Source organism: Copidosoma floridanum, unplaced genomic scaffold, assembly GCF_036245765.1.
Source record: "Copidosoma floridanum isolate Cflo_tuat_1 unplaced genomic scaffold, Cflo_Japanese_pri ptg000020l, whole genome shotgun sequence".
Taxonomy (NCBI): domain Eukaryota; kingdom Metazoa; phylum Arthropoda; class Insecta; order Hymenoptera; family Encyrtidae; genus Copidosoma; species Copidosoma floridanum.
Genome location: NW_028321897.1, coordinates 5,429,326 through 5,661,658, shown reverse-complemented (window position 1 = coordinate 5,661,658; position 232,333 = coordinate 5,429,326). Strand labels below are relative to the sequence as shown.

General features: G+C 37.3%; 12 protein-coding genes and 1 long non-coding RNA gene across 24 annotated transcripts; 8 read left to right on the top strand and 5 right to left on the bottom strand.

Moving 5' to 3' along the window:
- The first annotated feature begins 54,009 nt into the window (after positions 1 to 54,009).
- LOC106647011 (eEF1A lysine and N-terminal methyltransferase homolog) lies at positions 54,010 to 56,809 on the top strand. Of its 2 annotated transcripts, none has more exons than XM_089594055.1 (8): positions 54,010 to 54,234; positions 54,309 to 54,431; positions 54,512 to 54,728; positions 54,797 to 55,012; positions 55,100 to 55,359; positions 55,436 to 55,800; positions 56,019 to 56,158; positions 56,243 to 56,809. In XM_089594055.1, the coding sequence occupies exons 1-8, from the start codon at positions 54,143 to 54,145 to the stop codon at positions 56,786 to 56,788; spliced, it is 1,959 nt and encodes a 652-aa protein (XP_089450181.1). In that variant the 5' UTR covers positions 54,010 to 54,142; the 3' UTR covers positions 56,789 to 56,809. The 2 variants fall into 2 exon arrangements, with proteins under 2 accessions (XP_089450181.1, XP_014218736.2); XM_014363250.2 differs by having other exon boundaries at positions 55,977 to 56,158.
- Positions 56,810 to 56,964: 155 nt separating this feature from the next.
- On the bottom strand, positions 56,965 to 74,734 carry LOC106646959 (SUN domain-containing ossification factor). 3 transcript variants are annotated; one of them, XM_089594051.1, is made up of 13 exons: positions 74,365 to 74,734; positions 73,385 to 73,589; positions 73,090 to 73,211; positions 65,677 to 65,953; positions 64,669 to 64,897; positions 63,546 to 63,797; positions 63,129 to 63,440; positions 62,190 to 63,013; positions 61,324 to 61,914; positions 60,762 to 61,253; positions 60,098 to 60,541; positions 59,698 to 60,027; positions 56,965 to 58,571 (listed from the first exon to the last, which is right to left on the bottom strand). In XM_089594051.1, the coding sequence occupies exons 1-13, from the start codon at positions 74,421 to 74,423 to the stop codon at positions 58,551 to 58,553; spliced, it is 4,158 nt and encodes a 1,385-aa protein (XP_089450177.1). In that variant the 5' UTR covers positions 74,424 to 74,734; the 3' UTR covers positions 56,965 to 58,550. The 3 variants fall into 3 exon arrangements, with proteins under 3 accessions (XP_089450177.1, XP_089450178.1, XP_089450179.1); XM_089594052.1 differs by having other exon boundaries at positions 64,669 to 64,894; XM_089594053.1 differs by lacking the exons at positions 56,965 to 58,571; positions 59,698 to 60,027 and having other exon boundaries at positions 60,494 to 60,579.
- On the top strand, positions 70,063 to 71,546 carry LOC106647037 (uncharacterized). Its single transcript, XM_014363287.2, has 3 exons — positions 70,063 to 70,267; positions 70,913 to 71,101; positions 71,196 to 71,546. The coding sequence occupies exons 1-3, from the start codon at positions 70,148 to 70,150 to the stop codon at positions 71,376 to 71,378; spliced, it is 492 nt and encodes a 163-aa protein (XP_014218773.1). The 5' UTR covers positions 70,063 to 70,147; the 3' UTR covers positions 71,379 to 71,546.
- Positions 74,735 to 78,785: 4,051 nt separating the features above from the next.
- Jarid2 (Jumonji, AT rich interactive domain 2) lies at positions 78,786 to 88,087 on the top strand. Of its 4 annotated transcripts, none has more exons than XM_014363290.3 (16): positions 78,786 to 79,052; positions 79,629 to 79,761; positions 79,858 to 80,030; positions 80,115 to 81,117; positions 81,807 to 82,848; positions 82,944 to 83,496; positions 83,577 to 83,852; positions 83,929 to 84,776; positions 84,856 to 85,161; positions 85,239 to 85,391; positions 85,468 to 85,666; positions 85,752 to 85,894; positions 85,968 to 86,690; positions 86,767 to 86,865; positions 86,938 to 87,240; positions 87,315 to 88,087. In XM_014363290.3, the coding sequence occupies exons 2-16, from the start codon at positions 79,676 to 79,678 to the stop codon at positions 87,396 to 87,398; spliced, it is 5,991 nt and encodes a 1,996-aa protein (XP_014218776.2). In that variant the 5' UTR covers positions 78,786 to 79,052; positions 79,629 to 79,675; the 3' UTR covers positions 87,399 to 88,087. The 4 variants fall into 4 exon arrangements, with proteins under 4 accessions (XP_014218776.2, XP_014218774.2, XP_089449765.1 ...); XM_014363288.3 differs by having other exon boundaries at positions 81,804 to 82,848; XM_089593639.1 differs by having other exon boundaries at positions 81,804 to 82,848; positions 83,577 to 83,856; positions 83,993 to 84,776.
- Positions 88,088 to 88,692: 605 nt separating this feature from the next.
- On the bottom strand, positions 88,693 to 91,450 carry LOC106646962 (solute carrier family 35 member H1). Its single transcript, XM_089593841.1, has 6 exons — positions 90,696 to 91,450; positions 90,385 to 90,610; positions 90,080 to 90,294; positions 89,934 to 90,006; positions 89,438 to 89,866; positions 88,693 to 89,359 (listed from the first exon to the last, which is right to left on the bottom strand). Exons 2-6 carry the CDS (start codon positions 90,589 to 90,591, stop codon positions 89,012 to 89,014), a joined length of 1,272 nt encoding a protein of 423 aa, XP_089449967.1. The 5' UTR covers positions 90,592 to 90,610; positions 90,696 to 91,450; the 3' UTR covers positions 88,693 to 89,011.
- Positions 91,451 to 91,733: 283 nt separating this feature from the next.
- Positions 91,734 to 94,412, bottom strand: LOC106647024 (SOSS complex subunit B1). Of its 4 annotated transcripts, none has more exons than XM_089593968.1 (5): positions 94,256 to 94,412; positions 94,016 to 94,180; positions 93,450 to 93,760; positions 92,999 to 93,103; positions 91,734 to 92,910 (listed from the first exon to the last, which is right to left on the bottom strand). In XM_089593968.1, exons 2-5 carry the CDS (start codon positions 94,149 to 94,151, stop codon positions 92,743 to 92,745), a joined length of 720 nt encoding a protein of 239 aa, XP_089450094.1. In that variant the 5' UTR covers positions 94,152 to 94,180; positions 94,256 to 94,412; the 3' UTR covers positions 91,734 to 92,742. The 4 variants fall into 4 exon arrangements, with proteins under 4 accessions (XP_089450094.1, XP_014218755.2, XP_014218756.2 ...); XM_014363269.2 differs by having other exon boundaries at positions 94,016 to 94,164; positions 94,234 to 94,411; XM_014363270.2 differs by having other exon boundaries at positions 93,471 to 93,760; positions 94,016 to 94,412.
- Positions 94,413 to 94,525: 113 nt separating this feature from the next.
- Positions 94,526 to 103,572, top strand: Gmer (GDP-L-fucose synthase-like protein). Of its 3 annotated transcripts, XM_089593967.1 has the most exons (8): positions 94,526 to 94,671; positions 101,610 to 101,734; positions 102,010 to 102,146; positions 102,231 to 102,345; positions 102,429 to 102,557; positions 102,620 to 102,833; positions 102,907 to 103,044; positions 103,109 to 103,572. In XM_089593967.1, exons 3-8 carry the CDS (start codon positions 102,010 to 102,012, stop codon positions 103,342 to 103,344), a joined length of 969 nt encoding a protein of 322 aa, XP_089450093.1. In that variant the 5' UTR covers positions 94,526 to 94,671; positions 101,610 to 101,734; the 3' UTR covers positions 103,345 to 103,572. The 3 variants fall into 3 exon arrangements, with proteins under 3 accessions (XP_089450093.1, XP_014218753.2, XP_023245100.2); XM_014363267.2 differs by lacking the exon at positions 101,610 to 101,734 and having other exon boundaries at positions 94,526 to 94,696; XM_023389332.2 differs by lacking the exons at positions 94,526 to 94,671; positions 101,610 to 101,734 and adding an exon at positions 101,762 to 101,850.
- Positions 103,573 to 112,114: 8,542 nt separating this feature from the next.
- Positions 112,115 to 187,288, top strand: inaE (inactivation no afterpotential E). The gene is made up of 18 exons (XM_089593966.1): positions 112,115 to 112,392; positions 115,728 to 116,143; positions 164,576 to 164,787; positions 168,643 to 168,744; positions 170,135 to 170,315; positions 172,694 to 172,778; positions 172,862 to 173,190; positions 173,744 to 173,939; positions 174,365 to 174,553; positions 175,332 to 175,622; positions 176,033 to 176,262; positions 176,614 to 176,637; positions 177,536 to 177,668; positions 180,370 to 180,549; positions 182,784 to 183,217; positions 185,259 to 185,636; positions 186,627 to 186,780; positions 186,867 to 187,288. The coding sequence occupies exons 2-18, from the start codon at positions 116,049 to 116,051 to the stop codon at positions 187,164 to 187,166; spliced, it is 3,513 nt and encodes a 1,170-aa protein (XP_089450092.1). The 5' UTR covers positions 112,115 to 112,392; positions 115,728 to 116,048; the 3' UTR covers positions 187,167 to 187,288.
- Positions 155,995 to 156,593, top strand: LOC149374349 (uncharacterized). Its single transcript, XR_016293124.1, has 2 exons — positions 155,995 to 156,099; positions 156,344 to 156,593. It is a non-coding gene; the product is annotated as an uncharacterized LOC149374349 (long non-coding RNA).
- Positions 187,289 to 191,162: 3,874 nt separating the features above from the next.
- Positions 191,163 to 193,916, top strand: Zip102B (Zinc/iron regulated transporter-related protein 102B). The gene is made up of 5 exons (XM_014363244.3): positions 191,163 to 191,655; positions 192,267 to 192,420; positions 192,510 to 192,733; positions 192,854 to 192,988; positions 193,052 to 193,916. Exons 1-5 carry the CDS (start codon positions 191,560 to 191,562, stop codon positions 193,301 to 193,303), a joined length of 861 nt encoding a protein of 286 aa, XP_014218730.2. The 5' UTR covers positions 191,163 to 191,559; the 3' UTR covers positions 193,304 to 193,916.
- Positions 193,917 to 194,259: 343 nt separating this feature from the next.
- Rpn9 (regulatory particle non-ATPase 9) lies at positions 194,260 to 196,136 on the bottom strand. The gene is made up of 5 exons (XM_014363245.2): positions 195,908 to 196,136; positions 195,718 to 195,831; positions 195,172 to 195,498; positions 194,760 to 195,092; positions 194,260 to 194,684 (listed from the first exon to the last, which is right to left on the bottom strand). Exons 1-5 carry the CDS (start codon positions 196,027 to 196,029, stop codon positions 194,417 to 194,419), a joined length of 1,164 nt encoding a protein of 387 aa, XP_014218731.2. The 5' UTR covers positions 196,030 to 196,136; the 3' UTR covers positions 194,260 to 194,416.
- A 7,743-nt stretch (positions 196,137 to 203,879) lies between these two features.
- Positions 203,880 to 208,047, top strand: LOC106647002 (protein RCC2 homolog). Its single transcript, XM_014363241.2, has 5 exons — positions 203,880 to 204,258; positions 205,096 to 205,336; positions 205,418 to 205,696; positions 205,789 to 206,357; positions 206,440 to 208,047. The coding sequence occupies exons 1-5, from the start codon at positions 204,034 to 204,036 to the stop codon at positions 206,608 to 206,610; spliced, it is 1,485 nt and encodes a 494-aa protein (XP_014218727.2). The 5' UTR covers positions 203,880 to 204,033; the 3' UTR covers positions 206,611 to 208,047.
- A 1,704-nt stretch (positions 208,048 to 209,751) lies between these two features.
- LOC106646991 (ras-related protein Rab-18-B) lies at positions 209,752 to 213,533 on the bottom strand. Its single transcript, XM_014363222.2, has 4 exons — positions 212,970 to 213,533; positions 212,679 to 212,796; positions 212,019 to 212,336; positions 209,752 to 211,946 (listed from the first exon to the last, which is right to left on the bottom strand). Exons 1-4 carry the CDS (start codon positions 213,047 to 213,049, stop codon positions 211,782 to 211,784), a joined length of 681 nt encoding a protein of 226 aa, XP_014218708.2. The 5' UTR covers positions 213,050 to 213,533; the 3' UTR covers positions 209,752 to 211,781.
- Positions 213,534 to 232,333: the final 18,800 nt, after the last annotated feature.

Here is a 232,333-nt window from a genome sequence, read left to right as displayed (position 1 = left end):
CTAGAAATCATTGTACCTCCCTACAAACACACGAGCCTCGTACTTTGCGACACACAGCGACACGTGCCTTATCGGACTGAACGAGCACACGAAGAAAAAAAAAAAAATTTAATCTGAATGTAAATCACGTACGGAAAAAAAAAAGAATCCATCAAACAATCGTCACAGTTCCATTACCAATCCGTTATCTCTTTCTCTGCACATCTGCGATACTAGAGAGCGTCGCGTATAGCCAATACGTATATATGTATCCGTAGCCACCGATTAGGCGGCGTCGCAGCTTCGTGTGGGCGTCGCGGTCTTTCCCACCTTCTCCTCCGCCTCCTCGATTGGGCCGAGCCGGGAAACGCCGCCTACTTCTCGTACATTGCATAGTACGCGTATATATGTGTATATATGCCTCCCTTCCCCGGGGGAAGTTCCCCCGTTCTATGCGCCGGCGCGCTCGCCTATTCTGTGGGAGTAGGGGATTCATTCTGTACGTCTATACACCCGGGAATCAAATTAATTGTGGCAATGGATTTTGATGCGCGATTCAAATTTTAAGATTTAAACGTCAAAAGTTCGTTTATTTTTGTCACGCAGTTATCTTCCGATACGAAAACATCTCTATGTGACTCCTCGCGATTTATAAATACAAAAAAAACAAAAAAAACAAAAAAAAAACAATTGATACAGATTAAGTTTATTTTCGCGTAAACATATAGGTTTTAACGTATACCATTATGCCGTTTTGATATCTTGTGTCGATCAAAGTATACCTACTACCCCTAAATCTTGAAAAAAAAAAAAACACTCTTTTCGCTAGGGCAGTATAGTATATATATATAAGGAACAATTTTACCTCCACCAGACAATATAAAATATACAGCCTCAACCTACTCCTCCCCCACCCTATATATGTATTATACTACTGCTGCGGTGGCGATTAATAGACGGAAAACCGGGGCAACAGCTGCACCGCATCGTGATGCGTTAACGACAATGAGGCCTCGTTCCTCGACTTTTCTCCCTCCCTCTTATAAGTACATCCCCCTCTCTTGGCTTTTTGATTCATCGCACATCAGCTCCTAAACACGTCGTTTCGTTCTTGTACCTCATATGCATATACACACACACCTACGCGTGTATTTCATGTACATCTTTTTTTTTTTTTTCCACTTCTCGCACAGTGTGTGCGTCTTCCATTGTTATCCCCCAGACGGACAGTATCTGCCTACCTGTTTGTAATTTCATCGCAGCTCTCATTCACATTCAAGTAAGCCTTCCGTCGTGCAGTCTCATAGAAACCTTTTTTTTTTCCCCCTCTCTGGTTATGCATTGCTTATACTGCATGCATAGAGAGAGAGAGAGAGGACACGCACATCATGTGCTGCTCTTCTATTATATTCATAATGTATACAGAAGATATTTATACACTCGCACTATGTTTTCGATTTTTATTGTGTCCTCTGGAAAACACACGTACGAGCGATTCCGCGAAAAACAAGTGTCGTACCAGTTTTGAAAGACAATGTAAGATTCGTTGGCTCCGCGTGTCACTCTGTGTTTAGCGTCGTATTGAGATTTCACCCATTTACAGCCTTTTTTTTCCATCCGAGGAGAAATATTTTTATTGATGAAATTAAATACAAACTATTTTACCTCTTTGACGTTTTTTTCAAGTAATATTATTTTCCTTCAATAGTTTTATCAAAAATATGAATTAATTTTGTCAATGTGTAGTCTACAGCCAAAAAAATCACGTTGAGCACTTTTCTATACTTTGAATCGATTAAAAAAAAAAAAAAAAAGTTGTTCGCCTCACTATCCGGAAAAACTCAATCCTGTGAGATGATCGTAGGCTCGCGTGGTCGGAAATTTTTCGCAAAATCGCGCATATACCTGCACAATTGACGTGTATCGGCGTTAAAGTAAATCTTTGTCGGGGAAAGGGAAAATTACACGGCTGCGCTCTTCTCCGCATTATTATACGCGCTTTGTATAATGTGTTTTATATACCAACAATATACCTACCAACGTGCATTGTGTTATAGGTACGTAGGAACTCTTTGGCTCGTCATTTTGAATCGTATTCCGGAAAAAAGCGCCTTTGTCGAGCAAACAAACGCGCACCGCTTTTCATTCCCATTCATTTGCATACACGCATTTTTCGATCATAGAACGTAACTCATCTGTGCAGCCTTTATTTTTCTTGGCTTTTAAAACGTATCTTTTTTTTTTTTTTTTTTTTTTTTTTTACACGCGGATGGTGCGTATGGGAATTTATTCAGAGTTCAGGGACACGACGCGCGACGCGCATCTATCAAACGATAATCATGTTTCCATGTTACGATTTATATAGATACGATACAATGCGTATACAGAATATAACCGATCGAAGGTCGAAATTTTTCATTGTCACGACGGAAGTGCGGCTTACCACATTTTATTGTTTTTTATACTTTGAATGTATACATGGACCACCGACTGGTGTATACCATAATACGCATATAATAGTTACGTGGGAAACGAAAAACATTTCAGCGAGAGATCGTTAACCCATTGGAACACTCGATTCAATTGAACAAATAAAAATTATTATTATATATATTATATATGAGCACTAATTTTTTAATTTTCCCAAGTTTGTCAAGGTAACGTACACCTTGTAGGTATATACTGTTTTATATTTTCCCATAAGCGATATATCCAAGCGCGTGCGGTGAAAGTATCGGCGAACGAAAAGCGCTCAAGTATAAAAACTTATACCGATAATGAATCAATAATGTACCAAAGATAGCACGTGTTTTATTAGTACTTTGCGAGGTACTTTGGTGATGTAAGGAATCAAAGAATGTCAAACAATTATCTCCGAGTTAAATTAAATCGCGGTGTGTGCGTGTGTGTGTGTGTGGAAGAACAAAAAAAAAAAAAAAAAAAAAATCAAATAATAAAAAATATTGATATTACAACGATGTTTGCTCGCACGTGTTGTTGGCCGTTGCGTCACACGGTGCAAATATTTGACTGTACGATTGTGTATTGATTTATGGTTATCGAGCGAATTATAATCGCGCCTCTCTTTTGTTTGACAAAAATACCACAAGCGATGTTGGCCGGCTTAGATTTGGTTCGTTGTGATTGCGCTTGCGATAAGTATTGGGCGGCGGGGATGGAAATATTTTATTTTTCAATACTATACTTGGGGTCGATGACACTTTCCTTTATTGATGAGGGATTCATTTTATTCCCAAAATTTTTACATTTATATGTCTTTAGTCGATTTTTTTTTTTTTTTTTTTTTTTTAATCTAAGGCATTTATTTACTTTTTAAAATAAAAATTCATCATTAAAACATCGATCCGCGAATTTACAGCGGATCACGGTATAAGAAGAATATATAAATATACATCATACGCACAAAAATAATAAGTTTTGTGCGTGTATCGATCAACCAAATTTTAATTAAAATTATTGTAAATCACTTGAGTTAGTTTAGCAACTTAATTATCCATACTCGCGATGGACAATAAAATACTTAATTTTGCGTATGGAGCGGCTCATCTATGGTGATAAAATATAACTCCTATATGTATAACATGCCAACTTTGCTTTAAAACAAGATCGTAACCGACTTTTTAAACTTATTTTCCACTGAGACAATAAAAAGTACACAAAATGCATACGCACAGGAATTTTCTGGAACAAATTTGTTAATTGCAAGAAGAAAAAAAAATGAAAAGTTTTTAAACGATAAACACACCAAACGCTTGTTTACGTAACGTCGTAGATCCCAGCCGCGTAACAACAGCTCACATACGGCTCGATTATCGTAAATGGCCAACACATTAAATGGTGGCCTTATACCGACCAGCCGACAATCACATGTTAGCCCGTAATCAGTCAATTATCGTATACAAATTGGAGTCAAGTTGACAAGTGCAAAGTGTAGTCACTGCAGCTCTAATCTTACACGCCACATTGATAACAAAAATAGCTGAAAGACTATACATCACCAAGTCAAGGTAAATCCAGTTTTTCGAGGTACCTATAATGTACTATAATTTTTTTTTTTTTTTTTTTTTTACTTACCTTGTAAGTGTACACGTGACTCGCTACGTTTTTCTTAAAAAATTTCAGTGTTAATGTAAAAAATAAGTGAAATATGTGATAAAACTATCGTTTAAAACTTGGACGCAAAATAATCGTCGTTGCAATTAAGTCCGCGAATGATATAATATATCAGTATACGCATTGTCTTAACGTAATGGTTTCGCAACATGCTTTTTTTTCCACACCACTCTTAGAAACGCAACCAAAAATCCTTTGCTTGGCTTTTTTTTTTTTTTTTTTACTACATAAATTCAAAATAAAAAAAATCTTCTTTACATAAATACAGTCGACCCAACAAACGTACAAATATATATACAACTTACACACGTGGAGAAAGAAAAAAAATTGCGTGTATGTACAAATAAAAGCATTACTTCCCTTTTTTACAAGAGCAGTGTAGTGAAAGAAGCCCATAAACTTTGCATCTCGGAACATTGTTTCCTTCCCCCCCTCCTTTTTTTTCATCTCGCCCCCCGTAAACGCAACACATCCGCGCTCCTTAAATTGTACCCAAAGCGATGCAATGAAACGAAAAAAAGAAGAAAAAAAAGTGTTACAAAATTCGGAAGTACACCTGCGGTGTTTTACGCGCACAACAATAGTTGGCCCACATTTATATATATATGTATTATATCTGGGGACGTTTGGCCGCAGCCGACAATACGAAGCGTGTGAATTTACGAAATGTACATATTGTGTGCGTAAGAGAGTCGCGTCGCGTGTTTTGGCTTTTGACGGGGAGAAAAAGTGTTACGTTCCATGCACGTGCGGAGCCCAAAGGGAGGAAGTGAGAAATCTTTCAAGGGAGCTAAATTGCGCGTATTATATACACTTGACCCACTTCTCATTCCTTCACCCTTTTTTTTTTTTTTTTTTTCGCAAGAGGATATACGTATTTTGGAGCTGCAATAAACTTGTTGTATGGATAAAAATCGGCATAGCCAATATTATACGGAAAAATAGATAAATAATCAATCCGCGAGCCAATGCAAAACCTCTCGAATAAAAAAAAAATATCTTGCAATCGATCCTCTTTTATCTTTCGCTCTCTCCGTGTTGTCCTCCTCGCGGTCACACCGGACGTCGCGTATTCTGGCCGATCTCTCTCTCTCTCTCTTCCTTTCGTGTCCACCTCGCGGTAGGTATAATATATGCACGCACGAGAATCATCCCGATACTTTGTTTTCGTTCTCCCATCGACGGAGCGAGAAGGATCGTTTTGCAAAGGCGAGCAGTCCGTTATACCGATCCAACGAAGCGCTTTCTTTTCGCTTTTGTCTTCGCTCCATTGTACGTGACACACATCCCTATACTCCGGGTGTACGAGCCTCGTTGGAAAGCCGATGTTTATGCGTGTGTGTACCCACCGCAGATCTTTCATTGACTTCGTGGACAATCGATCGTCGCTCGGGTGTAACTACAAATGGTTGAGAATACGATGTATACGCTTCGGTGCGCCAACAGGTACATGAGAGTCGAAGGTATCGAAAGAGCGGAAATTTCGATGTGCCAAAAACTTGTACAATTATTGAAAATCGCGATGATTAATCTGGCAAAAAAAGAATGTCGCTTTTGCAGTTTATAGTTATTTCATTTTTTTTTTTTATTTTTTTTTTTTTAGTACTCTTATAAAGCGTATCTTAAGAGAAACACACACGAGAAGCATAAACGATTGTTTTCATTGTGGTCCTATATGATAGAAACCATCGAATATATTTGACTCTTTGTAACCTACCTTTTTCTTAAATTGGCATTATATTTATTATTAATTTCAAGGGTAACTTTTCAAATGTATTGCACCCATAGTTGTTATGATTTTTAATTTTGATTTTGAAACATATCGTAAGTGGATCACAAATTGAAACCACTTTGGACAAAAATGCAGATCAATGAGGGGGGGACAGGAAAAACTTTGGTCGCCGTGTCCGAAATCGGCCAAACCCTCACACTATAGCGGACAAGATCAAGCCACCCTCTTGTGTTCTATACATATATTCTTTGAATTCACCACACTTCGTGTATAATGTGATACATACCCATGTATTTGTTGCACAGTGTATAATATAACTGCACATGAAGAAAAAAAAAAGAAAAAAAAAAAAAAAACCATCCAAGGGTTGAGAGGGTCTCGGAAGTCCTTAGCCTCGTGCGAGCGATAAGAATCGGTAAGTATACAGACCTACCTCGCGGGACTAACCAAAAAAAGAGCGTGGCCGAGTACGAAAAATCCCTTCTCGCGCGGCCAATACCATATACATAACATACTATACCCGCCGCCCTCGTCGCAACCGTCTTTTTCTCTCGCTCGTCTCCTCTCCCTCTATATACTTACACCCGGATAAAGTGGCCAAGTGTATATATAGCCGAGCCGAGTGCTCAAATCGCGTGTGTAACTATATTTATATATATATATGTATGTGTGAGATGCACGGAGTCACGGTTAATCCCACATGTATAATATATACACACAGGGCCCTCGGAACGCTAACTCACAAAGGGAAGCTCCAGAGAGAGAGAGGGCAGGTGTCCCTCTTTCTCTCTGCTGGTCAAAGCCCCCGGCCGCCCTCTCTATATATACCATGGTATGCTTGGAAATTAAAAAATTACGCATTCAATGCCCGAGCCCACCACCATCGCACCGCCTGCTGCTTCCGTACACACCATATTGTAATACATGTATATTATTGTAGCGAGTCTTACTTTTTGCATCACCCTCATCTTTGCTATATATTCTCCTAAAATACCTCTTCTTCGGTTCTTGCACTAGCCCATATGACAGTTTGTAAGTTGCTCTCTCGCTAGTACAGTCAAAGCCTCCGGCGTCCTCCTTATATATTATATATCATTACGAGTATAGGTATATATATATATATCGCCGATTCATTATGAGAGGAAGAAAAAGGGAGCGACGCGCGCGCGTTAATTTACCCTTTTTTTTTTTTTCGCGAAGCCCTCGCGGTTAATTGGCCCGTGATTTATTGTCGGTGCACAGGTCCCGGCCGAGATAATATATGTGGTAGTGTATAGTTCGAGGTGCGTGTGCTTTTAATCCTTTGCACGGGACGGATTTTTTTATACACGGATACTTTAGTCAATCTCGCACGCGCGCCCTTTCGTCGAAAGTATATATACGACTTGGGCTGCAGTCACAGCGAGTAGGAAAAATTCCTACCCTGCTTGCTCTATTGCGCTCCACGTGACTGCGGCCTTATGGCTACATATATGTGTGTGATTGTATGTACACAAAAAGAGTCGTTGTTGCGACCCACACGAGCATATTATATCATTATTTGTATACAAGTAATTTGCATTTGTTTTTCCCTCTCCTTTCTTTGAAACCTTACCACCATCGCCACCGTGACTACAAGTATACGCACCACGAGCACATCCCCCTCGTTGGCTTCCATCGCGATTTATCGCGCGACTCGGAGCTTCGCGCAACCATCGGGGTATATATGTGTCCTTCCACAAATGTAGGGTACCCTCGCTTATGTGTGTATATACCTACGCGCGTCGTAAATGGCGCACATATGCCACGCGCCAACACGTTAGACCGAGTTCCGCTTGGCTGAAAAACCGCTCTCGAAAGTAAAAAAAAAAAAAAAAAAAATTGGCGGGGGGAGGAAGAGGGTACGTATATGCACACTGATGGGCTCGGTAAGCGCGTCCGCTCGTCATCCCCCCGGTGCATCGGGCATGCGCGAACTACGCGTATATATGCATCCTCTCGAGAGGGCGTGTTTTTTCGTGCGTTGGCCTCCTCCATCTCTCTATGCAACCCCTGCATACGCATATAATATAATGTATATATGTATACTAGTACACGCGCTACACGTTATATATACGACCGATGATGCACCAACTGGTGTTTTGTGTGTGTGTGTTGTCGGTCGCGAGCGGCCGTTTTGCTTTTGAGAGTCTTGATTGCGCTAACAACCCTAACATATACCTGTATATGTATAAACTCGAGGCCCTCTCTTTTTGGCTATTGTATACAGCTCTCTCCCTCCGAGGGCTACTGACCCTCGCGTGCGCTCTTTTTCGAGAGCACCTACACGTACACATTGATATCGTGTACACGTATATATATATATTATAGGGATTTCGGGGGTAATTTTCACTTTGCTGCCATTACTTTTGCTTTTCACCTGGTATAAGGTACACCCTAGCCATATATATATACATAGTGTTGGTGTTCGTGCATAACATATACATTATACACGGGGATCATAAATTCTGATGCACTTTGGGGGGATGTGTATATACTTTTTTATGTAAGGGGTAGCACTGTTTTTCGAAGCCTTTCGGAAACAATATTTATAGCTCGGGTTATTGAATACGAAATTACTTAACTGCGGAGCATATCTTTTTTATTTGATGTCTCGCAGATCTCGTGGGTTGTTATACTTTTTGTTACTACTTATGCTATATATATCAATAAAAGTATATAAGTAGTAACAATCGTGTGAAGAAGAGTAGTGTAGATGTAGTGAACTATTACGAGGACGAGATTTGTTTGGATCCCGAGCTGATTTGTAATATAATCCGTCGCGATAATTGGCAAAGAAACGGTAAAATTGTGTGTATAAAAACAAAAAAGCCCATGAAATTTTGTAAACGTCCCAAAAAGTACCTACCTACGTATGCAATTTTGAGTCGTTATAAAGGGACATGCGCGCGTTTTCACTCCAATTAGGATTGACTTTCACCTCTCGCTTGTACACATACGCATTATGTATGGGTCGCTAAAGCTGCGGAAGTCACGCCACCGGTGCCACTTGGTGCGCGCATCAGAAAACGTCAAGTATATATACATACATAAAAGCGCGTATTTTATATGTAGCGACATTCCCCGACGTGAAATTGCACCGATGCGTCGTACAAGAAGGGCGAAACTGTCGCATACACATATATAATATATATGGTACACGTATATACATTATACATACATAAAGTGTGTGCAGATAAATGCGGGTGCGCGTACGCGCGTGTAATGGGGCGCACACGCCAGCACCACCGACGCGTGTATAAAAAGGAAGCTACAGCTTTGAAGGGAAAGGGAGAGAAAGGTATATATAAAAGGGGGAGGCCCCGGAGGCATGCGCCGGCACGCACCGAGTGCATATTATATTTATATCCTCTCTCCTCTCATAATGTATAGACCTAGGTAGGTATAGGTATAAGTATACGTGCGTATATATTGTATAGCCACTCCACACACGTTCTCCCTAATATAAATTACAATATCCTTCCGTTATCCTCTCGCTTCTCCTCCACGGCTATCTGTACAACATACTTATCTGCACTTGTTTGGACTGTCCTTACTGCACCCTCGCGATTACTTTTAAAGCTTTTTCGTATTTGCTTACGTACGCAACGCGTAACTAAAGTTGCTTGGGGCTTTTCGTTCTTAAACATGTTTCATTAACTGTCACGTGTACAATCATGGCTATCGAGTGGATAATAATTGTAACGATCGGCTGTTGGGACAATAACGTCGGAGGACTTATTATACATGTAAATGTTTTAGTTGTTTTTGTACAAACATAATACACGAACAACAAAGTAAATATTGTATATTCGACGACCACACATTTTTTCACAATTTGTCCATATATTTTGCAAGGTATGACGAAGTACCTATATACCATTGTTTTAAGCAAACGAAACAACACAAATATTTAAATATACATGTTGCACCTTCGATCACGAAGTAAGACACGATAAGTCACGAAAATCCTAGGGTTTGTAAGATCATAAATCATTGTATGAGTTTGCTCTTGACATGTAACGTCTGCAATAAAAGCTCATGTTAGTTTCGATTCGAGAATCCATAAAAGAGACGGGGTAAAAGTGTTGCGGAGCCCAAAAGTATATGCTTTTGGGGGGGTTTGAAGCTGGAAAGCTCACATTCACCACGAGAAGCGAAAATTACCCTTGAAGTTACTCACGTAGAGTATAAGTAGGGACGTAAAAACTGGTTATCGTTGCAAAGTGCTCAAGAGAATGAGTGACTTTAAAGCTTTCATTCAATTTTTATTCTCACTTTACCGATTATTATAACACAATGTTTGAAAATACACGCTTAAAAGACTCAAAAGGGTTCATTTGTCATGCAATCATCCGAACGTGCAGTTTTTAAAGAAATAAATTTTAAAAAACCAACGAAACAAAAGACAAACTAATGCTAATCGGTTCAAATAAAAATCAATAAATAGAACCATTCTATATGCATGCAAAAAAAGAAAAGAAAAGAAATCCACCTATACAGCCAATCATCGAAAAGTCAAGTCCCAAAGAAGAAGAAGAAGGAGAGAGAAAAAAGAGTGCACCTTCGAGAGGGTTACCGGCCGAAAGAGTTCATGGAACCCTCCTCCCTGAGAAATAAAAGAAAGAGAAATCAAGAATAGAATAAGGCCCGCAGGAGGAGGACCCCTATACGTATACCATATACATCAGGTACGTGCCCTTAGCGGTCATTCACAGCGTGTACAATCGTGGTCGGGGTGCAGTGGGTAGCACATATTATATATAGGGGCTCGTTCGCGCGGGCGTTTCTCCCATCAGAGAATGAGACAAGACACGGTGTGTGTGTGTATACATGCAACAACAACAGCAACGGGGGGACGGTTAAAGAGAACGAGAGCATCGGAGGAACAGAAGGGAAGGAAAAGAGGTGGAGGAGGATGAGGCGGCCACGGGCAGCTGCCACTATATATTATACACACGAGCTATGCGGACTATGCAGGTTTATATGCATTCACTCCGTTCACCAGGATATAACAAAACGACGTACCTATATATATATATATATATATATATATATATATATATATATATATATATATATATGCAGCTCAAGTGGTGTTGGGTACATATATTGGGACGGAATGACCGACCTGTTATTCGTGCGAAATTCACTTTCTAACGAAATAACTTGCATCGCTAATACACGTCAATAGAATATAAATAAATAATGTTTAACAACTTTATTTTACCCGCAACAATGTAGAGTAATGGGGTCGAGTAAATTTTCATTGTATACCCCTGCAAGTACTGAAGAGAAAAAAAAATAATAATAAACAAAACAACTAATCTCTGCTTTATAACAGAGTCAACGTGAGCTTATTACAGGTACATCGGCACCCGAACGACTCACTATAGTATAGTGAGAAACAATCGGCAGAGGAACAACGGGGGATGGGGCCCTCAACGAAAACACTCACTTGGAACTTTAATTCACAAAAAACGAGTCTTCGCTGGAGGGGTGTAAGTGCACGTGTGTATATGTACGGGCGAATCCTGCACCACCTCTCTGGCACCGTTAAAAGTCAAAAGCGCTTAGGCGTACGTATATGGTATATATGTGTCCGCAGGTTTACATGAAAAAAAGAAAAAATAACCGAGAGCCAGAGAAAGATATAGGAGAGAGGGAGGGAAGGTGCCGATGGCCGATTTCGAGCATCAGTAACACCTGGTCTCCGAACGGCGACGCCGCCGCTAGCGCCGATGTATATATACGTGTGTATACGCGTGTGTTCATCTCTTTTTTTTTTTTTTTTTTTTTCCAAGAGCCACGCGCCGAGAGCTGCTTTGGATGGAAAATAAAAAAGACAAGAACCCCGAGCCCCGGCTGATTAAATGAAGCACCACCGGAGCGCGATTCATGAGAGAGGGGCTCTGCATATATATATATATATGGGTAGGCGCGATAGGGAGCCCGCCAAGCGTGAAACTGTTGTGGCCAGAGGCAGCGGGGTGGAATCTTTTTTTTTTTTTTTTTTTTTTTTCTTCTTTTCCCTTCTTTCCTTGTTTTTATTGGACAAAGGGACTATCGTATTATTACGTGCGAGGCAGAGACAAGAGAAAGAGCAGTCAATTATGACGAGCGATTTTCGGGGCGAGATATGTTGAATGGGCGACGTGACTCTCGACGCGTGCTTTCTCCGGGAGGGGTTGTGTGTGTGTGTGTTTTTTTTTCTTTTCTTTCTTTTTCCCTCGTTATTTGAGAAAGACAGAGATGCAGGCATATATACCTACCCGCGAGCTTCGAGAGTTTTGATTCAAGAGATCCATCAGTGATCGACTTTCTCTTTTTACGACACTACACATACTTGACGTTTTAACTGGATTTCCGTCGATTTGTCGATTGTTGACTCTATTACCTTTTAGAGATTTTAGATTTTTGTCAGGTTTCGTATCCGATATTTTGAGATTTCAACGGTAAAATGAGCTGCTTTAAAATGTGTTTGTTTGTTTTTTTTTTTTTTCCAATCTAAAACGCATTCAAAAAACAAAATTTGATTAAGTACGTGCTAAAATTTGCAATGGCCCAAAATTCGATGTATCACAAAAGTGATGAATAATTAACGACGAAAATAACGGTCGCGACATCTCGAGAGCGTAGGTATATAAATAAATAAAAACGGCAGTAGCAGCAGTAAAAAGTGTCTGCGAGAGACACGTACACGTATATGTACAACGTACATATATATATAAGAGCGAGGCACATAATCACTCGTAATGAGTCTCGAGCCCAATGCCATCCGAGAATTGCTGCATAAAAAGCACCAATTAAAGCGTACGCGAAAACGAGCAGTGCTCACCTCCTCCCCCTCTCACTCTGTCATGTGCCCGTGCCGAGTTTTGTAATTGCACGCACGACATATGCGTCCGACCGTTTGGACATGCTACTACTTATATTGTATATATATGTGTGTGTACGTGGTACGTAAGTAGATTATGCCAAAGTGTGCGTACCTATACGTGATGTATACAAAACGCATCGCATCTCATAAATCTAAACCAAATTACCCCAGTCATTGCACGGATCATGCAAGTTTTTGACATTTTGGTTGACCATGAAACTTTGCATGTTTCGGCAATAAGTTGCCATAATAACCATTTCAATAACCCAATAAGAACCATACTTTCTCCCGCGTGTACATCGAAAATCTCTGATCAACGGATAACAACACACGATTGTAAAAACCATTTATACATAACTCGCGCTAGAAAAAAAAATTGTCGACCAAGAACTCACCCACGGACAATAAATCTCATTGGCGATGAAACCGAATCAAAAAACAGAGAGCCGCGAAAAGTAACGCCTGATGTATATATTATATAGGTACACGAATACAGAATCGCACGCTGGCACACTCTTCGCGTATTTCCGTGGGCCAAACAACCCCCTTCAAGATAAGATGCGGCGTCGCGACAAAAAGGGGGGCTTGGCTCGCCGAATGGACAAAGAAAAAGACAGGCGAATAATATTATACGCAAAAGGTATATGCAACAATGTCTATGTATATAATATATATCACGTGGTGGGAGTCGATTCCCGAGAGAGTGCCATTAGTGGCCGTTTTATAAGACACTGAAATCTCGGCAAACGAGGGTGGGTGGGGTGATGTGCGATGGTATTACAGTTGAGACCATAATATATATACAATAGAATGCCGAGAAGGCGTTTAGCGCGGGAGTTGTGAGTTTGGTTTTGCGTATACGTATTTTTAACACGTATACACGAGGATCAGCGAAGAGGGGGAGGAAAAAAAAAAAAGGGAAGAGAAGAGTTGGAGGAGGAAAAAAAGTGAAACGGTCGGCACGCGACCGACGCGTGTGTGCGTGTGGCTGGAGGGGCGGAGGGGAGGGAGCTCGAGAGTGGAGGGCCCGGTGCACTCAGCGGAACTGACAACACTCGTGTGTGTATATATATATGCTACCGTGGGCCCCATCCTCTACGCACACAAGCACACATGTACTTACTCACTGCAGGTATTATACCGCACATACGTTATGCGTCTGTATATATGCATACACACGGTAGGACCCATAATGTACGGTCTCCCCATCCATCCACTTCGCCTTCCCCCCACCCCGACCCACCGTTGGGTGGGCCTGGTAGCGGGGCTCTTTTCCCCTCTCATTTCGCTTTCTCGCTTCGTTCGTGTGCCGGCCACGCGCAGTTATATAGGTATTGCGAAGGCCCTCTCTTGTGTTGTAGCCGCTGACCCTTGATGGCTGACGGTGTACGTGCGCTCCGTGTGAAGTGGACTCGAAGCGAGAAAGCTCGAATCATTTTGGGCCCGCTACTTGTACTTTTTGACTTGTCTCTCCCCTCCCCCCTCCCCTTACCTCTTCTCCATACAACTTTGGGCTGATTTTCGGATTAATTCCACCGGGTTTCGTTCCGAGAATCGAGGAAAAGTTTGACGAACCAATGTGGTACATGGCAGACCTCGATTTTCTAACGGCTGTATCCTGTGCCTATATGTGAATGTATATATTTGGTCATTCCTATAACACCCAAGCGCACCTTTCGATCTAACGAATTCACACGACGGAGTAATAAAAAAAAAAAAAAAAAAAAACTGTCAAATAAATTTCCACAGCACCTGTGTATATGACACACCTAATGAATATCAAACGCCGTGGTAATAATTGAGCCATACACGTATACCGAAGAGAAAAGGTAAAGGGGAGCTTCCAGGTAATCCTATTTTATTCCACGCATACATCAGGGGTCGTAAATCTGCCGATTGTCCTCGACGCTTCAGATCTGACCGGGGATAGGTAACAAATGTATCCATGTATATAGCAATGAGGCAATAGATTTTACAAATTCATCTATAACAAGATAAGAGGGATTACAAAAAAAGGCAACCACGCATTAATACACATATAGGTGTATCATCTCACCCGTGCAGAGAGAGGTGGGGGAGGAGAAGAGGGATGCGAGTGAAAAAGAAGTATAAGTAGGTACATGGATATATTATATAGACTGCAGATGATGAGGCATCAGGTACTATATGTATGCATGGAACAAAGATCAACGATGAGCCAAGTATATATACAGATATAAGGCCCAAACTTAGGTATTACGAGAGGGAGGGGTAAGAGCGGCCTACTCATCGTGTCATCTGGCAAGCAGAGAGAGAGAAAGAAGCGCGGGGCTTACAGTACCACTCGCATACATAACCTCAACATATGTATATACCTATACATTCACGCGCAAAACCGTAGGTGTGTATATACAGGTATAATGTGACGGTAAAAAAAATATATATATGTATATAAAAGGAGAGTTAACGGTTGCTCCTCGCAAAGAGAGGATCTCCCGCGCTTTTGTCGCCGTTTGTACTTAATACACGTGTATAGGTGTGTGTGTGTACACAGACCGGACAGACGGACGGGGACGGGGGACCGGCTTGCGGGGTTTCCGGGATCGAGGCCACCCTTAAACGCCGGCTAGGAGCTACTGCTGTTGTGTAAGTACTTATGGTACTGTACTTGCTGCAGTGCGCGAAATGAAAGAACCGGAAAAACGGGACCCAAGAGTGCCGACCGCACCAGTTGTATGTATATATGTATACCTGTAACGCGCGCGCACTTGTTGCCGGTGCCGGTACGTATAGAGGTGTGTATGCGTATATATGCATGTACATTGCCGGCCGGTCAATTTTTGCTAATGCCCGGGGATGCCGCCGCGGCAATAATGATAGGCGACCGTCAGGTGTACCTTTTGTACGTACATATATATATATATGTGTATATCCACGCGTCGAAGGTGCAGGGACGGCTTACTTTGCTTAATATTTGGCTTGTAAGAGGATCGTACATGTATACGTATACATACCGATCGAGGCGCGGCGAAAGTCACGAAACGACGTTCTCCGATGGGGAAGAGAGAGAGATTGATCGAGGCTGATTGAGCTTCGATTTGCTCGGGCAAGTGTGTATTACCTACTCGTGCCCCGGATTCGATTTTCTTTTTCTTCTTCCTTTATTTTTTCATCTCTCGCGCGTATGTATGTATATGTATTCGATCGATCGATGATTTTTGACGAGAAATCGAGGGCTTGGACTATATTTTTTTTTTTGTTTTACCTTCTTCCTTGCTCTTTTTTTTTTTTTTTTTTTTTTCAAGCGAGATTCGCGAATTCTTTCTTTGCGCGATTATCGCTGCGCTGCTCGCTTATTATTTAATTTCACGATCTTTTCTTTCTTTTGAGGGGGCAATCGGGTGATTACGTGCTGATGATGTGTGTCAATCGGTATGTGTTTGATGAAAACGGATGAGGATATACGAAAGTGTTTCAAGCAAGTGCTTACGGTGATAAAAAAATAATAATAATAATTCCATAAAGTTAAACTAAATGGGAACAACAATAAATTAAACCTATTCTGAAGGATAAAAAAAAATAAATACAGTCACGTACGTAATTAGCCGTTAATTTTGATTGAAATCGACACGTTTCGCATTCCCTCTTGAGCGAACTTTTCGTTAACAAGCTCAGCTAATTAAACCCTCTCTCAAATCTTAAATGTATAATAAGTTGGAAAAAAAAGAAAATAAATAAATAAACGATAAAAAAAAGCACCACTCACTTCAATCCTGTCCCGGCGTCGACGGGGATTAAAGCAAATTCGCTTGCGCTAAAGATATACAAGCAATACAATTAAGATGAAAATCTCGCGGTCGTAAAACGAGGAGGAAGGAAAAAAAAAAAAAAAAGTAACCCGAGGCCGATAACTGCATCGGCGCGCGGTTAATCCGAAAATTTGTCGGAAGCTCGCTTTCTCCCTTCGCCCAAGCGCGCCTCCGATGAAAATCCCGACATTTCAATTTGGCCCTCGACGAGGCCTTTTACGATGTAATCTCAAGCACAATGTACAACAATAAAGGGATACAGAGCCCGAGTTCAGAGGAAAAGAAAAAACAAAGGTGCCAAAAGAGAATCTTTATATAGGTATGTATATGTATACACGCGAGCAGCTGCTCACTTGTTTTACCGCTATATATACACACCCGTAACGTGTTAGCTCATCGTGTATATATATACCCGTACGTATATGATATACATCGACACGAGTATACATATATATGTAGCGTAATATGTTAAAAATTACGATGGCATGTGTTGGTCAGTGTGTGTACTTACGCCACGAAAATTTGCCGGGCGTCGCTGCTTATCGCGACCTTGCGATCGTTCGCTCTTCTTGCACTCGTTGTCAATTATATGTAGCCGCACCGACTTGTACTGACTGTGCCGATAATTTTAATCACGGTAAAAACCCGGGCATTTCGATGTGTAGTTGTATATACTTACCAACTGTAAGTTTCGCACTTGAAATTATTGTTCGTTCAATGAGTGCGTGCAGGTACAGTAAAACTTCGATTATGGTATACGTCCACATATTTATCGTTGGAGTGCAGTGCAGAAAAATCTCGGTCCATTTTATGCGGGTCTCGACTTCACAAATCACTTATATCCATGTCACCAAAAACTTGCGACTTTGTAACGAGGTGTAAATATACATTTACCCATACATGCAGTGGAGGCATATTATATACAAGCCATACCGTTTAAAAAAACATACCGATTATACGACTTTTTTTTGCGTTACAAAGATATTATCATCTGTATAAAATACACGTATAAAAAAAAAAAAAAAAAAAAAAAGAAAGAGAGATCAAAAAACCCGGTGCGAGATGTCGTGCGAATAATTTACGACGAAAAGCTCAGCTGCGGTTGTTGTTATATATTTTTATTCTCGGCTTTTTTTTCTTCTCTCTCTCTCTCTCTCCGCGTAAAGTGCAACCGGCTGCAACACGTGTAATTTCAGCATCCGACATCTGTATGGGACGTTTATTCCGAAAAAAAGGGACACGCAACGGGGCACCGTTAATTCCCCGTCCGTCTATTTTTACGCGAAAACCCGAATAAAAGCCCATCCGTCGCTGGTGTTGCGTAACGCCGTACGTGTATGCCCCGATTCGTCAAAAATACACGCCCATGTAAATATTACCGTATATTACAAGCCACGCGCCTGTGCTAACAAAAAAAAAAAAAAAATTGCACAATCCCGTGTACATAAGGTACGAGGGTCCGTTTCCGAAAAACGGCACACGCACCTAAATACCTGATGCCTGTACTATAGGGTCGAGAAAAAAAAAAAAAAAAAAAAATACTTATCCGGACGAAAGGAAGCGCGCTGTGGATGTACGAGTACAATGAAGAATTGCGGTTCGAGTGATCGGTAATAAAAGAAGAAGCGAAGACGCGGAATAAAAGTAAAAACGGGACGACAGCAGGAGCGCTGTGCTATACGCGCACGTATATATACGTATATGAAATGAAGAAAAGGCACATTTTGGCACATATATATATGTTACATAAAAGTGTGGCGTACGCGTGCTCGTTGGATATATGGCTTGTATGCAGCGGTCGCGTGGTACCTCGATGGTTTCGTATGATATTAATACAATAGTGGTGTGCATTTATAGCATTGAAAACGGCGCGTGTGCCATATGACCGAAATTATGGAAATCGACCAAAAGTGTTGGTACATCGTGGACCGTGTGTATACGTGTGTACGAGTTGGTTGGTTGGTGGCAAGGATAGACCGAGAATTAGATTTTGTTATGTTGATCGATCTGTGGAATTTCGGTCGATCCATTGATTAAAAAAAAACTTTTTTTTTTCTCTTTCTCTCGAGGAGAAACCACTACTTTGGGTCCGAGAGTTTAAAAATTTTAATGCTCATTTTGTTTACCCGAGTTTAAAAATGAGTTTAAATAAAATGCCCGATCGTAAATATTGTTACAAAAGATTTATGAATCGTTTCAAAATTTCATTTTGTACTTTTTGGTCCAAAGTGATACGTGTTTCTTGCACTGAAAGTACAATAAAATCGAACGACTTAAGATTTGCATACATACCTACACGTGAATGATTGAGATGTACAAAAAAAAATAGACTCTCTACCGAATTTGTTTATTTCTTTTTTCCTATTTTTTTTCGTAAAAAACAGTATGAAAATATACGTAATTACTCGTATTCATATTGATTACTGGAAACTCGTGACTCGACAAAAGCATGTATCTTGATTATGTTCCGGTACTTTTGCTTGAATCTTCATGAATATCAAATATCAAAATCAACACGTTGTATTAGCCAAAATAATTGTTACTTTTGAAAACAAAACAAACATCCTTTGTAGACATGCTCAGTACCCCCGGAATCAGTGTCTATTTTGTAAAAAAACGCACCGAACCCTTTCCTTTTTCAACGCGATCGATTTCTCACACTCCTTATTCACCATACCCGCACCGTGTAGTATCGACTCTATGTGAAAAATGATCGACCCCTTCGCGTTGAGTAACAAATTGATCCAGCGCGCGCCTTAATGACGTAAAAAAAAAAAAAAAAAAAAAAAAATCCATACAGCAAAATAATAAGGAAGAAGACGTGTTCGCTCGTAAAAACGTCCCAACTCTCGTGACGCTTCAACAAACAGCTCGGCTCATTTTTCGGACCAAGTCGTCAAGCCGCGCATATGGATCTCGCTTCGAATGAAAAGATCACCTTAAAATAACCAGAAGAAAAAAATGACCGGATTACATTAGCACTCCCTGTCCTGCCGTTCCCTCCATTCGGAGGAGAGAAGAGGTAGATGTAATATTAAAGAGAGAGAGAGAGAGTGCAAGTACGGCGAAGACAAATGAATGGAGATACACGAGCATATAGTGTGCACTTTAACATCGGCTACCGCGGCATGTTCTCTCTCTCTTTCTTTCGGGGGAACCCTACTATCATAAAGCAGAGGTAATTTCGACTCGAGGCTTCGATTAAAAACGCCACACCAGGAGCTCTTTCTCTCTCTATTATATATTGCCCTCTTGAGTGCTCTGCGCGCACAGTCCGTGTTAATGTATTTTGCTTTCGAGTGTGCGAGGCTACTGTGACATTTCAATTCGGAGCGTCAAAAAAAAAAAAAAAACAACAAAAGCAAGACGAGTGTGCAATATTTATACACGGGCATGCGCATATATGATGAATTTTGACGATACATCATGTATACCCCATATACCTACTTCGCGTGCAAGGATCATAAATCATGGCGGGGCGTTACATCTTTGGTTTTTAACGAGTATGCATGTGCATATACGCAGAGTTGAAAAAGGAGATGTTAGTTTTTTTCTTTCAAATTTCATATGCATACATCAGATCAATATAATACGTTGCATCGCATGACTCTGTGATCAATATTTACCGTCAAACCAAAAGAACAATAATATTCTTACGTTAAAAAATCACACTCTGTAGAGAAGGGGTGATAAAAAAAAAAAATTCTTTTTACTTGTATATGTGTCACAATAGCAATGAAGTTGAAAAAAGTTAAAAGTCCCTACAGACAACGGCACGACACTAACTACATTTTTATTATTTGTCCCACCCATCAGTGATTAATACACGTACATGATGCATATACAGCGGTAACAATATCATGAGAGCTCGTGTATAAAGATGTACAAGAGGGAGAGAGTGAAGCGTGAACATGTACGTACATAATACATTATATAGGTATACGAGTCCAGAAAGCATCGGCGCAACCCTAAATCATCTGACCTAGATTTCGCGCGATTATTATAACGCACGCCGCACTTATATGTACGCGATCGAGGCGGACCGGGTGCCGATTTTCTTCTTCTTCTTTTTTTTTCCCTTCCTTCTTTTTCTTTCTCGAAGCGTAAATTTACGGCGCGTTGAGAGCGAGCGTTTATTTCGCGAATTCGTACCATATATAGGTATGGAGGTGCACCCCGCACACACACACATAAGCCATATCGTTTTAATGATATGCTAATTGGAGCTGGACACGCGGCGCGTGTACGTGCACACGATGGATATTGTATATACCTGTACGTTATACAATATAGGTGTACACGTGCAGTTGATGGGTGCCGTGGTGGTTGGTTTTGGGGGATTAATGTTAAATTTTAATTATTTAGACGGAAACCGGTGCTGGATGATATATATATATATATATATATATATATATATATAGTGACAGAGAGGGCGAGATCGGTGACGATCGGCGAGATTCAATTTTTGATGAGCTGCTTTTTCGGCGACGCGCGCAATTACGTGGATATGCGTATCCCTGCAGATGCGGGGAGATGACGCGGGCTTGTCGCTATCCAGGGCTTATAATGACTTTTTTATTATTCATATATACCTATCGCGCGAAAGCCTGCAGTGGTAATTTTAATTCGAGAGAGAAAAAATAAAATAAAATAAAATAAACAATTTTTAAAATAACCTTTCTGTAGAGCAATGGTGTTGGTAGGGGTGTTTATCCGTTCGCTGCACGGTAATGTGTACATTGTTTAGGTATAACGGAACATCTAATGTTAAAGTAAAAATAAGGTTGAAAAAACCGTAAAGAGTCCCTAAACCTTATAGGTACGAATCCTCATTAATAATAAAATTGATACAAATCATGATGGGAAATAAAAAAAAAAAAAAAAAAAAAAACCTCTACAAGTAGTGGTCTATTTTTTAAAATGTTTTCCTCGATTTTTTCTACATAAAATATACACAATACCTACCGCGGGTTGTACGGTTCTTTGGACAACAGCTCTGCGCGCACCCGATGCATTTGTACGTAATACTTATATATACGTGCACCACCTAACAGTTGCACACGCATGCCTTGGTCGCAGATGTCAGAGCTTTCTCAAATGTGGGTCTTGCAACACGTGCACAAAAGAATCTCAAATTCGTATGTATCATTTGCGTGGATCGAATGACGACAGCTCCTACCTATATAATATATATATGTATATGTATATGGCAACAATTAATTCCTGAAAAACGTATGGCACGCGTTATGCAATTTCTCGGCACGAGCCACCTTACGCCACGTCGAGTGCACGGTAATCGTGCCACACGTGCCCCTATACACGTATATTTCCTTGGATATAATAAAATAACCTTTTAATTTTTTTTTTTTTTTTTTTTTTTTTTTTTGTGTTCAAATACCACGCAGGGGCCTTTGATGTAATAACCCTCGCGTACTTTTAATTGGTCGGCGACTTGTCATTTACTTAGTTTTTCATTCCATAACCCAACACCCCTTTGTATAAGATGGGGCGCGCGAATGCCTATATATACGTGCAAACTAACAAAACAGTATATATTATACTTACAAACACTCTTCTAAAATGCACTTTGACAGCCAATATCGTGCTCCGGGAGTCTCAATTAAAAATACCCTCCATTCAAATTTGCCATGCACGTCCCATACACGATTAGCCGATAATTCCATGATATTGCATTTCTCTTCAGTATGACCCTTGCAATTAAGTAATTGTACGCGTTTTTATCGACCATTCAGCATCGTTGCCGCACCAGAGGGTGGCGTATAGAAAAAAAAGGCTCAATCGCTGAAATAAACGGCGCTCACCCGTCCATCTCTTGCTGCCCTAACGCGCGTACAAACTTAATACGATGACGAAAAAAGGCCAGAAAGAAACGGAAGATTTGGCAGATTAAAAAAAAAAGGAAAAAAAAAAAAAAAAAAAGAGGTGCACACAGCCGCTTAAGCACGCATCAGCAGCAGCTATGTCATGTGTGCTTCGCGAGCGCGCGCGTCTCGAGGAAGCCGCGGAAAGAAGAGCACCATAATATAAAGAAGGAAAAGAGGGAGAGCAGAGCTGCTGCAGCAGCCCTCTCCCATCAGCAGGTGCAACGCCAAAAGTGCGTCTGTCGCGTGTCTCGATATTTTATACATATACACGCACATGATATTATATTATTATTATTATTATTATCTCTACGTGTGCGTTATATATATATATATATATTATATGTAGGGGAGAAAGGAAAAAGGCTCTCTGCCTGAACACGGCTGCTGGAGCTATACCTACCTTGTAATTAGATAACGCACACCGGTAATTACACCCCGATATCGCTTTCCTCTCTCTCTCTCTCTCTCTCTCGACCGAACCCCTATGTATACATATATATGTAACATATTACGTGAATCTCTCGACGTAGCGTATACATATATATACCTATATAATATACTTATTGAGGAAAAAAAAGAAAAAGTTTCGTCGTTGACAAGAAGCCCAGCAAACGAATCTCACCTCCTCGTTTTTACCCATATCTGCGCCTTCTCTCCTCTCTTGCTCTTTCTTTCTTTTGTTCAATTTTTTCTCTTTTCGCCAATTATAATATTGGGAAAAATCCTCCCCCCAAGAGACATACTTACACGTAAATAATTGTGACGAGCTTTACGCTCATTGACAAGCATTATGCACCAGCGTTGGGAAAATCGGCCAGCTACAGAAAAATGTTATATATACGTATCGTATTAAGCATAATACGCGTGAAAGCTCGAGAGCTTCGGATTTTCCGAGCGATCGTATGCATCATGTAGCTGCTGATCGATTCGCGCGAGTTTTAACCCTCGTCACTATCATAATATGCATATATTATGTACATTGCACACAATAATATGTAGTTCTCATGGAAGTTGTTTTGTTTAAAAGATACGGCATTGTGTGTATAAGGAACAGCGCTTTAATCATTCACGCGTATATATATTTGTCGATGAAAGCTCGAGCTGGTATATTGTTTGTTGGCTGCTTTATCTCTTGAATAAATTTATACTCGAAACATTGCAAGAGAGGAGAAGAAGAAAAAAAAACTCGTTGGGCAAACAAAAAGAAGGCTTTAAAAGAAAGTCGATTGAACTCGTATATATGCCTATACGTATTTGTTTGTAATAATCACTCGTTAACTTTATCGTTTCAAGTGATTTGAAATAAATATACATAAGTGTGTGTATATAAATATATGTATATATAGGTGCATGTAATATATTTATGTATAAATGATTGAAAGTGGAAAGTTTTGCGAGTCGTGACGCTTACGTGTATGCGTATACTTTTCATTGTTTTTGTACTTTTCTTACTAAGTAAAATATACATGTGTGCACCTATAATGTAAGTGTTATTGAACCTATACATCCTTGAGGATTTGTCTTGTGAATCATTAGATCGAGCACTTGTGATTTTTATGCTCTTGATGAGAAAACAAGCGTGTCTAAGCATTTCTTTATCCGTCGATTTACTTTGTTCGAGTGATTTTAACGGGTATAATATGTTGTTGAACTTTTTACACTTATACCTGTACCCGGACTTGAATGCCATTTTTTTTTTTTAATAAAATTTTTTTTCTGTATAAAGCACATTCTGTTTGATGAACAAAAATTTTTTATTCGTCTCTTTACATTCATAATACAACGTTAGGGAAAAATTTTACTTGTCTGACAGTAGATAAGTTCAACAAATTGTAGATGTGGTTCATGGTAAAATATTACAAAATAATGAAATGTTTAATAACTTTTTCAAATAATTGGACTCTTACTTTGTTTTAATTTTACTTTTTTATTCATTAATTTTTTTTAATAGTAATGTAATTCACAGTTTTCGATAGAAAAAAATTTTTAAACACAAAGTCATGCATCATATTTAAAAAGAAAAAAAATACCGTATTTCATGAAAAATGTAAAAATTAAGAGTACACGCGTGTCCAAGTCTGTATACCCACCTAGCCAAAACTCTAATTTAGCGAGGTACCTTCAACACGTTCCAATCAAATTCTTTATGCACAATTACGTTAAACAGGGATGATAAAAAAAAAAAAAAAAAAAAGTCCAATGAATGAAAAAAAAGTAAACTTTCCAACCCATTAACCATCCAAAGTGAAGGTATCGCTTGACTAATTATCTGCCCCCGAAGGAAGTATCCCATTCATCCATTCATTCATTCGTCCGTTCGAATTTGATACATCGCAAGTGCGTCTGTCAACGTATCGCAAAAAGCCAAACGAAGAAGCCGTCCCAACCATCTTCATTCAGAAAGACATCGAAACATACACGCACACACATGCATATATGTACCTACCACACACGGCGACTGAATGAACGAAACGAGCAAAGGGGTAGGTATTCACTCAAAGGGCTTCCATTGACGCGTCACTCTCTCTACGAGTAGAAACGTAATATAGGGTTAAATAAGCATGTGTATACACGTAGCGATATCGTAACACGTAAATGGGCGCTTTGTGCACGATCGAAGTTATTCGATATTTTACACATCCTTCCGAGCGTGCTGTGCATCACATTAAGCACTTTTGTCTCGCGCGTCGGTTCTTTCGGCAAATTTGTTTTCTTACCAGCTCATCGCGTATACTTACGCATGCTATTGCGGATTTTTTCACTGCAACAATTGCCCCTCTCTCTCTCTTTACATGTTTTGAAACAACATATCCTCAATCTCGCGCTTATCGTGCGCGTATAGGTAAACGTACACACACACACACTCACATTTTTTTTCATTATTATTTTCACGTTTCATCATACACATATATGCATCATATACCTTTGAACCAGCGACTCTCATTGTTGTCTCTTGGTCTTTTTAAAACACATGCATAAGTACGCGCGTCAATTAAAAAACTCTTTAGCGTTTGTCGACCGTATAGTATACGAGTTATATTCATTTGTTTATCCATGTATGTACAAATGTATATAATATACTTACGTGTAGTCATCATCCTCGAGAGGGCCTCTCTATTAAATGAATTCTAAAGTCAAAAGAATGCGATGTGTCCGACGCGTCGTTTTTCCCCTGCAGTTGGAAATTTGAAAAAATCGCAGAGCACCACCGTATACACACACAATACCTTTGTACGAGGAAGAAAGTGATTAATAAAGCCGACCACTCCCTTTTTTCCTTATTGTTTTTCGCGCTCACGGGGGACTTAATAACATACACGTGTGAGGAAAGAGGCAGCATATATCACACGGGGAAACCATATTAGACTTTTCACTCGGGGTGGGGGGATGAAAGATTGCGCGCCACGCCTATGTATATACCTATACACGCGGCGTCCGGAGGGCCGGCAGATTTTCAGGTGCATCGGGTCTTTTACGTTCCCTCGACTCGCGCGCAGAGAGACACAAAAAATAGGGATGATCGTTGGCCTATACGTATACATGTACTTATGTCAAGGAGGAGGAGGAGGAGGAGATGGCAGGACGCGTATGTATAGCTTAGATGTTGCCGACGACGATGGGCACGGGGAGATAAGAGGAGGAGCCGGAGCGCGGCATAATTGGGCCGGTTTATTTATTTTATTTTTTTTTTTCCAAGCATACAAGCACTTTGACGCGGTTTGGTAATACGCGTGTGTTTATGTTTACATTTGTTTTAATTTACCGGATTTCCACCCTGAAGTTGCACTCGCGTATCCTAAACGAGTCTTCACATAATGTATATATACGAGGGATGATGATGGAAAGAAAAAAAGAAAAGTAAAAAAATCGAGTAGCGAACCAAATGAAAGCAGTGAGATTTCAATTCCCTCCCCATCCCCCTGTGCACTGATCAACCCCTTTTCTCTCTCTCTCTCTCTCTTGTGTATTCTCAAGTGGCGCGTGCAGGTGCAGGTGTCAAAAATCCATTGAAAGGTGTGCACCTTCTCCTTTTTCTTCCTCTTCTCCTTTGAGAGCCGCTCATTCATTTGTGGCTAATTTCACGTGTATAGATATATATATATATATGTATAGATGCTGACCCGCGCGCAAAGTGAATCCTCAACTTTAACGTGACAACCCGGGCGTACCGAGTGATAAATTAAACGTGATTGTTCATTGCAGGTAAGTATAGACGAGAGCGACGTTTTCGTTTGTACGTACAACATGCCCTGTTCTTCGTTAAAGCCGTGCGATCATTTTTCATGCGTGAATTTCGTCCCCCTAACATAAATATATATAAGCTCCGGTGGTACACACATCAGGTGCGCCTTTTCACCGAAACACGAGCAGAAGCTTTGATATTATTATAATACCCATAAGTTATCTCTCTGATGCGTATAATAAAAATTTATCGCTGCAGAGTACAGGTGTATAATATATATACATATCGAGCGCATATACAGATAGACACACACGCATCATATAATAGGTAGGCCATTAAACAAATGTCTTTTGTGGGGGCGCGCAACAAGAGAGAGAGAGAGAGAGAGAGATCAGCGCGGGATGAGCATAACAGCAGCTCGCACTTGGTATACATTAACTAATCGGCTGCAGTGAAATTTGTTATAGCCACCGCGCGCGCTGCTCGGCTGTGCCTCTCTTTCTCTCGTATATATACACGAGGCATCTCAGGGCTCCCCCCCCCCTCCCCCCTGAAATTAACTCATTAATACATCCGATAATTTTATCGAAGCGCGTGCCAGTTGCTCTTCCGTCCGCGTTGCGGAGCCCCGAAAAGAAGGGGAAAAAAAATCCCCTCCGGGGCCCCACGTCTTATCGACATTTTTTATCCAAACGACGCGCACGCCGTACGTGCACTATATACAGGTATATATATGCATAATATTGTATATTAATATAGATACCCACGGGTGCGGGGAGGAAATAATAAAAAACAAAAAAAAAAAAAAAAAAACCAGCAAAATTCGCCGAGAGAAGACGGAAGAAGAGGGCTATGTGTATTATATGCAGCAAAAGAGGAGGGGTACGAGCCTCGTTAAGCTCGGAATTTCGGGGGGCCCAGAGGGATATATCTCGATTACGTGTATGGCTGCCGGGATCAGCTGTTCCCCATATAAAAGATGCGCAGCTCCCTCCCCTGGCTTTTACGGAACACGTGCCTCATCTCCTCCTCCTCCTCCTCCTTCTCCGGTCAGAGACGACGACGACACGCTGAGCAGCACGTGCCTCCTCGAAGGATGCGCCTCGTTAAATCTCTCCGCTCCTGCCGAAAAGAAGCGCCCGGATGATATGACGAGGGTGCTTGTGTATATATATATATACGGAGGAGAGGAGCGGCTGCTGCGGCGAGTTTAAGCTGTTGGACCCTTATTGTTGTTATAATTATTTTTTTTTTTTTTTTTTCGTGGGAGAAGTATAGTGGTGGTGGTACTTCGGATGAACCGGATTTTCGAAGTTGCGACGGCTGGGATGTTCTTTTTTTGTTTCGTCATATGTATAGAAGTACCTTGTATACTTCGAAAAGTGTCGAGAATCTATACTTAACGTGCCACAGGTGGTGCGGCTTTTTCTTTTTTTTTTTTTTTTTCAAAGTACCAATTTGGTCTTCGTCGGCTGGAGATTCAAATGCACGCATGGTAATGTGTATGATAGTCAAGGATACGCACATCGGCTATATGTACCGTCACCCTGCGTGTATACTTCAACTACATTTGATTCTCTCATTACCTGTACTCTCTCTTACTTGTAATGTAATTTTTTTCCTGAAAATACAAATGAATTTCTTTTTTTTTTTCATTACCATGTGCAAAACAGTGGTTTATTAAAGATTTGGAAGAAAAAGTGGTCCAAGTATTTAAACTTCTACTTGTCAATAAAGGTTTATACTAAATGAAATGTAATTACTGCACTTGTCTGCCAGATGTAAAAGATTGTTGACAATAAGAGACACCGATTTTATTCAGTAACAACAAAGTATTTGAAAGTCCATCAAATGAAAAAATTGTGCCCAAGCCTGAAAGTGTAGGTATATCAATAAAAATCGTCAACTCCAGCTTTTTGAAAAAAAAGCCTATACGTAAAAATTTAGGGACAAAAAAAATCGTCGGCAGCTGCATGTGTACGTGTGTAAAAACGAGAAAAGTCGCGATTAAACGATCCCGCCGGTCGTCTCTCTTCTCGCGGGTAAACGAGTACAGGACGTCGGAATCAAGAGACAGACCGCGGAGTGCGGTCCGGTTTCGACGCGACGATCCCGGCTCTAATCGACGACGGAACGACTTTTCGGGCGACCGGTTATACGTTGAAATTGGTAATTCGATTAATGCAAATTTCCGCACGGCAGGCGTTTGGATTTTTTATTTTTCAAGGGAGATACGTCTTTTTTTCCCCTCCCTCTCTCTCTCTTGGGGATCATCTTCATCGAAGCGCGCATCGGTGCAATTTAGAATTACGATACGGCGCGCCTCGCTTCGAAAACCATTATACCGGGAGCATCGCGTACACACACCGGAAAGTCTCCGTTATTATACCGTGCATATATCTAAAAGCTGCAATTGGTGCATAAACGCCCAAGAGATTTTGAAAAAGGTGCCGCTCCTCGTGTGTTATTTACGAGCACACGGACACGGCACATTACATATTATATACACCTTTGCCACAAGGTAATTCCGGCGAGATTTGATGCGCTTGATATTCCGGTGATAAGCATAATGTGCATATGATTGCGGTGCTATGCACTGCCTATATGGGAATTAAGGTGTCACATTAGAGTGCGTTCCACAATTACATATTATTTATGCACGTGTACGATATCACTCGTATTCGTATATTTCATGGATTTTAATGTGAGAGATGTAACGAGTGGTCCCTCGTTACGTGGATAGTACATAGGAGCACCGTAAAATTGAAAAAAAAGAACATGTTGTTATTCGAATCCACATTAAAAACACCAAACTTCGCGCGTTCGGATGTATACAGAGAGCCAAAGACCGTGTGTTAGATTTATAAGTAAAATTTAGAAAAGACCCATAACTCGGGGGGTGCATGTTGAAAACTGTATTGTTACTGTCACTGTATGCCTGCACTGAATACCACTTATGAACGTGTATACGTATGACGTAGCTCGAGAGAGAAGAAGAAAAAAAGGCAGGTGCGCTACGGGGACGCGGCAGAGTCGGTGTCCTCCTCTCCCCGAGCACGCAGCTTCTTAATCGTTACTCGATCGGCTTAAACGGCATAACTATACGCTAGCAATTAAAGCGCGCGTAGCTTCCCCACTCTTTTTTTTCTTTTTTTTTTTTTTTGTTTGTTTGTTTAAAAAATAAACTCAACGCAATAAGCTTATGGCGTTTTTTTTTTAGTATGATATTTATTGTCGAGTGCCGAGACGGACTGCGAAGAAATTAATTGCAGATAAATAGAGTTAAATTCGATTAAACTCGCAGTGTGTGAACAATGTGCAGAGTAAAAAAAAAAAAAAGTTTATTCCATTTCACTGATTTTTAATGAATTATTTCGATCGTATGTTTAGGGATCATAGCAAAGATATTCCACGAAAATTTTGTCAATTGTAATTAAAAAAACGTTTAAATAGAGACGTAGGTATACGAATTTTAGATGACGGAATAGACAGAGTACATCCTGTACTAATTGTTCCAACGACACTTGTCAAGAAAGGTGAAAAACATACATTTGTCTTGGCTGTAAATCAAATATACCGGTTGAAAAAAAAAAAAAAAAAAAAAAAAAAAAAGATTACTTTGGGTTTGCGCTGCATCAAGCATACACACACACGTTGATTCTGAGAGAAATCGGCGCTCAAAGAAAAGAGTTTAGCGACACTTGTAATGCACATGTATCCATGTACTTATATATACATATATACCTATGTACCAAGCGCGCTTTTCTCTGGGATAATTAATTTTTCGAAATTAGCTGCAGAGAAAGAAAGAAAGAAAGCGAAAGAGATCAAGCTCATTTGTATTCGAGATATGTTGTACACCTATATATATGTATATACTTGCCGATTACTTCGCAATGAGCTTTTTTTTTCTTCTTCTTTTCTTCCCGTTTCGTTTCGTTCGTTGTTCGCTGGCTGTTTTCATGATTAATGCTTCATTGCCAATTGATAGCCACTGCTCGTTCGCTCTGCATTTGTATCTCTATTTTTACATTTCCAATTATAAGCGCGGCAGCTCGGGTGTGACGAGGTGTTTTTCAAAATCGATAATCGATTATATTCATCCAACGCGTCAATCAACGGTTAAAAACGTCATTTTCGATTCGCTGTGTAGGACATCAGTAGTATGTATTTTATTTTGTATCATGAAATAAAAAAAAGAAAAAATGTTATAGTAGTGACAGGAGACGGTTTATTTTACACAATATTTTTAGGTAATTCAGTAGAGTCCTTTTCGTCCACGAATTGTGTTTCTATACAAGTAAAACAATTCAAATTCTCGTTGATCCAAAGAATCGGGGTTGCTCAGTGATACCCACAAACACCTATAAATTAACGTGTAAAAAACATGCAGATGTATGTATATAGTATACGTACATTGAAAAGTTCGAGTAACGGGGCAAAGGAAAAAAACGAGCAGTGCAGGTGAATGCGCAAACGCGTTTCCTAGCGCTCCTCGAACCGTCGCCATCGGCATGACGATAGCTCGTAAAATAAGAAAAAAAAATATCGTTAAATTAACGAATTTTACCCGTCTATTCGGCTCGCGCTTTTTTCTACCAGTATATACCTATTTGTAGTATAACATGCACCGTGGTAACATATTATAGACCACTTGCAGGTGCGTTTCATTCGACGTTATAAGGGCGCTCATAAAACAATTTGTAGGTACGTATATACTTACTCGTGAGAAGACGAGACTTTATACAGTTCGTCTCCGTCGTGTGTCGTCGGTTGTTGTGTGGGGCACTTCCGCCTCTGCAGAGGATGAGCTTCTTTTACATATTTCGGTTTGACACTCGTGTACGCGAGTATTACACATTGTACATATCCTGTGTGGGTTCAGGTAAAAGGGAGGAACAAAAGTGACGCATAAAGGGTGCGCGAAAAAAGAGAGTAAAAGAAAAGGAGAGGAGACGAAGGAAACAGTGGGATGCGTGGAAAGTGTCACGAGTGCCCCCTCTCGACTCGACCGTTTTCTCGGGAGTAAAAAAAGAGCGCTTGCCTGCGTGCGTCCAAACCGTAAATTTGTTCTGCATCTCTTATAGTCTCGCACACATTGTACAGTAGGTATATACGGTGTTTTGTATCGTGCCCCCTTTCTCTCGTGCACGATTTGTATTTCTCTCTGTCGGATGCTGGTGCAAGTGGCGGAGTAACCCCTAAAAATTGCGATGCAACTCTTTCCCTCAAAATCATCCAACGCGGCAATGTATTTGACAATCGATTTAACAAAACTCTGATAAAATATTGACGAAATAGAAGTTACCACAGGCCGCAAAAAGTGTACTGTGCCAAATTGTAACAACAACAACAAAAAACCTGTTCAGCTCTAGTATGTATAGAAATGATCGATTAGAAATTTCGACGATGTACACGTTTTTGCGAACAGATAAAAAAAAAAGAATGTATATGCGCATCTTCATAATACATGAGCATCGGTGTCGTCTCAACGAAAGTACATATATATATATATACGTTCACCCGCGAGTAGTGGGCGTGTATATGTATACATACACCTATGATGATGAACGACGACGCGAGCAGCTCGCGTTTACGAGAGTTTTATCGCCCGCCTATATATATACGCGTCATATGCACCACGTTGTATCAGTCGACGCGCCAACTCTTTGGCTGTTTGCACTTTTCGAAGGAACTTATCCTTCCGCCGATCTTACATTATATATGTATACCATTAGAGCGTCACCGCGAGTCACGCGACTTTTCATCACCACCTCCACATGATACGCGAGAGCGTATCAGGATTAGGTCACAGTGAACAAACGAGATGTATATATAGCGTGTATCATATACACACACGTACATGGTTATATGCGTACACACACGCGAGGATGTACGTATACACTTGCTGTCTGTGCAACGCGAATCGGCGATGTTAATCGAGGCAAGTGTGTTTGCTTTTCATAGCCCGAAAGCGGCTCGTGGATAATGGCCTTTTTTTTCCTCAAGCACACGCGACATATGCAGCATCGGAATCGCGATCGGCGACCAACGTCAACTTCTCGAGGTTGCACTGTGGGTTCTTTGAATATTCGAGTTTTCCGCCACTGCCGTCCGTAAAAACAAAAAAGATCGGTATATTGTCGTGTATGCAAATGTTATGAAAATGATCGATGTAAAATCGATCGAAATGCCGGCAATAAAGTCGTCACCGGCAAAGCGATCGGTACGCATACCTACACGCAGGGAAAGCTCGTAAAACGAAATTGAACCGTCGTCCACGCGCGCGCACAGGTAAGTACGCGAATGATATGATACGTAAAAAATCGGAAAGAAGAGCCCGAGGGCTCGCAGCCGTCCCTCGCGACAATCGAGCAAAATACACTGTATATATACACTGCAACACAGCAGCGCGCGTACACACACACACACACATATATATATATATATATATATATATATATATATGCATTAAAGGTATCACAAGAGAAGGAAAGAAAGAAAGAGGGTAATAATAAGACGTAAGATGTGCGCTAATTCGTCCGTCCGGCTGCTGGTGCGCTTTCACGCATCTCATTTTTCGGAATCGCCGGCACAACGGCGCGTAAGTATCTTAACGCACACGTGCAGCAGCTGCGCGCGATTTCGCCGGATTCTTCTTTAAAAGGACAAATTGTGCTCTCTTTCTCTCTCTCTTTCCTCCCGGTTTTGCCGCTTCGGCGACAAGTGCGCGAGCGACCGAAATTGGCGAAATTGCCTATCTGCGCCTTTCACGCGCGCGCTTCGATAAGTATGATGTCCCGTCCTCAAGGAGAAAGAGTAGAGCGCGAGGGTTTATTTTTGGGCGCGACGGGAAGAAAAGGTATACATACCCGAGGTATCGAGAGAGAGAGAATCTCGGTGACGGTGTTTTTGTTGCCGTTGCCGATGATGGCCTCTTTTGTGTCGTTTAAGAGATAATGGGGCGCGGTCATTATGCACACTGCCGGATGACGAGGCCTCGGGAATAAAGGTAAAAGAGGGTTTTTGCGCGTGTCTTTTTACCGCTTTCGAAGGAATACACATGCGCGTGATTTTTCCCCTTTTTTGGGGGGCAAGGGGACAGGGAGAATATGTCGAGAATACCTGGGGGTTTCAGGCGCAAGAGAATTTTGCGACCAGTCGAGTTTCACTCTTGCCGTGCCGCGGAATTTCAATGGTCCAATAATGGCAAAAGGTTCATCATGAAATAATGATGTATACCTTAATATTCATACACCAAGAGATAACTAAATTGTAAAAATTACTGTACCAGAATGGTAATCTAGTACTGTTCGGTCGTCTATATAGAGACTATTTACTATTCGAGCAATAATTTTCAATGTTTAGAACAGTAATTTAAAGATTTTTACTGTTTAAACAATGTATAGAAATTACCGTCCAAAAAGGTAAAAATTAGGTTGGCCAACGTAAAAAATTCCTAGACCACGTAGTGCTACCAAATTACTATTCCAACACACAGTTGTACATCAACAACACAGTATATAATATTATACCCTTTCGCGTGCCTCCACCTTGCCGACTATTAACCAAATTTGGTAATTAATAAAACCATCGATTGCATCTCGATGACATATGCGTTTACGAGCTTTTATTACACACACATACGCAAGACAGAGCACGTTCCGTGAGACAACGCAATTATACGTGGGTATATACAATTCAGACGTATACACGCGTATCGCACAACAATCGAAACTCCCAGGTGGCAAAGTGTATATATTTAATGAAAAAAAGAAGAAAAAAAAAAGAGGTACACGTACAGCTTATAAGCGAGAGAGCTGCAAATGGATAATAAGAAGAGTGTGTAATAAGCGCAGGTTTCGATGAAAGCTTTTGGCCAAGGTCAGTGCGATCGAACAGCAAATGCGCGCACGCGACTCAGGTATTTCGCCGCTGCGTATCTGCCGATCTTAATTCGAACTCCGTATATCTTGCAATGTACTTACGCGGGGAGAGAAAAAAAAAATAGTGGTGGAAAAGGAAAAGCCGAAGGGTTGAAAAAAAAAAAAAAAAAAAAAAAAAAAAAAAGTGACATCTGTGCACCGTGGGGCAGGTGACTGCACGTCCATCAGCCCTCAATGCCACCGATTTCTTTTCCCGAACATTGTGTGTATATACCATTACGAAAAAATGCACGAGTCACCGCGAATAAACGACGATTTGTGCGTAGATTTTTTTTTCTTCGTTTTGTTCCCTCCCCCTGCCCCATCTTTCGTTTTGTATGTACACGTATATTTCTTAAGTTGGAGGGCGGCGGTATTTCGTTGGGTGTACAAACGAAACAGATGTAATGCGTGCGCGCATGGGGCCGATAAAAATGGTACATACACGGGGCGCGTGGCTTTTATATACCTGCACCCGTGTGTTTATGTGTACTCACTTGCGTATACGATTTTATCGTAATTCGATTGTTTTTCGCTGCACCCTTTCCCTCAAATTTTTTTTTTTTTTTTTTTTTTTTCAGTACACCCCTTCCTCGGATAGCCGGTGCGCGCACCGCGCGATTGTATGGTAATTTTTTCCTAAGGAGACAGGGGGAGAGTTGTTGTCGAAAAGGATGAGCCTCTTAGCAAATTAGGAGGGAGGGTATATCCCCCGGGCCGTCCTGCATTAAGTCAATTTTATTCTAAACGAGCGGCTTGTTTCAGAGTTGAAAAATGTCGCTACACTCTAAATGGCGCTCCGAAGTGAGCGTATAAGTTTAGCACATGCGAGCTGTACTTACGGTCTTTGATCCGTACTATATTATCCGAAAGCCATAAAAATTTGTTCCCTTCCGCCTCTTCCTCTCGTTACTTATGCCTCTCGCGGCCCGTTTGCCTCTTTGGTATTTGGATTTTATCGGCAGTACTCGAGTTTACGTGCGGAAATTGAAATACATAATTATATAGTCGTTGCACTCGACGGCTTTTACTCGGTAGCCGTGACATTTTTATTTCATTAGCGACGATTTTATTTATAATGTTCCCGAAAAGTATGTATGGCTTGAATTTGAAGCAGGGAAAAAGTCACGGATTATAAGTGGATGTGTAGCAAATCGTATTTTGTTTTATAACAATGTTACATTAAAATGATGTGTTTAATCGACCAACTTTTCAAGATAATCATGACAATTGACCAAATAGTAATTACGATCGTGTTCTTACACTGTCGAGTCGCTTTATATTTTCATAATCTTTAATTACAATGAAAAAAATCACGGGGCTCGTCTCAGTTTAAGGATTTAATGACAAAATCATCTCGATTTCGATTGAAGGAGAAGCGTTTAGTGACTCACGATTACTTTCAATCAACTTACTTTTAAATTGTAATTCTGTAGCTCGTAAAATAAACCTCCTTGTCAACATCGTAAGGAAAAATTGTTCAATTCGTGGGCAAACATGTGCGAATGAAATGTTTTTATTCGATACATCATTGTACACCGCTCAAGCCGAGTCTTACCAACAGCTGAGAGTAGGTATGGAAAATCCAAATCTCAAATTGTTGGTACGATTCTTATACAGGAGCGAAAGACTAAATATTGACATGAGGAAGGCTCGATTAATTTTATCCTACATTTAAAAGAATAATAATTTCGATTGCAATAAAGTCTTTTGTTTGTTATGTGATTGGTTCAAACTGACATGACGCAAATATTATTAAAATGACAAATGCGGGTTGCCAATACAATTTGTAAATCATTACTACAATCATTTTCCGTTTTTACAAAATGTAATTAAAAATTACAGTTTTATTGAGCTATCCTTGGTTTGGCCACAAAATATAATATAAAATATAAATAATGGTAATAACGCTGTGATGCAAGGGTTAAAAGCGTTGCATGGTATTTTTTGTTGTTCATCGACGGAATTACGAAGCGAATTCGTCATCGAACAATCGACGTGAATTAAAAAAACTACTTATCCAAACATGTATTATTATAGAAATAAAATTTTTTTTGATAAGTGTGCGAAGCGCTCCTGGTTTGCCTGGTATAAGTTTTGAAAGTCTAAACAGTCGAATTTATAAAGACAAAGCAATATAATTAGTTTTCTTTTTTTCAAGATGAAATTTCATATATTATCTTTTATAAAAGAATAAAATTCAATTTGGTAATTATGGAAACGATTAAATATACAAGTTTATTTTTCTTCTATTGTATAATAAGTACAAAAAAACCATTTTAGTCCTTCAAAAGGTATATAAATACCATAATTTTATTCTTTAGGCCTTGAAAATATTTAGTCTTTTGGTTTAACACCTTAAAACTTTGATCAACATTCGACTAATTTGTCATCGCTACAACATTTACCCGCGAACTAATTGATTTAATTACTTATCGTCAAAAGTGGTAACGATGACCTTGCACTCTAAATTTCCAAAGCGAGCACCCTAACGTTTATTTCATAAATGTCACCTGCCATAATCACATTCTGAAAAAAAAAAAAAAATGTACAAATTGACAACCAAAAGAATCGAAAAAAAAAAAAAGAAAGAACACAGAAGAAAAAAAAACGAAAGGTATCAGCTTTCGAGCCATCGGCAATTTTGGAGCGCATCGGGTCCACCCTCGTCTTATTGCATTACGCACAGATCATCGATCTTTTACCCCACACTTTGCACGAAAAGTGCACCAACCAAAAAAAAAAAGAAGACACCATCAACTTGCTTCTGCTTCTGCCAAGCCAAGTGGCAAATTAAAGAATCGCCGAGGCGAACGATTATTGGGCGCGAATCCTTTTTTTTCCTTTACATATTGCACCACAAGAGGCGCGTGCCGGTTACCCCATACCCACTGCAACGTGAGCCGTTAGAAGGCGAATATACGTCCATCAGGTGTGCGTTGCAGCAGCAGCAGCTTCACAAGTGTGACGCGAAAAAGAAAAAGCGAGATGTTTGTACGCCGTTGACCAACGCGTGTGTCGGTTGAATTACACCCGCGCGACAAGGCGGTGGCGGGTGCATCTTGTCTCGTTCATTGGGCTGGAAAGTAAAGGGATGCGCGCTGCAGGCGTCGAGATGCTTCTTATGTGGGTGTGGTGACGCTTTTTTTTTTTTTCCTTCTTTCTTTTTTTTCGAAGGGTGATGAAAGAGGGTTTTTTTATCTGCTGTTCCGGTCATTCTAGCCCTTTCGTTGTCGGAATACTGGAGACTTGAAGGATAATTAAATGTGCACTCTGTCTCGGTTAATTAGCGAATACTCGAGAATATTTTTCAGTTCAGACATAGGTAATTTTACAAAAAAACAAAACTCATGAAAAATGTTTGCAATTGTATTTAAGTGATCCGATTCGAACATTCTACATTCCACGGAAGTTCAATGTAACTATTGTAGATTTTTTTTTTTTTTTTCAGTTTTTCCATCATCATAATCTAGTGCTACAGATTCACGTAGTTTTCTCGAAATATAAAAACTCTGTACTGGTAACGAGCTGTAGATAAATAATGAAGGTAGATATTGGCAGTGTTGAATTAACGATTCGGAAGGTAAAGGGTTAAAATATAACTGTTAGGTACATGATAATATGAGTGCAAGGACAAAGTGTTTCAATTTTTATTTGGTGCGTCACAATATCGATTTTACGATATTTTCATAAGAGCCCGTAACGTTAGTATATTGGAAATCGTTCTTCCAGTGAAGCCCAAAAAGTTATAACTTGTTTTGGTTAAATAATAATAAAAAAATAAAATAAAAAAATGATGTAAAATTTGTACTCGCATTTGATTTTGATTCATCCAAAACCACAAAATATTTTTTACTCTTAAAAAAAGCCACACGTAACAACAATTAAACTATTTTTTTCAGCTAATTAGCTTTGAAGTTTTAAGTAACCTCTCAATCTTCCCGAGTGTAACATTTTTCAAAAGAAAAATCATCATAACAAGAAACAAAAAAAAAGAGACTTAGCCTGAAATCGCTTAGAAAAGAAAAACAAAACGAAAAGACGCTCCAACACTTGCACACACATCCGCCAGCTCCGCTCCTTTATCATTCGCGATCTCCTTATCGCGCAATTACGCGGAAAAATAACAGGGAGGGAACGAGAAAGAAAAGAAAAAAAAAAAAAAACTGCCAACCCGAAGAATTAACCTTCAGCTCGATACTGCACAAAAGCGCTTCGTTTCTGCCGCAGCTGCAACGGACTCGCGGATTAATTATCATAGCGCGTCAAAAGCTCGCTCTCGGCATCTTCTTTTTTTTTTTCTTCCCCCCCCCTCCGTACCCCTCCTCTGTCCCCATTGTACATATCATCCTTCGCGTAAGTGTACGTGCGCGGAAAATATATCATCGTCGATCGCAAGGATATATTATATGATGCACCTCGTCGGACGGTAATAATAATCGCTCACGCGATCTCTCCTCTCTCTCTCTCTCCCGTGCCAGTCGAGTAATTATTGTCGCTGCAAGTTTGGCAAATATTGACACAGACTGTGAGCTCGTGCTCGCGCGACAACTGTTTGCAATGTAATGTGTGCGCTTGGTAATTTACGGCGCGCATAGACGAGTAATATTACAGCCACTGTATGGTTGCACTTACTTTTTTATTCTTTTTTTTTTTTATTTGTTTATTTAAAAAAAATTTTTTTTTTTTGTATCTTATACTTCATTTTTTTTATTTTTTTTTTATTTTTGAATCGGTGCTGATTGAACGCGAGGGGCTACTTTGACCACTCTCGAAGACAATGAAAAAAATGGTTATTTAAAGTCTCGACAGTAAAAACATTTCAGAGTTTTAATGAGTGAAAAGTATATGTATTTCAAAAATATTGAAGTAAATAACTTTATCGAGAATCGCGAAGCTCGTCGAATAAGGGATGATAATTTTTATAGTATGTCGTTTGATGCGATGTAAATTCGTTAAAGTTGTTATCTGCGTGGGAAATATCAAGTGTCCATATATTATTTCCATTTTGACATCATGAGGGCACGAATCAATTAAAACGTCCCCTTTTTCGACGATTCTCATGGTACTTATACCGACTTCTCGAATTTAGTATTGTTACCGTTACCAAAATTCAACTAAAACAAAAAAATTCTTCGGTAACCACCGATTATTAATAAAAAAAAAAAAAAAAAAAAAAAAAGTAGAGAAGCGTGCGCGAGCGATGAATAATGGGGAAAAAAAGAAGAAAACAATTACAGTTTGCATTTATAAGTGCAAGTGCACCAGGGCGGAACCGACTATGTAGCGTATAATGTGTATACATGCACGTACAACGCGAAGGAAGGCGCACGGCATTTCTTGCCATTCAAGGCTGAAGCTCGCATTATCGAGGCTCTTCTTCTCCGCCCGTGCATCTGCCGGCACTTTTCTCTTTTACCCCGAAGCCTGTCCCGATGCACGCTCCATATATCCGCGAATCGTTTCTTCGATCGCGGAATAATAACCGTCATCTCTCACGTTTTCTCCCTTCATTTTACCATCAGGGGTTGAAACAAAAGAATAAAATGTTACGTACACTCGGAGAGAAAAAAATTACTGGGCTAGAATGGTAATCTGGTGCCATTCGCCGTTTAAGGACTTTTTACTTTCGCCTACCTAATTTTTACCATTTCATTGCTGGACTGTAACTTCTATTGCACAAAGAAATCACTGTATACTTACAACAATAATTATACAGATCTAAAACATTTAATATCATCATTCGAATAGTAAATAGTCTCTAGACTACCGAACAGTACCAAATTACCATTCTGGCACAGTAATTTTTACAATTTTTTTATCTATTGGTGTATATACATCACAATGGCCGAACCGATGTTGTAACATAAACATCCAAATCAAAGAAACGCGATTCTTGGCACTAAATTGTACACCTCATTCCACTTGTCACCGCGTGTTTGAGCGAAAAAAAAGAAAGAAAGAACAATCGGATTTTCCCCGCTGATCAGATAACTCTTGTTTGACCAGAGAGAAATCGAGCCGGAGAAAAATAGTCACGCCTATACGGAGCGCGTGCACATCGGGAGTATCGATTCGCGAGAAAAAAAAGAATAATATCGTGACACACGTAACTCGTTCTGATGCACTGCACCACGCGGTACATAAATCGCCGCGCACGAACACGCGGTTTCTCCGTTTAACGGCAATTAACAGCTGCTACATAAATGTTTCGCGGAGTGGAGAGGAAAAAAAAAAAAAGAAAAAAAAAAGAAAGGTACACGCGAAATCACATAAAAATTAAGAAGCGAGCCCGAGAAAAGGAGAGGAGACCGGCCAATCGCGCGCATTTTTGGCAAACACCGCGATTACTTGCGTTTTTAACGATCCTCCGCGCGCTAATTAATATAAATATCTCCATCTCGACCGACAAATGGTCGTTGGTACTGCTGCTGTATGGGTATACACCTACAATTTATAAATCGCCTCGATCGATCGATCGAGTTTACAGTTAGCCCTACGGCAATCAATTCTATTCCCAAGGCGAATCTCTTCCCCCCTTTTCCTTTTTTTGCCGTTTGCGCTCCGTTTACAACATTTACGAGCCGTAATTACCCGAACCTTTTTTTTTCTCCCCTCCTTCCCACCGGTCCAGCGTGTATTCGCCCGTCCGACGCTCGGGGAGGAATAAAAAAAAGGCCCTAAAATCTCCATCGACCATCGCGGCAAGCCACAAATCTTGTATACGCACGACCCGCTGACGGGTATGTCGCGCTCGTACCAACTTTCATCTCTGCTCCCTCGAAATTTCGCGCACGACCTTTCCTTTCTTTCCCCCCCCCCCAAAAGAGAGATGGGGGGGGGGACTATGCCCAAAAGCGACAAACCCGCAGGAAAATCCGGCCCTTTTTTTGCGGCCCTACGAGGTATTGCATATACATATATATATATACACACGCACACACAAGCAACAGCTGCCTTGACCATTTACGGCTCCGTACAACGTATGGGTAAAAGCGCGCTAGCGTGTGGGCCCGCTTTGTTTTTTGTCGCCGCGGCGATCGGTTACCCTTCGATTAATTTAAGACAGTCGGGGACACTCTTGTCATCGCAACCCAACGTTACATGTATACACACGTGTATATACGTATACGTGACACGCGCGCGGTGGACGCGAATACGCGATGTACCGTTTTGTCCGGGCGCATATATATATATATATGGCACGCCGATTGACACGAATACGTCGCATTAAGAGAGCCGAGTTCGGAAGAAGAGAGAGTATATAGTATACGTGTATATAGGGGGAGGACAACGACAACGACGATGATGAAAAAAAAAAAAAAAAAAAAAAAAACACCAGTCGTACGACGTATGGGCTCGCGTGCGACTTGCCAATCAGGACGAAACTCGCGTGCCGGGATGCTGTAACGGACGTGTGTTGTACGTGCGCGTTATTTGCGTCGGGCCGATCGATCGCTTCGATTTTGGGACGCGTCCCCCCTTCCACCGTACGGTACGTGATGAGCTTTCGTTCCCCGGGAGGATGAGCTTCCGAATTTGCTTGTAGATCCTTTTTCGATTCTGTTTTCACCGGCGATGACCGCACTTGTACACACCACGTGTATCCGTTCAATTAGCGCAAGATTTACTCTGAATATGTTTATATCGCTGAACGTCACCCTTACCGAAAAAAAATCCTTAACAAAGAATCAGAAGAGGTAGAGTTGTCGTGTTGTTTTGGAAATATCTTTTGATCTCCGTCCGACGAATCTTGATGATACAACTGCAAAGTGCAACTAATGATAATCACGCCTGTAAGCACAGCGTGTGCATTTAATATGCAGATATTAACCGTAACTTTGTTTATTTTTCAACAACTTTTCCAACAAATAATATACCTATCATGTACTACTACATCGTTATTTTTCATTAAATTCGTACCAAACATCAATTGGTGTACCATGAAATCCTATTTTACGCTCGAGTCTCGTTACAAGTATATGTACAGGTACACCTATGCATATATATATATGACTCACAGTCGCGCCTTCGACACTCGAAATGCCACAAATTATTGCACACACTGCACCGATCGATACAATGCAAATACAAAATACACATGTGTGTACATATTTATACATGGGGTCGCACACGCGCGTTCAACGTAACATAACGATTTCTCAAGGCTCGCTTTAACGATTCACTCATCTCACACTCGCCGGTTCGTGCAATTACACGCACTGGCCGATTACTCAAATCAAAGTTTCAGATACGGGGAAAAAGCCTCGATTCGCCTTGCCCAATAAATAAATCTCAACGAGCTCGTGCGTTGTTGTGTATACACATGGAGAGGAGAATTCCATCGATATAGGCATATGTATCCCCATCGTGACGCACACACATATATATATATGGGGAGCTCCGACAAATTGGCAGCTCGTGGGTACATTACACATATATACAATCGCTCGTTTTTCTCATAGACTCATACCTACTTACATTTTATGTTTGAAAATTCAGTGCGTATCATTATTATTATTACCATATTGCCCATACAGGAGAGAGTTCCGCTCGATTGCGGGAACGTGAAATTCCAAGATTCTCACCACGCGCGTGTAGGTGGGTTGCACGCTCGCGCATATACATACATATATACAGGTACAACGCATTATAAATACAATGCGGGCACGCGGGGGATGATTAAAAGAAAAAGAGGACTCCAATTCGTATGTGGGTGAGAGATTCGTATCGTATACCTACGTGTGAGTGCATTTGTATATTTTATACGTCACGTAGATGTGTACAGAAAACGATACACCTATAAAAAGACACAGAGTTATAGAACCGAAGGAAGAAGAGTATATATATATATATACTAATGGAGCTAATGCCCCCCTGCGCCAACCCCCCACTGACAGATTGAGTAGACAAAATAACGACATTACTCGTGTATTTATCAATGCAGGCTGAAAATTAGTTCACAACATCAGAATACGTGACTCACAAAGAAGTTGATAAAACATATGATTAACTTGACATAATTAAATTAACATAAATATTAATTTTCCAATAGTATTTTGAAATAATATTAGAGAGGCTCTTCCATTATACGAGTTAAAATTAAAAATAAATGCTATAGTAGTGTTAATAAGAACTTTAAGTATATAAGACGGTCTCTGTAGAGGCACAAGATTAAAAATAACAAAATTATTCAAGTATAATATAGAAGCAGAAATAATTATGGGAGAAAAACAAAGCAAAGTTTATATTCCTAGAATAACATTGAATACTGGCACCTTATTATCATTACCTTTTGTCTGATATAGAAAACAGTTTCCGTTTGTATGAGCATGTTCTATATTTATTAAAAAATCAGAAAAACCGAGTTTTGATTCTTTAGGATTGTATATTAAAAAACCTTTATTCTCTTACGAACAATTATACGTTGCTTTATTAAGATGTAAGAATCCAAAAAGAATTTTTATTCAAATTGCATCCGAGAATAAATCAGAAATTAAAAATATTGTTCAGCTAGAAATTTTTCAGTAATACAAAAATATGTAACTTTGAAGATCGTCACATTAAAACAGACGTATGTTAATTCATAAAAACCATGAAAAACAAATATGTGAAAAATGTGGGAAGGGTTTTAAAAGAACAGATGGGTTAAAATGACACATAAAATGTCACAACATTAAGCTAACAGAATGAATTATTGTTTTAAAAGCTTAATTGTGTTTGTCTATTTAATTATACCTCCTTCTGAATTCTGTCTTTTACTTAATAAAGTCCTCAAGTAATCAAGAATTTTATATTTGGGTAAAGTAGATATGGACCAGAAAAAGATTTGAAATGTAAAAGTTCAATCAAGTTAAACAAATAATGGTACTTCAGAGACACATAGTGAGTAAGGGGAAGCGAATAGACAGAGGGAGACCTATGATCAGTGACTTAAAAAAACCCTAAAAACGAGGTACGACTTAGGTACTAAATTGCGTATATTTTTTAACATTTATGATGGTAAAACATTAGATAAATAAGTATTTTATTGGGGGGGAGGTGGAGGGGGAGCGGGGGGGAGCTCACTCAAATATAATTTGATTAAAAATGACGTTAAAACAAGCAAATAACTACGTAAATCGAGGGGGAGCGGGGGGGGGCTGAGACTCACTTTCATCAATACAAGTATATAATATAGGGAGATATATATGTGTGGAGGAAGAGCCAATAACATATATATATATATATATATATATATATATATATATATATATATATATGTACGCACCTGCAGATGCATATTCATGCGGAATGATCTGCCAAGTGCAATTTTGTATACATATATACATATACGTCTGAGTGGTGTAACGGCTCATGCTTGTATACGTATACCCTCTTTCGACTTCTATGTGGGTATACTTACTACCAGAGAGAGAGAGAAGAAAAAAAACCATCATTGTAACACTCGCACGTAGGTATATTGGCGGATACAACGGCTCTTGGGCTGTTTGTTTATTTCTTGAATTTCTAATGCTTACATATATTATATATAGGTACACGCGGAAGCGGGTCGATGTATAGAGATACGATGTCGTTTTTTTTCGTCAAAGGGTAGTCCTTTCCTCCTCCCCCGTTTTTTCGACCGTTAGGTGATGGCGAAAGGTCGTTTATAGTGCCGGTACCTGCTTCACTCTTATCCGATCCGGAGAACTCTTATCTTTTTTTTTTTTTCAACTGGGAATCGGGCTGCTAATAATATTGGGTATAAAAATCAATTGTTTTTTGTTCAACAACTTGATGATTTATGTTTTTTTCTTTTTTTCCATAACAATAAGTTGTGATGCATGAAAAAAAATAGTGCATTTCGTTTCACGCGACAATCTCATTATTCACTTGATTTCATAACTCAATGATGATGTACCAAAATTTAAAAAAAAAAAAAAAAAAAAAAATCTCTTGACCTTTTGGGCCAAATTATTCGCTGTATACGTGCGTTTTATGATAAATGGCACTAAGTAAAAAATGTACTTCCAAAGTGTTGCGAGTCAAAGTTCACACGTATAATTATAATCTTGTAGCTCGATATTCCATCAGGTATGAAATGGTGCCCATCAGGTTTTCCCGGTTGCTGGACCATCGGAGACGGCAATTTTGAAAAATTGGACATTCGCGGTCGTGCCATTTTTTCTCTTCGATTTTGCCTCGCTCCAATACCCAATAACACGTATACAGCTAGTATACCTATATAATACACGTGTCACAAAGCACCGCGCAAAAACGCAATACAAAAACACCACGCGCGCATAATAGACCGTCATTACATATATACGTATTCACTGCTGTTGCTCCTTTTTTTGCGCATATATTATTATATGGGCACGCAAAACATGCGCGAGGCACGCGTGCCCCAACAACTATAACTTTTTCACTTTCGTCGCGGAGAGGTCAGCATATATAAATGCATGTAGGATCCCTCGATATTATATTAGAACGTGTGCACTTCCTTTCTTTGGATTTGCCATTTCGAGGGGCCATTGAAGCTCGGCATAAATGAGCCATATACTTACTAACAACTGTAAACACTTCGTACCTACACGTACACGCTCTTCGTTCCTCTGGATTTTTAATTGTACTTTATGCATAGTGTACCTAACGAGGATGTTTGTGCCGAAGCTCAAAACTTCAAAGGGACACGGCTCGTTGCGGTTGCCGGTTCTTTCCTCTTTTCAGAGGCGCGCACATGTTGTGACGAAGTGCATCAACAAATCGAGCTTTCTTTGGAGCTGCACCCATATTAGGTATCTATACATTATTTATATACAAAGTAAGTGTAGCATAATAAGTACCCATTGACAAGCTATACGTCACCGACTCTGCACCTTTTTTTCCTGGGGGTGGAGGAAGTTTACGAGCATCATCCTGTTTTGTGGTGATCCCTTCGATGGGAGATTCTGATTTTTGAAAATAGCAAAATGCTATGGTACGTACTCTGGAGTAGGGTTTCTCGCACGTATACGTTGTTCCCTTGCACGTAAAGCCAAATATACTAGTTTCATGCATTATAATGTACTCCGTAGTTATCACAGCTGTTGGGCATAGGATATCTGGTTAATTTTTTTTTTTTTTTTTTTTTTTCGTAATAAATTTATATGTAGCGAATACGAATGTATATACGCAAAGGTGGACAAGTTTTTAGTTATAATATCAATATAGTGACTTTAAAAAAACAAGTTATTTGATATAATTAAACTAGTCATAAAATTAACTTGATCAAATGTAATTGTTGGGTTATTTTTGTTCTATTGTACGTACGTAATTGGTGCTCCTTGTACTTACGAGTACACAAATGTATACAATTACAAATAAGCGAATAATAATTACACAAATTAATGATGTAGCAAGAAACTGAAGAAATTGGAATGTAACTAATATTGTAGTTTAACAAAAGTAAACTACAAATTAATGTAATGGTTAACAAATGTATATTTAACTGTAAGTTACGAGTAGCTCTATAAGAGTGACTTTATAACAACTATATTACTGTATTATTTTTATTTAATTGGCTGCAAATCATTGCATACAGTGGACTTGCAAATGCACTACTTTCATTCAACTTATGTACAATATTGGTCACGTACAATTTACTTACTCATATTGCTGGAGTTGATTAATTTTGAGTACTTGAACTGTTATAAAAAAATTTAAAAAAAACTTGAGATGTTTTTTTTTCAAATTCAAATTAAAAAAGAAGAAAAAATGCATTTTTGATTAGATAAAACTGTATGAAGATGCAATAGTATCGTCATCATAGTTTTAATAAACACAATCACTAAACCATCTCGATTACTCCCAAGCTATGTGCACACGTATAATAATCATGTGATAATGGTTGTTTTTTATTGATTCTCGTGCTCGAAAACACACATGTATAGATACGTACATGCTGGTAGGAATATAGATATATATATAGGTATCGGTGCACCTAAAGCTCCCAGATCTCGTGTAACGATAACGATTCGGTTTAGGTAGGTATACCGATAAATAGCCATACCTCCGAACAGACACTTACGTTTCAATTAGCAATCCGTGAGAAATAATATCCAATGGTACTTGCGCATACTGGCACTAAAAACAACTTATTTCCAATACTTATAAAGCTCGCATGGAACAAAAAAAAAAAAAAACCCTTTCTCGTCGATCCAGCGAAATGACCGATGTGTAAAAATAAATAACCGAGACCGAAAAAAATAAATACAGGTAGTTATGCAGAGTTCTCTGAGAAAGGGGTGGCGGAGGGAAGAAAAAAAAGAGGAAGAAGAAGAACAATGCATATACACAGGAGTCTTAGAGATATACAATACACACACGTTTCAGGCCAATGACTCCTCCAAAAACGCGCCGTAACAGCAGCTCCCCAAAAAAACCTAGCCCCAGCTAGAAGAGAAGTATCATATAAATGTATACAGGAGCAAGAGGAGGGGGAACAGCAACAGGTATGGGATATATATAATAGTCCTGCAGTCTTGAAGTATAAATAAATGTATCATATTATATGCTTTGGTTGCATTAGATCGTCATTTGCAGTATATAATTATGTATGTACATATTTCACATTGAAAAACAATACGGGATAGGATTAAGATTTTTTCGAATTTCTTATAATGCTTGACCTGTAAAAATATTGACTTATCGAGGGTCTTCATTGACAATGAACAATCCCATTAACACCGGAGACTTTAACGCGTTTGTGACCATACTTCGCGTTCTACATGAGCTAATTGTTACGCTGACGATCCAAATATTGAATAAACAAGTACAATGGCGCGAGGAGGACGTGTCTTCAACGTCCAGAGGAGCAAACGGGTGTCGGTATGAATGTACGCATGAAGGTATAATCCGTACACGTAAAAATGTGTACGCGTATGAAAGCCAAAAACCAGGGAGGGAGTTGGGGAGGGAAAAAAAAAAGAAAAAAAAGGGAAGCAAGGAAAGAGGGCGAGGGCACGAAGAACAGCTAGCCGCACCATCTGTTGCAACGTCTTCGCGCCGGCTATACATGGGACACCATATGCGCCCGGGAGGGAGGAGGGATACATATACATATACATATTATATTGTACCACTCGCCGGCGATTTCTTTTCTGTTCATTACCTTTTCTCTCTCTCTCTTGTGCATATATAGGACACACGTACGTATACGTATGCGCACAGGTACACTCGCTCCGCTCCTGTGAAATCGAGCTCAAAATTTGCAAAGTTCACAAATCGAGATGGCTCGTGCAACATATAGGTATAAGGCTACGTAGTGGCATCAGCCCATGCATGCATAACTGAGGGAGCTTGGGGAGTTTTAGGGGATTCCGATGTCGAGTTTATGGCTCGAGAAATCGCTCGCACCAGACACACCTCGAGAGACGCGTGCCACGTGTCCCCTTCTCTCTTTTTTGCAAGATTAAATACTTTGGTGGAGGTGAACAACAACAACAACAACAAAAGTTAGTGGTATCGGTACACACACACACACACCCACCTGTATTTTAATTGAAAGTATTTGCGTTTGATCAAGGAGATTCGTGCCACCACGTATATGGGGTGTGTTTATCGTCGTTTCGAACATCCGATGGGTATATACGTGTATTGTCTGATGGGAATAAATAATTGCCGAACCAAAGCTGTTTTTAATCACATTAATCGGACGGTTTGATTGACCACTCGGTACATCGTTAATGCCCCTATCCGTGTACGCGTTTAACTTGAATTTACGGAAAAAAAAAAAAAAAAAATCAACGAGCCCATAATTATTTTCGGATCAAGGAAAATTACAAGTTTTCCAGTGTACACGGTAATTACACAGCGCGTGTACGGCTTCAATGACGAATATCTAAGAAAAAAAAAAAAAAACAAGAAATTTAAAGATTTGTACCAAACAATGAGCCAGACCAGGCGCCTAGACCCAAGGATGTGAGTATCTGATACACAGACACCCCGTGATTCCGATCGATCGCGTCTCTCCTCCCCGTATGAAGATCCACGGGGCACTTTCTCCGCGTCACGGGAGACAAAAGGATAGGGGCACAATGGCAGATGAAAATTATCCATGTGTGTGTGTGTGGGTACTTGCGTGCATCCACCCCCTCTCGCCTTGTAAAGGGAAAAAAAAACACTCATCGCATCGCATATATACGATGACCGCGTATGTGTATACCTGATGGCCGCACGCTCCGGTCGCGTGGCCAGAGCACCAAGAGAGAAACAGTTGGTTTGGCACTTCGTTCCGCTCCGCGATGCCCCTGTCGTGACCAGAAAAACCTCGGACGCTCTTCCTCCTCATCCTCATTTTACCGGAATAGGTGTATATATACGTATACCCTGCTTACTGCGAGGGGCCCCATCTGCTTTCGGGCACCGTTTCTGCGTGCGTGTCCGTTCGGCGCACGCGGTACTTTTATACATATATATACACACGCCGAAAAGGGGCTGGTGTGCAACGGGCGGGTATACACATTGGAAAATGAGTTTTTGGCTTTTCTTTTACCCCCGAGGGGGTGTTTGTCCGGTGACGTTGTATGGATTTGCCGGTCAGGGGGTTGTTGAGCTTTTTCCGGGGGGGGATTGAAGATTTTTCAATCCGAGAGCTTTATTATTATTTTTTTTTTTTTTTTTTTACAAGCAAAGCCATCGTGACCGGTGAATCTGAATTTGATGCGCGCTCGGGACGGTCTTGTTTTGTTTTTCCAAGTGCCGTGGGTAAGGAATGACAATTGAGGCTGCGCACTTGTCGGCTTCGAATTTTCAACTCGCGCATTTAACGTATACCCAAGATTCCACGAACGGAAAAACCTGTATTCAAATTTCAAAAAAAAAAAGAAAAAAAAAACGTTCTTTTTCGAATAGTACAAACGATTTTTTTACTTTTTTTTTCGTTTTCAAAAGAATACATCGTCTCCTCGATTTCACGAATACACTTTCAGCGATTACAATAAAAATTTTTTATAATACGTCATCTTTTTTTACAACGAATGACACGGTCGAGAGGCTCTTTCTCGTAATAAAACATTTATAAACAACGAATTCCCGTGAAATTTCGTTCGGAACACGGACAGACACCGTAACGCGACGAACTACGCATTTGCATGACAATGTCACCGTGTATCTATATGTGTGTACACGGTCTCTCACCTACATGGTCGCCTAATTTTTTTGATTTCCAAAGAAGCGCGCTCCTCGTCGTTGATTTATGGGAATGCACTGCTGCTGCCGTATACGAGCGAGTTTCTCTCTCAAAACGCAACCATCTGACGCTAAAAGCATGCGCGCGAGGGTCCTATACCTGTACACCTCGATAATGAATAGTATAACTTTTTTTTCCCCCGAGTCCCGAGAGGGGGGCACTAATGACATTTTGTGTTTTTTTGTGTACGTATCGGATACAGCGACAGCTTGACGATAAGGGAGCTATTTGTTTTACCTTTTATTTTTATTACAAGTACGATTTTTATACAGCGAGTATGGAAAAGCTACGTATATTACATCGAAAGCTCATCTCAAAGAAGCACCAGATGTTAATTCCACTCACTATCAATTGATTGTTTTTTTTTAAAAGATTCCCAAATAAGAAATAATCCCTCTATGTATCAGTCCCGGTGATTTTGAAATACAATTTATGTAGTATGGGTGAATCGAAAAACAACAGCAACACATCATCAAACGAAACAAAAAGGGGGAGTCACGACAACTGATGTATACAGCGCACATACGCACACTTTGGTCCATACGTACCTTTTGTGGATGATTGTTAAGGTGTACCCGCGACCCGCCCTCGCACCGTTATATACACTACATTCAGCCACGGAAGTGCATCTATCATCGACGCTTCGGTTGATGTGTAATTTCTTTTTTCTCCCGTTCGATCGGCTAAGCGTCAGGACCCTTCGATCCCTTGCCCCTCCTACATAGTTCTCGTTCTGCGTTATGTTTCCGTTTATTCGTGAACAACGTCATGTGGTGCATTAATTGAACGCGGAGGTGTGTACACGCGCGTTACAGGGATAGGATACATGCGCATCTGAAAGTACACGATGAGATTGGGTGTGTATATATAGCTGAATGACGCTCCGCCATGGTGCATCCTACAGCCATTTGTGGTGTTGTCTCGTTCCTTTTTGATGGTTTTCGTTAATTTTGAAAAAATTTTCTACCACTGCGGCGCAAACCGCCAAATCTGTTGAAGAGGGTTGCCGTTACATGTTAAACACACACACACACACACACACACAAAACGTATAGGTAACGCGGTGACATACAAAGTACGTATTAATAATCAGCTCACGTACCCTATGGACGACGGCGACAACTTTCGGAAACAGAGACAACGTCACCGACGGCTGCGGACCTGATGTTACACAGCCGATCACCTGCAGCTGCTGTCCTCATGCCGGTTTTGGGCTTCATACTTATCATACATATATATGTATAATGCATCTTCTCTCGCTCGTGTGTCTCCAGACTTTTATGTGCTTACATACCTGTATGAATATACATGTACGTATGTTTATGTGGCGATCGATCGGTATAAGGTTTGTACTATATATGTGTGTATACGCACCGCCGCGCTTTCCCCTCGATTATCGATGTAATTTCAATCGGGAGCTCCTTCCCCTCCTGCATGTGTACAACATTACTCCTTCATTCTCGATCCTCATCCTTTCTTCTTTCGCTTTCAGGGAGGTATGCGTGTTGTCTGTACATGTGTACGCACATAAATATGTATACATGGCTGCGTGTGTACATTGTAATTTGTGCTCGCTCGGACTGAGTAATTGCTCCCGCGAAGAGCCGAATTTGATTGCGTTTGTGATTCGAGGAAACGCGGGCAAGTGGTCACCTTCCTTCGCTCGCCTCTCAAAAACCACTCTCGGCGGGTCCTGTAGTCAATTAATTATATATACATGTATAGGTGCACGATTCAAGTGCTCGGAATAATACATCATCATGTTGACGGAACTCTCTGGGTGTTGATGTTTTGCGCTACTGTTGTACTTGAGGTGACGTTCGAAGTACTACATTTTTTGAAGAAAAAAAAAAAATGATGAAGCCACTGATTGACCTGAAAAAGAAAAAGTTTCAGTCGTGAGTTTCGATACTATCACAAATATACAGCAATAACATTTTTTGACATACAATACAATCGTTAATTATTTATCAAACGCTTATCAACGCACTGTATACCCACTTGTTTAGTAAAATATCGTCCCCAATTACTGCACGCAAAAATCGAGTAAGTAGTAAATAAAACACGCTCGCATGGATTTACACATGGGAAAATACATAATTACTTCAGAGAGGAGCCCCTAATTAATCTATACAAAACGATAATTCACGTGAATTCCCATACCCCCTTCTCTCTATCTTTGCAAATGCAAAAAAACTACATCACTCAGAAACATTACCTGCCGTAAACTCTCGCGGGTGCCAGAAAAAGCACCCGCGCACTACTCTCTCAGGTGACGTGACATGTATGAGCGCTCGGTGTATGTGTATGTGTGTGTGCACGTCAGTGCAAATCTGCAAAAACAGATTTTCAACGTTATACCCACTCACCGCAGAGAGTTACACAGAGGGGTAAGAAAAACCTTGCCGATATCGAATTATCGATCGAAAGAAGAGGGGAAGCTTTCTGGCTCTCTAATGAATCCTCGGGAGACGTACGGGCGCTATTTGACGGCAATTACTCGCTTACACACATACACATGCGTCGCCAGAGGAAGCATATACATGTGTATATATAAACTAGCCAGCTTGGAAAATGACACGTTTTACCACCGTCGCGGCCTGTTCAAACAGAGGCTATTTTATGTTGTTATAGGAATATATGTTGATTACGTTTGCGCTCGTCTGTAGGATACAGTATACTTGTATTTATGGTTGTCGGGTTGTTGAGACTTGCTCTTATGCTCTACAGAGTTTTGTTATTAAGTACTTAAGTACTTACTTACAGGGTTGAAGGGCTTCTCGTTAAGTTTGCTCTCGACAATTTTCATTGTAGAGTTTCAACTCTAGGGTGATGGCTTATTATTTAACACAACCCCTAACAAACTTCAAAATTTCCAAGGTGATGACTCAATTTTCACCGATATTTCGGAGTTTGTTTACAATTGAAAAAAAAAAAAAACATTTTCAAATGCGAGTTGTGTGGATCCGCGCCATCTAGCGGTATTTTCACGGCTTTTTGCGAAAAGTCAAATTATCTGTGTTTCCCTCTCCAGAATTTCCAGAATCACCACCTCCACCGCTTCATGTTCCCGTTCCCTCATGAGGAGTTCCCTCAGCGTTACACGCGCGCGATCCTAAAATTTACACTCAGCGCCATCTAGCGGTATTTACATAAAAAACATTAAAAACGATATGATATAAAATGAATACCGCTAGATGGCGCTGATCATGCGCAAAAAAAGACGATAAAAGCACGTGTTTACACTGGCTACTCTATACTGCAGCATTCTGCAGTCCTGTATAAACATGTTTATATTATGTTTTGGATGGGTCGTATGAACAAGCTGCTGTGTTATTAGAAATAATCTACTACAAAATTGTTACCAATTCATCAAAACTACCTTATTTTTCAAATAAATACAATATGAATTTATTGCCAAAATCTCACCACGAATTCAGCAAAGCTGATTACTGGAACACTTTTTTTAAAAATAGAGGAAACAAGGCCTTTGAATGGTGAGTTGTTGTTTCACCTGTTTGCTTTTACAATTTTCTTAACCATTACTGATTTTTTCAACATTAAAATTAAGGTATGGTGAGTTTCTGGAACTCAGTAGTTATTTGCTGAAATACATCAAACCAAACGACGATATTCTCATAGTTGGCTGTGGTAATTCGACCCTCGGGATGGATCTGTATGACGCTGGTTACAAGTTAGTTCACCTTTTTTTTTAAGTTAAGAACAGAAGCTTTTCTTGTGACTAGTTTTTGTGATGCGTTTTTTATGTTTTAGAAACATTGTAAACATTGACGTATCACAAGTTGTCATTAAACAGATGGTAGAGTTAAATAGAGTTAAAAGGCCAAGTTTGATTTTTGAACAAATGGATGCAACAAAAATGACATTTGTCGATGGAAAGTTCAGCGTCATTATTGACAAGGGAACATTAGATGCACTTATGCCTGACAACGATAAAGCCACTGTAGCTCTGATTGATACATATCTTGCGGTATGTTTTGTAAAGGAGGAACTTTTAATATTATCATTGTAACTTTGTTAATGATGTGATTTTTACAGGAACTCAAAAGAGTACTTAAAAATAGTGGCAGGTACATTTGTATATCTCTGTTACAAGAACACATTCTCAAGACTCTGGTCGCGAGTTTTTCTTCATCCTATGCGTTTCGCGTGATACGCTGTCACGATGCAGAAATGAAAGCTAGGGAACAGGGTGAAAGCACAATGCCTGTATTTATGGTTGTGTCAACAAAATTCATGAAACTACTTAAACCGGTGTGTATTTATAGGTATACTTTTCTACGTATTTAATTAAAAACGCTATATATTCATGAATTATTTAAACATGCTGTTTTTTTGCAGATATTAGAGTTAGTTTTAACAGAAGGTCCTCCAATAAGAATTTCCACTGTTGAGGAACTGGTTAATAACGTAACAGTAACCCAAGATTCTGCATCAGTGTGTAATAATTTATATAAAAGTAGTGTGGCCAATGAAGGAGAAGTTTCCCTTGATTTGTACAGACCTGGTGATAAAGAACCGAGATATACCATGTATGTGTTGGATCAGTTGAAATTAAAAGAGAAAAAAACGTATGCTGCTTTTATTGTACCACAAGGCAGGTAAATATCGAAAACATAAGCTGTTGCATTTTAAAGAATGATTCGCTACGTTGTACAATACACTAAACCATTTTAGGGAAATCGACTGGTTGTTTAGTACAAAAGAAGGAAGGCAGCAATTGCTTAAATCAGCTATGTTTGACCGCCTGATCATCGTGACATTAAAACGTGGTCAAGAATATGAAAATCTCGATGCTGTGAAAAGTGAACTTTCGGCGAGTGTGAAAAATTTCGCACCAGCGAGTCTTTCCACATCACAAATTCCTTTTCTGTCGTTATCGGGACCGGGGATTGGTAAAAGAAAAATATGTTACGAGGGAAAAAGTATCATAAGCGGCTCTTTCGTTGTTGAAGAAATCGAGAGTGAAGAAGGATTATTCAGAAGATTGATATTTTTGGATAATCAATTTGTCGTTCAAAGCGAAGCAAAATTAAAACAAGGTAAGCACTAAATGATAGAATAAATTTCATTGCTGTCGATAGTTTTTTCATAGTATTACTTATTTAATTATATTCGCAATATTTTATTTCTCGTACACATTTGAGTTCTTAAAAATAATTTATTGGTAGTTAGCTCACGTTACAAATTATTGACTTAAATGGTTTATTGATCTCAGTAACATCTAGAAGGAAAAAATTGAAATACGTGGTTGATCCAGATTTTGTCGCTTGTGAACATCATATTTACATGACGTTAGGCTTAAAAGCAGCACTGAAAAACAAGGACAATGGGGAAACTGTGATAATTGGTCTTGGTGGCGGTGGATTGTGCACTTTCATTCGTAATTATGTTCCACAGGTATTGTCAAAATAATTTTTTTTTTCAGTTTTCTGTACTTCTGTGACTATTTTGAAACTCTTTATCTTCTATGTTTTCGTGCAGGCAGTGGTCACAGCTGTAGAAATAGACAAGGCAGTATTAAAAGTAGCTACAGAGTACTTTGATCTCGTTCAAGATGCCAAATTGAAAGTTGAAATCGCGGACGGTATAGAATATTTAAAAACATCATCAAATAATGGTAAAAAATTCAGTGCAATACTCTTTGATGTGGACAGTAAAGATCCCAGCATCGGTATGAGCTGCCCTCCAAAGCAATTTGTTGAACCTGATATGCTTAAAACTGTACAAAACTGTCTCACAGACGATGGCCTTTTTATTTTAAATCTTGTGGCAAGAAACGAAAAACTTCGGAATGAAGTTATTTGTAATTTACAGAAGAATTACAAGTTTTTGGCATCTTATAAATTGGGAGAAGATGTCAATGAAGTTATATTTTGCTCCAGAAATGAGAGGAATCGCAAGGAATGGAAAAATTTGATACAAGAAACGGCTACAGAACTTAATGAACGGGCAAAATCTAAAAACCCAGCTTTTGCACAACTTTATGAAATTACTTCGTTATTGAATAATTTAAAATTTGAAACTTGAGTATAAAATGTATCTTAGTGTAAGCACATAAATTAACAGATTTTATAGTTTTTGAAAAAAAAAATTTTTACAGCATTTTTTAATTGGCCCTAAAATGTTGTGCACTGATTAAGTTAATAGTATTGGGTGGATACTCTGGATAAAGTCAGAAAAAATGCATGGTATTTTGACTAGGATACGCTCGAAAAAGTTTTATTCAAAAACAACATTTACTGGAGCAAATCTTTCTTACAAAATCAATAATAATAACATTATAAACAGGTTTCATCAATCGCTTATCATCAAAAAATGACAAAAAAGGAGGTTAATAATTGCTTTTTTAAAAATCAACCCCATTCACATCGTTTGTTGTGTCAATACTGTTTTTCACGATTTTTTACTCACTATACATAACACTATGAACATAGTTGAAAAAACCAAAACTTTTTAATTTTAATGAAGTCATATCTACTTGTCGCAAAGATAGATTGTAACTGAAATACAAACAGGTGATGTGATCAAACCCGCTTTCAAGTAAACCAAAGAGAAAATAGGTCGTTTTAATTTTACAATATTACAGTTTTATTTACTTATTTATAATAAGACTTTTGCATACTCCTAATCATTGTATCACACTATATTTGAAAACCATATACGCGATCAACGACGTGCACTTACGAAACTAGTTTTAAACTATTAACTAAGAATTTACACAGCCAATCACCAAAGTAGATATTCAATATCTTGTCGATTCTACAATAAAAAATTTACACAAATGTTAAACAAAACAGTCTGAAAAAAAGAAGGTAATTAGTTGTGTTAATTCCAAGTTATACGACCAGTTTCTATAATCAGAAACTTAATTTGGCATATAGTTTGTTACAATCTTAACTGCCTTACAACGAAGTAATATACGATGTGCGCATATTTTCAGTAACGCAATGATTTTTTATTTAATTAAAACTTTTTAACGCTAGTATTTTATTACGAAAAATTCTCTTTTCAAGATCAGATAAATAAAGTACCTGCTGATCTTTATTTTAGAATATATGTATTTATAAAAATATAAATTTAAATTAACGAATAAACCCTATGGTTTCTATACCTAGAAAAATATATAAGATATTAATTAAACATAAATATGCATATAAATTAATAGTCAGTCTTTGCGCTTGAGTGAAAAAAAGGGTGTTATGAATCAAGCATTTAGAGTAAAAACATTTTTGTTGACGCAATAATTCAAGAAACTTTATACTTAATCATAGGAAGCAAAATTGCTTCACTCAAACTCAAATGACTATTTGCTTTACCTACTTACTTAACTAAAAGACCATTTAAAACTCTTTTAATAACTAACTAAACTAGTATGACTAATTTATCAATCTGTAAATGCAAGCAATCAAGAATCAAGAAATAAATGTCTTGATTGTATTTAGTAACGCCGTTGTGATCGAGCCTCGTTTGTTGTGCCTTATTAATTTATGTGATTTATCACAGAATGCGTCTGACCTGACTGACATGTAAAATTTTACAGAATCTATGAGAAATTAACTCTCTTTTATACAACTTTATGATAAAGTACATACATTGCATAAATCATCAATGCTCATTCCATTCCAATCGTCAACATGAGTTACTAACGTCCACCTATTTTAGTGCTATGTAATTTTAAAAAATTCCCACTTGCTCCACATAACTTTTCAACCATATAAATAGATAAAATGCATGGACCAGCTTTTGCCGTTGATTATATATTAATATTGTCTTATTAAATTTTGGTGATTTAGCTTGTTGGTTGTCGTTTCTGAAACGCAAAAAGCAAGATTTTAATTTCTAAGAATTTATGTAAGCTCGAAGTAGACTAAAATTTAACAGATGAATTAATAAAAACTACTAAAAAGCTACAACTAGTTGATTATCAACATACTTTCGTGAATTTTGCGATTACGATTTTTATATTTTTTAAAAATTATTTTACAAGCAGAATAAATTTTAAGTTTAATTTTTTTTTTTTTTTTTTTTTCTAATAATGACGGCATAATTAAGCTTACAATAAAAATGTTTCTACACTTTGGCATAAGCAAGCTAAAATCGAGCACCTTTTGTTTTATTTTTTTATTTTTTTTATTTTATAATTACGTTATAAGGCTACATTAATTTTAGAATGGCACTATGTTATTAAATTTATTATTTTGCAATCCGGGCACTTGATAGTATGAATTTTTCAATTGTTTTGTTTTATTAGATGTACTGATTTCATTAAATTTTTATGTTACCAAAGTAATTTAAATTGCTGATTTTTGAAATAATCTTTTATTATTTAAAGAAAAGTAATATTTTACGAAGCATAAAACAAGGGTAAATAATATTTGTTACTAGTACGAAGTGAAAGATCTAATGATAAATTTAAAAACAAATTTAACTTTCTAACAGTTATTATTCATCTTAAATGGTTTTTTTTTTTTTAATTTATTTCCGTACGTTTTTTAACAATTAAAAATACGCATATTAAGTCGGTTTGCAACAATGTTTTCTAAATTTAGTGGCAGTGAGTTTCATGAAATTTAAAGAATTATAATATCCTGCAGAAATAACCAAAAGATACATCTCCTGCAATGAAGTTATAAAAAATGTTGTACAAACAACCAACGTAGACCAAAACACTTAAAAAAAAAAAAAACAATTGACTTACATCAAAAATCCTTCTAACTGGAAACAACAGTAGCTTAATACACAGCTTTCTTACACTCACTAGCTTGCAATCACTTACACAAGTATCTCTCCTCTCTACGTTCTTTCGATACATCTAAGCAATCTACTATGTACACAAGCACGCGCTTTCAAACAAAAATTACTCAACAACAGTAAGATCAGTCTTAGGCATTGCATAAAAGCTTGGTCTTTTACTTTAATCAAAAAAACTTTTTTACCATTCTTTTTATGCCACTAGTTCGCTTCTTTTTATTCGTCGGTGTAGCACAGCTACTTCTCGATTCGTCACTTTCCTCCATGAGTCCATTTGTCGTCCTTACGGAATCATCCATCGCACCGTTTGTTATTTCAAGTACCGAAAGCGAGTCCTTTTTTTCATCGGACCGCCTCTCTAACGGCTTTATTACGTTCTCGTCGAGACTTAGGGATACTTTTTTACCGCTACTACTGCCCATCAGAGCCATTCTTTTGTTTCTCGTACCCAAGGCTGTTTTCATGAACGATGGTGATGATAATTTTTTACGCAAACTACTGTACATACTAGATTCCTGAAAGTAAAAGAAATTATTTATGTAAGGTGTCGAGGACTTTTCAAATTGACTAATAAGGCATAAATACCGGTTTAACGGCTCCTTCTTCGAGGGTAGACGTCGCATTCGAGTCCTTGAGACTCCTCGACTCAGTACTCTTCATCGAAACATCATCACCCTCATGTATGGCAAGAATCTTTACCTTCTTATGAACTAATGACTGTTGCTGCTGACTCTCATCGAAATATTTAATAACATTGTCAGGCGCCGACTCGGGTCTGTCCTGTCTTTCCAATTCTAAATTCGCAAGGACATCTTTACGCCGATTGTTTTCCATAGAGCTAATGGCGTCACTGGCTGAAGCGCTTCTCGAGTGCAGTGGTACATTTAAATTCGCTCGACTGCCGCTACTAGTTTCCTTGACAGACGCCGTTCGCAATACAGCTAGATCCTTTTTGCGTTTCTTTTTTTTGCTATTTTTAGATGTACTCGCCGTGTTCTCGATCATAAGCTGATCGTACGTTCCCTTAACCTGCGGTCATTGATTTACATAAATTTAATAATTTTATGCTGTGAGAAAAGGACGGGCTTTATAAATGTAGGTAACAGTATCGAGCCATATTACTTTGCAAGCTTGCCCACTAAAGCTCCGACCCTTCACCTTTTACAGCCAAAATAAAACTGTCACTGCATTGGAATAACAAGCGCGGATTTGAAAGCAGTAAAATCAAAGTGCATATTAAAATACAAACCTGTGACGCGATCTCGCTAGGCCTACGTTTCTTTGTCTTTCTAGTCAGCTGGTTGCACTTTTGTTTGATAATCTCGTAAGTCTTTCCCTGCCGGTTGAGCGTTCGGACAGCTCTGCCTTCATCTTTTTCATCCACGTAATCCGCGTCATCGTCCACTCGTCTACAGTACGATATTATAAGAATAACTAGAACGACCTCGACTAGAACGAAGAGTCCGTGCTGGGTGAGGGCCGATATATCAAAGATCCGCCACCAGCTGTTGCGCTCGCTGATGAGTTCGTCAAGAAGCTTAGTTAGAACGGTTATTTCACCACGCAGGGTCGCGACTTCCTCGAGACGCTTGGTATGGCGCTCTTCGCCTTTGCGGGACTCCTCGTTCATAGCTGTCATCGCGCGTTCTAAGCTACGTTGCATCTCTTCGACTTGCTTTTTGTAGCGACGACTCAGCTCTTCGAGGTACTGACTGCTCAGCGACATGTTACGCTCCAACGTCTAAAATTACGAAATCGTTCAAGTTTTCGAATACCCTATAAAAATAAGTAAACTATTTGAAAAAACTCACCTTGATTCTATTCGAGAGTCTTTGGAACACGGACTCTTTCTGCTGTGGCGTGCCAACGTTGGCAGTAGATTGCTGTCCAGTCAAGGCATCGTTTTTATTGGCATTGCCGTTACTCTGAGCACCTTCCACTTCGAGATCCTTCAAATCGAAGCCTTCAAAGTTGACCTGCTCTGGGGACACTGGTTTTGCTGGCTCTGGGTCCACCTTTTCTTTTACCTTTTCGGGCTCGACTTTTTGTTTCACCTCCGTCTCATCATGTTTCGATTCTGTTTTAGAGCCAGTGTCAGTTTTTTCGCTCGATGATTTTGAGCTGTCCGTAGAGCTAGGCGCTACTTTCGAGGATGACGCTGCGGAGGATAGCGATGGGACTTCTCTGCGTTGCGAAGATACTGATTCTTGCGATTCCTCTCGAGACTTTAGCGAGGAAGAACTTTTAGTAGTGACGGGTTCCGATGGTTCCGTCGTCGGCGGCGTTTCTATTTTGTGCACGCTGCTGTCCTCCAGCACTTGGTTCATACTTGACTCGAGATTCGGGACGAACGACGGTACTTTTGCTTCTTCGATTGTAAGCGTCGTTTTGGTAGGCTTGATCTGCAAATCATACGTTTTTTAAATTGATGTTATTTAATTTCAATACCAAGTGGTGGAAAAATGCGAAGCTCTTGAGAAACGCGAAGCAAACCACAAGAAAACCATTCTAAAAATAAATCCGTATTACTTGTACCCTGCAATGTATCAGATTACGTGAGCTAAAACGTTTTACGATACACCTGAAGCGCACACGCACACACACAAAAAACACTCTTACGCATTGAACAAAAAGACGCAACTTGAAAATTAAACAGTAGTTTGAAAGTCTCAATAACCTGGGTGACGAGGCTCTCGCTAAGGTTAATACTTCCAGTCGGCAGGGAATCCAGTTTTGACTTGAGCAAACCGGAATCGGTGAGCTTGTCTCCGGAGCTCGTTGGAGGCTCGGTAGCTGTACTCGTCTGCTTCACACCTTCTCGGTCGACCTTGCCGGGGCTCGAAGCAACGGGCACCGGGACAGTCTGTTCGCTACGCGTCCTGTTGGGCGTGTAATCGGTAAGTTGCGGCTCCTGGTGACTCGTATTGGCGAAGAGACGCTGCTCGCGTGCCGCCAGTATGTTGCACAAGGCTATTATGTAGTCCGGCGTGAAGACGGAGGACAGGAAGCGCGCTCGGAAATAGTACTTTGCGGAATCCTTGATCTTCCGGATCTTGGTTTCGTCGACGCAAGCTTCGTTCACGTAGAGCACGTCGGTCCCAGAATCACTTTCGCACAAGCGGCTCTTGGCGAGGGTTTCCCGAATAAACGGCAAGCTGATCAGCGATTCGAGATAGTGTCTCTTGCAGCTAATCAACTGAAACACGCGACCGAAACGTTTGTCGTCGCATCCACGGCAAGCTATGTCGTACATGGGCGTGCCACAATCGTTGAGGCTCGCGTCTTGGAGCACGTCCCCGCTGATGCTCTCCTGGATCTTGGTGATATTATTCACGGTGGGCCGAAAGTCCGTACTTCTGATGAGGATTTCGGCACCCTTGCGAAGCAACCGCAACGCGGCAAACAGAGGATTGGAGGATACGCTCGCGGATTGCTCTTCGTCCACGTACGCGACATCCTCGGCATCCTCGCCCTCCGCGCTGCCATCATCATTTGTATCACCTAGAGATGAGAAATGCACGAAAACCGTACATGACATACCGACACGAAAAATGCTACGGTTCGCAACTCGTAAGAGGATATAGAACCGAATAACAATTAAGGGAGAGAGATTTACCTCCAGATGCCAGCTCGGCTCGTCTGTTGTCCGTCTGGGTGTCGGATTCGGTTTCCGTCTCCAAAACCTCGAACTCGCTCGTCCCGTAGGCCCGAAACAAGCTGATCGGGCAAAAGTGCTCGGAACCGTAGTGCGACTGAAGCTCGACCTTGATGTATTTACCGAAGAGCCGTGGCTCGAGTACGAAGCTCTGCACGTCGCGCTCGTCCCGCGCCGTGAACTGTCCAACGAGCGTCCAGTCACGGGTAGGGAAGCGATCGCTCACGTACACGGACAGGTCCTTAGGCGACGAGCTGAACAGCTCGAAGTTTGCTGAAAAATGAACCAATGATTAGCGAGATTTTAACGTGAAACGGTAACAGTCTTTGGTTTCTACTATATATATATATATATATATATATATATATATATACTTACCGAGGTCGATTTTCCTGGCCTGTATGGCCTCGCAGAGCTCGACGGCGAACCAGACGCGCGTCGTGCACGCGTTCAGCATGTACTCGTCGCGCGACGAAACGAGGATGTTGCGCGCGTTACTGGACTCCGGAGTGGCAGCCACGACCTTGGCCCCGCAGTCCGGTGACGCGTAGTTTTTCGACCGCATCCGTATACCCCCGAGGCCACGGACCGGCACACCGTTTGCCGTTTGCACCGATGCGTTCGGGTGTGCTGAAATTTTTTTGTTCATTTATTTATTTTTTCAGCCGTTCTTTTTTTTCTCATGCGTTTGAATTGTGTTGAAATTTATGTTGTTTTCTAACAATTGCCCAACACAGAGAGTTAACGATTGTTTAAAAAAAAAAAAACCGCGTTTATAGTTCATAAAATTATTTCACCAGCTCTATAAACCAAAGCTCAACAAAAAATACCTACAAATGCGTTAAATCTTGTAGCCTTTTTGAATTCATTTTCTTGTTTTCGCTTAAATGGTCAAACAGTTGATAGATCTGTCGATTCGGCTGTTTATCAGATCCCCATTTGCATCGTTATAAAACATCATACATAAATAAATTATGTCGTCCATCGCATCGGTATTGATCGGTTATATATTTAGCCACAACCAATCGACTGACAATTAAACACGCAAGAATGCAATGCAAACATTGAAACAAAAAAAAAAAAAAAATGAGTGATTGTCGGATCATGTTTTGCAAAGAGATAACAAGCACGTTTTGAAATGGATATACGGCAAAAATACTGTTTCAACCAGTTTGGTATGAAAAAAAAAAAGAAAAAAAAGCTTTTCAACCTGAATAAATGTGTATTTTCTAATGTTTTCAATCGATAAAAATGTCCAAGCCGCAACTCGACGCGAAGATAATGTACCAATAGAAATCGGATCGAGTCGGAATTCCGATTCGCGAGCCACACATGCTATACACATAGACCACAGTAAAAGAAACAAAACGCGTACAACACACACGCAGCAGAGCGCAAGCTCTTATCGACTCTCTTTCGCAATGATTACAGCTAGTTCGCCCACACATGAAAAAAAGCCCACGCGTCCCCTCTCTGGTGAAGGAACCAAATGGAAACTCACTCTTTTTCTTCTCAGCTTCCTCGACGAGGCGTTTCTGGGCCCACTCGTTGAACGAGGGCATATCCTCGTGAGGCTCGCTGCTGCCTGGGCCCGTTGTAACGAGGCTGTCGAGGATGGCAGCCGTGCTGTCGTCGGCGCTTCCGGTCAGCTGCGCCCTGGCTGCGCTGTCGTTCAATTCCGGCGCGGTAGTCGGGCTCTTGGGCCATTCTCTCTGCTGATCCTCTGTCTCCTGTGGAGATTATTGTACTGTACTTTTCAAACGCTAAGCGTGCTAAAACGTATTTAACTGGTATGCGAGCCAAAAAATGGTATCACAGTCAATAATTATTTATGTGAAGAGGAATTGTAAAAATTGTTGACGTTTGATGCTTGATTATAAAAGGTTGCCCGAAAATGTTTATGCTGAGTAACGATTTTATGATCAATTTACAACGGTTTTCGGGACTCGGAGCGTAGAAAGCAAAATATGGATTAATAAATTACTTTGTCAAAAAAAAAAGGGTATGATACACAAAAGTTGTATTTCACTGTGATCTGCAACCATTTTTGTTTATTGGTTTCAGAGGAAATCCCTAGTAAAGTTGTAGCAAACTAAACATATCTTTTTGTTCTCCCAACATTGCGGTACCTACAAAAAGTACAGAGGGAACACAATTTTCCTCTCCAATAACAAATGATCTATATTATTCTCAATGTAATGTATCAAGAGGATACTGGTCCAAAAAATTTGAGATCAACACGATGGATGTATCTTGACAGCCGATTAATAATAAGATTAACAAGTTCTCTTCGTGTATACTCTACGGAACAGTCACGCACGAAAATCATTACATTTCAACTATTTTATCCAAAACCGATCATTCGCGTACATACACTATCGCGGCAAACTCATATACATAATATAATTATAAGATTGTAAGTTTTCGCACATCTTATCCCATTAAAGGTGTAAGGGCCAATGACGCAACATCGCGTTTTTTGACTTGGAGAAGGAGAAAATGAACTCACGAGGTGGACCTCTCGAGGCTCGGTCCGCTTCTGCTCGGCATCCCCGGGCCTCTTTTGCTCGGCCCTGACCACGACGACCTCGGCTTCCCGCTCCTCCGTTGTCTCGTTGGTGCCGTTCGTCCCGAGCAACTCGGACAGCCGCACGAGGTCCGCCAGCTCGTCCTCCCCCTTAATCGCTGCTCCCGAGGACGCGTTATACTCCGAGCCATCTGTCGCCAGACTCGCCGCCGTGTCCGGCCCGAGCGTCAGGATTTCCGGGTGCTCGCCGTCGGATATCCTGAGGAGGAAACAAAGGTTTAGGGACAAAGATAAAACCAAATACGGTAAAAGTACCGATGCTGGGACGCACTTTTTGATTCTGTCCCAATAGTGGAACAGTCAATAACTAATAAACGTTTAAGAATTTTGTCATGAAATAAATTAATTTCAGGTATTAAAAGTGGTGTCTTATCATATCAATAGAACTCATCATCTATTTTCAATTGCATTACAATAAAAAAAAAAGTTTTTAAAAATAGCTGTTTCATTATACGTACAACTCAAAACATAACTTCAAATTTTAGATGTCCCATTGGTGAAAGACATAGATTCCATTGAAATAACATGTACGTTTCACCATTGGGACATCGCGTACCACTATTGGGACATGCATTTTCAATGGTGTTTCGCGTTAGGTACAACATGACGTAGTAAGTTTTTATTAATTGTAATTATTTCTTGCTAAGACAAAATTATAAAAAAATTGTGTGATAAGTAGGAACACAAAATATATAAATAACAATTTAAATGTTCATGTTATCTCCTAGATGTGATTTTATATGAATTTTTAAACGAAATTTTACCAAAAATCGTCCCAGCATCGGTACTTTTACCTTAGACGCGCTGTGATTTTTTACTTTTCCGCTAAAACAAACGGTTACAGAATTTGTTGGTGGGCCTATATATATATATGGTGGATCTTTTTTTTCCCGGTGTATAATATACGATTTTTCGAAATAAATGTCCTTTTGTCCTCAATGGAATACTGTCCCCCCCAAATAATTACCTAAATACGAATAACGTAAAAATAAAACGTGCGTCGGACTTTAAATCAAATGTAAAAGTAACGAACAAGAGCAGTGTGATTATATTGAAATCAAAAATAGGTCACGTCCATTTTTTGTTATTAACGCGAAAAAATATTACATTTTTCCCCCACCTTACACGTACTGTTTACGAATTTCCATAATCGCACGAAACAGCTAATCGAATATCCTTATAAAGATAAATTTTCGCAGACATTGGCACTCGCAAAAATATGCAACAACTATAATTAACATGCCCCACAAAATATGACACTTTGACGCAGTAGGTGTTTAGCTCTCGCGTCATAGTCGCTGTCCAACAATGTATCAACTTGACGAGACGTGTATACATATTATATAGTCGCGAAAAGGGATGAATAAAATGAAAATCCCTTGCGCAACACGGAGATGAATTTGCTTTAATATGCGCCAAAATTTATTTTTAATCCAACTAAATACGGAGGAGGAGTGGGTATATGTAAAATCTACTTTCACGCGTTGGTAATTAAATTTTTACCACAACACGTATACCTGTAGGGGTTCAACTTGCGAAAAGCAACACAAAAATAGTTTATTGGATCTTTCGGTTTTATGTTTTATGTCTAGGATTTTGTAGTGCACACGTACTTTTTACAAATTTTTTTTTTTTTTTTTTTTTCCTACAAAGACTCGACCGACGAAACCGCACGGACAGAGTAGAGAGAAGAACAAAAACGTCGCGTGAAATAATATGCCAAGGCCGGTATCAAATTGAAGAAGCAAGTGCTCGTACAAATGAATAATTGAGAGACGAAAAAAAAAAAAAAAAAAAAAAAAAACAGAGGGAAGGTAAGAGATGAACGACACGTGTGTGATGTATACGGTTTTAGATCAAGGAGATATACAAGGGAAAACGTACGGTGTTTGCGTCGAAATTAACATTTAGCGTGTTAAAATGTGTTGTAAACAACATATACTTGCAGGGACGCGAGGATACATTTTTTTATTTATTTATTACTGCACCTCGTAAAGGAGAAAATGTTTTGTGTTAAGAAAACAAGTGTTCGGGGTACACGTTTTACGACGCAACAAGACACAGTTGGAATGGCTTTGGCGCCTCACCAGAACCTATATTAAATATAAATTAATATGTAGTTGATGAAAAAAAAAAAAAAAAAAAAAAAAAAAACTTTCCTAGAATCATTTACTTTAATTTAATGATAGAATATAAATGTGTCCATAATCTTTATGATTAAACGACGGGTAGAATAATTGATAATAACTAATTGATTTTTATTCTCATAAAGCACGTACGTATATACGAGACGTCAAGCAAGTCAATACAGAAGGAGTATGCCACGTGTCGACGAATAAGTATATTGAAGAAAAAACAATTTTTATTTTTTCTTCTAATTTATTCTACCTTTTGCGACGACATGCTCAAAGATCGATACCAATTAAACGGATAGATGGAAACCCGTTTAAAATAAAATCGATAAGAGCAAACGAAAGAGTCGAGCTTAGTGTGTTGCACACGTTGCTGTCGTTGCGTTTTTACTGTTTTTTTTTTTTTTTTTTTTTTTTTCTTTACTTCAAAGTTTAAAGAAAATTCTAACGAAGAAACTATCATTAATATCAACTTACATCACTTATGAATTATGATAATACATGAAGTATTAATTATATATAAAAATGTGCCGATGACAAGCACTTGTAAGTACATAATAATATTATGTATGATCAGCTTGATGGACGTTGTTTGTGGGAAAGATTTAACAAACAGAGTAATCAAAGAAGAAGAGAAAGCCATTTGTTTCGAGACTTCCGCATGCCCTACGCGAATAATGCGAATGCGCAGCTCAAAGTACCTATACCTACATATAGCGGGTGGTAATCAGATTACGTTGAAGTGGTTAATTTACTGGCATGACAGTGTCTGTATACATACATATTTTTTAAATTCAACTGCGATAAATACCTACGTATTATTACTATTGGGATATCTCAAAAGTTATGCCGGAACAGTTGACGTATAATATACCTTGTTATGCATTGTATCCATGACATAAACAATTCAATGCAGTGTTCAAATGTTACTCGATGTAACACAGGTGTTGCGATGTTTCTTTTGGCAAAGCCATCAGATACAAACGTTGTTACATCTGCTTCGTGAAGTCTGTATACATGTTTTTTTTTCATGTTCTGTTCCGTTAGATAAAAATAAAATGATTTTTTCAATGATGGAGGATACATTTTTCTTTGCAAAGTTAGTAATTTTATCAACGATAACAGCGAAACTTATTTAATACGCTATGATGACGTATACTCAAAAACAACAAAAGAATATAGTGTAACGTCCGAGTTTTTTAAGTAATCAAATTCGAGTAGCATCCAAAAGTGCGAATAAACAGTAGAGAAAAAAAAAATTAGGTCCATTTGAAGTATATAGTGTGTGCGGGAGGGAAGGGCCACGTGAAAACCCAAGTGAACCCATGAAGTGGAGCGTTACGACACCCGCCCACGTTTCGCCTCGTTGAAACGTGTTTTCCATCTTAATTGAGCCTCCCACACCCCCCTCTCACGCCCTTCTTTCTTTCTTCCTGTTTTTTTGAGCAAGTCTATTGATTACTCCTGGCGTGTTTTGTAAGATTATACCTTACTCGACCAAATGTAATACACACACTCAAGCGATACACTTGCCGGTCGACAGATAACACGAGCATATATACATATTGTATACTTGAACTTGAAAATTGTCTCTTTATCTCGAACTTGCGCTTGAAAAGTGACCACTTGTGTCGCTTGCGTTTTCTGTTATATATATATATATATATAATAAATAAATCACATGTAATGATTCGTTCTTGGTAAATAAAGAAAAAAAAGTAGGCTCTTTGTAGTTTACAAATTTCGTCTATACTTCGTAGGATGTGCACTAAACAAATTACACTAAATTTCGGTCTTGCTTTTTAGTAGAAAAAAAAAAAAAAAAATTTGAGGTCACCGTACAGTAGCGTCACCACAAAAAGCCGTAACGAATTAAAGTCGACGGCTAATTACGAAAAATTCTAGCTCAACACACGTGTCCACTCTACATGTACGTGATGGCGGATGATGCAGGGCACACATGATGTACGTAGGCCATCGCGCATCGCCAAGTAGGTGTGCCTGGGGGGAGGGAGTATTTATGAATTACGACAATTGCGAATCAAATGAAGCACTTGAGGCCTCGGGAAAATATAAGTAAGACAACAAGAAGTCGTGACGAGGGAAGGGGGAAGATGATGATCAGGACAGGCCACCATGTCTCGGCGTTTACATTCGACAAGTGGACCTAGTTGACTTTCTCAGTCGTCGTGAACTCGGTGAAGTGCAGTGCCCGAGTAAGGATTGTTGTTGAGTTTTTGTTTTCATCGAAGAGGAGAACAATGGCCGAGGAAGGCGACGGCAGGCACAATGATTTTGGAAGAGTTAAGTCGGACTTCGTGAAGGTGGTGACGAAGAATCCGAAGAAAACGTCCTTTTTCGTCTGCAAAGCTATCGAAGTGGTTAGTAAAAAAAAGCGGTCTTTTTTGCTTGATGAGAAATATTAATTGCGATCAAGTTTATACAAACTATCTTTCAACACCTTTGGCAATCCACACCGTTAAATTTTGCCATCGGTGTCAAATTTACAATAAACGTGTTGCGGTTCAACTAAAAATAACAATTTGATCATAAAAAGTTTTTTTTTACATTTTATACGTAACGTCATCTTTTTATGAGTGTAAGGGGCGATAATTTTAATTTCACAAAATACGAAAACTGATATAAAAATTTGCTACCATGAAATGTGTATTTCATCTTAAAAATCGCTTGCATCTGGACATGTAATGAACGCATTGACGCCTACATGGAGAAGAAACATTGTTTCAAAATTGTATTTTTCTAAAATAAAGAAATAAAAAAACAAAAAAGTTATGAACTGTTTTGTTCAACACGGCGACATAAAATTTGAAACTAAATGAAAATTTTTTTAAAAATACGCTTTTTTCACGAGCTGTAAAATTTTTTAAAAATTTTATTGCAACTCCGCGTAATAAAAATTACCATAAATATCTTTAGCGTGAACTGACTGAAAAATTGTTTTCTTGATTGTACCACATATGAAAATTACATCTCCCATATGGTGATTTCGAAAATACGATTTGCAGATTTTATGCATCACCGCGATATGCCTGACCAACAACCCATTGGACGATTACAGAATCCGCCGGGATTTTCTCAACAGTTTCACCGACATCGAGGGAGCGATTGTCTTTACGTCGCTCTACGGTTTCACACTGACAAACTTGATATTCGTACTTTCTAGCGTTCTCGGCGACAAGCTGCCGAAGAAAATGGTGAGCAGAATTTTTTGAACACGATTAAAAAAAAAAAAAAAAAAAAAAAAAATGGCCACACGTCGCTATAACGTATCATCTCTTGTGTCCACAGCTGATGCTGTTCTCGGGCGTGGCGTCGAGCCTGTGCTGCATAGCCGGCGTCATACTGATAATCGAGTTGGACGAGAACACCATCATGCCCCAGGAGATTCAACTCCTGCCCAGCGGGATTTTCACCATCCTCGCCTCGGTGACGTTTGCCCTCGAGACTCTGCTCACGTACAAATACGCATAACGCCGCCACATAAATATATTACACGCATATTCATGTATACCCAGATTTGATACGCCGTTCATCCAACTATATATTACATGGTTGCTATCATTTCACGTCAGAATACTTCCGCTGCTATTTACTCATGTACTGTTTCAGGAAGTCCTGCTCGCGTTTCTTTTCTTTTTTTTTGTCATTAGGCATAAGGTTTTTTTTTAAGAGCCGGTAATTGTAGCTTTATCCGTAAAATCGGTATGAATAATTTACCATCAGAATCAATACGAGTACAGGACCTTCGCTTTATTGTTACCAGCGCGCTGCCCAAGTAGATTGTAATTTTTTTTAAGTATTGAATTACAGTTATGAAAAATTAGGGGATAATATTCAACAACGCGTGCCATTGTTTGCAGTTTTTGAAAAAAAAAAAAAAAATCATTTTTACATTCAATGACGCGACTGATTGATTTATGTGGCAGCCACAGCTAATCATGAAAAAGTGTTTAAAATAAAAAGAACTTTAATGACCCACGATTCGTGATGGGATTGTTGTAAAAATAAGCCATCTACTATTTGCCGTGTTTGGAAAATAGGGTCACCGACTAAATATGGCAAAACAAGTTTATGTACTGGTATTTCTTACCAGCATTATATGGAGCAAGCTCGTCGCGTTTCTTTCCATTTCGCGAAAGAACCAGATTTTTGCAATAAAAACATTTAGCGACTCGAAGACTAAATGAACGAGGTGTCAAAATATAATGCGCAGTGTAGTTTTAATACGATATCCAAAAAATAAAAGACAATTGTTCAAGTATTCCTTTCTATCTGTACCATATCTTGAGTATTCCCTTTCTCTTAACCGCATAACTTTACTCATCCCCCAAACATCCAACTTATCAAAAATCCCACGCTTATCTTATCGACGAGTAAATTCGCCGTTGCCTAATATAAAGCCCTGTCACCTCGCGATTTCGCAACGTAAACAAAAGAATAAAAAATAAGTGCGCACGACTTTCGCATTGTTGTTGCGCCCAGACGGTTTTAATCCGGCCACGTATGTATACTTATGAAAACGGACAGTGTACGTTGTACGGTGGAAAAAAAAGGCGACTGGCCAATCGATACAGATTAAATAGCCTCTCTTGACGAGGCTTCCTCAGATCGCCCGCGACCTAGACACCGCATTTTTTTCCTCTCTCTATTTCTTTTCGACACGAGAGTGTGCATATATATATCCCCCAACCGCCCAGGAAGGGTTTCCAAACAGAACCGCATACACAAACGCGCAAAAAGCTAATTACTGACGTAACTGGGGATACACACACGACGAGCCGATTACAAGATCTGTGTGCGGCGATTTTAAATCGATGCAACACACGTCAGTGGTAACGCGTCGTTTACGTGTGCGTATACACAAGACACCGCCATCTCTCTTCTCCCTCCTCTCTCGTGGGTGATTGCTGACGTTTTGGAGAGAGATTACGAGTGTTCTTTTTTTTTTCGCGACCGCTGCGCTATACTTACTACGTTCAACGAGAATCTCTTCAAGTTAATAACACTTCTATTTATGGGCGCGTGTTTCTGTTTACTTGCACGCGAGATAAGTAATTCATTCAACGAACTCTCGATTGCTTCAAGTATAGTTGTGCATACATTAAAATCAGATGGGGATTTTTTTTTTCCGAAGAGATAATGAATTTATCATAATTTTAGGACATACGGAATTTCCACTTACCCTTGAGATAAATTGGGTTGCTTGCTCAAACTTTCCTTGAGGACGTCTATTTCCTCTGGGATTTTGGGCTCTTCGTTTTTGTTTGCGGTTTCAAAGCTTGCGGAAAGCGGTGGAGAAAAATCCTGAAACATCAATGCAAATTTGAGGATTTAAATTGTTAAGCAGTAAAATTTTTCAAATATTTTTTGCAGAAACCGAAAACTAGGTTTGTTTATCAAAATGTTTATGGAAGATTAAAAAAAAAAAAAATTATTTTCGTACACCATATATTTAAAAATTGTAAAAATAGACTTACTTGATAATTTTGATCTCCTAAATCAGACTTTAGGGGGGAAAGAATCTTAAGATTTGATTTTGCGTGGTGGTCGGTATCAAAGTCATTCTGTATGTTCTCCACGATGGATACATTATCCTCTTGCAAAAGGTCTTGATTCCTGTCAGGACCAATAAATTTATTGGACTGTACATTTTCAGAAGCAACGATTAAAAAAAGCAGTCCACTGAAATAAAAATATGTATTTTTCATTCTCATGATATTAAATGAATATTAACATTTTTTTTTTTTTTCATTCCAATTAATATAACTGTAAATTTATCGTTTTGTTAGACACATGGTTAAGGTATATCCTGACTTGCTGAGCATAACTGTAAACACAATTTTTCTCACATAAAAAGTAACAGTTTTCAAAGAGTAATAAGCAATTTCAGGTTCTAACTTTTACACTTGAAACAACATACTAGGTATTTGTTGATCACTTGTAGGAAAGCATTTCCTACTATTGATAAGCAATTCATATCTGAGAATATACTCTGTAGCAGTTTGTTCAACTGAACAATCATCTCATATTTTACCAACAAATACACCTTACACATTTGTCCTCATCGAATTCGTTAAAAGTGGTATCAGTTTGAAAAACCCCCAGTCGAAATTTATGCACATGCGTAAAATTTTGCCTATTATCAGTAAACAAGAAACTCGTTTGATGATGATATCATCTCGTCCTCCCTTCGTCGTGCAGCTTGTACTGCAGACGACGACACGGTCCCTTTAAATTACCGTGAAAACAATGATGCACCTCTCACACTAAAGGGCTTGCATTCTTAACAATCAAAGTACTTGCCTCACATACAATAATCTTTAAAAAACCTAAAGATGATACTGCAAAAATATTGAAAAAACAAAAAAAGTCTGACGCAATCTTGAGGCCCTACATTACAATACATATTATACAGGTACAGCCGGTAAAAAACGCAGATCAGCTTGCGATTTCTCACCTAGAGAGCGCAGAAACCAAGAGCAGCATCCAGTAGACGTACGCCACGTGGAGTCTCATGTTTCCTCCCTTACTTTGAGGATGGGCATCCTCGAGGGCGTTTTCGCGCCCCTTTTGCACCTGCTGCTTTATTAGCCTTCCCTTCGTCTTCCACAACGTGAAAATTAACCTCTAACAGCTACTAACTACACTGTACACCATAGAGCACACACACACGCGCGTGCATTTGTTGTTTGTATTCCACGGATTTTCTTGATTATTCTTTTTAAAAAAAATTAAGATGGGTAAGGAAATGTATAAGAGCGGATGTGCTTGCGTGCAACATCAAACACGACACTAGCGGCGACGCAACTCACGCAACCAGTACACAAGATAAGAACACGACGAAGGAGCGATTGCAACTGAAAATCTGCTAAGGCTAAACTACTACAATTGTTGTACCGATGATGTGGCGTATTCGCATGACGGCGACATTGGCGACGCGATAAAAAGAACGCGAGCGATGATGACGCACAAGAAAAATATGTACTGGCCGGGGAACTACGAGATTAACGAAATATCTTACAAATAATTATGCTGATATAAAAATATGTGTTTGCAAGTTAAAGTTTGAAAGAGTGAGCGTTGCAAGGTTAACACACTTTGAAATGTTCGAATCGACAAAAGGGCGCGAGAGAGAAGTCATTCATCCAATCACAGCCCTCAAATTTTTTATGTAAATCGGTCCAAAGTGTCCAAACAACCCGGCTCTCTCTCAACACACCGGATATCCCAAACCCCCGGAACGGATTTTGCGAATTGCGAGAGAGCTGTTACCAAGCTGTTGGTACTATGATGTTACAACAACTAACTGCAAGTGCATGAAAAAGATATTACCAATAAGTACTTATCACTACTTAACTTATTATTAGTGTAGAAACTCCAAATTCAGAGTAATGTAACATGGAAAAATATCCATATTATCTATGACTTTACCTACTTTTCTGGGTTAACAACTTTTGTTTACTCTTTTAACTTTTTAGAGTATACTTACACTAATTGGACTTTGGACACTATAGATAGTATTAAATATACTTAAAGCACAATGTTGATGTTTATATTAGAGACGAAAATGGTAATACAGCATAGTTCGGAATAGACGTTAGAAACGATTGTCTCAAAGCTGCTGAGCTACTCTAAACAAGTGCTGGGGCTGATGTTAATAGTTTTAATTACTGGATACACACCTTTATACTGATACAATGTCAATTATGGTATGAGAGACGAAATGACCATTTGATTTCTTCTGGAGCACGGAGGAATGCTCAAACCTGGCAAACAATGCCATTATCCTACTTTACATCAGTCACCTCGCTTCGGATTGCCATCAATCATCTACTTAGTGAACTGTGATATTGATATCAATGCATCAGATGAAACTGACGGTAATTATTTTTTATTGCATCATGTTATAAAATGCTGTAACATAGAATTTCCCAAAGAAATCATACAACGAGGTGTGCAATTAACCAGGATGGATTACATTGCATCTTATTTTTCGAAAAAAAGAATCACGATATAAGCCAGGAAAATTCAAAAGATGTGACTATTCTGAGCTAATTAACTTTCAATTTGGCGTCTTATCCTGAATTAAAAGATTCGAAGTAAATTTGATAAAACCAATTTTTATAGTGATTACGATTACAGTGGCAAAAGGATCTTCTGTAAATGAATTGGATATGGTTTTTATTACTGGTGAAAATTCACTGAGCAAAAAGATTAAAAAATATCAAAACGAAACGAGATATTATTATCAAGATATTACTTTATTTAATGTTTTGACTGATCAATTTGAGAATCAGACTTTTTTATGCTCGTGACAAAGACTTCTGTGGAAAATTAAATACAATCAATGTAGAGAGAATGTTTGAATTTTATTATTTTAACGTGATAAACAAGTTCAAGAGAGCTATATGCTTGGGCATGAATTAATGCAAGAATCGTCACTAATTTTGCTCAATATATTCAAGTCAGTGATACAATAATACAATATACTTTGTCGTTTGAATAAAAATTAAATACCTATGCTTGTAACAACTGGAATATAATTATAGTAATGTAAAATTAAATTTTGGTAAGCAATATCGTAATTGTTATTTTCATTCGAGAAAATTATTGTTTTGCCTTTTTATTTAAATATTCATGGCGTAAGCGATTTTTTAATCACCCCATCGAGAAATCATTTAATTTTAAAATTAAAAAATGTTCAAATTTTGTCGCATTATCAAATTACATGGTTAAAAATTAAAGCCAAATGAAGGTGTCAACAGAACGTGTGATTCCCAAGTGGGTCACCCATTGGTGTACCTATATACTATTCAACGCTTCTTGACTTTGATAATCGGGACGATAACCGGTACGCGTATTTTTATCGCATAGGTTGACGAAGCCCGTCTTTTTTTCCACAAATTAGTAAAAAAAAAGTAATTTTTTCTATCGTCTTGAAAAGTAATACCCGATCTTTTGGAAAGATAATAAGTAATCGCCACTAAGCTATTCCGTAAATTGCATGGAATTATTGAACGCCCAATCAATTTATCGCGACTTTTTCTGGTGTATAGGTACAACGCGATAAAAATAATTAATAATGCTTGGGTAATACTTCCAGACCGTGTTAATGTATACTTACTGCTCATTACTACATGATATATATGTATACATATATGGTGCACAAACAAATACATTTTATCAACAGAATATAATATGTATAGGATATTAAGGGAAATCAGTACTTGCGACTGTTTTCATATTTATCATTAAACATGTACGTACATGAAAACATTTAGTGTTGAACATAAATATGGAACTGCTTATATAAAAAGTTATATACATGTAAGGGATTACATTGAGTACTTATGACATAATAACTTAATTACCCTTATAATAATGGACAGGAACAACATAATTGACAACACTTTTTCAATTGAGCATATATTTTATAAATATTAAAAAAAAAACCTTTTTTTGTTTCATTCATTAGTAAGATTAATCCCAGGTACAATTTTTTATTCCGAATGTATTAATTATATATGTCTGCTCGTTGCATCCGTGTACCATACGAATTAATTAAGCGTACAATTAATTAACGGGAAAAAGGTTTGTAAAAATTATTTTCAAGGAAGGCCAAAAGAGCACTTATAACGAACAAAAAAATTAATTTTCCAAAAAATCCTGAGAGCTGTCGGTTAGGGAAACGCAGACAGCTCATTTCAGCTGCAGCTTTCGGCTCACACGCGAAGAAGGCACGGATGACAGCACACATCCGCCTGCGTGTGCGCTATTTACAATATGTGAACCATTACCTATATGCTTGCGAGGGGGAAAAAAAGAGAAGCGTACAAAATTGAGAAGGAGGATTACGTCTGTCTCTCTCTCTCTCGTGCCCCCCATCTCCCTGTGGGGGATGTGCACGTTTACAAAAAAGTAAGAAGGGGAGGTATACATATACATGTATATACGTACGTGTGTTATTGCGCATCCCCTATTTCTCGGTGTGTGTGTGTGTGTAAAAATTATTAGAGGAAGAGGGTGAGCCATATCATTTTTGCCGATGCCTGATTTTTAGGGGAGAGAAGATTTCATTCGTCGCTCTACAATACGTACAACAATCCCTCGTACAAATTTTTAATTGAAAATTTTTACTTTAATACATATATATATATGCAACCCAAACATTGTTCCAACAATTGTAATTTGTAGAAGTACACAACGTGCTCCCATCGGTTGTTCAAATATTTTTGCAACTTTGTACTTTTGACTTTTTCTTTTTTTACTCCTTATCACAGCGTAAGTATTTGCTGCTCGTTTGTAATATTCATTTTTAATCGAGCATTAATTAAAAATTAAATCGTTTTTCGGTTGGAGCCATTTAAAAGGCATTATTAGTTTGTAATTGTTTTTTAATACATGCGTGTCAATCAGATATATCTCTCGCTCTCTGACCAACCATGTATAGTCACCCTTCATTAACAAAACATTTGCAACAAAGACAAATCAACGATAACACAACAATTAAATTATTATATGTTATTCAAATTATGTGTATTCGGTGGTGTGAAAAACATATTTATATATATAAATTTTTCTTAAAATATCCAACGAATTTGCGTGCGAAATATCTTACCGAGTATACTTTACATTTTTTTTTTAAATACGCCCAACGGGATACGGCGTGATCCACTTTTGCGATTGATAAAACTAAAAAAATATATAATAAGTGATCCAAGTGACCAAGTACGATATGTATAGGTGAATGCAAACACACCCTAAACACTACTTTATATTTATACCCTATAAGCATATATGTGTACGATCCCACGCAGCATTAGCTCCGTGCTCCGTAGTCTCCGCACGCTCCGCGATCACCATCAGTTACAGTACTTTTACTAGCAAGAGTCAGTTGCTCAGCGAAGAAGGTCGCGTGGAGATGTGAAGTGCAGGAGATATTTTATATATAGTTAGAGTTAAAAGGATCCTATACGTGGTGCGTTGTTTCCTCTGTTCTGCTCATCTGCTGTTGCTTTTATAGTTGTGACGTTGTAGTGGTGCACATATCAAAAGAAGATTAATTATTATGGCCTTCCTTGGATCGGTCGCTTCTTTTCCCTGGGGAAGTCATCGGCTGTCCATTGCGTCCTCGACGAGGCTCACGTACGTATCATACGTATATATACATATAATATATAGAAGATATATAACCCATGTATACTTACACAAAATATACACAATAAGTATTTAGCTTACATACCCACTACGTGTATAAGGAGATATATTTGGAGTGAGATGGAAAGCTTGAAATTTGACTTTTGTTAAAGCGATTCGTGTACTTACTTGTAATTTAAATGTAAATTAGCTTATAGAAATAGGGAGTAAGAATGAAATCATGTTGCAGGGGCCATTGTTTTTGTTTTGTTTAGAGTGTATTTTATACAGGGGCGATAAGTATGTGGAAGCGACAACAATAGAGTTTTAATTTTTAGCTTTTGTATATATACCTGTAGGTACTTGTCTATGAGAGGGGAGTGACGATGCTGGAAGCTGGAAGGTTATTGGTTTGTTTGTACACAGATATCCTGCTGTGTATGTTTCATAAACTATTCTGAGTTTGGATTAAGTGTTTTCAGTTACATACTGTAGGGTGGTAAAATTGTTTTTGTGTGACGTTTGTTCATTGATTTCCAATGCAATTGAACATTGAAGAAAAAAATGTTGTTTTTTTTCATTTAGATATTCCCTTATGGAATAAATAACAACCAAGACCTCGGAATTGAAAAATGGTTCTTAACAGAAATGACAAGAGAAAAAGGAAGGAAGGAGATCTTGTGGATCTCGTGGATCCATTAGCTGAGCTCCCAAAGAGGTAAAACCACGTATTATTTTTTGATAAATTTCAGGTGCGGTACCAACATTCTTGAGCGTTTTTTTTTCTTCATTTATATTTTATCCATTACTTCAGAAACAAAATACACGCACAAAGAAAGTTTGCGCAAGGAGCAGCCACTCCTGCTTACAGTCCTGCGAGCACGCCTCTCAAGGAAAAGGATAAGTCAAAAGCAGCCGTGTTTCATGAGCTGATACCGCACAAAAGGCCAAAGGCAGATGACTTTTTGACATTTTTATGCTTCCGAGGTATGCTTGTAAAGAAAAACCATATTTTTCACTCATTATCTTATTGAATCAATTATTAAACCTTATAACTGAAATAATTTTTAGGTACATCGATTCTACCTCCAAGTCTAAATTTTTTCGATGCAAATCCTAGAAAAGAAAAAGCACAAGATGCAGCTAAGCTCAATGGTATATCCACCGCTCATTCCAAAGCAAACGGCACATGTGGGAAGTCAACAGCATCGTCGAAAGCTTCCCATAGTGTCTCTGCTCAAAAACAAACCAAGGAAAAGATGGTTATTGTTACGAAAAAGCAGGTGCCAGCAGCAGCGCCTAAACTCCAGAGCACAAGCACCGCAATCCAGGCGCTCAAAAAAAAGTACCAGGAACAGAGGCTGGCTAAGCAACGTCTGAAAAAGTTCAAGCCAAGCGTCATGAAGACGCGCTCGAACGCTACTGTCACTGCCGACCCAATACCAGTGAAACCTACCGTGGCACCCAAAGTGGCTGTTAATAAAAAAGTTCCTTCGCGCATCGAGAGTACAAGACGTGGGCTACGAAGCACTGGGTTGCCAGAGAGCGAGCAACAGAGCTTACCACTAAAGACTGTCAAGAAAGACTTACCAGCAAAGCTAAAAAAGAAGATTGCTCCAAAGGATGATGCTTCGAGCGTCGATTTTTTTTCTTTTAAGACCAGTACGAAAAAGACACCGTCAGCTAAAGTCATTGCCACAAGCAAGTCGTTACAAAACAAACTTGCGAGTAAAAAGAAGAAAGACTTGGAGGGCAGACGGGTGACTCGTTCAAAAGCCAATACACCGCCTGTAACAAGACCTCCAACACCAACGACAAACGTAGTAATGAGAAGACCGACACGAAAGACGAAGGAGGCTGCTACCTTGTACATGGAGATACTTGGCAGAAAGCTGGTTAGTCCAGATCTGGAAAACGACGACAATATGTCGGTGGAAAGTTTCCCGGAGCTTCCCAATGCTAGAAAATTAGCTCAGACTGAGAACGAGATCAAGGCCAAAGTGAAGAAAGCGAGCCTCAACCAGTCTGGCGCTGCTGCTGGCATCAAGGAAAAGAAAGCAACGAGTAGTGCCAGGTGAATAAATCTGTCTCGATTGCTTTCACTTAAACGTTGATGGGCTGTGTTTCTTTTACTTCTACAGATTTTTCCAATCTTGGGTGCAATACAATTTTAGTTAATTTGGTTACTTAGATTAGGTGGTTGCATGGGAATGCTACTATTATCTAACAGAGCTGTACTGTTTCCTTTTTTTTTTGTTTTTGTTTCTTTATGTAACAGAGAGTTATGTAAGTATGTGTGTATTTTTTTTTTTTTTAATTTTTTTTTTTTTTACCAACTCTATATTTATTTTATTGTCTTGCTCAGATACTTAAAAAAGTAGAAAAAAAATGAAAGCTGAATGTATTTTAAAAACCGTATATATTTCTGCAATACTTTCATACTCTTCTCTACTTTCTGATTTTTATTTGCCATTGTGATGAAAAAAAACAAACAAACTAAAGATTTACTTTTGATACTGTAATCCAGATAAATGTATACTTATCATACATATATATTTATATATTGCTTGTGTAATGTAGTAATTGTTACCATTTCTGTTGGAAAAACCATTCCTATGAATAAATAAGACTGGAACACTGTGAAACCCATACTACTTTATTTTTTTCTCCAACAACACAATGCGTGCACGTATCTCGAAACGCTCAAAGTCTATAAAATATTTTGTATGCTTGGGGAAAACAAAAAAAAAAAAAAAAAAGTAGCAGCAACACTGCATCACCTACAACAACCGTCACCGCCGCCACGAGCAAACCGCTGAAAAAGAAGCTCACCACCAAGCCCGCCGTTGCACAGTTGAAAAACAAGCGGCCGGTGAAGGTGCAAAAGTACTGCGAGCTGAACAGCGACGACGAGTCGATCAGCTCAAAGGAGACGAGCGAGGAGGCGAAACCAACCCCCACCGTCACCAGACGATCGGCTCCCTCGAGCGTCCCCAAGGACACCAAAAAATCCGAGAACCGTAGCCTGAGATCGAGCCGAAGTCTCACCGCCAGGACTGCCAAGGAGAAAATCTCACCAACCCAGCCGGCTCCGGCACCCCAGCAGAGCGAGCCCAGCGCCCATCAACTACCCGCGGCTAAAAGTCTGGATAGCCAGGGTGTCGCGAAAAGCATCGACAGGGAACAAGGTGATCAGGAAAGCAAGACTGGGGTCAAGCGCAGGCGAGAGCCCGCTCCAAGCGAAAAAGAAAAGGACGGCCCCAAGGTGTCGAAGAACAAGAGCAAGCCTGCCGTCGAGGCCCAGGAAGAGTCCGAGGAGGAAGAGAGTCTGGGCGCGCTGCTGGACAAGCTGAAGAGGAAGAAGAGAGAGGCTGAGAAGGAGGAGAACAACACCGTCGAGGCCTCGGTTAAAAAACCGGCCGAGCCAAAACCTGCCAAGACAACGACGACGACGACGGTGTCCACGACGATTACAACTTCGACAGCGACGACGGTGCTGACGTTGGATGCGCCGGTCACCAAGACTGTAGTGGTCGAGAAGAGCGCAGCCCCGACCAAAATCTCGGACGACGAGGAGTCGCTGTTCCGCGGCTTCGCCAAAAAAGCCATCTCGAAGATCAAATCCAACGTCGAGGACATCGACAGCAAAGCCAACGTGCTGGCGGCGTCTGGTCTCAAGGACGTCAAGAGCTCGGCGATAACGTGCGTCAAGCCTCTCCAGGAGCAGTTGATGGGCAGCGGCACGACCAACAGCACCGCGGCCAACGCTTCCGTGAAGCTCGAGCCTGACTTTGGGGAGCTGAAGGTAGTGTGTGGCTTTCTAGAAATATTATTATTATTATTTTTTTTTTTCAAAATTTTGAGACGTAGAAAAACTACAAATGTGTCTTTGACGAGCAGTTCGACAAAACCTCGAAGATGTCCCCGGCGGCGATGGCGCTCAACATCATCGACATACCAAAGGACCTGAACCACCACGGGCGCAAGGAGCGCGTCAACATGTCGACCGAGCAGATCGAAAAGTGGCTGAACGAGAGTTCCCTGGCAAAGGAGGAGAGCAAGGTAGAGATGGAGAGCGTGTCGAGCTTCAAGTTCGACTTGATGCCCGCACCACCGGCCGCTAAGCCGGAAAGGAAGGAGCCGCCGGTCAGCCACCTCTCGATCTCCCCGAAGATCCAGCACCTCGTGCGGCCCGTCAACGTGACCCTGTCCAAGCTGACGGACCGTCTGAAGAGGGCCGCGACGGCGCCGCTCGGCAAGGTACCCTCGGCCTTTTTTTCGAGCAACCAGGTGACCTCCGTGAAACCGCAGCTGCCCATCGCGGTTGCCAAGACCGTTGTTCCCAAGCCGACTACTCAGCTGGACACCGCCAAGGATAAGAAAGAGCAAACACTGCCCAGCTCACCGCCCAGCCGCAAGATGAGCAAGGACTCGTCCCTCGGCGATGATGCCGGTTTGTATTGGCCGACTCTACGAGAAACCAGCATTTGTATATAATCAAACATAACATGAGAAAAACCACGTAATTTCCAGCGGAAAGCGACGTAGTCTCGAAATCGGATGCCAACTCGACGGCCGACTCGTCGGAGAAGAAATCGTCTATCAGCCCGGAAAAGAAGGTTTTTTTTCACCAGCGCAAGCCCTTCCTGCCCAAGTTCAAGGAGCGAAAGCAGCCCTCGAGCAGCAGTGCGTTCTCACCCGAAAACGAAAGCAGCGTGTACGCTTTCGAGAGCGAGGCCGAGGCACCCGTCAGCACGCCCTTTCGCAGGAAGGCGCGGAATCAGTCCGCCGCTAAAGACTCACCCGATAGTACGTATTTAAAACAAATTTTTTTTTTTTTTTTTACTAACATCGTAAATATAGAAATAACGCGAGATTCATTTAGTTGCAGAAAAAGATAAAGAGCCAAGTACGCAAACAACAGCAGCAACTGCAACAACAAGCAGTAGCAGCGAAGCGAAGCAGGGCAAGAGTAGTTGTAGTAGTGTCGAGGACACGACGAAAAAAGCAACCGAGCCTTTAAACTCGCCAGAGGAAGCTCGGAGGGACGAAGAAAAGTCGCCTCCGCTGTTAGAAAGAACCACCACTCCAAAGAACTTCGAGCTTCCGAAAAACTTCGCCGACCTAACAAACATACAAGTGTTGCCACTAGACAAGCTAACCACAAGCTGGAGCGCCGTAAGTTGTAGCGCCTCGATAGCCGTTCAGGTTAATCTCGACGACGCAACGAAGCAGCAACAGCAACAGCGCACGACGACAGCGGAGAGCAACGCGGGTGAGTCCAGTGCCAGCCAACGGGGTACCGAAATCTCAACCCAAACTGACGGTGCCAACAACGCTGCCGCCGACACCAACAACGACGACGACGACGACGACAACAGCGGGCAATTGTTTTACATACCCTTGCAAGCGGTTACGCGCAACGCGTCTGCTCAGGGTGGCCAGCAGCTAATACAAGGCGTGGCCGTGAAGCTGGGCACCGAGGGACCAACGGGCCCCAACCAGCGAGTATTGCTGAAGGCAAAACTCGTGACGAAGCCACCGATATCGGTGGCCAGGTGTCCGCCGATCGGTACGGTTCAGCCGACGGCGAGGGCGCCTCAGACTGCCACCTCCGATCAGGCTGATCTGCCGTCGACCTCGGCGGTTGAAACCGAAGACGCGGACCTCAAGTTTCAAACGCCCAACAGCGATAGGGGAAGCAAGACTGCGACGCTTGGGAGCAAACAGAGTGTTAGTAGTCTGAGTTTTTGATTCAACTATGGGAATGCCAAGTACTTCTCGAAACTAAACATATTTCCTGAATTTACAGATCAAGAGCTCGGAGAAAGCCATCAAGTTGCCAAAAGCTCGGGAAAGAAAGGCATCGATCGATGAATGTAAAACCGGAAGCAAGAAAAGCCACGCGAAAACGAAAAATCTCGAAGTGAGTCTGCCGGTGAACGACACCACGTTTCCAAAGACGAAAGATGCCAACGAGCCGGCTCGTCTCGTGGAAGCTCCGGTCTTTCATCCTTCGGCTAAGGAATTCAAGGACCCGCTTGAGTACATCGACAAGATTCGCCCGATCGCGGAAAAGTTCGGAATCTGCAAAGTAGTTCCTCCCTCGTATTTCAAGGTAAATTTGTGTATCATCGGTGGAAAGGACAACTATCCCATCATTCGAAAGACTGTACCGATAACATTTATTTGCAGCCCGAGTGTAAAGTATCCGACGACATGCGGTTCACGGCTTACAATCAATATGTCCACCGGATGCTGAATCGCTGGGGTCCAAATGTAAAAGAGATGATGGCCATGAAAAGATATTTAATCACGCAAAGTATCTCCCTCACTCAACCACCGTTTGTACGTATATGGCGGTCTCACCATTTATCCCCATAATCAATCCATGGATAATTAACAAAATAAGTAAAAATTTTAGATAGGTGGCATGGAAATCGATCTTCCATACTTGTATCAAACTGTGCAGACCTTGGGTGGACTGAAGGAAGTTATTGAGAAAAAGAAATGGCAAAAAGTGGCTGATGCCATGAAGATTCCAAAATCAGCTCAAGATCGAGTCACCAAGTTGGACGACATCTATTGCAAATATCTACTACCTTACGATATGCTATCACAAGGTTGGGCTTCAACATTTAGGCTTGAAAATTTTTTAAAAGCGTTTCCAATTTTCTTGTATTAAACATGAATTTTTCAAACAAACAGATGAAAGGAATAAGGTGTTTAAAGATGTCGAGGCAGCTTGGCAAAAGAGGGAAAGGCGAGATAGACAAGAAACGCAATCCAATGATACGGAAGACGAGGATGACGAGGAAAGCTTGGAGGAGTTTGAAGAATGTATAGTGAAGGTATGCTTGCGCACACGAAAATTTTTACGCCCTGAAAGGAGGACATAAAACAATAATCTTTTGTCAATTGTAGGGTCGCAACATGCCATTGAACGCGTTCTATAGGATTGCACGCAACACCCAGCGCATGTGGTTCGGTGACAACGGCAAGGACCAAGTGACGTGTGAAACCGAGGGCGCATCAGCCACCGAGGTAGAATCAGCCTTCTGGAAGCACGTGGTCGAGAAGAAGCGCCACGTGTGCGTGCACGCGGCGAGTATCGACTCGAGCGGCCACGGTTTCGGTTTTTCTGTGATGAAAAACAGCCCGTTTGCTCGTCACCCTTGGAATCTAAAGGTCCTGACGAACAACGCCGGCTCGGTACTACGCGCCTTGGGTCCCCAAATGGGTGTGACCGTACCAACGTTACACGTCGGCATGCTCTTCAGTGCGTGCTGCTGGTACAGAGATCCTCACGGTCTGCCCTGGATCGAGTACTTGCACACCGGAGCCAAGAAGATCTGGTACGGTATACCAGACGAGCAGAACAACGCGTTCCGCAAAGCCCTCACGAAGATGTTCCCGCGCTATTGCAAGAACAAGACTATTTGGCTGCCATCCGACACGGCCATGGTGCCACCGGATATGCTGGTGAGCAATGACGTGCCGCTGTGCCAGACGGTCCAAGAGCCGGGTCAGTTTATCGTTGTCTTTCCCAAGGCTTTTACCTCGAGCGTGTGCACGGGTTATGTTGTGTCTGAGAGCGTGTACTTTGCCCAACCCTCTTGGCTAGAAACGGCTGAACAAGTATTTCAAGTATGCTTTGAATTTATTCATATACTTACTTTTCGTTCATTTGTCACTTTTGAAATTGATTTTTTTTTTTTTGCAGGATATACATAATAGCTGCGAGCCCACGATTTTTTCGTTTGAAAGACTGTTATTTAGCGTTATTAATGATTTAAAGTCTCATATTGATGTACTTAAACAGGTAAGTTCACGCCTAACTCGATGGATCGCATTAATGTGGTTGGATATTAATGGACATTTTATTCATTTCTAGATTTTACCGACTGTTATTAAAATTTGTAATAAGGAAATAGAAAATCGCAAAAAGTTGAGGGAACTAGGTCTCATGAATAATGAAAGAGTACCGCTGCCAAGTAACGATAAGAAAGGAAAGGGTAAAAAGACAAAAAAGGAGGAAATTGATTATGAATGTGATACTTGTCGAGCAAACTTGTTCGTATCATTGTTAAGCAACCCCCTGGACGGAAGTATTTTGTGCTTAACGCATGCCATACAGTATATAGAAAATAAAAAGCAAGTTATAAAGAATTGCACACTCATGTATACATATAGTGAGGTAAGTTACTCCCATTTAAGGTTCTTTAAGTCTCGTACAAGCAAAATATATTTATTGGCATTATTATTTTACAGAGTGAACTGAATGGTCTGGTTGATAAATTAAAGGACAGAATCGAAGCCAAAACTAAAAAGACTAATCAAATAAAAGCAAAATAAAGAGTGCGAGATATTTATTACGTTTTTAGACGATATTACCAAGAAAAATATATATGTTTGACAAATAAGATTATTTATAGAAATTTTTTGACCGCCAAGTGTAGTAAACAATTTGAATGTCGCGATTTAACAAAACAAACTAAAAGTTCTTTTTAAGAACTAAAAGAAAAGACTTTAAGACAAGTATGTTCATTTGTCTTACGAAGAAACGTAGTCGCTAAATGTATGTATCAAATTCAATTTTTGTGGTAGGTTTTTACGCGTACGTAAAAAAAAATGCAGTCACTGCCTGTTAGTTGTGCGATTGAAGTTTAAGAAGTCATCACTGCCGCTTTATCAAATAAGTAGCTCAAGCGTCTAATGTCGTCTTACATTTTTGTGAACATTTTTTTGTCTATCTACTTGAAAATGAAATGTATTTATATTAGTGAGATTAAGCTTTTATTTTTAATATTATAATTATTTATGTAAAAATAATGAACACTTTTTTATAGCTTATTATTTGTACAACGGATCATATTTATAAATGATTTTTTTTATGTTCACAATCGTAAAATGTATGTAATACCGATACGTTTTTTACTTGAAAATATTTTTCAAGTTTTATGTGCAAGAATCAATTTGAGGTTTCAAAAGATTTTTAAATGAGTGATTTTTAAGACCACACAACAATAAAAGAATTAAAATAATTTCCTTGATGTATTACTATCGTTAAATTATCTTCCAATCCATTTGTAATACAAATTTTATTAAAATTAAATTTTTCCATTTTTTTTTTTTTTTTTTTTTTTTTTTTTTTACTTTTTTGAAGATGGTGTTAGTTATGCTATAAAAATCCCAAATTTACAAACATAAATTTACGCAATTAAACATCTGGTTAATAATAAAATTCACATCAAAGTCGTTCTTTATGTTAAAGATTTAAAACTTATAAAATCACTTCTAGCAGCAATTACTATCATTAAACTCATAAAAAATGAGGCAAAAATCACAGTTAACGTAATCAATAGTTTCCAATGAAAAACATTTTACGTGCTAAATACAGTTATACAAATTAAATTCTAGTTACATTATATAATTGATAAATATTTTCAACTGAACTTGTAGTTCAATTATCATAAATTTTTTTATTTTTTTATTTTTTTTCAAGATAAAAAGTAAATAAAGTAATAATTTAGATTTTTATGTACACATATTACGCACATTGATAAGTTTCAGTATGGCATGAAGACGTTGAAATTATAATTTCAACTTTGGTAAGACAGAATTTTACATAAATGTGACTATGAAAAAAAAAAAAAAAAACGAAATTCCACGTAAAAACCGTAGAATATTATGGAATATTAAACTTAATCTGGCGATTCATTGCTAAAATTTAGTCATTGGTAATAATTTGAGTTGGTGACTAATCAGAAATGAACTTTTTTTACAAAATTGGAACATAAAAAGTTATTTCTTATACTAATGACTAAGACAACACAATATCGGTGTCCAGACTTATTTAAACATAATAGTAACATCAATGCTCTAGGAATGTTTTGTTATTGCTGTAAATAAAAACTATTTACAGTATGTCGTAACCAACCAAGTAAAAAAGAAGAAAAAAATTATCGTCACTCTCTCCGTTGCAGGATATTCGACAAAACCTGATTCGAATTTTCTTTTTTAACATCATCTTCATCATCTGAACTAAAACTACCATTAAGTAAATTTGTCAAAGAACTTGATTTCTGCAGTATCAATGGAAGATTGGTATCAATGGCTTCGTTTGATTTAGAGCACGATGTCTTTAAGGAATTCGAGCGCAATTCGAGATCATTTGTCAAGTCTCTGTTGTTGATCATTATCTTCTGCACAACGTGTAGAATTATACCTCCAAGGCACATTAGTAATCCTACAAAGTTAAGGCCACTCATTTGATCTCCGTTCCATTCGTATGCAATAATGAGTATGCATATTTCCTATAGAAAAAAAAAAAAGATAAATTGATGATAAATCTAAAGATTGATGAATTTTAGATGATGTAGACAACGACTTACTTTGAATATTCCTGATATTGAAAGAGTAAGACTAGAAGCGTAAGTAACGACTAGGAATTCTAGTACTTCCATACTAAACGCGAGTACAGCTCCGCTCAGCACAGCACTCGTTGTTTCAATAACAAGTCCAGAATTCTGCCAGTCGACGTTTGAAAGACCCGTGTACATTTTACCACCTTCCACAAACAAGGCTATTGGAAAAATTGACAAAAACATCCATGGCTGCATGTAATACATCATGTCAATTGGGTTCCTTAGGCCAAGTTTCGACTTTTGCATGATCATTTGTGCCATTGTCCATCTGATACCGCTCGTAAATGATGCCAGAAGACACAGCATGAAACCAATTAGATTGAATTGCGTGGATTTGTAGGTAAACATGACTAAGCCACCTGATATCATAGAGACTATGCCACCTAGAACCCATGACTGAAATTTTTTTTTAAATAAAAATTCAAGTTGAACTGCGTGAAAACAAATAAAAGTTGATATTTACTTTTTTTTCTAGTCTGAAAAGAACAGCAAATCCAAGAATAAAAATAATTGTCGTTGACTTTGTCATAGTATACCTGAAATGTAAGAAGCTTTATGTAATTATTTTTGTCAAATAATATTTATCATATTTTTATTTCTAAAACTTACAGAGACATGGTAATGAGAGACATAGCCCAGTTAGATAATCCAATATCTAAACCACTGGCAATGCCTGGTGGACCCAATATCCACACTATGGATTGCCAATTTAACTGGCAGATCTGTTGTGTTTTGTAGCATTTTCTTATGTACCTTATAAAGCTTGATAAAAAATATTTTAATACTAAATGACTGCATACCACAAGTAAGGGATAGTTTAACTTCTGAAACGAAAAAAAAAATATGCAAATTTAAACACTCATGGAAAAGCAAAACACAGCTAATCAGATGTTTACGGTTTACGGTTTACTCACATATGTTCCATACAACCATTTTTGATAAAATGTCAATCCAATGGATAACACAAAGTACAAGCATATGAGGCCTCCAGTTTGGAGTAACTTGTGCCAAAAAACATTTTTCTTTAAAATGGTCTGGTACTCTTGCACATTTTGTAGGAAGTAATCATTGGTATCCTCTTCGTGCCTCGTGAGTTCGTACTTGACGTTAGATCTAGGCATATTTTTATCCTAAGAAAGTCTGAAAGTATAAAATAAAACACGTTTTAGTACACGCAGCAAAGTCAAACAATTAAAGTAAAGACATATGGAAATGCCAATGATACCTTCAGTCCTCATTTAAATGGATATAATATTGAAGAGAAATGCCATACAATTGTAGACATGTAGATAAAACGGTCTGTTAGTTTTAACAAACAAATAAGTATCACAGTTTCAGAATCTTTAATACCTCTTGATCATGGTATTTTTACACGTTGTCCTACAAGTTCACAGCAACTTTAATAAAATATAAAGCAATAACACACCAATAATTGGTCACTTTAACAATTATTAACCCTTTTACAACTTCATCCTATGTTAAAACACATTATACAATACACATGGTGACATGCGCCACTGATTACCGATAAAAAGATAAGAGAGAGTTATAAAATCAAGTAAACTTGTATTACATTGCAATGCATATGTTTGCCGCCACGCAAGCACGGGATAAAATAACAAGCAGAACAAAAAAAAATTTTAACGTCCAATTAAAAAATCTCACACTCTTTTTTATCATTATGCCTCTTATCGTACATGATCTCTCTCTTTATCACTAAAAGTATTCACATGTATCAATTCTGTAAATGCAGTTAAGATAAGTATGGGAAAAAACAGGGAAGATGACATATGTAACCTCCAAGCCTGGGTGAGATAAATTAGGAGGCTCCTACTAAAAGCAGTTATCTTATACTCGAGAGAAAATTTGACGTCGCCAGAACGATCGTTGAAGCATTTTGAAATGCCTTTTTGCAATCGTTTTTTCTTTTTTTTTTTTTTTTTTACATAATTTCACACTTTTTGACAAACACACATATTATACCCCACTGTTATTGTTTTGATGAGAGTCTGACTGATACGAATATGAGTCTGTTTGACTAATTTACTTATGGTGTTGGTCCGAACTTCGGACTCCGAAGTGATCAGACTTGGAAAATTTTTTTTGTGTCTCATTTAAAAATCTCTGACTGTGTGTGTAAAATTTTTTGTTACCAATCGAAAACGTAGTGTCAGGTTTTGTTTGAAAAAATTTATTATACTTATTAATATATTTTATACATTGGAAAAAAAAAAAATGACACTATTAAAATTAAGACATGAATTTCTGTACCTTATATATGTGCAAAAAATTTTTAAGTATATACTTTGATATGTATTATATGTACTCTGATACCTTTTTTTTAACACAACACCACGACTATAAATGTAGTAATGATAATACGAATTTAAATTATAGTTACAACTAAAAATGAATTGCATAGTACTTTCACCACATTCAACAAGGATCGGATTTTTTCTAGAATAAACATTTAGTAATTTTACACTATTTTTTTAAAACGTGACGTGATGTACTAAAGCAGGAAGATTGGAACTGGGGCAGTGATGAGCCGCTAAAACGTTTTTAATTTGTCTTTAATTTGTTTATAAATGAAAGTGTCATACAAGACATATTATTGCAAAAATGTATAAATTAATTAACACCTTAAAAATATCTTTCCGTTTTTTTTCAGCAGTCTGGCTCTGTACTTGTAGGTCGAAAAATAAATTGTGCAAGAGTAAAAGTAGCATCTTATACCTTTCGAATATTGTAACAAAAAAAATGCATCAGTTTGCATTTCATTTTCAAGCGTTGTAAGTATTACGTTTTCAAACAAAAGTACTTATAAACATATCAAGTATTTGTTTCTTTTATATGTTGAACATCACCATTTTTTACGACGTGAATACTCCGAAGGAATATCTTACACCTTTTTATATTACACTGTTTCGTGTTTGCAAAAATTAATAAATTTACTTAAAAAGCTGTATATATGATGTACGTTATGCCAAAGTATCAAAATATTTGGGCTACACATTAATAGCAGGATATAAAAATTAATTTCAATGCACGAATATACACAATAAACGTCTTTTCTTCATGTGCATACACAAACAAGACGAGTTGTTGGATCGATCCGACACATCTCTGAGTATGAACGTAATCCAGATATTTACACCAAATCATTGGCAATTCGGGACTTTGTTACAGTATAAAGTCGATCGATTCCTTGGCAATTAGCAATGAGCTTCAATTTCATATGAGCAAGTAAATTGGATCAGCGAGAATTGGTGTTATCTGCGATCGCTATTCCTACCATTTCTGCTATAACCACCACGACCTCGATGTCCACTTTTGGCCGATGATTTGCCGCTTGATGATGCACTCGAAGCTCCTGTTGCTGCCGTCGATGCTGATGCTGATGATGGAGTCAATGAACCACTTTGGGCTGAGCTCAATGTCTGCAAAAATAAAATAGGAATTTTTACATGACAGAATAAAGTGACGAACATTGGGATTTTATCTGAAAAACAATGACAAAAGACGTACCTGAGAAGAATTGTTGGAACCCCCACCATTATTGTTTTTTCCGGTTGGACCTACGTTACTTGTAGGTGTGGAAGTTGATGGCACTGCTGTGCTTCCCAGTGCTGTCTATAAAGTGTAAGATAAAAGATAAAAAGTCATTTGTTGTATGCGAAAATGATTCAATGTGATTCTTAAATTTTAGATAAGGGAGGGAGGTACCACACACTTAGAAAATTTGAAACAATGTGCTAAAAGAATGATTAAAAATGTTCTGCCTTTATCAAAATCTCGTGACTAGTTTATAAACCTGTGTATAAAAAATGCAATGTTAAAGTTTGAATTTAATTTTCAGTGAAAAAGCTTTTAATGCAGATTAATTTGTCAAAATTATGTTGCAATGCTAACAATGATTAAAAAATAAGATTAAAAAGAAGAATCTTGGACAAAAAAATATAAAAAAATAAGCTCCTACTTTATGGTGTGTAGGTCTTACTGCAGGTCCATTGTTTGAAGTGTTGGTGTTGCTAGTTGAGCCTGATGAACCTTGATTGACTAGTTGTTGCGCCAGAGCTGGATTTGGCTCGCTCATGTTGAGCTGTTCATTAATAACCATACAGAATTCGCCAATTTTCTGTATGTCACCATTTTTACCAGAATACAGCGTCAGGCACTGCCTCCAGACTGAAGCATAACCCTTGGTCAGTCTAACAATGTCACCAGGCATGAGGAGCTGGCCTGGCTCATCCCAGATTGATACATTGATACTTGCTGTGCTGTCAGCAACTTAACAAAAAAATTTCAACTACGCGTTAATATTTTATTGAAAGTGATAAAGTGAAATAAAAACTTTAAGAGGCATATTTTTAGATAAGTAGGTACTTATGCTTTATGTAAAATATTATTAATTTAATTATAAAATTAATCATCAACCAGTTCTGACAAAATAAAACATTAACAGCCAAAACAAAGCAGTAAAGACTTAATTTTGTCTCTAAAAATTCATTAAACACAAAAAAAAAAAAAAAAAAAAAAACTCACCTTTGAACGTTCGAACTTCGCGGTTGTCTTTGGTTATGGTGGGATGACTAACTTCAAGGATGATAAACACGACGTTAATGTTTTTCAAACCAGGTCTTATGTCCTTGATCATCGTGTACGAGTTGTTGCCTTCCATTGTCTTATATTACCTTGTAATTATAGGAGCTAACCGTATAAAATTCTTTAAAAAGGCATATTATATAGACAGAATAAACTACCTTAAAAAAAAAAAGTGATCACCAAGACGATGTAGAACTTCGGCAGAGTCCAACGGCAATGCAAATGTATATCGTACTGCGTTTTTAATACATTTCTGAAATCATCTCTGAATCAGAGACTCTGATCTTTGATCTCTCTCTGCACCTAACAGTATAGGTACAGTCGCTTTTCTCAAACACGAACAGAGTCTGGTGTCTATAGTCTATGGTCTCGTTTTGTTTCCCTATATATAGGTATATTTTGTTAAGAGAACCGAACCAAAAAGGAGTTTGAACAAAATCTATTGAAACCAGAACCATCAGAGAGACGACCAAATGGAGCTGAGCATTGAGCACTCCGAAACTCCGAATCAGTCCAATTGTCCGAATATACCAAGGTTACGCTTGCAGGAGCAAAAACTATAATTGTTAACTATCCGATAAACGTCACAGATTCTGGTAAACGCGGGTGTGCGAGGGGTAGGTAGGTATTGTCAATATAATTGTCTTAATTCTTAATTTAGTTTAAGTATTAGCCATTAGCCTTGTATTTTTTACATTTGCCAGAATATAATGACGACATAATGACAATATGACAATAATAACATCGTGTGCAGTAGATCAGCGCCATCTAGCGTTTCGGATTTCGCGGACTGACGCAAACTATTTTCTAGGGGAACCGTCTTGAAAAAAACCCTAGATTCTAGGGATTTCTGGAAGAAGTAAATCACTAGATATATATAGTAATACATAGTGAGTCAAAAATCGCCGACGCGCGTGAAGGTGAAGGGTCTATTTGTGCGCTTCGAAATAGTACGTTTTAGTACGCAATCAGCCGGCTCCAGATTGATGGTCATATACATAAGTACTAAAAATACTCAAATTTGACAGAAATATAACAATTGTCATCCACCCTCAGTAGTACTGAGTCCTGAGTTCGTACTGTCTCTAGACAGCGGCGTTACCACCACGACCTACGTAACTTTACAGCCTCTGATTTTATCATTCTGGTAAAGAGAGCACGGTGTAAGATGTACGTGGAGTTATGTGTAGTAATTAAAGTAATTACTACTAAGTAATGCCATATCAGCCATATGGTCGATTTTATTAAACCATATGAATATCTATATTTTTGGAGGTCGACTTTTGGATTAAAAATAAATTGTAAACTTGCCGCAAACAGCACAGACTACGTCAACTTTTTATTATCTATCTACAAAATTAGTTGCGGCTGGTTTGTAATTATCAAAGTGACTTTGCTGTAAATAGCAATAGTTATTTGGATCAGCGCCATCTAGCGGTCTTAATTTTTTGGCCAAAAGTGGCTCCTAAAATTCTCAATCAGAGCATTCAGGATTAAAGCCATTTAGTCCATTATAAACCAGCCGCAACTCATAATAAAGCTATAGAATGAAAAAACAACGATATATGTGTTTTTGGCGGCAAGCTAACAATCTATCTTATGCTTGAAAATTTATCTTCAAAAGTACAAACACATAGAAGGTCAATTTTTTGGTAGAAAATAGATTGTTAGCTTGCCGCCAAAAACACATATATCGTTGTTTTTTCATTCTATAGCTTTATTATGAGTTGCGGCTGGTTTATAATGGACTAAATGGCTTTAATCCTGAATGCTCTGATTGAGAATTTTAGGAGCCACTTTTGGCCAAAAAATTAAGACCGCTAGATGGCGCTGATCCAAATAACTATTGCTATTTACAGCAAAGTCACTTTGATAATTACAAACCAGCCGCAACTAATTTTGTAGATAGATAATAAAAAGTTGACGTAGTCTGTGCTGTTTGCGGCAAGTTTACAATTTATTTTTAATCCAAAAGTCGACCTCCAAAAATATAGATATTCATATGGTTTAATAAAATCGACCATATGGCTGATATGGCATTACTTAGTAGTAATTACTTTAATTACTACACATAACTCCACGTACATCTTACACCGTGCTCTCTTTACCAGAATGATAAAATCAGAGGCTGTAAAGTTACGTAGGTCGTGGTGGTAACGCCGCTGTCTAGAGACAGTACGAACTCAGGACTCAGTACTACTGAGGGTGGATGACAATTGTTATATTTCTGTCAAATTTGAGTATTTTTAGTACTTATGTATATGACCATCAATCTGGAGCCGGCTGATTGCGTACTAAAACGTACTATTTCGAAGCGCACAAATAGACCCTTCACCTTCACGCGCGTCGGCGATTTTTGACTCACTATGTATTACTATATATATCTAGTGATTTACTTCTTCCAGAAATCCCTAGAATCTAGGGTTTTTTTCAAGACGGTTCCCCTAGAAAATAGTTTGCGTCAGTCCGCGAAATCCGAAACGCTAGATGGCGCTGATCTACTGTACACGAAATAATTTTAAACACGATCACACGATGACAACATTGACAATTGACAATGGGTGTATTCCGCAAATGCTGCCAGCAGTTAAGTTACGTAGGTCGTGGTAACGCCGCATGGTCGGGCAGCGCTAGCGTCAACCTGTACTAACTGTCGGTGGGTTCCGCATGTCAACAAACTTTGATATTTTTTACTGTTTTCGCTCCCATGCCATCTGATATTTCGGAGTTTGTTGACATGCGGAACCCACCGACAGTTAGTACAGGTTGACGCTAGCGCTACCCGACCATGCGGCGTTACCACGACCTACGTAACTTAACTGCTGGCAGCATTTGCGGAATACACCCATAGTCCGCAGGCTAAGTATACGTCCTTAACCGCCTTTTTCACTAACGTTTAGAATAATGATTGAGACAATCAATGATTGTATTATGAGTTTTTGTATAAAGTTCAATTTATACAAATAAGTTGGTAAATATAGGCACACATGATTAATATTTAAACATTTTAAGCTGTATAAATATATAACATAGATTCCAAATATGCATTATTACCGCTGGAATATGCTAACAAAACCAAATATCCGTCTTTCTCACCCAGCAAAATAATAGGTATCTGTATAATCCTGTATCAATTTATTGCACACATGCGAAATGTTCAATGACAGTAAACAATGACATAATTTCAAACTTTACTTTTAACTCTTCATTTCACACGTAATTTTACAATGCAATTGATAAATTATTATTCATACAAAAGTATTCTTATAGGAGGTCGATTTTCAGGCAAAAGATTATTTGTAAACTTGCCGTAAACAGCACAGCCAATGTCAACTTTTTATTTTCTATCTACACAACTAGTTGCGGCTGGTTTTAGCGTTTCAGATTTCTAAACTAAAAAGTGGCCCTAAAATTCTGAAGAAAAGCTTTAGATATTTTAGGCCCTAGAGCCATGTTGTCAATTATAAACCAGCCGCAATTTATTTGACAGATACAAAATGAAAATTCAACATTTTCTGTGCTGTTTGCGGCAAGTTTACAATTTATCTATTACTCAAAAGTATAAATATATAGTAGGTCAATATTCGTATAAAACATACACTGCAAACTTGCCGCAAGTAGCACAAACATCGTTAATTATTTATTTTGTATCTATTTCAAGAGTTGCGGCTGGTTTATAAGTGACTAAATGGCTCTAGGGCTAAGCTGCCTAAAGCTCTCTTTCAGAATTTCAGAAGCAATTTTTGGCCAAAAAAATCACTACCGCTAGATGGCGCTGATCCAAATGATTATTACTATACTTATACTAGAGCCATTTAATTCTTTATAAACCAGCCGCAACTGATTTTGTAAATACAAAATGAAAAGTTAACATTGTTTGTGCTGTTTGCGGCAAGTTTGCAATGCACCTTTTATACGAATATTGACTTTCTATATATTTATACTTTCGGGTAAAAGATACATTGCAAACTTGCCGCAAACAGCACATACAATGTTAACTTTTCATTTTGTATTTACTAAATCAGTTGCGGCTGGTTTATAATTGATCAAATGGCTCTACTACAAGTAGTAGTAGTAATAATCATTTGGATCAGCGCCATCTAGCGGTAGTGATTTTTTTGGCCAAAAATTGCTTCTGAAATTCTGAAATAGAGCTTTAGGCAGCTTAGCCCTAGAGCCATTTAATTACTTATAAACCAGCCGCAACTAATTTCATAAATACAAAATAAAAATTTAACGTTGTTTGCACTGTTTGCGTCAAGTTTACAATTTATCTATTACCCGAAAGTGTAAATATAAGGGAGGTCGATATTGGTGTAAAACATACACTGCAAACTTGCCGCAAGTAGCACAAACATCGTTAATTATTTATTTTGTATCTATTTCAAGAGTTGCGGCTGGTTTATAAGTGACTAAATGGCTCTAGGGCTAAGCTGCCTAAAGCTCTCTTTCAGAATTTCAGAAGCAATTTTTGGCCAAAAAAATCACTACCGCTAGATGGCGCTGATCCAAATGATTATTACTATACTTATACTAGAGCCATTTAATTCTTTATAAACCAGCCGCAACTGATTTTGTAAATACAAAATGAAAAGTTAACATTGTTTGTGCTGTTTGCGGCAAGTTTGCAATGCACCTTTTATACGAATATTGACTTTCTATATATTTATACTTTCGGGTAAAAGATACATTGCAAACTTGCCGCAAACAGCACATACAATGTTAACTTTTCATTTTGTATTTACTAAATCAGTTGCGGCTGGTTTATAATTGATCAAATGGCTCTACTACAAGTAGTAGTAGTAATAATCATTTGGATCAGCGCCATCTAGCGGTAGTGATTTTTTTGGCCAAAAATTGCTTCTGAAATTCTGAAATAGAGCTTTAGGCAGCTTAGCCCTAGAGCCATTTAATTACTTATAAACCAGCCGCAACTAATTTCATAAATACAAAATAAAAATTTAACGTTGTTTGCACTGTTTGCGTCAAGTTTACAATTTATCTATTACCCGAAAGTGTAAATATAAGGGAGGTCGATATTGGTGTAAAACATACACTGCAAACTTGCCGCAAGTAGCACAAACATCGTTAATTATTTATTTTGTATCTATTTCGAGAGTTGCGGCTGGTTTATTAGTGACTAAATGGCTCTAGGGCTAAGCTGCCTGAAGCTCTCCTTCAGAATTTCAGAAGCAATTTTTGGCCAAAAAAATCACGACCGCTAGATGGCGCTGATCCAAATGATTATTACTATACTTATACTAGAGCCATTTAATTCTTTATAAACCTGCCGCAACTGATTTTGTAAATACAAAATGAAAAGTTAACATTGTATGTGCTGTTTGCGGCAAGTTTGCAATGTATCTTTTACCCGAAAGTATAAATATATAGAAAGTCAATATTCGTATAAAAGGTGCATTGCAAACTTGCCGCAAACAGCACAAACAATGTTAACTTTTCATTTTGTATTTACAAAATCAGTTGCGGCTGGTTTATAAAGAATTAAATGGCTCTAGTATAAGTATAGTAATAATCATTTGGATCAGCGCCATCTAGCGGTAGTGATTTTTTTGGCCAAAAATTGCTTCTGAAATTCTGAAGGAGAGCTTCAGGCAGCTTAGCCCTAGAGCCATTTAGTCACTTATAAACCAGCCGCAACTCTCGAAATAGATACAAAATAAATAATTAACGATGTTTGTGCTACTTGCGGCAAGTTTGCAGTGTATGTTTTACACCAATATCGACCTCCCTTATATTTACACTTTCGGGTAATAGATAAATTGTAAACTTGACGCAAACAGTGCAAACAACGTTAAATTTTTATTTTGTATTTATGAAATTAGTTGCGGCTGGTTTATAAGTAATTAAATGGCTCTAGGGCTAAGCTGCCTAAAGCTCTATTTCAGAATTTCAGAAGCAATTTTTGGCCAAAAAAATCACTACCGCTAGATGGCGCTGATCCAAATGATTATTACTACTACTACTTGTAGTAGAGCCATTTGATCAATTATAAACCAGCCGCAACTGATTTAGTAAATACAAAATGAAAAGTTAACATTGTATGTGCTGTTTGCGGCAAGTTTGCAATGTATCTTTTACCCGAAAGTATAAATATATAGAAAGTCAATATTCGTATAAAAGGTGCATTGCAAACTTGCCGCAAACAGCACAAACAATGTTAACTTTTCATTTTGTATTTACAAAATCAGTTGCGGCTGGTTTATAAAGAATTAAATGGCTCTAGTATAAGTATAGTAATAATCATTTGGATCAGCGCCATCTAGCGGTAGTGATTTTTTTGGCCAAAAATTGCTTCTGAAATTCTGAAAGAGAGCTTTAGGCAGCTTAGCCCTAGAGCCATTTAGTCACTTATAAACCAGCCGCAACTCTTGAAATAGATACAAAATAAATAATTAACGATGTTTGTGCTACTTGCGGCAAGTTTGCAGTGTATGTTTTATACGAATATTGACCTCCTATATATTTATACTTTTGAGTAATAGATAAATTGTAAACTTGCCGCAAACAGCACAGAAAATGTTGAATTTTCATTTTGTATCTGTCAAATAAATTGCGGCTGGTTTATAATTGACAACATGGCTCTAGGGCCTAAAATATCTAAAGCTTTTCTTCAGAATTTTAGGGCCACTTTTTAGTTTAGAAATCTGAAACGCTAAAACCAGCCGCAACTAGTTGTGTAGATAGAAAATAAAAAGTTGACATTGGCTGTGCTGTTTACGGCAAGTTTACAAATAATCTTTTGCCTGAAAATCGACCTCCTATAAGAATACTTTTGTATGAATAATAATTTATCAATTGCATTGTAAAATTACGTGTGAAATGAAGAGTTAAAAGTAAAGTTTGAAATTATGTCATTGTTTACTGTCATTGAACATTTCGCATGTGTGCAATAAATTGATACAGGATTATACAGATACCTATTATTTTGCTGGGTGAGAAAGACGGATATTTGGTTTTGTTAGCATATTCCAGCGGTAATAATGCATATTTGGAATCTATGTTATATATTTATACAGCTTAAAATGTTTAAATATTAATCATGTGTGCCTATATTTACCAACTTATTTGTATAAATTGAACTTTATACAAAAACTCATAATACAATCATTGATTGTCTCAATCATTATTCTAAACGTTAGTGAAAAAGGCGGTTAAGGACGTATACTTAGCCTGCGGACTATGGGTGTATTCCGCAAATGCTGCCAGCAGTTAAGTTACGTAGGTCGTGGTAACGCCGCATGGTCGGGTAGCGCTAGCGTCAACCTGTACTAACTGTCGGTGGGTTCCGCATGTCAACAAACTCCGAAATATCAGATGGCATGGGAGCGAAAACAGTAAAAAATATCAAAGTTTGTTGACATGCGGAACCCACCGACAGTTAGTACAGGTTGACGCTAGCGCTGCCCGACCATGCGGCGTTACCACGACCTACGTAACTTAACTGCTGGCAGCATTTGCGGAATACACCCAATACAATACCAACAATTTCACACCCGCGTTTACTCTCCGCCAGGCGGAGTCCGCCTTTTAACCAGGTGTGCTGGTGTGTGCCGTGTACGTGTGCGCGCAGACAAATTTGATTAGGCCAACTTGGCAACTTGCAGTATATTTTTACTATTTAAGTAGTTGAATAAAGATGTAAGACTAAAAAAATTACGTTTTATTTTAGATTTATTTCAAGAGTTTTTGCAACTTTTATTCTAGGCTTGTATTATAGTTATATCTTTGATTATTGTATCATCTTAATACATTAGGTTATAATTTTACAAAAATAATTTTTAGTTGAAATATGATTAAAATACAATATAATATTTTGATTAATACAAAATACACTATTATAATATACAAAATATTTTTAAAAAAAATCAAGTGTCTTGTAAAGATATTAAAAATTACTTTTTTATAATTTTCAGATGGCTGACAAAGAAAAAATTATTTTAGTCACAGGTGGAAGTGGTTTGGTAGGCAAAGCTATACAAACTGTTGTTAAAAAAGATAATCTTCCAAATGAAAAGTGGATTTTTGTTAGTTCAAAAGATGCAGATCTATGGTTTGTCTACATTACTTTCAATTATTTTTTCTGAGTCATCAGGTGAATAATGTGCTTGTTATTAATCTGAAAAATCTTTTTTAGTGATAAAAAAAGCACAGAAAATTTGTTTGAAAAGCACAAGCCTACTCATGTCATTCATTTGGCGGCTATGGTTGGTGGTTTGTTTCATAATATGACTCATAATTTGGACTTTTTGGTGAGTTAATACTTGAATCCTGGCAGAAATAGTCTTGTTACATAATTGAGAATTAAATAAAACCTAAACTATACAATTTTCAGCGTAAGAATCTTCACATGAATGATAACGTTCTACAAACAGCCCACGAATATGACGTTGTGAAAGTTGTATCTTGTCTTTCAACTTGTATTTTCCCAGACAAAACATCATATCCAATTGACGAAACAATGGTAAGTGATTCATGAAAAGATTTTTTAGATAAGTACGTTTAAATGTGTTATTTATTGTTTAGGTACACAATGGACCTCCTCATCCATCAAACTATGGATACAGCTATTCCAAACGATTGATAGATGTACAAAATAAAGGATATTATGATCAGCATGGAAGATTGTACACCAGTGTCATTCCGTGCAATGTGTTTGGACCACATGATAATTTTCACCCAAGTGCTAGTCATGTAATTCCTGGTTTGATGAGAAAACTGTACAATATCCTAAAAGATGGTATGTATGCTTTTAAATGATCCCTAAGAAGAAATGAGATAAATTTTAGGCAATGGATTATTATTTCTATTAGGTAACACAGAGGACAAGGTTTTTACAGTATTGGGCACTGGTAAACCGTTGAGACAATTTATCTACAGTCTGGATTTAGCAAAATTATTCGTATGGGTCTTAAGAGAATACGACTCAGTGGAACCTATAATTTTATCAGGTAACGCATTCTTAAAAAATTTCCAGTTAGCAATGAAAATGCTCTAACAACTCCATTATTTCAGTTGATGAGTCGCAAGAGGTGACGATAGCTCAGGCAGCTGAGGCATTGGCCAAGGCATTCGATTTCAAAGGGAAAATTGCCTTTGACACTTTGTCAGCTGACGGACAATACAAGAAAACGGCGAGCAACGCCAAGCTCAGAAAGTTCTTGCCAGATTTTCAGTTTACTCCCTTCGAGCAAGCTATCAAAGAGACCGTAGACTGGTACAAAGAGAATTACGACATTGCTAGAAATTAAAGATTGACCGTCTGTGGTGGTATCAACTACAATTGCTTCAAAATTGCGTCCAGGGTCGACGGGAAATTGTACATGAATGAAAAATTGCATTCCCAATGCTCTCAGGTACCTGAGGATACGATTATACATGCATTGCCTATACATTAAATACCTGTATATACATATATTGATAAATAACTATTTTTGAAGAGAAAACTGTTATCGGAATAAAAAATTTGATTTTTATTATTCAACGCAAACATTATTTTGCACGTGACATCACCTTGGATGGTACAAGTCAATGGGTCAATTGAAATTTTTGCATTCAACAACATCAAAACTTTATCTGTCAAATCCTTGGACTGTACAGGATCGATGGAGTAAGCTTTTCACCCAAATCGTATGCCGATGCTTAGAACCAAATTTTGCGCCCCCTTACCTACACATGCGTGTATGCAGGTACACCCGGCGCGTTTCGTCTATTGACTAGAAATGTCCTATTGTTCGGCCGAGACCATTGTAAACCGGTGGGGCGCCTTGATTGGCACAGCAGCACCAGAATCAAATTCGCTTGAGTCTCGAGTGGTGCCCCGACCTCCTTTTTTTTCCTCCCATTTGGCTTTTAGGTTTGGATTAGAACAATGCCTGGGGGGCCTTTGTGGATTTTTTTGTTCTGAGCGCGTTGACGGTCAACGGGAGCGAGACGCTTTTGTTCAAAACAACGAGTTAGAGACGAATAGGTAAACTGAAAAATCTCTTCACGGGCTGTTTTCGTACTCGTGTTTTCGTATATTAATTTGTGCATGGATCGAGGGATTTCCTACGAAAACCAATTTCAAAGTAACAAATACATTTTATTTAGCCCCATCGAATTTTTCATGAATCATTTAAGACAAAATTGTTGCACAGAAGTACTGGATTGCTTAGAGTTTGCATGGAAGAAAAAAAAGTGTATATGATTCAGTTTAGAAAAAAAAAAATCATATGTTTCTTGATATTGTTCCAGCAGAATGTTGTAGATCGTGTACGCTCTTCTCTAGAAAATCAAACAACATTCAATATCGTGAAAAAGGAAATAAAAAAAAAATTATTTTATGCCGGTAATAAAAAAAAAAAAAATTGCAGTGTTATAAAAATATTACTTACAAAATACAAATACTTTATTATGCAATAAATGTAAGAAAACAGTGGAAAAATCATATTAGTTCCTATGAGAAGAATAATATGTCGTTCAGCGACAAAGTGTTGCGTGCAAAAGTTGCGGATCTCAAAAAAAATTTTTTTCTTTAGTTAAAATTTTCAATGTCATCGTGACTCTTTAATCAACAAAAATCATTAACAATTGACTAAAAAATCGTTTTACATCAATTTTTGTATGCATATCATAATTACACTTTTTATGGTAGTGGTAATTGTAACAATCGTGTCTTATAATATATGCAAATGTACAGCCTTTTTTATAAATTGAACTACTTGTGATACAAAAACATTTATCTCTGTTGGTATACTTTTTTTTTACTACTTTTAATGCAAAAACCGTCGAAGGATAGCCGGTGCGCGCCTCTTTTTTTTTTTTTTTTTTTAATAAAAAACAAGTAGAGAAAAACTGGAATTTGAATAGTTGACTGCACATCTGTACAACTTAAAATCCACGTTTCTATCGAGATTTTAAAATTCACGCGTGTTATCACGAAAAAACAAGTGGCCAAGAGTTAAAAAAAAAAAAAAAAAAAAATTGTTTTTTGCTAGCAAAGTCAAAAGATGTATTGTTTCAAGGTCTACAGCTTTTGCACTCCCAACTGTGTTGTAGGGTATTCATTTATTTCTTCAATAGAAAAAGAAACCCATTTTTTCACTGTTTTTTAACGTTTTTGCTGTTGCAACCATCAGGATTGTATAATAAGCAAAAATATGATTAATTCATAACAGCAAAAAAGCCGTATTTTGATGAGATCAACAATTTCATGAGTCGTAAAGTTTAGCTGTAATATGTTTAGTTGAATTTTTTGTTTTGTTTTTAATATTAAATTTTTGAATCGTAAAGACTACATTTTTTTAAAGATCGCGACAAATATATAAAATAACTTTTTTTTTTTTTATTATACATGGGATAACTGTTAATTTCTTATACTTCTGCATTCGAAGTGTAGGTAATTTTAACAAAAACCATAAATTTTTTTTCAACCAATTAAAAATTTGGTAAATTCTCGTAAACGTACCCTGCCTTCTATGACACACACGCTCACGCAGTAAAATTTCCACACTTGGTGAAAACAGTCACTGCAACCCTCGTCCCCATCTGAGATTTAAAAATACCGTCGTCTTCCAACAGCAGCATCGATTTCGCTACAAAAACCCATAGGTATACACCACCAGCCGCATCAGACGGTGAAAACGCGCGATCGTCCGTGCGCGGAAAAATGTCCTGAAATATATAATCGTGCCCAACGAGTAAAAGAGTGACGGATGGCCGGGGAAGTTTCGTGGCTCGAAAATAATTCGTACCCAAACGCCCCCGGAGCCCCCGACTCGACACGTTGCCGCTGAATCATTGTCCTTTTTTCTTCACGCGGGCGACAACATTATCGCTCTTCCGTGTCCTTTTTTCTTCAGGTATATACGCGACGCGACGAGCCGTTAGGGGATGTTAAATTTTTATTTCCACGAGTTCCCTCCGACACTCGCACCTATTGTTTCCTGTTTCTTTTTTTTTCGATCTTAAGTTGTGGGGTCTAGGGGACGAGGGCTTTTTCATTCCCTCAAGTGCACCGCTTGTTATTCGAAATTTTTTTTTAATTTTTCTCGTATTCCACGGTTCCTACATATTAAATGGATATTACTGACGTAAACCGAGTCGAGGAAAAATCTGCTTGCTTCGTCAGTTATTTATGCAAATTATACATATGTATATATTTTATTTCTTTACGAATCAGCGGACTCTCACTAATGTACTTTCAAAGGGCATATTTTACTATACTTCTAGACTCAAAGTATAATCCTGAAGCACATAAAAAAAAAAAAAAAAACCGCGTCAAACCGATAAGACTCGAATGTTTTGTCCCTCGCGTCTTTGATAATACACATATATTGTATGCAGTGCTCGTGAGATAAGCATACCACGTATTTATAGCGGCTGATTATTATTCATCCCTTTCGTCTCATCTCGCTATTTAATGCATATAATATATTCGCTCTGTGACTATTTTTTTTTGTTTCCCTCAACATGTACAAGATCAGTTTACATTGCGAGTTTTTCCTCGAGTTTATTCGTCTCGTTATCAACGAGAATGTTAATTAATACATGAACAAAAAGCAGTTGACCTATTCATCCAAGCGCCTGTCAATCAGATAGGAATTGCTTCGAGTTACGAAGTAAAAAAAAAAAAAAATGTGTACGTACACGAGCCATAGTTATGTCATTACAAACAGCATCTCTATACTTTGGCGTTTTGACTTGTCAAGTGCAACCAGCTTTTTTACTGTGTTGCGTAATTCGATGATCACTGATAAACTTTTTTATGTTTTATTAATCAATAGACAGTATATACTACTGTACTCAAAGAGGAGAACATTTTCCATACAATTTTTAGATTATTTAAAGAAAAAGTTCGTATTGTACAAAAGTTAATAGTGTTTTAAAAATATTTTTTTGATTTTTGCCTATCACGTGTAGTTTTATTAACTTTACTCAACCAACATTATTATTTGTCAAGTTTCTTTTTTGTGAAAGAACAAAAGCTTTTTTAAATATATATTTTTACGTTATGAACGTGTTTCATATCAATTATCACTACGACTCGATGACACATCTTTTGAGATAGAAAAGAGGTTTTATCGTCTCTTTGTACCAAAAAAAAAAATTAAATTTTTTTTTTAATCCGGTTTTTCCGTTGGACCATCCCGCGTGAATGTTGAGATACATTTTTTTTTATTTGTTAACATATTACAAAAGCAAGATAAGTAACTTTCTAAAAGTATTTGAACCTTTTTTTCAAAGAGATTTACTATTTTGTAATATACATACAAATGTATTGACAATTTATAAAGACTCTGAGTAAGTGAACAAGTTAATTTGTACATAACTACGAGAATTAAGAACAAAAAACCCAATGAAAAGACGTTGAATCTGATTTTGTTGAATAAGTACATGTTATGTGAAAATGTGATTTTCAATAAATCAACAAATAGTCCTTTTTCTCGAGCTCCGATTTCGGTTCTTGTACCGCCAAGCGAACCCGATCCATACTTCCCTGATTTTCACGCTTTAATTAAATTGCACGCGGTTATAGGTACACTTAACTTCACTGCCGAATGAATGAGCGGAATAAATATTTTCGTTGACACCTGACGAAATGAAACGAGTTTGGGTTGCGCGTACGCGGGCGTTTCATTAACGTGATTTTAAAGTAAACGATGCTAATGACGTGTTGACGGATTTTCGTCTCCATAGCACTATGAATATTTTTATTGTACACGCTTTAAATGAAAATATACAAAATTCTCTATTCAAACTCACGTTAACAAAGGAAAAAAAAATACTTGTACCTTTCTTTTTTGTCTTTTTTTTTTTTTTACAAAATAAAAGATCGACGGATTTAAAAATATAGTTCCTCCCATGATGAATTTTTCTCGCGGACAAGGTTACCCCTTTTTCTTACGGAGAAAAAAAAATTATTTTTACGTCGTCACCTATACTTTGCGTACGAAAAAGTTTCGCAAGAAATGCAAATGTTCCAATGACCAAAATAGAGCGTGCATTTTTTACTTTTCGCTCAAATATTCCTTAGGAACTCACCAAAAGTAAGTGTTGGCTTAGAAAAATGGGAACCACGAAAATTATTGTAATCCCACGGTTGACAGATTATTAATGGGAGCCTGACAGCTTGTAGCACAAGGTGTACCGTGTCGTGGTAATTATTCGTGCACCAACATCTCTCGCGTAACGTGAAACTTTTACCGCCGTGCGAGATCCTTTTGCCATAATTTAAACCTACATCTGTAAATATATGTGTAATCGAGGTACATTACATTTAACGGATATTGTCGAAATTCGATTATGCATGTATTATATAAAGGTAATCTTCGAGTCTCTTAATGAGTGTAGGATTATCCCACTATTAACTATAGTTTCATTGTTTGACTACAATTTATCAAATCCACCCGGTAATTTAGCTCGTCAACGATATATTTACGTTACACAAATAAATTTTGGATGCATCGCTGTTAATACAAGTGTGTTAAATTATACACGTCTAAAGCGTGTAGCTGAAATTTCTGTTTTTTTTTTTTTTTTTATAAAATGCATTACGGTAGTGGTGTTGATACAATTTTTAAGAAAAACCAAATCGTTTGCCAAACCAATTGAACTAAACCATTTTTTCTACGTCAACTATTAAATTGAGGAGGATATAATTAATTTCTGTCATATATAATATACACTTGGTGTGTGACAGCCAAATTTGTTTACTCCAAAGCTTTCCTGTATTGGTTTTTCCCATTTAAAATTGTCCAGTTTAGTTAAACTGGTTAACCACTTGGTGCACCATAGAATAGCTTGTTCTTTTAATTCTCATCAACGCAACTACTAAAATGCATTTCATATAAATAACTAAAATTCAAATTACATACTTTAAACGTGTACTTTACCACACTTGGATTTACTCCTTCCTCCTTATGCCCTTCCTTGGTCGCGTAGTTCTGGTGGCGTAACGCGTCACCCATTATACCGTATGTAACAAGTGCCAGCAAAATTGTATTCATCGAGACCTTTGAGTCGATATAAACAATAAATGGACGAATCAATATTTTTGTTCAAAAACTTTTACAGCAAAATATTAGTCGTATATCTTTGAAGACTTTTTTTATTCATCCCACCGATAGTACGACGCTCCTCTCCGTTACACTTTGCTTTATCGAGCTGCCAGCTCGATATCATTGGTGATGTAATTTCATGGAATTCATCATAATCATTGTCGGTGCTTTCATTCGACGCATACGAGCAACTCCGCGAAAAATCATCCGTCGAGTGGTTTAAAAAACAAGACGTGCCGACTCCAAAGTCCTATCATTGAGCGACCCAACTCTTTGAATCAAAGAAAATTTCTTTACCCTCATTCCGTTAAATATTTTCTTACGAGTAAAAAAATATAAGTTGATTAAAAATAACATTTTGTTAAATTAAAATTTTCTCTTTTTAATTAGGAATGTATCATTTAGTTGTACGAAATGTTTTTTTGGATCGACTAAATGTGTTTCAATTAAAGGAAATTATTTAATGAGGGTAAAGAAATTTTCTTTGATTCAAAGAATTGGGTAGCTGAATGATACGAAAAACTCGATTAATCGAAACCTTATGATAAACTTACTCGTGTACAACAACAGGAAATGAATGTACGAAAAAATGAATAAAAATCAGTGCAACGGCGAAATCAATCGCCAAGAAGCCTCGCAGCAGCATCACCATCGATATATTAACAAGAGCCCACAGGCAGTGCAACTGGACTGCGTGTACCTGTATGGGTACAACAAAAAGTAAACAAAAAGCGCGAGAAGCCAACTAATGGCGATCGATCGCTCGAGCAAAGTAAGTATAACGTGCAGGTAAATATCTGCAATTCAACAGATTCGCTTTCGAATTGAAAGAGAGAGAACCTGCGTCCACTTTGTACGGGTTTAAATATATGTATATATTCTATTTGACGCTTTGGCGATTAAAAATAAATGCAACGCGGGCAAAAGGGCATTTTTTGGATGACGTGCCAGTTCCGGCTGGCGCTTTTTGATTTTTCTTTGCCAGAGGCACACTTTGGGCATAGAGCATCAGTTGATTTTTCATTTTTCAACGGTATATATAGTTGCCCACGTGTGTGCACACTTTTCTATTTTGCATGATGTATACTTATGATTTATATTTAATAGTAAAATTAGAAATTTTAAAAATAACGTGCCATTATTTGTCATGACCACAATTTTTGGCGATATAAATAATAGCGATATGTGCCAACAACTTAGAATATTATAATTCATGTAGCCTCTTGTTTTTGCTATAACCAAATAACAAGCTATGATCATTAAATCTGATTGTGCAGTAATATTGCTGTATAATAATAGAAGACTCGATGTTTTTTAGTTTAAAATTTGAAAAAATTCACATGGTTGGAAGAGTTGGTACATAAGTTTATATGTTTCTTTTCCACCTTTGAGTAAGTTTTTTTTTTTTTTTTTTTTTTACAGAATTCAAAGAAATATGCAGTCTGAAAATATAATTATGGTGTTGACTTTTCAACTGTTTGCCATTACATTCGCGTTATTTAAAATTGTATTTTATTAAAAATAGCAGCTGGTTACTTGTTACGTTGCGATATTTGAAGAAGCGCGTCATCAAGTATTTTTTGAATTAATGTTTTTTTAAGCCTATCTTTTATGAAATTCGTACTATTGCTAAATAGTACTCGTATTGAAAAAATAGACGTTTAATGCCTCGTGAGATAGATGAATATTATATATAAAAAAAGTTTCTCTGTTTTAGATTAAAAATTTTTTTTTTCTTTTTTTTTATATCGTTTCAATAGATTAATTGTTAATCTTTTTCCTTGAATCATTTATATCCATGATTTGGTGGGTAAAGCGAATCATTTTTGAAAAGTGTACCTATAATGGAGGGTATTTAACATCGATAATTGCAATAGTAACACCATGTATACTTTTTTTACATAAGCCACACACATAGTTACGACCAAAAGGACATTAAACCAATAAAAAAAAAAAAAAAAAAAAAGTTACTTATCCGGTTTATAATTGCTATCTTTAATATATACCTAAAGTAAAAAATTTACGCGTCTGTACCACGAGTATTTAATAAGGGTCGTCAAATGCAAACCGCTTTTCCACGATGAAAATGAACGAGGAATACTCAATTATTCACCTACTGCTGACCAATTTTGGAAAAAAAAAACCCCCCTTTGAACCCCTAGTAAAAAAGAAAAAAAAGTTTGAAAAAAACCCCTGAAAAAAGTGCTGTTACAAATCTCCGAAACCTCCTACTATCCTGACGAAAGGGTTATCATAAACTGACTTTCGTCCATACCTATGTATATTGTACGTGCAACCGCAACCCCCAAAAAAGGACATGCAGAGGGTGTATATAATACATACAACGAGAGTAACAGTAGCCGAGAGAGTTGGTGGTTGCGAAAGAGGGTGAGGAGAATTGCACCCACCCCAATCTACCCCCGTAAAAGTGAGCAAATATAATATATAATAATAAGCGAACCGGAGGGTTTGGAGGAGGGATAAAATATACCCTACTACGTGCGTTGTACATATACATATATATACGTTTCGCGCAAGCGCCACTCGGTTCTCTCTACTCTACCCTCTCTGATGTGCGTATGTATATGTATAAATATACATGTATATATATATACGTTAAAAGAGATGAGCTAGAGCGTGGTGGTATACATCAGACGTCCAAGCCAACACGCCGGACGAGCAGTACGCTCGAGGTAGGCCACCGCGGTGGTCGCCGTTTGGCCATCGACTCGCGCGAATCTTACCTCATGACTTGACATTATCGCGCCTTCCTCGACCCTTTCATGTACTTAATTTTTCTTTTTTCTTTTCTTTTTTTTTTTCAAGAAAACTCGTGGTTGACGGTTTACTTGTCACTTTTTGCTTTTCACCCCCTTACGAAAGTCGAGAGACATAGGGTTGAGCACGTAACACGCACATGTTACGTGTGTACTGGTATCGTCAATGAGGAGGGAAATTTTTTTTTTTTTTTGTTCCCTCAAGTGGGTGCCCCCGTGAGGTGTACATGTGTGCGTGTGTGTCTGTCATGTGATTGGTGACGAGTACAAAGGGGTGGGTGGTGGAATCTTCTTTTCTTTTTTGTTTTTCCGACTAATGAACAATTTCATTGAAAATTGGAAAAAAGTGCGGATGGCGTTATAAAGCATCGACGGACGATTGACAAGCGAGGACTCGTAAATTTGGTTTCGCCACTGGTCACCTACGAGCTCCCCTTGGATCGTTCGTTACTTAATGTGGAGAAGCGTTGATTGAAAACAGGTGAGGAAGTGCGATTTTTCTCGTCAGCATCAGCAAATATTTTACGAAAATAAATAATCAACCCCGACGCGGTGCACGTCACGTGGATCTCGGTAGTTTAGTCTCTCGGACTGAAAATAAATTGTTATCGCACACTTTGTTCGAGTAACGCGGATCAATTGGAGGATTTTCCGTTCCACCGGGTTATTTTCCATCATTGGAAATGAGGATAACGAAATAAATGATATCAAAAATATGTGATGATAACAAAAAACCAAAGTAACTGCAAAAAAACACGTGTGCGAAATGTCGAGACGCAGATACGATAGATATAGGTATATGTGCGTGTTTCCGTTCAAATACACTCCGCGACTCGCGTCAACTCTCGAACAAGGCGAATGTTTAGCGCAGTTTAAATTACATTTCAAGCTTATGCGACTCTTCTTTTTTTTTTTTTTTTTTTTTTTGTTTGTACGCATAGACGGTAAAAAATATCCATACGAATCGAGGTAAAAAAAGCCACTTTAATTAAGCAAACTTATACTATATGGAATTGAGGGAAAAAGTCCCCACTGTAGTACTGTAGTACTGTATACCGTGTATTTTTCATCGCGTGAGTTTTCAATGACATCGATTACGACTTTGATAAAATTATCGCGAAAAACGCCCGCAGGACTGCCGATGCAGGTTTGAAATTAAAAATAGAGAAAAAAAACCATGAGTAAGGGGGCATGTATACGCGCGACCCCGTCTGGGTTGTATGATATTTTATAATAAATGCATAAGTTATTGCTATGCTGAGTGACCATACATGGAATTAGAGAGGAAGCAGCTGATCGATGGCGCTGGAATAAATAAAACATGTTCGTTTAAATAAGTTGAATGAAAGAAATAGAATAAAGTTAAAAAAAAAAAAAAAATATTAGCTTACTCCGCGTACGATGCAAAATTTTTCTTCCGTTGCTCGTCCAAATGCTCAAATTATAATTACTTTGCTTTTGTTGCTCAAAAAGCGTCCATGAATAAAATAAACGTTCTCGCGTTTTTTCCTCTTCCTTTTCTTGAAACAGAATTTGTTTTTCGCTAGACGTTTTCGCTCATTCGTCGCTCGGCAGCGTATCCGCAGTTAGAAATTAAATATTCAGCATCAGCTGCGGAAAGAAATTTAAAAAATTCACGAAAAATCTAGATGAATACTAATTTATTACCTGCTACTTGAAAAAGAAAAAAAACAAGCATATCACAGCGACCCACGTATACAATTATACGTTACACAAGCCCAATCAACAACGTGGCTCATAATATATACATATACATTAAAATACAATCTCTAGCGTTTCAGGAAACAACAAAAACGAAAAATTGGGTGAAAAAAGCTGCGAAATGTCGAGGTCACGCGCGCGTCTCGCGATAGTGCCCACAAAAAAAAAAAAAAAAAGAGAAACGTTGCTCTCGCGCGATGAGTTGCAAAGGAGCCGCACGAGCTCGACGATAACATGCAACTAAACGTTTTCCAAACGCAAACGGGAAGAACGAGACACTTATTGTTTTTCTATTATTATAAGCGCAAGTAACACAAAGAAGTAAAAAACGCCTTGACGAGATAATACGCAAAACGAGGGGGATTTCCCTTTTTTTGTTGAGGACGCCCTCGTACATACCCGAGCCCATCAACGAGCGCGACAGGCGTCCTCGTGCAGTTTGTGTACGAGCTCGGCTTCTCCGCCACGTTCCACCGCTTTAGGGAAAAAGAGGTCTCGAGGAGGAACTTTACTCGAGAGGGCCGGATGAGATAAAGAAAAAAACGCGCAGGGCTGAAAAAATTTTTATTACGCGCGATGGGGGTGTGGTATTTAACAATGCCGCTGCGAGGACGGACTTTTGAATACATACGTAGACACGAGGTCGCTGTATAAGGGTTGCTTGGGTTATCAGAGGGGGTGGGGGGCTGTGGCGAAGCAATTTCTTTTTTTTATTTCCCTATAGAGAAGATGCTGTAATTTTAGCTCCAAGCGAATGTTTATGCAGGGGATACTGAAATCGCATTTTCAACCATACAACTGTGCAAATGCGTGTTGATTTGTTTTAAGTCAATGGGTAGACGAAACTTTGCGACGTATTAACCAGTGGACAAAATTATACACTATTCCCGCTGCAGTGGTGACACCGGGGAAAAAGACAAAATTGGAACAGAAAGTTCGCCGAGTTCTATGAAATATACGCGGGGGGCAAAGAGCTAATCTAATAGTCGGGTATATAATTATAGAGGAGACGAGCTATAATTTTTCCTCTGATCGTTATTAGAAAGAAAAAAAATTTATTGATCTGATTACTTTGGTTTAATAACGAAGTTTGGTGAAGTATAAGAGGTTTGGATTTTGAAGAGAATTTTTGAAGATCTTTCCCAATAAACTTATTTTTTCATCCTTTTTTTAAATAATAGTTTTTTGCTACCTTCCCAGACAGTAAATCTTATCCGATTTTTGATCAGATTCATAGACAGCAAGGTAGAATTTTTTTTTTTTCACCTAATATACGTATAAATAGTAAATTGACGTGTGTCATCGGGAAAAATACTTTATGTGCGGATTTATATTAGTAAGAGATTAAAAAAGAAGATTGTGTTAAGGGGGAGTTGGCTCTAAGTAAAAATGGCGTAAAAGGAGGTAAAAATCTGTGTAATAATAAAGAAATAAACAAGTTGGCGTACTGCGAAAAGCTTGATCAACAAAAAAAAAAAAAAAAAAAAAAAAAAAAAAATGTAAAACGTGCTACAATGATTTAAGAAAACGAAAGAAAATTTTTTCATAACGTTTAATAACGATTTCACGTACCTCTGAGTTGTAATTTTCCTCAGTTAAAAATTACGCTAGCCACATACGACGGCATCGCAGTATATCTACACGAGACATACTCTTGTAAAAAAAAAAATAATAATCAAAACTAAGACGATAACGCCACTCCGAGAGCATACCATTTGCAAAACGAGATTCATATAACCCACACACACACATGTCATATTACGTATAAAAACGATCGTACGTATATGCATACGATTCCAAGAGGCTCTTAATCGAAATTTTTCTCAGAATACAGACGAATCACCCGCATATACATATATCGCATACCGATTACTCGTAACACAATCCAAAATTCACCGATAATCTCCCACACATACGTGATTATTTATTCCCCTCGCAACAAAAAATCCCGATCCTCGAAAATTCCTTTTTCCTCTTTTTTTTTTTTTTTTTTTTTTTTTTCTCAACACAGTACCTCCCTCTCGACACACATTTAACATCGACATTGTTTGCCTCGGTTCGCATAACCACATAAATGATATATTCTGTTTGCAGCCGATCCAACCCCGATCCCCGCGACATCTCGACGAAAGTCACCCGAGCACATATGGCAGAGCAGCACCACAAGGGAATACATATACAGAAGAGCTCGAGCTATGACCGGCGACGATGACGCGGCGTCGTTAACAGCGTCGCATCGTCACCGGCAGTTACTTCGTCCGTCACCCGTGGGGTCGGGAGGAAAAAGGATGCGCCGGTGCAGGACGAAGAGGCTCGCCGGCTCCGAATACCGTCGCCGAGTCGCGGGATCCCGGGATACCCCGGCGATCTCCACCACGTGATGGTACCGAGGAAGGGGTAAACTCGAGGAGGACCATGCCGGGGATCGTGGTGTTCAGGAGGCGCTGGAGCGTCGGCAGCGACGACCTCGTCGTGCCTGGTGCCTTCCTTTTTTTCCTCCACCTCGTTTGGTAAGCGCTTCCTTTTCTCTCTCTCTCTCTTTTTTTTTTTTTTTTTTTCATGACTTTTTACCCATAGAATAAAAATGGCACGCCCATGTATGGGAGAACAAATAACCTTTTGAAAAGCGTTGCTTCTGTAACCCTTTTTCAATTTATAGGCTAAAAAAAAAAAAATGTTTTCATGAATATAAAATGCGCATTGTCAAGTTGTCACTTTGATATTTTCTTGTATTTTTTTTTAACACTGATCCTGTGTATAGATCAAATGGAAAAACTCCCCGAGTCTCTTTTTCGCCCTTTTATAAAAATACCCCGAGGAATTCTTTCACTTCCATGATGTAAGTCAAGTGCGTCTCTATAAACATCCTCGCGGCACTGTATATACCCCATCCCCAACTTTATATTTTCAAGTTCACCGTCCATTAGCGGGGAAAAAAAGAAATGCACAAACATCAGTTGGTCGGTGCAGTGAGGGCGCACAAAGAGAGGGCGAAATTGCGCGTAGGATCAAACAAACAAACAAAGTGGGTGCACTGACGCAAACGCGCGTCCCCTTTTATGTACCTACATCCTTGGGAAAAGGAGAACGATAGAAGGAATGGGAAAAAGAAGGTGTCTGCGATGGAAAAAACGAGTGAAGGTGGGTTGGAAAATGCTGAAACAATGCCTGCCATCGGCACATCCTCGTAAAAGCGTGCGTACTTATGTGTAAGTGTGTGTGTGTGTGTGTGTGGGTGTGTGTTGTTTATGAACAAGTGGTTTCTTTTGAACTTTTATTTACAAAGTTTCATGTGCTATTAAAAAGCTACGATTTTATAAAGAACAATTTAAAAAAAAAAAGCTCCCCTGGTACAGACTGACACAATTTCAGCTCCCTGACACCAGGATATCATTTTTGGCATGGCTATAATATATTTGAAAATCATAATCAATTTATTTTACTTGTTTAACATTGATTGTGTTTCTCCAATTTTTAATTTATGGGTTTGAAATCACTCATAGTCTATAAACTTTGATTATTAGCTCTATTTACTATAATTAATGATAATTTGATAATGATCTCGTGGTTGTCACATATGATTATTGGGAATAATATCTCGTTTTGATAAGAAAAAAAAAAAAAGTTGTTCTTTCGACTGTATTAATTAATCATAAAATTACAATGATACTTCCACCTGCTGGTTGAAGAAAAACATTAAATTTGAAGAGCTAAAGTATATTCCAATAAAATTTCTCGCATAAATTTATGACTTGGTATCAGACAAATTGATTATTTTAAACCGTCCATCCTTCATTATAATGAGCAGTTAGTATCGTGAGGTATAATTGCATGGTATACGAATATTCGCACCATCTGATATGACACGTATCATATCTCTTGAAGTTTTTTTATTAAATGGAATGGAAACAACCTATCCAGTGGTCACGAAAGAGCAATACCTCTGCTAAATTTCAAGTTTATGTCTCCGAAAATTGATGCAAGGTATAGTCAAGTACCTATAAAATGACATTTAGTAAAAAACATATATTACACACAACTATTCTAAATTTTGACTAAGAAACTTAGCAACAAATCCAACAATTATTATACATTGTATATAATTTTTTTACCAGTTTAGATCGCACGAAACAAAGATTTTTTTTTCATTTATACTACCTAATCTGAATAAATAATAATTTCAGCCCACGAAAAAAATGTAAAAAACTGTTTCCATAAAATAAAAAATCTATGCAACCGAGAAATGTTTCTGTAATTTTTGTTTAAAAAAATGTATACTCACTGGATAAGATTCGTTTTTTTGTTTTTTCACTGCACTCTCATCGAGTGATGAAAAAAAAAAACTATAATGTTTCTGGGTCAAGAAAAAACTGACACACATCTCTGAAGCGCAAACTCGTACAATCGTTTTCCCGGGTACCTGCAAAAAATCAAGCAATAATAAACTGACAAAAAAACCCATCCTTTTCAGATGGTCATCCAAGCGTATGTATTCCCAAAATATTATTTTTGCACTATTCAACGGTGAATAGTTTTCCATTTCAAAACAAACAAAACCCCCCCATTCGGTGTCAATAAACACCCAAACTCCCGTGCAGCTCTCCTAGATTGTCCCACGTTATTTTTACCACCCATACCCTCCCGTTTTCTCCGCGACACACTCAACAACTTAATATTCCATCACCCATACGGTTTAGTACTCCCTATTAAAGCACAAAGGGACCACCATCCGATTTTCATTCTCGGACCCACGCGTACAAGCATATATATATACAAACGCGTGATGCTCGGCAAATGTTCATTCGACAAGGTTTTGCCGTTATAATGGGACAAACGATGGTTTTCAGCGGGTCAGCGGTCACGCGCGTGCACCGAAAGGGAGAGCGAAAAATCCATTCCTACCCACACACGTAAAGGTTATTGTTCCCGTGTGCGATGGGAAATAAAAGGAAAAAGAGGGTATATCTGGAGCGTGAAGCGCGCAAACGGCGTTTCCTCTCATTGCTACGCTCTCGTCGATTCGCTTTTCCTTTTTGTGTTTGCACATGTGGACCAAAGGTCGTTCCATCTAATCCACCCTCTCGTGCGTACTCGTTTCCACCAACAATCGGCGACTTTTTTATAATAAAAACCAAAAATACGATGATCCGATCTTTCGTGAATCTTTTCAGGGTTTGAGATTAAAATTGCTTCTTTTGCGTCAAAAATTAAAAAAAACAAAAACAAAAAAAAAAGGTCTTAAATGCATGAATAAATAAAGAGAAGCACTTTTCGGGGGAGAGGAGGAAACTTTTCGCGGCGTTCGTTAATGAAGTCCATATATAAACTCGGAGTGGGCACGAGAGCCCGAGTTTGGAAAATCATAACTTTTCGGACTCGCTTGATTTGTATAATGTACGCCATACAGTGCAGTACTTTGGGAAGCGACAGTAGTAGCCGAGTCCATTATAGATGCATATGTATTCATAAAGTGCTTGTATGCGCTTCGTTTTATGCTCGCCATCGTCGCGTCTCTCAGTTTTTTTTAAAAGTAGTTTATGAGTTTGCCTATGAAATTATGGGGATCGAGTTTTTGCGAGAGATGGTTGGTGACGTTGTTTGTTTGTCTTTGAAATTTTAGATCTTTCGACGACACTGTTTTTTTTTTTTTTTTTTTTTTTTTTTTTAACAGTAAATCGAGTCTGATGGCTTTGCTGTCAAATTTTTTCATCAGGCTTGGGGGTACATACCTTTTTTTTTCAAAACCTTTGTGTCGCAATTTTTTACTAAAAGTATAATGCACCTGTGCTGATAATTTTTCCACAGAAAGGATTTATAACGTGGTGCTTGATATTCATTTTTTTCAAGGAAAAACAATGCATTCTTTGTAGAGAAAAACAAATGACGAAAAATGATGCGTAAAAATATTTGAGAAAAGTGTTTAAACGTTTAATTCACGTACTTAATCATAATATTCATTCCTAACATTTAATGAATTGCATTTTTTTACATGAATACAATTATGTTGGGTACTGTGCTATGACAATTTTTTTTAAACTTACCAGTAAAAATAGTAATGCATCGATTTATTCGTATAAAGAAATCTAATTATAAATTTAATGAATATGCAATTCATGAGTATGCACGTTTTCGTACATTGTGTATTTCAAATTATTCGAATTCTCTATGTATAAGAAGTGCGATATTAATACAATAAAAAAAGTTCAATAATACTAATTAAAAAATATTTTTAATGGAATTCGCAATTTACTCGCAGATTGAAGAATTTCATTATGGACGTAACAAAAATTACTTACTGAGAGATATTGATTTTCACATCCATCACAGTCGTGAATGTCCTTTAAAGTTGCCATTTTTTTTTTTTTTTTTTAATTGAAGAATATAATTTTTTTATGCTAATAATCAAATATACTGACTTATAGTATATACATATATATAAAGTAATCTTCACCCTAGTTGTGGAAAAAGTGAAAATTAAAGAAGGATAATCAATCTAACTCCAGATGATGCCAAAATGTCTTGTAATGTAGATAAAAAATTGGCAGCTCACCAACGTAACGTGTTATACACTTGTACTTCCGTTCACGTTCCCGTGGTAATTTTGCATTCATTATACCTTTTGCGTTTTACGGTACCTACCTGCTCTGACGAATCGGAAAATTACTGGAATGAGAAATATTTCACGTTCGAAATTTCCAAGTTACTTTGGAATTTTACTTAATTAATCGCGCCTACAATTGCAATAAGGGAGTTTTTATTAGATTTTGATGAAAAATTTATTTTTCACTCGCCGAGGAACAGGAATAATATGTCATACAACAACATATGAGAAACAATATACGTTATTCTGTGATCTGTACCAAAATAAGTATAATATACATACCCAATCAATTATAATGATATATAGGTATATAGTCACTTGAGAAAAGGGAGTAAAAAGTATATATACACTTTTCCCATTGGTGGCGTTTTGAAAATCAACTTTTTTTTTTTTAACAATTAAAAGTGCCTAATTCACTTGACTGAATGTTTAGTCTTCTATACCCAACACATCAGTTGGCTGGATGAAGCAGTGCGGGAAAAAAAAAATCGGCTGACCTGCATAACTGAATCATCCTCGCTAAGTTGCGTTCGATAACTTATGTCATATACTTATTTTATTTATTGCAATCGAATTTTATAAAATAAAAGTGCATATGCCTGTTGTTCGGCAATTCGGTATACACAGTATATACCCAGCCGCGGGTGTCTTACGCGCACGTTGACGCGCGCAGTTTCTCGCACCCCTCGTTTTAACAATAACACAACATAAGTATACGTAATATAACACAGCAGCTCCGGACTCCGGACGCTCCGGTGCGTATACCTTTTCGTCCTGGTAGAGTCGGCATAATGTTCCCGGTAAAAGCGTACATACATCACGTTTAAACAGTGCAAGTACACAATCGATCCGTCCGTTCGCGCAATTAGCCAAATTATGCCCGTTCCATTGAGGTTAAAAGTCACCGTGTCGCCGCGTTATGAAAGCCACGGGGATTAGTTTGTTGAGTGTTGCGGCCGCTGAACCCGACAATGAAACAACAATAGCGGCGGAAGAGGAAGAGGAGGAAGTGGAGGAGATGCCCGGGCTGGTGGCTTTTGGCCGGCGCTGGCTCATCGGAAGCAATGATCTCCGCGTACCCGCCTTTCTGCTTGCCCTCGTACACTTGGCGCAGTAAGTTCGAGGCCTTTCTTTTTTTTTTTACGTTATGTATATACCAATGATCTGTAATATAGTTATCAGCTGCTTCTTATCGAAAGAAGGGTTGCTCTGGTTTTTTTTTTGTTCGAGCCTGGCTGTACGGGTGTACGTGCTCCGAAACGCGGCTGATGTGCGCTTTCGAGGTTATGAACTATGATGTCGGCGGTGTATATATAACGCACTCTGTTACGCGTGTGCGTATCTTGCATACCTATATTTATATATCAATCTGGCCTTAATAATATTATATACTGTGTGATTTTTTTACGCTATTGTTTACGTTCTTGCATACTTATATATTATATATATACTTGGGCGGCTGTCAGTGTTTCCTTCACAATTGGGCTGTCTGCTCGAGGTCTTCTGCTAGTATGTTTGTGTGTATACATATATATATATATTTATATATTTACATCACCACCACCTTTCACTTTATTTTGCAGGTCTCTCTCTCTCTCTCTCTCTGGCTCATTACCTGAATACTTATACACTTACTTCCTGAAGCCTGGGGGTGAAGCGGTTTTATGTAAACACCTGCTCTCTGTGTAATTAATTCAACTCGTGAGGTCCAATTGTTTTTAGTATATATGTTTGTCAACAGAAAATATAAAGAAATTAGAGCAACGTCACGTTTATTCATTGAAATCTTCATAGTTTTATTGCAATACGTTAAATTATCATTGTTTGATTATAATCACAAATGTAATTTTCAAGTTTCTGGAATTGATAAGTTGTAAAGATTATTTTAATTTTTTGGCAAGAGTCTTTATCCACTACTTGAAAAAATTACAAATATCGTAATAGAAAAATAATGGGTAATCATTTTTTCATAAATCATTCATCAAAACATTTTTAACCTGAATGAAAAAGTAGTTGCATTCAAAGATATTATTTTATTTGTCACAACTTTAATAACCATTGAAAAACATTAGACTTATCAGTGTCAGCTTTAGTGCTGGTAACATTATCGATGGCTCGGAAAAAGAAAGCGCTACTTGATGATCGTTAAAAATTGAGTGCTTTACATATTGCTTTGTGATATTATTTTTAGTGGTTATATGTGTTGTAAAATGTAATTTTTCGTATGCAAAAGCGAGACATAATGAATTTTTGAGGAAGGTAATCATTTCTTAAAACGTGTTCAGTTGGTTAAATTAGTAATAAAGTTTAAAAAATCTTGTAATGCCTGATTTTTAACATGACAAATTTTCAACAAAAAGAAATTTCGTCATTCTTTTACATTAACTATTTTTTTATCAGTCTTATTCATATCGAAAAATTAAGTAATAGGCTGATAATTCGATCTAAATTCTAAAATCTAATGTTAATTTGGATTTTTCGTAATCTACGTTACGATAATCGAAGGGATAGTTGAGTCGCTTCATCGACAATCCTGTAATGAGCAAAAAAGGCGATTTAGATATGTAAACTGATATGCTGCTTTTTGTCAAGTCAATAGGCTAAGGTGGTCAACTATCACTACTGTAGTTAACTAGAAAAAAATATCAAATAAATTATGTGACTATGACTTCATTGGTCATTGCACTGAAAATCAGATTACCACAAACAATTAATTTGAAATTAAACTCTGTCCCCCAAGTTTCTTAATAAAAATGTAAATTAATTTAAATAAAAGTTATAAGTTTTTCTTAGATGCATACAGTAGTGTTGCTAATTAATATAAGGACTTCCCATATCCAGATGGGCCTGCAATAGTTTTTTTACTTTATTTTCTTTCTCTTTGCATTTATCTCTGCTTGAAAGCTCGAATTTTAAGAAACATTGCACTTCTACTTTTCGATGCATCTCTTTCAATGTGACATTGTTGGAAATTACAATTGTAAATTTATTTAAAACTTTGACATACAGTCATTCTTCAGACAGAGAGTTGAGAGTGATGACTTTTTTTTTTGTTTATGATTGTACACAAAACTTTTTTTATGCATTTTTTGAAAGGGTTAATTTACTCGACAAATCAATAATTTTTTACCATATTTGATAAAATTAAGTATCTTCTTATTAATAATACGTCAAAAATTGAGAAAAATAAAAACATTTAATTCTTAGCCATGTTCGCTTTTTTCTCATACTAAAGAATATTATTTTTTTATGTGATTTTCAATAAAATAAAAAGATCAATTTTTTCCTATCAATAACTAAATAAAAATATAAAAAGTGATGTGTTATACAATTAATATTTTAATAAAATTAGAATTTTTTATTGGATTAATTTTGTTGGTTTTGAATATTTTTTTACTAAATAAGAACACAATAGAAAAAAAATTCTACCTTATTTGTTTAAATTGTTTTGTGTTATTAAATTGCATTATTTTTTAAAATTAATAACTGGATAAAAAAAAATACGGGTAAAAAATTAATATTACTAAAACTATTTTACGAATCCAAAACTTTCTACTAAACTTATTTTTTTTAATTTTTATTATTTTTGTACCCCATTAAAAACCAAATAAATTTTTTTTTTTAACTTATTTGATAAATTAAAGTATCTCTTTATTAAAAATGCGTCAACAGCTGAGAAAAAATAAAATACAGATACTTATTTCTTTTATAATTATCACTTTTTTCAATTGATAACTGAATAAAACTATGAAAAATATTATGTTATGAAATTAATATCAACAGAACGAATTGTTAAAACATTGAGAGTAGTGTAACTATTCGTAGGCAGATTTGACTGGTGCTAGTTTAGAACAATTTTTTTTTTTGTTCATAAAACTACGTGATCATATTAAAGGTGAAAAAATATTTTAGAATGAAGTTGGAGTCTTGCTTGCAGGCGTAAGTGGATTTTTTTGTACAGAAACTTTTCACTCGATGCAAGGGAATCCAATATAAGTTCTAAATGACGCGTGCATGCGTCTCTCGTCGAGGGGGACCAATACACGCGCAGCACCATTTCGAGCTCGATCGAACTGTACTCCCTCGGATAAAATTCGGAATGGCCGCAGGCACACGTACATACACATATGCTTCCTCGGGTACAATATTCTCCCCAAGCAGAAGTCATCGCAATAACGTCTGTCTTTGAAAGCTTTGTGGGGCTACTGTTTTTTTTTTTTTCTCTTTTTATTTAATTTGAAATTTTTCCATTTACCCTACACCAAACGGCAAAGATTGCACGGATAACACAACGAAAACGAATTTTAATGTAGGTCGACGAGCACATTTTTCGCTCTCCCACGCAATAACAATCACGTTACCGTTGAAAATCATAGCTAAATCGAAAACTAATTACGAAGAGTAATCTATCAACTGCACACACCTATATTATATTCATAGGGAAACAAAGTTCTCATGTCACGCAATCAGAATCGAGCAACGTGCGAGTACCTATATGTAATTATAGTCAATGTCGTTACGCACTCAAACTGTGATAAAACAAAATGTATTCTCATAGGGTTCTCCCACGCGTCTACTATAAAATATGGGTGGAGGGTAGTATATAAGGTGGTTGGAAAAGGAGACCGGATGTACCTACGAGGTGTATGTCCTTTTTTTGTCGTGCACCTATAACCAACTGAAGTGTACATGTACTATATGTGTAGGGAAGAGTGCTTGAGGGAGTAAAAAAAAGGCGAGCTGTGGATAGAGTGTATAATAGGCAGGTGCAGCCACAGAAAAGGGGGTTTACGTAGTTTCAGCAAAGGGAAAAGGGATGAAGAAGAATGGCTGTTTTTATACCGAGTCAGCGTATCTTTGCCGCGGAGAATCGAAAAAAGAGAGGGTATATATGTATGTATATATATTTATATTTTTTTTTCCAATACATCGAGTGAATCTATAAGTTCCCTGTACGTACTGCTTTGATGCCGGCACGCACTGGACCTCCAAATGAACGAGAACGAGAACTACTGTAACCATTTTAATTTTAATCCAAGTGTGGTAAAGTACACGTTTAAAGTATGTAATTTGAATTTTGGTTATTTATATCAAATGCATTTTAGTAGTTGCGTTGATGAGAATTAAAAGAACAAGCTATTCTATGGTGCACCAAGTGGTTAACCAGTTTAACTAAACTGGACACTTTTTAATGGGAAAAACCAATACAGGAAAGCTTTGGAGTAAAAAAATTTGGCTGTCACACACCAAGTGTATATTATATATGACAGAAATTAATTATATCCTCCTCAATTTAATAGTTGACGTAGAAAAAATGGTTTAGTTCAATTGGTTTGGCAAACGATTTGGTTTTTCTTAAAAATTGTATCAACACCACTACCGTAATGCATTTTATAAAAAAAAAAAAAAAAAACAGAAATTTCAGCTACACGCTTTAGACGTGTATAATTTAACACACTTGGATTTGCAGTGCTCCCCCACTCCGCCCTTGTATATCGATTGCCAGGACGTGGACGACAAAACGCATCATCTCTGTTGCAGCTGCATGTCGCGAGGGTCCTACAGGAACACGTTTTCTTTTCCTCTCGCTTTTCCCAACATCATAGGTACGATATGCACAACGCTCGGGATACCTTATTTATGACGCCTATTAAACAGCTATACCATATAGGTACACTAATCGACTCGACAACATATAAGACGTGCACCCTATGCATGCGCGTTGTGTATAATATGCGTGTAGTCGTTTACAAAAATTACTTTTAGACCATTGCGTCCAACGAACGCGTGCGATGTGAATAATTTTTTCCGTCCACACCTTTTATGTATTACGACATTTACAACGCAGAATTAGTCGCTTTCTCCGATGCATGCATGGCTACCTACTCCACACACACACCGGCTGTCGAAATTTCCAATATACATATGTTTTTCCTGCCATTCTCACGAAACTTGGACAACAAATGAGTAATGCGAAACAATGAAGGGACATCGCGAAAGGTGCATGAATGGCGTGCCGAGGGTCGTGTAAGCAGATGTATCGCGGAAAAGTGGTGTGACGTCTCCACACGTATACATACGTATACATAGAGCTTGGAGTCGATCCGTTTGTTAATACGTCACGCGTTTCATGGTAGCGTGTGATTTGCAATGTCCATGAATAACAAAAAAAATAAATAAAACGATTTAGCGAAGCAATCGCGATTGTCAAATACCGGACTCGTCGTCGCGATAATCCTGCAAAAAACACTCTTCCACCCTTGACGAGTGCAAAAAAAGCGTGGCTGCCGCTTTGCGCGCGAACGAAATAAGTTATCGTTCCCAGTGGTGTCGTATACGCTGCAAAGGGCTCTCGGCGAAACTTTTTCTTCCTCCTCTTCTTCTTCTTTTCATTGTTTTGAGGGCAGAAGGAGCGGAATCGTTACACGTTTTAGGCGCGAACGCGAGACAAATTTAGCCCCACGCTTTTGAAAGAACTTTTTAATTTTTTTTATTTTAAGAGTATATCATTGCACGTTCGATAAAAGAAAACAAACGAGTCGACAAAGTGTGGTACCCGTGTGTGGGGGTTGGGATTATCGTCTACGTGAAATAATGACGATTTACAAAATTCAATTGATGAAATTAGTTGGGTTTCAACGAGACGTACAACATATTTTTTCCCCCAAAGTATATAATTACACATACTCGTGTAAAAAAAACGTTAAATTTGCAATAAATTTCTCTCCCTGGATCCATGTAATCAGATACCAGTTCAATGAAGAAAAAAAAAGAAGAAAAAAACTACTCGAATCAATTTGAAAACTCGACGATGACTTTACTCGTGCACACCACCACATTGGAAGTTTTTTCACACCCCCCACAAATAATCGTATAGTGTAGATTGTTCGCTTCCTTGAAAGTATATATAATACATATATAAATCCCCTCTCTATTGATCAGTCGTGCCTAAGTACATTAACCCTACACTGCGACGACGTCACGATGACGGAACCAACGGAACGCCTCGAATTAAAAATGACTTTTGTGCGTGTGCGTATACTTTTGAACATGCATTTGGGGGCACAAGAGTGTAAGCCTTTGTCGGTTCTAATTAGCACGTGTACGTAAGGTACCATTAGTGAGTTTTCGAATCACGAGTATATATACACGACGACCGTGCAGGGGGGGGTGGGTGCGTGCATACAGTGTATTGTGTAACCAAAGCGCACGCAAGGGGCTGAATGGCAATCTCGCGGGGGGTAGGTACATATTATACACACACATACATGTACATGTACAAGAGCACGCAGCGACTTTGGAGCGTAAATGGGGTGATCGACGAATGGAGGAAACATATTTTTGACGTCTTCGTAATACGATGGATAAATCATGGAGAAAAGAAGTTTGATATACGCTAGACGGTGTGTGTTTTCTTTAGCCGATGTGTATTTATTATTCTGACAGTGGAGCACAAGGTTATATGTTTCGGGTGGATTTTTAACGTATTTATAAAGTACACCGCGGCAGTGAAGGTTTGTATGTGGGTCAATTTTTTTTTCTTTTCTTTTTTTCTTTACTTCACCCGTGGGCGGTTAGGTATACCACATAATTACAACATCGGAGGGGTGTAGGTCCGTTGAATTAAAAAGTTCAATTAATATCGCAAGAGTCGCGTTGCATTAGGAGAAATGACTGGCGCAATTTTGTATTCTCATCGCGTTATCGCGGGGATATATCGTGTATGGATCTTAATGCGCATCCAATTAACGGCACATTGCCACGCGACTGTTTCTATAGGTGCGTGATGTGCGAATAGTATAATATATATATAATGTAGAGCACGCGAGTAATTGAGCTCATATCGATATACTCTAATCCGGTGACCTGCTGTAACTTTTTCATTAGAATACCATCTTTCATATTCTTTGCCCTAAAACATTTGACTCCCACGGTTACACCTACACGTACACCCTATTGTCGTCCGTCAAAATTTCAGTTTTTTTTTTTTTTTTTACAATTAATAAGAGTCAAAAAATATTCCGCTAAATGCATACGCAACTCAAGTATTTTTTACACTCGCATCAGCGATAACGTAGTGCATAAGCCTTTGATTTTTTAATGAGCGGCTCAAAGTTTGCTCGGCATCGCCTGGAGTACCTATCCACAGGGGTAAATTGCTCGCTTTTCTGTGGGTAGCTTGTGCCCTTGCACCTGCGGTGTCTAACGTGCACGTAAAATAGTTTCTGGAATAACTATATACAAAGGATTTTTTTTTTTTTGGATGCATGTTTTTTTTTTTTTTTTCATGTCTTTTCTGTACCGCCAGAGTTGAGCATTTGGGGTTAATGGAAAATTGGAAAAATTAAAATTGAGACGGGTACAAAAAAAAGTATCCTAGCTGTAAATTTTTAATCCATTGCTCCTGTATACAATCGTACGACCCGTATATATGTACCTATATACGTTAAACTAATTCATAGCAGAGAATTCAAAGTATATTTTACGAAATTGTTGGTATACTTTAGAAAATAATTAGCATATGATATTCCAATTCCATGCATTTACTTAATTATTCATCGTCACTCAAGTTTTACAATTTCATTCGAAACTTACACAGCAAGTAATAAGATGCCGCGGCGGTGGCTCCGATGAAGTGATTCATTATCAGACAGTTGGCATTCGACTACTCTATAGAGAGAAGTGGAGTACAAAGACACACTTGAATATCAAGTTTCGATGTGCTATCTGCTAAAATGCCATTAATTTCATTTGCATAACTCGTCCTCCTGGCTGGCTATGACGGTTTCACTGTAACTTCCACCACTTTGAGTAAAAAGGCTACTTGAATCGCATCAATTGAGCTACTCGTAAACTTTATCAGCTCATGGGATCCCGTTTGGTTTCGTACACACGATTCGTTGTCCTTTCTTTTCGTAAACTTCATGAATAAATTGCACCAGTTTTTTTTTTTTTTTTTTTTTTTAATTAGCGAAAGTTGCAGTTATTTCTTCCCGCGTTTTGGCGTTTAAATAACGCAAGTATCTCGCAATACTGATGATGATTACGTGATATGAGAATAGTCTTGATACAATCGTATACGAGCGACGTGTGGTTTCAACACATATTTTTGTAATTTTTCCCTCTACCAACTTGTTCGTGCAATGTGTTTACATAAGCTCACGTGCATTTGTACATAGATTACGTTATATAATAAATGTGTATTAAATAAGTACCTTTTGTTCCGATTGCATTGTGCACGTGTGAGTTTAAGTATACAGAAAAAAAGGCGTGACCTCAACAAGCCGGCTTTCAATGGTGACGCGCCACAGATCTCTTTCTATAAATAATTCGATGCACGAGAGCATGTAGCCGCATCATTGGTTGGTACACGGTGTGCAGTAAAAGATCTTTTCGGTGCAAATCTGCAAAGCTCGGAGTTTTGTAATTTGCCAGTTAGACGCATCGTATTAAAAATGCACCCGCTTGTACGTTGACCAAAGGACCGTTGCGCTGTATACGAGCTGCGACTCATTCATTTTCACGTTCAGCGCCTGTGCGGTGTTGGTTACTCGATAAGTGAAATATGAGGTGCTGTTATACATAGTTGGCGAACATTTTAGATGACTGAGTGGCGTTTTTTTTCTTCTTTTTTTTTTAACGAACGTGACTAACTAGCTTTGTGGGAGAGTTTTAAAATACGTGATCCTTAAAGAGAAAAATTTTCGTAAATATAGAGTTTTCGTAAAGTTTTCGTAAAGTTTTCGTAAAAAATTTATCTAGACTCTAATTAAAACGTCATCCCGTTATTTTAGCGAACAATTCTGTACGAGGTATAAAACAAAAAATAACTTGTTGGAGAAAACAAAAAAATATATTTTAATCGACCCAGCGTTTGCGCCAAAGTAAATTACAAAGCATGTCAAAGTATGCCGTACAGCATCCAAGCACGTTCGCTTTCACTTCGAGAAATTTCCAAATATTTTTTTGCGAAACCCGTCAAACGCACATTCACTTCAAATAAAACGTCGTACTGCCCATCAAAAAGCTTTAAAAAAACTTCAAATCCTTTGAGAACTAAAAATACACAAGTGTTTCTCGCACCATCCGCCCAATATTTAAACAAAAAAATGAAAAGGGAAAAAAATATTAATATTGAACACAATAATCCATACACTGCACCTGTCCATTACTCGACTCTGCGAATCAAAGTTCTCTCGGTCCTGGCACAAAATATAACATAATTTTACACCTCAATTGACCTGCATATGTCTATTGCACACAAAATCAACACATCAAATGTGGGGTGTAAAAACAAAGTTTCAGTCTAATCGCATCCTTTGCGCATAAATGTACGAATATTGTTATAATCTTGTGCAAACAAAGCCCCTGTATGTATTTGGGCCGAGCTGCGTTATGTTGTACTTGTTACGTATGGAAGGGAAATACGTGGGTATTTTTGGCCGGGCAACGGCAGTAAAGTTTCAAAGTTATTTTCAGGGTTTACTGGTCATCGTCTCGTAAGGAATTACACAAACAAAACAATGGCTTGTGGGTATACATGTGCATATAGGATTTTAGCACACATGTGAGTTTGCGCGTGTTTTATGGAAAAAGTTTAAAAGTAGAAGAGCAGCTGGTGTGAATGAGATATCAAGTTTCCAAACAAATAGCGTCACGATGATGGATCGAGTGGTTCGCTTTTTAAGTCGTTTTGAATATTTATGCACAATGTTTTTACTGTTGTGTGCAAATGGTGTAAATAAGTAAGTTGTTTTTACTTCGACCTAATGTTTCAAAATTTCCTGTAAATGAGAAATATCAGGTGCACGCTAATTTGTGCTCCCCTCTGTATTTTTTGATCGCAAATAATTTAATAAGTTATTTTTTTAATCAAACAAAAACCAAAAGAGTTCATATAAAATTTTGGTTGGAAAAATTTTAACGTTAAATGATATGTCTGTATTTAAATTACGTTTATTTTTACTTCCATGTTGGCTTAAAAACTATGTATGCTTATACTTGACTTACATTCACGTTACAACTGTCAATTACACTTTAAAAACCAAGAATCAGCCAATTAATTTTTGTTTTTTGCTAATCCTAATATGAATTGGAAAAACTTTAAACTTATTTTTAGTACTCCCAAGTTTTCTTTGACTCATAGTTATGTGATAATATTATGTTGAGCCAAACGTGTACAAAGTTGGTGGGGCAAAAACATGGTATTCCATACATAAGCAACGATTAACTTATTTTTTAAAGCGTAGAATATTCGTGCGGAGCTCACACCTTGCGTAACACGATATTTATACTCTAGAGATCACGATCAATGTAACAATATGTATAGCATCGAATTGCGTAATTCTGTACTCGTGATAGGAGGTACATGGATATTATTTACACTGGAGGTAATTTGCCTAAAAATTTCAATAAACAACCCGATAGTTTGATAAAAAAAAAAGTGTTCTGCAACGGGAGTTTACTTTGTTCGTGACATTTATCGTCATTGTTAGCTTTCACTTGATCAAGGCCTTATGGCTGAAAGTTCCATTACACACGTTGTGACAATGTAGAAGAAACTGAGAGTCGAACTCTCAAGCAGCCCCACTGATATGTTAGGAATGTCGTTTCTCTACTGTCCGTCCCATTCTGAGATCAGATTTTTCTTGATTAAACCTGTGAGTTACAGCGCGTAAAAAAATTTGAGCTTATTGATATTTTAATCATCTCAACATTCATTTAAGTAGCCCGTTTTGTAATGTATTGACAAAAAAAAACTTGAATTACCATATTCTTTGGAAGAGCTTCGAAATGCAACAAAATTGAAAGCATCTGCACAACAAATCAACCATTGATCGCTAATCGATATTTCATTTGTGATATTATACCTATACTGCAGGCTTATAGAGAGATGTACATCATGGAAATATACAAATAAAATTGTAAAGAACAATCCAATCAACATTTTAAAATATGCTTACAATATAGGTGAATACATAGATTAATATAAAAATGCATATGCATACGTAAAGTAATAAAAAATCAATTTAGTATATGCTAAACTGAAGCGATATTGTAAATATACGACGATTGTTGCCGGACTGTTGATCATCGTCTAAAAAAAAATGACATCTATATTTCCAATCAATTAATTAAAGGAGAGTTTTTCCGTTCCAAATAAATAATTTGAATAATCAAGTATCGTAAAAGGCGTCTCCACCATCGAATAATGACCCCGACCTTTGACGAAACAAAAACGACTGTGCCAACAAAAAAAAAGTCCTCAATTTATTTTGCAATTAACAAATGCTTGCATTTTCGAAAAATGTATAACGTTCTCGTAGCGGAGTATTCGTATACAAGTTGCACATCACCTGAAAAACGCAGCGTGGATGACGTCACGTGTAGGTATTTTTACGACGTGCAATTCTCTCCCCCACAGCAAACGAGCGAGAAAGTGAGTGAGTGAAAGCACCGCGTCCAATATTTCCGGCACCTTCACCATTTCTCATATATCCTCGGGAGCACGGCCGTGAACTATTGCCTCTGGACAAAGGCCCATTTACCGATGTACCCCTCTGTTCTCCCTTGTTTCGAATTCCCTTGCACTTTACTCGTACTTTCCCCTCTCCCGTACACCTTATATTATACGTATACATGAACGTAGTGTGCCAGTGCACGTGCAAACACGTATTGTGCGCCATTTTTGGACTTGCTTGCCAATATTTACATAATATACACCCTCATTAGTCAGTAAATATATGTATACGTGTGTGTATGCAGGTGGGGGTGGCGAGGTACAGTAACAAACAAAAATTCCAAGAAGACGCCCTTCCTCCGAGCCCGTGGCTTTTTTTCATTCATTTAATTCTTCCTGCCCCATTGTTGTTGACAATAGCTTCATTATACGCGACAAACGCCTCCTCGTGTAATTACCTACCCCCTCAGGACACTATATGGACAATTAAGTTTACTCACTCGCGTTAACTACACTTGCCCCGTACATTTTTGCTTTTTGACATGATGTTTGTTAATGGTAAGCATTGTAAATTACCCTCAAAAGGAAAACAAAAAGAGATACGTGTACCAGCGATGCAAACAAAGACGTAGTGTAATTCGTTACTGATGTGCCAAAACAAAATTTCGCCCCCGACTGTACGCACGTGCATGTGCCTTACATTCATGGCTGGTGGAGAAGATGAAAGAGGAGACATCCCTGTGTACGCGGAAAGACGTCGATAAGCTATATATAGTATCGATGTATACGTATATGTAGTCACGAAAACGAATGCGAGGGAGAGAAATGCAGGCGCACGCGTATATATATATACATAGCGAGGGGGAGAACAGCATCACAGGGGGAGGGAGGCAGGCTCCAAGTGGATTTGCATCAGAAGCTAAGGGAGCGTGATAGGGGATCAACGCGCGACTCCCCCGTATATACATTTTCCCTCCTTCTTCGTACGTGTCGACTGTATATATTATATAGGTTCACCCGCCTCGGGTGCACCTATATACACATACAGATCGTACGCGCGTGCCCTTTTGTCGCTCTTCTTATACTTAAGTATACACTTTTCCAAATTTCATTGCAGGCGCCTTACCGGATGATACGCGTGTGTGTGTTTACTGGTTTCGACAGATTGTTTGCGGTAAAGTTTTTTTCAAGACAATCCTGTGGGATTTGTTGGCTTTTTAAATTATATACACTAAGTATACATATATTTTGGAGGGGAGAAGTTTAAAAATATCTCATGGGGGTCTTGTATCGTACGTAAGCCACAATTTTTTTTTTTTTTTTTTTTTTACCTTGGCTTGAAAATATTCAAATAGCTTTGTTATGATTAATGAAATTCCCTCTGATTTATATGATTTGTTCAACGATAAAACTTTGTGAATCCAACTGTTTTTAATATTTTATAACCACGGGGTTACACAAGCTAACTTCACTAAATTATGTTCAGGCAACCCCGTAATCGTCTGTTCGTGCATACAATTACTTTTACTCGTTTTAATGTGGGTGAGACTTTTGTGTTTAAAAGCTTGAAAAAACAATAAATGGCTAATTTCAATTAACAGTTTTTGTCAATTGAAATTATAATCTTACGATACCCGTTCCATTTCGTAGTTTGGATCATCTCTTCCGAAATAAACTTGACTTTTTAAAAGTATCGTGAACGACTCAACATGAGCCAATTGGAATGCCAAGAAACGAGACTTTAGGCTGAAGTATACCTGAACCTCATGAATTTGCGTACGTAAGAGGTAGGATATTGGACATCTTGTAAAAGCGCGAGTTATTTTGATGGGTGCAAGCAGCAGCCGATTTGAACTTAGATAATGATTTTCTGACGAGCCCATGCAAGTCGTGTTGTAGGTATAGGCATAGTTTGGGTAAACATTTTCCCTTCAATTTCTACGCTCTGCTCGTAAATATATTCGTATTAGCGTTTTCCATCCCTTGGGACGAGAAAAGTTTTTGGACCTCCGAAAGAGACTCAGTCATGACCTTAGACTTAAAAATACTTCAACAGGATGGTATGGTTGTACACACGCAATTGAAAGTATCCATATTTCGCAAGAGACAATGAAAACGTTCACTCCACGCTGTTGAAAACACAATTGCATCTATCTGTTGTAACAATATAAAAACAGAGTTCTACCCAAGGGGTTCTGAAAAGAGACTGTAAAAGTCGAGGTAAAAAAAAATCTTGAAGAGTCTTTCGAGTCGGTGGAAGATATACGTAAAGACTTTTGAAAGTCCACCGAAAGTTTTCAAAGTCTTTTGAGACTTCTGATGCCTTTAAAGTCTCCCAAAGCCTTTCAAAAACTGTAAGTCATATACACAATCTTTGATAGTCTCCGAAAATGCATAAAAAGTCCTTAAAGTCTACTAAAAGTTTCAAGCCATCTAAGACACTAATAATGTATTCAAAATAGAAAAAGTTGGATTATTTTATATGCAAACGTTCAAGTGCGTATTAGTCCCTCGGTCCTACCTATATGTACTTCCCATTGAAAAAAAAGCCCCGACATCACGCTCCATGTATAGAGAGCAAATTGTCATAGTCACCGATCACAGTCAACGCGCAAGCAAATTCGTCCGTATTTGTATGAAGCGGCTATAGCCAGTGCACGCCAGATATAAAAGCACACTGAGTGCGCAAACGCAAAATCTCATTTGGCGAATCGATGTGGGCTGAGCATAGGTATGATAAAGAAAGAGCCACGAACGTATAGCAAAAGCGCCATCACCTCCTTGTCATGTAACCAAACTGGCCTCCTCCACCATCAGCCGAAATACTATTCTTATCGTCGGCACTTGGTTTAGTATATAATAGCTCCTCTTTCGCGGAAAAGCCAATTGCCGCGCATCCAGATATCCCGCAAACCCCATATTAGCGTATACGCAGACACATGGAATCGTCAACTTTACCGGACCAAATGGTGTTGTGATGGTTGTGGAGCTTCCCGCACATGTGTGTACCCCCAGATGTAGAGACTCGCATGCACCCATTCCTACACATACACGGTGTTATGCTGATAATGTATATATGTATCCATGAAGGGAGGAGTTTACCCGAGCCCTTACATACGGGGGATGGTTTCGTTTGGCTGCTGTTCCGTATATATGTACACGACGGCGAAACGCGAGTGCTTTGATGGCTCGTATTACATACACACAAAAGCTAGATTATGTATATAGCGTGACTTTGAAGATTCTTCTCTTTTCTTTGATGCGTTGTCGTTATTGCGTGCATCACATGTGCCGTGTACGAACTATCACTCGAGCTGCTGGCAAATTGCAAATTGGTGTAGGTATATACACGTTTTATGCTTCGGATATGGTGAAAAAACACATCGTGTTGGATGTGGTTACAATTTCGTCTTTATTTGCTTGAGTGATTGAATCCACGTGGTTTTTAAGTGCAGCTTCCTTTCCGATGGGTGTTCTAAAGGCTTATGGTTAAGTTACTTGGCGCGAAAATGGCAAGGTGTTGAATTTTATACTACAAATTTTAATATGCACATGACAATAGTATTGTAGATTTTTTGACTAAAAGTCTTGGAAAATAAATTATTAGATTCAGATTTGTCAAAGAGAGGGAATTATAACGCGCAAAGTAGATATCCATACAATATGTTTTCGCTTAGCTCAAAATTAAAAGTGGTTTCCGATAAAAATGCAAAAGAAAACCGAATTTTTTTGTTTTTTTTAGTATTTAAAAGGAGTGCACATTATTTATATACGACAATGATTTCGTTATACCATATTTCTATTTTTTTTTTTTTTTTTTAAACGACCCATTCATACCCAACGTACAGTCACTTGTACACGTGTATTATTACTATAGTACATCACGAAATTCAAAGTCTGCAGAAAAAGCGATAAGAGTAGGCTCATATAATATATACTGCATCCCTTGCAATAAGCTCCCAGCTCGTTAAATGCGAGCTCTAGTCACGACTACTCTTGCAACTGTGTAATAAAGAAACACTGAAATATGTATATATATGTAATATACATACTTATTTCACTGCCGTACAAAGTAAACGAGTATAGATTACGTGTAGTATAAATACAGTTATTTTATGAACCAAGGGTGAGGTTCGCGAGAAGCAAAATGTATACCCAATTGTACAAAATGTTCATATAGATATGCTTTAATATCTTATTGTTATTTCTCATCTGTTTCAGGTAAGTCCCACTTATATATACATAGTATATTCCACGTGATTCTCAAATGCGGTCCAGGGGGTGAGTATATGCTTTTCTTTTCCACATCCCCCCCCCCCGACTGGACCAGCCTTTGATGCTTCTCGACGCCCCGAAGGAACACCCATTGAAAGAAAACTCGCGCGCTTCGCACTTTATACCTTCTTCTTCTTCTTCTTTTGCCTCTCGCGAAACGTCTCCTCCCCACCCTATAAAATAATACACACAGGGAGGGTCCAAACAAGTCTCCGTAGTCCCCGAGAGATTGCAAAACCACCACCACGCGCATCACCCACAATCGGTCGGCTTTCCCGTGTCGTTCACCTCGTCTCCGTCAATGCCCCCCCCCCCCACCACCGTTCATTTTCGTATTCAAAGTCTCTATACATTGAGGCGACGGACGACTTCGGATCGGATGATTTATGCAGCATTTGGCGTCTCGCGCGCCTTGCTTTGCCTGCACCTACGAATGGCCGAGCTTCCCCACCGACGACAGAGTCAGCACCCATCACCCTCTCCTCTGGAAACATCGCGGATTCTTTGGAGCTCGAGCCTCCACCCTTGGACATTTTAGCATCTACACATCGGAGGTCCCGGATTTTTCGTGGGTTCACTAGTTGGTAATCCAAGCTGCGACTATTTAAACGTGTATGTAATAAACAATGGATCGAAGAGGGAGCTCGTCGGATCGATTTGCAAAGTGTAGGTTGTTGGTTAAAGCTGTCACGGGCTATACTATAAGGTATATACATCGTGAGGCAGAGCAAAGGTGCGTTTACACAATACCCCCTCTGGACTAATTGAATTGGGAGGAGGTTGTAGATACATCGTTGCTGTAGCTCAACGTGTATATACGCACGTGCGATTATCGATTGGGTGAGTGGGTCAAATAGTGGGAGGGTGGTGTGTGTGTGTGTGAGTGTCTTGGAAACTGGTACCGATTTTTTATCGAGCCTCGAGGTGTCGCACGTGACTCAAATAAATTTGTTTTTGCTTCAAGTGATAAAACAATGTGTTCATATTTCTTTTGAAAAAATATATACTGGTCCAACAGTTTTTTTTTTTTTTTTTTTTTTCTTTATAATGCAGCCAATGAAATCATTGAACAAATTTTGAAATCTGACATTATTTGGGCACGTAAAAGGGTTATTGGTTATATTATTTATTTATTTTTTTCTTTCAAAGAGCCAATGAAGAGTTTAGCTCTAAAAGAATTATGACATGTCCCGACGTTGGCCATTGATAAAGCTTTATACCCTATGTACAATGTACACCAGACGCGCTCTCTCGTTATAAACTACGTGACAAATTGCAGGGCTTGTAAGCCAAAGTCGTGGCGCAGTGTGCAAGTATATAACAGCAAAGACACGGAAAAGTTCATTCATCAAACGAAGCGCGAATTTTTCACGTTCATCAACAGCCTGAACTCTCCTGATATAATATTATATGTATTTGTGTGTCATCGGTTTACTTTTCGTCCAATTAGCGCGCGCAGTAAAATATGCTCCGCAGCACATAATGGACCTGTATACCCGGTAGCTATGGTCTCACAAACGTGATTGATGGACCAGAGAAAGAGAGAGAAACTCGACGCCTATATAGAGCCACGGGCGGACTTTTTGACTAATATAACGCATCGATGGAACGAGGCGACAGATGTCGGCGTCTGGGGTATCGCGTGTGATGTGTGCGCATGCCACGTAATACCCTGTAGTTTCGGATTAAAAAACACTATGGGCTGGTAATTTGTGCGCTCGGGGACAACATACAAAACAGGGTGTAGAGGGATAATTTCTGTGGGTGGGTGCTTTTTTTCATTCGGAATCGCGGGTTACTTGTTTTTTTTTTAATCTGTACAAGCACTCCATTCGCTCGTCAGCGCCCATTAGTTGAAATTTTAATCATTCGCATTTTTAACTGAAAAACTGTTTTTTTTTTTTTTTTTTCTTCTTCAATGTAGATTAAAAAACAAAAAAAATAGAGTCAACCCTGGCTTTTGTTACATTTTTGTAACATATCAAGTATCTCAAAACCGTGGCTTCATCGTTGAAAACCTTTGCACGAAAAAATGTGTTTTTTTTTCTTCTCACCTCGGACCTTTTTTTTTTTTTTTAACCCCCTTTAGGTTTGAAGAGCCCAAGGGTGCAAAATAATTGTAGGACCCAAAGTGCGTACCATGTGGACGCATAGTAAGAAAAACAATGTACGCGACCCAAGGCCAAACGTACGCAACGATCGCGCCCTTGAAAAAAAAAAAAAGAAAAAAAGTCAATACCACAAAACACGTATGACACACAAAACGTTGATCCCTGCAGTGCCGTGGCTGGGATTCGCAACGACATTTCAATACACCCCAATAAGTGCGGGCAGAGTCGTATAGCAAAATGAGAAAAGAGATCGGCGACGTACGTGTGTACAAGTAGAAGGTCCTGGCGAGGGAGTGCGGAGGAAAAGAAAACTCCCCCAAGGTGTATTGCTTCCTTTCGCGGGGGACCTCGAGTCGGAACTGCTGATGCAAAGCGGAAATCGAAAACTTTTGCGCGCCCGGACAACAACCGGCCATCGAGTTTGATTCCTCTGACGAAAGTATACATAATACCGCACAGGGGATTGTTCTGTACCTCCACAAAATTCGCGCGCTGCAATTTCGCGTCGACACGCTTGCAATTGTCTTGCAAATGTGCGGTCGATGCAGCGTGACCCAGCTCTCATATATATATATGTATACCTATACAACCCTGTCCTGCACATACAGCCATGTACACTCACATGTATCCATGCCTATACTGTGCGCAGTTATATCGCGTGGATCGCGTGTTAGTACAGTCCCGGGCTCATCGTGAATCCATATAGGTTTTGGTCCACTGCACGAGATGTTCATTCATTATTATCCTCGGCCCAAAGGTATATATACACGCACTTGACCGACTCATTCATATTTCGTTCGAATAAATTAGTGGGTGCGTATACATATATAGGCACAGAAAGTTTAATTGATAAACATTGTGTAGTCGACGCGGTGGATTTTTTTGTTTTTTTTTCTTCTTCCCCGCTTTAATATTCTTCGCGCATATCACATCGGCTGATGCATATTCAGTATTAAAATTGCTTTGGAGTAATTTAAAAAAAAAAGAAAAAAAAAAACTGCTTACTCGGCCAGTCTGACAAATGTTTGCAGATTCCACGGATCCTATGAGCTTTGCATGAATTTTCATCCGGCAGCCATACAAAAAAAAAAAAAAAAAATATGAATCTAATGAATTCTCAGTGGATACCATTTAGCGTTGTACATACGTACACCCGAGATTTTAATTAACTTCAAACTCTGTCAGGCAGCTACATGATAAGACCTCCGAGTTCAATCGATTTCGGGAAACTTTGGGCATCAAAGTTGGCCTCATTTGTATAAGCTCATCGCTCGCTCGACTAAATGGAGACAAAGTACCCTCGTGCGAAGACAAACTTCTCGTGTGTCTTCGTATGATGTACATACACACGTAAGTATTTGTATCGTGTAGCAACATACGGAAGCCAAAGATCTGTAAGTACCTCGTTAATCGAAGAACTCGGAGTCAACAAATCATCGGTCTCCGGTTGCTCGTGAGCACTGCACGAGCATTGTTGTATATTTTACGGAACTCAAAAAAATGGGGCCACTAGATTATTGACACTTAACTCACCGTCTGATAAAGTTTTTAGAGTAACCAGTTGCCTAACTGACTGTCTCTGCGTTAGTGTGAACTGATCATTAATTAAAAAGGGTATAGAAAGTACAATTATTGTCGATAAAGTAGGCTTCGGCTTTGGTGTTACATCCCTTTGATCGTTTGAAATATATATATATATCTCTCTCGACTGGTAGTTGGGATGGTTTAGCGATGTCTTTTGATCGAGCACACGGTGGAAAAACGTCCTTTAACCCGCCCTCCGACGTAATGTAATCAGCGAGCAATCGATTTAATTTTCCACCCGGAAAACCCCTAATCGAATAATTCATTGAAAGCTCGTAGTACAGTCCACGCTTTACGCTATCAATCAGCGGAATGATATACCGATCGACTGCTGTATATATACCTACGGGCGCCCTTTGGCATTGAAATGTCCCCATAGCGATTGGATTTCCACCTCTACCCTATACCTACTAGGTGTAGTTCAATTTTCGCTCAGACGCAAACGCCCCATCCCAAGAGGTACACGCGTTACACTCTCCGTACATGCCTATGAAAAAAAAAAAAAAAAAAATCCCGCACGCGTCGCCTTTTCACTTGTTCGCGGAGGATAAAAAAAAAAAAATCTCAGCTCGTCGCAAAAAAGTAATCTCGATATGACGAATAGAGACACGTACACCTCTTGATCTTTCGGTAAGCACAAATATATATGTACGGTTCCTCCGAGGTATACAGAACAGCACATAATATATGGAATCATGTTGCTATGTACCCTTTAATTTTCCCCCTTGGCAACAAAGCTTGGATGAGTACCTATACAGGGGAGGGGGGGTGAGGGTTACTGTACGAGGAAGAGACGGCCAAAAGTCTTTAATTGAGTGAAGGAGACGTGATCGGAAAATCTATAAGTACTTACAGCGCGACAGATACGAATGGGTATTATATCATATTAGGTGAATTCGAGGGGATGTACGCATATTATAGCTTCCCTCAGTTTTTTGATAACAGCATCGCGCGTCTTGCCACGTATAAAAAAACACGTTTATTGTATGAAGGTCGATGGCTTATTATACCCTCGGGCTTTTTTCTTGTTTTGTGGCACGTATACACACGTGTACTACCATCTCTCTGACTATAGACTTCACGTGCCCCGAGCCGAGTGACTTGACCTTTTGAATATTTAACGAGAGGAGCAACGACGAGCAATTGATTTTTTCCGTTAGGGCGTATAGGCAGGTGGAAAACATAAATATTTTAGTTTTTTAACTAAATGGATGAATGAGAGCGAGAAAAAGAGGGCTTGTATAATATATTCTGCAGTTCTGATTTGGGAAGATGTATAGAGTTCACAGGATAACGAGCTGTGTGCTTTTTTTTTGTCCGTAGCGTATAAGTGAATAAGTGCAGGTGATTCATATATTCTCGCACTGTATTTTTACACCAGTGGACTGGATTTAATGTATAAACATGTTTGAATTATATTTTTTTCTGCATATATTGACGTTACCACTCACTGATGAAATATATAGATTGTGAAATATTGACACTCGCTGAAATGGCATTGCATTCAACTTGAGTGCAATTAGGCACATCAGGTACGCGAAATCGATAAATAGAAAATTCAATAACACATCAAACAAGGTTTTTGTCGGATTGAAAATTTTACTTGCACGCCCGTTCGAGCACTTTCTTTAATTAAAACTCGTATCGGTATACTTGGGAAATTTTTATGGAAATAAAAAAGGCATAAAACATTTATATTTTCAATGCAAGCATGTGCAGTAGAGCGGAAGTGTCGACGATAACGTTCCCAACAGCGGTACTACACTTTTGTAGACGGAACATATTCGCATGTACGTTTCCATACGTGCGCACATTGAAAAAAAAAAAAAAATCATTGGTGTACTTATTTCGCGTTACGGTTCTTTCGGAGTAAAATTTTTTTATGCCACATTTTCAATTCATCCAAACTGAGTTCTGTAGGTATAGATGACATGTTACGTCATTCCAAAACTATGAGAACTAGAGCCTAAAAAAATTAACAAAATTAACTATTCAAGCTGCTCAACCCGTAATTTATCAATTCGAGTTATTCATTGCAACACATTCATGGTACTTTCGAAATTAATTAACACAATTTCTATAATTGGACCAGAGTTGAGGAATTATATCAATTAAACGCCAATTTATTAAGCGTTTGCCTGCATTTTTCACGCAAAATTCTGGTCCATCATTAAAAGCAAACTCAAATGATGGACCACTTCTGCGTAATTATACATGATATGGTATACTTATACATCATCAGACAAATGAGATGACTCGCAAAAGCAACCACGACACCCCATATAGTTACACCAAAGTGTTTTCTCGTAGTTAAAGAAAAAAAAAAGCATTCAGTTGCAATGGTTGTATTGAAAAAGTTATTGATAAAGAAAAAAAAATGAAGAAAAAAAAATGAAAATACGACACAACTTATATTTCGTTACATCACCCATAATTTTAATCTCATGGTATATAGACCGTGCGTAAGCACACATTGGTAATACCACGAGCACGGCTTCTCAATGCAGTAAAAGTAAAGTAAGTTGGAAATAGTAAGACATGCACAGACAGCCATAATCGCTCCCGGTAAGCTCTCATTCTCGACGCGATCCCAAATCACTTCCAATCTCGTTCCCAACACGCAAAGATCGGACGAGAGAGAGAGAAAAAATACCTACTTACGTGCAAAATCTCGCGCTGACGATCATCAGGAGCAACAGCAGTGGCTATGTACCTTTTAAATCACCGTCTGTCACGCGCCCGTCCCCACCCCACCCTCCCTCAATCACTCAATCCCGAGCATTCACATAATTATTTCTCCGACACCACCTCCCCGACTTCATCCCTCATGTACCATCCCTACACGATACTATCCACCATGTATATCCTGTATATAACTGCAGCACACGCGCGACACGCAGCATGTATATAGAGTCCGCCCATCCGTCCCGCGTCCGCTCCCGGCCCATCGTATAATTTGCTGCTACATTCAATCACAGCCTCTGCACCGCTACTGCGACATTTGTTCCGAACTCTCTCTCTCTCTCTCTCTCTCTCTCTCTCTCTCTCTCTCTATGTTTCCCCTACCGCGTATGAGGTATATTCTGGTGCAATAACTATCACGCGTCGTATAGAGTCGCGCTCCCGTATACCTCTTACCTCCTGTATAATATATCCAGCAGTTTAATTATAATCGCGCACCGATACAGCATCTTATACATATGAGTGTACATGGGCCATATGCAGTTCACCTTATCGGATATCGCTCATCGAATATTTGCGCTCACCACGTGCTTACTTACTCGTTGGTATGGTGAAGTATAATCAAGGATATGTATATCCATACAGGAAAAAATAGATGATGGGACTGACAATTTTGTCAAACGGATATTGGAATAAAGTTTCGCGTGGTATCTTTCGGTGATGTGTACATGGTATGTGGATGGAATGGGTCCTATGTTGTTGTAGGTACATATGAAAAATCGATGTATCGGTAAAAATCGGTAATGCCATATCTTCTCGCGTATATGTATTTACACTTATGGAAAATTGATGTATTTTATTTTCCGACGAATTTGAACATTCGATTGAACATTGAGTTTATGGACGAGTTTATTATTTTAAAAAAATGTGTATCGGATCCCTTTCCTTAAATCAATGAAAAACCAAAAGAAAGTCGTAAAGATGCGATCCCTTCTGTCCATACATAAAATCCAATTCCACCTCGAAATGAAATCGGCGTGTTGCATTCAAATGGCCGCTCGATCGATTCGTCGATCACCAGTGCATAAGTGCGGGTCGAGGAGGGGACAAGTCTACGCAAGAAACATGGACGGACAGCAACTCGAGGAAACGTCGGACCCGGAAATGAGATAAGATTTCGGTCCTATGTGTATTAGACCTACTGATGCGCCGTCCAGTATATCGGGGCGATTTCCCCGAGGACGCGCCTCCGTATGGCACTTCATTTATCTCTTTCGCTGAACTATATGGGTTATTTGCTTGCGCCAATTTTCGATGTCCCTTCCGTGAGGATACAGAGGCCTAATTGTTTCTGCTGCAGCTGTATTGGTCCCGGGAGTTGTTGCGATGCTTTTTGATGTGTATAACGTTTTGCACGAGCAATGGTTAAATTATGATTTTGATGACTGCATAACATTTTCTGTTGTAGCTATCGCGTAACCCTTTTTTTTTTTTTTTTTTTTTAATCATTTTCATGAGACTCAAACGATTTATAGAAGTGCAGGGTTTTCTACATTGTGGTTATAATTTTAAAAAACTATCATTAAAATATATGTTTCAAGATCCATCATTTATGCATGTATAGTATAACGACCTGGTATACGATCCAGCGTAAGCTTTCGATTACCCTAGGCTGAAGAGACACTCAAATTCATTTGTCTGTAGGGTAGCGAATCTATATTAAATTTCCCTTTATTTTTATCAAACACAGCACGTACACGCTCAATAATTCTCAATTGAATGAGCTTTATGTTTGATACTCAACTCCAAAGGTATGATTATTTATTACCGACCAATTTTTTTAAATTTTTTTATTTGTTTAACATAGAAAAACTCATCTGATTTTACAATTTTTTGTTTTTATTTTCTTTGTAAACAAAATACACAAGGTGTATAATAGAGATGATTAGAAAAAGTTGCTTGCAATTGGTGGTAGAAGCGGAAAAAATAGATTGTGATTAACAAAATTGAAGTAATCTTGTAACTTTCAAGACCCACATTTAACATACATATCCACTGCGAAGCTTCCACTTTCTTCAATTTATCTAATTCTACGAAAAAAAAACCTTTTTTGTCCTGAGAGGAACATCCAATTTTACTTTTCTCGCCTCCGTCTTGGCGACTCATATACGTACACTCGAGTCGAGATCACCCATTTTCTTTTCTCCTCTTCCCCCGTTTTTTTAATCATTTTTCTCACACGCCGGCACGTCTTATTATTCCGCCTCACTCCCGAAAAAAGGAGACGCAAGGTGCAGCTGCAAACTGCAGGCGAAGCGTGAAAAATTTCTTCTTCAAATAAACCAAGATCTTCGGCTTTGACGCCCCAGAGAAATTTTACTCGCAGTTGGGCTTCTTTCAAGAAAAAAAAAATAAAATAAAAACCTTTCTTTCACTTCTCCCTCTTTTTTCTTTTTTTGTACATATAAAGAACCATTCGATGGCATCAGAAAAAAAACCCAGCTGCATATCCACACCGAGAGAAAAAAATTACTGTGCTAGAATGGTCATCTAGTATAGTGTTCGGTCGTCCAGAGACTTTTTACTATTGGAACAATAATTTTGAATGGTTAAACGAGTAATTTTTGTTTTAAGTATAGCGATTTTTACTGTTTGTACACAAGAGAAATTACTGTCCACAATGGGTAAAAATAAGGTTGGCCAAAGTAAAAAGTCCCTATAGACGGCGGAATGACACCAGATTACCATTCCAGCTCAGTAATTTTTATTATATTTTTCTCTCGGTGCAACAAGTTGTTTTTTTTTCTCACCATTCGAAGTGCATGGACTCGAGTCAATCGAGCTCGCGGGTCACGGCAAGGTAATCTTGTTACAGCAGCGAAGGCGCGGGAGTATATAGAGAGAAAACTCGAGCGGAAGCAAAGGAGTCGTCAAACGAAACGTACCAACTTTCTTCCCTAATCGTCGAATCCTCGACGGAGAGTAGTGTATACCTGAGAGACGCCAATGGAAAATCGAAGGATTTTACAAAGTATAAAGACTTTTATTTCCCAAGGGGGGGGCACGGTAATACAGGTGACTCACCGAGTTTGGACACTTTAGTGGGTGTACGCGGACCCTTTCCCTCTTACGTGTATATATACTTCTTCTTTTCTTTCCTTCTCAACGAAGCAATTAGGAGTTCAAGATTCTCGGAACAATCAGAGATTATCAGCTGCGATGAGCGGAGAATCCAATCAAGAGGCAGACTCGCCCGACTCGAAATTGGTTTCCAACCCCCTCCTGGAGGGGTTGCAACAGTGCGGGGGTGTCGCAGGTATAGCTTGACCTCGTTCTGCAGCAAGAAGGGGGGGGGTGTAAAGAAGAAGAAAAAAAAGAAAAAAGTTAAACATGACGGAATGCGAAAAGAAATACAACGTATCGGAAGAAATATAAATACTCGTATAACTTTCTTATCTCGGCCAAACTGCTGCTTGCACCCGACAATACTTCTCGGGACGGCCGTGAATGCGTTAGCTCTACTGATGTTAAAGAGGGTGTAAAAAAAAGGGGAGGGGGCTAGGTAGTACCTTTATATATTTTTCTCTTTCTCTCGCTCCACTGTGCATGATGCGCTATGTAGGCCAAGAAGCCAGAGAAGCTTGAAAACCTTAACAACATTTCTCTCGGCTCGTGTACGTATATACATGTAGGTATGTACAAGTATACACAAGTATAGCAGTTAAGTCACTGTCGAATGAACGAAGCAGCAGATGAGTACGTCACGTGTTTCCATTTTCTCTAATCAGCTTTAAACGCTCGTTTTCATTTATTTATCTTCTCAATCACTGGTGTTTCTCTAAACTATTACTTTTAGTGTCTAATAAAGGTTTGTCTGAAAAAAAAATGCAAACACCTATACTTCTCTTGCTTTCAGGAGAAAACGTGTGTGCTAAGGGGACGTTCTTACAAAAATATCTTGCAATCAGATTTGTTTTTTTTTTTTTTTTTTTTTTAATAATGTTATCTCACCTTACTCGTCTACCTCATTTTACGAAAATCATCAGAGCTATTTTATAGGTATTGAACATCAAAATCTCACTATTTGATAAGCATGTATATATTTGATTTCTCGTGCTTCTGAACCGAAAAAAACTGCTAACTGAGCTCCAATTCAAGATTTTGTTATTTTGTGATTTTTATGTACAGTTATTTTAAGTTTGTTTGAATTAGTTTATTATTAGTTAATTTTAAGTACAAGTCTGAGACTTTAATTTTTTTTTTTTTTTTACCGCTAAAGATTGTATTTACCGATGTACTTGCATCTCTTTCTTTTACGTTACTTCGCAAAACCTTACAAGCACAGCTGATGTTTATTTACGAACTTGTGTTTGCCCGATAACGTTGCATCCGAGAGGCCAACTAAAGAGCCACTCTCTCTTTCGATCCATCTCGCGGAGGAGTTTACAAGTTCAGGAGGTCAACGGGGTATTTACGTGTCCACCACTTGACTGCGGGACAGCGGAATACTTTTGTTTTTTCTTTCAAGGAAATTTCCTCCCTTTTCTTTACATTTCCTTTCTCTTGAAAAATTGTGATCTCGCGGTTTCTTTGTACCGGGAAAATTCAAGAGTACGAGGTTGAATCACAAAAAAATTAATACATATTTTAGGGTGAAATGAAAAAAAAAAATTAATTGTTTGAATTGTACTTTGAACTTTTAAGAATACGAACATTTGATTAGAATCCGGGGCAGGGGGTAAGTTAGTGCGCAAGGCCCGCTGTTTTTAGAAAAAAAAAAAAAAAAAACCATTGACTGAGAAGAACCGTTTCCAACTTTGTAACAATATATAAATTTCTTTTTTATTCATCATCGCCCGTATAGGCTCAGACATGGCATTCTTTTACACAAGCATAGTGTTAATTAGCCATTGGTGCACCTGAGTTATGACCAGGTGTTTATATACGTATATAAACATCTGGACCAACTTAGTCACACCTATGATGATCACGTAGACGAAGCGTCAGAGAAACAGTTAATCGAGCCGCGAGAGTTAAGAGCACAGGCGAAACGACAAGACCTGAATGAGGTCACCAGACGGTCACCCATCTACTTGGAAGGTTAAACTGCATTTGGCGCGGTTAGTACTTGCTAACCGCGCCAAATGCAGTTTAACCTCGGAGATCGACGGAACTGCAACTCTACCGTTGCGCCACCCCGACCACTTCACAATATATAAATGAACGCCTGGCTATTTCATGCATACATAAAGTCCCTCACGATCGGCAAACTCGTTCATTAGCACCGCCGTCTCGATTATCTGTCGATTGCACTCGATTACGTAATACGCGCAACTTTAAGAGTAGATAAAAAAAAATAATCGCAACGATTGTCCAGCAGTTCATCTATTTTCTTTCTCGCCCCTTGTACATCTCCATCGACCTCTCAACTTTCACGATTACAAAAACTGTGTATATATAAAATACCAAACATCTTGCGCAGCCATATAAAGGATAAAAAAAAAGCAACGGGGTTGGCGGGGGTCTCATAAACATCACCAGGTGCAAATATAATTTTTTCCCCGCTCCGCAGCGAATCGATATAACGCTGCCGCATCTGCAAAAGCACCAGAGAAAAAGGGAGATGAAGGAATGAATTTGTATATATACGTATACACCACCACCACCAGCACCGCCGCACATCTGCAGGGGAAGAAGCCGACTGACCCAGTTTGCCGCCCGCGCTTTGCTCCTTTGGAAGAAATTTTTTTTTTTTTTGTTCTTCAACCATATCCGGGAAACGACACTTGTACTTTTACGGCGGATGCAAAGAGCGGGTGAGGATAATTAACTACCAAGATTCGTTTTGACGGTCCTTTTCTGAAAAAAAAAAAAAAAAGCTTTTTTTCGCCACACCGATGAATGTTTGAGCTTGACATTTTGTTGAAAAATTACCATGAATTCTCGACGCAAGAGTTTAGTGGACAAAAACCGAGATGAATCGTTCGGCAAACACCATTTCACTGTATTTCGTTACCCTTCACGCGTGGCTTTGTGCCCCGTTGTAATTTCCCTCCTCGTTTTTCATGCTTCCCAAAGAGACCCTCCAGTATACTTATACAGGACAAGTATGGTATAGGTAACAACGCACTCAGACGCCTCAGAGCCAAAGCCTCGGGAGTTACGAACTACTTCCCACCACGGACCGGGAGCCACTTGCGCCTGTCGTCATCTACATCTCTTTCCGGGGTTTTCTCCATAATCACTGATTTTCCACCCGGAAAATTTTCTTCTCGCTCGTTAAAATCCCGTCGACTCGACGCCTGCGCTCTTAATCAAACTTAACTACCTTAATGCGACTTTCATGTTGCGGAAACACCTCTTCTTTCACTCGCTAACATATTACGATGCACATCCTCGTTAAACTTGTCTCGGAATTTTTATCACGATATAAAAAATACTCCCGTGGAAACATCAATAAACAACAATTGCAAGTAATCTATGATACGTAAATTAAAATTTGGTTATTGTCATGATTAACCGCTTACGATTGTGTCAAAGTACAGGTATTAGCAATTTCGTCTCATACAATCAAATTGAAACCAAGTATAACAATCCAAACGAGGGATCGAGCTTTTCCTCGTAAATTAAAGAGACAAATGACATTTTTTTTACTTTTTAATTTTTTGATGGATCGAAAATTTCCGTGAAAAGAGACATACAGGGTTTCGCCAACACGTGTATACTTTTTACCTTACGCGTGTACGTGCACAACGCGACGTAGGTATGTTTTTTTCCTCGAGCAAACAGCGACAGCGCAAAGAAAAAAAAAACCCCCACGTCTACTTCCCATAACGCCGTGTAGTTGGCTCTGCTTTTTCTCCTGTACTCGTGTATTGAAATACATTTTTTTTTAAATGTCAACCCTTTGCATTACCTTTGCATTGTCCTCACGATGCCTATCGTCCTTACCGTTCCTCATTTCCATTGTACAAGCTGCACTGTAGCGCGAAAACACCCGCCAGATCATAAAATCTCTTTTTTTTTTCATGGCATACACACGAGCGAATAAGAGATTATCCAGAACTGCGTGTCTGATGCTTACTGCATACCTTTTCATTTCGTCGTAGAAGCTCCCTGTACTCTCGGCGAACAGCTCTCCCACGTACATGGCTTACACGTCGCTTATCCAACAAACGTGTATGATAAAAATGTTCAGGAATGAGTCGAGAGAGTACCGTGTGTTATATATTGTACGAGTGCAGCTAGTCGCGATGATGTGCTCCGCGGGGAAAAGTTGCTCCGCAAAACTGTGGAGAAAAGCTTTCCGAGAGTTTCGAGCTTGTGGCTCTCTTCTTTTGTCGAGAGAGAGACGGATTAACCCAAGTTTGCCAAAGTAACACATGTTGCACCGTTGCGGTATGGATTTTTGATTCGCGCAGTCGGGTAGAGAGACACGGAAAATCTTTGCCATGAGCGTATTAATGTATATTTTTTATGGGTGTCCAAGATACTTTTTCTTGTTGAAAAATATAATGGTGCATGAAAAACGCAAAAATAGAGTTGAAGAATCGAAGATGCCGCTGCGGTGCGTGTAGAGAGAACAGGTCACCACTATGCAAAATATTTATGCGTCGCACTCGTGTGTATACCTCTGGATGCATCTTGCGTTTTTTACTTTATTTTGCGACGTGACTCCGCAGTAACATAATTTACCCACTTGAGTGTAAATATATTATATTATGTACATATGTAGTGCAGAGTTGTATTTTTGGTTACTGGTACATTATCCCCAAAGGAATGTGTGCGTTTCAGCACGTGCTGACGGTAAAATCGGGGACAACGCGACGCCGCGAGAGTGCTTTTTTTGTAGGGGTGGAGAGATAGGATTGCTATTTTTATGCTCTGATGAGATGGAGAGAAAGAGGGGGTGGGGGTGGGTTTTTATAGGTTCGCGATGATATGGATCTCCCTTGGAATTGGTTTGTGCACCGAGACAAGTTGATGGAAGAAGTTTTCGCAAAGGACGATTTTTTACGAAAATGACGAGGAATTTGATCGTACGGAGTATAGAAACGAAATGGCACAATTTATCGATTCAATGGTTAATTTCATTTTGGCCGTGAAATATTTAATTTTCATCATGCAGAAGTGCTTCCAGTCTGCGTAATTGGGATTACGATTGAGCCTCTCCTGGGATTGAATTCTCAAAGCCATGAAAAAGCCATTCGCTCTTATCTTGACGAAGTGGCCAAACGAAGCTCGAAGGGCATAAAAAATAATTCAATCGTAAAGTCTCCAAAGATATTAAATTTTAGCTGCACAACCACACGTGGAGGGAAAAACAACCAATACAATTTACATTTTGTCGCGGCGTTAATCTTCGCGATCGCGAGTTTACCGCAATAAATTGAGATTATACGGGGAAGGGCCAAATCTCGGATAGCTTTACATAATACACTTTTGCGTGTATAATGATTTTTTTCAAACATTATATATAGTTACATACGATGTACCTGCGGTGATGATGGAACATCTCATTGTACTTCTCGATACAAATACATATACCATCACGTTGTACTCTCGTGCTTATACATATGTACATTTCCATTAAGAAACGAATACTATGAATACATAAATAAAAGAAAAGCATTCACGTCTAAAATAAAAGCTATACGCGCCCTTGAAAATGGCGTCGTTGTGGTATCTATTATTTTTCCATAGATTAATTCTCCCCTCTTGTGTATACATACTGGAGAGGAAACGTATGGTGTTTGATTTTTCATATTTGATCTGGAAAACGATATTTACAACTATTGTAGTTTATTCTTTAAATTGAAATTTATGAATCACCTGTTCGAAGAAGCTCGTATTTGCACGAGGGTTTGTACTTTGTCCACATTGTTGTGAGTCTTTAATTTTCAACGATATCCTAGCGCGAAATCAAAAGCATCACTGGTAATTAATAACATTTATTTTATTTTATTTTATTTTTTTTTCATTCAAGGAAAATTGTAAACTCATACAACTGGTGTCGGTAAAAACTGTATACCATCGGCAACGGAAACGAAGATTAAGAAAAAAGCTGTACTTACGCGCGTCAAGAAAGCTCGAGAACGAGATACTTAGGTATACTATCACAGAGAGGAGGGAAGAAACTCGGCTATGGAATCGATACTGTACTAACCAACAGAGCCGGACAGAGCGAGGAAGGAGACTCCAAGTAACGCGGTGAATACGAAATATATACGAGTAGAGGAGAGGGCAAGCGTGGAGTTTGAGGCGTTGGTGGGAAGTGGGGATTTTATTAATGTATGACGGTACACACTCGCCCCTTCTGACATCGATCACTGGGCTGTGTATTGTCTCTGTAACTTGTACTTGCACCTCCCATATTTTATTGCCCAAAGCACACGTCGGGCTTGAAAAAAAAAAAATGGTGTGTGTTCACAATGACACATTGTCTTGGATGAAGGTTATAAAAAAAAAAGTTTTGTTGCATGTGTGAATTATCTTCATTTGATCTCAATTAAGGATCATTTGAGTTTTTACCAATGCAATATATGTTTTTACGGTGAAGCAACATTTTGCGAAACTGTGCTTGAGCTTGTATGTTACTGTAAGGAAACGAAATATATTAAATACATATTAATGATTAAAGATTTTATTAGCTTTTGAGAGACATAAGTATACTATCCGTTTCGTCACGTAGACTTTGTTTCCACTGCGAGTCGAGGTATACATCTTCTTCTCTGTAAAAAATGACATTTCTATTACCTCTTTTACGAAGAATGCGATACATCTTTTTTCTACCGAAAATTGAGATATTACTCCTTTGACCTTCATGTTTGAGATATACCAACTTTTACCACAATTTTTTATTTTTTATTTTTTAAGGCAAGATACTATCCTTTTCGCCAAGACTTTGAGATAATAGCTTTTTTCCACCAAAAACCAAGACGCTGTCTTTTTTCCATTCACCGAGGCGTCGTATGTTTGCACTGGCTTGTAGAAGAAGTCTCGAGAAGTTTTTGTTGTTAAACTGCGGAATCTCTCGAGTTTATGGAACGAGGTTATCATTAACGAGGTACATCTTGGATCAAACATAAATCGATTAATTTGTATGTAGTTATACGAATCATGCCTATTATCTATATGGCATTCACAACGACAACAACAATGAATATACTTACAGAGAATCGAGATGAAATATGAAGATGCAAGTCAACATTTATTACAATGCATTTTTTGTTTATTTCCGTCACAGTACCTACGTACATCGTTTGACTCGTTACAATAAAGTCAATCAAAGCTATTTGAGGGAAAAGATCATCTTGATGGATTTTGATTATCACTTTACTAAACTAACTACATTTATATCTTTTTGCGTGATATCACCCTCGTTGATTTCGATCAGTGGTCGTTGCGATGATAACAGTTGATAAATGAATGCTTTTTCATCAAAAGTTGAACACGAGCTTGTAAAAAGGTGCTCATTGTACTAACTTGCAATTCCAACTCGAGGACAATGCAAACATGTGGAAGGTGCAATAAAGATTTTGAAAATTGACAATTGGATGAAGCTGAAACTAGCAGCCATACCGTTAACAAGTTCTACTTGGGGGATCCTTAAAACTCAATACCAGGTACCTTCTTATTTTTGTAAAATACAATAGTACCTGTATTAATTGTGAGGGTACCCCAAGGTAGAGTTTGTTGTTTGACAACTAATATACCAAACAACCCAATAGTGCTCGCCTATTTTTGATTCATGAAAAAGTAAAGAGATGTATACCTACACTGTAAAATCCATATGTATCTCACTCCGTTGATATGGTTATCATTCGTTTTGTTGGCGAAAACATTTCTTATTTTTCAATTCACGTAAGTATTTATAAAGGGATAGTGGAATTGTGCGACGCGAACTCGCTCGAACGCTAATTTCTTTCAATTTAGCTGTGCGTGTCATTGCAGTATCCTCTTTGCGCCACCCCTGCCCGAGGCAAAAGGTCGTACAGCCCTCCATCGGGTCACGCGTCTTCTATTCCTCTCCATACCATTTTTCCTATTCACGGCTCTGCCATCGTCCACGCGATACATCTTCCTTACCACGCAGCCTGAACCCTCTTTTTTTTTTCTTTTTTTTTTTTCATGCTCGATCATTACTCTTGATTCCCTCGAACCTCCACCTCACGTGGGGTACGTTCGTCCTCATGTTGTCTTTTGGTTCTCGATCGGTGGGCATCGGAGTAATACAAACGAGTGCGGTCTCCCTCTAATTCGCGAACATCGCTCGAAGTGTGTGTTTATAGTAAGCAGTAGCCTCTTTCATCCTCATTATACTTATTTCATTGTATCCACAAAATGTAATTATTTTTATTGTACTGGAGTGTACAAGAAGAATCTGAAAGTAGCAAATTCCACTTTAACGTAGCTTATTTATTTATTTGAAACAATTATTCATAAAATTTAAAAAAAAAAGGAAACTTAATTTATCCTGTTTGAACGTTACCAAGGCATATTTAGAGCAGTAAACGCCGCAAATTGGGCTCAATGACTCGCTAGATTACCGAAAAACTTTAGTAAAATCTCGCTCATAATTATTTCTCGTGTGAGAACACACAAGGCATTCCTCGCAACAATGGAGCCTGAAAACAAGATCGTATCTATCTACCCTCGAGCGATGATATGGTTTTATAGGGTTGTCTGAATCCAAGACTGCTTCGTATGATGATAATGATAAACACCATTATTTTAAACTTGGCTTATTATATCCTGTAAATTAACAGTAACTGTTCGATAATTTTTTGCATTTTGTAAATTAACAATAGAATTTTTTTTTTTGACTATATCTACTAAACTGCATGGATTTTATTATTATTTTATATTATTTTCAATGACCGTTATTTTATTTATTTATTTTTTGTTTTATTTTTTGTTGTTTTGATAAAAAAAAAAAAATCACGGTACCACAGTAGGTAAAAAAAGGTTTCAAAATTCATCACTGCTACCGTAGCTAAAGTACAAAAGTAATAAGAAAAATTGTAATCAAAAACTGTCCACCCCAAGAAGGACTAAATGTATTTTTTTACAATGAAGCTTTTACAATAAATACACTACGTATGCAGGTATTTGTTGGAAAAAAAAAATTTTTTTTATACGATAAGAAACATTATTCATGTCTCGTTGGCTCGTATTTACAGGATAATCTTCATTGCTCATTTTTTTGACCAATTATTACTAATATTAGTATAAATTAAAATAGTTTACGGTTATCTGTTTCTATATGTATGATAATTTGTCAAGGAATTTGAGAAAAAATATTTTAGGAATTAATATTTACAGTTTAACGCCGTAGTTCTCTTTACTCTCGATATCTACAGTATTAAAATGAAAGGTGGAATGTAATTTTTCAAGATACTCTTACAAAAGTAATGAAAATATTATTGTTGTTCAAATAAAAAAAAAAAATAAAAAAAATTACATACAAAATTTTAACACGTGATTTTATGACTTTCGCTTGTAAAGGAAAGAATAAAAATCTGCCGACGCAAACGAAATATTTCATCATTCCATTTCGTACTGGGACATAAAAAAAAATGTTCAATGGTTATTAGACAAAACCAATTAATTTTTCGATTAAACCTATCGCGAGCTTTGAGAGGCTTCGAGTATAAAATCAACAAGGCTTAGAGCCACGGCCTCAACTTGCTCGAGGCGACTCAACAGTACAGCTGAAAAATGGCTCTCAATCTCAAAAAACTGCTGCCTCTGGTAAGTAACGCAATTTTACTTCTTTATACGATTTTCTGCTTGCATCGATCTTTGGTAAGTTAAATATTGAACTTGTGCCAAGTTGCTTTTTTCACTGTAAGTATAAAAATTGATAGCATCACTCTTCAAAAGTTAATTTTCGTTTTCTTTCGGAGAGAAAAATCACTTTTGTTTTAACTCTGCACATACGACTGTAGTTAAGCTCGTTTAAATGAATTATTTAAAAAAAAAATTTGTTTGACAGCTTTTTTTGGTACTCATCATAAGTCCAGATGCCAAGGCGTCAAAAATTACGAGAACTTTACAGTCCATACTGGAGGTCCTCAATAACATTGAGGAAAATCTAAGAAACCCAGCGATCATCTCCACAATCTTGGATGACCTCGAAAACCGATTATTCAGGGGCCCAGCGGTTATCAACATCCTGAGTCTACTAGAGAGTATAGACACCGACCTCAAGTCTCCGAAAGTCCTCACGGTATGACAATTATGAATCACTCTATTTTTTTTTTTTTTTTTTTTTTTTTTTTTTTTTTTTTTTTTTTCATGAAAATTCAATACATCCCAATCTCGAGGATAGTAAATTAAGCGTTAATAATATGAAAGATTGCTTCACCATCCTCCAATTACAAGACTATGGATTCTGTCCAGTCGGAAGGGTCCAACGAGATAGATTTCGATTCGGAAAACGTAACGGACGCGCCTGACCAGTCCATCGGACTTAACGTAAGTAGCCCAGCAGAGTAACATATGTAGTGTCAAGTACTGCTTACGATTTTTCTAACAATTTCGTAATTCATCAGGGCTTATTCGATGCTGCGATTCTTGACATTGCTGTCTAGAAAATGGAGCCTTTTGAACTTTAGCTGATGATCAATAGACATTGTTTATAATTATTGCATAAAATAAACAATTAGTGAACAATACCACGACTCGTCTATGCTTCTATATTTATTCACACAGACATAATCCTATTTTATCCATTTTACCTTGCCTTAAAAAAAAAAAATACTCATCATTTTATGTGTTTGCCAGTAATTTTTGAAATAATGAAAAAATTAGTCAATGTAAAAAAAGTTTCAATAACATAAATCGTCATAGTTCAGAGATGATAGATAAAACTACGGTAAGTATAAATTATTCTAATCTATTGGGAAATTAGCACTGTGATGATGAGTACAACTATACGGTCTGCCTGGATTAAGGACAATTTGAGGTCTATATTACTTCAACCCGCGTAGTTTTCACAAAAAAAAATTATTCGTATGAAAAGAAAACAATGTTCTTACGGTGCTAAGGAACCAAAAGAACTTATGTAAAAGGCAGCGCTCGGAGACAAAATATTTTTTCCGAGGATGCAAGGTTTAAGTTGGTAGCACCTTGCATCTCCGATTCCAGTTCCCAAGTCCAAACCGCTCCCGTTCTAAAGCGCGAGAATTTGAATTACAATTTATAGACACTTGAAAAAAAAAAAAAATGTATAATCATAGGGAAGCCAGTGCAAATTGCATTAGAGAGCAGTAATGTATAATTTATAAATATATTTGTATTATTACTAATACATAACCTAATATTTGATTTCAATGAGGCTCTTTTACTGTCAAGCTTGAATCAGATGAAATCAGATATATTTATATTGTTACCTACGAGGTTGTATCAAAGTTATTGTTGATTCTGTTAATTTCAAGTAATATTTTTATACTTTGGTGTAAAATATTTTGCCTTTACTCAAAAAAACCCAACTTGTAGCGATTAATTTAAAACTTATGTGTGTTTTATAACCACACTTGTTTTCTTGGATGACAAATGGATTGATTGTACGTTTGTATATTAAAGCATATATATTTTTGTTATCAGTACAACAGTCACTGTACCAAATTATACGAAAAATTAAATAGCACAGCATGAAATTTTTATCAGATATGAAACAAAAACCAAAATCATAAGTAAAGTGGTGTAAAATTTATTTTAAAAAAATATATACATATATAAATATTAGACTGTTACAGGATACGTATTCATGACAAACTGTATCGATTGTAGAACTTAATTGGTTTTAAAATTTTGCAAAGACTACTTGTGTTACTAAAGATGTACATCATTTTGGAGCAAAAAACAAATTGCACCAAATCTTACATGTAACGATATACTTTTCAAAGAGTCTTACAATACAATTCAATTATATGACATAGAAAATCACATATTCTGTTTTACAAAAAAAAATATATACATATATTAAGTACATCGATCTGTACCGATTTAGTTCTCTTATATTTACATACTATACAAGTCACGCACAACGGGTAAAACATAAAATGTCCATTTTTGGCAACGTGGTCAACAACATTGGGAGACCACTGCCTTGAAAATTTCAAAAAAAATCGGATGCTGGGTCGACATTAAATCTACAAAATCCGGCTTATTGATGATATTCTTCGCATTAGTCGCGATAAACCGAAGAGCCCTGTGCCTCAACCTGTCGACGTCGTGTCTATCCGCGAGGACCATGTACTCGACAACGTTGTCGGCGCTCACTTTTTTCACGAGTTTGTCCACACACATCTTTTTCAGCTGCTCGATCTGGTACTTGTCCGCCGCGTACAAAAGGTCAACGGCCACGTCACCCAAACCCTTGACCTCCCCGATGTACATGAACCGCAGCATTTCCCGCAGAGTTTTGTACTCAATGTCATCGACGTGGATGGTGCTTGTCTTCTGCTCCACCATCAAAGTGCGGAACATGCTGGCGAACACCGGACTCTTCACCGCCAGGACGCACCGGTGGGCGTACATCATTTTACCACCAGCCACGACAACCACGTCGCTGAACTGCTCGTTGTCCAGGAGCATCTTGTAGTCGTCGAACGCCTTGGCTTTTTGCCGCAACAGAGCGTACTTCTTCGGGTGTTCGTCCAACTCCTCCCAGTCGCTTCCCGAATCGTCGTCCTCCTCGACATCCGTCGTCAGATAAACGTCGACCTTGTGGAACCAAAACTCCACCATGAACACCTGTGGTCCGGCCCTCGTGTCGAAGCAATCGCACTCCAGCATCGTGGACTCGCTCGACCATTCGGTCCGTGAGAATTGGAAGCTCCGCGTGCCCGTGTTGTTGAGGAACCGCACTTCCACGTCGCCCTCGATTTTTTCCTCGTTTTTCAAATTACAATGCAATATCTGGTCGTATTCCGTTTTTTCGGAAGACTGTGCAAACGGGAACGATTGGGTGGTCAGTTGGAGCTGCCACTTGTAGCCCAGACAAGGGTCCTTGAACACTGGCGACACTACTCTCCCGTTTTGGCTGATGTCGCTCAGGAATACCGTCCACCGGTAGTGCTTCAGTTTCTGACCGATCACGCCGGACGTGCAATCGGTGTCCAAGTTGAATGATGCCATTTTCTTTCTTGTATTGAAATCGCACTGCACAACCAGTCCTTGGTCAACTGTTTGTTTTGGTATTCTTTGACTGATGCCTTTGCGATGATTTTCAAAAAGTGAATATTCGAGGTGATACTCGTGGAACAGATAACTATTCTTTGACACCAACTTATTGTGGAGAACATAAGCTACGACTGACGCCTTTGCAATGATTTTCAACGTACAAATGTAACGAAGTGAAAATGGATATTTATCATCGTTCATTTAGTTAGTCGTTAATAGCCAAGTCGGTCTTGGGATTGGTCAGCTACCTGATAAGCGCTTAATGAATTTGGCCCCGGGGCCTTTCTTTTAGACCTCCACGTGCGCTTTCGCTATGAGGTGGCTAACAGTTGACGTAATTTTTCGCATGAAGTTTGTACGCCACCTCATAGCGAAAGCGCACGTGGAGGTCTAAAAGAAAGGCCCCGGGGCCAAATTCATTAAGCGCTTATCAGGTAGCTGACCAATCCCAAGACCGACTTGGCTATTAACGACTAACTAAATGAACGATGATAAATATCCATTTTCACTTCGTTACATTTGTACGTTGAAAATCATTGCAAAGGCGTCAGTCGTAGCTTATGTTCTCCACAATAAGTTGGTGTCAAAGAATAGTTATCTGTTCCACGAGTATCACCTCGAATATTCACTTTTTGAAAATCATCGCAAAGGCATCAGTCAAAGAATACCAAAACAAACAGTTGACCAAGGACTGGTTGTGCAGTGCGATTTCAATACAAGAAAGAAAATGGCATCATTCAACTTGGACACCGATTGCACGTCCGGCGTGATCGGTCAGAAACTGAAGCACTACCGGTGGACGGTATTCCTGAGCGACATCAGCCAAAACGGGAGAGTAGTGTCGCCAGTGTTCAAGGACCCTTGTCTGGGCTACAAGTGGCAGCTCCAACTGACCACCCAATCGTTCCCGTTTGCACAGTCTTCCGAAAAAACGGAATACGACCAGATATTGCATTGTAATTTGAAAAACGAGGAAAAAATCGAGGGCGACGTGGAAGTGCGGTTCCTCAACAACACGGGCACGCGGAGCTTCCAATTCTCACGGACCGAATGGTCGAGCGAGTCCACGATGCTGGAGTGCGATTGCTTCGACACGAGGGCCGGACCACAGGTGTTCATGGTGGAGTTTTGGTTCCACAAGGTCGACGTTTATCTGACGACGGATGTCGAGGAGGACGACGATTCGGGAAGCGACTGGGAGGAGTTGGACGAACACCCGAAGAAGTACGCTCTGTTGCGGCAAAAAGCCAAGGCGTTCGACGACTACAAGATGCTCCTGGACAACGAGCAGTTCAGCGACGTGGTTGTCGTGGCTGGTGGTAAAATGATGTACGCCCACCGGTGCGTCCTGGCGGTGAAGAGTCCGGTGTTCGCCAGCATGTTCCGCACTTTGATGGTGGAGCAGAAGACAAGCACCATCCACGTCGATGACATTGAGTACAAAACTCTGCGGGAAATGCTGCGGTTCATGTACATCGGGGAGGTCAAGGGTTTGGGTGACGTGGCCGTTGACCTTTTGTACGCGGCGGACAAGTACCAGATCGAGCAGCTGAAAAAGATGTGTGTGGACAAACTCGTGAAAAAAGTGAGCGCCGACAACGTTGTCGAGTACATGGTCCTCGCGGATAGACACGACGTCGACAGGTTGAGGCACAGGGCTCTTCGGTTTATCGCGACTAATGCGAAGAATATCATCAATAAGCCGGATTTTGTAGATTTAATGTCGACCCAGCATCCGATTTTTTTTGAAATTTTCAAGGCAGTGGTCTCCCAATGTTGTTGACCACGTTGCCAAAAATGGACATTTTATGTTTTACCCGTTGTGCGTGACTTGTATAGTATGTAAATATAAGAGAACTAAATCGGTACAGATCGATGTACTTAATATATGTATATATTTTTTTTTGTAAAACAGAATATGTGATTTTCTATGTCATATAATTGAATTGTATTGTAAGACTCTTTGAAAAGTATATCGTTACATGTAAGATTTGGTGCAATTTGTTTTTTGCTCCAAAATGATGTACATCTTTAGTAACACAAGTAGTCTTTGCAAAATTTTAAAACCAATTAAGTTCTACAATCGATACAGTTTGTCATGAATACGTATCCTGTAACAGTCTAATATTTATATATGTATATATTTTTTTAAAATAAATTTTACACCACTTTACTTATGATTTTGGTTTTTGTTTCATATCTGATAAAAATTTCATGCTGTGCTATTTAATTTTTCGTATAATTTGGTACAGTGACTGTTGTACTGATAACAAAAATATATATGCTTTAATATACAAACGTACAATCAATCCATTTGTCATCCAAGAAAACAAGTGTGGTTATAAAACACACATAAGTTTTAAATTAATCGCTACAAGTTGGGTTTTTTTGAGTAAAGGCAAAATATTTTACACCAAAGTATAAAAATATTACTTGAAATTAACAGAATCAACAATAACTTTGATACAACCTCGTAGGTAACAATATAAATATATCTGATTTCATCTGATTCAAGCTTGACAGTAAAAGAGCCTCATTGAAATCAAATATTAGGTTATGTATTAGTAATAATACAAATATATTTATAAATTATACATTACTGCTCTCTAATGCAATTTGCACTGGCTTCCCTATGATTATACATTTTTTTTTTTTTTCAAGTGTCTATAAATTGTAATTCAAATTCTCGCGCTTTAGAACGGGAGCGGTTTGGACTTGGGAACTGGAATCGGAGATGCAAGGTGCTACCAACTTAAACCTTGCATCCTCGGAAAAAATATTTTGTCTCCGAGCGCTGGTAAAAGGTGCAAAATTTCATGAGCTTTTTCTTCCGTTTTTTAAGGGTGAAGATGAGGTCGAAAACTTTGAAAGACAGTATATCTTTGATAGTAAGGTAAAGAGATTCAATAGTAAAGAGAGAGAGATGAAACTAATAAGGAGTAAAAAAATGCAGTCAGTCACGTTAAACATAAATTTACTACCAACTATATATTTGGTAGCAAATTATAAAGTGTTACGTTTTTCTTCCCCTCAAAATACTTGAAATAATTAGAGGAGCGTCGAGAGCGCCACTGTTGTGCGCGTTTGAAGTCACGATGCTTAAGCTACATCGATCGGCTGAAAAATGGATCGAGGTCATCGCGGGCGAAAAAGAGTTGCCGTGGAGGACCTTCGTCGGATATTCATGTTTAGTACTCCACTCATTGTCGCTGTTGCGGCTTTCTTCCTTTTGATTTACACCCTTTGGTTACTTGTACCTCTGCGTGCTGTTTGTATTGTTATCCTTCTTGTGAAAAAAAATCTTTACGAGATGAAAGTGTAAGTACTAGCGCGCTTTCAACTTTACGTCATAATAACGAAATATTCGTTGAATTTTTTTCACGGTATATAATATTTCTACAAATTTCCAATACCGTGAAATAGTACATTATACACTGCAAAATCCAAGTGTGTTAAGGTACACATTTAAAGTGTGGAATCGAATTTTTTGTTTTCATAAAAAGCGTTTCAGTAGGGTTGATTAACGTTTTAAGAACAAATAAATCGATGCTTCGTGAGCTATTTCACCTATTCTGTTAAACTAAACGGTTTTTTTTCTTTAACGGTTGATGTAAGAAGGCTGTAGAGAGTAAAATACATTTATGTCACATATAATACACACTTGGTACTTTATGCACGTTGAATCTGTGACAGCCAAGTTTTTTCACTCCAAAGCCTTCCTGCATTGGTTTTGCTATTTAAATGTGTCCAGTTTAATGAAACTGGTTGACCACTTGATGGATAATAGATTTGGTTGTTCTTAAAATTCTTATCAACGCAATTACGATGTATTTTATAAAAAGCAAAAATTTCTACTACACACTTTAAATGTGTAAATACGCTTGGATTTACAGTGTACACACCCATAATATGTGGATTTCTACATAACTTCAAGCTCTTTGCATCTGGATGGTGAGACGCATGGATTTCATTCGACCAGTATATTCTTACTCCCATAAAAAGACATCGCGTTTTGCTGATTCAGGACATGCGTCTCCAATGATCTTACATCTAAAATCCTTGCGACGATTCAATGAAGCGCATCCATGCAACCTGCACCGGTACCAGTATCCAGAACAAAGAGACCAAGCATCGATAAGCCAGTGCCGCGTCTCGTATGATCCGGTGGTATACCTTTTTTTACGACACGTGTGTACAAGTACATTTACGAACTCAGGCGTCTGCCTCCGAACAATAGTAGAGGCGCGTCTATTCAACGCGAATGGGGTAATGCGGTCTAGTTCACCCGCGGATGTTTAATCGGACGTCCGAGTGGGTTCATCGTCTGTGCGGGGGGAACCGAGGAGACTACAATAGATACACTATATCGCCCATAGATGCGATTTGCGCACTCGTGTCGGTGATTATTACCTGCTGTAGCACATATTCACGTGTTGGTAATTCTGACTGCTTCTATGTATACGCATGTATCTCCTCAGACATGGGCACCCTTTGATTGATGTCGAATTTATCGCTTGGCTTCGATCCTATACATGACGATTTGAACTGTGTGCGCGTGGAATGCCCAACTGATTCGAATTGTCAGTCAGCTCTTCATACTTCCGAATTTTGCAGAAAAATTATAACATACTTACACCTGCAGCTGGATTCAGTTGATTGTAGGAACATATTTACCCAAAAAAATTATCAGTCAAACCATCGAGTCTCATTTTTCCAATGTGTATATTTTACGGTCATCATGTTTTTTTTTTTTTTTTAATAAAAAACGTTGAACTTAATTTTAAAAAATTTCTTTTTTGCTGTGCGATTATAGCTTTCGAAAAAGAATAAATAAATTCTAAATTTGTTGCAATTTCTAATAAAAAAACGCCAATATACTGTTTTATACACGTTATCATTGTAAACCTCGTAAAAAATGGGTAGGCAAAAAGCAAACCGTTAACTGGGAAATTAAAAAATAATAATAATAATAATAATAATAATAATATCAGTGCGTACAAGATGATAAAAATGTGCGACTTTTCGTATTATTTTCCAGGTTGATAATATTGGCTGTCCTGTTGTACATGCTAGAATGGGACCTGAACGTCCAGTGCGTCCTCCTGCTCTGGGAGTACGTGATCGGCTACATAATCTTATTCCTCGTATCGATGGCCATCGAGCTCTCAATGTGCGTGCTGGCGACACGCGGCAGCATACTCAACACCCTCGCCCGCGCGCCCATGCAATACGTACTCTACGCACGACTGTGTAAGTATACTTGACGATCCGTTTATTTGATTTTTTTTTTTTTTTTTTTTTTTTTTTAGGAATATTTATATTTTCAAACAAATGAATAGGACAATGCGTCAGTCATTGGAAATTTTTTATCGTATAAAAAGTTTCTCGTACAACATTATTATTGTGCGTTTCAATTTTACTGGTGGAGGAACTGTTCGAGCTTTTTTTGAAAGCTCCGCAAAAAATTAAGGTGTAAAGTTTAAAGATTTTTTTTTTTATTGTGTATACACCAATGGCGGTACGTTTGGATACGTGTATGTATTTATTTTAGAACAATCCTACGCATGAATGAGAAAACAAAATGCAGTTTCAAAAAATGGTCGTTTGAAATTTCTATTTGGACGGAGAGAGAAAACAGTAAAACTGAAATTGCAGGTAGCCGTGACGCGTTACGTGCGCAGTAGAAGTAACATAGAATCTGTCGGTGGAGCCGTAAAATCCCTACGTGCTATTTCAAACTCGTCCGACCGTATACCTTTGAGCGTCACATGTCGTATCGCGTTTTCATTCTTTATTACCTGGAATTTTTGTATTTTATTCGCTTGATTTTACTACGTTATGATTTTTAAAGGTATACGTGCATTTATCAACGAGGAAACGAGAAAATTGATTTTCAATCCATAGCTATATACGTAGAAGTTTCGGTATTTAAAAGATCAGTCAATTGCGCGGTTTTGGGATTTGAAAATGTTGGACTGTACGATTGCACGATTTAAGGATTTGAAAATAAAAAACAGAAAAGTCCATTTATTCACCAGTTTTATCGGCTATTGAAAGATTCGACTGATGTTTCGAAGTTGCAATAAATTAATGAAATAAAACAAAATTAAGGCTGATGCAAGTGGAGGTCTGTACAAAAAAAAAGGCCCGAGTTGTAGTAGAAATAAGAAAATATTTGCCTATATAATACATCAAAAAATAGTTATAAAATTCACTAGTTTGTACTTATGGTAATGTTGTATTGAAAATAATGTTTGTAAAATTCACTAGTTTGTACATATGGCAATGTTGTATTGAAAAAATATTGTTAATATTAAAAATCCGCAAAGCATACTAGCAATACCTATAGCATTTTTAAACAAGATAAACTTGCCTTTTCAAAGAAATCTATTTCGGCCCCAAGTGCAAGGGCGCAGGGGTGCCCAGCGCAGGGAGGAAAGGAGGGATATCACGCGTATACCGAGCGAAGTCCCGCAAAAATGCCGTGTACCAAATTTCCCTGTATACTGTGACGCTGTAATATCCGATGACGTGCTCGAGAAATTGTAGACCTCGAATCGAGTCACCTATGGGTGCATCTGAAAAATATCGAATTGCTCACTCCATGGGTAACCCCTTCCGTGTTCCAAAAATCGATGTTCCGCTTTGGCAATCGACAAATATCAGGTCACAGTCGATGAAAGTTATGACAATTGCGTGTACAGTTTTGATGTAAATTCTCAATTTTTTCTTTATGACTAACGTGTAGTGCAGATAACACATGGATTAAAAATAAATGCAGAAATACATCAGACGTGATAAGTATAGCTTATCGGTATCGGTTCCGGTTACTGGCACTAAAATAAAATACACACGTAATGCACACATAAATGCAGTTTCATGCATTTGTTTCGACGCGATAATAAAGCTGCTCATCCGAGAGAATGACATAACTCGCGTAAACGAGAGAATGATAAATGCAAATGTAATGGTATCTTTCTCACAGAGAGAATGCCTTTGGCTAAACTAATCGATTTATTTAAATCATGTAATGTATATAAGGTTGTAATTGTTGCTGTGAAGTGGTCGACGCTCCATTGGGTACAAGTTGATTTGATTCTTGATGTACATTATGTTTCCAAACATGCACGTTTTTATACGCTCGAGTGATTAATACAGTTGAATTTGAGTGGTGGAGTACTTCGCTCAAGCGATTTCTCCAACCATTTATTTTTCCTAGTCAAATGTTTGAAAATTATTTCTTCGGGGGTCAGTTTAATGCACAATTGTTACTCGTAATACTTTTCTTTTATATCTTAAAGCATCATTTAAATTCGTGATCCACACGTTAAAACTTACTTTTCTTTGATTATAGTTATTCTTACGTCCTTAAGTATTGTCAATTTGAATGAACCAGTAAAGATGATTATTGGGTTAAACTGTATTCAAGTTTTTACATCTCTTTATTTTTTTCCGTCACTTCTGTCTGTTATTTGCTCTATCGTTTTTTGGTTTATGTAGGCCATTGTGACAAATTATCCAAGTCTGTGCCAAACCATGTATTGTCATAGCTTTATCCACGACTTTCTGGTTCGCGCCATAAAATCCACGTCTCCCACTTTACACATTTGTTTTTATATCGATGTCTATTTCTTATTTTCCGATTCGTTGTTTGTGCTATCAATGCTTTTTTTCTTCGACAGAGTAAGTGCGCGTAGAGGGATTAATAGAAAAAAATTTTGATGGAGCAGTTTTACTTCTCTTCCTCTTAACTTTTTATTGTATCGACTGACACGCAGATAGTGACCGAAAAAAAAATTATACTGTGTGTCCTATGGGTTTGGAATCAAATTTTCAAATTAAATTGACACACGTACAGTACAATCAATGAAATATTTAATCATCTTCATATTTTTTAGTCCATTTTTTTATATACAACGTTTAATATTCTTGTGTAGTAGTTTCTATAATTTAATATCTTTTTCTGCATCTACATTTTTTTCTATGTATAAATAGCTACAATTTCTTCTTCTTAGCATCTCATGCGCTGTGCCTTTGTTGGATTCAACTTTTGTCTTAGTTTCAACATGTTTGCAACTGTAATTTTATATTTCTGTTTGGTCAGTTTCACGTACACCTTTTGCATCTGTAACTCCATGTTTCCACATTTGCGCCTTTTTATCTTCATTTTCGTACTTGTGTCTCCACATTACTACTTTATGTCTCTGCTCATCCAATACGTAATTTATTTTTGCCTCCACATACGTCAGTGGACTCGAAGATTTGGTCGAACGACACGTTTCTCTCGCAATCCTAAACTTATCCATTTCGCTCACCAAAACATAAAATTTCCGTGATAACGACGAAAAACTACATCTTCTCTCCTGTCCAGTGTGGCAAATCCTCGCAAGCGTGCAATACAGCCGAGCGAAAAGTGTCCCCGTAGTAGTTGGAAGGGACGTCGCTTTATTTCTCTCGAGCAAGGACAAGAAAAAACAACGGAGAAAAAAAAAAAATACGGAGTGGATCGTTTCTTCGTCAGTTTCGTCTTCGCGAAGTTGCTGATTTATCTTTTCCTTCCCCCCCCCCCCTCATCGCCCCATTCTTCTAATCCACGATAGTTAAGGACAGCGCAACGGTGGGTTCCATCTTTCCGATCACGTGCACTCAATCGGTGTATAAAATCGAGAGCCGCTGCCAAGAAGCCCGGAAAAGCAAAGTAAAAAAAGTAGGGGGGAAAGCTTGACCGCCAAGGACATCCATTCGAGAACCAATGATTTTAAGGTATGCCGTAGAGGGCGCTGTCAAAAATTGATGTCCACGTGCCCTCTCGCTCGGGGGAATGGAGTTTCTAACTAATATAATCCCACACCGACAAAGAGGAGCCATTTGTCAAAGGTATACATACAGGTGGGGTTTCTTTTTCTCGCACCCTGCACTCGTATAGAGTATATAATTCAGTGGGTTGGACAGCGCTTGATTGATTTAAGTGCCCGCTGGAACGGGTGTACTATAAATCGTTCACTACTTCGTCTTAATGTTGCAAGAGTGATGAACAATGACGTGTGATTAGATGAAACAATTGCGTATTGATGGTAGTTTTGTTCCTTTTTTTTCTGATTACAGTTTTTTTACTGGTAGAGGCGGCACTCCTCGGGGCCGGGGTGACTTGGCTGACGAGGTTCTACCACTCCTGTCCTGTACATAGAGGCAAAGACGTGATGTTAAGTGAGTACAACTTTGTAATGTTTTTAATTGTACATATTCAACCTCCTTTGATCGATGCGTCGAAATATCACGAGTCCCTGCGCTCAACACCGAATAAATGTAATAAAATAAGCAAATGTATTCACAAGTGATGGGACGTCGTGGTAAGACCCTCCAGTGGGCAAAGAGCTACCTGTGCTTGTATATAAAGAGCTGCAAGTTGAGTTCCAGAGTAAATGGAATTCGAGTGTGTCCCTACCGTAAAAATATCCTCTTTGGAATTGAAATCGTGTGTACAAATGTCGGTGCCAAACGCGTTTTCTCGTCCTCTCCTTCGATTAATCCCGCCTGTGTAGAGAGAGAACACCCCGTGGACTTGAATTTAGATGAAGAAAAGAGCTGCCCCTCGCGAGGGACGGGAGAAAATTTGGCGCAAGTTCAAAAGACCAAACGAGAGAACTGGGGGGGGGGGGGGGCAGGGTGTTGAAATCGAGCAGAGAAAAGGAAAGAAAAGTGCCGACGGGAGTCATTTCAGGACCGATAAATTTCGTGAGGATTTCCTTCGAATACCTGTATAATCTAACGTCATAGGGGCAACTCGGCGCAAAGTTTCCGTCTCCGATGGGTTATTACTTTTGGTTATTTATGTATACCTAAACGCCCTCGTACAAGGTAAATCGGTTGATCGGCAAAAAATTCAATCGAAACTAGTATTATTATTTTTAAGCAGCACGTCCATGCGGAGATAATAACTTTACATTCAACAAAATATGAAGAATTTTGTCTTACGTTATACCTACGGATTTGTGGGACTATTGTTATTTTTTCTTAACTTTATGAAGTGTTCACAGTTGGCGGGTTCCTTTTCATTATCAGCTCACCAGGGATATACACAATCCTTTGTTGTTTCATTCTATACTCTACCAACAAATTAAACGTCATAGATAAGAAATAATTATTTTTTCGTGTTGGTGTAGTATTTATCATTACTTTTGTGTCCGGCAAAGCTTGAAAGTGCCGCACTTTGCCCCGAACGACCTCCAAGAGGAAAACGAAGCAAAATCAATCGCGTGTCTCTCGTGTTCGAACGCGCGCTAAAACCCAATTGACCGAGCAGCTAAGATTCCGAATCCAATGATTCATATAACACACACCCATGAGGCGAGAGAAACCACTCGAAATTCAACGCTCCTCTCGTGCCCCTCTCTATATATATTGTATATAATATCCGATACGGTATTTCCTTTTTCTTCCCCGCTCGTGTCGATGTCGAAGCCATTGCTCTCCGAACGAACCAGACCCGCGAGATCGATTTCTCTTTTGCACCCTCCTTCCGCGGAATTAAATACGCCCCGCTTGTGGTGAAGAAAACCAAATGAAACGAGCAACTTTTATGGTTTTTGGACCACAGCTCTGGTGATATCGAACTGGTGCGTCCTGGTTTTGATAATGATAACCGTGTGGTGCGTTTACGACGCGGCGGGCAGATCTTGGGTCAAGATGAAGAAGTACCAGCGCAGCATGCGCGAGGCCGAGTACAGGACCAAGGCGCACTACAAGCGCAGCGGCAGCAACCGCAACTGGCGACAACGGTTGGTATACGTTATTATATTTATATTCGGTAACTAAGGATGTATATGTATCGTGTATTTTTACGAAAAACGTTTCACATTGGGAATTGGCGAGTGAAATTTTTCTCTCTTGGCACGTTTAATTGGAGTACGTTTTGCGTCCACGGTTGCCGAGAAGGGACGCTAATAAATCGTATGATTCGTGGTTGAAATTGACGGTGGTTTAATTTTTTTTTGCACGCCCCGCTAACGGAGAGCTTTTTCTTTTTAATTTTAAGAAAAACAATATTACTCTTTGAAATTGATCAATGTGTCTTAAGAAACCGATTTTTTAAGTAATACATCAAATGACATTTATTTTGTTGTCAGATACATTTGACAAGAGAGAAAGAGCTTTTTCTCTCGAAATGGCAAGGATACAAATGTATATCGATACAACTATGAGAAATGACTATAAGTTTTTTCACTGCAAAAAGATGATTTTTATCAGGTTTTTCTTTGTTGGAAAATTTCTAAATGTAATGTTTTTCGTCTCTGGCGATTTGTAAGCAAGAATGGACTACATTTCAGTTTCAGAATATGTTAAGGAGACAATACTCGCTTTAACAGTATTATTCTTTCAAATTTTTACTTTAAGATATAGTATTCTTACTCTCCGGATCGAGCACCACTAAAAATTAGCACCTCTTTAAAAATATAACATGTGAACCAGCTATTTCTTTCCTCCAACCATTGTAATATAGGACAAACTATTTAACCCCACACAAAATGGTAAAATTTTTGATCATTGTCTTATTTTTACTATTAGTTTGTTCGTCTATTCACAATCAACGCCTCAAAACGAGTGTTGAGAAGCAAATACAAGAATTCTACGATTATCGTAACACGTCATTCAAATAATTTATTTCGTGTTGGATGGAAAGATAAAAGAAAATTCAGGACCAAGTCTTACTAGTAACTAGTCAGTCGACTCGTCTATAATATATACGTTTAAGCGCAAAGTTGCGGACGAAAGAGCGAGTGGTGGTGCCCGAGACCGGGAGCTAAAACCGCACTCGAAAGGGGAATATCTGAATTCACTCCTATTTTCGCCTCTCGCTGGCGTAAATTTGCCATTTTCCTCCTCGTCCACCCATCGGTGCACTTTGCTCTCTGCTCCGTTCGCGATCGAGTTTCAACATTAAGTTTTCAAAGTCACTAACAACTACGTGGGCTATACGTTATACGCATACTGTGGATACATGCGGTCTTTTCGGTCGATTTTTCGCGCAACTTTTGGGGACGAGCTTTAAATTACGTGGCATAGGTACCGTTTTGTCGTTGGTCGCTTTGAAAATACACGAGACGCTCGCGATTTGAGGGTGATGTTTTTTCTTACGCAACGGAGAAAAACGATACAATAAAGCGGCCGAATTTATTCAGTAAAATAAACTTTTGTGTTTAAGGCTTGTCTGATACCTTTTTTATCAGAATTACTCTGCTTATACGTGACGCATAACTATAATGTTCGGACTTTCTTAAGTTATGACCAAATATTTTACATTTCCAATATTTTCATTATCCATTTTCTATAGACGCAATTAAAAATTCACATTGATTAAATTCTATAAAATAATCATTGTCTCTTCGAAACAAACTTTTACACAAAAATTTCATCCTTTTCTCAAATGTTCAACAATATTTCTCGACTGCACGTAGACACTGTGAAAATCAAATAATAATATTACCAAGGAAAAATCAATTTCATCACCTATTTTCAACGTTTGTCGAGTTTTACAATAATATAACTACTATTATCCACTGACACAAAATCATAGAGATTAATTTTTCGAGAATAGAAAAAACTGTTTTTCACCATTTATACCATCAAAATCAATTCCTGGACAAAATATATAAAATACAACTTTGAAATTTTATCCTTTGGTGCTATAATTAGTTTTAACGATCTGCATAGTAATAAACATAAAAAAATACATTTAAAAAGTGTTTTATCTATTTTCTTTATAATATACCACATGTAGATTTAATATACCTACATAAAAAAGATTGAAAAATAAATTTATTTTATATTTCATATAATGTATATCTGTAAAACTTCAATTTTTGAAAGATTATTGAAAAGCTATTTAAAGAATGAAAATTTGAATACGAAAAACTAGATATTTCTTTTTAGTTCTGCTGTTTACTAGTAAAACATTTTTTGAATGGAAAAAAAATCGATTCACTACTTATTACACTCGAAATTCGTTTTACATCGCAAATGTACAATTTGATTTGTTTAAAATTTAAGACACTATCGTGGACGAGACGTGTCTAAACAGCTTGCATTACATTATGAGCGAATAATCAACGAAATAATTATTCAACGGCTATAAAAGAGAAAAAATTGTACATTTTAGAAAAGTGATACGCGCCTACCAAGACAGCTGGGACAACAGATGCAGGATACTGTTCTGCTGCATAGGAAAATCCGATAGGAACAGAGTGAGTGGTAACAAAGAAGAAAAAGAAAAAAAAAAAAAAACCATTCGGTGAATTAATCCAAACACAACTTTTTTTGACAACAGAACTCCTTTGCGGACATAGCCCAGCTGTTGAGCGACTTTTTTCGCGACCTGGACGTGGTGCCGTCCGACGTGATAGCCGGGCTGGTGCTCATGCGGAAATTCCAAAAAATCGAGCGCGAACTCATAGTCAAGCAGCGCAAAAACGACACGTACGAGTTCCTGTCGGGGGTGCCGATAACGCCCCGCACCAAGTTCCTCTCCCTCACCGAGGACGGTGACCTCGGGCACTTTCAGTCCGCCATCCACTACATGCACTTTGCCCTCGCGGCCTACGGCTGGCCGCTCTTTCTCATCAATCAGTCCAGCGGCGTGTGCCACCTGTGCACCAGGTAATGTTTCATCGCCAACGACTACTCAATGCGGAACTCTATTTTCAAAATGTTTTTACTACTTTCCAATGACAACAGAGTCACAAATGCTTTTTCAAATTTTTACTTTTCAATATCAAATTTTAAGCCCCGTTGAACGCACTCGCCATGGATTTCGAAATTTTTAACAATAGTTATTTAGAATTTCAGGAAACCATATGAATTTTTTCAATTTTTTTTGGAACAAATTGTTTTTTTATTATTCGTAAAATACGAGCTTGCATTTATTGCTACCCTTGAGAGCTTGCATTAAGAGTGCAAATAATTGGTCAAAATTATTTTAAAAAATTTGCACGATTTCGTGACACTGTCAATAGTTATTGTTGAAGGTTTCACTACTTTCTCTGCATTTTGAGAAAATCGTTAAACCTCTTTAATTAACTACGAATTCTGAAATCAATTAATATCTTTGGAAAATCACCCTATCCCTTCTTAATTTGTACTCTCTCGATATCCGATGGAGAAAAAAACAAACAACAAAAAAAAAACCACTTGTTTAATGGTTCAATCGCAGACTTAGGTGCTGCTGTTTCCCATGCACGAGGCGCAACGACGACGCGACAATCGTCGAGGACAACTGTTGCCTGTGCAACTACGCGACCATCCGCAAAATGGTCGAGATCGGCGAGATCGAGGTCGTGTACGCGACCTTTCACGTGGATGTTGGCGAGACGCCCTTCTTCGTCGCCCTCGACTACACGAAAAAAAAGGTTCTACTCACTTTTTCCTCCTATCCCTGTATCGCCGAAAAGTCACAAGTCGCGTGCGTTAGTTTCGAGGCGACAAACTCATTTGTATAATTTCCAAAATTTCACGCGTATGAGTTTTCGAAAGTTTGAGCTGTCCAATTGTTTCTTCTTACGAAAAAAAAAAAAAAAAAAATTAATTAATCTTACAAATTATACATTTAGTATTGGTAACAATAATATTTAAAGTTGACTACTATTTCTATCAATTTTGTCAAATGTTTTATGAGAATTAAGTACCAGCATTGTTTTTGCTCAATGAATTTAGCAACACCCTTTTCTTTTTTCTTTCATCATGAGTGACTTTTGTCGCGTTGTAGAAAAAAAAAAATCCTTGCTCCATGAAGTCAATAAACGGGAGGGGGTGGGCGTGGGGTGTAAAATAACAGGTGGTGGTGAGCATAAGGGGCACACTGAGCATGAAGGACGTGATGACGGACCTGAACGCGGACAGCGAGGCTCTGCCGTTGACGCCGCCCCGGGAAGATTGGCTCGGCCACAAAGGAATGGTCCAGGTGGCCGAGTACATCCGCAAGAAGCTCCACGACGAGGGGATCATCGCCAAAGCTTTGGATAAGGTGAGCCGAGCGAAACCCGTACCTACTCCCCTTTTCTTCTTCGTCTCGAGGGGATTCTTTTCTTTATACGCTTTCGGAGGATGATTGTGCCTTTTTTTCCGATTTTTTTTTTCTTCTTCATCTCGGGCGGTAAGGACGCTGGGATTACGCGGAAAATCTGGGCTACTTTGTCGGTTCTTTTGATCACTTTTCTTCGAGGGGATTACTCGGATATGAGAAATAATCACCTCGTTTGTCCGCACCATTCGTCGGATTGAGGTACTATGTACAGCTCTGGTGCCAAATGAATATCGGAAAATCACATTTGCATAGGTATTGAATTGTATACATCATTTGCTATTTTAACTGAAATTCAACGAGACTCCTCGTCTCGTCTCGACGTCTCGAAAAAATAAACATTTAGTCCCTTCAACCCTTTTCTGCTTTCGACATACGTACGCGTGAACAAAGTAGAGACTTTTTAACACCCGAACAACTCTGGAAATGCCAAAAAAAAAAAAAATTTTCTTCGAGACTTCCGAGAGACTCAAAGGTCCGAGACGAGACCTCGTATTTTTTCACCGAGACCATCTCGTCTCGACTCGAAGTAGGTATCGCACAAGCCTACCATATGTATAGTGGCAGACTATTTGATTAGTTCTCGATTAGTTATTTTAAAATTTGGCGGGTGTAATTCACTGAAGATCAATCCCAAATTCCCCATGATATTACGTACCAATAAAACCAAATCTATATATGTAAGTCGATTGTGAAAAAAAAAAAAAAAAAAAATCCACAGAACCCCTCGCGAGGTACGCGCGACTTTGGTCTAGTTCTGGTCGGTCACTCGTTGGGCGGCGGTACCGCTGCCATCCTGGCGATCCTAATGCGCCAGGACTACCCGGATCTCGAGTGTTTCGCTTACGCGCCACCAGGTGGCCTGCTCAGCATGCCCGCCCAGGAGTACAGCCAGGAGTTCATCACGTCCGTCGTCGTCGGCAAGGACGTCATACCCAGGATAGGCCTCAGACAAATGGAGAGCCTCAGGGCCGACCTTCTCAACGCCATCAAGAGGAGCGTCGATCCCAAGGTATGTTATATGTACACACACCGTAAATGATTGCCCGATGCGACTTTGTGCTCCCAACAATTTTTTTCACTCTATATTTTTCGCGGGGGATAAAAAACGCGCGCGCAGTCCTCCTCGAAAATTCATTATTGCGCTCTTTGCTCTCGGGTAAGGATCAAGAGCTTGTTTACACGGCACGTGCCTGGCTTTCCGGATGAGAAGTAAAAAAAAAAAAAAAAAAAAAAGCGCTACGGATGTAACAACGTATATTGTTTCGTGAGCTTGTGGCAAACGGTTTTCCCTTCCACCCTCGAAAATGTTCATGCGTATAAGCGGCTAATAAATCCGCGCACAATCGATAAGACCCTGGTCAAAACAGAGACACAAAAAAAAAAACAAAAAAAAAAAAAACCCTTCTCTTCCCTCTACAGTGGAAGACGATAACTTGTTCGGTAATGTGCTGCGGTTGCGGGGCCATGCCGACCTCGGCGGCGAACCTCGAGGCCGAGGGCAGCATCAGCGAGTACCAGCGGGAAAAGGACCTCGCTCGCTCCGAGGCCATCGTATCCACGGAGTCGTGCACCGCCCTCACGCTGCACCGGCCGCTTTATCCCCCCGGCAGGATCATACACGTCGTCAGGCATCACCCGAACAAGGGAGAGTGAGTTGCTTTTCCTTATCATTACGTGTTTCTTCATGAGTTGTTTTTTTTTTTTTTTTTTTTTTTTTTTTTACTACTGAACAATCGTTTTTTAATTTTTGCCGGTGTTTTAATGCTTAACCTGTCGCTATACTGTGCTTACTTATTGCGAGCTTTTACTGTTTATACTTTTAATCAAGTGCTAACGCGTCATGGTCATTTTTATTTTTATTTCATTCATTTGTAAATATTCATATTTTTATTTTTCCGTTCCGAAAGAAATTTACTCGGTAAATCGAGTTAAAAGACGATTATTTTAGGTATTATTTTAACATACGAAAATCTTTTTTATTTATTTATTTTTTTTTTTAGGAAAAAGTACGAATCTCGATGGAGGTATGTTTATGACAAATTATTGTACCAATACGGGGTTACAGAAACAAAATGGAAAAACCTTTCGGGATTTGTTTGGGCATGATACATTTTTGACAAAAATCACAGATTTTTTCATAATAATTTACAATTTGCTTGATTTGAGTTTAACGAGGTCAAATTGAATTGAAAAATAATTCTTTATCTTCGATCAAAACTGTTTTTCATATTTATTTATTTATTTTTTGTTACAAAACTCATCATCAATCCCAATCGCCGCAAATGCATGCTTTGCATATAAACATATATATACTTTGTAGAGCGCAGTTAAAATTATGAAAGTAATTAGTTTTGATAACGTAACTAGTATCGATGTTTTTCATGTAAATTGGCTATCGATAATAAGAATAATAACAATTAAAAAAAAAAAAAAAAAAAAAGTAGAAGTAAAAAAAGGACAATACTTGAGACTGAGAATGTGGATTGAGGGAAATTCTCTCAGATGAAAAGCTTGAGGAGGTTCTGCACCTTAAAAAAAGCCTTCGCTCCAAATTGTTGATTAAGGAGCTCTCATGGAAACGAGATGGTAACTGAAAAAAATTTTTTTCATGAAATTTTCGCCTGTATTGCCTACTTTTACATACCTAAACAATAAATTATACCAATTAGGAAATAGCTTTAAAAATCTTGAATCCCATGAAAAAGTTGACAAAATTGCTGACACAGCTTTTAAAAACTCACCTCTGCATACGGAAAAAAATTAGTCCCTAAAAAAAAAAAAAAAAAAAAAAAAAAAACGATCTCATCATTCCAAATTCTCAGTCCCATCTCTCTAAAAAAAAAAAAAAAATAAACTCACCGCATCAAACGACCAACAATAACCAAAGTCTCCCCCCTCGGCCGCTCCTTTTTTCCCTTGCAGGCAAATCTTGAAAAAGCACGAGCCGGTGTACCAAGCGCTGTGGGCCGACCCGGGCGACTTTGACGAGGTCCTGATAAGCCCAGTGATGATCCAGGACCACATGCCGGACAACATGCTCAAGGCCCTGAACAAGGTAAGCGAGCGCCTACCCGCGACCGAGCGCTTTGTTACCCCGACGACGACGGCCAAGAGGCCCGGGGTCTACACGAGCCTCCAAGGGGCTCGCGGGTCCACCACCATCACCTCCTCCTCCTCCTCCTCGACCTCCGGCACCGTCGTGGTCGAGCACGATTACACCGCCACTTTACACAACGGCCGTGCAATCGTGGCCGAGGACGAGGAAGGCCTGCTCAAAGGTGGACTCGCGAGGTTCGACATTCACGACACGGACTTGATTGTCGTCGATGTCGAGGTGCACCACCATCAGAGGAGCGAGATGCAGCCCGGATCGTGATCATGTATATATAAGGGCTCGTCAATGGTGCCGGGCGTCACTCGGGTTGCAGTTTCAAAACAATCGACGCGTCGTTGTTACCCGCGTATCTTTTTTTTTTTTTTTTTTTTTTTTTTTTTCTAGTTGGAACAATAGAGTTTTTATTTTTTATTTTATTTCGTGACTTTTTTCATCACTGTAGTTACCGCTTAGTGAATACACCTCGTTACTCGCTGTTAAATATTTTACACGCAATACACGTCATTTATACGGTATAGTCGTGTTGAAAAATCATTACGCTTCACACGTCATTTATTTTATGCCTTGCTTCCTCCTTGGGGGAAAAAAAAGCTTTGTGATAGCTCGAAGAAAGAATTTTTTTTTTTCTTTTTTTTTTTTTTCTTCATTTGAAGTAAAGTTTAATAAATTATGTGTCTCTCTGGTACGCGGATGAATGTCATCGTTAGTCGTCTTGAGATTCTGTCGACCGGTTTTGTTCCAACAATCTTTTTTATTTATTTTTTTATTTTTATTGTCATTACGGAATATTTTCACAATTTATTTTTCATTTTAACTAAAAAAAATGTTTTAAACGTAAGTACGAGTGAGCTACGTGACAATGATTTGATACCGTGTTTCGTAGCATCATCAAGAATCAACATTCAATGCAATTACAAAGACATACGGTTTTATGGCTGCATTAGATTAACAGCACAATTTATTGAATAATTTACCCCAATGTTTATCGAAACATTAAGATTGTAAATACATTATTCAATGGATTTCGAATGAATACAAGACACTTTTAGTGGCTCGCAAGATGATTCATGTATGGTTCAGAGAGAAAAAAATTAAATCAGCTTCTTTGGATCATTTTCTTCCGAGCGACAAAAAACTTTATATTTGTTTTGCAAGTACAATAATTTATAATCGTGATTTGAGTCTTTTTATATGTTGTGTAGAATTTAGAAATAAATCGTTTCACGATGATTATTACCTACGTGTGTAAGGAGTGTTATTGGTATTTTTAGAATCGATATGAATGCCACACCATTTGAGTTTCGTATTTATATAAAGAGAGAAAATGTTTCGTAAAATATTATTTTTTAAAAATAAAGTTTTAAAGTAACAATATGAATACAAACAAGTATTGAGTTATTGTTGTACAAGTAATGATGTATTTTTATACAGCTATATTAAAAAAAGCATTTTCTCTGTTCGGAGGAAGAGTTTGTTTTTGTCCCTGTACTGTAGAAAAAAAAAAAAAAAAAAAAAAAAAACTATAAAAGACTCTGGGAAGTTATCGTGTACACTAAAGTTGCATGAAGTGAATGTATACAATGCCGCATGACTCGTAGAGCATCATAGATCTGTAGCATTCATGTATACCTTTATTTATACTTTGTTTTATAAGATTTTTTTATTTATTTATTTATTTTACCAGCCAAGAGTGGAATCAGTGTGGTTAAAGCACAACAAATATTGAAATCACACAGGAATATGACAATCGTTGCATAAATATGTTGTAAAAATGTTAAATGATAACTAGTCGGTAATATATGAGAAAATTAATTAATGATTTGGTTGTTGAAGAGTCCGGCAAATATAATTACCAATATACCGTGTCATCGAGCATCAATTGACGATTTTATAAATGTACACCCAATGATATCATGTTTGTGTTTTGTATCGTTCAATCGCATCTTCATCTCGCACTTTAGTATTATTTGGATTTATACCTATAAGCTAAATGGTGAATACTATTGTAGACAATATACGTGACTTATTTGTAAAAACAGTCTTTTTATTTATTTTGGTTCCTTTAATCCTTCGTTGCTCCCGTCAAATCAAATTATTTTTTTATATTTTTAGTTTTATGTTTTATTTAAATTATGTGTTTTTTTTTTTTTTAGTCACTGTTTATATTTTGGTATAACGTATCGAGGTAGATGTTTGACCAATAGAAAACCTAGGTATTGTTTTTTGAAGTTTTGCCATTTATTTTTGTATCAATACGTATTTTTAGCGCACTTTTCACTTTTCATTACCGTTCGAATGGATTTTCATTGAAAAATCTTTGTAGCACGAATGCAAAATTTTTTCCCCGAAACTTATTTCCTCACCGCAACAAAAATGTATTATTTTCGCAAAGTACATAGCCATAAGTATCTTTTCGTTTTCTTGATGGTAGCGAAAAAAAAAAACCAATCTTATTGTTCTTCCAATAAACAACATTTTCCAAGATTTTAATTGCAATAAATAGTTGGAATACCACCTTCGAAGTACAAAACCCACACAAAGCCAACGCGCAAATTCTAAATAATTGAAGTATAAAAAAACAGCCAATCTCTAAGACGTAAGACCCAAGCCTATGTTAGAGTGTGTGTCGGATGGACCACAGGTGTTGGAGCACAGGGAGATATGCGCGGAGCTGAGCGCCGTGTCCGCAACTGCACCAGTAGCGACGACAATTGTTCCGACGACAACGACGACGACGACGACGACGACAACAGTGACGCTCGACGTCGCGGCGTTGGAAAGGACAACGACGACGACGAACAACAACCGCGTAACCGCGACGGTGCAACCGCAGTCGCCTACAATGGACTCCGGCACAAGGTACTGGTAAACTACCGCTTGAGTTCAGAGTTTGAGCTGTCAACCACCGACTCATTTTTGCCATCCACATATGCTGGTCGAGGGAACATTGTCGATACATAGGTACATATAAGGAAATATCTCCTTTTTGTCCCCTATTTTCATAAAAAAATTTTTTGGGAGACAAAAACGGGATGCTATTCGTGGATTTCCTCATATTCACACGTCTGGATAAATTTTGCATGATAAGTACGTTCACGATGTTATACGCTCTGGAAACGTTTTCGAGCTCGAATGGTGTTAATCAGAGGTAAATACGTCAGGAGCCCTGATATTTGTTTGCCTCTTTCGCTGATTGATCATTCAAATATTTTATGTTGACGTTTTATGATCGCGCGGTTATTGTAAATTACGATTGATTTTTTATACCAAAAAAATAAAAAACGAATTTAAATATTTTTCTAGTGCAAGAGTATGTGTACGAAACGATTTCTCAAAGTGAAAAAATACAATCTTTCTTCGAGAGAGTGTCCGATTGGAACTATTTGGTATTTTTTGGGAAAGAAATTGTAAATATCGGCTTCGAAGCAATGTTCCCCCGACGCGTTCGGTACATCAAAGAACCAAGTGAAAACAAAAATCATCCAAAAACACCAGCATCGATATTTTTAGCCTTCAAAGTCGACTAAATCGAGGCTCCTAAAATCAATTACTAAAAACTCCCACCGTCCACGTGTTCGTATCATTTTCATCTGTAAACACCGTCATTTTTACACGGCACATCATACAAATCATACTTTTTTAAAAATTTTTTACTCTGTATTAATGGCACATTTTTATTCACACCATGTAAACGTAAAATATTTTTTGCATATTGTTATATTTTGCATCTGCATGTGCATTTTAGATTAGATAAATGTACGAGTTGATTGTTTACATAAGTAAAATAAAACATGTAATATAAAAAAAATAATGTAAATAAAATAGAAATTTAATACTTATTGCGATGCGTATTTGTGTGATTTTTAAATATATTTTTGTTGTTTTTTTGGTAATCAAGTGCTTATTTGTACATTTCAAAAATACATCTTCGAATTGTGTCTCTTTCATTCGTCATCCGATTAAACGTTGCATTTTCAATTTTTTCTCGCATCAAGTATGTGTTGATTGACAATAAAAATTCTAAAATAGGACATAAAATTTAAATAAAAAGTATAAATAATAAAAAGGTATTAAACACGGATTTCTAAGTGTAAGTGCATTTTAGCAAATTTTAGAACTTAATCATGTATATTACATAATTATTTTGATGTCTTTCCGACTGCATTTCATTGTACAATATGCTCAAAAAAAAAAAAAAAAATCAGATAGAATTCAAGCGTATGAGTTTTTTTTCAAAAAACCAAAATACGATGAAAAACATAAGATTTGTACTTAAAGGCATTGGGTTTTTCTGGATTTTTATAAAATTTTGTAACAAAAAAAATCACTATATTGACAGAAAAAAATAACAAAAATCATAGAGAACTTACCATTCTTACTAATTATTATTTTTAATAGTAAAGATCGTTGTTTTAAACAATAAAAATCGTATAGTTTGAACAGTTAGAATTATGATTGGAACAGTAAAAATTACTAGGAACGGTTAATAAACTTTATTTTCCAAGTACCAATAACCCAATTTTTACTATTAAAAATAATAATTTATTTTTTATTCGATTAACTGTAAAGAACGGTAATTTTTGTTAGAATTTCTCTATAGTACTCTGAGCAACCCAATTCTTTGAATCAAAGAAAATTTCTTTACCCTCATTCCGTTAAATATTTTCTTTTCATTGAAACAAATTTAGTCGATCCAAAAAAATATTTCGTACAACTAAATGAGAAATTCCTAATTAAAAAAAGAAAATTTTAATTTAACAAAATATTATTTTTAATTAACTTATATTTTTTTACTCGTAAGAAAATATTTAACGGAATGAGGGTAAAGAAATTTTCTTTGATTCAAAGAATTGGGTTGCTCAGTGATATTTATTATTTTTTTCTGTCAGTAAAGTCCTTTCAATACACTAAACGCACCGATCAGTAGAAAAGACCAGATATGGTCAGACACGGTAGCAAAAAAATCCAGGGAAGCCCCCCACATCATACCGTCACGCGTGCATAGTCTTAACCAGAAAAAAAAAAAAAAAACAACAACAACCAATCGCGCCTCAGGTCGTAACAACCCTTGGCCCGGTGAAGCCGCAGCGCCTGCAAGCCTCGGGGCGCGTCTCCTCGGCCTCGGACTGCTGCCGCGGCTCCGCGTCCGCCACGGCCCTCCCAGCTGCCATCAACGGCCCCAACTGCGACCTCGAGCACGAGATGCGGGCCCTACTCGCGTCCTCGAGCCCAGCACGACCTCTAGCGGCCGCCCGGCGACCCATGGGCCTGGGCCGCATCCAATCGGCCAGCGAGGGCCCCACCCCGGCGAAACACCGGCTCATCCTCGAGACGAGCTTCACGAGCCTGCAGAGCCCCATGACCGACAATTACCCGTACATCGGCCGGGAGATGAGCGTCGACTCGCGGGGACTGCCCTGGGAGTACGTCAGCCTCGCCAGCGAGGTTCTAGGCTCGCCCGTTGGCCCCGTCGCTGACATACTCAAAGCGTAAGAGACGCGACGCACACGGATTTGGGCATCAAGTTTTTTTTTTTTTTTTTTTTTTTTTCATCCAACGCGTTGCAACGGAAATACAATTACTGTCAAGGGGGTAAAGGGTCCTTGGTCAAATGCTTTGTTTTTTGTTTTTCCTCAAACTCTCCGTGCGCTTTATTTCGTGTCAAAACAAAGTTTTTCCAGTACTCGTATTTCCGGGAAATCATTTTGCTCCCAAGCATTGAAAAGTTCATTACTTCGTTTTGCCCAAGTTCGTGAACGTGTGTACTTGGGGGGGAAATTTTTTGTTTTTGACGCCAAGAGTACAGGGATTTCACTGTGGCCGATGGCTCGTACTTAATTAATGGCGCGAGTTTTTCCGGCAGTTCGTGTAATTGTGATGGATGATTCAGGTGTATTCGCAATACCTATTGTGTCGATGTACATAAATATAAACGTAACAGTATATTAGTTTCGAAAGTTTATATCATTCAGTGTCGCGTAAATTTTGTAGAGCTTCATTAATTTTTTCCCTTTCTTCCACATCGATCGGGCAAAAATGTTGTAAAATATGTACAGTTGAACATACTTATGTCATGGCTTACGGCTATAGAACCACTTTTTTTATGCTTGACACGCATAAGCTGATGTCACCTCTTATCGCTATACGTTTTTTTTTTACCGCAGTATTTTTTGTCGCTTTGATTTGTCGTACAACTGCTTACATGTTGATTTCCATATCACATTTTTTCAATTGGCACTCGATATCATACATCGTCATTCATCTCTAAAAAATATTTCAATTCAAAGCACGTGGAAAAATATCCCGACGACACACAGGAGCATTTGATGTACACGTTTTGCGAAATCCTATACGATTCACTGCGGCATGGGAAACGAAAAAAAATATCGTTAACGAGACCGACTCGGTTATCGCGTGTATAATTAATACAATCGAAATTCATTTGCCTCCCATATCCCTTTCACGTGCACTCCTACAACAAAGTAGGTCAAGCATGTGTATAACATACCGGGATTTGGTACGCGCGTTTCGATGTGCATATAAAAGTCCTCTCGAATGCATCGCCGAATATCGACGCCGAATAACGTACGCAATTCCGTGTACACAAAAGTGCTCTTGTGAAAATTGGACGGAATATTTTTTTCTTTCACACTACTCTTCATCATTTTATTTATTTTATTCATCAATCAAACAATATCCTCGAGGGCCAAGTTCTCTATCGCGTCACTGTAACTCCAAGTGTATAAATATAATATTCGAAAGGACACGTTAGAAGCGTAATGTTAATATTTTTGTTTTATGACAATGCGAAGCACATTTTAAGAACAATAATATCATTTAAACTATTTTCAAATGGAGAGCAAAAACAAGTCGAAAAGGATGCCACAGCTAACACCTTGATTAATATGCATTAGTTGATTCCAAATTATTTGGCTCATTGGAGCTGGTTACACAGTAAATTAATTTCTTTGTTTCTGTAATACTCGTGAACGGAATCATAGTACCGATAAATTTTGTAAACTCGTTAAAATAGAAATAACACATCGCTTTGATTTACAGTGACACGTTGTACTCGCGTTTACTCATCCGAGGGACTGCGTGCACTTGAAAGTCTCGACAAACAGTCCAAAATCATTTCGAGCCTTTTGCAGTCTTTTTTAATCTTCCAGTGCACTTTCAAAGCTTTTTGTCAAATTTTAGAGACTATCAAAGGCTTTGTGTGACTTCAAATCACTTGAAAATTTTTTTCAAGATTTTTTAAGTCCTTGGAAGACTTTTGGAGACTCGAAAAACATGAAAAATATTGGATGGCTTTCAAATTTTTAAGTAGACTTCAAAAGTTTCCCGTAAGCTTTTAGGGACTCTCGAGGACTTGGAGTTGCACTTGAAAAGACTTTTTCAGCCCTTATAAGACTTGAATGGACTTTAGAGAGACTTTCAAAAGACTTTTGCAAGCAGCCCCTCCTATACTGATCGCGATGAATAAAAAACGAGTGGGATTGAAAAAAAAAAAAAAAAAAAAAAATGCAGATCACATCGGGCCGATTGGAGCCGACTGGCCCCGCTGGCGACCCCGGAAACGATGTCCGAGTCGTCCAACAGCGCACCCCCGTCGCCCCTGCCAAGCTGCCAGCGGCCAATGATGCGCCGCACCCCAAAGATCAGCGGCAATCTCTCGACTGCGGCGGACGATCTCAAGAACAACATTCACTTTGCGATGCTCTCGGCCAAGAATTACTACTCGAGACAGGAGCGACACGTGAATAGCAGCGCGAGCAGTGCCAGCAGCGGCTGCGCCATCAACTCCGAGGCTTCCTGTAGCTTCGAGAGCACCAAGAGCATGGCTAGTCAGCAACAGGTGGCCCTGCCACCAGTGCCCCGCAGAGGGGACTCTGTGCTCGTCAACAGGTCAGACCAACCGAGGGTTTTTTTTTTTTTTTTTTTTTTTTTTTTTTTACCCTTGTCTAATGTGGTTGAAAAAGGGTATTCGGCTTTTGGGAGGACAAATGCAGTGCTTCACCCGAATCAATTCCCTCGATTTTTAACTATAGATTTTTAAAAAAATTTTCGCTCGGCTAATACAAATTACTGTCCAACTGGTTTTGTTCTTCGTTATCTACACTTCTTTTTCAATAACTCATAAATATTTGCCTATTTTACAGTTTGATTAGCAAGTGTGTACTATACTTATACAAAAGTAAGAAATTCCGCTTACATCGTTTCTCTCATTTTTTTCATTTTAGTAAACGAACGTACTATATCTTACCTATATAAGTTTTGTTTTTTAAAAAATTAACTTTTATGTAAATCAACAACAATAATTAAACCATTTTTTTACGTATAAGTGTATACGTTGTATATTGAAGACATTATAAAACTACGACTATATTTGACGGATAATTTTATTTCGTATCAACTTGGACCAAATTTTTGTTAAAATAATACGCATAAAAAAAATAAAAATCAAATACTGTCACTCTGTATCATTTGAATATTACATTGCAACAATTTCATGCATTTGACTTTTTGAAAATCCCGCCCCACAAACCATGTGATGAATGTTAACCAATCACGCAACGAATAAAAATACTTTAGTCCCTTGGCAATCAACCTTTAGAATACAACGCGAAAGCAAAAAAATAGTACGATCGTTTATTTAATTACACACGACAGAAGTAAGAAAAAAATATGAACTTGGTGTATAAAGAGGAACATGATTTTCCATACCACGATGATACCGAGATATCATTGTTAACTATTAAAATTAGGTGGGGAGGACAGTGAAAAATTCAAAATACCATTCCCCATGCAACCGCAAAAATAAAATAAAATGTATAATCTTGAAACTCGCAGTAACGATGGTGATAATAAAAATGTCTTTCGTCCTTCGATCTGCAGAGAGCACAGTAAGCCGTGCACGTCGAGCTGCTGCAGGGACGACTTGTCGGACAACAACTCGTCGCCCAACACCTCCTCGGGGATACCGCGCCGCGTGCAGATCGACTTCCCAGAAGAGGACAACGGCTCGAGTCTCGATTTCTACGAGACCAAGGTATATACTTTTCATCCCGCGCACCCCTTGCCAAAAAAAAAAAAAAAAAAAAAAAAAAATCGGCTAACCGATTTTACTGTGAACAGCAAACCTCGGCGGAGGCAACAAAGGACAGCAGCAACGAGGTGTTTCTCAGCGTGCGAAGCTCCCCGGAGTGCAAGGGCCTCATGCATCCGGCGACCGATTTGGGGGCCGAGTGGCGTCGTAACAGCGGCAAAATCGGCGACGCCGCGCCCGATCTCTCCCTACCCCTCCTCCGTGGACTGTCTCCCACGCCCCAGACGGCGGCCAACCAGCATCACGCCAACTCGCCCTTCTTCAACGCCAAGCGCAAAAAATACGTCTACCCGATTACTTTGGTCAGTCGGGGCGAGAGCAGCGTTTAGACTTTCGTTGGCACGCGGGAGCTACCACCGGTCTTTTGGCCTGAATATCCGGGCAAACTAGTGGCAATTACGAGATTATCGAGTTTTCTCGAGAAAATTCGTACCCATGGTTTTTTTTCTTTTCTTTTTTTTACGAATTATCATTTCACTGTTGAAAAATCTTTGTGTTCTGTACCGTTACTGCATTTCATTGTGGCAATGATCAAGGATGTAAGCCTTGGCACACGCCAAATCGCTAATTTACGTTGTTGATACCAACATTTTTTCTACAAAAAGCTTGTCGATCGAAAAATGTTGGAAAACTATATACTGTTCGATCCGTACGAAATTTTGCTAAAATCACTAATTTCCAAAGTACCTTTCTTAAGTGTGTAAAAACACGATAATCAATTTACCCTAAAGTTTTATCAAATCAGAGTATTCAAAACTAATTTACTTTGTAACAAAAATCATCGAGTTTTATTTGTATTAAACATAACTTAAAATTTGTGTGTGATCGATGTAAAAAAAATACTGTTTACGTTTTTCGGTCCCAAGATTGAAACAACGCCGATTGTGTTTGTATAACGACAAAAAAATACTTAATTTTCATATTTTTCAAAGCAAAGACAAGATTTTTTATGAATATCGTAACGTCGTATTTTGTGCCAGTCCTTTATTTTTAATATTAACTATATTAATGAGAACATCAATAATAGCGCTATGATGATGAACCAAGAGTGATACCGTCATAAATGATAATGTGTTTCGCGTCGAGCTGTGATTTTATCAACTATACAACTAACTAATACACCTATTTTATCTTTTTTGTTTTACTATTTTTATGTCTTTTTTATTTATTTACTTTTTTTTTTTTTTTTATCAATAGTTGTGAAAAGGGAGTGTGTGCATGTATGTACTTGGTGAGAAACGAATTTCGAAACAATTAATTTTTTATGTATGTACATACGTTTATTCTCTTAAAGTCAAAGTGATTATACTATCTGACAAGCGTAAATTATGCGAAAAAAACTTTGCGTCAATTATTATGGTACGTCAAGTTTTTCAAACAATTAGTAGGTGATTCCACGATACTAGTCATTATACATGCGTCCTTATCGAACATAATTTTTTGGATGATATCGAGCATGAATAGATAATTTAGAACGAAAGTTTTTAAAAATATCAAAGTAGAGAGTATGACGTCGTGCCAATTCAGCATAAGTATTTGTTATTACGAAATTGTCATTTTAATATAGAAAATCATATGTGACTTTGAGATAGTTTATAATACAGCGTACATACGCTACTATTTGGAACGAAAAATATTTCTTTACCCTCATTTCGTTTACTATTGTTTTTAATGAAAAAAAAGTGTTCATTGAAAACAATTTTTTATATACTCTAAAAATTATTTTTTCCAAACATTTTTTTGAGATTATTGAAAAAATATTAATTCCAATAAACTTGAAATTTTCCAATTGAAGAAATACTGAACTGAATGAGGCCTAAAGAAATAATTGTTTGTTGCAAAAATATCTTGTGCTCAGTATATGAACAATAGTGACTTAGTATTATTATTTTTAATTACAACTTTAGGAATTAGTTCAACAAATTGCGTATGAAAAAGTATGAATAATGACACCAATATGTAAATATAACCAATTATATAAGGAAATATTTAATTTTCAAAAACTTATTGAGGATAATCTTAAAATGTTGTGAATGTACTTCAGTAAATATTTAATTTCATTCAGCAATGATGGAAATATGCAGTTTTACAAAAAATTACTTTTCTACACACATTAAAAATTCCAAACTAACATATATTTAGGCCATTCATTCAAACATAATTATATTTTTATAAAATTTTATATTGCCATTATGATGATAAAATAATCATTCCTATTCCATAACAAAGTGTCGAAAAAAGATGTATAGTCATTATAATACACTTTTTGTTTTCCGTCAAATGATAGTTTTGTTTTAACAATTGTTTTACCAATAACGGGACCATTAGAGTGCAAATATTTGTTTTTAAACTAATGAAAAAAAAGTCATCGTAGATTTTATTCAAGACATACTATACATAGTACTCAAGTTTTATCTGGTCCATGCAATAGCTTGTCAATTGAAGTATAACTGAAAAAATATACATTGCGAATTTTATTGGGCTTATCATTTGATCTTACCAAGTCGATTGATTCAATGATTCGAAGCTATTTAGAAATAAAAAAGGACGTAGACATCATACAATCTGGATTTTTCAAAATTTTTTTTTCTCTAGAATTTTTAACTTAAGGTTGAAATAATGGTCTTTTCGCGGGTGTGTCCATTCTGAATTTTCCGAAGTGAAGCATCGAAGGAAAACTATAGATTTTTAATAAAAACAACTACTTACTGTAGGAAAGTATAACGAGCGAGATATCGATATTTTAGTGATATTTTAAATAGAACTTCTTGGTAATTAACGAAAAAAAAAAAAAAAAAAAAAAAATTATTCCAGTTCGATCTGTCACGAATGTGTTTTTATCTGATCGTAGTGAATAAGCGTCACACCAAAGGCAACAATGTACTTATGTAAAAAAAAAAAAAAAAAAAAAAAGGATGCGTGGTAAAATACAAGTTTATTAGTCTGATGTAGAAAAGTTAGGTAAAGTGAAAAAATTTGAGGGCGTAGGAAAAGTCTAATTTAGTGCGTTATATTTGTAGAAAGAACACTTGTAGAAAGAGTAATTATGTATAAAAATTATGTCCAACAGAAAAATCGATAATTTTTAAGGAATAAAACTTCTGAAAACATCGATGCATTTTTTTTTACAATCTTAGTCATAAATACCCCAGTAAATTTTTGTGCCTTCATGCAACTACTTGTGCTGTCCGTTTGAAAAAATTGAGAAAACTCCGGGGGTAGAGCGATTTTTCATAAATTTCCTTGACTTTCCTTTCCTGACCGTTACAGCTTTTAAGTTAGAATCACTAACGTAAAAAAATCTGCGTAATTTAATAAAACAATTAAATAAAGATAATAACAAATAAATAAATAAATCACTAAAACAAAAAATTTTGAGTAAATAATGATTTACCGAACGAAATCCCAAATTTATTTCTAAAATAATTATTTATTGAAAAAATTTCACTCGATCATCAGTAGCTAGTTAATTAAAACCACTTGCAGGTATAGATTTGTTTTTTCTACAAACTCAGGCAACATCATCCACTGAAAATGGTAATCGTAAACGAACAAAATATTTAATGAACAAAACTATGTATAAAAAGTGCAACAACCGTCATCATTTAGCGGGTCTCTCGTGTATTATTTCTAGGCAGTTTTTTTGTTGATTATTTATACTCAATAACGCACAAACTAAATCACATGTATAGTTTTTTTTTTTTTTTTTTTTTTTTCTTTTTTTTCATATTAAATTGCACTAACCAATATTTCGGTCATATTTCATAGTGGTGAATTTAAGAGTTATGTGGTAATTATAGTAGTACCGTATCGTCTTTTTTATTAACCAGCCGCAATTTTCACCAATGGATAGAAAATAAAAATTTGTCACCTAAGAGTACTGTTTGCGACAAGATTAGAATGCATCTTGTACCTGAAAATCGACCTCCAAAAATGTAGATATTGCATTCTGATCTATAATGTTATCTACAATGAATCATCTATTATCTTAGATGAGTATTATAGATAAGATCGGGTAGGGAGTCTATTATTTTGAAGGTTGATTTTCGGATACAAGATGCATTCTAATCTTGCCGCAAATGGCACTTGCACGAAAAAAACTTTTTATTTTCTATCCATTGGTGTAAGTTGCGGCTAGTCAATAAAAAAGATTATACAGCACTGCTATAATTATCACGTAACTCTTCACCACTAGGAAATATGACCGAAATATTTCGGATCTCCGTGAATCATAAGGTTCCTCGATTCTGGTAAGAGTGGCGGCTGGTTAAAATTTTGACCACCCCTTCGGCCTCAGCTCTTGGTCTGTGTGTGTGCATCAACTGTGCACTTGTGCAGCAGTCACTTTGCAAGTTGCAGAGTTGTGGGTTGTTGATTTAGATTAGATGTGGGGCACGGATTTATAATAAAAGAACTAGAGGACACCCGCATAGAAAGCAATAACAATGGTAACCCTAAGACCCGGGCGATTGATAGAAATCGGCCCCATCTACCTCGTCTACAGGTAGTGGGCCTCACACAATGCAGGTAAAGTCTTATGTTTACGAATCGGAGTCGAAAAAATCAAGTTTGCAGTTTTGACGAGTGGGTATCTGGTGAAAGTGCATCTCTTATCTCTGTCGGCCATCAACCGCCGCGGGGAGAGGACGAGAGTGTCTATAATAGTCCCCGAGAAAGTGTTTCCTGTTTTAATTTATTGCACAGAGGAGGAGGAAGTCCAGGATGGACGAGACGATGGTTCTGTGGATGTTGGCACTGGTGATGCTGGGCGGCTCTTATCTCGCCGGCTCACTGCCGCTCGTCATGAACTTATCAGAGGCGAGTGTTTTCCTTCTTTTTTCCCTACAGTCAAATATGTGTAATTTTTGTTTTCGTGGTTTTATTGTATTTCTATGATAAAGTGCGTGGGTTGGCAGGTGTTTCGTGTAACACGTTTGTATATATATATATGTAGCTGTTGTGTTTGTTTTTGTTTCGTGGCACACGTAACCTTTGTGACACTTTGTGTGCGTTTTGTTTTTGTGTACATATAGATATGCCAGATGTTAAGCCTATTTCTCATTTTAGCAGATTCAATATCGTAAAATTTTTTACCAAGTACCCAAGTTTAGAAATATTCATGGTTTTTGCAGCCTTAATCCAACAAAACTGTTCTTAAAACTTTTTTTTGTTATTTTAACTCTATTACAAAGATGTACTTATTTCTCCTTGATAGCTATTTTTAATTATGACCAAGATTAACTGTTAACTTGACAAAATTTTGCTTTGTTCTAAATAAGTAGTACTTGCGATTTTCAAATATTGTCTAGTATCATTGTTCAACCCAACTCCTAAGATAATGTACTTATCAATTCATTTCCTTTGGCCTCAAGAAACATACATTCTGAGTTCATTGAACCATTTCAAATTAAATATTCATATTATTACAGGACAAGTTACAACTAGTGTCAGTTCTAGGCGCCGGATTGCTCGTAGGGACTGCATTAGCTGTTATTATTCCAGAAGGTGTTCGTGCCTTGTTTAATGGTGCTGTGCAATCTGCAAGTAAACCACAGGGTGAAAGCAACGCACACGACAGACATGGTAGATTATACAGAGAAACATCCTTAAACAAATATCGAAAATACTTGTCGAATGAACTAACTGTGAGTTTTATTTTTTCTTTCCATCAGATCTTCACAGTTTAATAGGCTTAAGCCTGGTGTTAGGTTTCGTTTTCATGTTATTAATTGACCAATGCTCGACAAAGCGAAGTGGTGGAAAGGAACGAAGCGTGACAGCCACACTCGGCCTCGTCGTTCATGCAGCCGCGGATGGAGTTGCCTTGGGAGCTGCGGCGACGACGTCACAGGCTGATGTCGAGGCGATAGTATTCTTGGCGATTATGTTGCACAAAGTAAACAAATTTAATTATTTCTATAAGTATTTTTCAACTGTTTTAATTAATCTGTATATTAATAAATTATAAGGGACTAAATGAAAGAAAATTCTTTAAAATACTTAAATCGTTTTTCAGGCTCCAGCAGCATTTGGACTCGTATCTTTTCTTCTTCATGAAGGAGTAGAAAGAAGGCGAATACAAAAGCATCTGTGGGTATTTTCGTTGGCGGCCCCGATTTCAGCCCTAATTACGTATTTTGGAATTGGAAAGGTAAGTTATTACGTTTATACCTATTGTAAAACAAGTTTTGCTAAAAAAGTTAATTATTTTTAGGAAGGTAAAGAGACCCTTAGCAACGTGAACGCGACAGGTTTGGCTATGTTGTTTAGTGCGGGTACATTTTTATATGTAGCGACAGTACACGTTCTGCCAGAATTGATGACTAGATGTAATAACGGTAATTACTCACATTTGCCAACGGACACCCTTACAACACCTTCTTATGGACTCAAGTTCAAGGAGATCGTAGCACTAGTGGTTGGTTCCTTTTTACCGGCTCTTATCACAACGGGTCACCACCACTGATTATTGTTTCCATAAACAGCTTGAGAAGTAACTTTTTACTCTACTCGGGTGTTGGTAGCTTAGTTGAAAGAGCTATCAGTTGGAGATTCAGTATTTTTCCAGCAGAACCGACGTTTTATCGATTTAAATCATGATGAAATGTTATTTGTACATAGGTGATTCAAAATAATATTTTTTAATGACTTATTTGGATAAATAAACACTAGATGATTTATTAAGTGTAAATTTTAATAATTATAATGGTAAACATTCAGGAGTGGTTTTATATACATTGGATATACACTGTTAGTTAGATCTAGTTAGCAGACATAAATAGTTCTATTTTATTTTTCTGGGATAAAATGTTAATTTTGATGTTAAGCAATTTTTCATTTTTATTGACAAAGTGTCTAAGAAGTGACAATTTTAACATAAGTTAAATACACTTCAACAATCTATGTTACATTAATTAAATAATATATCATTGAGAAAGTGTACCTGTAGTACTAGAAGGTATTTAGCCGAATTATAATTGAACAGCTAGACACATAATTTATATGACCATGGAAAAAACTATAACTTATTTATGTGATAATAACAATAAGTCTTTTAAAATAAATTACAAATTTTTTATTATAAAAATTTTGTGAAAACATTTTTGTTATTCATGAATTTGCGTTCTTTTTCATGTTAATAAATGATTATTTTACGCATGTGTACATTTTTATAGTCAACTACTTTTTGGTGGTACTTTCATGTGTAGGAGCTAGTAAACATATTTTTTTGTTAAATTGGCAATAGACCAATATTGTTTTACTTTCTGTGATTCTGGTGTAATGTAAGAAAATTATCATCTCATAAGAATGTTTCAAACTTTTATTTATAAATTTCTTTAAACAAAAATATAAACTCTCATGATGACATATTAAAAATTAATTTTTGAGCAGGCTTAAAAAAATTACCAATTGTTGAAAAGATTTAAATAGGAAAACAAGTTTATTGATCTCAAGTATAAATGTTCACAATCGACTTGCACTCAGTTCATTTTTTGCCAACTCTTTTTATGAAAAAGTTAAGAAATTACTTGCGTCGTTACAAAATAGTTGAGAACACATTTGTAAGTAACCAGATGAATTATAACGTGAGTATCTCGGTAGCCCGTGTCTCGAGTAGACCTTCCATCGAATTGACGTCTTTGCACCAGCCTTCTAAACGCTGAACCATTCCCGTAATTTGAGCGCGATCCAAGACTCGTGGCTGTACCCACGTCATATTTACAGTGCCTGAAACTTGATCAATGGCTCCTCGTACCAGATCTTGAGCTAAAGCTTTCATCACCAAAAGTTCAACTTCTCCAAGTGGTAAGCGAGTTTCTTGAGAAATTTCAGCAAATGTCAATTGCCTAAATTAATAACTTGGATTAGAAACTTACGAGTTACATCTAAGGTTAAATGACAATATCAAAGTCTTTACAAACCTGTTGTTGGCCTGACGTTTGAAAGTCATCTCCATCAAACAGAGCAACGAAATCTTTTGCCGAAGTTTTAATTCTTGCGCAGCCAGATCAGCAACCTTGCTCCATTGTGGCTTTAGCCTTTCCAAAGCAACAATATCTCCGCTGTTGAATGCTTGCAGCAAGTCAACTAACCAAGCGTTTGGTGTTTCCTTGAGGGACTCCAACACTGGATGAGCCAATAGTTCACCAAGATTATAAACACCTTCTCCCAGAAGAGCTGCAAGTCCTAAGAAGAAAGCATGCTGTTCTTGTTCTGACTTACTTAAGGTATTCAGATCAATGCACCCTAAGTACCTGCCAAATTAGATTAAGTAACATTGAGTTGAAATCTTATTTCATGTTTTTTTTTTTTTTTTTTTAATCTGATAATTACCTAAGAGCTGTTCTGTAATACTCAGCATGTTTGCCTTGTATCCTGTACAAGCGACTGGCCAAAAGGTAAAATCTATCGTGGACTGTTGTGACACAATCACTCGAATCAAGTATGATTTCAACATCATCGATGATTTTCTTGGTTTCATCTTGAATATTTAGATCATCCAACAATATTTGACCAATGAGAACTTTGCAGAGAGCTACTGCTTCCTTGTGGTTTTTTACTTTTGGTTCTGTCTTTTCAAGAAAAGTTATAGCAGCACGTTTATCTTTGTATTGCTTTACTACGACAGCCAAAATCTCGATCAAAGACAATGGATTGATTCTGCGGAATAAAAGTATCAGTGTATGAAAAAATACGCACGATTAAGGTGTTGAACTTGAATTGTAGGTAAGAATCAAAAGTATTATTAGTAAGTAGTTTTCCATGTATGGACAAAACAAAACCAGGGATCACTCATTACAATGACACCAGCAGAAAACAGGTTATGTTGACATAAGCGGCGACGCTAACGAACCGCTTCGTAAATAAAACACAACTCACTTGCTCTCGAAGGTGGCGAGGAAATTCGTGTAGAGTTCGATGAGTGCTTCGTCCTGTTGAAGAGTCGGGTGCTTGACGAAGACCTCGAGTTTTAGGGTGAGCTGATGCCAGAGTCTACAAGTTAGGACGATGAGAATGCAAATTTTGGATCCATGTCAAAAAAGTGTGTTGGGCACTGCTTAGTACATACTTTTTGTTGTACAGCTCCTCGAGTTGGAGCCACTCTGCTGTCAGCTCCCGGTCGGCGGATTGCTGTTGCTGCTTTTCTTTCAGATAGGTTGTCACATCCTTCGGTGCACTCGGTGCGGCCATTTTTTTACAAATTTAATTTATATTTTTCCACACTTTGTTTACTACAGTATACTAGTGTACTGGGTGCTCCGCCGTGCTCTACTTCGCAGTCCGACGTTCCTTCGTAGACTCGTAGTTTTATACCTATTGTACCATTCGTACTTCTCTTTCTCATACAAAACAGCTGATTCTTGCGTTTTGGAGCGGTGAGGTGACGTTCTCATGACGGCGATGCGATTTTCCGTTCACAAGAGAGGCAGGCTTCCCCGGATTTTATGCTTTTATCATGATATATTCAAACGAGTAATGTTGTACCTTTTTTTATAAAGATTCTACAGTTTTTAGAAGTAACAATAAACGATATATTTATGTAAAAAGTAAAAACAATACTTACAATTTCAAAAAACCGAGCAATTTTTTTTTTTTATGATAGCATTCATAAATGCAGACAATAACTGTAGCACATATGTTTAAATAATCATCAGAATGACTAAAATAACTATTTTCTTGACAAAGTTTAAATTCACGATGGAACAAAAATATAGCAAAATAAAGTCCTCAAAATTATAAGTACATGGAATTTGAATTTAAAAATCGCTTGCAATTTCCTGTTGATAAAAAAATTTATCAAGCAAAAATCCTATTATTAATAAGTATACATAACTTATTATTTAAGTATGGAATAGAACAGTTTTAAAAGTCTGTACTGGTACCATTTAAGAATTGCTTCATTGCTTGTTTAAAATTCAAAAAGTTCTGTTACACGTTCGCAAAATTTTCGAATATAAGCAATCGGCTCTTCTCATTTGAATTTTTTTTCTCTTCCCCGAAAATTCGATACTTGCAAAAACCGGCAAGTGGTCGCTTTCTCCCCTTAATCCCCGTGTTAAACCCTCTTGATCTGGCCATTCTAAAAAGTCCTTCAGTGTCAACTTGGTCGTTCCCGGTGGAACATCGATATTTTTTTTCCGGTGTCGAAAGCCTCGAAGGTGCGTTGCCTAAGAATTTGTCTTTAAAATTCTAAATTAAAAGTACCGAAACATTTATTCTGTTAATTGATCATCAAACGACTTTTTTTTGCGAGTGAGTGATCATTGTTGAATATACATTGTCGATTGTACGAGCTCGATTCCTGCAAAGTGTTTTTTTCGTTGATGTGTGTATATGTATCATACATTTTTTTCATACCGCAGATTCTTGACATACTCTAAAAGTGTCATTCGTTTGATTACGTGACTGTTATTATGCACCTATCGATGTAATTTCTAACAATAGGGCCGCGATAGTAAGTAGATAGTAAGAGGTATTTTTTTTTTTTATTTGCTCCGATTCGTGGAAGCGCACGGAGCTCGTGCTTCGACATTCGATCGCGTATACCTTTTTAAAAACGGTTTCTAAATGTAATATATATAACTTATTTAACTGTATTTTTAGTTCCACATCTCTGATCGTATTTTTTTAGTATCATTACCTATAAGTACTCGGTGTGTGCGGGTACTTCGGCGAGAAATGTTTTTTTCGGTGGATCTTCTGAGTAAAAGGAAAAATCGGAATGGCCGGCTGCCGTTTTGCTGGGCAGCCGCGATGTCGACGAATAAGATAAAGAAAAAAGACATCGAGAGCTTGGACGTCGTAGCCGCTTGGTAAAAATAAATTTTTGTTTGTTTTTTTATCCTCGTATGCGCGTATATTACAAAGTTTGGGCGGGGAGGGGTAGGAGGATTTTTTTTTTGGAAATCAGAATGATTTTATTTTACATTCCAGTGACGACATTATCGAGTGCTTGACCGGGCCTCCAGAAAAACGCATGGCTTTGCGAACGGCGTCACAACTATCGCTTGGAGTTTTGAAGATTTACGAAAAGCAGGTCAAGAATCTGGAACATGACTGTAGGGAGCTGCTTAAAAGCATTATAGAAAATAAAGATGGAAAACAAACGAGGTAAGATACGTATACGCATATGTATGTGCTTTTTTCTGTAGATGCATTATTAAACAATTAACGAGCCTTGTACAATTTTTTCAGTCAAAAATCTATACCATCGTCCCGTGAGTTGACTGAACAAAATTTAATTGACATGTTTCCGACTAACAGGAAAGACACGCATCAAATTGTTGAAGTTACCTTACCGAAGGCAAATGTAAGGGTTGTTGATAAACAGTGATATAAATGAACATAGAATTGATTAAACAATTGCTTAATGCAAACTCATGTTTTTAGATATTTGATGCCTTTCCTGAGCTACCGTCTTTCTTTGATAATAACGAATATCAAGCTTCAATTGATTTAAGGTACAAAAATTTACTTATAATTGAAAAAATAATCAATACATGTCCATGTACAGAAAAATTGTAAATTTTTCTTTTTTAATACGAAAATGATTTTAGATTAGGTCCTGCTCATCAAATAATTACTGAAATACCAGCAGGATTAGGTGCTCTCGGAGATGATTCTTCAATGAGCGAGATAAGATTTCATCAGGCAACCAGTGGTAACTATACAACTCTGGCAAATGCAAGTTATTTTATAAAATAGGATATATTCTAATGCTCAGTTTTATCTCTTTGAAGTAGGGGAAAGAGACTTTGGTGAAGCAACTTCCACAGATTTGCCAGAAGTTCCAGTAACACCATCACGTCATCCAAAGCGCAAATCTACAAGACCACATAACGAAACCCCCACAAAGAAAAAACCTGTAAGCATTCATATTAGTTTTCAGCTTCAGATATGATTCATTATTTATACAACGAATGTAGCTCATAAAATGCCTTATTGTAGGGAAAACTTGCCGATCGCATTCAATTGACACCCTCGCGGCCAATAACTGGTGTATGTACTTACTTATTTTTTAGAAAACTTTTTTGACTTTCGTACCCTCGAAAGTTTTTAAGTACATTTTCTTTCTCACATAGATCCCAACAGCGGTGTCATCGCCATCTGAATCAGCTAGAAGTCCAATACAGAATCGCAAGGGTCATTCTCGTAGGTCACTAATGGTAGATTTCACAGAATATGCAGATACAGCCGATGTTCCCACTACCGAGGCATCGATTCCGACAGTTTATCCAGAAGGAGGAGAAAGTAAGTTTGAATAAATTTGGAAATTTTTACTTCTATACAAGATGAATAAACTACCTATCGTTATTTTTAGTCGATCTCCTCGGAGTCCCTCAAGCATTTGCTGATCGTTTTTCGCCTCCAACTGATACTATTCCATTGCCTACGATATCTCACGTTGAGCAAGCACTAGAAACTGGAATTGTGACACATGAAAATTTGGAACCCATGGATGTAGACGTACCAACAGTGAATGCAAGGGAGTCGCTGCAGGATGATCAACTCGTTATAAATGATAATGAAATACAAGAACAAAATATCGTGGTTGTTGAAAGGGAGCCTCCACAAGATGTCATTGAAGCGCCCAATGAAGATCTACAAAACGACTTGCCTCCTCCACCGTAATTTTTACAGTTTTTTAATTATAAGTTATACAAATTGACAAATAAAGGAATAATCTGAAATCTTTCGATGCATATCGAGAACCATAAAATAATGAATGAAATTTTCAAGTATGCCTGTACCACCAGTTATTCCGCCATCGACTAGACAAGATCACTTTGAATTGGAAGAATTAGATGTTACGGCATTGGATGTACGAAGAAGACACAGCCGGAATAGAAGACTTCCGTTTTTGGACGAAGAAACACAGATTAGGCTTGAAATAAATGCAAATATTCATACAAAGGTAAAATCTTATGTTCGGGTTGATTTCAATCTAACATTGTATTATTGCTTAATGTTTCTCTTTATCATTGCAGAAGAGTGCAAGCTCTACACTAGTTAAGAAAAGTTTTATAGTACCAGCAAAAGTATTATTAACTACACCGTGTACTCGCCTTAGCATGGTCAGTAATTTAAAAAATAAGCCTTATTGTATATGGGCAGCTCCTTTGTATAACAATTTTTCAAAGATCCTCGAAGCCAGAGAACCTCGTAATGGTGAGACGTCAAAAGTTACAAATACAAAAAAAATTCATCGAAAGTTAATTATTATATGACCACACGATCAATAATTATTAAACTGTGATATTTATATAGGCATGCCTAGATCTTTTTCACCTTCCGCAAGTCGACGATTCACAGAACTGGATATTCATAGAACTCTGGTATCGCGACTACAATCTTCAACAAATTCCTCAACTCAACAAGCATCGCCTTGCAAGCAACAAGCGTTGCCTGCTGTGCAAGCGCTACCGCAAGAGACGAGCAATGCACCAGAACCACACGAGCCGCTACCGGATGTATCGACTTCCAGGTTGTGAAAATTGTCGTTTCTAAAGTCATATATATATAATAAATTCGAGAGTTAGTCATTAATACATGATTTTATGGAAACAGGCATGTCGAAATGACAGTGACACCGCCAAACATATCACACCTTAATATACCTACAGAGCCACAACCATTAGAAGTCGAAGATGCGTTTCCTGATGAAGTGCTCCAACAACCTGTGGAAGAAATAGCAACTGAACCTCGGTAACTTTGAAATTAGTTTCAATAAAAAAAAAATCATAAGCGCTGTATTGTACTTATCTAATATTTTTTTCAATACAGATCACATAGACAGCTTAAATCTCGCTCATCGTCAACTATGACACCTCATTATTTGAAAAATACCATTGAAAAGTTATGGATGATTGCTGAAAGTTACATTCAAGACAAGAATGAAGATACAGAGATCGTTATTGAGCTCGACGACGTCATACCTCCGACAGAAACATCAGTTGTCGAACTCATTACGTGTCTTTACCACTTGAGTCGTAAGTATAGTGGACCTGATTATTTCGTGATATCGATTTTCCTCAGAATTTACAAAAAAAAAATAAATAAATAAATAATTTTTGCAGGCATGGAAAAAGATTCCATACTAGAGCTGAGACAAGACGAGCCATATGATAAAATATACATAATCAAAGAAAAACCAGACCGTGACTCTGATACGTAGCAATACTTCGTATCTCATGCAAATTATTAACATAAAACTTATACTTTAAATTATAGTTAGTTATATTGTAAATTATAAAAGTCATACTTTACGTATATATTTTCTAAAACACACTACAAAAATTATTGTTAAAGAATGTACTTTCTAAATGTGTGAATGAAACAGATTGTGTGCACTTATGAGTTTTAATTGTACATTTAATGGTTGAATCTTCAAAAACGCTAAATGCTTGATAAACGAAATGAAATTAAATGACTTTACCAAAGTACGAAAATTTTATTGTAAATAAAGATTTTAAACTACTTTACAAAATCATTAACAAGAAAAAATTAGTTTGAACATTTTATTTGTATTTATTTACACAGTATTATAGAAATGTTTTACAGTTGTGTATTTTATCATATAATAATTTTATGTACATACACACTTCAGCGTTTAAAGAACTGATAATTTGTAATGAATTTCACGTATATAAAAATTACAATCAATAATACGCGTGTGACGCGTAAAAGCGAATGTACTGTCGATTTGATTTAGGATTATATATATATAATTAAAATGACAACCATTGTGTTTTTTGTATGCTTTAACACTATTTAAACAACACATTTATACAAAATTTAAATAAAATATATTGAAAAATCGTATACTTTTAACAATTCATTTGCAATGCCAATTTCATTTTACGTGATGATAATAACATTATTATAACGTGTAAAGTTTTATTTAAAAACCATGGCACTAAAGTTAAATTAACCAATTTAAACTGATAATGATATTATCAACATTTTCAGAATAATAACCAGAGTGGAAATTGAAAAAAAATGAATTGTCCCAAAGGCCGGAAAGAATTTTTCTGCCCGCAATTAAACGGCCATAAACTTTCTTTACATTCTGTCCGTGCAGGAGATCCAAAAAATCATGTTCAATCCACGGCCGGAAGTAATATGAAACCTCAGATCGTCCATAATTATCATCCTCGTCTTCGCCCCGGACGATCACACTTTTTCTTTACTTTTCCGGTTTCAAATTTTTTTTTCTAAAGCACATTCTACTAATGTACAGTAGAGTCCTAGTGAGCACTACAGTAGATGATCTGGCCTCAGTTTAAAACTCTCGATGATGATTATTAGTCATGCTCTCGCCTTCGTCCTGCTTGTAAACACGTGATCTAACTAAATGTAAATAGTGGTGATCCTCTAGGGAAAATCCAGGAAACCCTATATGCTAGGATTACTTTCTAGTGACAAATGAGAATGATTAATGTCTAATGTGCACAATGTGTGCAAGTTCAACCGCTGCTCTCTCAAATGTGTCTGACAACTTGCATATTTGAATTTCACTCAAGTTTAGCGCGTACTGTGCATAGTTTTGCTCTATCTCTCTCGATCTCATCATAACGTGCGTGTCGTGTGCTGCTCCCTAGTGGTTGAGCTTACACATGCACACATCAGTATTCTCATAGCGCGAAGCTACAATTTATCAGGGGATAAAAAATCAGCTAATTCAACATAACAGTTGATACGGAAAGGCAGTAATTTACCAATAAAGTTTCGGATATGTATTGTGTTTGGTGGATCTTCATAATGCATTTTTCAGTTTACTGCCCTCACTTGAGGTATAATTTTTATCGTGAAAACTCTCGCGTGGATCATTTTAATTTCGTAGACTGCTATGGTAAACGAAAACAAAAAAACTTGAAAAAATAGCTATTTAACACTTAGTACTTGCATTACACACATATTTTTAACCATCAGAGCTACATTACTATTGTACTGTCTGGCAGTGCATCGCTATACATTAATATCGTCGGTTTTAGAGTGGAAAAATGTGCTGTCATCAGGAGCGTTCGAAAACTTGTTCGTTTCAAAATTGCAAAGAAATTTTCACTGGATATGGATTGAGAGTATTCTATTGTTGTTTTTGGGACGAACGATCCAGACAACGAAATCGATGATCGGATGATCTTAGTTCTCGCATGCGCCCCATATCAATTCGATTTTCATTCAAAATTTTTACGTTATTGATCAATTGAATAAGTATTACTTTTAGTGCGAAACACGTACGTAATCGTCTCTTTTGTTTGTGTTATAATAATTAGTTTTTTAATTGGACAATTTTAACTAAATGGTTTTGAATGAAAATTGAGATGAAACTTGATAAAATCCTTTTGAAGTGAACTCGATAGCACACTCTTCCAAATAGAACAGATGAATGAACTGATTTTTTTTTTTTTTCCTATAAGTACCATCTAAAATGTACCTATCTCAAGTTGTAAAAGGCATTAAAGCAATTTAATTATCATGATGAAGTAAAAAAAACATCATTGATGAATTATTTATGAGATTTTACATACATGTATTAAATTTCAATGCGACTGATTATTTGCTGAAAAGTTTGTAAGGATAATTAATTTTTCAGATATTTTACAAAAAGTATTCAACGTCAGCGTTGCCGTGTACTTATAAAAAAAAAGTAATTGTCACGCTGAAGATCTCTGGAAAGACTGTAATATAAGTAGTATGTCGAGTCTAGGGGGAGTCTCGCAGTCACGCACCCGGTGAGTTTTACTCTGCTCTCTGCATGAAGATCAAGAACAGAAAGAGAAAACGAAGAGGGAACAACTTACACGACAACACAAAAAAAGAAAGATAAAGAGAGAGAGAAGGGAGCGAGCGCGTCTCTCTGATGCGAGAAAAAATATAACAAGTCAGCATCAGCATTTCAGCCATAAAGACCCGCACCCGCGCCCAGTGTAAGTGTGTGCGTTGTATGCACATACACACCATTCCCATATATATTCTATTCCCCCTCTTCTGTCCTCTTTTTTCACCTGAATCCGGCCATCATCCGGCGATCCTCACATTCATGTGTATATGAACGCTCACGGCTCAGTGCCAGGACTGCCAGGCGGTGCGTTCGTGTGCCTATAATACGCGTAATTAAAAGGTGCATTTGATTTGTTGTCCTTTTAATAAAAAGCGTTGAATAAACAAAGTAGGAGTTGAGCAACAAAAGACATGTCGGCCAAGAGAAAGAGCACGACTGGCAAGAACAAGCCGAAAAAATCCCGCAAAGTCGAGTACGACGAGGAGGATATTTCGAGCGAGCACGAATCCGAGCTTGAGGACGAACAGGCCCAGCTGCAGGCCCATCAGCAGGATAATCACGTAGCAGATGCCGAGGACGTCCACGAGGACGATCTCGCCGATCTCGCCAGTATTCCCGAGCTTCCCGCGCCTGAGGTATAGTATACTTGTGGATTCATTTTTTTTTTCTCTCTCTTAATTTTCATATAAGTAAGTACACCCATCCATAAATCTCTCTCCTCTTCCAGGGCTGTTGCATTTTTTTTGTATACCTATATACAAGTACACCCATCTCTGTACCGCTTATACCGAATATGAAGCGTCTCCTTTTTCTCTCTCTCTCTCCCTGTGTGTCTCTTTCTCTCTCGCTTGTATTGTGTGCTTTTATTTTCATGTCGGCCGGCATGTTTGGTTTGTTATGGTTTTATCATAGAAGTTTGACAATTTTATTACATCGGAGAGGCTGGGCTCTTTAAACGGATGGCATTCAATGATTGATTGGTCCGGACAAGGCTGCAGCCAAGAATGTTTGTCGGGGATTATGTTTTTTTTTTATTAAAACAATCGGTGATGGGGGTTGCGGCACTAGTGTGTGTGCGCGCGTGGTGGCGGTTATTTTTTTTAGTTTTCCACTGTATTATATAGTACAGTACTCGGTAGTCATCAGTAGTCTTCTTGGAAAGAGCGAGACAGACGTATATACACTGGAAAACTGAATTTTCAATGGTGTAAAGAGGGGCAGGAAACTTTGAATTTTAAAGCGGTTGTTCAATGAAATTTTTTGTTTTGTTTTTGTCACTACCACGTAGTGACATGTTAGTATTTTTACTGACAATTTAGTCAATTGTTATGACAAAACGAGATATAAAAAGCTTTAATGAAAACTAAATAGAAAATTTTATTGCCTTACTGTTAAAATGGTAAAAAATATATATCAATTCTCAGTATAATAAGCCGTTTTACTAATTCAAATTATTTGTTTTAAAATTCAAGGGAGGATGGGGCAAGCTTGGAACCTTGCTCATGTGTGGTCTCACCAATTGGGACATTGCTGGACGAAAGGCACCACCTAAAGGTTCAAAGGTGAATATCGGACGCAGTTTATGGACCCCTCACACGTTCAAGAATCTCAATGGAGCCAGAGTGAGATTGGTAGCTTCAGGACCTGCTGCTTCTCACAGCGTGGTTGTCACGGAGGACAATAAGTGTTTGGTATTTGGAAGAAACGATAAAGGTGTATGATCTTGAATGAAATTCTTTTGCGGTTCGTATATTTTGAAAAATCATCTAAAAAATCACTTGTTCTTATTATTAGGGCAATTGGGAGTTGGTGATGAAAAACGGCGCGATGATCCAACGGAGGTTGAAGCCTTGAAGGGCCACACAATCATAGCAGCAGCTTGTGGTCGTAATCATACCCTGTTCCTTACGAGTCGCGGTATTGTCTTTGCTGCAGGTGACAACAAGTTAGGTCAGTGTGGGGTCGGAAAATCTGATGCCACAATTCTCACTGCCACTAAAGTAAAGTATAGCGGTCCTCCGATCATCAAAGTCGGCTGTGGAGCCGAATTTTCTATGATCTTGGACGTTAAAGGTAGTTGAATGAACATTTAAAAAAATATTTATTCTCAGCAATTAAAATAAAACAGTAATACTGTAAAAATAACGCTTCCAACACTATTTTAGGTGGACTGCATTCCTTTGGAAGTCCAGAGTATGGTGCATTGGGTCATAATACAGATGGCAAATACTTCATTACAAGTACAAAGCTAGCCTTCCATTTTGAAAAAGTTCCGAAACGTATTGTCATTTACGTCGAGAGGACAAAGGATGGCCACATCACGCCTCTAGACAGTGTCGAAATTACAGACTTCAGCTGTGGCTACCACCACACTGTAGCAATCGATAGCAGGAGCCGTGCCTTTTCCTGGGGCTTTGGTGGTTTCGGTCGTCTCGGCCATAACGAGCAGCGTGACGAGCTGGTACCTCGTCTCATCAAATTTTTGGAGCCACCAAGTCGTGGCGTCAAGGCTGTTTTTTGTGGAAGCACTTTTAGCCTTGTTTTGAACGTTCATGGTAGCATGCTGCTGTTTGGCCAGGCGAAGCGCACCGGGGAAGCAAATATGTACCCCAAACCGATTCAGGATCTGTCTGGCTGGGACATTAGATGTGTTGCTTGCTCGCAAACCAGCGTTGTTGTGGCAGCTGATGAATCGGTGATTGCTTGGGGCTGCAGTCCTACATTTGGTGAACTGGTAAGTATCAAGGTTAATTTAAAAAAAAAAACTTATGCAAAATAGCAGTAAACTCGTAATAAAGCTCTTCGTATTTCCACAGGGATTTGGTGAGATGAGAAAATCATCGACAACTCCAATGGAAGTGAAAGCTCTGGAAGGAATGTACATAACAGCTGTAACTTGTGGGCTTTCCCACACTCTGATGATCTGTCGTGATGAATTGGAAGAAGATAAAGCAAAGATTGCAAAACTCCAAGAGTATTCAGTTTAAGTCTGAGTGTAGCAACGAAAAATCGCCAGAAAATAATTGAATGTACCGAGTTTTTCACTGTTCTAACAGGAATTTATTGAATTCGAGTTAATCACAGTGGTATTTTATCTTTATTTAAACATAGCAATTGATACTTTAAAACAATTTTGAACAAACGGCTCGAGTTTAAGATTATTTAACTTGGCTTTGATAAATAAACAAACAATACACTTTGGACTGGGTTTACGAGGATCATATTTTACTAGTTTTATTTAAGTTTCTTTTAATAGTGCTTTTTTCAAGTGAACATAAATTACCAGTGGTGTTTGATAAGATCAACTTAGAGTTAATGACATTGTGAAACGTCCATGGGTTTGTCTTCTATATACTACTTGTACTTCCGTATTACACAAATACTTATACAAACTTGTGAAAAAACAATAGGTTAAACGAAAAAAGCTGATATTCTATCAAGAGCTCTGATTGTAGACTTAACGGGTATATATGAAGCATATATATTTTGATACATTAATGTTTTATTAAAGTTGAACGTAAGTCGGTACCAAACAAGAGTACGGCAATGTGTGCTGGTTGTTATTCAATTTTATCACGCATTTTAGTCGTTGAAGAAAACATTTTTGATCAAATTTATTCCTATTTTACTTTTAATAATATTACGAAATTATTTAATAGTTGTACTATTTAAAAAGAAAAATGTTTACTATATTTATAGTATTATTTTGACATGTGAGTATGTAGTTTGTTAAAACTAGTCACCAGTCAAAGTAACTTATGTAAATATATGGCAATGATTTTTCAATCATTTAATTATAAATTTCACAAAGACTTAACAGTAAATTCTCTGTGATTGTAACATGAAATGATTACTTATTATTGAACCGTCACGAGTCAATTTATATTTAACTTTCATTATATCACTTATTCTTATGGAATGAAGCATCGTACTTTGTAAGTAGAGACAGTTTTAAAAGCATTAATCGTAGAGTTGTACATTTTTGCTGGTAATAACTCTTTTATTGTATCAGGTGATTAAAAAAGTACTAAAATTTGCTTTAGGAAAAGTAATAAAAAGTCTGAAAGTAATTTTAAAGGAAAATGATCAGAGAAAAAATTTCGTGGTCAATTATACAGTATTCAGCGTAAATGTCATACATTTTCTCTATGCGCGTTTTCGATTTCGAGAACGATATACACATGGCAGCCGTGCTCGAGTTATGGATTACTCTATTTTTTAAGCATTTAAATCTTTATACACTTTTTTCTTTGGACTTGTGATTAAAATACAATCACTGCCAAGATACTATGAGTGTCTTTCTATGCGATGTCTTAACATTTGCCCATTCCATTATCTTTTGGGTGCAGTCAGTGCGCTCGAGATATTTCTTATTCAAACACATAGGTGACAAATGTACAAGACTCATTAAATACAATGAAATAAAACCCTTTTTATTAATTTTTGCTCTATAATTGTCACTTACTCGTTTCCTTTATCAAAATCTTGTTGTTGAGTAATAAAAATTAAGGTAGTATTTTCAGGTATCCAGTTTTCCAATCCGACAAATCCTTGATTAACGTTATCCCGTAACACCTGAGCCACATTCACAAGAAAGTTGTCTAGAGCTTGTTGATTTAATAGAATTTTGTTTAGCCTAGGAAGATATTCGTTACAATTGTTATCTTTTTGTACGCAATGAAAGTGCCAAAATTAAACATTACAAGAAATCGCTCCCTTTTCGTTGTAGCATCATTCACGTAGTTGATTATTTTATTTTGTTCTGGTAAATCGAGATAATACTTCCAGCGAATGAGCTGACAAGCTGTATAGTGAATTGGGTCTGTTGGATTGTTGACTAACACTCGACTTAGTGCCCAAGTCAAAGGAGCCATTAAATTTTCTCTAAAAAAAGAAAATTCAATCAACAGAATTAAGTTGGGATAAATATTGAAAATTCCTCATATCACCTCAAATAAATTGTTTCCTCTGATATAACTTTTTTTTTAGCTTCACCAAGATTTTGCAAAATGACCGATGGTTCTTTGCATGACAAATGCTGAGTAAAATTCGTTTGTACCTGTGACATTTTTTAAAATCTTAAGAACAAGTTTACTTTTCCCCGCTAATTCAAAGATGACTCACAAAATCCTCATTCGTCTCATTGAATTCAAAGAAACCCAATTCATTGAGTACTTCGAGTGCTTCTTCGCTGAATCCATTTGTGGAAACGAACTTTATCGTACTCTCATCGATGCCTAACTTTTCCAAGAAAGAGATAAGTTTATCCGATGGGCATAACAGTGGGCCCTGCCAATTTAGAATTCTATTTGCAGCAACGTCGTTCAATGACAAACGAAAAATATCACAGTTGCTTTGATTCACTAGTCCAGACAAAATCATACTCCAACAATCTTCCTCATTAAATCCAATGTCGCTTAACTTTTCCAACAGTTTCCGGTCAACATTACTAGGTATACCGTCACTTTGATATCTTTATAAATTAAATACATTAGAATGTTGATATGTGGAAAGATAATTGGTAAAATAAAATAAAAAATAATTTTTAAATACTGTAATTCGTCAGGAGTGATGTTAAAAGCACAAAATGGGATTATCTCATCGGGTTGAAGATTCAGAAGTCCACGTTTCATAGCCTTCATGATGTTTTCCTTGGACATGCCTGACAAAATTTTAAATTAGCGCATAAAAAAGATAAAAGTAATATATGCTTTATCAAAAATTTACCATGTCTTAAAAGCTTGGATATGACAGCTTTACTGAAAATCCCACGATTGATGAGAGTATTTAGTTCTTGATAATAACTTTTCTCATCAACACAAGCGTGCTGAATGTCTCTCCATAATTTATTTTTCAATAAAACCAAAGACTGCTCGTGACTTGAATTGCCTGCGTCTTTCAGATCATCATGTATTATAGTGACGGGTACGCACGTAAAGTTTTCTAAAATCTGGGAACTCATTATTTTAAGAGAATCAAAAAAGTATTAGACGTAATTAATTGTCATGAAATTGAACACTATAATTCAATTGTTTAGGCAAAAAATGTAATGATCACAGTTGCGATATCAAGTCATCGCACAGCCGTTTGCCAAAGTTGGGATTAAAAATCATGAATCTAATGATTGATTTCATGCAAAGGCCACTTTATTTACAAATAAATATCTTACATTATTTCTGTACATGAAATTTATTGTTTACCAGTCTTACTCTAATAATATGTTTCATCCAAACATTCTTTATATCACTAGATTAAAGATCGTGATTACTTTTTATACATGTAACAATTTAAAAAGCTCTAGTAACCAAAGTGACGTACATCGCGTTACTTTCATCCTTCACATTTAAAAACATCATTTACAAAAGCTATAAAATTTTTATTTAACAAGTCTTACATGCTCATGTTTTTTGATGCTTACAATAGAAGGTTTCCCTAATGAATAATAAATCTAAAAAGTATTTATAGCAAAAATTATTTAGTTTTTTTTAATATTTCGTTTTTAGTAAAAATGTTAAAATTTAGATTATTTTAAAAAGATCAAGCTTAATAACTTTTAATTACTTAATGATTGGGTAACGTAAAAATACAACAGCGGGCTGTTTATTTATACAAGTTATACAGCAATCTTACAATATTAATAAAAACGCATAACAAATGTTTTCCAGCTTATTCGATTTACAGAGCATCTTCAAACAAAAGCAAAAACTCGTTTTCGCTTGGAGAATAAGTTGTAACGATGTCGATGCCAGCATTCACCTGTTTAAGCGCAGAGCAGACCCAGGCAACGCAAAAAAATCAGTGCACCTGAACAGGTATCAAACAGCAGGTGAAAACAAGAAAAAAGGATAGGAGAAAGCTCCGAAGAAGACGAATAAAAAAAAAGAAAATAAAAAACAAGCTTTGGATGTTTGCAAGAAAAAAACATACAACAGGTTTGCGGGTATCGACCCTGGGGTCATTATTCCTCTGGATGTACATTCTGTCGATTTAAACAAAAGGAAAGAGGCCAAAGAGTCCCTTACGGCAGTAGACCCGAGAGGTACCGATTATGTTGACCTCATTAGATATCAGTGGTTCCGAAGTGCTTCTAGAAGAGTCACCAGTAAATATGGAGAGCAAATTACTACCACCAGCTTATAGATAAGAAGATGAAATTTTTAAAGGACCAATTTCCAAATATCAATTTACTGAAGAACAACAAGGATCATGAAACTATACCAAATATAAACGTTTGTACTTTCATCATTTGGGTTCAATTTATTGAAAAAAGTTTTGGTCACGTCAAAAATTTGATTTAAAAATAAGAACTCGAAGCCTTGTAGACCGTTTGGTCAACAAAATTGTTTTTGGGACTTGCAAAGGGCAAGAGAGAAAGCACATATCCACTTTTCTGACACTTGGAAAGATAAGTGTAACAGGAAAAATCCATGGTGATCGCAAGATTCCCATGTCACTCATCGTCAAGAGATTGAAGGATTTGTCTAAAGATCATCCCGAAAACTTGATTGTAAGTTGTCGATATTTTTATGGAATTTTTATTTTTCTAAATTGTAATTGTCAAGTAATGTCTACTTTTTTTGTTCACAGATATACACCAGCAATGAGTACCTCACCACTCAAAGGTGCGAAGTATGTTCTCAGCAGCTGCACATTGGAAAGAAGCAATGCAGCCGACGGGCAGACTAACTGCCTCACTTACAGGGACAGGAACGCATTTTCCAAATGGAATCGGGATGTGGTAGCGGCCAAAAACACTCTCCAAAATACTATTTTGGCGTGCAGCCTGCCCCAGGGAGCATAAGATATCGCCAGGTCAGAAAATTTCCGGTATCCAGCAGGCCAGTTCATCATCACCGAGGCTGGAGTACGGTTACAAGGACGAGGTTGGTATCATTCCCATCGTCACGAAATTGTCATTCTTTAGGAGCGCAGTACTATAATTACTTGCAACTATCCTTTTTACTTTTCAGTTTCTAAGCGCCACTCAAATCCGTTCTTTACGGACAAAACTACTGCTGCTTTGCCGCGCGAGAGGTCTCCCGGCCAACAAGGAGGCAGGCAAGGTTCCTTTAGAACGAGCTCTAAAAACCGCAATTTTTCGTACCTTACCCGTTAATTAAAATATATAAAATTAAACATATTTATAAATTACAAGATATTAAATTAAAGTGCAGTAACAGCTTGAGTATGTATTTTCTGGCTCGTAATCGTCAGTTAACTGCATTCCTCGTCTTCCCATGCGATGCCTAGCTTCACTGGTGCCATTGCCACTGTTAAAAGGCTTGAAGGCATACGTGTCCCAGAGACCTGGTGTTTGTATGATCTAAGTAAACATAATTATGATTATCATTATGGCTCCTGTTTGATATAAAATATAAAATTTACAGCCACAAACCTTTTGTACAAGTTCTTCGAAACAGCATTTAACACCATCTGCTGTTTTAGCACTGCTCTCAATGTAAAGTGTTTGATGTCTTCTGGCAAACTGCAAGCCTTCTTCGGTACTCACTTGCCTATCAGGCAGATCAATCTTATTGCCCACTACCATTTTGACAATATCTGTTTTATTACAGTATGTATGCAATTCGTTTAGCCATGTTTCCAACCTTGTGAATGTACTTCTATCTGTCACGTCATAGACTAAAATAGCACCTTGACCATCACGATAGTAATTTGGTGTTAAAGTGCGGAATCTTTCTTGCCCAGCGGTATCCTGAGAGCATATTTAATGTAGATTGTTACAAAAAGACATTCATTTTCGTGAATACATCAGGTAAATTTTTAAAGTTACGATGTAAGACGAAAAGAAAAGTGAGCAAAATTATTGCAGAGGCAATAAATGTAAATAAAAAACGAAAGAATTTGAGATTAACAAGTATTTTATAAAACGTTCGGTACATTATGACATGAAATAATAATGGTAATCACTTCATGAGGATTACTCCAACTAAGGATGCACCTAATGCAAAAAGAAGGTTATTTAAAGGAACGCCATGCAGAGAGAGTTTGATGAGTCACAAAAGTAGATTGCGCATAATATAGATATATACAATACCCAAATGGCCAGCTTGACCGTGTTGCCATCGATGGTGAGCTTTTTGGTTTTATAGTCCATTCCCACTGTGTTTTGTATATTGTCGTGAAATTCATCTTCTGTGAATCTCAGCAAAATACTGCAATAAAATGTATGATTTAAGATAAATGTAAAGCGATACAATAACGTCAAGGAACCAAAAAAGAAGAAATAGTTAATCCAAATCCTCTCCCTTTTTGTCAACTCCAAAAAAAAGAGCCCATCTATAAATAATCTCACGCCCAAGCTTGGTAAGGTTATCTGCTAATGTACCTGGATTTTCCAACATTCGTCTCGCCAATCATCAAAATCTTGAGTATCGTCAAAACATCGTCTTGGTCCATCCCAGCCATCGCAGGTAACAGCAGGAGTACAGTAAAACAACGAGAACACTTGTAAAGTATCTTCACTCTCTGTATTGCAGTATAACTGATACACTGAGGCACAACTACTGATGGGAAAAATGTAAAAATAATAAATATGTCAACAGAACGTTTAACTGCGCAACAAATTCAATGAATCTTTGCCACTTGTCGCGTCACTTTAACTCGCAGAAGCGCAGTTCCTTATGCTATACTAAAGTAGTTATTTCATGTTGTTTTTTTTCATCGACGATACTATGGTCACTGCAGACAGCTGATTGTTGTTGATTAATTACTCACCTAAGGCCATTTTACAAGTGCTTAGAGCTTTTCTGGTAGTTTTTTGACGTCAAGAAATACAAAAGCATGATGAAACTGTAGTTGCGTTTTTATAATTTGACGTCAGAGAACAAGACAAAAGCACACGCTGTGGAGCCACGGTGGAGGTACGTTGTAGACTAACCCTATAGTTAGAGTAGAGTGTCCGAAAGTCACTGATTGGCTCCGCCATTTTTGGGGCTAACTAGAAGTACCCCATAGACATATAAAAAATATAGACTGCTTGTCTTATGTACGACGCTGAAGCACGAGTAGAAGGAGATACAGCATCGAACGTAGACATCTGTCTTTCTCGTTCATTGATAAAGGTGCAGATGTGCGAGAGAGACAGACACCCACGTTCGATACAGTGTCTCCTACTTGTGCTTCAGCGCCGTACATAAGGGGTGTTTTCCGCAATCGTCACTATTCGTCACCAGTAATTTAAGGTTGCACTCTACGTTACTGTCAGCCGTCAGGTCAGTAAGTCAACTATATATACCTTGAATTAAACTGGCGCTCTATTCCGTAAAAATAGCAGACGACAGTCAACAGCGATGAAATCTTCACTTTTTTCTCGACTTTCACGTCGTCTGCTGTTTTAACTGCAGAATTATAGCGCCAGTTTAATTCAAGGTAGTTGACTTACCGACCTGACGGTAACGTAGAGCGCAAATTAAAATTACTTGCTAATGACGATTGCGGAAAACACCCCAAGCGGCGTTACCACCACGACCTATGTAAATAACTTAATTTTACAGCCTCTGATTTTATTATCCTGGTAAAGAGAGCACGGTGTAAGATGTACGTGAAGTTATGTGTAGTAATTAAAGTAATTACTACTATATGGTCAATTTTATTTAATCATATGAATATCTATATTTTTGGAGGTCAACTTTTAGATAAAAAATAAATTGTAAACTTGCCGCAAACAGCATAGACCACGTTAACTTTTTATTATCTATTTATAAGATTAGTTGCGGCTGGTTTATAATTGATTGAATGGCTCTAATATAAGAAGTAATAATTATTTGAATCAGCGCCATCTAGCGTTGCGAATTTCTGAACGAAAAAGTGGCCCTAAACTTTTGAACCAGAGCTTTAGCGCGTAGAGCCATTTAGTCAGTTATAAACTAGCCGCAACTCATGATGAAGCTGAAAAATGAAAAAACAACGATATACGTGTTTTTGGCGGCAAGTTAACAATCTATTTTTTACCAAAAATCGACCTCCTATGTGTTTATACTTTTGAAGATAAATTTTTGAGCATAAGATAGATTGTTAACTTGCCGCCAAAAACCCATGTATCGTTATTTTTTTATTTTATAGCTTCGTCATAAGTTGCGGCTGGCTTATAATTGATTAAATGGCTCTAATCCTGATTGCTCTGCTTCAGAATTTTAGGAGCCACTTTTGGCCAAAAAATAAATACCGCTAGATGGCGCTAATCCAAAATAATTATTGCTACTGCTACTTACAGTAAAGTCACTTTATTAGTTATAAACCAGCCGCAACAAATTTTAAAGATAGATAATAAAAAGTTAACATTTTTTGTGCTACTTGCGGCAAGTTTACAATTTATCTTTTACCTTAAAATCGACCTCAAAAACCATCAATATTCTACTTATCTTATATGGCTCATAAAATCGACAATATTTACAAAATTACAATACTCTTGACCTTTTACCATTAACTAATGAAAGAACAGCCCTTCAACTTTAGATTTCCAACAAACAGTTAACTTATATATTATGTACATAGCAAAATTTGTGTTACAGAAATCGTAAAGTTAGTGCCTTTTCGATGATGGTTGGCGTTTTCTTGTTCTCCATTGTCTTTCTGCATTACACAGACGATACAAAATCCAAAACTGAATAAACAGACAATTTATTTTTTGTACATATACCAAAACAAACATTTGACCAACAGAATCACGTTTTATTTTGTCATCACAATTTTTTTCACATGGTTTTAAGCACATGCGAATTTTAAGACGCCGTGTGAATTAGCACACCTTTTGGTGCTAACTGATTCATTACAGATGACAATCCATCATTCGTTTGGATCATTCAATAATCCCTCAGATGGGTACCTACATACCTATCATTACCAGTTACCACCACGACCTACGTAACTTTTACAGCCTCTGATTTTATCATTCTGGTAAAGAGAGCACGGTGTAAGATGTACGTGAAGTTATGTGTAGTAATTAAAGTAATTACTACTAAGTAATGCCATATGGTCGATTTTATTAAACCATATCATGTAAGCACAAATTAATCAGTCCAAAAGAGACAACCGAAGAAAAAAGGCCCGAAAAAGAAGCACAGTCACACGAAAAGTCTCATAAGAATGGAGCATTGGATCTCACTTGATCAGAGAAGATTGGGTTCTTTGTTTACTTATAACACTTCAAACTTACATCTCTGTAATAAATGTATTTTTCAATTAGTGAGATCCGATGCTCCATTCCTAGGAGACTCTTCGTGTGACTGCTTCTTTTTAAGACCTTTTTTCTTCGGTTGTCTCTTTTCGACTGATTAATTTACGTGTATATTTGATCGTGATTTACGATTTCTGTAACACAAATTTTGCTATGTACATAATATATAAGTTAACTGTTTATTGGAAATCTAAAGTTGAAGGGCTGTTCATCCATTAGTTAATGGTAAAAGGTCAAGAGTATTGTAATTTTGTAAATATTGTCGATTTTATGAGCCATATAAGATAAGTAGAACATTGATGGTTTTTGAGGTCGATTTTAAGGTAAAAGATAAATTGTAAACTTGCCGCAATCAGCACAAAAAATGTTAACTTTTTATTATCTATCTTTAAAATTTGTTGCGGCTGGTTTATAACTAATAAAGTGACTTTACTGTAAGTAGCAATAATTATTTTGGATCAGCGCCATCTAGCGGTATTTATTTTTTGGCCAAAAGTGGCTCCTAAAATTCTGAAGCAGAGCAATCAGGATTAGAGCCATTTAATTAATTATAAACCAGCCGCAACTTATGACGAAGCTATAAAATAAAAAAATAACGATACATGGGTTTTTGGCGGCAAGCTTACAATCTATCTTATGCTAAAAAATTTATCTTCAAAAGTATAAACACATAGAAGGTCGATTTTTGGTAAAAAATAGATTGTTAACTTGCCGCCAAAAACACATGTATCGTTGTTTTTTTATTTTTTAGCTTCATTATGAGTTGCGGCTAGTTTATAACTGACTAAATGGCTCTACGCGCTAAAGCTCTAGTTCAAAAGTTTAGGGCCACTTTTTCGTTCAGAAATTCGCAACGCTAGATGGCGCTGATTCAAATAATTATTACTTCTTATATTAGAGCCATTTAATCAATTATAAACCAGCCGCAACTAATCTTATAAATAGATAATAAAAAGTTAACGTGGTCTATGCTGTTTGCGGCAAGTTTACAATGTATTTTTTATCTAAACGTCGACCTCCAAAAATATAGATATTCATATGATTAAATAAAATTGACCATATAGTAGTAATTACTTTAATTACTACACATAACTTCACGTACATCTTACACCGTGCTCTCTTTACCAGGATAATAAAATCAGAGGCTGTAAAATTAAGTTATTTACATAGGTCGTGGTGGTAACGCCGCTTGGGGTGTTTTCCGCAATCGTCATTAGCAAGTAATTTTAATTTGCGCTCTACGTTACCGTCAGGTCGGTAAGTCAACTACCTTGAATTAAACTGGCGCTATATTCCGTAATCTGGCCAGTTAAAACAGCAGACGACGTAAAAGTCGAGAAAAAAGTGCATAGTTGATTTACTGACCCGATGGTAACGTAGAGCGCAACCTACTATTGGGATTATGCCTCTACCACGTGACCTCAGTATATATATGACTAATATAGAGGCGAAATAACACACGTCTTATGGGAGGAATCTTGTTTTTATTTTTTTTCGCACTTAAAAAGATATTGAGCTTAAAAAGGTTGTTAATTCCATGTTACTGACATAATGAGAGTTACGTAGTTATTTTTTTCCTTTGGTGAATTCCTTCATGAAGGTTGAAAAAGCGTTTAGAACGGATACAGAGTGCCGTTAACCCTACTTTGAGCTGTTTGTTTACCTCTGAGCATCAGCAGCAGTGGCGCAGCAGCAGCAACAGCTGAAACAAACAGCTCAAAGTAGGGTTAAACGGCACTCCGTATACGTTCTAAACGCTTTTTCAATTTTCATGAACGAATTCACCAAAGGAAAAAAATAACTACGTAACTCTCATTATGTCAGTAACATGGAATTAACAATCTTTTTAAGCTCAATATCTTTTTAAGTGCGAAAAAAAATAAAAACAAGATTCCTCCCATAAGACCTGTGTTATTTCACCTCTATATTAGTCATATATATACTGAGGTCACGTGGTAGAGGCATAATGCCAATTACTTGCTGGTGACGATTGCGGAAAATACCCCAGTGACGATTGCGGAAAACACTCTAAGTCTTCATTTCTTACATGTCTATGGAGTACCCAGTGGTTTTAGGGATACTTTTTAGTTTAAACTTAGCTGCGTTAGATGGCGTTGATATAAAAGTATGATAGACTCAGAAATCTAAACCAGCCGCAACTCCTACCAACAATGACGAATTTAATTTTTGTTTGTGGGGATCCTAAATAATTTTTTTTATATTTTATTATGGGGAAGAGTTATGTGGTAATAAAAGTAGTGCCATGTGATTGATTTTATAAACCAGCCGCAACTTCCATATTAGAGTGGACAACCAAAATTGTTTGATTAAATGTCGTGTTTGGTAAGATAATAAATTATCTTTTACATGAAAATCGACCATAGATATATTTTTTTAAAGGTCGAATGTGCGGTAAGATAAAAAATTATCTGAAATCGACCATAGATCCATTTTTTTGAAGGTCGAATTTTTGTAAAAGATAATTTTTTATCTTACCACACATGACGTTTTAATATCTTACTTTTTGTTGTCCATTCTATTATTGAAGTACCACATTGTACCAAAAAATTTCAAACGATTATAACAAAAAAAAATTTGTTTGATTTAAAATATTTAAGAGAAACAAATTTTATTTATTTACATTATGAGAATAGGATAAAGCAGCAATCTAATAAAATTAATTACAAAAAAGCTTCTTTAAGATTTAGTCTTCCGATTATTAATTAAAATGAATTTAAATAAATATGTTAATCATTGATTTTTTATTATTATTTTAAATTAAAATTTTACAAATGAAGTATTTGTTTCTATTTTTAAATGATAAACTCTAATCTGTTTTGCTAAGAGCTAAATCAATTATTGGCTCGATAATATTCTTGAAATAAAATGCCCAGATACAATATAATAAGTTGTACAAGAATTTTTTAGTATTTTTATTTACGTTAAGTTATCTTGTTCATTTAATAAGACACAAAACTAATAATTTACTATTAATAAGCTACTGTAAGAATAGTAAAATTAACGTTTCAGATCCTAGAAAATTAAAATCTATAGTATGCGTGATGTGAAGACACAACTGAACTAATTTAGAATTTTGTTACTACGTTTATAACGAAATTACGTACAGAATAAAAATTGAGAGTAAAAAAATAAAAAATTAAATTACTATTAATCTCTAAAAAGTAGAATAATTTAAAAAACTCAATTTAAATGACTCACGCACACGCGCACAATAATGATATTTTTTTATAAAAAACTACAAAAGAGAATTCTGAAGTATTTTTAAGAAAACGTTTTACCGCCACAATGCTTTCTCTACGATACTACATTTTACAGACGAATAACTTCGATCAAATTAACATTTTTTTTATTCATTTTCTTGCACACGTTATTCTACAGTTTTTTCAAAAATCGTAGCTTCGGTGACGAATAAGGTTGTATGATAGAAATATTTAACGTGTGTTAGCGTACAGTCTAAAAACATCCGATTCTTTCAAACGAGCAAACACGAGGACGACGTGAGTAAATTTTGGTATAAATATTGAAAGTCATTAAGTCAGAATACAGACAAAATATTGGCGGCTTGTCTACTATTATTGAACGTGAGAGGCGCGTTTAGCAAATATTGCACTGCCACTTGGTGTTTTATCTACTAAATTACTGTTCTTTTTGTAGTTTTTGTTTTGAGAACAGTAGTGTTTTCACCGATATATCTTATGATTTGAATTTTTCATTGTCCTGCTAAATTAGAAAAGTATCATAATAAGTGGATATCTTCCTTTATTTATTACATAAAATTTAAAAATACCTCGGTTATTTATTTAATACAATAATTTCATCTATGACATTTTTCATTACGCTGCGTATAGTCGCATACGACTTATCAGCATCACCAGTAGTTAACTGATAAAAATAATTTCATATCGATTTATGCATTTTTTATCGAGATACAAAAACCTGACTTCAAAAAACTATTAATTTTGAAATGCAAAAGATTTGAAATTAAAATATTTTAATTTGTATCCCAAAATTGTAAATGCAAATTTCAGAAAATTCAATTAATCGTCAAAATTATGGAGAATTCCTCCTACCAAGTCAACTGTTTTTTTCACCCAAGAGTAATTCTAATCAAATATCCTATTACAGCTAATTGTTTTTCTGACTAGTCTATCATCTCGCGTATTTCAGTTGTCCAAACAGTACAGTAGAAATAGTACATCTCGATTTAAACACTAAAATGTGCTTATAGTTATAATTACATGTATTATATAATCAAGTAATCAACACTTATTGCTTTATAAAGTTGATGTTATCGTCGATGTCGTACAGTCAGAGAATTTCACCGAAAGCCTCCAAAATGATGCCAACTAATCTACCCACTCTTTTGGCAGCTTTTCTTGTAATACTTGTGAGCAAAGGTACGTTGTAAATTTCTATTATTAGTCTAACTGGAAAATCATGAATATAAAAGCATGATTTGTGTAAAAAAAATCGTCACTGTACAACTTTTTTTTTTAAGTGGACTCATATGTATACTTCAAATCATTAATGTAGATTTTATGATGAAACTCTCGTAAATTTTTTAATAAAAATAGTGCTTAAAATATTTTTTTTTGTATTTGTTACTTGTGCTGTGACAACATCCAAAGTAATAAATCGTCATTTAGAGTACTGTCAAACATATTTATATTTTCTTCTTTTATAATTACAAGATAATACCTACAGCGTGAAAGTATATTAGTTAAAAATATGGAAAAGAACTTTTGAATAAAATTTTAGAGCTAACTACTGCTGTTAACGTTGACACGTGAAACTAATGTGTATACGTCATATTCTCTGTGAGTAGACTGGAGTAGACTGATTTACTTACTATATTTTTGTTAAAAATAGTGTTTTTCGTAGACTAGTTACGTAAAGCTCTATATACTTTCTTCCTTAGGTACGGTAAATGTCCCTATTATGACCATAAATTTCATCACACTTACTTCTTTAATTTTTTTTTCTTAACTGTGAGCTTTCATAGTAAGTAGAAATTTTGGTATTAGCTGCTGCGCTATAAATTTAATGATATTAAAATTTTTATACGTTGTTTATGTAATAATAAACAATGTGTATCATTTTTGGCGGGGCCTTCGTTCTTGATTTCAAGTTATGAAATTCAGAAGTTGGAATGAGTTGGAAGTTAGCATAGGCACATATATGATATTTTTTTTGGTTCGGGTATAATTATGGAAAATTATCATTTCCACGACTTATATAATATATGATTGGCAGTGTCTTATGCTACTTTTAGTTGTTCTGTTACATTTTCGCTCTGTTTTAAAGTGATTAATTAGTTATCAAATTTCGTTCCCGGAACGTTCCGAACTTCAGTGTCATTAATTATAATATTTCAGTTACTAGTTTGGAAACCGAAAATATCATTGGAGGTCATCAATCGAAAGACAAAGAATTCAAATATCAAGTTTCCATCCAAGCAGAAAGTGAACACCAATGTGGTGGTGCACTCATTGCACCTGACGTAGTTTTGACTGCAGCACATTGCTTTTATGATAAAACAAGTGATACCTTCAACAACAAACCATACTTTGTTGTCGCGGGGACGACAAACGTAAGCGATAAGACTTATAGTAAACGCGTGAAGACAGTTTATGTTCATTCAAAATATAGAAATGAAAATGAATTGCGACATTTGTATGATATCGCCATTGCAAGAGTAAGTTAACAAATAAATACAATCCAAGTATATTATACGTGTATTAAAAAAAAAAAAACTATTAGTGACTTTGTTGGTTTTTTTCAAAGCTCGATGAAGCATTTGACGTTGGCAAGGATCAATCGATTGATTTGGTATCGCTACCAGCCAAACACGAAAACTTTGTGGGCAAAATTGCTAACGTATCAGGTTTCGGTTGGAACAATGTTGAGTTGATTGACAACCAGCCGGTGGGTTCCTCATCAGGACAATTAAGACACGAATCGGTAAACATTGTGGCGTTGGAAAAATGTGGTGCAGAAAAGTATCCAATTTTACTGTGTGGTCAAATGAAACAAACTCTCGGGCCATATCAAGGCATTTGCTATGTACGTAATAAGAAAATATATATTAAAAAAAAAATAATAGCTTTGCCCCCTGTGTCCTCCGCGCGTTAACTCCCAACTTTTCACCATACATATTTTTAACAATTATTTAATCCAAATAGAGTAATTAAATTTTAGTTTATTAATCTGGTTAAACAGATAATTTCAAATATCATTAAACATGTGAAATACAATTTTTTTCTTTTTTTTAAATAAAACTTTTAAATTTACCCTCTTAAAGTAGCCTAAGTCAATCACGTTAGGAATAAAAAGGCTCCAGTCACGTGACATTCTTGTTTTTAAGGAAGAGAATAGTAAAATTTTAAAAAAATACAGGCTTCACTTTTAATAACCTAGTATTTTTAAAAAACAAACTCCATTGCATCAAGAGACGAAATGAGTTTTACGTATAAATAATAAGTCAATTTGAAACCTTTTAGTATCTTAAGGAAACTTTTATTTTCTGACAAATTTGCACCTAAACATTGCTTTTAAATAATTTTCTTTAACCAGAAAATAATTGTAATTTGTATTTTTTCAGTCTGACAGTGGTAGTCCTCTTGTTTTCGAGAACAAAGTCATTGGTATTGTGAGTACGGGACCAAATGCTATTTGTGATGAATCACAAAGTCCAGCAGAATACACCAAAGTTTCGGAGTTTTTGGACTTAATTAACAGTGTTATTGATAATAAACCACTGGGTGACATAGTATTAACTAAATATTACTAATCTGGCTGCAGTTATATCAACGGCTTAAAAAATTCAAAAATTGCACCCGTTATATCATAAATTAGCAGAAAAGATTAATAAACCGAAAAATAGTTAATAAGACCAAAATTAACTGTAATGGTTAGAATGACGTGTACGAAGAGTGTGTGACTTAAAATGAAGGATATGAAGTTGTGAACTGAGATGCAATAAATATTTGGATTTCAGAAAAAACTAAAATGTTTTTAATTTTTTTTCCTTTACACGGTAGTTCTCACGAGAATAATATCTTAAAAAAAAAAACAAAAAAAAAAAAAAAAAAAAAAAAAAAAAAAAAAAAAAAAAAAAAGAATTATGAACAATAAAGAGTAACAAAGTAAGTCTCATAGTAGAAGTTTTTAACAAAGTAAAAAAATGTGTTTAGATAAGTTTTATCTATTCTATTTTATCATGTTAGTTTAACAATTTTAGAATGTGACACATTACAATACACTGTATTCTACTTAAATAAAAGAATCTGTAAGGTACTTTGATAACCATATATTTAAGTTGTTGAAGATTTGTAAATTTATTTGTATCCTCTTGTGAAATGCAAAAGAAATCAACACATCATTTTTGACGTTTTTGTTAACGGCATTTTAAAATTATAGATTGATTGCCGGTGCCATTTATTAATTAACATTATTTATATGATTCGATATGCTTTCGGTGTTAGTGCTATTATGCAAATTTTTTCCAAATTCAGGATATTGTCGAAATTTAATGGTGTTTGTGTTAATTAAAATAATTTTTAAGCCTTTTATTATGGTTTACTGTGAACTTGTATTAATGGACAATAAATAATTACTTTAAAAAATATTGATGCTCTGTAAAATTGTTCAAGTTATAAACGACTGGAGTGTACTAAGTCCTCTATTTGCTTGCTATCAGTTCAATTAACGTCATAAACATTTTCATTATTTTTACGAAATAATTTATGACGGATAGCTATATGATTCGCAAGGCAATTGCTATAAAAAAACATTTTAATTCATTAAAAAAAATTTTTTTTGGTAAAATAAATGTTTTTAATATTTTTAGGCTTGTTTGGAATAAAAACTGTCTTTTGGAATTGCCTTATACACACCACAGTTTTTAAATGAATAGTTTAAAAAATTTTAAGGATCAATATCAAGCGTTTAATGTCAATAACAATTTCGTAAAATTAATAAAAATACTCTAGAAAAAGTTGGCTTATTCAAACCCAAGGTGTACATCGTATTTGTACACGCATGCAGACAATAGGTAGCGTAGCTAGAAGCTCACTATTAAAAACTTATAATGAAAAAAAAATTTTTCACCATTCTAAACATTTTTTACTAAAAATATCGCAAAAAATATAAATAAATTTTTATTTGACCGAAATTGTGTAAATACCTTTCTAAGCTTAGAAAATTTATTAATAACCGTTGATGTGCAAATTTTACAACAATCTATTATGAAAATATCGTATAATAGCTAATAGCTTTTCTGTGTGGAAGCTACTTTCGTATGCATCCAACTAGCTTAAACAGTAGCAGCAATACTACTTATCATTTTAATCACCAGAACGTGTTTTAAAGCTGTGATGATATAATTTTTCAATGCCAATCAACACGTTACACCAAAAGTTACGGTGCTTAACCTTTACATAGTAGCGTTATTATTATTATTATTATTATTATTATTATTATTATTATTATTACTTATATTTTACATTCGACTTTTCGTCTAAACGAAGGATAGTACCACGAAATTTTTATTTTAATTACATTCTGTAACAAGCGTATCCATTTACACAAAATCTTACGTCTTGCATGTAAGGCATGCCCAACCTATGGATTGTCAGAGCAAAAGTGGAATTTAAATTATAAGATTTTATTTTAAGATCATAACTTAATATTACTTTTTAACAAGTTTTCATATCAATATATCGTCAGTAAATCACAATTAGTAATATAATGTACCTACTAGATAATGATTTTTTTTGCTATTTTATACCGATTTGTGTAAGTACGTCAGTAAGATTTATGCGTTTTGTGTTCAACACGCTGTCCACAAACGATGTGTAAGAAAGTTATATAAAAATGACAATGTATTGACTATAGTTACGCAAAATTAATACGCTAATAACTTTTTGTTTTTTAAATCATTACTTGGAAAAAAAAAATGGATTGAAGCTATCCGTAACGTGCTTTACTTATCTTTGTAACATGATGTGAAAAAGTATATTCGTCAACGTATTCATGTGAGTGCTCTATTAGGTTGTCAATTATTGTGTTGCTTCAGTCGAGCTTTATAAAACTTTTGCACCCTAATAAGTACACACTTTGATCACTGAATATTCTTTTCAAGATTTACCAGATCTCAGACGTACTAAATGATAGTATCACGACAGCAAAATAATTTCGATCACACATTTTGACCCATGAACCAACTCGACCATACATCCTAATGACCCCACAGCCAACTCTCCATCGGCCTAAGTTAGTCTGATAGTCTCCTTATATTACAGATGAATAGCTTCGATTTAAAAAAAAAAAAAATACTTTACTGCAGATGTAAAGCTTCCTTCATGAGAGTTAAAAATGTGTAAAATCAATGGTCAATTTATGCGTTTCAAATAACTTAATTTATCGTCAAAATTATGGAGGATTTTTCCCACCAAGCAAATACGAGTACGATGTGAAAAGGAGTTCAGCCTCAGTATCACAAATTGCGACAGTCGGAATATCCCGAGCTCAAGTTGGAGGACAGCACCGACGGGGTTTCCCACTTTTTTTTACATGTAAGAGTGCTTCTAATCAAATATCGAGCTGTAGATAATAGTATTTTTGACTATGTTACTGCCTCACATATTCAAGTTGTTTAAACATTATTAGCAGCAGTACTTAACACTTTAATCACTAAAGTGTAATTATAGCTCTAATAACATAATTTTTTAATGCTAATCGAAACGTACCAGGCAAATTTACGTCAGAGATACAACCACTATTTTTTGCTTATAAATCTTATTTTTTCGTCACCATCATTCAGTCAAAGAATCTCTCTGAGAGTATCGAAAAATGATGGGTAATAATGTATTTAGTGTTTCAGCAGCATATCTTTTGATACTCATTAGTAATGGTACGTTTTAAATCCCAATTATTAGCTTGCAAATCTATCTTTCATTTCCAAACATAGATAGTATCATGTGATTAGCAAATTATTTTTTTTTTAGATGCATATACTCCTCGTTGTAGTGTAGATTTGATTCTTAAATTCTTTTTAATGAAACTGATGTTAAAAACAGTCTGAGGCACATTGACATTATTCTGTCATGTGTATAGTCGTAAGAACATTTTTTGATTTACGTGTTTTTCGCTCAATTTTTAAGTGTTTTGGAAAATTGTCATGTTTTTAGACCTCTGTACTTATTTGATCGATTTCAACACGTGTTTATACTGCACACATAAATGTTACCTTCATTTATATTATTTTGTCATTACACCACGTAGTAAAATATCTTTTCTGTACCACATATTTTATAATTAGTTATATTAAAAACTTAAAAAAGATTTATTGTATTTTGTATTAATTATAATATTTCAGTTACTAGTTTGGAAACCGAAAATATCATTGGAGGTCATCAATCGAAAGACAAAGAATTCAAGTATCAAGTTTCCATACAAAATATAAGGGAGCATAAATGTGGTGGTGCTCTCATTGCACCTGACGTAGTTTTGACTGCAGCACATTGCTTTTATGATGAAAAAACTAATACTTTCAATAACTACCCATATTTTGTTGTCGCAGGGACGACAAACGTAAGCGATTACACTTACAGGACACGCGTAAAGACAATGTATTTGCACTCAAAATATAAAAATTACAATAACACCTTCGTTTTGAACGATATCGCCCTCATAAGAGTAAGTAAACAAATAAATACAATCCAAGTATATTATACGTATATTGAAAAAAAAAAAAAAAAAAACTAACAGTGACTTTGTTGGTTTTTCAAAGCTTGATGAAGCATTTGACGTTGGCAAGGACCAACCGATTGATTTGGTATCGCTACCAGCCAAACACGAAAACTTTGTGGGCAAAATTGCTAACGTATCAGGTTTCGGTTGGAACAATGTTAAGTTGATTGACAACCAGCCGGTGGGTTCCTCATCAGGACAATTAAGACACGAATCAGTAAATATTATGGGGTTGGAAAAATGTGGTGCAGAAAAGTATCCAATTTTACTGTGTGGTCAAATGAAACAAACTCTTGGGTCATATCAAGGCGTTTGCTATGTACGTATTAAGAAAATGTTTATTATTTAAAAATAATATTAATAGAATTAGTACAATTTTTATAAATTATAATGTTTTCTATGATTAAAACGTGAATAAAAAATAACTTTGGTGGATATTACTAGGACAATAGTATTTTTTTTCGTATTTTATTTAGGTCTGTTGATGGCTACATTGCACGTATTTTTTATCTAGTGCAAGTAAAGATAAATAAAAATAGTAAAGAAATGAATACTGCCATCCTGACATAGTTGCACCTAAAACATTGCTTTTAAATAATTTTCTTTAACCAGAAAATAATCATAGCTTGTAATTTTTCAGGCTGACAGTGGTAGTCCTCTTGTTTTTGAGAACAAAGTCATTGGTATTGTGAGTACGGGACCAAATTCTATATGTGATGAATCACAAAGTCCAGCAGAATACACCAAAGTTTCGGAGTTTTTGGACTTTATTAAGAGTGTTTTAGATAGTAAACCGACGAGTAATTCGATAGTTTTAAACAACAGCTTTGTCTCACTTTACATGCCCTTTTTCAACAGTACAATAATAACTGATTCAGCCACGGTGATATCAATTGTTAAAAAAATCCAAAAATTGAATCAATTATACTATGAATTAGAAGAGAAGGTTTCAACATCACAACCAATAGACAGCGTCTCCAAAATAAAGTTTAATGAATACAATGTGACGTACGAAGAGTGTATAGCTGAAAATGAAGGATGTGAAAGTATTCCCGACGTGTTGGATGAATTGGATGTTATGATGTTAAAAGAATTAGACAATTTTAATGCGTTGCAAATAACAGAAACAATTATTAGTGATTAATGTGGTAAAACAAGTTATTTAAAGAGTTGAGATTTACTTGCTGATTTTTTGAGAATACTTTGTGAATGAAAAAAATTATCAAAAAATAACAAAGAACGGAAAGTTAAAACTTTATAATATGAGTACTACTCAGATTCATGCAACATATTGCGTTTGAAAATTTTTATTTTAGTTTCGTATAACAATGGTTTAGGAAGTGTTAACATTTACGAAAAATATTCAATATTTAAGACTTGTCAAATTTTTGGATTTTAATTTCTTTTCGCATTTTTAAGGGTTTTTGCCGTGTACAAATGTATACATGTTACAAACATGTAAGACAAAGCTAATGTTTTTAGAAAAGTAAAATTTTTTTTACAAGTTATTATACAAACAATCGAATGTAATTGGTATTTATTTCATAAAATAAATTTATTATAATGGAATTTGTTATTTAAATAAAAGACTGTGTTTTAAATCTAACAAACTATAAGACGAGCTTGGCAAACCGGATATCCAGTTTAATGAAAATAAATGATGTACTTTTATTTACTATCTAGAGTATGAAAGCATTCTTGATATAAATAATCTATACACCCCCTGTTGAATTAAATAGACGCATTTTTAGGATAAAATATTTACGTCTTCATCATGTAAGAAGTTAGACTGTATATATAAAAAAAAAAAAAAAAAACAATACATGTAAAAAAAAATACAAAAAATTATTATACTACTGAAAGAAAAATATTTTTGTGATAATAACATATACATAAAGCCTAGATTTTATTAACGATTGAGTATATTTGAACTTGATAAATCGTAGTACATTTCATTGATAAGTAAGAAATGTATTTCATCCCTTTTTTTTAATACATAAATATATTTAAAAAAATTTTGCATACCATTAAATCGATTGGATAAGTTGTTAAAAAGATTAGAGACGTTACTGTTATTTTTTTCATTTCCAAAAACGGACGGAGATGGAGCGAATTAAAGTTGCTTACGTAACGAAGCGACATAAGGTCATTAGAAGGATTATTTTTCACTAAGTGACATCACCTTCCTTCACTTCCAAATGTTAATAAACAATACAGTTTCAGTATTTCGTTCGATATAAATAAACATAGATGATGGTTTGTAATTTTTTTTCAAGTCAACAATTTTTTTGATATCGAATGTTAATAACTACTTAAATGCACAAGTAACCTTGTAATTTCATTAATATGATACATTATGTCATGTACATGGTTCATTTAGGTGGATGCACACAGGCATCTACCAACACTAAATGGCCGTGTTTTTCCGATAGCAAATATAAACTAGTAACTTCTAACAAATTATGAATCATTAATTTTCCTAAAAAAAATTGTGTAGAACTAAAACTGCACTTTATTACTATAGTGCAAATCGTAAGCAAAAATTAAGAAAAATCCCAATTGGCTCCAGTGTGCGTATCCATCGTCTAAATGAACCATGTACATAATACAATATATATCAATTAATTGCTTTTATCCGCATTGATTTTATTCTCTCAAAAAATTGAGAAGTTACAAGCGATGCAATGTGCCTGAAATATCAGCCATTCTCAAAGTACTAAATACGGCTAATGCTATTTCTTTTCGTCATTCGACAAAGCTAAAAATGTATCTATGGTTACTGTGTTCTGTGTCGATTTAATACTCAAATATATTTGACGAGTATATTTATAATTTATAAAAAAAATAAGTGACCACTGGGTTTGTAAGGTATCCAATTTATTGGTTACTAGTGAATTTTTTTTATTAAAGGCCGTACCTGCATATTACAGACAAATAAATTTGATTAAACAACACGTATTCTTTGTTGCCTCAGAAAACTTTAATATTTAAGTGTAATGTGACAAATCAATTTTCACGTGGAATAGAAAAATTTCAGAAAAACTTAATTTATCGTCAAAATTATGAAGGGTTTTTCCCACTAAGCAAGTACGATGGGACAAGGAGTTCAGTCTACGTGTTGTACCACGAGTTATGACGATTGGGATATCTCAATCCAAGTTGGGGAACAATACCGTAAGGTTTTACCACTATTTTTGCACACAAGAGTAATTCTAATCAAATATCCTATTACAGCTAATTGTTTTTCTGACTAGTCTATCATCTCGCGTATTTCAGTTGTCCAAACAGTACAGTAGAAATAGTACACATCACTTTAATTACTTAAATGTGCTTATAGTTATAATTACATGTACTATGTAATCAAGTAATCAACACTTATTGCTTTATAAAGTTGATGTTATCGTCGATGTAGTACAGTCAGAGAATTTCACCGAAAGCCTCCAAAATGATGCCAACTAATCTACCCACTCTTTTGGCAGCTTTTCTTGTAATACTTGTGAGCAAAGGTATGTTGTGAATTGTCTTCTTTTATAATTATAAGTTAGTGCCTGTGACGTAAAAGTATATTAAGGTTAAAATTTTGAAAAAATAGTAACAATTGATAGCTGATGTCAACGTTAATATACATTATATGTATGTATATGTACGCAGTGCGAGTAGACTGATTGACTACATTCTAGTTAACAATACTGTTTTTCGTAGACTAGTTATGTAAAGAACTATATCTTCATACCAAAATTGGATGTGTATATACGGAGAAATAGATTCTAATGACGGCGTGTTGAATGTAAACACGAGTTTATACTGCACGTAATAATGTTCCCTTCATTAAAATTATTTTGTCATCGTTATTAGGTAGTACAATGTTTGCGGTACATTGAGAAAAAAAAAATGATAAAAATGATAGAGAAATTCCAGTAAAAATTACTATTCTGCATAGTAAATTGAAAGCCAGTTGGCAAAAAAGGAAAAAATTGTTATTTTTATAAGTAAAGATTATTGTTTCAACAGTTGAAATTATAGTTCGAATAGTTAGAATTGTGCATAGGACAATAACAATTACTATGCTGGAACAGTAAATCTTAAAAAAAATCGGTTAATAAATTTTAGTTTCCAGCATAGTAATTTCTACTATTATAACCATAATTTTTACTTTTCAAGCCATAATTTTAACTGTTGAAACAATAATATTCATTGTTAACAATAATAATTTATTTCTTTTTTCCAACTATAGCATCGGATTTACTGTGCGGAATGGTAATTTTGCTGAGATTTCTCAATAATTTTTTAAATATTTGTTCCCAGTGCACTACAAATTCTATAAATAATGAGATTGAAACAAAGAAAACACAAAAAGGCCATTATAATATTTCAGTTACTAGTTTGGAAACCGAAAATATCATTGGAGGTCAAGATTCGGGAGACAGAGAATTCAAATATCAAGTTTCCATCCAAGCAGAAAGAGAACACCAATGTGGTGGTGCACTCATTGCACCTGACGTAGTTTTGACTGCAGCACATTGCTTTTATAAAAAAGAAATGCATTATTTCTTCAAAAATGTATACTTTGTTGTGGCAGGGACGACAAATGTAAGCGATAGCACTTACAGGAGACGCGTAAAAACAGTTTATATCCATTCTAAATATAGAAATCAGATAAATGAGAGAGCTTTATATGATATCGCCCTTGTAAGAGTAAGTAAACAAATAAATATAGTCTAAGTATGTTATACGTATATTTAAACAAAAAAAAAACTATCAGTGACTTTGTTGGGTTTTTTCAAAGCTCGATGAAGCATTTGACGTTGGCAAGGATCAACCGATTGATTTGGTATCGCTACCAGCCAAACACGAAAACTTTGTGGGCAAAATTGCTAACGTATCAGGTTTTGGTTGGAACAATGTTAAGTTGATTGACAACCAGCCGGTGGGTTCCTCATCAGGACAATTAAGACACGAATCAGTAAATATTATGGGGTTGGAAAAATGTGGTGCAGAAAAGTATCCAATTTTACTGTGTGGTCAAATGAAACAAACTCTCGGGCCATATCAAGGCGTTTGTTACGTACGTATTAAGAAAATTTTTATTTATTTTTTGTTCCATCAATAACATTATTAAACATTTAAAAACCTACAGGTAGTTTTATTAAACTAGTATTTTTAAGAAGTAAACTTTACTACATCAAGAGACGAAATGAGCTTCACGTATAAATAAAAAGTCAATTTAAAACCTTTTAGTATCCCAAGGAAACGTTTTTTAAAAAATATCTGCAAACTTCCTTCACTTGCTCCTTTGTCATCCAATAATATATTTAGACTTAATCTTGGTAATTTGCAGCATAACTATTTAAATAAATAGTCATGCTCCAAATTACCAAGATTAAGTCTAAATATATTGTTTTTTAAAAAATCTTATCTGTTTCATAATTCAAAATTGCATAACAAATATTATAGATGGATATTACCTGAACATGCTTTTTCTACTGTTCAAGTCTATTATAAATACAATCCAAGTATTTATTGTCCAGTGCAAGTGAAGATAAATGAAACTAGAAAAATAATCAATTTTACCTTTCTGACATAGTTACCTAAGTATTTTTTCTTATAATTTTCTTTAACCAGAAAATAATCATAGCTTGTAATTTTTCAGGCTGACAGTGGTAGTCCTCTTGTTTACGAGAACAAAGTTATTGGTATCATGAGTATGGGACCAAATGCTATATGTGATGAATCACAAAGTC

What these genes read in the sequence shown, in the direction of transcription:
- LOC106647011 (XM_014363250.2), top strand. Translation starts at nt 54,143, where the DNA reads ATGAATTTATTGCCAAAATCTCACCACGAATTCAGCAAAGCTGATTAC. An exon ending in TGATTGATACATATCTTGCG is followed by an intron (nt 54,729 to 54,796) that starts GTATGTTTTGTA and finishes TGATTTTTACAG; the next exon opens with GAACTCAAAAGAGTACTTAA. An exon ending in CGAAGCAAAATTAAAACAAG is followed by an intron (nt 55,801 to 55,976) that starts GTAAGCACTAAA and finishes TATTGATCTCAG; the next exon opens with TAACATCTAGAAGGAAAAAA.
- LOC106647037 (XM_014363287.2), top strand. Translation starts at nt 70,148, where the DNA reads ATGGCCGAGGAAGGCGACGGCAGGCACAATGATTTTGGAAGAGTTAAG. An exon ending in TCTGCAAAGCTATCGAAGTG is followed by an intron (nt 70,268 to 70,912) that starts GTTAGTAAAAAA and finishes TACGATTTGCAG; the next exon opens with ATTTTATGCATCACCGCGAT. An exon ending in ACAAGCTGCCGAAGAAAATG is followed by an intron (nt 71,102 to 71,195) that starts GTGAGCAGAATT and finishes TTGTGTCCACAG; the next exon opens with CTGATGCTGTTCTCGGGCGT.
- LOC106646959 (XM_089594051.1), bottom strand. Translation starts at nt 74,423, where the DNA reads ATGAGACTCCACGTGGCGTACGTCTACTGGATGCTGCTCTTGGTTTCT. An exon ending in TAGGAGATCAAAATTATCAA is followed by an intron (nt 73,212 to 73,384) that starts GTAAGTCTATTT and finishes TTGATGTTTCAG; the next exon opens with GATTTTTCTCCACCGCTTTC. An exon ending in AGCCGAGCTGGCATCTGGAG is followed by an intron (nt 63,014 to 63,128) that starts GTAAATCTCTCT and finishes TCTCATCTCTAG; the next exon opens with GTGATACAAATGATGATGGC.
- Jarid2 (XM_014363288.3), top strand. Translation starts at nt 79,676, where the DNA reads ATGGTTCTTAACAGAAATGACAAGAGAAAAAGGAAGGAAGGAGATCTT. An exon ending in CTGACTTTGGGGAGCTGAAG is followed by an intron (nt 82,849 to 82,943) that starts GTAGTGTGTGGC and finishes TTTGACGAGCAG; the next exon opens with TTCGACAAAACCTCGAAGAT. An exon ending in TCATGTATACATATAGTGAG is followed by an intron (nt 87,241 to 87,314) that starts GTAAGTTACTCC and finishes ATTATTTTACAG; the next exon opens with AGTGAACTGAATGGTCTGGT.
- LOC106646962 (XM_089593841.1), bottom strand. Translation starts at nt 90,591, where the DNA reads ATGCCTAGATCTAACGTCAAGTACGAACTCACGAGGCACGAAGAGGAT. An exon ending in AATGGTTGTATGGAACATAT is followed by an intron (nt 90,295 to 90,384) that starts GTGAGTAAACCG and finishes TTTTCGTTTCAG; the next exon opens with AAGTTAAACTATCCCTTACT. An exon ending in TCTCTCATTACCATGTCTCT is followed by an intron (nt 90,007 to 90,079) that starts GTAAGTTTTAGA and finishes CTTACATTTCAG; the next exon opens with GTATACTATGACAAAGTCAA.
- LOC106647024 (XM_089593968.1), bottom strand. Translation starts at nt 94,151, where the DNA reads ATGGAAGGCAACAACTCGTACACGATGATCAAGGACATAAGACCTGGT. An exon ending in TAAGACCTACACACCATAAA is followed by an intron (nt 93,104 to 93,449) that starts GTAGGAGCTTAT and finishes TACACTTTATAG; the next exon opens with ACAGCACTGGGAAGCACAGC. An exon ending in GTTCCAACAATTCTTCTCAG is followed by an intron (nt 92,911 to 92,998) that starts GTACGTCTTTTG and finishes TTATTTTTGCAG; the next exon opens with ACATTGAGCTCAGCCCAAAG.
- Gmer (XM_089593967.1), top strand. Translation starts at nt 102,010, where the DNA reads ATGGCTGACAAAGAAAAAATTATTTTAGTCACAGGTGGAAGTGGTTTG. An exon ending in CTCATAATTTGGACTTTTTG is followed by an intron (nt 102,346 to 102,428) that starts GTGAGTTAATAC and finishes TACAATTTTCAG; the next exon opens with CGTAAGAATCTTCACATGAA. An exon ending in GGAACCTATAATTTTATCAG is followed by an intron (nt 103,045 to 103,108) that starts GTAACGCATTCT and finishes CCATTATTTCAG; the next exon opens with TTGATGAGTCGCAAGAGGTG.
- inaE (XM_089593966.1), top strand. Translation starts at nt 116,049, where the DNA reads ATGCCGGGGATCGTGGTGTTCAGGAGGCGCTGGAGCGTCGGCAGCGAC. An exon ending in GAAAATCCGATAGGAACAGA is followed by an intron (nt 172,779 to 172,861) that starts GTGAGTGGTAAC and finishes TTTTGACAACAG; the next exon opens with AACTCCTTTGCGGACATAGC. An exon ending in TCGCCAAAGCTTTGGATAAG is followed by an intron (nt 174,554 to 175,331) that starts GTGAGCCGAGCG and finishes AAAAATCCACAG; the next exon opens with AACCCCTCGCGAGGTACGCG.
- Zip102B (XM_014363244.3), top strand. Translation starts at nt 191,560, where the DNA reads ATGGACGAGACGATGGTTCTGTGGATGTTGGCACTGGTGATGCTGGGC. An exon ending in CAACGCACACGACAGACATG is followed by an intron (nt 192,421 to 192,509) that starts GTAGATTATACA and finishes TCTTTCCATCAG; the next exon opens with ATCTTCACAGTTTAATAGGC. An exon ending in CGTATTTTGGAATTGGAAAG is followed by an intron (nt 192,989 to 193,051) that starts GTAAGTTATTAC and finishes AATTATTTTTAG; the next exon opens with GAAGGTAAAGAGACCCTTAG.
- Rpn9 (XM_014363245.2), bottom strand. Translation starts at nt 196,029, where the DNA reads ATGGCCGCACCGAGTGCACCGAAGGATGTGACAACCTATCTGAAAGAA. An exon ending in GAGGAGCTGTACAACAAAAA is followed by an intron (nt 195,832 to 195,907) that starts GTATGTACTAAG and finishes CCTAACTTGTAG; the next exon opens with ACTCTGGCATCAGCTCACCC. An exon ending in TATTACAGAACAGCTCTTAG is followed by an intron (nt 195,093 to 195,171) that starts GTAATTATCAGA and finishes CTAATTTGGCAG; the next exon opens with GTACTTAGGGTGCATTGATC.
- LOC106647002 (XM_014363241.2), top strand. Translation starts at nt 204,034, where the DNA reads ATGTCGGCCAAGAGAAAGAGCACGACTGGCAAGAACAAGCCGAAAAAA. An exon ending in CCGAGCTTCCCGCGCCTGAG is followed by an intron (nt 204,259 to 205,095) that starts GTATAGTATACT and finishes TTAAAATTCAAG; the next exon opens with GGAGGATGGGGCAAGCTTGG. An exon ending in ATTTGGAAGAAACGATAAAG is followed by an intron (nt 205,337 to 205,417) that starts GTGTATGATCTT and finishes TCTTATTATTAG; the next exon opens with GGCAATTGGGAGTTGGTGAT.
- LOC106646991 (XM_014363222.2), bottom strand. Translation starts at nt 213,049, where the DNA reads ATGGCTGGGATGGACCAAGACGATGTTTTGACGATACTCAAGATTTTG. An exon ending in CGGTCAAGCTGGCCATTTGG is followed by an intron (nt 212,337 to 212,678) that starts GTATTGTATATA and finishes ATATGCTCTCAG; the next exon opens with GATACCGCTGGGCAAGAAAG. An exon ending in TCGAAGAACTTGTACAAAAG is followed by an intron (nt 211,947 to 212,018) that starts GTTTGTGGCTGT and finishes ATGTTTACTTAG; the next exon opens with ATCATACAAACACCAGGTCT.